General features: G+C 39.8%; 22 protein-coding genes and 5 pseudogenes across 28 annotated transcripts; 15 read left to right on the forward strand and 12 right to left on the reverse strand.

Annotated features, from left to right (window-relative positions):
* Positions 1 to 3631: 3631 nt before the first annotated feature.
* Positions 3632 to 4545, reverse strand: LOC310730539 (olfactory receptor 2AT4-like; annotated as a pseudogene). The gene has a single exon. The product of its transcript is annotated as an olfactory receptor 2AT4-like (transcript).
* Positions 4546 to 25652: 21107 nt separating this feature from the next.
* On the forward strand, positions 25653 to 26609 carry LOC310730540 (olfactory receptor 6N1-like; the record flags this gene model as incomplete). Its single annotated transcript, XM_083549559.1, has 1 exon — positions 25653 to 26609. One exon carries the CDS (start codon positions 25653 to 25655, stop codon positions 26607 to 26609), a length of 957 nt encoding a protein of 318 aa, XP_083405685.1.
* A 2309-nt stretch (positions 26610 to 28918) lies between these two features.
* Positions 28919 to 29860, forward strand: LOC310730541 (olfactory receptor 6F1-like; the record flags this gene model as incomplete). The annotated part of the gene is made up of 1 exon (XM_083549560.1): positions 28919 to 29860. The coding sequence occupies one exon, from the start codon at positions 28919 to 28921 to the stop codon at positions 29858 to 29860; it is 942 nt and encodes a 313-aa protein (XP_083405686.1).
* A 2163-nt stretch (positions 29861 to 32023) lies between these two features.
* Positions 32024 to 32965, forward strand: LOC310730542 (olfactory receptor 6F1-like; the record flags this gene model as incomplete). The annotated part of the gene is made up of 1 exon (XM_083549561.1): positions 32024 to 32965. One exon carries the CDS (start codon positions 32024 to 32026, stop codon positions 32963 to 32965), a length of 942 nt encoding a protein of 313 aa, XP_083405687.1.
* Positions 32966 to 36966: 4001 nt separating this feature from the next.
* Positions 36967 to 37794, forward strand: LOC310730543 (olfactory receptor 6F1-like; the record flags this gene model as incomplete). Its single annotated transcript, XM_083549562.1, has 1 exon — positions 36967 to 37794. The coding sequence occupies one exon, from the start codon at positions 36967 to 36969 to the stop codon at positions 37792 to 37794; it is 828 nt and encodes a 275-aa protein (XP_083405688.1).
* A 6276-nt stretch (positions 37795 to 44070) lies between these two features.
* On the forward strand, positions 44071 to 45006 carry LOC310730544 (olfactory receptor 6F1-like; the record flags this gene model as incomplete). Its single annotated transcript, XM_083549563.1, has 1 exon — positions 44071 to 45006. The coding sequence occupies one exon, from the start codon at positions 44071 to 44073 to the stop codon at positions 45004 to 45006; it is 936 nt and encodes a 311-aa protein (XP_083405689.1).
* Positions 45007 to 49402: 4396 nt separating this feature from the next.
* On the forward strand, positions 49403 to 50296 carry LOC310729667 (olfactory receptor 10A5-like; the record flags this gene model as incomplete). Its single annotated transcript, XM_083548126.1, has 1 exon — positions 49403 to 50296. One exon carries the CDS (start codon positions 49403 to 49405, stop codon positions 50294 to 50296), a length of 894 nt encoding a protein of 297 aa, XP_083404252.1.
* A 7211-nt stretch (positions 50297 to 57507) lies between these two features.
* On the forward strand, positions 57508 to 58491 carry LOC310730545 (olfactory receptor 10A2-like; the record flags this gene model as incomplete). The annotated part of the gene is made up of 1 exon (XM_083549564.1): positions 57508 to 58491. One exon carries the CDS (start codon positions 57508 to 57510, stop codon positions 58489 to 58491), a length of 984 nt encoding a protein of 327 aa, XP_083405690.1.
* A 12064-nt stretch (positions 58492 to 70555) lies between these two features.
* LOC310730546 (olfactory receptor 2A12-like) lies at positions 70556 to 75544 on the forward strand (the record flags this gene model as incomplete). The annotated part of the gene is made up of 2 exons (XM_083549565.1): positions 70556 to 70963; positions 74948 to 75544. 2 exons carry the CDS (start codon positions 70556 to 70558, stop codon positions 75542 to 75544), a joined length of 1005 nt encoding a protein of 334 aa, XP_083405691.1.
* Positions 75545 to 79058: 3514 nt separating this feature from the next.
* LOC310729651 (olfactory receptor 1M1-like) lies at positions 79059 to 80129 on the forward strand (annotated as a pseudogene). The gene has a single exon. The product of its transcript is annotated as an olfactory receptor 1M1-like (transcript).
* A 3838-nt stretch (positions 80130 to 83967) lies between these two features.
* LOC310730547 (olfactory receptor 52K1-like) lies at positions 83968 to 84939 on the reverse strand (the record flags this gene model as incomplete). The annotated part of the gene is made up of 1 exon (XM_083549566.1): positions 83968 to 84939. One exon carries the CDS (start codon positions 84937 to 84939, stop codon positions 83968 to 83970), a length of 972 nt encoding a protein of 323 aa, XP_083405692.1.
* A 14349-nt stretch (positions 84940 to 99288) lies between these two features.
* Positions 99289 to 100245, reverse strand: LOC310730548 (olfactory receptor 52K1-like; the record flags this gene model as incomplete). Its single annotated transcript, XM_083549567.1, has 1 exon — positions 99289 to 100245. One exon carries the CDS (start codon positions 100243 to 100245, stop codon positions 99289 to 99291), a length of 957 nt encoding a protein of 318 aa, XP_083405693.1.
* A 16069-nt stretch (positions 100246 to 116314) lies between these two features.
* On the reverse strand, positions 116315 to 117241 carry LOC310730550 (olfactory receptor 52E4-like; the record flags this gene model as incomplete). Its single annotated transcript, XM_083549569.1, has 1 exon — positions 116315 to 117241. One exon carries the CDS (start codon positions 117239 to 117241, stop codon positions 116315 to 116317), a length of 927 nt encoding a protein of 308 aa, XP_083405695.1.
* Positions 117242 to 130495: 13254 nt separating this feature from the next.
* Positions 130496 to 131443, reverse strand: LOC310730551 (olfactory receptor 52B2-like; the record flags this gene model as incomplete). The annotated part of the gene is made up of 1 exon (XM_083549570.1): positions 130496 to 131443. One exon carries the CDS (start codon positions 131441 to 131443, stop codon positions 130496 to 130498), a length of 948 nt encoding a protein of 315 aa, XP_083405696.1.
* Positions 131444 to 144498: 13055 nt separating this feature from the next.
* LOC310730062 (olfactory receptor 4F17-like) lies at positions 144499 to 145486 on the reverse strand. The gene has a single exon (XM_083548816.1). It carries the CDS (start codon positions 145283 to 145285, stop codon positions 144572 to 144574), a length of 714 nt encoding a protein of 237 aa, XP_083404942.1. The 5' UTR covers positions 145286 to 145486; the 3' UTR covers positions 144499 to 144571.
* A 4069-nt stretch (positions 145487 to 149555) lies between these two features.
* LOC310729661 (olfactory receptor 51G2-like) lies at positions 149556 to 153672 on the reverse strand (the record flags this gene model as incomplete). Its single annotated transcript, XM_083548117.1, has 2 exons — positions 149556 to 150175; positions 153342 to 153672. 2 exons carry the CDS (start codon positions 153670 to 153672, stop codon positions 149556 to 149558), a joined length of 951 nt encoding a protein of 316 aa, XP_083404243.1.
* Positions 153673 to 162539: 8867 nt separating this feature from the next.
* Positions 162540 to 163127, forward strand: LOC310730552 (olfactory receptor 52H1-like; the record flags this gene model as incomplete). Its single annotated transcript, XM_083549571.1, has 1 exon — positions 162540 to 163127. One exon carries the CDS (start codon positions 162540 to 162542, stop codon positions 163125 to 163127), a length of 588 nt encoding a protein of 195 aa, XP_083405697.1.
* A 1410-nt stretch (positions 163128 to 164537) lies between these two features.
* On the forward strand, positions 164538 to 165392 carry LOC310730553 (olfactory receptor 52B2-like; the record flags this gene model as incomplete). The annotated part of the gene is made up of 1 exon (XM_083549572.1): positions 164538 to 165392. The coding sequence occupies one exon, from the start codon at positions 164538 to 164540 to the stop codon at positions 165390 to 165392; it is 855 nt and encodes a 284-aa protein (XP_083405698.1).
* Positions 165393 to 169927: 4535 nt separating this feature from the next.
* On the forward strand, positions 169928 to 170866 carry LOC310730554 (olfactory receptor 52H1-like; the record flags this gene model as incomplete). The annotated part of the gene is made up of 1 exon (XM_083549573.1): positions 169928 to 170866. The coding sequence occupies one exon, from the start codon at positions 169928 to 169930 to the stop codon at positions 170864 to 170866; it is 939 nt and encodes a 312-aa protein (XP_083405699.1).
* Positions 170867 to 173629: 2763 nt separating this feature from the next.
* Positions 173630 to 174581, reverse strand: LOC310730555 (olfactory receptor 52J3-like; annotated as a pseudogene). Its single transcript has one exon. The product of its transcript is annotated as an olfactory receptor 52J3-like (transcript).
* Positions 174582 to 183104: 8523 nt separating this feature from the next.
* On the forward strand, positions 183105 to 184043 carry LOC310730556 (olfactory receptor 52H1-like; the record flags this gene model as incomplete). The annotated part of the gene is made up of 1 exon (XM_083549574.1): positions 183105 to 184043. One exon carries the CDS (start codon positions 183105 to 183107, stop codon positions 184041 to 184043), a length of 939 nt encoding a protein of 312 aa, XP_083405700.1.
* A 2757-nt stretch (positions 184044 to 186800) lies between these two features.
* Positions 186801 to 187751, reverse strand: LOC310730557 (olfactory receptor 52J3-like; annotated as a pseudogene). The gene has a single exon. The product of its transcript is annotated as an olfactory receptor 52J3-like (transcript).
* Positions 187752 to 196296: 8545 nt separating this feature from the next.
* On the forward strand, positions 196297 to 197235 carry LOC310730558 (olfactory receptor 52H1-like; the record flags this gene model as incomplete). Its single annotated transcript, XM_083549575.1, has 1 exon — positions 196297 to 197235. The coding sequence occupies one exon, from the start codon at positions 196297 to 196299 to the stop codon at positions 197233 to 197235; it is 939 nt and encodes a 312-aa protein (XP_083405701.1).
* A 2757-nt stretch (positions 197236 to 199992) lies between these two features.
* LOC310730559 (olfactory receptor 52J3-like) lies at positions 199993 to 200943 on the reverse strand (annotated as a pseudogene). The gene has a single exon. The product of its transcript is annotated as an olfactory receptor 52J3-like (transcript).
* An 8544-nt stretch (positions 200944 to 209487) lies between these two features.
* Positions 209488 to 210426, forward strand: LOC310730561 (olfactory receptor 52H1-like; the record flags this gene model as incomplete). The annotated part of the gene is made up of 1 exon (XM_083549577.1): positions 209488 to 210426. The coding sequence occupies one exon, from the start codon at positions 209488 to 209490 to the stop codon at positions 210424 to 210426; it is 939 nt and encodes a 312-aa protein (XP_083405703.1).
* Positions 210427 to 213195: 2769 nt separating this feature from the next.
* Positions 213196 to 214146, reverse strand: LOC310730562 (olfactory receptor 52Z1P-like; the record flags this gene model as incomplete). The annotated part of the gene is made up of 1 exon (XM_083549578.1): positions 213196 to 214146. The coding sequence occupies one exon, from the start codon at positions 214144 to 214146 to the stop codon at positions 213196 to 213198; it is 951 nt and encodes a 316-aa protein (XP_083405704.1).
* A 9602-nt stretch (positions 214147 to 223748) lies between these two features.
* On the reverse strand, positions 223749 to 238308 carry zbtb32 (zinc finger and BTB domain containing 32). Of its 2 annotated transcripts, none has more exons than XM_083549156.1 (5): positions 238170 to 238308; positions 233245 to 234270; positions 229613 to 229713; positions 224559 to 224732; positions 223749 to 224140 (listed from the first exon to the last, which is right to left on the reverse strand). In XM_083549156.1, the coding sequence occupies exons 2-5, from the start codon at positions 234171 to 234173 to the stop codon at positions 223911 to 223913; spliced, it is 1434 nt and encodes a 477-aa protein (XP_083405282.1). In that variant the 5' UTR covers positions 234174 to 234270; positions 238170 to 238308; the 3' UTR covers positions 223749 to 223910. The 2 variants fall into 2 exon arrangements, with proteins under 2 accessions (XP_083405282.1, XP_083405283.1); XM_083549157.1 differs by lacking the exon at positions 238170 to 238308 and adding an exon at positions 237697 to 237855.
* Positions 238309 to 265361: the final 27053 nt, after the last annotated feature.

Consider the following 265361-nt stretch of genomic DNA (forward strand, 5'->3'; position numbering starts at 1 on the left):
ACGGCAGGAAAAGGAGCAGTGTAGGAGAGTAGAGGTTCGGGTTGGTACTTTAAATGTTGGTACTATGACGGGTAAAGGGAGAGAGATAGCTGATATGATGGAAAGGAGAAAGGTAGATGTGTTGTGTGTTCAGGAGACCAAGTGGAAAGGGAGTAAGGCCAGGAACATTGGAGGTGGGTTTAAACTGTTTTATCATGGTGTGGATGGGAAGAGAAATGGTGTAGGGGTGATTCTGAAGGAAGAGTACAGTAAGAGTGTAGTGGAGGTGAAGAAAGTTTCTGATAGGGTGATGATCATGAAGGTGGAAGTTGAAGGGATGATGATAAATGTCATCAGTGCCTATGCTCCACAAGTTGGCTGTGAGATGGAGGAGAAGGAAAGATTCTGGAGTGAATTAGATGAAGTGGTAGATGGTGTACCTAGGAAAGAACGATTGGTGATTGGGGCAGACTTAATGGGCATGTAGGTGAAGGGAACAGAGGTGATGAGGAGGTGATGGGTAGGTATGGTTTTAAGGAGAGGAATGTGGAAGGGCAGATGGTGGTAGATTTTGCTAAAAGGATGGAAATGGCAGGGGTGAACACGTATTTTAGGAAGAAGGAGGATCATAGGGTGACGTATAAGAGTGGAGGAGAGTGCACACAGGTGGATTATCTTCTGTGTAGGAGATGCAACCTGAAGGAGATTGGAGACTGTAAGGTGTTGGCGGGGGTCAGTGTAGCTAGACAGCATCGGATGGTGGTCTGTAGGATGGTTTTGGAGGCGAAGAAGAAGAGGAGGAAAGTAAGGTTTGAAAGAAGAATAAGATGGTGGAAACTGAAGGAGGAAGAGTGTAGTGTGAGGTTCAGGGAAGAGGTCAGACAGGGGCTTGGTGGTGGTGAAGAGGTGCCGGATGATTGGGCAACTACTGCAGGAGTGATGAGGGAGGCAGCTAGAAAAGTACTTCTTGTGACATCTGGAAATAGAAAGCAAGACAAGGAGACGTGGTGGTGGAATGAGGAAGTGCAGGAGAGCATTAGGGGAAAGAGGTTGGCAAAACAGAAGTGGGATCGACATAGTGATGAGAAAAGTAGGCAGGAGTATAAGGAGATGCGGCAGCAGGTTAAAAGGGATGTGGCGAAAGCCAAGGAAAAGGCATATGAGCAACTGTATAAGAGGTTGGACACTAAGGAAGGAGAAAAGGATTTATACCGATTGGCCAAGCAGAGGGACCGAGCTGGGAAGGATGTACTGCAAGTTAGAGCAATAAAGGATGGAGAGGGAAATGTGTTGACTAGTGAGGAGAGTGTGTTGAGAAGATGGAGGGAGTATTTTGAGCAGCTGATGAATGAGGAAAATCAGAGAGAGAGAAGGTTGGAGGATGTGGAGTTGGTGAAGCAGGATGTAGATAGGATTAGTAGGGAGGAAGTGAGAGCAGCGATTAAGAGGATGAAAAATGGAAAGTCGGTTGGACCAGATGACATACCGGTAGAAGCGTGGAGATGTTTAGGAGAGATGGCAGTGGAGTTTTTAACCAGATTGTTTAACAGGATTCTGGAAGGGGAGAGGATGCCTGAGGAATAGAGAAGGAGTGTGCTGGTACCGATCTTTAGGCATAAGGGAGATGTGCAGACCTGCAGTAACTACAGGGGAATTAAGTTGATCAGTCACACCATGAAGTTATGGGAAAGAGTAGTGGAAGCCAGGCTGAGAGAAGAGGTGACCATCTGTGAGCAACAGTATGGTTTCATGCCGAGGAAGAGCACCACAGATGCCTTATTTGCTTTGAGGATGTTGATGGAGAAGTATAGAGAAGGACAGAAGGAGCTGCATTGTGTATTTGTGGATTTAGAGAAAGCGTACGACAGGGTGCCAAGAGAGGAGTTGTGGTATTGTATGAGGAAGTCAGGTGTGTCAGAGAAGTATGTGAGGGTGGTGTAGGACGTGTATGAGGACAGTGTGACGGCAGTAAAGTGTGCAGTAGGTACGACAGACTGGTTCAGGGTGAAGGTTGGACTGCATCAAGGATCGGCCCTGAGCCCTTTCCTGTTTGCAGTGGTGATGGACAAGTTGACGGACGAGGTCAGACAGGAGTCTCCCTGGACTATGATGTTTGCAGATGATATTGTGATTTGTGGTGAGAGTAGAGAGCAGGTTGAGAAGAGCCTGGAGAGGTGGAGATATGCGCTGGAGAGAAGGGGAATGAAAGTCAGTAGGAGTAAGACAGAGTACATTTGTGTGAATGAGAGGGAGGGCAGTGGAGTGATGCGGTTGCAGGGAGAAGAGGTGGAGAAGGTGGAGGAGTTCAGGTACCTGGGATCAACAGTGCAAAGTAATGGAGAGTGTGTTAGGGAAGTAAAGAAAAGAGTGCAGGCAGGGTGGAGTGGGTGGAGAAGAGTGACAGGAGTGATTTGTGATAGAAGAGTATCTGCAAGAATGAAAGGGAAAGTTTATAGGACTGTGGTGAGACCTGCGATGTTGTATGGATTAGAGACAGTGGCATTGAGTAAAAGACAGGAGGTGGAGCTGGAGGTAGCAGAGCTGAAGATGTTGAGGTTTTCGTTTGGAGTGACGAGGATGGACAAGATTAGAAATGAGTTTATTAGAGGGACAGCACATGTAGGATGTTTTGGTGACAAGGTGAGGGAGGCGAGATTGAGATGGTTTGGACATGTGCAGAGAAGGGACATGAATTATATTGGTAGAAAAATGCTGAAGATGGAGCCACCAGGTAGGAGGAAAAGAGGAAGGCCAAGGAGGAGGTTCATGGATGTGGTGAGGGAAGACATGCAGGTAGTTGGTGTGAAAGAGGCAGATATAGAGGACAGGGTGGTATGGAGACGGATGATCCGCTGTGGCGACCCCTAATGGGAGCAGCCAAAAGAAGAAGAAGAAGATATTATTATAACTATTATTATGAATTATTATGATTGTATTAATATATATTATGATAATTAATTATCCCAGTTTTTATTATTTATTGTTAAAAATTAAACACACAAATAAACTAACATATAAGTAAATAACTATATTTCCCCCCCAAAAAAAAAAAATTAACTGCAATAATGGAATTACCTGAGGTATGTAATAACTAGCTTTTAAGTTTTTTGGTATTTTTTTATTTGTTTATTTATTTAGTTAAAGTTGTCACACTATTTTAGTCTTTTTTTGTTGCAAGCTGTTTACTTTTGCTTTATTTGCCTTTAATTATAAATTAATTTTGTGTTGATTTCTTTCAAATCATTGACAAAGTCTAACATTTCTTTACCTACCTATACTGTATTTGTGGGTGTAAACCTTGAAATTTGACAGCATAATCCACAAATAAAATTGCATTTTAAAACTGTAACATGCAAAATTCTATAAAAAAAAAACAAATCTAAATTCTATTCTAACTGATAGCTATAGTGGTTGCTAAAACATGTAAACATCTTGCCAAAAAAAAGTAGGTGAATTAAAAATAGAACCATAAAATAATAAGTGCTAATGGTGTCTCTAAAGTCTCAAAATCCAAATTCTAGAAATCCAACATTATTTTGATATTTGTGGCAGAACAATACATAAAAAAATATGTAATTTTTATATGTATTTAATTAATAAGTTAGAAAGAGAACCCTAGACTTTTATATATAAAAAAAAAACTGAAAAAGGATCACATTTTAAATGTTTTTTTAATGCATTCCTTAGCTTCTTTTGTCCTTAAACAGTAGATGACTGGGTTGATCATAGGGGTCAACATACTATACAAAAGAATAAGAAATATTTGCACATCGATGTTGTAATTGATACCCACAGAGATCCCTAAATAATTTATATACCTTGGTAAAAAATAGAGGGTGATAATTAAAAGTTGAGAACTGCACGTGGAGAGAGCTTTTAAGGGTCCACACCTGGATGAGGTTCGAAACACTGTCACAATAATAGCACCATAAAAGAATAAAATAAATGCTAGTGGTGTGAGTAACACAACCATTGCTGAAACTACAACTGAAAATACATTAGGTGTTCTGTCAGTGCATTAAAGCCTTGTGACAAACCCATGTTCGCAGTAGCAATGCGTGACTTTGTTGAAAGAAAGAGTGGTTGCCCTGAAAACTATAGAAAAGATTGTGGGTTGAGCTATCAGCCAGCATGTTAAACATAAACCCAATAGAGTGGATTCTTTGATAATATTAGAATATCTGAGGGGATAACAGATTGCCACATATCTATCAAATGCCATAATGGCTAGAATGAATCAATTAACTGAACCAAAATAGTGGACAAAATGCATCTGAATAAAGCAGCCTGTAAATGAAATGGAGCTGTCTCCAAACCAATATCTAGCAATCATCTTGGGTAAAATTGTGGTACTAAACAGTATATCTGATGCAGCAAGATTTAGCATGATAAAATACATAGGTTTTTGAAGACTTTTTTCTTTTATATACAGTGCAAAAAATAGTCAATTTCCCAATAACATGCACAAAACATAACCGCTGAGACAAGGCCATAATAATCAGGAAGAAGTCCAGGAAAACACAGAATAAAAAAATTCTTCACATTGGTAATATTTCCTTCAGGCATGATGCGTTGATGTTCAGATGTCAGACGGAAAGAAGGGTTGAGGTACTCTAGTGTACAGAAACATTTTGAGTCATTCATGTAATGCATTGTATGTATTTTCTCAAGTTATTACAAAATAATTAACACATAAATTAATTATAAACTATACAAATATAACCATTTCAGTGACAATATTAAAATGCATATCATAAAAAAAATCCTTGTCAATAAAACAATGTGAGTTTTACCTCTTCAAATTAGTTCACAGTTTTTCTGTACATTCCACAGCTGAAGACATTTGATAATTAAAGTTATCTTTTTCTAGCAAGTACTTTCAACTCTTTATCCTGAAAATACACATGGAGTTTAAGCTTACTACCTCCTTCAGGGTGTTTGATGATGCTGTCTGCTGACAGAATAGTGTCACTATAAGTCTATTTTTGATCCCCGCTGACTTTATCATAGGATACACAGTTAGAGTAAAAATACAATTCTAATTACCAACCCAATTACATTGCTGCTGACAAATTATACTCTTTATATGTGGCCTGTTTATCTTCCATCTTCCTTAATTATTTTCTTGGGCTCCATCTCAAATGGCCTACTTTATAGTTCTTTTTAAGATTAGAGAGAATCTTAGTGAGCTCTTTTATTGTTAAAACTTAAATTATCTCCTGGTTTAAAGGCAAAAAATTGTCCAATATACTAAATAAATTTAAGAAGAACAGTTGTCAGGTCCTCTCCTTGAACTGCCACCTTAACGTGGTGGAGGGGTTTGAGTACTCGAATGACCCTAGGAGCTATGTTGTCCGGGGCTATATGCCCCTGGTAGGGTCTCCCAAGGCAAACAGGTCCTGGGCGACGGGTCAGACTAAGAGCGGTTCAAAACCCCTTATGAGAGATACTACATCAGGGACCGTGACGTCGCCCGGTATGGCGCAGCCGGGGCCCCACCCTGGAGCCAGGCCCGGGGTTGGGGCTCGTATGCGAGCGCCTGGTGGCCGAGCCTTCCCCCACAGGGTCCGGCCGGGCTCAGCCCGAAGGAGCGACGTGGGGCCGCCTTCCAGTGGGCTCACCACCTGCAGGAGGGACCGTAAGGGGCCGGTGCTAAGAGGATCGGGCAGCAGTCGAAGGTGGAGGCCTCGACAACCCGATCCCTGGACACGGAAGCTAGCTCTAGGGACGTGGAATGTCACCTCGCTGGCGGGGAAGGAGCCTGAGATTGTGCGTGAGGTTGAGAGGTTCCGACTAGAGATAGTCGGGATCACCTCTACGCACGGCCTGGGCTCTGAAACCACACTCCTCGAGAGAGGATGGACTCTTTACAACTCTGGAGCTGCCCATGGTGAAAGGCGTCGGGCTGGTGTGGGTTTGCTTATAGCCCCCCAGCTCAGCCGCCATGTGTTGGAGTTTACCCCGGTGAACGAGAGGGTCGTTTCCCTGCGCCTACGGGTCGGGGATAGGTCTCTCACTGTCGTGTGTGCCTACGGGTCAAACGGCAGTATAGAGTACCCGGCCTTCTTGGGGTCTCTGGGAGGGGTGCTGGACAGTGCTCCGACTGGGGACTCCGTCGTTCTACTAGGAGACTTCAATGCACACGTGGGCAGCGACAGTGACACCTGGAGGGGCGTGATTGGGAGGAACGGCCCCCCTGATCTGAACCCGAGCGGTGTTCAGTTATTGGACTTCTGTGCTAGTTACAGTTTGTCCATAACGAACACCATGTTCAAGCATAAGGGTGTCCATCAGTACACGTGGCACCAGGACACCCTAGGCCGCAGGTCGATGATCGACTTTGTGGTCGTTTCATCTGACCTGCGGCCGTATGTCTTGGACACTCGGGTAAAGAGAGGGGCGGAGCTGTCAACTGATCACCACCTGGTGGTGAGTTGGATCCGATGGCGGGGGAGGAAGCTGGACAGACTCGGCAGACCCAAGCGTACTGTGAGGGTCTGCTGGGAACGTTTGGCCGAGCCTCCTGTCAGAGAGATCTTCAACTCCCACCTCCGGCGGAGCTTTGACCAGATCCCGAGGGAGGCCGGAGATATTGAGTCCGAGTGGACCATGTTCTCCACCTCCATTGTCGAAGCGGCCGCTCAGAGCTGTGGCAGTAAGGTCTCCGGTGCCTGTCGAGGCGGCAATCCCCGAACCCGGTGGTGGAAACCGGAAGTAAGGGATGCCGTCAAGCTGAAGAAGGAGTCCTACCTGGCCTGGTTGGCTTGTGGGACTCCTGAGGCAGCTGACGGGTACCGGCAGGCCAAGCGAACTGCAGCCCGGGTGGTTATCGAGGCAAAAACTCGGGCCTGGGAGGAGCTCGGTGAGGCCATGGAGAAGGACTATCGGCTGGCCTCGAAGAGATTCTGGCAAACCGTCCGGCGCCTCAGGAGGGGAAAGCAGTGCCCCACCAATGCTGTTTACAGTAGAGGTGGGGAGCTGTTGACCTCAACTGGGGATGTCGTTGGACGGTGGAAGGAATACTTCGAGGATCTCCTCAATCCCGCCGTCACATCTTCCATTGAGGAAGCAGAGGCTAAGGGCTCAGAGGCGGACTCGTCCATCACCCAAGCTGAAGTCACCGAGGTAGTAAAGAAACTCCTCGGTGGCAGGGCACCGGGGGTGGATGAGATCCGCCCTGAGTACCTCAAGTCTCTGGATGTTGTGGGGCTGTCTTGGCTGACACGCCTCTGCAGCATCGCGTGGCGGTCGGGGACAGTGCCTCTGGAATGGCAGACCGGGGTGGTGGTCCCTCTTTTTAAGAAGGGGGACCGGAGGGTGTGTTCCAACTATAGGGGGATCACACTTCTCAGCCTACCTGGGAAAGTCTATGCCAGGGTACTGGAGAGGAGAATACGGCCGATAGTAGAACCTCGGATTCAGGAGGAACAATGTGGTTTTCGTCCAGGCCGTGGAACACTGGACCAGCTCTATACCCTCTACAGGGTGCTGGAGGGTTCATGGGAGTTTGCCCAACCAGTCCACATGTGCTTTGTGGATTTGGAAAAGGCATTCGACTGTGTCCCTCGCGGCGGCCTGTGGAGGGTGCTCCGGGAGTATGGGGTCGGGGGCCCTTTACTAAGGGCTGTCCGGTCCCTGTATGACCGAAGCAGGAGCTTGGTTCGCATTGCCGGCAGTAAGTCAGACTTGTTCCCGGTGCATGTTGGACTCCGGCAGGGCTGCCCTTTGTCACCGGTTCTGTTCATAATTTTTATGGACAGAATTTCTAGGCGCAGCCAGGGGTCGGAGGGTGTCCGGTTTGGTGACGACACGATTTCGTCTTTGCTCTTTGCAGATGATGTTGTCGTGTTGGCTTCATCAGACCAGGACCTTCAGCATGCACTGGGACGGTTTGCAGCCGAGTGTGAAGCGGCTGGGATGAGAATCAGCACCTCCAAATCCGAGGCCATGGTCCTCAGTCGGAAAAGGGTGGCTTGCCCACTTCAGGTTGGTGGGGAGTTCCTGCCGCAAGTGGAGGAGTTTAAGTATCTTGGGGTTTTGTTCACGAGTGAGGGAAGGGTGGAACGGGAGATTGACAGACGGATCGGTGCAGCTTCTGCAGTAATGCGGTCGATGTACCGGTCTGTCGTGGTGAAGAAGGAGCTGAGCCGCAAGGCGAAACTTTCGATTTACCGGTCAATCTACGTTCCTACTCTCACCTATGGTCATGAGCTCTGGGTCATGACCGAAAGGACAAGATCCCGGATACAGGCGGCCGAAATGTGCTTCCTCCGCAGGGTGGCTGGGCGATCCCTTAGAGATAGGGTGAGAAGCTTAGTCACTCGGGAGGAGCTCGGAGTAGATCCGCTGCTCCTCCACATCGAGAGGGGTCAGCTGAGGTGGCTCGGGCATCTGTTCCGGATGCCTCCTGGACGCCTTCCTGGGAAGGTGTTCCGGGCGCGTCCCACTGGGAGGAGACCCCGGGGAAGACCTAGGACACGCTGGAGAGACTATGTCTCCCGGCTGGCCTGGGAACGCCTTGGTGTCCCCCCGGAAGAGCTGGAAGAAGTGTCTAGGGAGAGGGAAGTCTGGGCATCTTTGCTTAGACTGCTGCCCCCGCGACCCGGCATCGGATAAGTGGGAGAAGATGGATGGATGGATGGATGGATGGAGTTGTCAGGGTACGGACCACGAATCGAAAGCGGAAGTAGCTCTATCATGGTTTATTGTATTACTGCAACACACACACACACACACACACACACACACACACACACACACACACCAGTTAGAGAGCATACAAACCGTAACAGGGGTTAAATCCGTAAAGTTCGTATAATCTGGTAGAGAAATATTCACGGAACGCAAGTAATCCACTAAATTTGAGTAATCCCCGGAAACTTAAGTAATCCACAGAATTTGAGTAATCCACGGAACGTCAGTAATCCACAGAGGCCGAACAATGCCCTCAGCGGAGATCGGGAGCAGAACTATGCCCTCGGCAGAGAATAGAGGCTGGAAAATGCCCTCTGCTGTGTTCAGGTATAAAGTGATGCGCCTGTGGAGGTTTGGAGCCAACACCGGGGTCTGACGGTGCCCTTGACAGACTTCAGGAGCACGGTGGGGCCCTTGGCAGGATTCAGGAGTATAAGGGTGTCCTCTATGGGTGTCTGAGGTACTGTGGTGCCCTCTACAGGTGTTTGAGGTGCGACAGCATCCTGGGACGATTCTCTGACCACGTTGTCGCCTTCAGAGAAACTTTAAAGTGCGACGGTAATTTCTGCTGAGTCTTGGACCCTGTTGTCTCTCTCGGAGGGACCTAGGTTCGCAACGACAGCTTTTGAGGGACCCTGGATTGCGTAGGTGTCTTTGGAGGGGACTTGGAGCCTGACGTCACCTTCGGAGGGGACTTGAAGCCTGACGTCACCTTCGGAGGAACTTGGAGGAATGTCGTCGCCGTCGGAGGGACTTGGAGGCGAGACGTCGCCTTTTGAGGAGCTTGGACATGAGACGTAGCCTTCTGAGGAGCTTGGAGGCGAGACGTCACCTTCTGAGGAGCTTGGAGACGAGACGTTGCTCAGTCCAGCGGCGGTATGACCTCCTTTTCATGGCCTGGTGGTGGTAAGGCGATCTCTTGGCGGCCAGGCCGTGCAACAATGTACTTTTTGTGGCCAGGCGACGGTACAATGTCCATTTTGCGGCCGGGTGGTGGTACAACGTTTTTTACAACCTTCCAGATCACAGGAAGTTCCTAAGGTTTGCTTTTAGGGCCAAAGCTTACCATTATTAGGCCTCCAGTATGACCTAGAGTGCCTGGCCCATTATCTTGGAGGCCCTGTCAAAGCCTCCCTTTGAGCCTCTGACCGAGGTACCTGTGAGATTCCTCACGGTTAAGACTGTGTTCCTCTTAGCCATCATCTTTCTCAGAAGAGTAGGGGCTCTTCAGGTCCTCTCTGTGGCCCCTTCTTTTCCTGAAGTTTACTCTGTCCTTTGCCCTAGCTGTGCCTGTCCACACTAGGCAGGGATTGGTCAGTCTGGCTTGATTAGACTCACGTTCCCAAAGTGTTTCTGAAGCAGCTCGAGTTCCTGGAGGGGAACGTCTCCAGGTTACATATTTAAACATGGTTCCAAGAGGGAACAAGACACTGCATCTCTATGCCACACTGCCTGCATCCCTGCAGAATATTTCCACCTTGTCGGTCATAGAAATTTGTGTTATGAGGCATTGCGCCTCCTGTGCGAGTTAAGGGGGATGTAGTCACCTCTTTAGTTTTCCGGAGCACCTATCTGATGCAATGATGTTTGGTCAGTTTGGAACATTTGGTCTATGATGATATGTTTTTTTATGGAAATTTACAAGTCTGTTTTTAAATCCACATTCTCGACCAGTGTAGCGCCACACTGCAGCAATGGGAGAGCACAGAAATGATACACACAAGAACAAGGTGTATATGTACAATGATGGTGTTTTTAATCTAAATCATTCAGAAGAGAGGGGGAATTGAGTGCCTTTAGTGAGGGTGTCATAAAGAGGGGTGTGTGTGTGTGTGTGTGTGTGTGTGTGTGTGTGTGTGTGTGTGTGTGTGTGAGTGTGAGAATGTGTCAGCCCATAGGCAGGAGTTGGAGCGTGCCATGCAGTTGATGCTGGTAAAAGGAGGTCAAAGCGATTTGATAAGCAATGAGCCAAGTATTGTCTTTCTCATTACAAGGTGCAGTGTGGGGCTCTGGGAGTCAACTCCGCTGCTGCTGCTAACTAAAGAAAGAGCAAGTTTGACCATTACTGTGTAGCAAAATCATCTCCATCATGTAGCCTCCTCAGCGTCCTTTTATATTCTCCTCGCTGCTCATTAATGCTGATGAGCTGCCATGCTTATTATCTTTCTCCAGCCATGTCTATTGTCTTAGCACCCTGTCAGTGGTTCTGTTCAGAACGTATCGCCTCCTTTGTGCAAAGGTCAGCGGCTCGTTGTCACAATATACAGTTGCTGCAATAATGGGCAATAAAATATATGCTTTCAAAAGGATATAACAGCTTTAAAAACAATTTGGGAAAGGATTCCAAAATAAAAATAAGCAGTAAAATTGCAGTGGAAATGAAATTGTCTGCAAAAAAAAAAAAAAAAAGTCTTGGTCTAGGTTCATGTGCACAAAATCAGTTAAAACATAGTCTCTTTGCATCTTTACCTGCATCTAGTAAAATGTTTTTATAATATAGCCACCACTATCTACTATGTGACCAGGGTTCATGTAAAAACATTTAGTTTTTAGTTCTTGCTGTATACATGCAAACAGGCCTCACAATGGACAAATCTCTTGAGACAAGTCTTTTGCACTGGTGTGGATATTATCTATTGGGATTTTGTGTGATTTATTTTATTACTCCCCATGGGGTAACTCTGTTAATAGGTACATTAAATTATATCTATTCCCTATGCCCTAAATGAAAACAAAAATATTATTTTAATAGTATAAGACATAATGAGACACTTGGGGTACATGGGGTAAAATGTATGTTGTTGTTAGCTAAACATTCTTAGGTGTACATTATAAAAGGTCAGAACCAAATCATGAACAGATTTGACAAGCAAATCATTTGTTCTTACAATAAACTACATTCACCTGACACAATGTGATGCAATACTTTCAGAAACTTGCTCTCTAATCACCTGCTATTAACTTACATGAAACAGGGGATTTAATTTGAAAGTATACCAAAATAAAGACACTGTGACACAAACAGAAAGAGTTCACCAATTAGCCACCTTCCCTGTAGTCTTCATTATCCACATGTTTACCAGTAATTATCCCTGGATGCCCTTGAGAGGTTAAGGAAGCAAAAGCTTCTACTGCATTCTCTTAGGAAACAGCATAACAAAGCTGTATACACATGAGCACACATGTGCATGCACAAACAAAGCTCATTATTTATTTTTCTTACAATCTGAATGGCGGAAAGACAAACATTGTATCTTATTGGCCTTGACCTGATATTAGCTAATCATTTATTTTATAAATAGTATACAATATTTTTTTTTTATCAGGTTTCAATAATAATGATGATGATGAATGGTGTAGAACAAGTTTTTCCTATTTCAACATTTTGTCTAGAATGGTCTAAAGATTTTAAAAGGAAATACAACCACTTCCCAGGTATTAACTCCTTTTTAAATATAAGGCCTGACCTTTTAATAAACACCTGTTTGCATTAGGGACATAAAGTTTTTTTCTCCATAGCTCAATATTATATTATTATGACAATGCAGCAACACCACAGAAAACACATCATGTTAAAACAGCGAGCTTTTCTTTTCATGAACAACTATTAAAAGTGATGTTTTCAGTGTCTTTGATTGGTGCATCAGGTATGGGAGTTCTAACTAGCTATTGTTATTCAATAGTAACTTACCAATTAGAAATATATTTTACAAATGTAACTTCACTGTTGCCTGGTGATTTGTGATGGACAGGCATTCTATCTCGGGTAAATTCTTCTATTTCTGGAATTGGTTCAGATTTAATGTGACCCATTCATACATAGGCCTTTAGTAGAGTCCTACCTGAACCAATTTACCTCTTAATAGCATCATTATGATGCCATGGCTATAAGAACCATAAATATTATAGAGAAACACAATATAATGGAGCACTGCATTAGACAGGTATCTTAGACTGAGAGAATCAATGCAATTATTAAATTATTACGTGCGTGTGTGCGTTTGTGTGTGTGTGTGTGTGTGTGTGTGTGTGTGTGTACTTCTGTGTGTACTTAGGTGTGTATATGTGTGTGTGTGTGTTTACATTTCTTTTTAACAAATGCGGTGGGATTCAGGCTGTCATACTAATGGAACATAAACATTTAACAAGATCAACTTTTCACATACAGCTATAAACCCCCTTTGTCTTATACCTACCAACATTAATCCATTTATTCCCAAATTTTTCCCAGAGATGACATATATGAATTTGTGATGTATTTGTTAGTATATTAAACAATCATTGTCAATAATGTAAAAAAATATTTGAAAAGACCATGAAAAAATGTGTTTTATCTCTGGTCACAATTGTTAAAAATAACATATATTAAAACAAATTATGATAAAATAACACATTATAGGAAATTGCTTAGAATTTAATCATTATAAATGACACAAAATTTTTAAAATTACAAAATGAAAAAACCTTTCAGAAATAAAATAATAAATTAAAACAATAAATTAAATAAACATGTTGACCATGTTGAACTGCCACCTTAACGTGGTGGAGGGGTTTGAGTACTCGAATGACCCTAGGAGCTATGTTGTCCGGGGCTCTATGCCCCTGGTAGGGTCTCCCAAGGCAAACAGGTCCTGGGCGACGGGTCAGACTAAGAGCGGTTCAAAACCCCTTATGAGAGATACTACATCAGGGACCGTGACGTCGCCCGGTATGGCGCAGCCGGGGCCCCACCCTGGAGCCAGGCCCGGGGTTGGGGCTCGTATGCGAGCGCTTGGTGGCCGGGCCTTTCCCCACAGGGTCCAGCCGGGCTCAGCCCGAAGGAGCGACGTGGGGCCGCCTTTCAGTGGGCTCACCACCTGCAGGAGGGACCGTAAGGGGCCGGTGCTAAGAGGATCGGGCAGCAGTCGAAGGTGGAGGCCTCGACAACCCGATCCCTGGACACGGAAGCTAGCTCTAGGGACGTGGAATGTCACCTCGCTGGCGGGGAAGGAGCCTGAGATTGTGCGTGAGGTTGAGAGGTTCCGACTAGAGATAGTCGGGATCACCTCTACGCACGGCCTGGGCTCTGGAACCACACTCCTCGAGAGAGGATGGACTCTTTACAACTCTGGAGCTGCCCATGGTGAAAGGCGTCGGGCTGGTGTGGGTTTGCTTATAGCCCCCCAGCTCAGCCGCCATGTGTTGGAGTTTACCCCGGTGAACGAGAGGGTCGTTTCCCTGCGCCTACGGGTCGGGGATAGGTCTCTCACTGTCGTGTGTGCCTACGGGCCAAATGGCAGTATAGAGTACCCGGCCTTCTTGGGGTCTCTGGGAGGGGTGCTGGACAGTGCTCCGACTGGGGACTCCGTCGTTCTACTAGGAGACTTCAATGCACACGTGGGCAGCGACAGTGACACCTGGAGGGGCGTGATTGGGAGGAACGGCCCCCCTGATCTGAACCCGAGCGGTGTTCAGTTATTGGACTTCTGTGCTAGTTACAGTTTGTCCATAACGAACACCATGTTCAAGCATAAGGGTGTCCATCAGTACACGTGGCACCAGGACACCCTAGGCCGTAGGTCGATGATCGACTTTGTGGTCGTTTCATCTGACCTGCGGCCGTATGTCTTGGACACTCGGGTAAAGAGAGGGGCGGAGCTGTCAACTGATCACCACCTGGTGGTGAGTTGGATCCGATGGCGGGGGAGGAAGCTGGACAGACTCGGCAGACCCAAGCGTACTGTGAGGGTCTGCTGGGAACGTTTGGCCGAGCCTCCTGTCAGAGAGATCTTCAACTCCCACCTCCGGCGGAGCTTTGACCAGATCCCGAGGGAGGCCGGAGATATTGAGTCCGAGTGGACCATGCTCTCCACCTCCATTGTCGAAGCGGCTGCTCGGAGCTGTGGCAGTAAGGTCTCCGGTGCCTGTCGAGGCGGCAATCCCCGAACCCGGTGGTGGAAACCGGAAGTAAGGGATGCCGTCAAGCTGAAGAAGGAGTCCTACCTGGCCTGGTTGGCTTGTGGGACTCCTAAGGCAGCTGACGGCTACCGGCAGGCCAAGCGAACTGCAGCCCGGGTGGTTATCGAGGCAAAAACTCGGGCCTGGGAGGAGTTCGGTGAGGCCATGGAGAAGGACTATCGGCTGGCCTCGAAGAGATTCTGGCAAACCGTCCGGCGCCTCAGGAGGGGAAAGCAGTGCCCCACCAATGCTGTTTACAGTAGAGGTGGGGAGCTGTTGACCTCAACTGAGGATGTCGTTGGACGGTGGAAGGAATACTTCGAGGATCTCCTCAATCCCGCCGTCACGTCTTCCATTGAGGAAGCAGAGGCTGAGGGCTCAGAGGCGGACTCGTCCATCACCCAAGCTGAAGTCACCGAGGTAGTAAAGAAACTCCTCGGTGGCAGGGCACCGGGGGTGGATGAGATCCGCCCTGAGTACCTCAAGTCTCTGGATGTTGTGGGGCTGTCTTGGCTGACACGCCTCTGCAGCATCGCGTGGCGGTCGGGGACAGTGCCTCTGGAATGGCAGACCGGGGTGGTGGTCCCTCTTTTTAAGAAGGGGGACCGGAGGGTGTGTTCCAACTATAGGGGGATCACACTTCTCAGCCTACCTGGGAAAGTCTATGCCAGGGTACTGGAGAGGAGAATACGGCCGATAGTAGAACCTCGGATTCAGGAGGAACAATGTGGTTTTCGTCCAGGCCGTGGAACACTGGACCAGCTCTATACCCTCTACAGGGTGCTGGAGGGTTCATGGGAGTTTGCCCAACCAGTCCACATGTGCTTTGTGGATTTGGAAAAGGCATTCGACTGTGTCCCTCGCGGCGGCCTGTGGAGGGTGCTCCGGGAGTTTGGGGTCGGGGGCCCTTTACTAAGGGCTGTCCGGTCCCTGTATGACCGAAGCAGGAGCTTGGTTCGCATTGCCGGCAGTAAGTCAGACTTGTTCCCGGTGCATGTTGGACTCCGGCAGGGCTGCCCTTTGTCACCGTTCTGTTCATAATTTTTATTGACAGAATTTCTAGGCGCAGCCAGGGGTCGGAGGGTGTCCGGTTTGGTGACGACACGATATCGTCTTTGCTCTTTGCAGATGATGTTGTTGTGTTGGCTTCATCAGACCAGGACCTTCAGCATGCACTGGGACGGTTTGCAGCCGAGTGTGAAGCGGCTGGGATGAGAATCAGCACCTCCAAATCCGAGGCCATGGTCCTCAGTCGGAAAAGGGTGGCTTGCACACTTCAGGTTGGTGGGGAGTTCCTGCCGCAAGTGGAGGAGTTTAAGTATCTTGGGGTTTTGTTCACGAGTGAGGGAAGGGTGGAACGGGAGATTGACAGACGGATCGGTGCAGCTTCTGCAGTAATGCGGTCGATGTACCGGTCTGTCGTGGTGAAGAAGGAGCTGAGCCGCAGGGCGAAACTTCGATTTACCGGTCAATCTACGTTCCTACTCTCACCTATGGTCATGAGCTCTGGGTCATGACCGAAAGGACAAGATCCCGGATACAGGCGGCTGAAATGTGCTTCCTCCGCAGGGTGGCTGGGCGATCCCTTAGAGATAGGGTGAGAAGCTTAGTCACATCGAGAGGGGTCAGCTGAGGTGGCTCGGGCATCTGTTCCGGATGCCTCCTGGACGCCTTCCTGGGAAGGTGTTCCGGGCACGTCCCACTGGGAGGAGACCCCGGGGAAGACCTAGGACACGCTGGAGAGACTATGTCTCCCGGCTGGCCTGGGAACGCCTTGGTGTCCCCCCGGAAGAGCTGGAAGAAGTGTCTAGGGAGAGGGAAGTCTGGGCATCTTTGCTTAGACTGCTGCCCCCGCGACCCGGCATCGGATAAGCGGGAGAAGATGGATGGATGGATGGATGGATGGAACATGTTGACCACAGCACTGTGGAGAGTCCAGGCATAAATTGGCCACCACAACTTTTTTGATCCTATTGTGCTGTGGTAACGGGACACCTGAAGATCATGTACAGTGAGGAAAATAAGTATTTGAACACCCTGCTATTTTGCAAGTTCTCCCACTTAGAAATCATGGAGGGGTCTGAAATTATCATCGTAGGTGCATGTCCACTCTGTGAGACATAATCTGGAAAAAAATAATCCAGAAATCACAATATATGATTTTTAAACTATTTATTTGTATGATACAGCTGCAAATAAGTATTTGAACACCTGAGAAAGTCAATGTTAATATTTGGTACAGTAGCCTTTGTTTGCAATTACAGAGGTCAAACGTTTCCTGTAGTTTTTCACCAGGTTTTCACACACTGCAGGAGGGATTTTGGCCCACTCCTCCACACAGATCTTCTCTAGATCAGTCAGGTTTCTGGCCTGTCGCTGAGAAACACAAAGTTTAAGCTCCCGCAAAAAATTCTCTATTGGGTTTAGGTTTGGAGACTGGCTAGGCTACGCCAGAACTTTGATGTGCTTCGTACAGAGCCACTTCTAGGTTATCCTGGCTGTGTGCTTCGGGTCATTGTCATGTTGGAAGACCCAGCCTCGACCCATCTTCAATGCTTTAACTGAGGGAAGGAGGTTGTTCCCCAAAATCTCGCAATACATGGCCCCGGTCATCCTCTCCTTAATACAGTGCAGTCGCCCTGTCCCATGTGCAGAAAAACACCCCGAAAGCATGATGCTACCACCCCAATGCTTCACAGTAGGGATGGTGTTCTTGGGATGGTACTCATCATTCTTCTTCCTCCAAACACGTTTAGACCCCAAAAGGGGTCTATTTTGGTCTCATCTGACCACGTTACCTTCTTCCCAAGTCTCCTCTGGATCATCCAAATGGTCATTGGCAAACTTAAGACGTGCCTGGACATGTGCTGGTTTAAGCAGGGGAACCTTCCGTGCCATGCATGATTTCAAACCATGACGTCTTAGTGTATTACCAACAGTAACCTTGGAAACGGTGGTCCCAGCTCTTTTCAGGTCATTGACCAGCTCCTCCCGTGTAGTTCTGGGCTGATTTCTCACCTTCCTTAGGATCACTGAGACCCCACGAGGTGAGATCTTGCATGGAGCCCCAGTCCGAGGGAGATTGACAGTCATGTTTAGCTTCTTTCATTTTCTAATGATTGCTCCAATGGTGGACCTTTTTTCACCAAGCTGCTTGGCAATTTCCCCGTAGCCCTTTCCAGCCTTGTGGAGGTGTACAATTTTGTCTCTAGTGTCTTTGGACAGCTCTTTGGTCTTGGTCATGTTAGTAGTTGGATTCTTACTGATTGTATGGGGTGGACAGGTGTCTATATGCAGCTAAAGACCTCAAACAGGTGCATCTAATTTAGGATAATAAATGTAGTGGAGGTGGACATTTTAAAGGCAGACTAACAGGTCTTTGAGGCTCAGAATTCTAGCTGATAGACAGGTGTTCAAATACTTATTTGCAGCTGTATCATAAAAAATAAATAGTTTAAAAATCATATATAGTGATTTCTGGATTTTTTTGTTTTTTAGATTATGTCTCTCACAGTGGATATGCACCTATGATGACAATTTCAGACCCCTCCATGATTTCTAAGTGGGAGAACTTGCAAAATAGCAGGGTGTTCAAATACTTATTTTCCTCACTGTATTTGCAGCTGAATCATACAAATAAATAGTTTAAAAATCATATATTGTGATTTCTGGATTTTTTTTTTTTTAGATTATGTCTCTCACAGTAGACATGCACCTATGATGACAATTTCAGACCCCTCCATGATTTCTAAGTGGGAGAACTTGCAAAATAGCAGGGTGTTCAACTACTTATTTTCCTCACTGTAGATCTACTCCTCCTATTTGATGGTTGTAATTGTGGATTATTTGAGGTTGCTGGAAGTAGTCATATGCCTTTATTTCCTTATTCCATCTCCTAACTGGTAACTCTGTGTAGACATTTTCCACATTGCTTGCAACAGTGACGACACTGTTATCCCTCCACCTCACCAGTAGCTTTTCTCCTTCAGACAGAACTTCTGTGAAGCCCCTCTGTAACTTTTGGAATTCCTTCATTGGTTTAAATGGCACATCACACAACTGGTTTTTCCACATGGTCCCAGTGCACCCATATCCTCACTTTGTCATCTCATCAATCAGGGATATTGTGGTGAAAAGGTTGTCATGCGTGAAGTTGCATCCTCCTGGAACATCAGCTTGATCAGCCAAACCCAGCACTACACTGGGCAATGCTACAAACAATGCTACAAACACATCCAATGGATTCGGATTTGTTGCTTTTAGACATTGTGCTGCTTTTGGTTCATACACAATGTAGTCAGGCAAATTGCTATTTCCTGTTGTTTTAGACTTTCTGAAAGACCTACTCTTGTTGGTACTTTTAATCAGCTGAGCGGGGGTGCTTTCTGCCAAGGGCACTGGTGTGTTGGTAGTAGTAGTAGCATCTAAAGAAGGCAATACAGATGATAAAGCAGCTTCAAGTTGTTTTGTATGATTTCTGGTTCAGATTTTGAGTTTTGGTTGGTCACTGCAGGCAGGTTTAGGGATGTTTTCTGCAAAAGCCCGGTATGCTGGCAGTAGTAGCATCTGAAGAGGGCAATAAAGATGATGAAGCAGCTTCAAGTTTTTTTGAGAAACTTCTTGTTTGAATTGTGAGTTTTGGTTGGTCCTCGCATTCAGGTTCAATTTCCTCAAAATTATCATATCCAAACATTTCTGCAGTAGAATTCAAAATTCTTGATGGTATGTGAGCTGAGTCACCAGTAAAATCCATGTCAGATGCATTGCTATCACAGTCGCTTTCTATTGCATCTTTCTGTATCCTAGGGACCACTGAAATTTTACAAATTGCAGGCTCTGGTTTATCAGTGTCAAGTAATTCCAAAACTTGACTTTATGTCAGTCTGAAAGAGAGTTCATAAAAATAACACAGAATTACATATGGGGAACATAGACTCCCTGTGTTATACCACCGGTCACTATTGTAACTGTCTTCATTTATCTGCAGTTTGACACCAGAATGAAGCATGTATTAATTTAATTTTAATGTGTATGTACAGATAACACTTTCATGATGATATCTGCAAAAAAAAAAAAAAATAAGCTATTCAAAAAGGAACTTTGTATTCTTACCTGTCCTTTCTGAGCTTTGATGTCATCCTTCCGTTCAGATGACAGCACCAGGAAATAAATGTGTGTGGTCACATGACCAAACTAACCATTCATGTTAGACCTGCCATTAACTCATAAAGACATCTTACATTTTCATTATATATGAACATATGCTCATAATATGAGTTACTTTTTTAATTTTACACAAAAATATGCAAGGAAAAATTGTGGTCACAATTGTGACCAGTGGGATTAAATAGGTTAAGATACAACAAACTAAACTAATTGTGTCCAAAGAATTCTTGAGTTCAATACACCTGTCAATGTTTAACCTTAATGTCCAAGGTGGGATTCCGGCCCTGACACACTAATGGAACAAAAAGACACCTAAATGTGTGTGTGTGTGTGTGTGTGTGTGTGTGTGTGTGTGTGTGTGTAGGTGTAGGTGTAGGTGTGTGTAGGTGTAGGTGTGTTTGTGTTGGTATTAAATTTTTTTTTTCCTAAACTTCCAAGGGGGTTTAACTTTTCACACAACAATAAACCCCTTTTTGTCTTACACCTACCAACATTAAGTTACAAAAAAATAAACTTATTAAGTCAAAAGAAGAGCTCTACACCTGTCAATAATTAACGCAATATTATTGCCCCCCTTCCCCATGATCTTTAACCTTTCGCTATGACCTTTGATCTATACCTGTCAAATTTTATGTTTATGGGTTATACCAGATATATTCTTTATTACATATGTCTATTCCAGTTTGTACTATTTCCCAAAAAAACCCTAATAATTTTAATCTTGTATAATTGTATGTCATTTTAGCAAAATATATAAAAACAACTACATATAAAGATTCAAGATAAAAATTATTGCTTGAAAGTCAGAAGGAGTAAGACAGAGTACATGTGTGTGAATGAAAGAGAGGGCAGTGGAAAGGTGCGGTTACAGGGAGAAGAGGTGGAGAAGGTTGAGGAGTTCAGGTACCTGGGATCAACAGTGCAAAGTAATAGAGAGTGTGGTAGAGAAGTGAAGAAAAGCGTGTAGGCAGGGTGGAGTGGGTGGAGAAGAGCAGCAGGAGTAAATTGTGATAGAAGAGTATCTGCAGTATCTGAAAGGGAAAGTTTATTTGACTCTGGTGAGACCTGCAATGTTGAATAGTTTAGAGACAGTGGCATTGACTAAAAACAGGAGGTGGAGCTGGAGGTAGCAGAGCTAAAGATGTTGAGGTTTTCGTTGGGAGTGACAAGGATAAAAAGGATTAGAAATGAGTTTATTAGAGAGACAGCGCATGTAGGATGTTTTGGAGACAAGGTGAGGGAGGAGAGAATGAGATGGTTTGGACATGTGCAGAGGAGGGGTATGGGTTATATATATATATACTTATTTTCCTCACTATATATATATATATATATATATATATATATATATATATATATATATATATATATATATATATATATATATATATAGTGAGGAAAATAAGTATTTGAACACTCTGCTATTTTGCAAGTTCTCCCACTTAGAAATCATGGAGGAGTCTGAAATTGTCATTGTAGGTGCATGTCCACTGTGAGAGACATAATCTAAAAAAAAAATCCAGAAAACACAATATATGATTTTTTAAACTATTTATTTGTATGATACAGCTGCAAATAAGTATTTGAACACCTGAGAAAGTCAATGTTAATATTTGGTACAGTAGCCTTTGTTTGCAATTACAGAGGTCAAACGTTTCCTGTAGTTTTTCACCAGGTTTGCACACACTGCAGGAGGGATTTTGGCCCACTCCTCCACACAGATCTTCTCTAGATCAGTCAGGTTTCTGGCCTGTCGCTGAAAAACATGAAGTTTGAGCTCCCTCCAAAGATTCTCTATTGGGTTAAGGTCTGGAGACTGGCTAGGCCACGCCAGAACCTTGATATGCTTCTTACAGAGCCACTCCTTGGTTATCCTGGCTGTGTGCTTTGGGTCATTGTCATGTTGGAAGACCCAGCCTCGACCCATCTTTAATGCTCTAACTGAGGGAAGGAGGTTGTTCCCCAAAATCTCGCAATACATGGCCCCAGTCATCCTCTCCTTAATACAGTGCAGTCGCCCTGTCCCATGTGCAGAAAAACACCCCCAAAGCATGATGCTACCATCCCCATGCTTCACAGTAGGGATGGTGTTCTTGGGATGGTACTCATCATTCTTCTTCCTCCAAACACGTTTAGTGGAATTATGACCCAAAGGTTCTATTTTGGTCTCATCTGACCACATGACTTTCTCCTATGACTCATGTTTAGCTTCTTCCATTTTCTAATGATTGCTTCAACAGTGGACCTTTTTTCACCAAGCTGCTTGGCAATTTCCCCGTAGCCCTTTCCAGCCTTGTGGAGGTGTATAATTTTGTCTCTAGTGTCTTTGGACAGCTCTTTGGTCTTGGCCATGTTAGTAGTTGGATTCTTACTGATTGTATGGGGTGGACAGGTGTCTTTATGCAGCTAACGACCTCAAACAGGTGCATGTAATTTAGGATAATAAATGTAGTGGAGGTGGACATTTTAAAGGCAGACTAACAGGTCTTTGAGGGTCAGAATTCTAGCTGATAGACAGGTGTTTAAATACTTATTTGCAGCTGTATCATACAAAGAAATAGTTTAAAAATCATATATAGTGATTTCTGGATTTTTTTTTTTAGATAATGTCTCTCACAGTGGACATGCACCTACGATGACAATTTCAGACCCCTCAATGATTTCTAAGTGGGAGAACTTGCAAAATAGCAGGGTGTTCAAATAGTTATTTTCCTTATTATATATATATGGGGAATGCTGAGGATGGAGCTGCTAGGAAGGAGGAAAAGAGGAAGGCCAATGAAGAAGTTTATGGATGCGGTGAGGGAACACATACAGGTAGTTGGTTTGAAAGAGGGAGATGTAGAAGACATCATATATATATGGGGAATGCTGAGGATGGAGCTGCTAGGAAGGAGGAAAAGAGGAAGGCCAATGAAGAAGTTTATGGATGCGGTGAGGGAACACATACAGGTAGTTGGTTTGAAAGAGGGAGATGTAGAAGACAAGGGGGTATGAAGACTGATGATCTGTGGCGACCGCTAATGGGAGAAGACGAAAGAATATATTTTGCTCTTTAATTGCTCTTCCCCAGACAGAAGTTTTCATTTCGAAGGTCACAAGGAAGCCTACAAGCAGATATACACTAAAAGTGCATAATAAAATGCATCATATATTCTGTACTATATTTGCTATATAGCTTCATAGATTCCTGGAACTGGAAATATTATATCAATTTATATACTGTACTTCAAATACTTAAATGTAATCTCTTCATGTAAGTAAAGAGCAAAGTGGCACAGTGTTTCAATAATGCAACATTTATTATTACAGAGTCAGATCATTACCTCATTTTAAAGCAAATATTTTAATATTATTTTTTTAAATGAGGTTTTACTGTTCTCTATGCAGTTTCACTGTATAGAATGTATATACACTGAACAAAATTATAAACACAACACATTTCTGCCCCCATTTTTTCATTAACTGAACTCAAAGACCTAAGACTTTTTCTGTTTACACACAAAGGCCTATATCTCTCAAATATTGTTCACAAATCTGTCTAAATCTGTTTTAGTTAGCACTTCCCCTTTGCTGAGATAATCCATCCACCTTACAGGTGTGACATATTAAAAAGCTGGTTATATAGCATGATTATTCCACAACTGTGCCTTAGGCTGGCCACAATAAAAGGCCACTCTAAAATGTGCAGTTTTATCACACAGCACAATGCCACAGATGTCGCAAGTTTTGAGGAAGCCTATAATTGGCATGTTGACTGCAGAAATGTCCACCAGAGCTGTTGCCCGGGAATTTAATGTTAATTTTTCTACCATAAGCCGTTTCAGAGAATTTGGCAGTACATCCAACCAGCCTCACAACCGCAGATCACATGTAACCACACCAGCCCAGGACCTCCACATCCAGCACCTTCACCTCAAAGATTGTCTGAGACCAGCCTCCCGGACAGCTGCTGCAACAATTGGTTTGCATAACCAAAGAATTTCTGCTCGTTGTCCTCATTGGCATATACAACGGCGTGTTCCAGTTTCTGCATATATTCCACAGGCCAAAATCAATAGCCTCTTTGCGAAGGAGATGTGTTGCACTGTGTGACGCAAATGGTGGTCACACCAGATGCTGACTGGTTTTCGGACCCCCCCCAATACCGTAAAACTGCACATTTTAGAGTGGCCTTTTATTGTGGCCAGCCTAAGGCATACCTGTGAAATAATCATGCTGTCTAATCAGCATCTTGATATGCCACACCTGTGAGGTGGATGGATTATCTGGGCTAAGGAGAAGTGCTCACTAACACAGATTTAGACAGATTTGTGAACAAAATTTAAGACAAATAGGCCTTTTGTGTAAAAAAGTCCTAGATCTTTGAGTTCAGCTCATAGAAAATGGGGGCAAAAACAAAAGTGTTGCGTTTGTGTTCTGTATGTATGTATATATATATATATATATATACACTTCTAACTCAATGTATTACAATACATCTAATACAATGTATGCCTCTCAAATAGAGTGATATAACCACTTTCATGTACATTCATATTTTCATTAAGTACTACTCACATAGATTATGGATTTTGAGTAATATGCTCAGTTTGAATGACATACAAGCCCATAAACTAAACTAATACATTTTGGTAATAAATATTATTATAATAAATAACATATTTTTCCTTTTGCTTGTCTCAGTAAAATAGAAAGTTAATATTATCAACTAAATATAACCAGAGTTTGTCCAATCAATGAGACAAATAAAATGTTATACAATTGTACTTGCTTGCGAGTCTATGCTGTGTGGCACTTATCTATTTTTTCAGCTATGACACAAGTCTGTCCACTTCTAAATGTTCATATATTTATTTATTTGTCACAGTGAAGGCAAACTACAAACAGTTGCAAAAATACAATCTATGAATAAACATTCTAGCCTCAACTAACAGAAAAAACACATCATATATACTTAATGTACATACAGTAAGTGGAACATGGGTCCTTATATACTGTTAGTGTGGCTGTAATTGTAACTGACCAGGTGTGTGAAATCAGTAAGATATTGTGCTTGAACACGAGAAAGTCTGTAGTGACTAGGTGTTGTAGTTTTTGTCAGCAATGTTCGTAGGCCTGTATTCTGAAAATTGTAATTGGGTGCCAATTCTGGCAAAGAAATTCTCTGGTCATACAAGTGGTATTTCTGATTTTTCAATTCATTAAATTTAGTCATTAAAATTAGTCATTTTGTAAAACATTACCAATACATAAAAAAAAAAATGCAATGTTAAGATGTTCACAAATGTTCTATTGCTTCATAAAAGCCATTAATGCCATAAATGTAAATGTACATTTTCATATAGCGTAGGTTAGGTTTATTGTGTTTAATGTCAAAATTATTGTCACTGTCACTGTTTTTTTACTCGGTGTCACTGAGAAACAGAAATTAGCATCCAACCAGCAACATAAATAGCAAATAAATTAAGAGAAACTTTGCAGAGAAAGGTAAACCGTATACTGCATATTAGTACTATAAATGACAAATTGATGGCATCAATTTGAAACCAGGCATCAAACAACAAAACCCAAAAAGTAAGAAAACAGGAAGGAATCATTTCCGATATGTTGCCAGGTAAAATAGGAGGGGAATAGGGTTGTACTTAGGATTACCCAATTAGCGTCTTCATGAAAAACATAGTAATGCATATAAATAAACGTCCATCTTATTTTATACGTCAAATGTTTCTTTAGGCATGTATATCATCTGACATATAAATTACTCATGCTTTTTGAATTCCAAATGGTTTGCAGAAATAATTTTTTTTTTTTTACAAATGATTGTCTCGCACATTATTTTTGATTCTTTAAAATTAACAGCACTTTAATCCATCATGTCAGTTCAAAACAATTCTGGGAAAGCCACTATTGAATTTGTTTTTGTTGGATTTGACACTGTACAAAGACCTCTGGCTGTTGGAGTAATCATGCTGATACTGTATGTACTTACTATGATTTGTAACATTGCAAACATTGGCTTTATCATAATGGATAAATGTCTGCACCAGCCAATGTACATTTTTATCTGCCATTTAGCACTTGTAGACATGGTTTACTGTACAAGCTCATGTCCAACTATGATAGGTATTCTTCTTGTCGGGTATAAAACTATATACTACAATTCATGCATTGTTCAGATGTTCACCTTCCATTTAGGAGCAACAATGGAGACGTTTGCAATTGCTGTCATGGCATTTGACCGTTTTATTGCTATAGGAAGTCCATTTTGGTATCCTACTGTTATGACAAATTGTCGATGTTTTTTTATCATTATTTCACTCTGGCTGGTGGGAGCTTCAACCATGTTTATTTTGCCTGCTTCTGTTGTTCCTCTACCAGTTTGTTACTTTACGCTGAAGTACATGTTTTGTGACTATCCATCTATTACAAGGGCAAGCTGTGCAGACCCAGAACCATATTTTAATACTATGTCTATTTTAACAAGTTGCTTAATTTTTGTTACATTCAGTTTCATCTGCTTATCTTATATACATATTATTATTGTTGTTTCAAGAATGAACTCAAACACTGATAAGAAAAAGGCTATACATACATGTTTAAGTCACGTTATAGTCATAGTCTGCTATTATGTACCTTGTTTCACACGAATAGTTCTCACCAGGATTGGTTTACTTTTAACACTGGAGGAAAGAAATGGCTTGATGGTGGGATCAATTATCGGCCCATCTTTAGTTAATCCTTTCATATACTGCTTTAGAACCAAGGAGATAAAAAATAAGTTATTCAAAATATTTTCAAAAGTTGAACCAGTTGAAAGTAGGAAACCTTAAGTTTACACACATTTCAGATAAAACTTATGTTCACATTTTATTCAACACTTTATTAATTTCTAGGCTACATATTAGTTTGTACCATTATTTGAATTTTCCTGTAATGTATGTATATTTAAAATTTGAAATGTACTTGTCTACATTTGTTCTTAAAGCTCTAAATGAAAATGATCTACTTTTATTAGATAAAAACATTATTTTTCTTTTGAACTAATAAATAAAAACTACTGGGTAAACAGAACTTTATGTTTTGGTTTAAATTTTGTTATACAAAACATAATTGGGACAAAATGATCTGATGCCATATATTTGCAATATATTATGTCAAACAGAAATTAATGTTTTAAGGATATAATGTTTGCATACATACCTCTATCCCAAATATTTTTGGAATTACAACAAAAATGTTTTATTTGATATACTTTTTTTATTTTCGCGATCCGCATATTTGATTTGGCACGTTTTATGCTGAATGCCCTTCCTAACGCAACCCTTCCCGTTTATCCGGGCTTGGGACCCGGATAGTGCACTGGCTTGTGAAACCCTTATGGCTGTGATAGAAGGGTATCTGCAACAGTAAAAGAGAAAGTGTATAAGACTGTGGTGAGTAAATTGTAATAGAAGGGTATCTGCAAAATTGCAAGGGAAAGTTTATAGGAATCTGGTGAGACCTGTGATATTGTATGGTTTAGAGACAATGGCATTAAGTAAAAGAGAGAAGATGGAGCTGAAGGTAGCAGAGCTAAAAATGTTGAGGTTTTTCGTTGGGAGTGACTAGGATGGACAGGATTAGAAATGAGTTTATTAGGTTTATTGGGGACAGTGCATGTAGGAGACAAGGGGGTATATCGGTAGGGGGAGTTATGTCAATTTGGTCACAATTATATTGTAAGGTCAGAAACTATATAAAAATACTGGAAAGAAAAACAATGCAAAAACAGTCTGGATTCATAAATGACACATACAATGAAATATACACTTTGTACTAAGTGGAATGCAAGGCCTTGTATTCTAAGAGTGTGGATGTAATTTGGTCCAGTTGTGTTCAGTAAGACAGTAAGTTTGAACTTAAAAGTATCTGTGGTGACTGGGTGTTGTTCTTAGGACCATGTTTGCTGTCCATGCAGTTTTCTGGTAATTGTAGTAAATACAAGTAGTAAAATTAGCTTTTACCAAAATTGAATAGAACAGAAATTTGTTCCCTTTCAGGAACTCGAGCTGCATAGTAATGCTTTGGGAATGCGACCACGTTGTCCACACTCTAAAATAATGTGCGTAATTAGTCAAATTGGACACTGCGTAACCAGCGGGGTGACGTCATCACCAGGAAGCTATAAAACTCATGGAGTACAGCCGGGGCCAGCTTCTGTTTGTTTATAAAGCAGTCTATATGTATTTCATGTTGAATTGTTTGTCTATTGAAAAAAATAGCCAACTGGGAGCAGAGCACGCTAGGTCGAGTCTTGAGGGAGCTGGCTGTGAGCACTGTGCTTGCATGTCACTGCGATCGCTCCGCTCCCCAAGGGCACTCTTCGAGGAGGGTGCCCATGCTCCTTGTGGTTCTGGTTCTGGTATGCCAGTTCCTGGGGCTCACAAATGGACCTTGCTTTGTGAGCTAGGCTTTGAGAAGATATGGGTGTGGCTTGCTTGGGAGCGGAGCACGTTAGGTCGGTTCCAGGATTTTTTGTTTAAAATCTGTCTCCCGGTTTCAGAGCCTTTGACAGTTGGAAGCATATTTGTACCTTATTTACCTCAAAATAGTACAATATTAGTACCTCAAGATCCATCTATAACCCAGTTGGGGTACATAAACAACAGCTTTAACCTGTTCACAAATGTTTACTTTTTTTCTGAAGTTGGGGGTATACGTATTTCATCTTTTACCATTCTAATTATAATCATGCACACAAATCACACATATGCAATATAATCTTTGCACACAAATAGATGGGATTATGATTTTGGATTATATTTGACTTCTATAATGATGAATTGCAGCTATGGTGGCCCTTGAGGAGTCTGTTGGTGCCTAATTTTAGACTAGCCTATAGGGTTGGCCTATAGGGTTGGTTTTAAAAGCAATGAGTGAATTCCACCTGAATTATATAAAGAGCCTTACAGAGTCTGTTTTAACACTGTGTGTCTCTTTCTGTTGCTTGGACAGCGAGGAACTGCTTGGTACTTATACTTTGAATGACTTTGAAGAAAAGCAGAGGAAAATGGGTGGCTCAAAATAACTTTTATAGTCTAAATATTTCAATATAATTAGTATTTGTATATGGTTTTCACTCCTATGAACTAAGTAGATCATGGTTCAAAATGTGTCCAGTAAAATTATAAATCAATTTGTTTTTACAGGATTTGACAATGTAGAAAAGCCGGTCATTATTGGTTGTGTCATACTCAGTGTATACATTCTTGTCATGTTTGCAAACTTGGCAAACATATGTTTTATTGTAATTGATAAACATCTACATCAACCAATGTATCTCTTCATCTGCAATTTAGCAATTGTAGACATGCTCTACTGTACATCTTCATGTCCAACTATGATAGGCATTCTTATAGTTGGCTTTAAAACAATAACTTATTTACCATGCATCTTTCAAATGTATAGCTTTAGTTTAGGACTTGTGATGGAGGTGTTTACTCTGTCTGTTATGGCTTTTGACCGATTAATTGCCATAATCAAGCCACTGCACTACCATGCAATTCTAACAAATATACGTTCTGTTCTTCTAACATTTTTAATGTGGATATTGGGTTTTGCTACATTATCAATTGTTCCTGTTACTGTGATTCCTTTACCATTATGCTCCTCAACTGTAAAATATATTTTCTGTGATTATGCAGCTGTTGTCAGAACCAGTTGTGTAGATCCAGAACCCTATTTTAATTTAATGTCAAGTTACACCTTTTCCATAATGTTGGGAACATTCATTTTCATTTGTTTATCTTATCTTAAGATAGTTATTGTTGTTGTCAAAATGAAGTCAATAGGTAATACAAAAAAAGTGTTTCATACTTGTCTAAGTCATTTAATAGTAATAATCTGCTATTATGGTCCTATATTTATTATGTCAGTAATAACCAGGCTTGGATTAGCCTTATCACTTGAGGAAAGGAATGGCCTGAGAATTTGGGCAATTATTGGTCCTTCTTTAATAAATCCTTTTGTATATTGTTTTAGAACTAAAGAAATTAGAAATAAAATATTACGATTTGTGTCAAAAGTTAACCCAACTAAATAAAGCATGTTATCAATGTTTTTGTGTATAAAGATTGGAAAATATTTTTTATTAGATATGTGGCACCCTTTGACTGATTGTTTCCTGGAAATTAATTGGAATGAATTTTAATGTGGATGATACTCCATGCCTTCTCTCCTAACATCAATGTCTAATCTGATTAATGTTTGCTTTAACATTTCCGTGTTCTCTGTAATAGTAAAAAAAAAATTACATTATGTTTAGAGATGCTCTCCTGTAGGAAAACATATAATACAAACATATTTAATCCAAAGCACATTACAAATTTTATATAAACAAAATAAATAATAATAATTAAATGGATATTGCATAAAATAAATATTTATGATTATTATATATAATTATATATTTAATATATAATATATAATTAATGAATAATGGGATGCAGACACATGCTTTGTTCAGGGTTTGCTATTTCTATTATGCCATTCAAATAAAAGCTTTTTGCAGTTTTATTTTGATGTGTAGATTGTAATGTAAGGTTTATTTTCTTAAAGATTGTTTATAAATTCATATACACCAAGAAATAATATAGCAAACAAAATGTGTATTTCAAAGTTATTTTTTCTGCTTACTTTGTGTTTCCTTCTTCATTGCTTTTTAAACCATAAAATATGTTATATGTTATTTGTTTTAATTTGTTAAATGGTGCTTTGGCCTGACTGAAATAAACCATTTACTGAAGATGCATGTATTACAGAATGTATTTCTTGACAAAAGGTTCAGGGAAATTGATCCAATGTTACAGCTGTTTTTTGGTTTTAAAGCAGAACACCAGTTTACAAACAAAGCATATTTAGATTTGTTATTGATTCATTATGTATCATAATATATTCCAATCTCAACAGAACTTTTGAAAACAGTTCTGTTCACATAAAAATGCTAAATCATTTTTGAGCTGCTTGCAGGAACTGTGTAGTTAATTAAGTGGCAATAGTAGTTCAGAATTTAAACCCTTGTCAGCAGCCATGATTTTTTTAAGGGGTGGAAATAAGCTGGTTCAGGTAGTCTGGGCATCTTACATCAGAATAGAGCACCATCAGTATCAGGGCAGACTCAGGAACTGTTTGTGATATTTTGTTTCACAGTTGGATTATGAAACTATTGGCAGAAAATCTGGAGGAGAAATGAATAGATAAATTAGTGAAAAAATAAATATTTAGTTTCATGGGCAATCTCAATTCTCTCCCCTAGAGCAGATAAACCAGCCATGGACACCAGCCATCACACTTATATGATCTTGTTGAACATTCTATTCCAAAGATGTTATCATAACCTGAGTTTTTTGGGAAAGCTTCCCATTATATTTTAAAGCAGGACTATAGACATTTGTGCTTATTCAGGTAAAGAAAACAATAGTTAGATTAGACAGTGATGTTAGGAGAGAAGGTCTGGAGCATCGCCCACATTATAAATAATTATAAAGGGTTCAGTGGGATGAGGTGAGAGCTCTGGACATGCCACTCATGTTTTTTTTTTTTTTTTTTTATTTACCTTCATTAGTTTGTAAAAAATTAATTAATACATTAAAAACACATTAAAAATACAGTGTCTGGATGCTTTCTGGATGTATTGTATATTAATCTCTTATCTAGGTACAGTGTGGGTGGGTAATTATTTTGGCATATTTATTTGTATTACTTGATATGAATTTATATATCCACTTTAAGCTTTTGAAGACAACATGTTAATTTTTTTATTATAATTATAGACACCAATTCTCTGGATAGCATCATGATCCTGAATTATAATTGACTATTATGATGAACTGTAACTAAGGTGGCCCTCCAGGAATCTTGTGACTAATTTTAGGGTTAAGAATAGAAACATAATATATATGTTAAACCAATGAGAAGGTTCCAACTGAATTATATAAAGAGCCATTTGAGAACGCCTTACACAGACTGTTTTGGATAGATGTGTACTATGGTCGTTTCTGTTTCTTGGACACTGAGTAACTTATTGATGCTCACACTTTAGATGACTCACAGAGAAAGCAAAGAACACAAGAGGATGGATGGATTGAAATAACTTACAATTGTGACTTGAAATAGCTTACATTTGTAGACTCTTGTGAAGTATTATGATATAAAAAAATAACTTACTGTACTATACTGTGTTCACTACTAAAGAGAAAAGCAGGCCATGGATCAAAATATTTCCCGTAAAAAAATTGATCAATTTGTTCTTACAGGATTTGACACTTTAGAAAAACCAGTGATTGTTGGTTGTGTCCTACTTGTTGCATATATTCTTACAATGCTTGCAAACCTGGCAAACATATGCTTCATTGTTATTGATAAACAGCTACATCAACCAATGTATCTCTTCATCTGCAATTTAGCAATTGTGGACATGCTCTACTGTACATGTTCATGTCCAACTATGATAGGTATTCTAATAGTTGGCTATAAAACAATAACTTATATATCATGCATCTTTCAAATGTATGGCTTTAGTTTATGTTTTGTGATGGAGGTCTTTACTATTTCAGTTATGGCTTTTGACCGATTAATTGCCATAATCAAGCCACTGCACTACCATGCAATTCTAACAAATGTCCGCTCCATTATTCTGACATTTTTAATATGGATATTTGGTTTTGTTGCAATATCGATTGTTCCTGTTACTGTGATTCCTTTACCATTATGCTCCTCAACTGTAAAGTATGTTTTCTGTGATTACGCAGCTGTTGTCAGAACCAGTTGTATAGATCCAACCCCCTATTTTGAATTAATATCAAGTTTCACCTTTATCCTGATGTTTGGAACATTCAGTTTTATTTGTTTATCTTATTTAAAGATAGTTATTGTTGTTGTCAAAATGACCTTAAAAGGTAGCAAGACAAAAGTGTTTCATACTTGTCTAAGTCATTTAATTGTAATAATTTGCTATTATGGACCTATATTTATTCTAGCAGTCATAACCAGGATTGGGTTAGCCTTATCACTTGAGGAAAGGAATGGCCTAAGAATTGGGTCAATTATTGGTCCTGCTTTAGTAAATCCTTTTGTATATTGTTTTAGAACTAAAGAAATTAGGAATAAAATATTAAGATTTGTGTCAAAAGTTGAACCAACTGAATAAAGCATTTTATTTTTTTTTCCTTTTTTATGTATTAAGTTTGGAAATTTTTATTTTATTTTTTTAAATTTGCAGCACCCTTTGACTGACAGTTTCCGGAACATGAAATAGAATGAATTATAATGTGGATGATACTCCATGCCTTCTTTGCTAACACCAATGTCTAATCTGATTAATAATTTTTTTAACATTTGTTTTCTCTGCACATGCTCAAAAAGATTTTGTTTAAGTTAAAAAAAAACCCATTATGTTAAGAGATGCTCTCCAGTAGGAAAACATATAATACCTAATGCAAAGCACATAAAAAAAAAAAATAAAAATAAAAAAAAAAATAAATGGATATTGCATAAAATAAATATTTTAAAACTGAATGAATAATTGGATGCAGACACATGCTTTGTTCAGAGTCTACTATTTTTTACTATGCCATTTAAATAAAAGCTTTTTGCAGTCTTAATTTAAAGTGTGGATTGTAATAGGTTTATTTTCATAAATATTGTTTATAACTTTATATACACCAAGAACTGTTTGTGATATTTTGTTTCATAGTTGGTTTAAGAAACTATTGCCAGAAAATCTGGAAGGGAAATGAATGGATAAATGAATAGATAAATGAATAAATATTTTAATCGGCATTCGCAATTCCCTCCCCTAGAGCAGATAAATACAGTCTTTCTCACTTTCTCACAGAGAAACATACATGACCATAAGAAAATGAACACTGGCAATCACACTGATTTGTTCTGTCAGGTGAATAACCAAGAGTAATTTCAGTCTCACTTGAGGTGTGAATTGTGGGCATGGCTTACTTGCTTATATTGAAGGCGCTCCGCTACATAGCGGTTGTAGGTAGCCCCCCTAAAGGCCAGTAATGCTTAGTGTTTATTTAGAATTTCTTATATTTTTACTTTTTTTTTTTTAAATACATTGATCTTAAATTGGGAGATCAGTCATGTGCCTTAAACCCATCTCTGTAGTCATCTCTTACAGACACAGACGTTCCCATCCACAGAACAGAGGTCACATTGCCAGTAACCTCATCTACCCTCCTCTGTTGTTTCAATCTCAAACAGTGGTGGTAGGTGGGCTCTGGAATTGCCAGTCTACTGTAAGGAAAGCTGACTTTATCACAGCCTTGGCTTCCCACTACACCTTTGATTTTCTGGCACTTACTGAGACCTGTATATCCCCACAGAACACTGCTACACCAGCTGTTCTGTCTTCTGCCTATGCTTTCTCTCACTCACCAAGAGAAACCAGTAGAGGTGGTGGTATCTGTCCTAACCTTCACTCCATCTCTCCCTCCTCTGTAGCTTCCTGTACTTGTTCATCTCTTGCTGACCATTACTCATTTTCCTCTCTACCCATAGACGTTGCTACTGACTCTCATCTCTTTCCTCAACCATGAACTTCCTTTGCCCCTTGACTACAAAACCCAAGAAGACTTATTATCCCACACCCTGGCTGTCAGAAGTTTTGTGCAGCAATCGACAAGAACTCAGATCAGTAGAGAGGAGGTGGAAAAAATTACAACTCGATGTAGACCTCGCATCTTAACACGCACTCCTGACCAAATTTTTTCCGGATGTGACTTCTGCTAAAACCTTCTACAAGAAAAAGCTCAAGGCCTCTGCACAAGATCCTCGTAAGTTACACAACATCTTCTCTTCACTATTCAACCCCCCTTAAAGAAAACTGCTCTGAACCCATCAGACATCAACAACTAAAGACTGGTATCACTTCTCTCCTTTCTTTCTAAATCTCTGGAACCCACAGAGACGGCCCTTTTGGCTGTGTCAGAGAAACTGCGTGCTGCTCAATCAGCCAAGCTGTCATCTTTATTTATCTTCCTGGACCTTTCAGCAGCATTGACACAGTCAATCACAAGACTCTCTTGTTTACCCTCAAGAGTCTTGGTATCCACGGAACAGCATGGGAATGGTTTGCTTCCTACCTTGAAGTTCGCTCATACCAGGTAACATGGAGGGGATCCACATCTGCCCCGCGCAGACTCACCACTGGTGTCCCACAAGGCTAGGTACTCGGCCCCCTCCTTTTCTCCCTCTATACCCACTCCATTGGTGAAGTCATATCCTCAAATGGGGTTTCTTATCACTGCTATCCAGATGACACTCAACTAATCTTTTCTTTCCCTCCATCAGATACCACAGCTTCCGTTCAGATCTCGGCAAACTTGACAGACATATCTTCATGGATAAATGCTTATCAAATAAAACTCAACCCCAGCAAAACAGAACTGCTGGACATCCCAGGTGATTCATCTCCAGGTCTCCAAGATCTCCAAATAACTCATTACTCTCTGCTCTCCCCTTCAGCCACTGCTCGTATCCTCGGGGTAACTATGGACAATGAACTGTCCCTCTTCCCACATGTCGCTAATGTGAGCCACGAGTGAGTTCCTGTCGATTTCTTCTCTACAACATCTAAAGGATTCGACCATTTCTGTCCACACAGGCTGCCCAGGTGCTTATTCAGTCTCTTGTCATCTCAAGACTCAACTACTGCAACTCACAACTGGCAGGTCTTCTCCTGAACGCTATTCGTCCACTGCAAATGATCCAAAATGCAGCTGCACGGCTTGTGTTCAATCTGCCCAAGTTATCCCACACTACCCCACTGCTGCGTTCCCTTCATTGGCTTCCAGTAGCTGCACGTATCATATTCAAAACACTGATGCGTGCCTACAAGGCCAAAAATGGACCAGCGCCATCTTACCTCAGAGACCTCATCACATCTCGCACTGCACCATGTCTGAGATCCTCCAGCACTGCTCGACTGGTACCACCTTCTCTCAGAATGAGAAGTAAGTATACTTTAAGGCTCCGAGGCACCAAGATGGTGGAATGAACTTCCCCTAGATGTCCGTACAGTGGAGTCCCTGGCTATATAAGCGACAATTGAAGACCTACCTCTTCCTGAAACACTTAAATTAGCATTTTCCAAATTTTCTTTGTAGAATTAAAGTTATATTTATATTAAGTTTGTAATCTTGCATACCAGTGTAGATTTATTCATTGCTAGAGACTAAAAGCACTTTTGTATGTCGCTCTGGATTAGGGCGTCTGCTAAATGCCACAAATGTAAATGTAAATGAGGTGAGAGCACTAGACATGCCACTCATGCCCAGCGAAAAGTGTTTCGGCATAATGCTGCAAATGTAAATGTAAATGAGGTGAGAGCGCTGGACACGCCACTAATGTTTTTTTTTTTTAATTAACCTTCATTAATTTGTAAATAATTCATTAATATAATAGAAATAACACTAAAATACGGTGTCTGAATGCTTTTGAGATGTATTGTATATTAAGCTCTTGTCTAGGTACAGTGTGGGTGGGTAATTATTTTGGCATATTTATTTTTATAACTTAATAGTCAATTATAATTCAGGGTCATGATGCTATCCAGAGAATTGGTGTCCATAATTATAATTTAAAAAAGTAACGTGTCTTTAAAGTGGATATATGAAATTATTTTATGATGAATTGTAATTAAGGTAGCATTGCGGAAATCTTGCGACCAATTTTAGATTGGATCATAGGGTTAAGAATAGAAACATAATATATATGTTAAACCAATGAGAAGGTTCCAACTGAATTATATAAAGAGCCATTTGAAGAGCCTTACACAGTCTGTTTTGGATAGATGTGTACTATGGTCATTTCTGTTTCTGTTTCCTGGACACTGAGAGACTTCTTGATGCTCACACTTTAGATGACTCACAGAGAAAGCAAGGAACACAAGAGGATGGATGGATTGAAATAACTTACAATTGTGACTTGATATAGCTTACATTTGTAGACTCTTGTGAAGTATTATAATATTAAAAATAGCTTGTATACCGTGTTAATTAGTAAAGAGTACAGCAGGCCATGGATCAAAATATTTCCCGTAAAAAAATTTATCAATTTGTTCTTACAGGATTCGACACTTTAGAAAAACCAGTGATTGTTGGTTGTGTCATACTTACTGCATATATTGTTGCAATGCTTGCAAACTTGGCAAACATATGCTTCATTGTTGTTGATAAACGCCTACACCAGCCAATGTATCTCTTCATCTGCAATTTAGCAATTGTGGACATGCTCTACTGTACATGTTCATGTCCAACTATGATAGGCATTCTAATATTTGGCTATAAAACAATAACTTATATATCATGTATCTTTCAAATGTATGGCTTTAGTTTATGTTTCGTGATGGAGGTGTTTATTATTTCAGTTATGGCTTTTGACCGATTAATTGCCATAATCAAGCCACTGCACTACCATGCAATTCTAACAAATGTTCGCTCCATTATTCTGACATTTTTAATGTGGATGTTGGGTTTTGTTGCAATATCGATTGTTCCTGTTACTGTGATTCCTTTACCATTATGCTACTCAACTGTAAAGTATGTTTTCTGTGATTATGCATCTGTTGTCAGAACCAGTTGTGTAGATCCAACCCCCTATTTTGATTTAATATCAAGTTTCACCTTTATCCTGATGTTTGGAACGTTCACTTTCATTTGTTTAACTTATTTTAAAATAGTTATTGTTGTTGTCAAAATGACCCTAAAAGGTAGCAAGACAAAAGTGTTTCATACTTGTCTAAGTCATTTAATTGTAATAATCTGCTATTATGGACCAACATTTATTCTGTTAGTCCTGACCAGGCTTGGGGTAGTTTTATCACTTGAGGAACGGAACGGTTTGAGAGTTGGAACAATCCTTGGACCTGCTTTAGTAAATCCCTTCATATATTCTTTGAGAACTAAAGAGATTAGAAATAAAATAATACAATTTGTGACAAAAGTTGGACCAACTGAATAAAGCATTTTTTGGACTTTGCAGCACACTTGGTTGACTGAGGGATTTTTGCACAATTTCTGTATAAGGGCAGACCCAGAAACTGCTTGTGAGATTTTGTTTTACAGTTGTTTTATGAAACTATTTAAACAAAGTCTGAAAGGAAAATGAATGGATAAATGAATGAATATATTTTTTTGTGGAATCACCATTCTCTCTCCTAGAACAGATAAATACTGTCTTTCTCACTTTCATACATACATAACCATAAGTAAATGGACACCAGCAATCACATTCATATGTTCTTTTTGAACATATAATTCCAAAGTTGCTATCATAACCTGAGTATTTTGGGAAAGCTTCCCATTAGATTGTGATTATTCAGTTAAAGAAAACAAAAGTTAGATTAGACAGTGATGTTAGGAGAGAAGGCCTGGAGCATTGGCCACAGTGTAATTAATTCCAAATAGTTCAGTGTGGTGACTGAGGGATTTTTGCACAATATCTGTGTTCTGTGGACATACTCATTACAAAACAAATATGTGCTCTAAGTTTAGAGGTGGTTTCTAGTAGGGAAACATATAATATAGAAAGATTTGGTGCACATTTTATTTCAAATCAAAAATCAAATAAAATTTTATTCATCACATACACATACATACAGGGTACGACATGCAGTGAAATCCTTTATACGACGGTCCGGCAAGAGGGGAATAGGGTGGGGAGAAAGAAAAAAAAAGCAGATAAATAAAGTATAAAAACTGTATAAAATAAAATATAAGGTATAAAGGATAATTAAAGATAGGTATGTAAACAAAGAGAAAAATGTATATACAAAGAAAATCCTTATGGCAGTAGACAGTGAAACAGTAAACAATGTGTACCAAAGTGTAAACAATAAACAATTTTAGTGGTGGGTTGTCCATAAAGTGTCCGTGTGCAGTATGGTGTGGTGTAAAGTGTCTATAAAGTGTCCGTGTGCAGTATGGTGTGGTGTAAGGGTCCGTAAGTGTCCGTGTGCAGTATAGAGTGACCATAAAGTGTCCGTGTGCAGAATGGTGTGGTATAAAATAAATAAATATAAAGTGCACTTTGCTGTGCAAGTCCAGAGTTTAAAGTGACGTGGTGCGAGAGGTGAGGTATGTACAGAGAAGTGTGATGATGGAGAGAGTGGACCAGCTTTTAGATCCTGGGTGTTTCCTGGTTTAAACACCGAATGGCCTGTGGGAAGAAGCTCCTCCTCATTCTCTCTGTGTTCGCTTTCAGGGAGCGGAAGCGTTTCCCTGAACGCAACAAAGAGAAGAGTCCATTGTTGGGATGGCTGAGGTCCTTCACAATCTTCCTGGCTCTGGTCCGGCACCATGTGCTGTAGATGTCCTGCAGGTCAGGGAGCTTGGTGGGCTCGTCTGTCCTGCATGGTGCTGTTCCCAAACCAGGAAGTGATGCTTCAGAACGCTCTCAATGGTGCAGGTGTAGAAAGTCTTAAGCACCTGAGAGGGTAGTTTAAAGTCCCTTAAGCGTCTCAGATGGTACAGACGCTGCCGGGCCTTCTTCAACAGGGTGTTAATGTGACAGGACCAAGACAGATCCTGTGTGATGTGAACACCCAAGTATCGGAAACTGTCCACTCTTTCCACTGGAGTCCCGCAGATGTTTAGTGGTTGGTATGACCAGTCCCGCTTTGTGCTGAAGTCCACGATCAACTCCTTAGTTTTGCTGACGTTCAGGAGAAGGTTGTTCTCCTGGCACCATCTCTTCAGGTTTTTAACCTCCTGTAGGTAGTCCGTCTCGCCGTTGTTGTTGATCAGGCCCACCACAACAGTGTCGTCAGCAAACTTGATGATGGTGGTGGAGTTGGATGTGGCCACACAGTCATATGTGTACAGCGAGTACAGCAGGGGGCTCAGAACACAAGCCTGGGGAGCTCCAGTGCTGAGGGTGAGGGTGGATGAGGTGTGTTTTCCCACCCGTTCGGCTTGTAGTCTGTCTGTCAGGAAGTTAGAGATCCATTGACACAGCGGCTGGCTGAGTCCCAGGACCTCCAACTTAGAGGTGAGTGTGGAGGGAATTATGGTGTTAAACGCTAAACTGTAGTCCACGAACAACATCTTTGCATAATTCCCGTTTCTTTGGTCCAGGTGGCTCATCGTGGTGTGGAGGAGATGAGCAATGGCATACTCAGTAGAGCGGTTCTGACGGTATGCAAACTGTAATGGGTCCAGTGTGTCTGGTAGTGATGCAGTGATGAAGTCTCTGACCAGTCTCTCGAAGCACTTCATCACTACTGAGGTCAAAGCTACAGGGCGGTAGTCATTGAGGCAGGCGGGCTGGGGTTTCTTCGGGACAGGAACAATGGTGGACTGTTTAAAACATGAGGGGACAACAGATTGTTCCAGTGAGAGGTTGAATATCTCAGTGAACACCGGTGCTAGCTGGTCAGCGCAGGCTTTTAGAACCCGACCTGTGATGCCATCTGGTCCTGCTGCCTTTCTGGTATTCACTCTCTTGAATGCCCTCCTCACGTCATGCTCTGAGATGGTGAATGTGTTTACCTCTCCGGCTCTCTCGGCGTGCACGCTGGTTGTGCCGCTAGCGCCGCTAGCGTGGTTAGCTGCAGCCTCGAAACGAGCGTAAAAGGTGTTTAGCTCGTCTGCCAGAGAAGCGTCCGCATTCACCAATCTAGAAGATGGTGTTTTATAGTCCGTTATTGTCCTTAGTCCCTGCCACAGGCTCCTGGAGCCACCATTTGAAACTGTGACTCTAGTTTCCTCCTGTAGCACCGCTTTGCATCCTTCACCGCTCTGCGAACACTGTAAGACGCAGCCTTGTACTCTTCCATGTCCCTGGTGGTGAGCCCCGTGTTGTAGGCAGCGGAGCGGGATCTCAGAGCTTCGCGGATGGTTTTATCCACCCACGGCTTCTGGTTGGGAAACGTTCTGATGGTGGTTTTCTGCACCGTATCATCCGCTAGTTTTCCGGATGAATCCCACAACCCCTTCTGTAAACATGTTGACGTCATCATAGCTGCGCCAGAACATGTCCCAGTCTGCGTCATCCAAAGCGTCCTGCAGAGCGGCCACCGATTGGTCAGTCTAACGCGCGACCTCCCTCTGAACCGGAGCTTCCTGTTTCAGCCTTTGTTTGTAAACAGGCATGAGGAAGATGGCGGCATGGTCCGATTTCCCAAACGGTGGACGTGGTTGTGACTTGTAGCTGTTCTTGAATGTTGTATAGCAGTGGCCCAGTGTTCTCTCGCCCCTGGTGGGGCAGGTGATGTGCTGGTGAAAGTTCGGGAGTGCGCGCTTGAGGTTGGCACTGTTGAAATCTCCGACCACAATGAGCGCAGCATCCCGATGCTGTATGCGTTAGTGACTCATGTAAGTCCCATACTGCAGTGTCCATGTCCGCTTGAGGTGGAATATAAACGGCACTGACTATGACCGAACTGAATTCCCGAGGTAGATAAAAGGGCCGACATTTGATGGTCAGTATTTCCAGGTTTGGTGTGCAGGAGCATGAAAGAGGAACAATGCTGGCGCTGTCACACCAGTGGTTGTTCACCATCAGACAGACTCCACCTCCTCTTGACTTCCCCGACTCCAGTGTTCTGTCCATGCGGTAAACCGAGAAAAACTCGGCCAGCTGGATGGCGTGGTCCGGTACCGCTGGGTTCGGCCATGTCTCGGTGAAGCAGAGAAGGTTGCAGTCCCGAATGTCTCTCTGGAATTTGACCCTTGCCCTGAGGTCGTCGAGCTTGTTCTCCAGTGACTGGACGTTGGCTAACAGGATACTAGGTAAGGGAGCGCGGTTTGCGCGTGCCCTCAGCTTGTTCCTGACGCCGGCTTGTTTCCCTCGCGGACGCCGGTACGGGTCGCGTCCTTTGTTCTCCCTCAGGATCTCGCTCGGCCAGCATGAGTCTGGGTTTAAAAACGGCGAAAAGTGAGTGCATTGTACACCAATAGATATAAGAGTGTCTCTGTCATATCTAATGATGTCTATTTTGTGTAGATGGAAGTGTAACTACTTAAATAAAAGAACAAAATAAACAAAAACATAGAAAGCGTAGCCGGAGCAGTCGTGACGGCAGCCGACCTCACCGGCGCCATCTTGGAAAGATCACTTTAGATAAAACTATATATTACACTACTTCTACTATGCTTTTCTGTTATCGTGTAGCCATTTAAATAAAGGCTATTTGCAATCTAAATTAAAAGTGTGCTTTATAATATGTTTATTTTCTTAAAGTTTTTTTTTAATAACTATATGCATAAAAAACGTATAGAACAAACAAAAGTTAAATTACACAGTTTTCAGGTTCTCTGCTTGCATTGCGTTTTTCTATTTAACTCATATTTTGTTTAAGGTCTATATGATGCCAGTTCATAAAAACAAACAAACAAACAAACAAACATATAAATAAAGGATTAAATCAGTGCCTTGTTATGTTTCAATACTTGTATTTCATTACATTAGTTTCATTAGATTAGATCTTTTGACAAAGCTTTAAATCAATTTGATACCTTAGGAGCAATTTCTTAATACCAATTATCAATCCTTGCCAGCAGCCATAGTCCCTCTGGGTAATGAGAAAGACAGTTCAGGTGATTTTGGTATCTCTCATCTAGTTAAGGCTCAGGGCAGACCCAGGAACCGCATATAGTTTTCCTAGCCATATCTCACAAGCTTAAATCTCAATCTTGGCTGAGGAAAGCTGTCTCATACAGCATGTGATTTATCTCTCATGCTAGAGACCTCACTCACTCTACCAAGACATTCCAAACACTGTTGAGAAAATTTCATGCCTTAAAAATTTTAAGGAAAATAAATGAAAAATTAATTAATATGTATTTCCATAGGCAATCGCCATCTTTTCCACTAGAGAAGATAAAAACTGTTGTTCTCCCTTTTTCAGAAAGAGACATAAATGTTAATAAATACATGGACACCTGGCTATCACATAGATATCTGTTAATTAAGTATTCTATGCCAGTTAAACAATAACATCCACAAAGCTTTCCATTAGATTTTAAAGCAAGGCTTTAGGGATATGTACTTATTCAGCTACAAACACATTAATGAGAGCAGGCACTGATGTTAGGAGAGAATGCTTGGAACACAGTCTATTTATCCCAAAAGGTGTTCAGTGGGATTAAAGAAAGGTTCTGAACAAGCCACTCCAGTTTTTCCACAGCAGCCTTGGCAAACCATGTTTTTATAAAGTTCAAAATGTGCATAGGGCACTGGCATGCTGGAACAAGGATTCTGTGTAAAATTGTGTAATTGTAAATGTTAATGATAATTTTGTATCCAATGTCAGTAAAAAATTATGTTCATTTAATATGATGTTCGATACAATATTAGCTTTCCACCACAATGGAAACTGAGAAATTTTTTTATAGATATTGTAAGAATTTGAATTTAGGAACACATACTTTATGTGAATATAAGACTATACAGAATCTAGTAAACAAATTTTCAGCTTTCACCCTAGCCCAGACTCCTGAAGATAAGTGATATTTTGTGTTTCACTAGCAGTGCATTTATACCCCCACCCCATCCTTCATGTGGTGAGCCCAAGAGATTAAACATGTGCTTACCTATGCCTGACATTAATGGATATCTTTAGGATTATATTTTGTCTGGCTTCATCCCTCAAATTTGCTCATAATATCTCAGTTCGCTAAATAATCAAAATCTACAAGAAGTCATATTCAATTCAAAACCTTATAGTACCTCTTGATCCCACATTTGTATTATTAACTCCTAATTTCATATTATGTTGACATTAAACTCTGTTAACTGTAATTAACTTTGAAGTCACAAATTATTATTCATTATAAATGTAATTTTTATTTTGTATAATTGTTGATTATAATGAATAATGTTGAATTTACTAATTTTGTCAGTAAAATGTACTGTACATAACATAAAAGACAATCATGTGAAATATTTATCCTTATAACAGAATTAATGCACACATGCTGAAACATTGCAAACAACTGTATTATATAGTGTAATGCATTGGGAATAGTACAGAAGCAACGTAATCTTTTTGATGTAGCCAATGAGCTTCAACAAATGTGGTTATATAGATACCATTAACTTTTATTCAGACCAGTTCTTACCCTTTTGCCAGAAGATGAGCACTGGATGCCTAATGCAGCATTATGATGGTATAATAGAAGAGCTCTACAGTACCAGATGACTGGATATAAAGTTCCAGTCTTACTTAAAGTACTGTACTTTAATAGTGCCACTTTAATTATTTTGAACTATAATAGAGCTACAATAGGGGTAAATATGTCTCAGAATCTTTCCAGGAAAACAATCAGTGAATTTATCATCACAGGATTTGACAATTTTGAAAAACCAATGACTGTTGGAATTGTCATCCTTACCTTATATCTTCTTGTAATGCTTGGGAACCTGACAAACATATGTGTTATTGCCATGGATAAACGTCTACACCAGCCAATGTATCTCTTCATCTGCAATTTAGCAATTGTGGACATGCTCTATTGTTCATGTTCATGTCCAACAATGGTAGGAAACCTTTTAGTTGGTTTTAAAACTATATCTTTTGCACCATGCATTGTTCAGATGTATGTGTTTGGTTTAGGCTTTGTGATGGAGGTGTTTACTATTTCTGTCATGGCTTTTGACCGATTACTTGCCGTAATTAAGCCACTGCATTACCATTCAATTTTGACAAATGTTCGTTCTGTAATACTTACTTTCATACTGTGGATTCTGGGTTCTGCTGCAATATCTGTCATACCTGGAACTGTTCTTCCTCTATCATTTTGTTACTCTACGCTTAAATTCATGTTTTGTGATTATGGATCTGTTGTCAGAGCCACCTGTGTAGATCCTAACCCATATTTTGATTTAATGGCAATTGTAACTTTCATTCTTCTGTTTGGAACATTTAGTTTCATCTGTGTGTCTTATATAATGATAGTTCTTTTCAAAATTAACTCAAAAGGTAGCAAGAAAAAAGTATTTAACACATGCTTTAGTCATTTGATGGTTGTAGTGTGTTATTACGGCCCTACTTTTTTTATAACCTTTTTAACTAGGACAGGTATAGTTCTTACATTAGAGATGCGACATGGGTTCAGAATTGGCACAATTCTTGGTCCGTCCTTAGTAAATCCTTTTATATATTCTTTTAGAACCAAAGAGATTAGAAACAAAATACTGAGAACTGTGAGAGTTGGCACAAGCAACGAATGATATGCTGTTTTTAACATTTACAGCAAAAGTGAGTAATAGGATTATAGGCCCACTAATCATAAACAATATAAAGAAGGAGTCTCTCTCTCATTCTGTGTGTGTGTGTGTGTGTGTGTGTGTGTGTGTGTGTGTGTGTGTGTGTGTGTGTGTGTGTGGTATTCTGAACCTAACATCAGTTAGTAATCTGAATAAATTAATTATTTAATTTAAAAATATTTTATCTGTGTCTTATATCCACATTATTTATTATATATATATAAATTGTCAAAGTAGTTTAGGATTTTGACTATGAATAAAACTATGTTTTTTTAATTTTACAATAATAAACACTGAATCTGATTATGGGGTAAACTATTTTACTCTAAAACTATATACAGTGGAACCCGGTTATGTCGATGTCCTAGGGGGTCGCCAAAAAGCATCGAGGTAACCGATGATCGAGATAAACGAAAATCAAAATGGCGGCAATATATTAACATGCTTGAAATTTCTTTATGTACATGATGTGCGTTAATAAATGAGAATGTGCATGCACGTGTTTTTGAAGGTTTTTTTTACACAACAGCGTTGTCGCGATTTGTTTGATGAAGGCATGTTATAAAAATACATACAGTACATGTTTATCTGTCATGAATCCACCTGCCACGCCCCCTTCAGCGTGTCAGGTGCTTTCTCGGCCTCTTTCTTTGAAGCTCCCGGCTTTAATAGCGCACATATGGTGCTCGTTTAGCATCATCACCAGCTCCTATTTAAACTTCTGTTATTGTTGGTATATGTTGGTTCACGGCGGTCGTTGTTATCGCTCATGCATTTTCCGGTACGTGCCTTCCCACCGGCACTCTCTCATCGGCTGCTCTTTTCTTCCCAATGCCGCGCCGCGCCGTGCCCCTACTAACACTACGTACACTAGCACTAACTAACAGCAGAGATTCACCAGTATACAATACAACACCTGTAGCATCTGTAAGGCTTGATTTTTCCGCCACTTCCGCGAGTTCTTCTGCGGCTGCACCGAGATAACCGACGTTAAATGGCAAATTTTTCCCCCCTTGTGCTCGAGATATCAGGGTTCGGCGACATAAAACCGATAAAAAATGCTTAAAAAAAGCGAGAATTTGGCGGTTCCACTTCAAAAACGTCGACTTAATAGGGTTGTCGAGGTAACCGAGGGCGAGATAACCGGGTTCCACTGTAAATGATAAACAATAAATTGTATATGACATACAGTGTTCATTCATAACATTAAAGATACAGACAGGTGAAGTGAGTAGCATTGATCAAGGTGCTAAGGTGTTGACTTGGCTTCCAAGAGGAGATCTGCACTTCCGCAGGACCCATGGGACCTGACACAAACGATTTGATGGGTGAAAATACTCATGTGTAGGCCGGTTGCAGGAAAATTATTTGCGGAATGGTCTTAAAAATATATAAAATAAAAAACAAATTACTAAAAATAAACAAACTTTTATGTATATACTGTACAAATGCAACAATAGCAACTTAAATAAAATAAAACGATTTACAGGCACAAGGTTGGAAGCTAACTCTCACGTGGTTCATAAGCGGTAGACTGCTAAAGCACACCAAGGCAAAATGTCTGAAGTGCAAGACAGAGGTGGATTGCTACAGATATTACTTCATTACTGTAGAAAAATATTGTTTCAGTTAATGTTCTATGTTCTGAAAAGTTCCTTGTTTGTCAATGTTCATAATTTACACAAAAAGTCAAACTAAAATAAAATGAAACTGTTTATTTTCCATTTAGTTTTTTTTATTTATATTAAAAAGGAAAGCAAGTGAAAAAAAAAGCAGAGTAGCAGGAAGAAGCAGTAAGTGCATTTAAAATAAAACTATTAATACATTTTACCTGCAGGCTTTTGCAGCCGGGAGAGGGACAAAAAAATCCGTCATGTGCAGGTCTCTACTTCCAAGTTTCCCAGCTCTGGAAGTGGACTGACTTTCAATTTTTAAGCCAGATGTAAAGCAAAACTACTAGTCCTGACTTAATCTAATACCTAAAAGGCATGCCACAGTTTGCAATTAATGTAGGGCTTATCTTAATAATCGCTTTCTGTTCTGCTCTCATTTCAAGAACACTGCTCGATAAACGACTCTCTTGGTAATTCTCCCAGAAAGAAAGCTTTTAAGATACTGCTGGGCATGGCTATTCAGTAATTAACAAAAGGAAAATCATTTAGAGAGTTGCAGGGCCTCTCATACATGTATGAATATAGGTTCAATCCACTTTGTCCTTACAGCCACTTTGTCCTTTTTTTTATTTTGACCTGTTGATTGACTTGGTGTAAATTGTCGAGAGGCTTGTGCTCAGCTAGGGTTGAGGTCTCCACGATAACATATTTGTCACAAATCCCCTGAGTTTTTGCCACCACTGTGACACCCTAGTCAGAGAGGGAATGAGGACTCAGGAGTAGCTAGTATGAAAGAATAAACAGGGTGAAGGTTTTTTGGTTTGTTTCTCAGCTTGGGAATAATCTTAAATGAGATAATTAACTTGCTAAACTCACACACACACACACACACACACACACACACACACACACACACACACACACACACACACACACACACACACACACACACACAAAATGCTCTTGTGGGAAATTGCATAAAGGAAATGTAAACCAAAGTTAATCACACTTAGGTGCATTTACACATGACAATGCCCGTTAGTTATGAAATAAAATGACATAAAATATGGTCAGATATGTGTTCTCTCTGTGTTCTATATGATCAGTAGCTTAATATTATCCATTGCTCCAGAATTTAACAGTTAAGGTCCATCAATGCACTATATCCTGAAGTCTGTGCAAAAAGAGCCAAAATAAAAATGCAACACATTGTGTATGTTTGAAAAAGTTTCATGCTGATGTAAGGGCCTTTTTTTTCAAAACTTAACTAGGCAAAATAAAGAATTTGATTTTAAGAAACTTAAAAACATTGAGGTTTGTAGGCTGCTAGGTATTGGATATTGCTATGGCAAAGCATTTCTCCTAATAAATACAATAATATATAATAAAAAATTAATCTGCCAGCATGCATTAAACATTGAATATTGTTGATAGAGTGTGTTTACTTAAGTCGATAGAGCTCTGTGCAGAGAACTTTTTTATAGGCCATGCAGATTTACCAAACTCTTAATTGAAACCTTCTTTTTATTAGGAAATTGGCATTGTGCAAGTAAGAAATGCATGTAACCTTTGAATAACTCTATTTTCACACTTATAAATCTCTTCTATAAAGCATTAGCAGAATTTGCTCTTTCTGTCCATTTAGGCCACTCAGCTATACATTCAGTCCCTCACTAACTTAAAACTTAAATAATACAACTTACTCTGGGCAGGTCTGTGTTTGAAATATATTCGACATCTTCAACTGATGCAGAATGCAGCTGCACACCATGCTTTCATATGTAATGTCCTTCTCACTGGTTTAAAGGGAACACACTTAAAGGGAACCCATCCTCATTTGGGTGAAAGAAAAATCCATGCATTATAGTTTCATCATTGTTTAGGTTATCAACTGCTCACTGGTGGGCACCTGAATGCAAAACTGCTCATGGCAATTGCAGCTCTAAGCCATTGCCATCTCATGGTTCTTGAGTTTAACCTTTTAACCTCATGGATCCAGACACAATATAGTTACTATAGATTCCTTTGTTAAAAATAGAAGATTCATGAAATTTTTAGCACAAAAGTTTGTAATGTATGACACCTACAATAAAAATCTCCTCTTGAAAACAAATATAATACATACAGGTCTTGTGAACATACAGTCAAGTCAAGTCAAGTTTATTTCTATAGCGCTTTTCACAACAGACATGATGAGCGACTGTATAATTCTTCTCATACATTTTGGTTTTTATTTGTTTGTTTACAGTTGCTATTGTTTGTTTAAGGTTTCTAATGATCCCCAACATGTTTCTATTCATATATAATGTATTTGCCCTTCCCTCTTGTTCCCAAAAGAGGAGAATTAAAACGTACCAACAGGGTTATAAAACCATATGATACTAGCAGATGAGTATATTAGTGTCACTATCTGAGCTATCACATGAGAATAAAATGTTTCATTTATATATTTAAAGCATGCAAGTTGAATTAACAATACAAGATAATCAGTATCCTGCAGAAAAATAAACACCAACGGTAAAGTTAAATGTTGTAATAATTTAAGTCTAATGTTCACTGCTAAAATGTTGGTGTTAAAAGTATTATAAATGATGTTTTCAAGATATTAATGCTTTTACAGCTTAAATACTTTAAATAACATGAACTATGTTGACTATGTGTATCTATTCAATTATTTATTAAATTAAGGTTATACTTTCAGGTAAAAAAAAAAAAAGGACGTGAACAGCAGTAAAGTTCATTTCATCATGAGCGAACTGAACTCCAGTTTATTACAAAATGCATCATTTGTGCGTCCTGAGTACTTTTTCATCAGTGGATTTTCCGGGTTACCTTTCAGCCAGTACTACTTTGTTTTCCTAATTTTTGTCTATATTATCTCTCTGTGTGGAAACTCATTTGTCCTTTTTGTGATATTAGTGAACAAAAATCTGCATATTCCTAAATACATTGGAATCTTTAATTTAGCTCTGTCAGACTTTGGTGAAACAAACACACTAATTCCCTACCTCGTGAAGACATTTCTTTTTGATTCACAGTACATATCCTATAATGCATGTTTGGCTAACATGTTTTTTACATTTTTCTTTTACGGTGGAGAGGCTTTAACTCTTGTTGTCCTGGCATGCGACCGTTTCATTGCCATTTGCTTACCCCTGAGATACCATTCAATTGTAAATAACTCGTCTATGTTTGCAACTTTAACAGCAATATGGTTATTTAATTTTGTCATACATTTCACAATGGTATTTTTGATTACTCGACTTTCATTCTGTAAAACCAATCAGGTCAAAAGCTTTTTTTGTGACCATGGGCCAATTTATACAATTGCTTGTAATGACAACAGCATAAATTACTTCATAGCAAAATTGTGTACAAAAATATACCTCTATGCACCTTTGACTGCGATAGTCTTATCATACATAGGCATTCTGTTGGCCTTAACCAAGATTGTAACATGGAAGGGTCGTCTCCAAGCCCTCAAAACATGTGGCTCTCATCTGCTAGTAGTAGGAATATTCTTTCTTCCAATTTTGAGTACATACCTTGCTGTTCTAACATCCACTATCCATCCTAATGCAAGAATAATTAATACTTCACTATCATTCACAATTCCACCCATGTTAAACCCAATCATTTAGTCCTCAACAAACCCAATCATTTAGTCCTTTAGTCTTCAACACAAAGGACTTCAGAAAATTCATAGTGAAAATTTTTAAAAAGAATACTTCAGTTTCTCAGGTGCAGGCTATAACAAAGTAAGGCCAGGCATTTTAATAATTACTAGGACTGGAGATAGTAAGAGATAACATTTTATACTGTACATGCACTATATAGCTGAAGGTCTGTAAACTTCTCACCATTAAATACCTAATTTTAAAACCATTGGTATTAATATGGTGGGTCCCCAATTGCTGCGATAAGTGCAGTCTCCACTTTCTAAGTAGACATTCAACTAGGTTTTGAAATATGTTTATATAGTTATTTAGCCACAAGAGCACATGAGTTTGGACACTGAATCTGGCATAAAAGCCTGAAAAGGAATTGGTGTTCAAATTCTTTCTATAGGTGCACAGTTCATTTGTGGTTGGGGTCTGTGCAGCCTCATATGAATGTTACGGTCAAGTGTGGACCTATATATTTGGCTGTATATTTGTGTAAACCGTATAACCTTTGATTGCTTGTATTGTTTATAGATCTTAAAGTTTCTAAATATTAATATGTCAAAATAATTCAATAATATTTTGTGTTCTTTATATGAGATCTTTATTGTTTCACTGTGAGGGAACTCAATTGTCCTTTTCACTATATTAGCTGACCAATATTCAGAAATACATAAGAATCTTTAATTTAGCTCTTTCAGACTCTAATTTTGATTACATAACTTTCACTTTGTAAACCCTAACAAAATTTATATTTATGGGTCAATTTATACAGTTGCTTGTAATGATACAGCATGAATGACTTGATGGCAGATATTTGTGTAATATACAGTACCTGTATGCACCTTTGACTGCTATAATCTAATTATACATAGGCATTCTGTTAGCCTTATTTATAATTTTCAATATGGGAGGGTCAACAAGTCACAAGTTGTGGCTATAATCTGATCGTAGGAATGTTTCCCTTCCTGTATTAAGTACAGTACGTACAATACCTTGCTGTTTTTACTTATATCATCTTATTGATAGGATAACAAATACTTCATTATTATTGAAAAGTCCACCCATCTTAGATCTCTTAAACATAAATTACTTTCGAAACCGTTGAAAAAAGACTAACTAAGTTAGGCAAGGCATTTAATTAATTCCACGTCTTCATTGTCATGTTGGAAAAGGCTGTAGATTAGTACAGCTTCAATAAAGCAAATAACCTTATATTTTTCAACATAATGCAATAACATTTCTAAAATTGATCTACTGATTTTAAATATCTCAGTCTAAATAAAATAAATTAGTTTATTCCTAACTGCTAAATAGTTTTATTTCATATCTTATATAAACCAAACTTTTTCAGTAATGTTGTGCCTATTGGCTACTTTTTTGATTATCTGTTTCCCATAGCAAGGCGATTGCTATTTAATTAAACTATATTAATACATTTTAGCAATGTTTATTACATCAAAACATCTACAAATACATTTTTTATATTTTTTCTTATATTTTGTAAATCCAGATTTAACATATGATATATAAATGTAAATCTGAATATACTTTTTTAAAATAAATAACATTTATCTTATTAATAAATCATATCATGTCATATGTGTTCTCTCTGTGTTCAATATGATCAGTAGCTTAATATTATCCATTGCTCCAGAATTAAACAGTTAAGGTCCTTCAATGCACTATATCCTGAGGTCTGTGCAAAAAGACCCAAAATAAAAATGCAACTTTGAAAAAGTTTCATGCTGATGTAAGGGCCTTTTTTTCAAGACTTAACTAGGCAAAATAAAAAATTAGATTTTAAGAAACTTAGAAACATTGCGATAAACTGATTATATATTGTAAACAAACAAAGTCCATTTAAACCTTGGCAGTGATTGTGTATGAAATTATGTTCTGGTGATCACTGCCATGTTTGTAGGCTGCTAGGTATTGGATATTGCTATGGCAAAGCATTTCTCCTAATTAATAAAATAATATATTCTAAAAATTATTCTGCCAGCATGCATTAAACATTGAATATTGTTAATATACCGTAATTTCCGGACTATAAAGCGCACCCATATATAAGACGCAACCACTAAATTTGACAAATATTTTTATTTCGAACATAAATAAGCTGCACCTGTCTATAAGCCGCAGGTGTCCACACTAAAACTAATAAACTTCACACAGGCTTTAACAAAAGACAGTGTCTTTTACACGGTTTAAAGGATGAAATATGTTGTGGCTCCTTTAAGAGCAGAGCGGCATTTTGGGAATAGCCTACTGCCGCATTTTTCCGCTATTACTGCATGTGTGCAAGACCGAGTTTTATGTCCTTATTATTTTCTGATGCTCAGTTCTAAGTTTCTTTGACTAACCTGTAACGCTGCAAAAAAAAAAAAAAGCACGAGTTTTGGAAACCTGTGCTTGTATGATTTCTGTTGCAACTGGAGTTAGTCAGCTATCCCATGACCCAGTCTCAACGCGTTACAACGGCTTGTATCTAAACAGTAGCCTACCAAGAAAGTCATTGTTCACTGTCTTTCTCCTTACGTGGAAGTTTTTTCTCCCGATGCCGTGCAGCTCAGAACACAGGTGAGGTTCCTTTTTTTTTATTTCCGTTCGGAAATTTCATTGGTCTAATGTTATGTCTCTCAGTTTTTTGGTTTGAAGTTTGTGAAACCGGGAAAAACCCAGGAAAAATCTATAAATTAGCCAGTTCGTTGTTTGAGCCGCAGGGTTCAAAAAATGTAGTGGCTTATAGTCCGAAAAATATGGTAGTGTGTTTACTTAAGTCGATAGAGCTCTGTGCAGAGAACCTTTTTATAGGCCATGCAGATTTACCACACTCTTTATTGAAGCCTATTATTACTTTTGTGCATGTAAGAAATGCATGTAACCTTTGAGTTAACCTTTTTTCACACCTATAAATCTCTCCTATACAGCATTAGCAGAATTTGCTCTTTCTGTCCATTTAGGCCACTCAGCTATACATTCAGTCTCTCACTAACTTAAAACTTAAATACTACAACTCACTCTGGGCAGGTCTGCGTTTGAAAGATATTCGACATCTTCAACTGATGCAGAATGCAGCTGCACACCATGTTTTCATATGTAATTTCCTTCTAACTGTTTTGAAGAGAACTGTCAGGGATCCACCAGCCACACCCTCACTTGAGCCACACATTCCTCCTAGCAGCTCCCCGTCCTACTAATCATGCACACCTGACTCTCATCAGCTCACACTACATAAGCACACACTTCCAAACACTCCCTGTCCGTTCTACCGATTAGTCTGGAGAACTTCACTGGACCCTCTGACTGCTCTTTTCATTGGACTCTCTGACTGCTCTTTTCATTGGACTATGTCGTTGTGGATATATCTATTGAACTGCTCTCTGCCTGTGCATTCTGTCATCCCGTGCTTAATGCTGGTTTGGTTTATCTTCATTCCTTTTGTTATTAAACACATCTTTGTTCTGTTAAACTTCGGCTTCTGCTCGTTCTTTCAGCCTGACAGAAGAACGGACCTTTACCAACCAGGAATAAAAGGAAACCTAACAGCGTTACCTCATTATGTATTCCCAGCCAGAAGAATCCGATGATCCCGTGAAAGAGCACACCGAGACAATCCGCGAAGCTTTTACGTCAGCCGCTTCCAGCCGAGCTGCACCACCGCTTGGAAGCCCCGATGGCTCTCCTGGCCGTTTTTTCCGAAAGCGCGGCTGAGTGCGGAAGCGCGGACATACGTTGGCTTGGGCGAGAGCACTCTGGAGTGCGGAGAGCCCAGCGATTACGTCATATGCCGCGTTCACAGCACACTTCACGGAAGTCATCTGCACGAGCACCGGTAATACTTCCATGGCTGACCAACTCCTCGAACTCCGCCAGGGGGCGGATAGCATTGTGGATTACAGCCTCCATTTCCGCACACTGGCGGCCCCTAGTGGTTGGAACGAGGAAGCACTGCTTGGTACATACAGAAGAGGTTTAAATCAGGAGCTTCAATTAGCGATGGCAACACACGACGACACCCTGGGATTGGAGGCGTTCATACATAGATCAAATCGCATCTTCCAACGATTGACTGCCTGCCGCACTCCTGAAGCAGAAACCTCACAAGCCTCTGCGCTATCTACAGCCTCAGAACCAGAACCCATGCAACTGGGCTCCCACAGACTGTCCTCCCAGGAGCGAGAACGCTGGCTGGCATTCAGAGCCTGCCTGTATTGTGGAGAACAAGGACATCCTCGACGGATGGTGAGTACTGTAGACTTTTCCTCTGACATCTCGCATTTACCCAAGCTACCCATATCCCTGATAACCCCTTCTCTCACACACTCTGTCTCCGCCCTAGTCGACTCCGGCTCCGTGGGGAACTTCATTTCCCAGCCGTGCCTAGTCCACCTCCAGCTACGCTGAGAGAGAGGGGGACTCACGAGCTAGCTGTCCACACCATTCAGGGACGCCTGCTGGGAAGGGGCTGGATCAGATATTGCTCACCCAACTTCACACTCCAGGTTGGGGTGCTACATCAGGAAGAGATATGGTTCTTGGTGCTGGAGAACTCCACCACTGAAATCATCCTGGGTTGTCCCTGGCTCGTTGAACATTCCCCCAGGTGCTCCTGGGACCCATGTGACATCGTCGAGTGGAGCCCCAAGTGCCTGAGGAACTGCCTACAACCACTCCCCGTGCCTTGCCAGAGACCAATGATTCTGGCAGCCACTCAGGTGGAGGGCGCTTCACAGGCCCCACAGGTGGAGATCCCGGCGGAATATGGGGAGTACAGAGACGTCTTCAGCGAGCAGGCTGCCACCAAGTTGCCACCCCACGGGCCGTGGGAATGTGCTATCAACCTGATGCCTGAGGCCAAACTACTTAGGGGTCGGATCTATCCCTTATCAGCTCCAGAACACCAAGCGATGGAACAGTACATCTGTCAGGCCCTCCTACAGGGTTTCATCACCCCATTCTCATCTCCTGCAGCCTCCAGCTTCTTCTTCGTGGGCAAGAAGGATGGGGGACTCCGGCCCTGCCTTGACTACCGAGGCTTGAACGCACAAATCTCTCCACTGCTGTACCCTCTCCCCCTGGTTCCTGCTGCCCTGGAGGAATTACGAGAAGCCCGCATCTTCACCAAGTTCGATCTGCGGAGTGCGTACAACCTGGTATGCATACACCAGGGGGACGAGTGGAAAACGGCGTTCATCACTCCCTCGGGTCACTTCGAGTAGCGGGTGATACCGCGGCTCCCAGTTCACCTCTCGCATGTGGAGGGCACTCTTTCATCTACTGGGGGGTTACTGTTAACCTGTCCTCTGGTTACCACTCTCAGTCCAACGGACAGACCGAGCCCAAGATCCAAGAGTTGGGCCGGTATCTGTGTACATACTGCCACCAGGACCAGGTGAAACTCCAAAATCCTTGTGTCAGGACACCACGGGCCTCACACCCTTCCAGTGTATGTTGGGGTTCCAGCCCCCACTGTTTCCGTGGTCCGATAAACCTTTCCACGTGCCATCGGTGGACTACTGGTTCCAGGAGAGCCTCAAGGTGTGGGAATCGGTTCAGCTACGTCGGGCTTTGAGGGAGACCTGAAGGCACGCCAATGCACGGAGACGTGAGACACCCACCTACCTGCCCGGGGACTTGGTCTGGCTTTCTACTCTGGACCTCCGACTTCGGCTTTCCTATAGAAAGCTAAAGCCCTATGTTCCGCCGGCGTCACGGGATCCAGGCGAGACATCAGAGCCACCGCCTCCGGAGATCCTGGACCAGCCCTCGGTCTACTCGGTACGGGAGGTGTTGGACTCCCGTCGTCGAGCTGGCGGTCTGGAGTACCTGGTGGACTGGGAGGGTTACGGCCCGGAGGAGCGGTCATGGGTTGCCCAGTGGGACGTCCTTGACCCGGCGCTCCTCGAGGAGTTTCATGCATCTCATCTGCTACAGCCGATGCCCCGGGGCAGGCCCAGGCGGCAGGTCTGGGCGTCGAAATCCGCCCCTGGGGGAGGGGGTACTGTCAGGGATTCACCAGCCACACCCTCACTTGAGCCACACATTCCTCCTTGCAGCTCCCTGTCCTACTAATCATGCACACCTGACTCTCGTTAGCTCACACTACATAAGCACACACTTCCAAACACTCCCCGTCAGGTATCTCTGTACATTGAAATGCAACCCCAGCGATTTCCCTCGGCGCGAGCCCGGTTTGCGTTTTTGATCTTGCTGCGCGCCGGACATGCGTTGGCTTGGGCTAAAGCACTCTGGAGTGCGGAGAGCCCAGTGATTACATTATATGCCGCGTTCACAGCACACCTAACGGAAGTCTTCTGCACGAGCACCGGTGATACTTCCATGGCCGACCAACTCCTCAAATTCCGCCAGGGGGCGGATAGCGTCGCGGATTACCGCCTCCGTTTCCGCACACTGGCGGCCCCTAGTGGTTGGAACGAGGAAGCACTGCTTGGGACATACAGAAGTGGTTTAAATCAGGAGCTTCAATTAGCGATGGCGACATACGACGAAACCCTGGGATTGGAGGCGTTCATACAAAGATCAAATCGCATCTTCCAACGCTTGACTGCCTCCCACACTCCTGAAGCAGAAACCTCCCAAGTCTCTGCACTATCTACAGCCTCAGAACCAGTACCCATGCAACTGGGCTCCCACAGGCTGTCCTCCCAGGAGCGAGAACGCCGACTTTTCCTCTGACATCTCGCATTTACCCAAGCTACCCATATCCCTGATAACCCCTTCTCTCACACCCTCTGTCTCCGCCCTAGTCAACTCCGGCTACGCTGGGAACTTCATTTCCCAGGCGTGCCTAGACCGCCTCCAGCTACACCGTGAGAGGGGTTATAAAACCATATGACACTAGCAGATGAGTATATTAGTGTCACTATCTGAGCTATCACATGAGAATAAAATGTTTTATTTCTACTTTTAATGCATGCAAGTTGAATTAACAATACAAGATAATCTAAGTCTAATATTTTAAGTTTAATGTTCACTGCTAAAATTTTGGTGTTAAAAGTATTAGAAATAATGTTTTTAAGATATTAATGCTTAAACAGCTAAAATGCTTTAAATAACATGAACTATGTTGACTATGTGTATCTATCAATTATTTATTGAATTAACGTTATACTTTTAGGTAAAAAAAAAAAACGGACATGAACAGCAGTAAAGTTCATTTCATCATGAGCGAACTGAACTCCAGTTTATTACAAAATGCATTTGTGCGTCCTGATTACTTTTTCATCAGTGGATTTTCCGGGTTACCTTTTAGCCAGTACTACTTTGTTTTCCTAATTTTTGTCTATATTATCTCTCTGTGTGGAAACTCAATTGTCATTTTTGTTATATTAGTGAACAAAAATCTGCATGTTCCTAAATACATGGGAATCTTTAATTTAGCTCTGTCAGACTTTGGTGAAACAAACGCACTGATTCCTAACCTTGTGAAGACATTTCTTTTTGATTCACAGTACATATCCTATAATGCATGTTTGGTTAATATGTTTTTTTCTTTTTTCTTTGCTGGTGGACAGTCTTTAACTCTTGCTGCCATGGCCTATGATCGATTTATTGCCATTTACTTACCACTGAGATATCATGTAATTGTAAATAACTCCGTCATGTTTGCGACATTAACCTCAATATGGGTAATTAATTTTGTTATATTTGGCACAATGGTGATTTTGATTACACGTCTTTCATTCTGTAAAACCAATGAGGTCAAAAGTTTTTTTTGTGACCACGGGCCAATTTATACACTTGCTTGTAATGACAACAGCATGAATTCTTTTATGGCAAAATTTTGTACTGCAGTATATCTCTATGCACCTTTGACTGCCATAATCTTATCATACATAGGAATTCTTTTGGCCTTAACCAAGATTACAACATGGGAGGGTCGTTTTAAAGCATTTAAAACATGTGTCTCTCATTTGCTGGTAGTAGGAATATTTTTTCTTCCTATTTTAAGTATGTATATTGCGGCATTAACTTCAAATCTACATCCTAATGCAAGGATAATAAATACTTCGCTATCAGCAACCATTCCATCTATGGTAAACCCTATAATTTATGTCTTTAACACAGAGGAATTCAGAGGTTTTATAATGAAGATGCTTAAAAAGAAAAATATCACAATTTCCAAGTTACAGACTTTAGAAAAGTAATATCACACCGTTGCACTTTCCACATAAAACATCGAGTATCACAGGACTGTCTAATACATGTTGTCAAACTTACTAAGAGTCACTTTTTATACCAGTCAACTGCTAGTCAGACCAAACAGCCCTTCAGGGTTTGTAGGTTATATAGGATGTCTCTGGTTGTGATTTAAATTCACTTTTCATTTGAGCTAGTAGCCTCCATGAAGATGAACCCCAGGCTTCCTTACCCTGTATCAGTAAGATAATGTACGATATCAGGTACAAACTTGTAACTGCTCCTGATTGTTTATTATAGCACATGATGTGCATGAATGTATTCTTATATTGTACTATTGTACTATTGTAAAGGTTTTTGAAAGCTAGTTCAGAATTTGCTAGATTGGGATGTATTATGTATTGTATTCTGAAAATCTAAACTGTCTCCAATAATTTCTTTTAAGAAAGAATTTCTCTTTTTTTCTGCCACTATTTCTTAGTATTTGCATGCAGATGAAGCATATAATGCATTTAATGCAAAGCAAATACAAATTCTGTGAATATTGTAAGAAGCAAATTGTAAGCATTCCTGCTAAAAAAAAACTGCCACCAGTTGTTTTTGTTGTTTATAGTGATCATTAAATATTTATTATGAAAGAACTGCCTTACTGCTACTTTAAAACAAATTGTAAACTTATAGCAATAATATATATATATATATATATATATATATATATATATATATATATATATATATATATATATATATATATATATAGTGAGGAAAATAAGTATTTGAACAAATAAATAGTTAAAAAATCATATTTTGTGATTTCTGGATTATTTTTTTTTTTTTTAGATTATGTCTTTCACAGTGGACATGCACCTACGATGACATTTTCAGACCCCTCCATGATTTCTAAGTGGGAGAACTTGCAAAATAGCAGGGTGTTCAAATACGTATTTTCCTCACTATATATATATATATCCAAACTAGACCAATCTCTGCCTAGTGTGGATTGGCACAGCTAGGTTAAAGGACAGAGGGGCCAAGAGTTGCACTAAGGTCAAGGTTATTAAACCTGACAAAGGTCAGCAAGGTGGATCAGCCTGCAGCATTGCAAATGTCTTGGAGTGAAACTCCAGAGGGCAAAACCTTAGAGCCTTAGAGACACTCAGAGTACAGTGAGTTTTGACCCTGAAAGGAGTTGGGAGAACAGAGGACCAGATGAGGTAGCATCCACAATTCACCTGCTAAGGGTGCATAACAGGTCATGGGACGACTGAGGGTACCTTGGGAACATACCCCGATTTAGGGTAAAGGAAAGTACTGGCCATGCCTGAAATAAATTCCAGGAATCAGGGAGCCACAGAGAGGGCGTGAGGATCCCCTACTCTCTTGAGAGAGGAGATAGCCAAGAGGAGCACAGTATTGACTGTGAGGTCAATGATGCAAAGGGAGGCTCAGAGAGGGCCTTTAAGACAACGGCCAATTTCCACACAGGCACTCTAGATCATACCAGGGGCCTTAACCTCTGGGTACATGGAGAAAACCTGTCACCAACGGGTTCTTACCTAGCGACTGCCCCACAAGGGGTGCATGACAGGTTGCAATTGTGGACATGTTAAACTCCAGATTGGAAGGATCCAACCCGAAATGTTCTTGAAGGAATTTCAGCCAAGGGCCGACCAACTGGATCTAAGTGCTGTTCGCACCATGACTTAAACAGGTGGCAGATCATGGCATATGACCTCCTCATAAAGGGAGTTCTGGATTGAAGGATCCAGATGACCCCCTTAGTCTATCATCTATCATAAGTGTCTATCATAAGCGCTATGCAACGACCAGGAACTCCCAGCATGGGGCCCTGAGACATGTAGGGCTCGCTGAATGACCTTGATTGTACAGAGTGGGTTTCCTCTCCGAGAAAACCCTCGAGTCCTGAGCCACCAGTGCTTCACAGTGAGTGACTGAGTCTTCTCTCACTCTCTTGACGACCGTGAGTATGGATTTGATATGAGCCGGAGTAAGGGTTAACATTAGGGTTGAATCACATACCACACCTATATAGGTGGTTCTCTGTAATGGAGCTCTTTTTAGCATTCAGCCTTAACCCCAGCTCCTTCATGTGGGTGAAAACGGCATCTCAATGCCGAACCACCAGCTGGTCTGATTGAGCCAGTATTAACCAATCGACCAATTTGAGACACGACCTGATTCAGGGTCAGCATCCTAAATGTAGCATCAGCTTATGTAGATTCAATATGGGATGCAACCCTCGGTCCTTTTTGGGAACTATGAAGTTCCAGCTGTAGAACCAGGATTCTCTAAATAATTGACCACATCAAAGTCCCCGTTCCTCAAGAGCCAGGGTGGGGCACACCTCATTTAACCATTGCGGGCGAGCCCCAAACTGAATCATATAGCCTCTGTCTACAGTGCGCAGGACCCACCGAGACAATATTTTCCAGGCTACTAGATAGTCTCTTAAGGGAAACGGTCTCTCAAGTACTGACCTCTGTGCCTAGACTCGGAGCTATGCCTTCAATGCAGCTTTAAAGCGTGGACAATGCAGAAGCATTCGCAAAACGCTGTTGATGCAGCTCGAGTTACTGAAAGGAAACAGCAACAAGAGTCTACTCAAATCTGAGATGCTAAGCAACCAAAAAGTTCAAACTCACAACCTAATTTCAACTTATAACAACTTTTCAGGAAATTCATGATTCAAGAGTTTATTTTGTGTGTGGGTGTTGTCAGGGAGCGCCCTGCGCTCTCACCCGCTCATGCCCCGCCAACTCGGAGCGCCTCGCCTGATTACTAACTCGGCGCACCTGTTTTCCATCAGACTCCCTCCTATTTAAGCGGCTCCGCTTCCCACTCATGCGTCCGTTATTATGTTTATGGACTCAGCGTCTCTATTCCCCAGTTCCGCTGCCAGCTCTCCGTGCTACCGCTTCATGCGCACGTACTTTTCATATCAGACTTTGTGCTTCACCTGTTGACTTCACTCCGGTTGTGTGTGTGTGTGTGTGTGTGTGTGTGTGTGTGTGCTCTTGGGATTCAGTTTCGCATTTCATTAAAACTCTGTGTTTGCTCAACTCCGCTTCCGCCTCGTCCGTGCCTGACAGAATAACGGACCGAAAGAGAAAGGGTTTAAGCCGCCCCTCACCTGGTTATGGATCCGCACGCCGGCGCCACGTCAGACACGGTACGGGATCGCGCCGCCGCCGCCCATCCCGCACCAGTGGCCGCCGGTGTTCCGATGGCGTTTTCTTCCACCTTCTCCGGTGAACTGTCTGAGTGCCGTGGCTTTTTGATGCAAGTGAACCTCTTCATTGAAATGCAGCCGCAACGTTTTTCCACCGCCCAAGCAAAGATCGCGTTCATAATCTCCTTGCTTTCCGGGAAGGCGTTGGCCTGGGCGCAATCACTCTGGGAGGCAGCAGGACCGGTGGTGTATTCGTACACGGCATTCACCGCGCACTTCCGGGAGGTGTCCTTTCTACGGCAGATCAACTGCTCGGGTTACGCCAGGGTGAGGATTCCGTTACGGATTACAGCCTCCGTTTTCGCACTCTGGCGGCATCTTGTGGCTGGAACGAGGAAGCGCTGCTCGGGATTTATCGGCAAGGTTTGGCTCCAGAATTAAAGCTTGCGATGGCCATTCACGAGGATTCTGTGGGTTTAGAGGCTTTCATACAGAAGTCCATCGGCCTCGCACAGCGTTTGGCTGCCTGCCGGAATTCACCACCTCTGCTCACGTCGCCATTTCCAGCCTCACAACCCGCTACGCCTACGGCTTCAGGGGTTGAGCCCATGCAGCTCGGAACCCAGAGGTTGACCCAGAGAGAACGTAATGACCGCCTGGCTACGGGCCGATGTCTGTACAGCGGAAAGCCGGGTCACCTCATCGCCAGCTGCCCTACTCGCCCACCCCACGCCTCGGTGAGTTCCGTTCCTTTTCCATCCGAAATATCTCCCTTGTCTAAGCTCTTGGTGACTCTACTAACCCCCACTCTCTCTCTATCGGTACGGGTGCTGGTCGACTCCGGTTCCGCAGGGAATTTCATCTCCCAGGCCTGCCTCGACCAGCTACAGCTCCACAGACAGAGGGGCTCCCAGGACTTAGCCGTACAGACCATCCAAGGGCGCCCGCTGGGGAAGGGCTGGGTGAAGTACTGTGCCCCAGCGATGACTCTACGGATCGGACTATTCCACAAGGAGGAAATCAGGTTCCTGGTGCTTGAGGACTCCACTGTCAGCGTGATACTGGGAAGACCCTGGCTCCAACAGCACGTGCCGAGGTGTTCCTGGGATCCTTGTGACATCCTGGAGTGGAGCCCTCACTGTCTCCAACACTGCCTCTCCGGACTCCCCTCCAGGATTCCAAGGGCCGTCGTAGGTGCTACCCAGGTGGAAGCCGCCACCACAGCCACACAGGTTGAGCTCCCTGAGGAGTACCGGGCCTACAAGGAGGTTTTCAGCACGCAGGCAGCCACTCGTCTTCCCCCTCACCGGCCTTGGGACTGTGCGATCGATTTGCTTCCCGGGGCGAAGCTGCCGAAAGGCCGGATATAACCCCTGTCAGCCCCTGAACACAAGGCGATGGAGGAATACATTGCACAGGTGCTCCGCCAAGGGTTTATCGCCCCTTCTACGTCTCCTGCGGCCTCCAGCTTCTTCTTTGTGGGGAAAAAAGGATGGTGGTCTCCGGCCTTGCATCGACTACCGGCAGTTAAACTCTCAGATCGTTCCTCTTCCTTATCCCCTGCCACTCGTTCCGGCGGCCCTGGAGAAGCTGCGGGAGGCTCGCATCTTCTCCAAACTCGATCTACGGAGCGCCTACAACCTGGTGCGCATCAGGAAGGGGGACGAGTGAAAAACGGCCTTCATCACGCCCTCGGGACATTACGAGTACCGGGTCATGCCGTTCGGCCTCTCCATCTCACCGGCCGTGTTTCAGGGGTTCATGAACGAAGTGCTACGACCATACCTCCAGAGGTTCGTGATGGTCTAAATCGATGACATCCTCATCTACTCACGGACTCTGGAGGAACACCAGGACCACGTGAAACAAGTTCTAGGAGCACTTCGTTCACAGCACCTGTACTTGAACCTCTCCAAATGCGAGTTCCACCGCCCTCAGACCCGGTTCCTCGGTTACATCATTAGCCCCCAGGGGATTCAAATGGACGGAGGGAAGGGCCAGGCAGTACAGGACTGGCCCGTCCCGACCACCATCAAGGAGCTCCAACGCTTCCTGGGCTTTGCCAACTTTTACCGTCTGTTCACCCAGGGCTACAGCCAGATCACCGCTCCCCTCACCTCGCTCCTCCGGGGTATGGCACGCGCCCTCCGCTGGACCCGCGAAGCTCAGGAGGCGTTCGTCGAGCTCCGCAAGCGTTTCTGCCGGGCCCCGGTCCTTCGCCACCCGGTCCCGCACTTCCCTTCATCGTCGAGGTAGACGCATCCTCAACGGGGGTTGGGGCGACCCTCTCTCAACGAACGGGCTCTCCTCCAAAGCTCCACCCGTGTGCATACTTCTCCCACAAACTCACCCCGGCGGAACAGAACTATGATATCGGGAACAGGGAGCTCTTGGCCATCAAACTCGCCCTGGGGGAGTGGAGGCACTGGCTGGAAGACGCAGAGCACCCCTTTACCGTCATCACGGATCACAAGAACCTCCAGTACCTGCAGGGGGCCCGTAGATTGAACCCCAGGCAGGCTCGGTGGGCCCTGTTCTTCACCCGCTTCCGCTTCCTAGTCACCTATCGAGCAGGGGCCCAAAACGGAAAGGCGGACGCCCTCTCCCGCCTGTTTGGGCCCGACGAGCCCGGAGACTCAGTCCCTATCCTTCCACCCGAACTCATCGTGGGGCCGATCATCTGGGACTTGGACGAAGAGATCCGCACGGCCACGCTCCAGGAACCGAGCCCGGAGGAATGCCCTGAGGGGAGGGTATATGTACCAACTACATGCCGACGGGGGCTCATCCAGTCGGTCCATGAAGGGTTAGGGGCTGGCCACCCCGGCGAGAAACGTACCCTCCAGCTCATTCAAGCCCAGTACTGGTGGCCCGGTATGTCAAGGGAGGTCATACGCTTCGTTCAGGGGTGCCCCACCTGTGCCATGGCCAAGGTACCGCGTCGCCTGCCTACAGGCAGGTTGGTGTCGCTCCCAGTCCCGCAACGTCCCTGGTCCCACCTGGGCATCGACTTTGTCACCGATCTCCCCCGCTCCGAGGGTAACACCTGCATCCTAGTGGTGGTGGACCGGTTCTCGAAGGGCTGTCGCTTTATCCCCCTGAAGGGCCTGCCAACCACCCTGGAGACGGCTGAGGCCCTATTCCACCAGGTCTTCCGCACTTTCGGCCTCCCGGAGGAGATCGTCTCTGACCGAGGACCGCAATTCACGTCACGGGTCTGGAGGGCCTTCTTTCGTCTCCTAGGGGTCTCAGTCAACCTTTCCTCCGGCTATCATCCCCAGACCAACGGACAGGCGGAGAGGAAGATCCAGGAGCTCAGCCAGTATCTTCGGGTGTATTGCAGCCAGGACCAGGAGAGCTGGTGCCGCTTCCTGCCATGGGCCGAATACGCCCAAAACTCTCTTCGCCAGGACGCAACGGGACTCACGCCCTTCCAGTGCACCCTGGGTTTTCAGCCCCCGCTGTTCCCTTGGTCCGACGAGCCCTGTGACGTGCCGGCCGTGGATGCATGGTTTCGGGAGAGCAATCGGGTCTGGGAGTCGGCACACACGCAACTTCAGAGAGCGGTCCGGGACACTCGACGGCATGCCGACGCGCGTCGGCTGGAGGCAACACGTTTCCGGCCAGGTGACCGGGTATGGCTTTCCACCAGAGATCTACGGCTCAGGCTCCCGTGCTGCAAGCTCAGCCCCCGCTTTGTGGGCCCTTCAAGATCACCCGGCAGGTCAACGAGGTGACCTACCGTCTGGAGCTCCCGCCTAGGTATCGCATCCACCCGACGTTCCATGTATCTCTGCTGAAGCCTTACCGTCCATCTCTCTCTCTCTCTCTAGGTGGCCCCGACGCGTCCGTCCAGCCGGAGGTTGTGGACCAGCCAGGGGTCTACGCGGTGCGCAAGGTGTTGAACTCACGACGGCACGGGGGTCGCCTGGAGTACCTTGTCGACTGGGAGGGTTTCGGTCCGGAGGAACGCTCGTGGGTGGCCCGGCAGGACATCCTGGACCCGGCGTTGTTGGTGGAGTTCCACGCGGCTCACCCGCTCCGCCCTGCGCCCCGTGGCAGGGGCAGGCCTTGTCGCAGGTCTCGGGCGTCTGGTGCCACCCCTGGGGGAGGGGGTGGTGTCAGGGAGCGCCCTGCGCTCTCACCCGCTCATGCCCCGCCAACTCGGAGCACCTCGCCTGATTACTAACTCGGCGCACCTGTTTTCCATCAGACTCCCTCCTATTTAAGCGGCTCCGCTTCCCACTCACGCCGTCCGTTATTATGTTTATGGACTCGCACTGTCAGCGTCTCTATTCCCCGGTTCCGCTGCCAGCTCTCCGTGCTACTGCTTTATGCGCACGTACTTTTCATATCAGACTTTGTGCTTCACCATGTTGTCTTCACTCTGGTTGTGTGTGTGTGTGTGTGCTCTTGGGATTCAGTTTCGCATTTCATTAAAACTCTGTGTTTGCTCAACTCCGCTTCTGCCTCGTCCGTGCCTGACAGGTGTGTATATGTGCCAATTTTTATTGGGAAAGATTTACAAGTCTAGAATCTTTTTTATATCTGAAGTGTGTATGAAAAGTGGGGATAACTTTGCCACCTTGAGGGCAATTTGTTTTTGCAATGATGGGAAGAGGCTGTGAATGAGTGTTTACAAAAGTGATTGTATAAAAAATATACTGGAAAGTAAATTAATATAAAATCAAATCAATATTTGATGTGATTACCTATTGCCATTCACATCTTACCTATGCACACTTTTTTTACATGCAAAAAACTCTCGGACCCGCACCCTTTCTTCACTCTCCGGTGTTTCGGACAGTCGGAATTGCCCGGAACTAAGTGCTCATAAGTATTCAGACAAACTCTCTTCACTGCCTCTGCTATTCCTACTGGACAAGTGTTATTCCTTAAATTGGTGTCCTGTTTTAGGGTCCTCCCTGCCAGCCATCCCTGACAGAACAATCTGGCCAGCTATGGATCCCACAGATGCTCCTGACCTTCAGACCACCCTCAACGGCTTGCTTTTCTTTAGAGCCTGGACTCTGCCGGTGGCCTACATAATCATCTCCCTGCTATCCACGCCTACCCTGCAGTGGGCTACTGCAAAATCGGAAAATCAGTCTTCCCACTGCTCCCCTTCGTCACCTTCTGCGGGGAGCTCCGCAAGATGCTCGGCTTGTCTACCACTCAGCAGGATGCCGCCCGCTCGCGTTTGTCTTTTCCACAGGGCAACCGGTCGGTGGCTAAGTATGCTGCAGACTTTTAAATTAACGCTACTGACAGTGGGTGTAATCGCTCCGCCTTATACAATGCCTTCATTCGGGAGCTTTCTGCCCAGGTGAAGGGCAAGCTGGCTGCCTGAAAACTTCCACCCGACTTGGATGCGTTGAGCGCCCTGGCCACCTGGATTGACTGGCGAATACAGGTGCTCCTACCACCCTTCTCCAGCCCGCCACAGTACACCTGTTTAACACCTACCCCAGTGTCCTCCTTGACGCCACAGCCATGAAATTTTTCCACTTTGTGGACTCTGGGGCAGACGCAGAATTCATAGACCAGAACCTTGCCCGCCAGCTTGGGCTGGAAACCAAAACTCTATTGGTAACTCACCAGGTCCGTGCCCTGGATGGACACCCCCTGGACAAGGCCACACGTCAAACCAAGCCTCTTCAGGTGACCATTGGCGAGTGACACCGAGAGTGGCTCACCTTTCTAGTGATCTGTTTACCTCACACCTCCATTACGCTTGGCTTCCCCTGGCTCAGCAAGCAAAACCCCCACTTGTGGGTGAGATACCGAACGGATGTTTGAAAGACAAATTTAGGTTACTTTCGAAACCCCGGTTCTCTGATAACAGGAGTGAGGTATCTCACCACACTTTCCTCCTTGCAGTTCACAGAGAAGAGATATGTTCAGAATGAGGCAGGGACGTGGTGTGATTGGTCCTTTCAGGATTGGTCATGCCCGAGGCAATTCCCATAGTGAGATGTTGTCAGAGAACCGGGGTTACGAAGGTAAGCTAAAGATTCCTTGCAAGTTCGGGGCTGCATTTCTGCAAATGGAGTTGAAGATTTGGTTAGGATTAATGGTGTCCTCAATGCTGAGAAATACAGGCAGATACATATCCATCAAGATATATAATTAGGGAGGCATCTGGTTGGCCCCAAAATTATTCTGCAGCTGGACAATGACCCCAAAAATACATTTAATGTATTGACAACTATTTTGAGCCCAGAGAAGAACAATGAGTCCTTGAAAAGTAATAGTTTTGACCTCAACAGAGTCCTGAACTCAACATCAATACTGTTTCTGATTTCCTGAATAGACAGAAGAATTTAAGGCAGTCTCAAATACATATCCCAAAATCTACCATACATTACTTTATAAAACATGAGCATACAATATAACCAAAGGATATTCCAAAAATAGAAGTAGTCTAAGAGGAATAGTGAATGAAAACTTATTCAGCAAGGACAAAAACATTCCAAGCTGGAAAGAAAGATATTTGCAAGCTTTGAAATCTGTATAAATAAATACCTTCTGCACAGGATCTAATTAATATTGCGATATATTTATATTTCTATATTTTAAGTTAATTAATGTTTAAAACAATAATACCTAACATAAATAAGCCGCACCTGTGTATTAGTTTTAGTGTCTACACTAAAACTAATGAACTTTACACAGGCTTTACCGAAAGAGTGTCTCTTACATGGTGTAACGGGTGAAATATGTTGTGGCTCCTTTAAGAGCAGAGCGGCATTTTGGGAAGAGCATGTCACTGCATTCCTCTGGTATTACTGCGTGTGTGTGCGTGTGAGACTGAGGATTATGTCCTTATTATTTTCTGATGCTCATTTCTAAGTTTCTTTAACTAACCCATAACGCTGTTGCCAAGAAAAATAAAAAAAAGCACACGTTTTGGAAACCTGTCTGGAAGAAAGACAGACAGGCAATAGTTCACCAAGCAGGGCCATCTTTATTTACTTTCGTTTTTACCATGGCGCTTTCCCTTCCAGTATTCACGCCAGTGCTCACCCACACACTCGCGGCTCGGGACGCCCTTCCTTCCCGACGTTCGCCGGCAGTCTCTTCCGGATCGGCACGCGCTTCCTTCGGCGTCCGCCCGTCTCACTCACGGATCGGCCGCTTTCTCTCTTAGCGCCGCTCACGCTTAGTCCCCGTTTGGTGACCCTTCCTCTCGTCTCTCTGCTTGGTGACACTCTCCCCCGAGGTTGGCATCTCTCTTCTCTTTATTGTTGTTGCCGGACTGAAACAGAGCGCACAGATTACTCTCATCAGCTGCAGGTGTTTCTTACCGCTCGTTCCGTCCGGCTCCGCCCTCCACTCGCGCCCCGCTGCCACACCCTTCACCTAGACTTAACGTGCTACAACGGCTTGTATCTAAACAGTAGCCTACCAAGTAAGTCATTGTTCACTGTCTTCCTCCTTCCTTTCACAACTACAGTGGTACCTTGACCCACGAGTGCATTAATGTACGAGTTTTCCGAGGTACGAGCGGTCACTTGGTCGATTTTTTTGCTTTGTTACGCGAGCAAAAACTTGAGGTACGAGCTCGAGACACCGCTGCTAGATGGCGAAGCGAAGCCAGAAAGCAAAAATGATAAGCAAATTTAGATAAGCAAAGAATTTTGAAGTTTAGGGATATGTAGTGTATAGGAGTGATAGTAAAAATCGAGTTTTCCCTCCGCCTCCGCTTATCGCCTCTAACCCCCCTCCACACACACACACACACACACACATACACACACACACACCCCACCGGCGTTTTTGTTAGCTCAAGTCGTCTCATTTACATACTTTTTCTATTATGTTTTTATACAAGATTTGTTATTTAGAAATGTATTTTCCAATTTAATAACATGAATCATAAAAACGGGGTGAAATTTTGAGGGTTTGGAACGGATTAATGCCATTTTAAGTATTTTCAATATGGAAAACTGATTTGATGTGCGAGCAAATCGAGATACGAGCTCGTCCACGGAACGAATTAAACTCGTAGGTCAAGGTAGCACTGTATTTCTCTGGGGAGTTTATCTTTTGGCATCATCGTGCGTTTAAAAATCAACACCGGTGGAAGTTTTTTCTCCCAATGCCGTGCAGCTCAGAACACAGGTGAGGTGCTTTTTTTTGCTTCCGTTCAGAAATGTCATGGGTCTAATGTTATGTCGCTCAGTAGAGCTGCTTTTTTACCTTTAAAAATATTGCATTATTACTGCTAACAAATAATCTGTTATACAAAACATTGCTTGATATCCCAGATTTTATTTTAACTTTTAAGTCAAGTTTTTATAGAAAACAAATATTTATTCCTAGGTTTTTTTTCAGATGCATAAAATTTTCTATTTCTATACTATAGGAAAAACTATACAATCTTATAAAAATAAGAGGTTTGTAGGGAAAGCTTACTAAAAATCATCCAATGACAAAAGCACTTTGCTAAACAAGCTGTGAATTTTTTCATTATATTTTTTAAAGCTGTTCTTCATTCTGAACTTGCCCACTATTTGCCCACCCCCTGGTTTCCAACAGTGGGGAATCAATATTAATTAAGAAATTGGGATATAAGAGCATACAACACTAGCAGGTAGGTCACTGACATCACTGACTGTGGTATTGCATGTAAAAATACTGTTTGCTCTATAAACAGAGTAGTTAAACAGGTTTTTTTTTTTACTTTTTTTTATTTATATTGAAAATTTTATCACATTTTTAGTGCTCCATTTTTAACTGCATGGTTTTAAGTCTTGTAGATGTTAATGGACTTTTCTTGCCATTATGTGAGAATTTATGTGCTATGAAATAAAAAATAAATTGCTCCATATCTTACTAATTTTACCCGATTATGTCTCTCATTTTAGGAGTGAAAAGACATGAACAGCATCAAAATCACAAGCGCTTGGAACTCCAATTTTTTACAAAATGCATCATTTGTACGTCCAGAGTATTTTTACATCAGTGGATTTTCTGAGCTACCATTCGGCCAATACTACTTTGCTTTTTTATTATTTGTCTATAGTATCTCTTTATGTGGAAACTCAATTGTCCTTTTCATGATATTAGCAGACAGAAGTTTGCATATTCCTAAATACATGGGAATCTTTAATTTAGCTCTGTCAGACCTTGGTGAAACAAACGCACTGATTCCTAACCTTGTGAAAACATTTCTTTTTGATTCACAGTACATATCCTATGAAGCATGTTTGGCTAATATGTTTTTTTCTCTTTTCTTTGCTGGTGGACAGTCTTTAAGTCTTGTTGTCATGGCCTATGATCGATTAATTGCCATTTGCTTACCCTTGAGATATCATGTAATTATAAATAACTCCTTCATGTTTGCAACCTTAACATCAATATGGTTTATTAATTTTGTTATATTTGGCACAATGGTAATTTTGATTACACGTCTTTCATTCTGTAAAACCATTGAGGTAAAAAGCTTTTTTTGTGACCATGGGCCAATTTGTACACTTGCTTGTAATGACAACAGCATGAATGCCTTAATGGCAAGGTTTTGTATTGCAGTTTACCTCTATGTTCCTTTGACTGCCATAATCTTGTCATATATATGCATTCTGCTGGCCTTAACTAGGATTACAACATGGGAGGGTCGTCTTAAAGCACTTAAAACTTGTGTCTCTCATCTGTTGATAGTAGGAATAGTTTTCCTTCCTGTATCAAGCATGTATATTGCTGCATTAACTTCATATATACATCCTAATGCAAGAATAATGAATACTTTACTGTCAGCAACCATTCCACCTATGGTGAATCCCATAATTTATGTCTTGAACACAAAGGAATTCAGAGGCTTTATACTGAAGATGCTTAAAAGAAGAAATACTACAATTCCCCAGGTGCATGCTTCAGAAATGTAATACCACGCAATTTAATGCTTTCCACAATAAACCTTGAGTGCCACTCATCTAATATACGTAGATCAGTGTGTCTGCAATTTTTTGTTTGTGCTCAATAAAAGAATAGTGTAAAAATTATAATTATTACATTCCACAAAGATTCAGGTGTTTTCGATTCACATTTTATTACTTTGGCATACTATATTTTAAAAGAATATAATTACCCATCTTTTTTTGAAGATTTATAGATTTGTTAGTCGGATCTAAGGCACATTTTTCCCTGCGTAACTCCTGTATGTACCATAGAACAGAGGATTTAAATGTATCCACATGGCTGCTTTCACTGTTCTGCTATACTAAAAGTATATGGCTGGGTTCGATTTTGCCTGATTAGTGCTCTTTACTGTGAAAGCAGGAATACTCTGGACAACAGATCAGTCTTCTGTAATTTTTTGTGTGAAAGATTTTCTGTTTTATATTCTGCCACTATATATTAATATTTGCATGTAGCAGAAGCATGTTATTAAAGGAAAATATTAATTCTGTACATTGTATGAAGAGCTATTTGTAAGCATTACTGCAACCAGTTGGCAAGTTCTTTTTCATTTTTGAATTTCTTGTCTACAGTGAATAATCAACCTTTAAAGTAATCTAATTGCCTTCCTGCCTTTTTCTTTTTTTCAAACAACTAGAGGATTATTTAAAGGTTTTGAAGTTGGAATGTATAAGTTTATTGCCTGTAAGTTTGTTCTTATGAATTTTAATCCCTAATGAAGAAGCCATTAGCGACTGTGACAAGAAGAACATTCCTAAAATGTTATGAAGAAGAAACATTGAAAGGAACCACACTCAAATAAAATCCTCATCTGGGTGGCACCAAATTGCCATTCATTATACTGTACTTTCATCATTGTTGATGTATTCTGTTCAATCGTTGATGATTAATTGCAAAATTGTTCAATCAAACTGTGTTCCTAAGCCATTGTTGCAGCGTGCTGATATTTATTACAGTCCAAATTTATCCTCATAATTCTTAATTTGCTCAGTAACTTCATTAATCTTAAAGCTTGTGGAATTATTCTCAGCTGCACAGTGTGATTTCTAATTGAAAAGAACTCCATCTAGAGGTAGGCCATTGCTTTGATTTAGACAGATCTGAAGAGAAGAATGTGACAGAAGCATTGGCCACTGATAACTCAGCAGCATGTATAGCTCTCGATAGGCTGGGAAAGAGAGAGAGAAGTGAGTAGAAGGGCAGCAGGGAGAAAAGAAATTTGGCTTGTTAAGTATTGTTACCTAAATTATAAGCATTTGATCTTTGAAGCAAGAGGGAGAACAGAGAACATAATGGATCTAGTTTACACAAAAATTTCTCTCTCTATTCTGAACCATTTTAAACATATTGACTGGCACATATTCAGGGAGGCTGTAGTCGATGGTGAATTCACCAACTTGGAGGACTATGTCAGCAATGACCAGCTACTTCAGCAAGTGCATCAATAACGTCACTGTCTTAAAGTACATCATTTCATGCTCCACCCGGAAACAGTGGATGTTTGTGGAGATGCATGTGCTTTTGAGTACCCAAGAGTCAGCCTTCAACCTGCAGCCCTGAACTGAGGAATAAGAACGTATTATATGTTAAGAAATGCAAAGCATAGGCTAATTATTATAAAACATTTTATACTATACGTCCTTTTTTTGGGTCAGGGGTGTGTAAACACCTGACCATTCTAATACCATACAAGTATGAAAAGGTTTGCATTCAGGTTGGAGAATTTACTCATTCACAACTAGAGTTAATATATTGCAGCCAATTTGGATACTGTCATGCTTTTGGACAGTGAGGGAATCCTATCAAAAGATCAACTGTGAATGACAGCACTTTTTAGAAAAGTTGAGCATGCAAGAAATACTAAGAATATTTTATAACCTGAATTGTCCTACAAGGAATAGTGGGTGAAAACTGGACAAAGGCAAAAAAAGTCCAAGTTAGATAGAATAATAAAGCATTTACTATCTGTAGATGTCAGGGTGCAGGTGACCCAAATGCAGGATGCCACAAAGTATATATTTAAAGTCTTTAATGAAAAAAAAACAATATCAGGCAGGACACAGAATGTCCTCAAAGGAAAAATCACAAAAAAAACCAGAAGTGTCTGAAAAGTTATGGCCATCAGGCCGAAATAGTAGACGCATGAAAACACAACAAAAAAAAACAAGTGTCCAAAAACTTACAGCTACACAGAGCTGAGCATATTAGGGTTAACAAACTTTAGCACAGTCTATAATTGAAATTTAGCTTTTTCCTTTTCATTAATTTACCACATTTAAAATAATTGTACATAATTATTTTGATATTTCTTTTCCAGTTTGCTGAAAGAGTTATATTTACTGATTTTTACTTTAAAAGCACACTGCTAAATTACAAGTCTAAATATTTCTATATTTGTTTTAAAGAAAATGTTTTCTTTCAGATTTACCTTATGCCTTTCATTTGCTATTGTAAGCATATTCTGTGTAAGCATATTCTTCCCTTTTTTTTGCTGTTTATTCTGAACTTCTCTTCGCACATGTACGGTATTTGCCTGCCCCTTGGTTCCCAACAGAAGGGAAATCAATACTTAACTTAGAAATGGAGATATAAGATCATACAACACTAGCAGGTATGTTGTATTTGCATATGTCTGTCTGAGGAATTGCGTGTGAAACTATTGTCCACTCTACCTACATATCATGCATACACAATACCTGAACTGGCACAATGTAAGTGATCTAACTTGGTATAAGCTGAGGTTTTAAAAATGTGTAGGTAAACCATTTATAAAAACAATATAATTTAATTGCATTTTCATTGCTACCTGTATAACTCTAAAGTTATAGGTCTTGTAAATATTAATGCCCCTTTTTATGCTCTTATGTAAGATCTTTTGTACTGTAAATTTAAATATCTGTGCTCATTTTATTTCATTATGTTTCTCATTTCAGGTTTGAAAAGACATGAACAGCATCAAAAGCACAAGCGTTTTGAACTCCAGTTTATTACAAAATGCATCATTTGTGCGTCCAGAGTACTTTTTCATCAGTGGATTTTCTGGGCTACCATTCAGCCAATACTATTTTGTTTTTTTTATTTTTGTCTATATTATCTCTTTGTGTGGAAACTCAATTGTCCTTTTCATGATATTAGTTGACAAAAATCTGCACATTCCTAAATACATGGGAATCTTTAATTTAGCTCTGTCAGACTTTGGTGAAACAAATGCACTGATTCCTAACCTTGTGAAGACATTTCTTTCTGATTCACAGTACATATCCTATGAAGCATGTTTGGCTAATATGTTTTTTTCTTTTTTCTTTGCTGGTGGACAGTCTTTAACTCTTGCTGCCATGGCCTATGATCGATTTATTGCTATTTGTTTACCTCTGAGGTACCATGTAATTGTAAATAATTCCTTCATGTTTGCAACCATCATGTCAATATGGTTAATTAATTTTGTAATAATTGGGACAATGGTAATATTAATTACACGACTTTCATTCTGTAAAACCACTGAGGTCCAAAGCTTTTTTTGTGATCATGGACCAATTTATAGACTTGCTTGTAATGACAACAGCATTAATTCCTTCATGGCAAACTTTTGTATTGCAGTTTACCTTTATGGACCTTTGACTGCCATAATCTTGTCATATATAGGTATTCTGCTGGCTTTAATTAAGATTACAACATGGGAGGGTCGTCTTAAAGCACTCAAAACTTGTATCTCCCATTTGCTGGTAGTAGGAATATTTTTCCTTCCTGTATCGAGTACTTATATTGCTGCATTAACATTGCCCCTCCATCCTAATGCTAGGATAATTAATACTTCACTTTCAGCAACAATTCCATCTATGGTAAATCCCATAATTTATGTCTTGAACACAAAGGAATTCAGAGGCTTTATACTGAAGATGCTTAAAAGGAGAAATACCACAATTCCCCAGGTGCATGCTTCAGAAATGTAATACCACACAATTTAATTCTTTCCACATTTGAACTTGAGTGCCACCTATTTGATATAGGTCAGTGTATCTGCATTTTTTTTATTGTAGTTATGTGCTAGCCAAACCTTACAATACTTAGGTGCATGTAAGAGTTGGTATCAAAACATTTTGAGACTAGCTCTGTTTACAGGAAAGTACTTCATTTATCTAGGTTTACACACTATCACCTTTAAAATAGTCCCGTTGCACAGCAGTACAGCGCTCCCAGCATTCCTGCCACTTCTGGAATGTGTCCTGAAAAGTCTTCTTTTTGATGCATGTCAAGAACATTCTGTGATTTGTGCTGGATCTCAAATTTCGAAACCTTTTGATACCAACTTATGGCTTGAACGAAAACTGAGGATTTGAATGTCCACATGGTTGCTTTGACTTAAAAATTATGCTGAAGGTCTCTAACAGCCAGTTCAGATAGTGCCCGATTAAAGTTCCCTACTGTAAAAGCATTACTATTTTAAACAACCAATCATCTTTAGTAATTTTAATGAAAATTTAATGAAAAATAAGATAAGAAAAATAAGAAGATTTTTCTGCATGAATGCTTTCAGATAGCTTACAGAACTTACTGAATTATTTTCCCTTCATCACATGCTTTTGCTTCAAGTTCTGTAAGCTATCTGAAAGCATTCATGCAGAAAAATCTTCTACCATTTCACAATTTCTTTTAAGAATTAAATTTCATTTAAAGTGATTAATAAAACTTCAAGATAATCTAATTGACCCTTTTTTCAACAAATTTTCATTGCTGCATTAATAGTGATAATTAAGCTTGACCAATGTAACTTTATTTTGTCAGTAAAATGTTGGATGTTTTACCAGGTGGAGAAAAGTTGTCAGTTATTTTCACTAAGGTATCCAAAACATGTGGCCTCAATTTGAAGATCAGCATGATTTGTAGGAACATTTGAAAAAACAATAATCTTTCTCGTAGTTTTTGTTTGCCTGCCACTTGATTTGTTTCAGGCACCACAATGTGAACTGGGTTATTGTCATGCTGGACACAGTTTGAACTAAACCAATTGGTTTCAATTCCATTTAAGAGACATTTAATGCCACACTTTTGAAACATTCAAGACAATTGTGTCTTTCAAATTCTCTGGCAAAAGGTTGGGGAGGCTCCATAAATTCCATCAGCACAAGAACTTTGAAGCAAGATGAAAAGACATGCTGGATAATCAATACTTTGCTTTTAGCAACCATTCCATCAATGCTAATTCCTATGATTTATGTCTTGAACACAAAGGAATTTAGAGGTTTTATAATAAAGATGTTAAATAAAAATACAACAATTAACCAGGTGCATGCAATACAAATGTAATACCACACATTTTAATCCACATTAGACCTTGAGCGCCACATGCTCCTATTCTAAAGTGCTAGCTAGGCCTTAAACAGCACCTAGGTGTATGTAGGATTTGGATGGAATGAAAACCTGGACCTATACTGACATTCATTCTGTCATGGGGTAGTGGAAAAACTGTGTACTAGTACTTTCAGCATTTCCATTCATAATAATAATTATTAGTCTGTAATCCTATATGGTTGATGCAGTTAAAAAAAAGACTGGTTTCCCTTTATAGACCTTCCACAGAAAGCAAATCCTGGAGGATTCTGTTGTTCTTCATTCATACTTTATTACTTTAGCATTTTATATGTTTGTGATTAAACAGCTTTCTTAAATTATGAGATTATTTATTAGTTTGATAATACTAAATACAAAAAGAAAAAAAAAAGTCCATCAGCCTTTGGTAAAACAAATGTACTAATACCTATATTTGTAAAGAACTTCCATTTTATTTATAGTACAGTACATAGTGCATAGTACAGTTTCATTCATAGTGCTCCCAGCCCCCTCTCCTTTTTCTGTTTACCAAATCATTTGTAATTATAATGTTTTTGTCCCCATATTTTCACACTAATGTGTGTAATGTGTATACTTGCACATACACTTTATACAAGCCTCTATACATTTTTAACTTAATAAAGTTAAAAAAATAAATGACTTAATAAAGAGATCTGGATGAGTGGTTTCACATACTGTATGTGCCTGTTCATGAATGCATCATAAAGCACAGGATGTGCAAAAATGTATCTACATGGCTACTTCTTTATGCCCCAAAAGATCTTTAACCATTGGTTCAGATTTGGCTATATTAAGAATTCCTACTGTGAAAGCGTGAATTGTATAATATATAAAAAAAAAAAAATTACCAACCTTCAAGACATTTCTTAAATAAAAGAACAAATTCTGAAAGATTCCTGCTCTGAATTTCTTGTCCAAAGTGATCCATAAATGTTTGAGAAAATCCAATTGCCTTACTGATAATTTCTTCCAAACATCTTATCCTTAGCTGCCTTACTAGTGATATTTATGATTTGTTTTAATTAAGTTGCTGGCGAATATTCTGGTACCTAGTAATACAAATTAGATATATTACCAAATTAGAATACTAGTGCAGCCTGTAAGCAATTAAACAATGACACTGCCAATATAACACTGTGTTAATTAGAAGCTTGGAGTAACAATTCAAACCTGGATTAAAATGCAGGCAAAATCCAAAATAAACACATCAACAACAGTTTTCCAAAACACCAATGGTGCTAAGCAACTAAAGATCGATTAAATAGGGAGACTATTGGAATAAACTAAAAACAGATTTGCACAAAAGCTAGATTTGTATGGAATAAAATATCCAAGAAGAAAAATAAAGCTCCCATTTCCTCCCTCTGGTGTCTATAGTGAACATCACACTTAGGTGATAATCTCAAAAAATTAAGCAGTTTGAAGTAATTAATTTAATGTCCATCAAATTGGCCTACCCATTTATTATTAATCTTTTTGCAACTCTCATTTTACTCCATACTTAATTGCTGTTGTTGAGTATTAATTACCAAAATAAAAAATAATTAATTATTTTAATTATACCACACTTTAAAAAAACTTTAATTAATCTATATTTTTGTCCTGATTTTTCTTGGTCAAATGTCAGTAGATTATTAGATTTAATTACATTTTAAATATCTGACAATAGAATAATTATATTTTTCAATGTAAAGCATGACAGTAAATATGTCTACAAATTATTGTTATATTTGTTATATAATAATCTTATAATGAGAAATTTTACATAAAAATAAAAGCTATCTTTCCTCTCTAAGATATACTGTTTGCAATTCCGGTAATCTAGAAAATAAATGTGCATGTATGATATGTGCAATGTGATATGTGTAATGCCCTAGTTCCCAAAAGAGAAATAAGAACACTGGCAAATGAGTTGTATTTTACATCACTGTCTGAGCTATCACGTGGTTTAACATCTCTACATATAATGCATGTATTGTTGAATATACAGTACAAGGTACGAGGTAGAGCAAAAGTAACAGCATTAATAATTTAATAATTGAAATCTCATTGCTACAGCTTCACTAATATGTGTTGTAAATGTACAGTGTATTGTGAATCTAAACATTTTGGGCTATGCTAAATGTATGTGCTTATTTTTGTTTTACTTCATTATGTGTGTTATTTTAGGCTGCAAAGGACGTGGACACAATCTTCATCATGAGTGCTTTGAACACTGGTTTAAAACAAAATGCATCATTTGTGCGTCCAGAATATTTTTTCATCAGTGGATTTTCTGGAATACCTTACAGCCAATTCTATTTTTTTTTTTTAATTGTTGTCTATATTGTTTCACTGTGTGGGAATTCAGTTGTCATTTTTATAATTCTAGTGGATAAAAATCTGCACACTCCAAAATACATGGGAATCTTAAATTTAGCTCTGTCAGACTTTGGTGAAACAAATGCACTAATTCCTAACCTAGTGAAGACTTTCTTTTTTGACTCACAGTACATATCTTACGAGGCATGTTTGGCTAATATGTTTTTTACTTTTTACTTTTATACTGGACAGTCTTTAAGTCTTGTTGTCTTGGCTTATGATCGTTTTATTGCCATTTGCTTACCCCTGAGGTACCATGTAATTGTAAATAACTCCTCCATGTTTGCAATTATAGCAGCAATATGGGTTTTTAATTTTGTTACAATTGGTACCACTGTAATATTGATTACACGACTTTCATTCTGTAAAACCACTGAGGTCCAAAGCTTTTTTTGTGATCATGGTCCAATTTATACAATTGCTTGTAATGACAACAGCATAAATTCCTTCATGGCAAAATTATGTGTTGTAGTATACATCTATATACCATTGACTGTTATAGTCTTATCATACATAGGCATTCTGTTGGCCTTAACTAAGATTACAACGTGGGAGGGTCGTTTTAAAGCGCTCAAAACATGTGTCTCTCATCTGTTAGTTGTAGGAATATTCTTCCTTCCTGTATTGAGTGCATACCTTGCAGCAGTTGTATCCTTTCTACATCCCAATGCTAGGATAATTAATACTTCACTATCAAGAACTATTCCATCCATGTTAAATCCTATCATTTATGTCTTGAACACAAAGGAATTCAGAGGCCTTATAGTGAAAATGGTTAAAAGGAAAACCACCAATATTTCTGAAGTGCATGCTTTAGCAAAGTGATACAATACAGTTTAGTGCTTTTTACATAGAGTTCATATATATATATATATATATATATATATATATATATATATATATATATATATATATATATATATATATATATACTGTACAGTGCAGGGATTCATATGTTTCTGCAAAGGGCCCTTGTGTACATGGTTTCATTACAGCTAAGCACAAGACTTATTGATTTCACTTGATTAATAATTTTGATTTTATATGTAAATGAATCAGGTGTGTGTTCAATGAAGTTAAATGATACCCTTATTGGTTCCCCTGTTTAAACACATATGCATATTCACACCATCAACACATCATAAAGAAATAGATCAAATGTAACATAACTTCTCAATCTGTTCTTGGATATTGTGTACTTGGATGAACTGAGAATTTGCATTGCTTTTGTTTTTAGGTTGACACTTAATTGGAGTTTGTGAGGCTATACCAATTAGAAAACACATGTAGCAAATTGGCAATGTTTAATGATTTTAAATGTTTTGTGGTAGTTTGTAGGCCTTCCAATGTAACTTAAACAAAATATATAAAGTTTTATCCATAAATCTACAAAACATGCATTATCATTACACTGAATCTTAACTCTAAAGTGACAATATTGCAAATATAAATACTGCAAGTCTTAGGCACTAGCATGTTTTTTCTTCATTTCTAGCTCTTTTGTTTTCTACAGAAATGTCAGAAAAGATCAGACTCTGCAGGATTAAACTTAAACATGATATTACACTGCCTACCACATCTCTTAAAACATTGTGTCTGAAATACCTTCTTGCTTTTTTTCCAGTAATAAATTGATGAGTTATCTTTAATTAATGGAATGCTCTGATTCTTTTACCATGCTTGCTGCAGAGCTTAAACCGATGCATGTTGGGATATGCAATATGTATCACAGTGTGTCATTATAGAGTTCCCAATGGCTTAATTGCTTTTTTTTTTCCCTGTAGTGTTGAAGAGTCAAATAATTATTTAAAAAAACATCATTGCTGAATGGAGTTGAATAATTATGATGTATTTAGCAGTGGTGGACAGTAACAAAGTAAATGTAATTTGTTACTGTACTTAAGTAGTTTTTTTTGCATATCTGTATTTTACTCAAGTATTTCAGTTTGGGGAAACTTGAACTTTAACTTCCTACACTTCAAAGTCAAATATCTTACATTTTACTCAACTACATTTTGCGAAATCAGTTGTTTCTTTTTATTTATGACTGGATAAAAACTGGTCAAGCAAACAGCAAGCCACTAATCAGGGTAAAGCGTGCGCTCTGTATCAAATCAAATATCCTGGCCGCCTGGCAACGGCAGATTAAGGCATAGGGAATGACAAGAGCTGACAAAACCTGGGATAATGTCACGTCAGTAAGTAGAGCTGAATCCAAATTAAAATCATTGATGACAAAAAAAGGTCTAAACCCCTTAAGAGCCAATTCAGAAAAAAAGAGGAAAGAAAACGTGCAATAGATAAAGGTGTGTATACAACTCTATCACTCATCTCACTATGAGGATAGTATAAGCTAATGCATTTAATGAAATAGGCTAATAACTATATGTCATTTAGGTTATGCTGTGTTGCCTGCCATGCTTTTACACATAGAGCAACAATATTTATTTTAGTTTGCATAACGTTATAATTTATAGTATGTTGTTTATTATAATGTATGTAGCAATAAAACAATTACAGCCTTACTAGTCTAGTTGGATTGTAGTTAAAGTATCCCTTATTTATTTGGTTGCCTTTAATGAGGTCATAAAGGTTTTCTGTGATTGTACTGAATAGCTCCTGAACTGAGTTTAGTAAGGGGGAATCTCCAGTGCAGATTAAAAGGTTCATTAATTAAGGAAAACTAATCACTAGGGAATACCTTGGGTCATGGCACGGTTCTCCACTGTGTCATCCAAGCTAGAACCGCCATTGCCTGTTGGTGGTATTTACTTTACAGTTCAGTATCACTTTAACAGCAAGCAGAATATTTTGATAGTAATAAATGATTGAAGAAACTCCTGACTTGCCACACACTTATGATCTTGTTTGCATGATTTCTTTTTTTTTTAAGAAGGTTTTGGGCTCATGATATTTTTTTATAGATACAAATTGTTTGATTCATTAATATCATTCTATTATTAGATTAGTAATATCTTACCGAGCGAATCTCTACTTTTACTCAGGTACATGCTTTGTGTACTTTGTCTATTACTGCTATTTAGATTAAGGGATTAATCAGAAGTATGGCATCATCTGTCCTTAGTTTTAGGCCATCACATGATAAATAATTGTAAAATATTCTCGACCTTTTAAAAAGCTTAATTTCTTTTTACTGCAATATCAATGACAAAGCTTACTAATGCTCTTTCGAATAAGCAGGTTTTTTACACCCACATACCAAAATCTGGTGAAAGCCTTCTCAGAAATGTGTAGGCGATTATAAGAGTGAAAGTGGATATATCAGAAAAGGAATTTTTTGACAATATATAAAAACATTTTTTTTTTTTTTTACTTTGAGACATGCATAGCAAATAGGTGCTCTCCATACTCATCTGTGTACTATGTCTCAACCAGCTGATCCACACTGGTTTTACAACCAAAGTCAAAATGTACAGTAGCTAGACTTCTAAAAGCACAACAGGAAAATGCATTTCTATGTAGAGTGCTGCAATAGACGATCAAAGATCTTACATTTTTTGCTGCCATCTTGTGGTAATTCCTTTTAAATACCTTTTCATTACTACTGGAGAGAAAGTTCTGCAGTGTTAGAAGCGTTTTATAAATAAGTGCTTTTTCACACACATTTATAATAAATATGTGAATAACTGATATATAAAATGTGCTTGTAAAAATAAATGAAAAAAATGATCCATAAAGTTTTCAGCTTCCAAAAAATGTATTAATGTTTGAAGATAGTGTTGACTTGGTTTAGATGATAATGCTAGATCTTTACAGTGTACTGGTGGAAAGAACTCCCATTTATTTACAGAGGTAGAATGTATACACCCAAATCATCTAAAATCAAATCACATTAAACTATTATTATTATTATTTTTATTATTATATGTAAGACTGTGTCATTCTCTAACATATAAACATCAATTGCTGAATCATAAACTAAGAAATTTTATACACATGAAAATAAACACTGGAATTTAGAAAGATTGATAGTGCCTGTAAAAACTTTAAAAACAAATGCATGGGACACAAGCGGGTACCTTTTGTTTATATACAACAAACTTGTTAAAGTAAAAAAAAAAGAAAAAAAAAAAAAAAAAACCACCAAGAATCTGAGAGTGAATAATCTATGAACAGATGTGTCCAAATTTGACGTTATAAGATAATGATTACAGATGAAATTATATAAGGTAGTTATCAGGACATAAAATGTTAGTAGACTGCCTCACACCCATAGTCAAACATAGAGGTGGGAGCTTAATGATCTGTGGTTGTTTTGGAGCAGAGAAAGGTGGAGACTTACTTCTGGTGAAAGGCATACTAAATCAACATGGTTACTATTCCATAATACAACCTTGCAATTCCATCTAGATTGCACCTAATTGGAACCAAATTCACCAAACAACAAGACAATGACCCAAGTATACGTCCAATCTTAATGCGCATTATTTAAGAGCAAACAGTTGGATGGATTTAAAATTTATTTTTATTATTTCTTTGTGTTCATGTATCAAACATTTCAACATTTCAAGGACACTGGCACAAACAATTGCAGGCAACCAGCAATTAATACAATATCAATATCAATTCAGTTTTTGATGTACATCTCAGACACTCAGTAAATATGGCATGTAATTATAGTGAACAGCTTAAATAATCATAACTATTTCATTAACTGTGGTGACACTTTCTGTGGCACAAAAATTTTCAGCAACTTCTCTTGCAGTTCCTCAGTCTTTAAACTGTATATAATAGGGTTTAACATGGCTGGTAGTGTACTGGACACAGTCAGAACAGTTGTGTAAAGATCAAGTGATTGCACTAATTGCAAATTCCCTAGTATATAAGCCAAAATAACTGGCATAAAATAAATGAGGACCAAGGCCATGTGAGTAAAACAGGTGTTGAAGGCCTTCCAGCGTTGGGCTGTGGATGCAATTCGCAACACTGCTACCACCACAATCACATACGAGCAAACAATGAAAGTCAGTGGACCAAGCAAAACAGCTAATGTCTTAGTAGTTGCCAGACTTCTGTTAAAAGAAATATCTCCACAGGCTAGGCGGAAGACTTGACCATGTTCACAACAAGAGCTTGATACTATCCTTGATCTACAGTAGGAGAGTCGACTGGCTAAAACTACAGGGTAAATCTCAATTAAAAATACCAGTAACCACAATGCAGCTATTATAAGCATCATCCTCAGATTAGTATTGATAGTTGGGTAGCGCAAAGGAAAGCAGATAGCAATCAGGCGATCATAAGCCAATAGGGCTAGTGAAAAGGATTCCATGTCACCAAAAAAGTGCATGAAAAACATCTGAGTGAAGCATGCTTCAAAACTGAGGTGATTAAGATTAAATACAAAAACAGGAACCATTTGAGGAATAATAACACTGTTTATAGAAATGTCAACTATAGCCAGGTTACACACCGCAAGAAATTTGGGGTTATGTAGACTTGAGTTCATCATGATCATAGCCAGAAGCGTAAAATTACATAGTAGAGTAATCACATAGATAATTCCCAATGCCAGGATCAGGTAGTTCTTACTGCCCAAAGAGTTAAAAGAAACTAAATAAAATCCATTATCAAATGTACTAGTTCCATTGGAGTTATTACCACTTAAATTCATTTAAATAGCTTCTTCACACCTGTAAAGATTAAATAATAATTTAGATGACAATGCCAATTATACAAATTTATACAGTATATATATATATATATATATATATATATATATATATATATATATATATATATATATTTTTTTTTTTTTTTTTTTTTTTCTAAAGCTAGAAAAGCAAATTCATTATTAATATTTGATTGTAGCTATATTTAATTTAGTCTCAATTAGAATGAAATGCTCAATTATATTCAATGCACCTTAGAAGCTTGACTTACACACCTGGCTCAGACTCCACTCAACTCAGGCATAATGCAGAGTGAATATCACAAATATAAACAGTTGAGGAAAATGGAAAATAGTAATTTGGGAATAATTAGTATCTGTGTGTGCCAACAAAGAAACAATTACGTTTGCAGTCCGGCTAATTAAACCAAAGCATTCTCTAAGTACCTAATTATGGCATAAAAAGGATTGTCTATTTAATATTGTGATTGCTTTTAATGTTTCCAGCCTGTTAAAGACCAACTCACTGATATGATCCTTAGAGAAAAGACTAGAATAATTAAGTGCTTGCCATTTTTTCTCCTTACATAAATAACCACTTAGGAATAACCATGTAAACAAAACAGCACACAAGTTAGTCACCACACAAAAATAACAATGAAACTTGCATTAAATATAGTTTAAGTATACACATTTATATACTTGTTGTACATTTTATACACAGTACATACTTTATTTTATTATATGAATAATTTATTTCTGCTTAATTTGTAATAATATGTGAAACTGCTTAAACTGTATCTTGTATAAGTACTATTATTATTTTAAAAGAAAATAGCAGAATTTAGTGGTGCAGTAACCACCATTCATACTGTATCTCCATGGTCAATGATTAAATTCTGATTCAATGTTCTCCCCATGCATGTGGGATATCTCTGGGCTCTTAAACTTTCCAAAAAAATCTCTGCAGCTGCTTGATTGGGTGGGAATAAATAAATAAATAAATAAATAAATAAATAAATATAAATTTTAATTTTTCTTTAATTGGTTATTTTACGTTGTGTGTGTGTGTCTCTCTCTCTCTCTCTCTCTCTCTCTCTCTCTCTATATATATATATATATATATATATATATATATATATATATATATATATATATATATATATATATATATATATATATGACTAGAATTATTATTTACAGCTTTGATAACACCAGTAGAAACACAGCGGGACACACACAATGAAGCATTGCACTTACTCAAATGTATTTACATCAAGCTTGATGCTGTGGGAATGGGTTACATTTAAATTTATTTTACTGCCTAAAATTATTCAAGAAAAGTGGTGGTTTAATGTCACAATACAAAAGATATTTGATACATTATTAATTTGACTAGAGATACGTCAGCTTTATAGTTATTTTAGTCACTACCTCAATGATAATGAAAAGTATAATTCTGTGAATATGATATGGATAAACCAATAGAACACTTTTGGTATCTTATACATGACATGCTGATATCAACCCAGGCTGTAATAGGGATCCATACAATGCCATTAAGCATTCAGTTTCCAGTAAGTTTTTAAAGAGGTTATTTGGTTTAAAGATAATGATAAAATTATGTACACAAACACACTGCAGATTTGATAAAATTTGGTAATGATTTTGATGGTTGATACCAACTAATTTATGATGACATTTGTAGTGGAAATCATTGGAATTTCTGTGATGGTTTCTAATGTTTTTTTCTTTTTTTCCCAGCATGTCAGACATCACTTGCTCCTTTGTATTTACAGGTGACTTCCAACATCTCTGTGCCAAACAAATAATGTCGTATTTTAATAAATATTAGCTAATAACTTTTTCATACAATTTCAGAAACTTCAAGCAACTTGATTGAAATGAAACACATCAATAATACTCTGTGCCCTAGATGTTGGTTTCCCTAGCACCTAGAGGCTTATGTATAATTTGAGTGAAGCATGTCTCAAAATTGAGGTGATTAAGATTGAATACAAATGCAGGAACCATTTAAGGAATAATAACACTGTTTATAGAAATGTCAACTACAGCCAGGTTACACACCACAAGAAATTTGGGGTTATGTAGATTTGAGTTCATCATGATCATAGTCAAGAGCATTAAATTACACAGTAAAGTTATCAGGTAGATAATTCCTAATGCCAGGATCAGGTAGTTCTTATTGCCCAAAGAGTTAAAAGCAATTAAATAAAATCCATTATCAGATAAAACTGTTCTATTTGTGCTATTCATTTGAAATGCTTCTTTAAACCTGTGAAATGAACAAGAACAAATGTTGTTGTATATAATAAGTACATGACAAATATGTTTCCAAAATTATAAAAAAGCAAATAACAAAATGCTTACTATACTGCTCCTTTACATGCAATACCTAACATAAGCTTGACATACAATCCAGTTAATACAATTAGCACACTCAACTGCTCTAAAATACCTACAAAAATATCACAAATATAAAGACTCGACCAAAATGTTAATGGAAAATTGGGATTAATTAGTCACTGTGTGTACAAACAAAGAAACAATTATCATTGTAGTTGTTCAGCTAATTTTACTACACATTTCTCCTGAGCACCTAATTAAAGAAAAAGAACTTCACCATAAATAAGGTTAATTGTCTGTTTAGTTATCATTAATTTTGACATATTTTTGAACCATTTAAATAGTAGTTTTTATTTATTTACGTGTTTAATTTTAAACCATAATTATAACACTTTATTATTTATCTTAATAATAATTCATATAATAGAAGTCGGAAATAATTACTGGAAAATAATAATGTAAATAATAACAATAATAATTGTAAAGTACTGTATGATTTATAATTTATGATGTTAAAATGATCAAAGGAAAATAACAGTTCATTTACCACCTTAAATAGTGCTGTCTCTATTCTATGATAAGGCCTAAATCCTAACTGATACATTTAAAAAATGTAAGATGTGAGCTATAACCTTTTCTAAAATTTTGGAAATAAAGGGCAGGTTTTATATTGGCCTATTGTTGGACAGCTGACAAGGGTCAAAGTCAGGTTTCTTAATTGGGGGGTTGATAACTGCCAGTTTGAAGGATTTAGGTACATAACCATTGTTAATAGAATAGTTTATCAATTTTTAAACAGGTTCAATTACCTCTGGAATTATTTGTTTGAAGAAACTTTTATGCTAGAGATCGAGAATGCAGGTTAATGATTTTGATGAGGAAATAAATGAAATTAATTCGTTCTCTGGAATAGGGGTAAAACTTTGTAATTGATTGTCTGTTGTAATTACACTGCTGTCTACAGGGTTACTTATATAATAGTTTGGATTTATATTAACCTTCTGGATTTTTTTGCCTGATGTTTTCAACTTTATTATTAAAAAAGTTCATTCAATAATTACAACCTATTGATGGTGTGCATGTTAGTGCAGTGCTTTTATTTCCTGTTAATTTTGCTACCGTGCAGAATAAATATCAAAGATTATGCTTGTTATTTTCTATGAGGGTGGAGAAATATGCTGATCCAGCAGCGCTAACAGATTTTTTATAACTCAGGAGGCTCTCCTCCCATGCTATTTGAAAAACTGTCAATTTTGTTTGACGCCATTTAAGTTTTAATTTCCAAATGGTCTGGTTTGTGGTGCGCGTATGATTATTATATCACTGGGCTAATTTTTTCTTTCTGATAATTTTGGCTTTAAAGGGAGCTACATCAATTACAGTTTAACGGAAGGTTGATTCTAGGTATTTAGTGGCCCAGTCAGGCTCTGCGGGGTCAGACGGAGATCTAATTAATAGACAGTTCCGGAAGATTATTGATAAAACTTGCTGCTGTAGCTGACGTGAATGTATGCTTAACATGGTAACGTGGCGAGGTACTAATGCAATGACTGAGGCAGATTTTAAAAGAGATGAGGTAATGATCTGAAATAGCTTCAGACTGTGAAATAGCTTTTATTTTTAACCCAAATGTTGATAACAAATCAAGAGTGTGTCCACCACTGTCAGGGTACACCCTGCTTCTTCTCCTCCGCGTGCCCCCCCCCCCGCTCGGAGCTCATCACCATCCTACTGATTCTGAACACCTGCCTCTCGTGTACCATGCCACCGCGCACTTCCGGGAAATCGGCAATCGTGAGCTCCTGGCAATCAAGCTGGCCCTGGATGATTGGAGACACTGGCTGGAGGGAGCAGAGTATCCGTTCACCGTGGTCACCGATCACAAGAACCTCCAGTATCTACAGGAGGCACGGAGACTCAACCCACGACAGGCACGCTGGGCCCTCTTTTTCACCAGGTTCCGTTTTCACATCACTTACCGTGCAGGTGCCCTGAACGGCAAGGCCGATGTGCTATCTCGGATGTACGGGCCGGACGAACCCAGCGACCCGGAACCAATCATTTCTCCCGCACTCATCCTGGGGCCCATCGTTTGGGATATCGACCGAGAAATACGCACGGCATCCCTCCACAAGGTCACGCCTGTGGGGTGTCCGGAAGGACGGGTCTTCGTCCTGTCCTCCTGCAGACGCGGTCTCATCAGGTCAGTCCACGAAGGACCTGGAACCAGGAATACGAAAACCAGGTGAGACGGTCCGGCTCATCCAAGCACGCTACTGGTGGCCAGGTATGACAGAGGAGGTTATACGGTATGTCCAAGCATGTCCCAGCTGCGCCGTAGCCAAGGTCCCGCGGCACTTGCCGTGGGCAAGCTGATGCCGCTCCCCGTCCCGCAGCGTCCCTGGACTCACCTGGGCATTGACTTCGTGACAGATCTGCCCCGGTCGGAGGGAAACACTTGCATCCTGGTGATGGTGGAGCATTTCTCTAAGGCCTGCCCCTTTGTGCCCCTGAAGGGCCTGCCTACTGCCCTCGAGACAGCGGAAGCACTGTTCCATCACGTCTTTCGGAACTACGAACTCCCTGAGAAGATCGTCTCGGACCGGGGTCCTCAGTTTACGTCTCGGGTCTGGAGAGCGTTCTTCAAACTCCTGGGAGTCTCAGTTGACCTAACATCGGGGTACCACCCACAGTCCAATGGCCAGGCCGAGCGAAAGATCCAAGAGCTGAGTCGCTATCTGAGGACCAAGGAGAGTGGTGTCGGTTCTTGCCTTGGGTGGAATACGCTCAGAACTCGCTTCGCCAGGACACGACGGGACTCACCCCGTTCCAGTGTGTGCTGGGGTTCCAGCCGACCCTGTTCCCCTTGTCGGATGAGCCTAGCAACGTGCCCGCAGTGGATTACTGGTTCCGGGAGAGCAGTAGAATCTGGGAGTCGGCACACACTCAGCTGCGTCGGGCCCTCCGCAACACCCGCCGACACGCTGACGCACGGTCTGCGTGTGGTTATCTACCAGGGACCTGAAGCTGAAGCTGAAACTGAGCCCCCGGTTCATCGGGCCCTTTCGGATCGCCGACCAGGTCAACGATGTGTCCTACCGGCTGGAACTGCCACCGAGGTACCGTATCCACCCTACTTTCCATGTGTCCTTGCTCAAACCTTGTGCCTCTCCTGTCTCTCACCCCCCAGGTGACCCTGCGGGGCCCGCCCAGCCGGAAGTCGTGGACGGAAGGGAGGTCCTGGATTCTAGGCGGCGCGGGGGTCGCTTTGAGTACCTGGTGGATTGGGAGGGGTATGGTCTGGAGGAGCGGACATGGGTGGCCCGGCAGGACGTGCTGGATCCTGCTCTGTTGGCGGAGTTCCACGCTTTACAGCCACGCCACCCGGCCGCCGGGCAAGGGGCCGTCCTCGTCGCCGGGTCAGGTCGTCTGGTGCCGCCCCTGGGGGAGGGGGTGGTGTCAGGGTACACCCTGCTTCTTCTCCTGCGTGTGCCCCGCCCGCTCGGAGCTCATCACCATCCTACTGATTCCGAACACCTGCCTCTCGTGTACCATGTCCATATAACCACCTCTCTCACCCCACTTCAGCGTCCGTTATTGTTTTCGTTGGTGTCTATGTGTTTTTGCTGCAGTACTCTATTAAAGCTTCCTTGTTTTTTGATGCTTCGGCTTCCGCCTCAGTCACTCGCCTAACAACCACTATGACGTGGTCCTATAACATTCTGATTAATTCCAACTGAATCTAGAATGCACACAACTGCTGCTCTCTGAATTCTTTCTGATTATCAAAATGAATATTAAAGTCAACAACAATTAATGCTTTGTCTAACAAAGTAGCTAAATTTGTGATTAAATCTGCAAATTCTATGAGAAAATCAGAGTAGGGCCCAGGGGGTCTTTTAATAATTGATGGAATTGACTGACTAGACCTGCTTTTGGACACTAAATATTTTATGATGGTGTAAAGAACTTCAAATGTTTTACATTTACATGTTTAGTTTTTTGTGTGACGCTTAGATTATTATTTTTAATAGCTGCGACTCCGCCTCCTCTGCTACTTAGACAGGGCTGGTGTGTGTAACTATACCCAGGAGGACTCGCTTCGTTTAATGCTACGTATTCATTCGGTTTAATCCAGTGAGAGCAGCATCTTTCCAAATGGGATGGATACCGTCCCACCCTAACAGGCCAGCCTTGCCCTCAAAATTACTCCAATTATCTATGAAGCCCACATTGTTTTTGGAGCCCTACTCGGACATTCAGCAGTTCAGCAACCATAACATGCTGTAGGCTTTATCGACACGCCGCATTGGGATAGGGCCAGAGCATGTTACTGCATCGGACATTGCCTTTACTAATTTACACACCTCTATAATATTACTCTTAGTAACCTCTGACTGCCGATGGCGTATATCATTATCTCGTATGTGAAAAACTATCTTAGAGAACCTGTGCTTTCCTAAAAACCTAAGCTGACCTGCTACCAGCTGGCTCCTGATATACACTGGTGACAGGGCAGTCTTTTCTCTGTGAAATTTTGCTTTGAATGAAAGAATTGTATCATGCAAAGCTAACAAGGGAATGACAATACATGAAATACAAGCCAAATAAAAAGAGCTTCAAGTTGTTTGTCTTTGCAGGCTAATAAAATAGTAACACTGTTGAATTTCCTGCAAAAGGAACTTAATGGCAACATGTGCCATAATGAGTTTATGGGATTGCATATTGTAGAGCTCTGTAGTGTCACAAAATGAAACACAAAAACAGACTAGGGGTGGCAATGTGCCAGTTCTAAAAGCGAGTGGTGTATGGCCACTGCTGCTGGCTGGACCTGTGTGCATTGCAAAGAAAGAAGCAAAAAAAACTATAAACTACAAAAAAAAAAAAAAATCTTTTATAGATCCACCGTGGCATTCCACCTTGATAGACCCATTAGGGGGCTGATCATTGTCTACCCAAGTGTAATAAAATATGTCCATTCCCGCTCAATTTGCATACAACCTTTCTGAAACCAAAACATCAGTTTTATTTGAGTATATGAAAAGGATGGTTATAATAATATTATAATAAAAATTTAGCAGAAGACACACAGAACACAGATAATAATTTTAATTATATTGAAATAAATAAGGTTGCACATTAATACATGCAAACAAGTATATAATGCATGTAATAAAAAAAAAAACAATTCCTTTCTAAAATTCATAACTGGCTGTGTCACATTTAGCAACAACTACAACCAAATGTTTAATACAATTAAACATCAGTCTTTTACATTGCTGCAGGAGTGACGGTGGAGAATTTCCAACTATCAACTGCAACTGATCCTGCCACAGCATCTCAATGGTTTTTCACAAAGCCAATAAAAAAAATGTAATAATTTTGTTAATTTTCCACTACTTCTACTTTTTTGTTAACTCTACCATCTAAATGTATGACTAATTTAATGAGTTGGAATAACAATCTTCATAGTCCTCTGGCAAAGTTCTGCAGCATACTTACTGTATGTGTAAGGAACCTTCAAGCCTTGTTCAAACTCACAATTCTGTTGACTTTGCAAACCTTGCAACAGCCCTTAATAATGCTAGCCTTAAACTGAGGTTTCATCATAGGGGAATCTGTCTTGCACTTCACCAAGCTCTTTACCATCCATGTCAGTGCTATGCTATTGACAATGCCCCAGAACTACCTGTACTACCTGCCTTCTAAGAACAGTTTGATTACATGTGCCCATGTCTCTTTTGCTATGAGTCATTCCAACACTTACCACACTGTAGCTGCTTTAAACCAAATTCAGATGTCTTAACATGTTCTAGGACATTCAAAAATGTTTGTCATCCTCCTATGTATCCATCTCACCAAGCCACCTCTGCTGGAAAACAGAAGCATTCAGATTGCTGGGCTATCTGAAAAACAGAGTAGCAGGAATAATTCAGATTTTTTTCACAATGCATTTGTGTGTATTCCATATTTTTGCATTCTACTACTACTACTACTACTACTACGACTACTACTGAAAATAAAAGTGTATTGTCTAACATAATTCAAAGGGTTTATTCTATTTTTCACTATTAGATTAATCCAAAAATGGCTATTGTGTATTAATTTACGATTACGGCATTTGGCAAATACGGCATACGGCAAGTGTTTGGCAAAACCCAGAGTGTCTTACAAATGAGCAGTTGAGGGTTAAATGTCCAAGGACCCTGCAATGGTAGCTTAGGAGGGGGATTTGAACTTATGACCTTCTAAACCAGGGTCCAATGACAATATTCACAAATTAGTAGGACACAATCATAGTTAAATATATGATTCTTTTATTTTACTCTTTAAAGAGAAAGGAGCATTTATTTGCCAAATATACATTGTTAGGAAGTGGGCCCTGACCCTGGGGTCAGGGCACAGGGTCAGACATGATAGAGTGCATAAGGCCCTTGCTCAACGTAGCTTGAATTCCTGACCTTCAGAACACTACCTCTAAATGCAGTACCTTAACATTTGCACATACATATGCTCTTTGGAGAATATTTTAAACAATTCATTCTCACAGGAGTCATTATCATGGTTTACATCAATGGTGGCATGCTCAGGAGAGATGACAATGACACGTGACAATTGGATAAATATGCAACAATAATTAACCTAATGAACAACAAAAGTGTTATGGTGTTGCAGTACATAAAGGGGTTGTCAAGTAAGACTAACTTTTAACAAGTCTCCTGATAGAGGGTATACACACTAATAGTATAATTTTGTAGAAATAAAAATAATACAAAATAAATAATAATTAATGCCTAAATTAGGGTGTGTAATGCTTTTTGTTATCATGTAGTTTTCACTTTTATAATTAATCATAGATTTTTTATGAAATTAGGGTCAATAGAAAAGAGTATATAACTAGTCTATGTAAGTTATATGTCTTAAATCCATCCATGTGTTAAATTGTACTAAAACTTGTCCCAATACATAACTTATTCCTCTTCTTCTTCTTCTTTAGGCAGCTCCAATTATAGGTTGCAACTGCGAATTGTCCGTCTCCATACTACTCTGTCCTCTACATCTATCTCTTTCAAAGCAACTACCTGCATGTCTTCCCTCACCACATCCATAAACCTTCTCTTTGGCCTTCCTATTTTTCTTCATCCTGTCGGCTCCATCCTCAACATTCTTCTACGAATATACCCCATGTCCCTACTCTGCACATGTCCAAACCATCTCAACTGAGCCTCTCTCACTTTGTCCCCAAAACATCTTTAAAAATCCCCAAAATTTGCAATTCTTTTAATAAACTCATTTCTAATTCTGTCCATCCACGTCACCCCCAATCTCTCAGCACTCTGAAACTCTCAGAATATTCAACTCCTTCAAACTCCTGTTTAACCCATTCAAACGGAGTGGTACAGCGTGGAGGTCTGGTCCGGAGGTGGTCTGAGTATGGTTCGTTTGTGGGTCCGTTTGTGGTTCGATATCTTCGGAATATGCGAAAGAAATGAGATCGCGGTCTACTTTGCATTTCGTTTTAACGTGTACCTGGATGCTTGCCATACCTGCAGCCATGTTAGGTCACTGCTGTAACAAAAAATTATCATCATGGCAGGTCATGGGGTTGTGTGGTCCAGGAAGAGAGTTGTGCACTTATTAAAATTTGGAAAGATGATTACATTAAACAGCAACTCTCCTCAACCCATTAAAACATAAAAGTGTTTCTTTTGTCTGCCCAAAAAATTAAGGAAAGGGTTGAAGAGGACCAAAGAACAAGAACATTTAGGGTGTTTTCACATATTATTCATTTTAAAAGAACCAAACTCAGTTCACTTAAAGTGAACCAGAAAGGAAACCTCAATCCTTTTTGTGTTCACAATCTTGTGGACTCAAAAAGAAATCCAATTCTGTTTTGAAGAGATCTCAGACCCTTTCTTGTTCACACAACTTTATAAGCACCCAGACCCCAGCTTTCTGTGCAGCAGGGATTTTGGGTATTCTTATTTTATTGGGTATTTTTCTTCTTCTTCTTCTTCTTCTTTCATGGCTTTTCCATTAGGGGTCGCCACAGCCATCATCTCAATCGCCCCTTCTCACTTTGTCCCCAAAACATCCTACATGCCCTCTAATAAACTCGTTTCTAATCCTGTCCATCCTCGTCACTCCCAATTAAAATTTCAACATCTTCAGCTTTTCTACCTCCAGCTCCAACTTCTGTCTTTTACTCAATGCCACTGTCTCTAAACCATACAACATCGCAGGTCTCACCACAGTCCTATAAACTTTCACTTTCACTCTTGCAGCTACTCTTCTATCACAAATCACTCCTGCCACTCTTCTACACCCACTCCACCCTGCCTGCACTCTTTTCTTCACTTCTCCAACACACTCACCATTACTTTGCACTGTTGACCCCAGGTTCTTAAACTCCTCCACCTTCACAACCTCTTCTCCCTGCAACCACACCACTCCACTGCCCTTCCTCTTATTCACACACCTGTACTCTGTACTTTGACTTTCATCCTCCTTTGTCTTTCATTCCACCTCTCCAGGCTTTTCTCCAACTGCTCCCTACTCTCACCACAAATAACAATATCATCCACAAACATCATAGTCTATACATCTACCTTATTCTTAAAGATCGGTACCAGGACACTTCTTCTCCATTTCTCAGGCACTTGTTTAATTTTCCTCTGATGATCTGTAATGCCCCAGCAGAAAAAAAAAAAAAACATTTGTTTGTGTGTGTGTGTGTGTGTGTGTGTGTGTGTGTGTGTGTGTGCCAAGATAAATGGAGAGAGAGAGAGAGAGAGAGAGAGAGAGAGAGAGAGAGAGAGAGAGAGAGAGAGAGAGAGACCTGCAGATTGTAGTCTGTGGCAGCCATTTGTAAATGCAATATATTCTGGGAAATGAATTTCATTATGTAATGTGACCTGACTAACAGATTCATAATAATGCAATAGTGCCATCTGGTGTCAAGGGAAGAATTATGAACTGCCATTTTAGTTGGGTGCCAGTCATTATTAAAGCTGAAACTGTGATCTATCTGTTACTGTGTTCTGTGATCCAATGTATATTCTTTAGCTTTTTACTTACTAATGCCCTTTATGTGATATACTCTGTACTTTGACTTTCATCCTCCTTTGTCTTTCATTCCACCTCTCCAGGCTTTTCTCCAACTGCTCCCTACTCTCACCACAAATAACAATATCATCCACAAACATCATAGTCTATACATCTACCTTATTCTTAAAGATCGGTACCAGGACACTTCTTCTCCATTTCTCAGGCACTTGTTTAATTTTCCTCTGATGATCTGTAATGCCCCAGCAGAAAAAAAAAAAAAACATTTGTTTGTGTGTGTGTGTGTGTGTGTGTGTGTGTGTGTGTGTGTGTGTGTGTGTGCCAAGATAAATGGAGAGAGAGAGAGAGAGAGAGAGAGAGAGAGAGAGAGAGAGAGAGAGAGAGAGAGAGAGAGACCTGCAGATTGTAGTCTGTGGCAGCCATTTGTAAATGCAATATATTCTGGGAAATGAATTTCATTATGTAATGTGACCTGACTAACAGATTCATAATAATGCAATAGTGCCATCTGGTGTCAAGGGAAGAATTATGAACTGCCATTTTAGTTGGGTGCCAGTCATTATTAAAGCTGAAACTGTGATCTATCTGTTACTGTGTTCTGTGATCCAATGTATATTCTTTAGCTTTTTACTTACTAATGCCCTTTATGTGATATATGTGATGTTCATACACTGATAAACAGACAACACTTTTTCCTTTATCTCATGGGACCATCACCACAGCAAAGAAAAAAGCAATTTAATTAATGAATTAATGCTATGGGCTTTATATTATAAGGGGACTTATTTGTGACCTAATTTGTGTCCTAATTTGTACCTAATTTAGAGTGTGTTAGAGAAGTGAGAGCAGGCAGGGTGGAGTGGGAAGAGAAGAGCGGCAGGAGGGATTTGTGATAAAAGTGTATCTGGAAGAGTACCTAATTTGTGTACTCATTTGTGACCTAAATACTGACTTAGTAATCATTATAGATAAGTGCTTGACAAGAAATACCAGCAATTAGTAAATAGAAAGCTCTAATGCACAGTTTCAACAAAAAAAATGTTTGTGACATTTTTTCCTTATAACGATAAAAGGAACTTAAATTTCTCTGTCTTTGTGATCGTACACATAAGAGCAAGATATCATTCGAATCTGTTAACAACACAACGCTGTGCTTTTGTGAAATAAAGAAAACAGTCAGAGTGTCCTCTTTGCCATCTTTGTCTCTATGTCATCTCTCTTCACAGACACATAAATAAAACAATTCGAATCTCAGTGAGTACTTACCTTACTGACATAATAATAATAATACTTTTAATTAAACCAATTCACATCGAAAACAAATTGCTCTTTGTTTATGTAATTCATATGAAAGTTAGAAGAGGTACAGTTCTCCTGGTATCATCTCAGTAATCGTCCGCGTGGAAACAGCACATGTTCCGTTTGTCCTGAAAATGTATGTAATTTTAACACCATGATAACTTTAAAAACATTTACAAAGAATATTTTGTCTTCATGCTCCATGTTGAGTTTGGTTTCACTAATAATAAACATTCATTTGCATAAAGCAGATAAAATCTATGATTAAATAATTGTGAGTTAACTCATGAAAATTATTCGCTTAATCACGATAAAATATTTTAAATCAATTGACAGCCCTAATATTATTGACAATATAATTAAGGCAAATCATTTTCACGAACTTTCTCTGATAAAGCATGAATTCTCAGTCATACACAACGCATTTTATGTGTTTATGTTTGAGTAATATGTGTAAACACTGAAAAATGGAAAGCATTCTTTTTTTGTTTAAATGGTTAATAGCTTAATAGTAATAGCTTAACACTAATAGTAACATCAGAATGCTATTAATCAACCAGTTTTTATTAGATATCTAAAATATTTTTTTTTTTAATTGAAGGTACTAATATAATTATGTACATAAACAAACTGCAAAATGGAAAACATTTTCTTTTGGTTTGAATGATTAATAGCTTATAGTTAAAATTACATTCAAAGTGGAAACCAGATTTAATTTTTTTATTTTGATGGGTGCTATTGTTTTGTTTTGTTTTGTTTTTCCCCCAGACAGCTGTTTTTCTAGTTGACTATCAGATGACTACAAGCATCTCTATTCCAAACAAATAAGTTGTGTCGTGCTTTACTTGGTATTGGCTAATTCTTCTAGCAAACTTTATAAAGTATTTCGAGCAACTTGACTAAAATGAAACCACAGTAGAAAGTATACCACTGAGTTTTTTTGTTTAGTTTACTTTTTTAAATGTATTTATTTATAAAAAAAAAATACAAAAAATAAAGAATACTTTAGAGTGTGCCATTTATTAGCTATCTAATATAAATGTGGCTATACAATGATCCCTATTAATCGTTCTCTGTTGTTTGAACAACAACGTCCATATATTTTTCATTTTTAAGATTTGGGTTAAATTGCTGATTTAGGCTATTTGCCGCCACCTTGTGGTAATATATTAATTATCAACGCTACAGCGCATGTGGAAACTTTGACTTTTGAACTTACATTGTGATCATTGTTTGAAAAGTGTTCTGTTACTCGCAGTATTTTACTTTTTCCCCTGTAATGCACACTTTAACTTTATATTTACATGTTATTGCCCATTAGGTAGACTGCACTGAACAGCAAAAAAGAGAGCTACTGTATTTATATTAATTCTTTCAGTTATCAATTTTGATTATCGCACAAAAAAATATAAAAAGGTAAAGAATTCAGTAATAATCACATATCCAAACAATGGTTAATGCAAAAGAACAAGTTAATATAATTAAATTTTCATTTAAATGTTTGTAATACATATAAAATGTTATAGTACCAAGCTTATCTTAGTATAGTGTATACTTATGAGAAGTCAATTACAAAAAAAAAAAAAAAAAAAAAAAAAATCTGATAGATTCATTTATTTATTATTGCACTGTGTTTGACATTTTTTGTTTCTTAAAAATTTTTAGCAACTTCTCCTGCAGTTCCTCAGTCTTTAAACTATATATGATAGGGTTTACCATGCCTGGCAATGTGACACACACTGTCAAAATTGTTGTGTAAAGATCAATCGACTGCACTAACTTTAAGCTCCCTAGTATATAAGCAAAACTCACTGGCATAAAATAAATGAGGACCAGGGCCATGTGAGTAAGACAGGTATTAAAGGCCTTCCAGCGTTGGGCTTTGGATGCAATTTTCAACACTGCTACCACCACAATTACATATGAGCAAACAATAAAAGATAGAGGGCCAAGCAGAACAGTTAATGTCTTGGTAGTTGCAAGACTTCTGTTATAAGAAATATCTCCACAGGCTAAGTTGAAAACCTGACCATGTTCACAGCAACAGCCTGGCACTACCCTTGATCTACAGTAGGAGAGACGACTGGTCAGAACTACAAGGTAAGCTTCACATGAAAATACCAGTAACCACAATGCAGCTATGATAAGAATCATCCTCAGATTAGTATTAATTGTTGGGTACCGCAAAGAAAAGCAGATAGCAATTAGGCGATCATAAGCCAATAGAGCCAGTGAAAAGGATTCCATGTCACCAAAAAAGTGCATGAAAAACATTTGAGTGAAGCATGCTTCAAAACTGACGTGATTCAGATTAAATACAAATGAAGGAACCATTTGTGGAATAATTACACTATTTATAGAAATGTCAACTACAGCCAGGTTACACACCGCAAGAAATTTGGGGTTATGTAGACTTGAGTTCATCACGATCATAGACAAGAGCATTAAATTACACAGTAAAGTAATCAGGTATATAATTCCTAATGCCAGGATCAGGTAGTTCTTATTGCCCAAAGAATTGTAAGCAACAAAATAAAATCCATTGTTAAATGAAACTGTTCCATTGGTGCTATTCATTTGAAATTCTTCTTTAAAGCTGTAAAAAGAACAAAAACAATTTTAAAATTAAAATAATAAAATGCTTACTACCAATACCTAACAGAAGCTTGACTTGCAATGCAATAAATACATTTAGTCTACTCAAATGCTCTAAAAGGCCCACACAAATATCACAAGTATATAGAGATTTGACCAAAATTTAAATAGCAATTTGGGATTAATTAGTCACTGTGTGTACAAACAAAGAAACAATTATCCTTTCAACAGTTAATCTAATAAAACCACACATTTCCCTTGAGCATCTAATTAGAGAAAAAAGAACATATATTTATATCCCATAAATATGGTTTATTGTTTCTTTAGTAGGTTTTTTTTGTTGTTTTTTTTTACATATTCTTTAAACATTTGGAAAGCAGGTTTTTTTTTTTTTATTTATATTAGCCTTAATTATATCACATAATATAGGTCACAAATTATTACTAGAAAATAATAATGTTTCAGAAACTGGTAATAATGCATTTAAAAATTTTGCTCAATTGTAAAGTCTCCACTTGGCCATAGACTATATATATATATATATATATATATATATATATATATATATATATATATATATATATATATATATATATATATATACTTTGTAACAAATTAACAGTGCACCAGTGGACATGTTGTTTCCCTAGTCCTTCTTAGTAATTCCCTGTGCTTAAATGTGGCTGACTTTTCTTTAGTTTCCTATGTTCTTATGGTATATCCTGTGTTAGATTATCTCTTTTGTTTTGAGATTATCTGTTATTTTTTATGTTGTTTATGTCATTTTGTATGTTCTTGGTTCTGAGTTTTTGTTTCGTTTGTTTTGAGTCTGTGCAGTGTCTCATGAGTTTGTGTTTCGCTAACCTTCTGCTCTTCTCAAGTTTTTTTCCCTTATAACACTTTGTGTTTAAGTTTATTTAGCTACTGTGTAATATTCTTTCCTCTTTAGGAACTCGAGCTGTGTCAACAATGCTTTGGGAACTCCAAAATTTGTCCACCACATATGCTTTTTTAGCTTCCTGGTCGCTGGTTGGACAGATTACACACGTGTTTCAGAGCATGGTCACGCAGAGGCATTCCAGAACAAAGACAATGTCTTTGTGTACCTTAATGACATATTGGTTTGATTCAAGATCCCTGAGGAGCACACACACCATGTTGCTTGGTCCTTTACTGACTGCACACAAAATCAGTTGCTCATCAAGGCAGAGAAATGTGAGTTCCACATGCATTCAGTCAGCTTTCTCAGGTATATTATTAAGGATGGGCAAATCAGAGCATATCCTGAGAAGGTGTGAGCAATGGTGGAGTGATTATAACCAGATAGCCATTCCCCTTACATGAGTCACCTCCCTTTGTCTGGATAGCCAAGGACTCCCAAGCATTCTCCCAGCTCAAATAACTATTTATATCAGCTACCATTCTACCACACCCTGATCCCTCATGGCAATTCATAATGTAATTGTATCCCTCTGATGCAGGGGAAGGGGCAATACTGTTCCAGCAAAAGAGTAAAAATATTTGCCCATGAGCCGCCTTTTCCCGCCGAGTGACCGATGCAGGAATGCAACTATTATGTGGAGAATTGTGAGTTGCTAATTGTAAAATTGGTGCTTGAGAAATGGAATGCACTGAGGCACTGGATCCAGGGTTATAGGAACTGTTACTTAGAAGATTGAGGCAATTCTATAATTCTGCCCCTATATGTTTTCCTCAAAGGAGAATGATATCACTTTTCCCTCAGTTCAAGGCCAAATTCATTGTTGTCATGCCACCTGGAGAAGAGATTGTTTAGCCCTACTTTGTACCACCAACAACCGCTGCCTCACAGACCTCCACCATAGGCCTGCACCCATGTATCGACCAGGGCAGATGGTGTGGCTGGCAACAAAAACATCCCACTCTGAACCAGCCCCAAGGAAGGTCCCCCCAGTACCTAGACTCATTTGTCATTTAGAGGATTATTAACCTCTTTGTAGTAAGACTCAGATGACCTAGATCTATAAGACTCTACTTAACCTTTTATTTATCACAGTAAAATTAGTCATAATTGCTACTCAATGCCCTCCATCCACCTGGGTCATAGACTACTACCCAGCCTACATATTTATGTGTCTACTTAATGCACTACACAGACTACACTCTACCTGGTCAACTTGGAGGGGTATGGTCCAACAGAGCATTCCTGTGTTCCCAGCTCCTTCATCCTTGACCTCTCTCTCATCCAGGAGTGCCACTAAAACCACCCTGACAAACTCGCTAGGTCTCCAAGAGACTACAATTAGGAGGTACTGTTACAATCTACACTTACCTTCTATATTTCCTACTCCTACATGTTTGTAGGTGGCTAAATGCATCCACCCTAATCATCAGTGCACCTACAGCTAATTGCTCATCAGATGACAGCATACATAATCTGCTGTCTTTCAGCCATTCATTGCGTTTGTTTTGGATCTCAGTTCAGTATATTTTGTATCTGATATGCTCAAAGATATTGTAGTTGCTGTGCTAATGTTTATCTCTCTGTGTTCAGAATTCAGCACTGCTCTCTTACCTGCTGATCCACTAACTCACTCAACCTGCTGTAATGTCTCTAGGTTCTGTACGTAACCCTAGATCCCTGAGGGAATGAGACACTGCGTTGAAACGCTTTGGGAATGCCTCTTGTCCATGCTCTGAATCATGTGTGAAATCCGGCCAATAGGCAAGTCGTGACGTCATCAGCGGGCGTCGTCGTGCAAACCAGGAAACTACAAAATGGCTGAGTGATGGTAGCGACATTAGCTTCTGTGAAAGAGAGAATGTAAGTGCCGCAGGGATGCAGGGAGTATAGCCTGTTGACGCAGCGTCTCATTCCCTCAGGAAACTAGGGTTACATACGGAACCTAGAGACATTACCTTTCAGGAACTCGGGCTGTGTCGAAACGCGTTGGAAACGAGTGTCCAATCACGCCATCCTGACCAGTGCTTGCCTAGTGTGTTTGAGCACAACCAGCGTGCAGGACAGAGGAGCCGGTAATGGCTCTGATGTCGAGGTTGTAGAACCTGGCAAAGGTCAAAGGGGTGGACCTTAGGGGGTCTTAACCCCAGCTCCTTCATGCAGGCGAGAATGACATCTCGATGCGGGACCGCCTAAAGCTCTGATTGAGCTAATATCAAACAGTCATCGGTATAGTTTAAAACGCAAATGCCCTAAAGCCATAGCGGGGCTAGAGCCGCATTCATGCACGTTGTGAATGTGCGGGGTGAGGGTGCTAGGCCAAACGGGAGGACTAAATATTGGTAAGTTTCACCTCCAAAAGCAAACCTCAGGAACCTCCTGTGAGCAGAAAGGATGGCTATGTGGAAATAGGCATCCCTTAGATCTATCGTGACAAACCAGTCCTCGGACTTGATCTGAGACATGACCTCTTTGATGGTGAGCATCCTGAACCTGGGCCTCATAAGTGAGAGGTTCCAGGAGCATAGATTTAGGATTGGCCGCAATCCGTTGTCCTTCTTCGGAACAACAAAGTACTGGCTGTAGAAGCCTGACTCTCTGACTAAGGGATGAACCACCTCTATGGCCTCTTTCTTCAGGAGGGTGCGCACTTCTTGTTCCAGGACCAGAGCCTGCTTAGGTCCCACCAGGGTGGGACACATCCCATTTAACCCGGGAGGAGAGGAACCAAATCGAATTGAGTAACCCCTCTCTATCGTATGCAGGACCCACCGAGATATGTCTGGCAGGCCTTCCCAAGCTGCCATGAAATCTTTAAGGGGAACCAGCCTCTCGAGGCTGGTGTTTGAAATCCCAGAGCGGCTGGAGCAATGCCCTGCAGCCGTTGGAGCCTCCTGAGAGGTGGCGGGTCTCCTTCATCCGCAGCAATCGCTCGGGCAAAGATGGAGGGAGACACTCACTGAAGGGAGGCTGTGGTAGGGCTACCAGCCTGGCCTCCTGTGCTAAGGCATCTTTTGAGGTCATCCACTGCTTCTGGTTGGAGCGTGTAGTGATGGTTTTGGAGATGTTAATGTCATTGACATTAACATCTCCAAAACCATCACTACACGCTCCAACCAGAACCAATGTTAATGTCATTGACCTCTCCTTGAACTGCCACCTTAACGTGGTGGAGGGGTTTGAGTACCCGAATGACCCTAGGAGCTATGTTGTCCGGGGCTATATGCCCCTGGTAGGGTCTCCCAAGGCAAACAGGTCCTGGGCGACGGGTCAGACTAAGAGCGGTTCAAAACCCCTTATGAGAGATACTACATCAGGGACCGTGACGTCGCCCGGTATGGCGCAGCCGGGGCCCCACCCTGGAGCCAGGCCCGGGGTTGGGGCTCGTATGCGAGCGCCTGGTGGCCGGGCCTTCCCCCACAGGGTCCGGCCGGGCTCAGCCCGAAGGAGCGACGTGGGGCCGCCTTCCAGTGGGCTCACCACCTGCAGGAGGGACCGTAAGGGGCCGGTGCTAAGAGGATCGGGCAGCAGTCAAAGGTGGAGGCCTCGACAACCCGATCCCTGGACACGGAAGCTAGCTCTAGGGACGTGGAATGTCACCTCGCTGGCGGGGAAGGAGCCTGAGATTGTGCGTGAGGTTGAGAGGTTCCGACTAGAGATAGTCGGGATCACCTCTACGCACGGCCTGGGCTCTGGAACCACACTCCTCGAGAGAGGATGGACTCTTTACAACTCTGGAGCTGCCCATGGTGAAAGGCGTCGGGCTGGTGTGGGTTTGCTTATAGCCCCCCAGCTCAGCCGCCATGTGTTGGAGTTTACACCGGTGAACGAGAGGGTCGTTTCCCTGCGCCTACGGGTCGGGGATAGGTCTCTCACTGTCGTGTGTGCCTACGGGCCAAACGGCAGTATAGAGTACCCGGCCTTCTTGGGGTCTCTGGGAGGGGTGCTGGACAGTGCTCCGACTGGGGACTCCGTCGTTCTACTAGGAGACTTCAATGCACACGTGGGCAGCGACAGTGACACCTGGAGGGGCGTGATTGGGAGGAACGGCCCCCCTGATCTGAACCCGAGCGGTGTTCAGTTATTGGACTTCTGTGCTAGTTACAGTTTGTCCATAACGAACACCATGTTCAAGCATAAGGGTGTCCATCAGTACACGTGGCACCAGGACACCCTAGGCCGCAGGTCGATGATCGACTTTGTGGTCGTTTCATCTGACCTGCGGCCGTATGTCTTGGACACTCGGGTAAAGAGAGGGGCGGAGCTGTCAACTGATCACCACCTGGTGGTGAGTTGGATCCGATGGCGGGGGAGGAAGCTGGACAGACTCGGCAGACCCAAGCGTACTGTGAGGGTCTGCTGGGAACGTTTGGCCGAGCCTCCTGTCAGAGAGATCTTCAACTCCCACCTCCGGCAGAGCTTTGACCAGATCCCGAGGGAGGCCGGAGATATTGAGTCCGAGTGGACCATGTTCTCCACCTCCATTGTCGAAGCGGCCGCTCGGAGCTGTGGCAGTAAGGTCTCCGGTGCCTGTCGAGGCGGCAATCCCCGAACCCGGTGGTGGAAACCGGAAGTAAGGGATGCCGTCAAGCTGAAGAAGGAGTCCTACCTGGCCTGGTTGGCTTGTGGGACTCCTGAGGCAGCTGACGGGTACCGGCAGGCCAAGCGAACTGCAGCCCGGGTGGTTATCGAGGCAAAAACTCGGGCCTGGGAGGAGCTCGGTGAGGCCATGGAGAAGGACTATCGGCTGGCCTCGAAGAGATTCTGGCAAACCGTCCGGCGCCTCAGGAGGGGAAAGCAGTGCCCCACCAATGCTGTTTACAGTAGAGGTGGGGAGCTGTTGACCTCAACTGGGGATGTCGTTGGACGGTGGAAGGAATACTTCGAGGATCTCCTCAATCCCGCCGTCACGTCTTCCATTGAGGAAGCAGAGGCTGAGGGCTCAGAGGCGGACTCGTCCATCACCCAAGCTGAAGTCACCGAGGTAGTAAAGAAACTCCTCGGTGGCAGGGCACCGGGGGTGGATGAGATCCGCCCTGAGTACCTCAAGTCTCTGGATGTTGTGGGGCTGTCTTGGCTGACACGCCTCTGCAGCATCGCGTGGCGGTCGGGGACAGTGCCTCTGGAATGGCAGACCGGGGTGGTGGTCCCTCTTTTTAAGAAGGGGGACCGGAGGGTGTGTTCCAACTATAGGGGGATCACACTTCTCAGCCTACCTGGGAAAGTCTATGCCAGGGTACTGGAGAGGAGAATACGGCCGATAGTAGAACCTCGGATTCAGGAGGAACAATGTGGTTTTCGTCCAGGCCGTGGAACACTGGACCAGCTCTATACCCTCTACAGGGTGCTGGAGGGTTCATGGGAGTTTGCCCAACCAGTCCACATGTGCTTTGTGGATTTGGAAAAGGCATTCGACTGTGTCCCTCGCGGCGGCCTGTGGAGGGTGCTCCGGGAGTATGGGGTCGGGGGCCCTTTACTAAGGGCTGTCCGGTCCCTGTATGACCGAAGCAGGAGCTTGGTTCGCATTGCCGGCAGTAAGTCAGACTTGTTCCCGGTGCATGTTGGACTCCGGCAGGGCTGCCCTTTGTCACCGGTTCTGTTCATAATTTTTATGGACAGAATTTCTAGGCGCAGCCAGGGGTCGGAGGGTGTCCGGTTTGGTGACGACACGATTTCGTCTTTGCTCTTTGCAGATGATGTTGTCGTGTTGGCTTCATCAGACCAGGACCTTCAGCATGCACTGGGACGGTTTGCAGCCGAGTGTGAAGCGGCTGGGATGAGAATCAGCACCTCCAAATCCGAGGCCATGGTCCTCAGTCGGAAAAGGGTGGCTTGCCCACTTCAGGTTGGTGGGGAGTTCCTGCCGCAAGTGGAGGAGTTTAAGTATCTTGGGGTTTTGTTCACGAGTGAGGGAAGGGTGGAACGGGAGATTGACAGACGGATCGGTGCAGCTTCTGCAGTAATGCGGTCGATGTACCGGTCTGTCGTGGTGAAGAAGGAGCTGAGCCGCAAGGCGAAACTTTCGATTTACCGGTCAATCTACGTTCCTACTCTCACCTATGGTCATGAGCTCTGGGTCATGACCGAAAGGACAAGATCCCGGATACAGGCGGCCGAAATGTGCTTCCTCCGCAGGGTGGCTGGGCGATCCCTTAGAGATAGGGTGAGAAGCTTAGTCACTCGGGAGGAGCTCGGAGTAGATCCGCTGCTCCTCCACATCGAGAGGGGTCAGCTGAGGTGGCTCGGGCATCTGTTCCGGATGCCTCCTGGACGCCTTCCTGGGAAGGTGTTCCGGGCGCGTCCCACTGGGAGGAGACCCCGGGGAAGACCTAGGACACGCTGGAGAGACTATGTCTCCCGGCTGGCCTGGGAACGCCTTGGTGTCCCCCCGGAAGAGCTGGAAGAAGTGTCTAGGGAGAGGGAAGTCTGGGCATCTTTGCTTAGACTGCTGCCCCCGCGACCCGGCATCGGATAAGCGGGAGAAGATGGATGGATGGATGGAATAATGTCATTGATGCACTTGCTAATGTAGCTGGTCACTGTTGACGTGTACTTCTCCAAATCACCATTGGTTGCAGCCTCCCTAAACATGTCCCAGTCAGTGCACTCAAAGCAGATTTTTACAGTTGAAATCTCCGGCGATAATAAACAATCCGTCGATGTAAGCATTCTGCAGGGCGCTAATAGCGGCATAGAGTTCACACAGTGCCTCCTTAGCATTAGCACTGAGAGGAATGTACACTCTGAGAATGAAAACAGTGGTGAATTCCTGTGGTAAATAAAATGATCTGCATCATACACTTTTACAAACTCCACTAGCGATGAGCAGTAGCGTTAGACAAGCACAGAGTTCTTGCACCATTCCGTGTTGATATAAACACACATGCCACCGCTGCAAGTCTTACCACACAGAGCAGCGTTTCTGTCTGCACGTAATGCAGTTATCCTGTCTAGCTGAATGGCAGCTTCCGGAACTCTGTCGCTGAGCCACGTCGCTGTGAAAACAAAGACACAGCAGTCTCTGAACTCTCACCGCATGGTCCGCTGGAGTCGGATGTCATCCAGTTTATTGTTCAGAGAGCAGACATTTAAAAGAAGAATGGACGGGAGAGCCGGCCGGCTAGGAATAGCATTTAGCCTAGCACGGACACCTGCCCGCTTGCCACGCTTCCGCTTCCTCGAGCAGCGCTTCCGATGTCCCCTCTCCCAGCCAGGTGACTGAGTGCTGGGGGCCTGGTCTTTGTGGCCAAGGTTGCAGCAAGCCGAGGTCACAAAGGTTCTTAATTACTTCATCATGCAGATTAGTGGTTGCATGATTCCTGTACTGTAACAGCGTCTGGTGGTCATACACATGAACATAGCTGTCTCTGGTGTCCATGTAATGTGAAAAGTCGGGCTAAATACGGTTAAAGCATAATTTTTGGATCCGGAGAGGCCGATGCGAGCTACTGTAGTGAATTAATAGAAGATAATGAATTAATAGAAGTGGTGTACCTCCATCTTAAGGTAAAAAACCTAATGATACATTTTCAGTATTTTGTATCATCTGATTCAAGGATGGCAATTGTGAATTCACAATAATTTCTTACTGCATTCCCAACATAATCTAGTTAAATATTTAAATCTTTCATATCACTGTTTAAAGAAGAAACATTGATTTGTCAAATAAACATAATTGTACATGTGTTAGGAAGCTGGGGAAGTACAGGGTCAGCTATGACACAGTGTCCCTGGAGCAGAATGGCATAAAGGCTTAACTCAACTCCTGACCTTCTGAACACTACCACTGAATGCAGTACCTTAACCATTGAGTAATCACCTGCTCTTTGGAGACCCCTTTAAACAGTTTATTCCCACATGAGTCATTATCATGGTTTACAGCAATGTGCCATGCTCAGGAGAGATGCCTATGACACGTGGCAATTGCATAAACGTTACAATAATCAACCCAATTAACAACAAATGTGTTATAGTACATAAAAGGGTTGTCAAGTGAGATTAAGTTAACAAGTCTCCTGATAGGGGTATACATGCAGGAAAAAAAATCCTAATTGGTGGATGACATCATCAGTAGCTCATCAGTGTTTTCATGTCAATGTGTGTAATGCTTTTTGCAAAATGAACACTATGAACAACTCATTCCTTGATTACTCTATAAACATAAAATATTTCCATTTTATTTGTTTTAAAACAATAATTTAAAATATGATGTTTAATTAGTGTATTATCTTTAACTATTAAAGTATGTGCTGATGTTTCCCTTTTACTACAATTATTTACAATTTACTTTATCTGGACTGTTAACATTTTAATGTACAGAAATTATTTGCAGATGCACACACACACACACATATATATATATATATATATATATATATATATATATATATATATATATATATATATATATATATATATATATATATACAGTGAGGAAAATAAGTATTTGAACACCCTGCTATTTTGCAAGTTCTCCCACTTAAAAATCATGGAGGGGTCTGAAATTGTCATCGTAGGTGCATGTCCACTGTGAGAGACATAATCTAAAAAAAAAATCCAGAAATAACAATGTATGATTTTTTTAACTATTTATTTGTATGACACAGCTGCAAATAAGTATTTGAACACCTGAGAAAGTCAATGTTAATATTTGGTACAGTAGCCTTTGTTTGCAATTACAGAGGTCAAACGTTTCCTGTAGTTTTTCACCAGGTTTGCACACACTGCAGGAGGGATTTGGCCCACTCCTCCACACAGATCTTCTCTAGATCAGTCAGGTTTCTGGCCTGTCGCTGAGAAACACGGAGTTTGAGCTCCCTCCAAAGATTCTCTATTGGGTTTTGGTCTGGAGACTGGCTAGGCCATGCCAAAACCTTGATATGCTTCTTACAGGGCCACTCCTTGGTTATCCTGGCTGTGTGCTTCGGGTCATTGTCATGTTGGAAGACCCAGCCTCGAACCCATCTTCAATGCTCTAACTGAGGGAAGGAGGTTGTTCCCCAAAATCTCGCAATACATGGCCCCGGTCATCCTCTCCTTAATACAGTGCAGTCGCCCTGTCCCATGTGCAGAAAAACACCCCCAAAGCATGATGCTACCACCCCCATGCTTCACAGTAGGGATGGTGTTCTTGGGATGGTACTCATCATTCTTCTTCATCCAAACACGTTTAGTGGAATTATGACCCAAAAGTTCTATTTTGGTCTCATCTGACCACATGACTTTCTCCCATGACTCCTCTGGATCATCCAAATGGTCATTGGCAAACTTAAGACGTGCCTGGACATGTGCTTGTTTAAGCAGTTGAACCTTCCGTGCCATGCATGATTTCAAACCATGACGTCTTAGTGTATTACCAACAGTAACCTTGGAAACGGTGGTCCCAGCTCTTTTCAGGTCATTGACCAGCTCCTCCTGTGTAGTTCTGGGCTGATTTCTCACCTTTCTTAGGATCATTGAGACCCCACAAGGTGAGATCTTGCATGGAGCCCCAGTCCGAGGGAGATTGACAGTCATGTTTAGCTTCTTCCATTTTCTAATGATTGCTCCAACAGTGGACCTTTTTTCACCAAGCCTTTCCAGCCTTGTGTAGGTGTACAATTTTGTTTCTAGTGTCTTTGGACAGCTCTTTGGTCTTGGCCATGTTAGTAGTTGGATTCTTACTGATTGTATGGGGTGGACAGGTGTCTTTATGCAGCTAATGACCTCAAACAGGTGCATCTAATTTAGGATAATAAATGTAGTGGAGGTGGACATTTTAAAGGCAGACTAACAGGTCTTTGAGGGTCAGAATTCTAGCTGATAGACAGGTGTTCAAATACTTATTTGCAGCTGTATCATACAAATAAATAGTTAAAAAATCATACATTGTGATTTCCAGATTTTTTTTTTTTTTAGATTATGTCTCTCACAGTGGTCATGCACCTCCGATGACAATTTCAGACCCCTCCAAGATTTCTAAGTGGGAGAACTTGCAAAATGGCAGGGTGTTCAAATACTTATTTTCCTCACTGTATATCTTCTTCTTCTTCTTTCGGCTACTCCCATTAGAGGTCACCACAGCGGATCATCCGTCTCCATACCACCCTGTCCTCTACATCTATATGCATGTCTTCCCTCACCACATCCATAAACCTCCTCCTTGGCCTTCCTCTTTTCCTCCTACCTAGTGGCTCCATCCTCAGCATTCTTCTACCAATATAATTCATGTCCCTCCTCTGCACATGTCTAAACCATCTCAATCTCGCCTCCCTCACCTTGTCACCAAAACATCCTACATGCGCTGTCCCTCTAATAAACTCATTACTAATCTTGTCCATCCTCGTCACTCCCAACGAAAACCTTAACATCTTCAGCTCTGCCACCTCCAGCTCTATCTCCTGTCTTTTACTCAATGCCACTGTCTCTAATCCATACAACATCGCAGGTCTCACCACAGTCCTATAAACTTTCCCTTTCATTCTTGCAGATACCCTACTATCACAAATCACTCCTGTCACTCTTCTCCACCCACTCCACCCTGCCTGCACTATTTTCTTTACTTCTCCAACACACTCTCCATTACTTTGCACTGTTGACCCCAGGTACCTGAACTCCTCCACCTTTTCCAGCTCTTCTCCCTGCAACCGCATCACTCCACTGCACTCCCTCTCATTCACACACATGTACTCTGTCTTACTCCTACTGACTCTCATTCCCCTTCTCTCCAACGCATATCTCCACCTCTCCAGGCTCTTCTCAACCTGCTCCCTACTCTCACCACAAATGACAATATCATCCGCAAACATCATAGTCCAGGGAGACTCCTATCTGACCTCGTCCGTCAACCTGTCCATCACCACTGCAAACAGGAAAGGGCTCAGGGCCGATCCTTGATGCAGTCCAACCACCACCCTAAACCAGTCTGTCGTACCTACTGCACACTTCACTGCCATCACACTGTCCTTATACATGTCCTGCACCACCCTCACATACTTCTCTGACACACCTGACTTCCTCATACAATACCACAACTCCTCTCTTGGCACTTTGTCGTACGCTTTCTCTAAATCCACAAATACACAATGCAATTCCTATACTTCTCCATTAACATCCTCAAAGCAAATAAGGCATCTGTGGTGCTCTTCCTCGGCATGAAACCATACTGTTGCTCACAGATTGTCACCTCTTCTCTCAGCCTGGCTTCCCCTACTCTTTCCCAAAACTTAATGGTGTGACTGATCAACTTAATTCCCCTGTAGTTACTGCAAGACTGCACATCTCCTTTATACTTGAAGATCGGTACCAGCACACTTCTTCTCCATTCCTCAGGCATCTTCTCACCTTCCAAAATCCTGTTAAACAACCTGTTTAAAAACTCCACTGCCATCTCTCCTAAACATCTCCACGCTTCTACCGGTATGTCATCTGGTCCAACCGACTTTCCACTCTTCATCCTCTTAATCGCCGCTCTCACTTCCTCCTTACTAATCCTATCTACATCCTGCTTCACCAACTCCACATCGTCCATTTTCCTCATTCATCAGCTGCTCAAAATACTCCCTCCACCTTCTTAACACACTCTCCTCACTAGTCAAGACATTTCCCTCTCCATCCGTTACTGCTCTAACTTGCAGTACATCCTTCCCAGCTCGGTCCCTCTGCCTGGCCAATCGGTATAAATCCTTTTCTCCTTCCTTAGTGTCCAACCTCTCATACAGCTCCTCATATGCCTTTTCCTTGGCTTTCGCCACATCCCTCTTTACCTGCTGCCGCATCTCCTTGTACTCCTGCCTACTTTTCTCATCACTCTGTCTATCCCACTTCTGTTTTGCCAACCTCTTTCTCCTTATGCTCTCCTGCACTTCCTCATTCCACCACCACGTCTCCTTGTCTTGCTTTCTATTTCCAGATGTCACACCAAGTACTTTTCTAACTGCCTCCCTTATCACTCCTGCAGTAGTTGCCCAATCATCCAACACCTCTTCAACACCACCTAGCCTCTGTCTGACCTCGTCCCTGAACCTCACACTACACTCTTACTCCTTAAGTTTCCACCATCTTATTCTTCTTTCAGTCCTCACTCTCCTCCTCTTCTTCTTCGCCTCCAAAACCATCCTACAGACCACCATCAGATGCTGTCTATTTACACTGTCCCCTGCCAACACCTTACAGTCTCCAATCTCCTTCAGGTTGCATCTCCTGCATAGCACATAGTCCACCTGTGTGCACCTTCCTCCACTCTTATACGTCACCCTATTATCCTCCTTCTTCTTAAAATAAGTGTTTACCACTGCCATTTCCATCCTTTTAGCAAAATCTACCACCATTTGCCCTTCCACATTCCTCTCCTTAAAACCATACCTACCCATCACCTCCTCATCACCTCTGTTCCCTTCACCTACATGCCCATTAAAGGCTGCCCCATTCACCAATTGTTCTTTCCTAGGTACACCATCTACCACTTTTCCTTCTCCTCCATCTCACAGCCAACTTGGGGAGCATAGGCACTGATGACATTTATCATCATCCCTTCAACTTCCACCTTCACGATCATCACTCTATCAGAAACTCTCTTCACCTCCACTACACTCTTACTGTACTCTTCCTTCATAATCACCCCTACACCATTTCTCTTTCCATCCACACCATGATAAAACAGTTTAAACCCACCTCCAATGTTCCTGGCCTTACTCCCTTTCCACTTGGTCTCCTGAACACACAACAGATCTACCTTTCTCCTCTCCATCATATCAGCTACCTATCTCCCTTTACCCATCATAGTACCAACATTTAAAGTACCAACCCGAACCTCCACTCTCCTACACTGCTCCTTTCCCTGCCGTCTCCGTAGACGTCTTCCTCCTCTCCTCCTCCTCCTTCGGCCAACAGTAGCCCAATTTCTACCGGTACCCTGTCGGCTAACGATACCTGTGGCGGTCGTTGTTAACCCGGGCCTCGACCGATCCGGTATGAAATTCTCATTTGTGATCCGCATATTTGATTTGGCACGTTTTATGCTGGATGCCCTTTCTAACGCAACCCTCCCCATTTACCCGGGCTTGGGACTGGCACTAAGAGTGCACTGGCTTGTGCATCCATAATGGCTGGGTTATATATATATATATATATATATATATATATATATATATATATATATATATATATATATATATATATATATATACAGGGGTGCAATTACCAGTTATAAGGGGGGTCCACAGTCACCGGACCTGAACCCAATCGAGATGGTTTAGGGGTGAGCTGGACCGCAGAGTGAAGGCAAAAGGGCCAACAAGTGCCAAGCATCTCTCGGGGAACTCCTTCAAGACTGTTGGAAGACCATTTCAGGTGACTACCTCTTGAAGCTCATCAAGAGAATGCCAAGAGTGTGCAAAGCAGTAATCAAAGCAAAAGGTGGCTACTTTGAAGAACCTAGAATATGACATTTTTCAGTTGTTTCACACTTTTGTTATGTATATAATTCCATATATAATTCCACATGTGTTAATTCATAGTTTTGATGCCTTCAGTGTGATTCTACAATTTTCATAGTCATGAAAATAAAGAAAACTCTTTGAATGAGAAGGTGTGTCCAAACTTTTGGTCTGTACTGTATATATATATATATATACAATGTTATATTATTAATAATAAAATAATTTGTATTGTTAAAGAAATGTAATAATTTGCTATTGCATAATATGTTACAATATAAATGATATAATGAATATAAATGATTTTCATTTTTTAATCAAACATTTAAAAAAAGACAGATGTTTAAAGGAAGAGAAATGTAACATATTAACCGACTAAATACCACTAGCTTCTAACGAGCTTCTAAACACATTTTAACTTATGCAGTCTGTAGACAAACCTCATGCGTTTAATTTTATTCATGCGTCATGAGTCATGCGTGCTGGTTGAAGAGCGTCACGCTCATGCAGCATTTTAATTAACAATAGTTTAATTTTATTTACAGGGAATTTATTTAAAAAATAATTGGAAACATTTTAATTGATGATTGTGGGGCCCCCTAGCGTTCTCTTGGGCCCATATGCCTGGCATACTCTTCACCCGTATATATATATATATATATATATATATATGTGAATAAGAGAGACCTCAGTTACACACACATATATATATATATATATATATATATATATATATATATATATATATATATATATATATATATATATATATATATATATATATATATTCAGATTCATAGTAACACACTAGTGCCATCTGGTGTAAACAAAAATGATCACAGGCGTAGTCAAAATAATTTGAAAAAGACAATATTAGACTAATATTAGACTGTAAACAGTCCGCTTATGCTTAAACTGAGTGTAATGCTTAAAATGTCTTTTTCTTTACCTGTTTTTAAGGATTGTTGTCCAAACAAGTATGAAATAAGGAAAGAAAGAAAATGCAAATTGTTGTTGAAATAAAGTGCATTTAACTGTGTACACAATATGATAGCTTTTTACAGACATGCTGAACTACACAGACAGCAATCAAGTTCAAGATCAAATCTGAGACTCTGGAGCTGTGAGATAGCAGTGCTGTTTAATTGTAATCGTATGTGCATCCTTTTTCAAAGTAAATAATGATTCAGGAGCAAATCACCTAATATTTTGTTTAATACAAATGAATGTCTTTAACCAGGGCACCACTGGCTACAAATAACTAGGCCATAGCAACATATATAAAAAAATTTTTTTTCCAAAAGCGTCCAAAGCAATTTTTGAATAAAGAAGTATCGCATTAAGTCATGAAGTCGAGTAACTGATTAAGAGCTTAAAATCAGGCCAGGAATTTATCCTATATGCAGCAGCTAAGTAATTTTAACCTTTTAAAGTAATGTACAATCTTTACAATAATATGAAGGTTTCTTCTGCAGATTATTGAAACTTTTAGCAGAAAGTTACATAAATCCATACAAAAATATAGTTAATATCTGGTATATAGTTGTTTATATAATTATACCTGTCCTTAGTTAACATTATAAAAGATATTACATTATTACAGTCAGTGAATTTCATTAATAAAAAAATAAAGAAAACTAGATAGATTTTGCACGTTGAGTGAAAGTATAAAACATGCCAAGGTCTGTTTAATTTATTAGGTATATATTTTGTGAAGAAATTTGAAAGCTCTCATTCTGATTTCCTTTGTTTTTAGGCCATATATAATAGGATTCAATGTCGGAGGCAAAATCATAGAAGCCACTCCACTGAATTTTCTTAAATGGGGTGAAATATTTGTTAATCTGTAAGAAATAATTGTGAAAAGACCCAAACATTCAAACAAAAGAAAGATTATTAAGTGCGTGGCACACGTCTGAAGTGCTTTGCTGCGTGTATCTGATCCTTTGTTTTTAAAACAGGCTATAAGGATATGAATATATGTAAATATAAATACACTTAGTGTTATTGCCTGAGTTACAGCTACAGTCATTAATCCATATATATTGTTTATAGTTGTGTCTGCACATACCAGCTGGAGCAAAGAGGGATTGTCACAGTATGTGTGAGTCAAAAAAGATCTGCAAAACGGCAAGCGCAGAAGAAGGATGAAAAGCACGGTTATTATAAATATATTTGAGAGCCAGACTATGGAGATGAGACACACCATACGCATATTATTCATGATTGCGTTGTATCTCATAGGACAGCATATGGCCACATATCGGTCATAGGCCATAGCAGCCAAAACAAACACTGTTCCAGTTGCATAAATATGTATAAAAAAAGCTTGAGTTATACAGGTTGAAAATGTAATTGTCCTAGTATCCCATAAGAGTTCATTAATAATTCGTGGAAACAGGGCTGTAGCGCCAATAAGATCATTAATGGGTAAGTTTAAAAGCAGAATGTACATAGGTTGGTGAAGACTCTTATTGAGAAAGATGGTGCTCAGTAGGGTGAGGTTGCAGAAGAGAATTATCAGGTATCCCAATGTTGCAAAGAGGAATACAGGGAGAATGCTTTCTGGAGGCAAATTGAAGCCTTGAAGTGTTATAGTAGATATATTAAAGAAATCGGTCATTGTAAAATTAGTTTTTCACAACCTGTGAAAAAAAGGTTTTTCTCGGTTACTATGATGGGGCAAGGTATCTACAATCAAATAAATAAATAAATAAATAAATAAATAAATAAATATGCAGTATGTCACATAATATTTAACATTGTTATGGTGAAAAATATAAAATACAAACGCAAGAGTATTACAAGGGATTAAAAGTTGAAGTCTTAGATGTTATTTACCAACCTCTTCTCCAGCGTACAGAAAAAGCAATAACTGTCAAACCACTATACGAAAATGTGTTCAATTTATGTACTCAGAAATGATTACTTACTCTATAAGCTAAGCTCTGTCTGCTATTTTAGTGAGGTGCCATTCATTATTTAAGCTGAATCCGTGATCCATCTGTATACTGTGATGTAATGTAACTTATCTCTTCCCTACTTATGTCTTGTGCTTTATAGTATTAAGTAATTATGTGATCGTCCCATGAGATTAAGAGAAAATCCTTCAGTGTATAACGTCACTAGAGCAAAAACAAAGCAACAATTATAGTTAATGTGTATGCTACAGGCTTAATATCAGGAAATATATTTGTGATCTAATTTGTCTGATTTATTAGTGATTATAGATAAGGGCTTGACAAAGATTTGACCAACAATTAGCGAACAGTAGCTTTAATAACCAATTTCTAGTCCTTTCATGTCATTTTTGGCTTTTCCTTACTCTGTCCATGACAGCTACTTCAATTCCAGATCATTACTTAGCTGAATTGTTAAACCAGGGTGTTAAAAAGAAGAAAAACATTAAATTGTGTAGGTCAGTGTGTCCTCTACGGCCATGGCTAGGAAACATATGTGACTTTTGAAATATGAATTTGGAATTTGGAACTATGGCTTAGGTAAAGCACAGCTTCTCTTCTTGCCAGTTAAAAATTATTCTAAATATTAAAAAAAATTATTTACATATACAGTCATGTGAAAAAATTCAGACACCCCCATTAATTATTTTGTTATTTATATATATATATATATATATATATATATATATATATATATATATATATATATATATATATATATATATAGTGAGAAAGTCCATAATCCATCTGCAAGTGGAGGTGCAGATACCCAGGTCACTGAGCTTAGTGAGCAGTACAGTGGGAAGGACTGTATCGAATGCAGGACTAAAGTCAATGAACAGCATTCCGATGTAGGTGTTTTTTTTTTAATCCAGGTGGGTAAAGGCTGAATGAAGAGCCATGGAAACTGCATCCTCTGTAGACCTGTGTAGGTCCAGTATATGTGGTAGGCCAGCAGTGATGTAATTCAGAACCAGTTTCTCAAAGCACTTCATAACAATAGGGGTGAGTGCAATTGTTTGAAAATCATGTAGACATTCTGCAGCTGAATGCTTAGGCACTGGTATGATGGTTGTAGTCTTCAGGCTAAAAATGTCAGTGGAGACCTGTGCCAGTTGTCCAGCGCATGCTCTGAGAACACATCGCGGTATGCTGTCCGGACCAGCTACCTTGCGTGCATCCAATCTGCTAAATGTTGAATAGACATCCATTGTTGAGAGTAAAAGTAGACTGTGAGCAGTAGTATAGTCAGCGATTGAGGTGAAATGTCCTATGCCTTAATCAAAACGAGCAAAAAAGTGATTGAGTTTGTTTGGTACGAAGGCACTGCTGGTTGGTTGAGATCGTGGTGTCGGTTTGTAGACGGTGATGGTCTGGATACCTTTTCACATGTGTCTGGGGTCAGAGATGTGGAGGTGCTCTTCTATGTGGAGTTTGTATGTATTTTTGGCTCTCCCAACACCTCTTTTCAGGTTGTCACTGGCTCTGTTGTAGTCCTCTTCATTGTCAGATTTAGCTTGCTTTTAAGAGGAGATGGACCTAAGAGGTTATTCACGGCTTCTGATTAGGAAAGCATTTCACGTGTTTGACAGGAGCGACATTGTCAATGCACATGGTGATATGGTCCAAAACAGATGATGTGTAGATGTCTATGTCTGTGTGAGAGACCAGTGTGGCCTGTGAGGTAAAATGTTCCAGTCAGTATCCTGGAACTGTTGCTGTAAAGAAGAAATTTCCCCCATCTGGCCTTCCTTTACTGTCCTCACAACTGGTTTCACCCGTTTGGTTGTGTCTTTAGCAGGAAATCTGTAAAGACCGGGTCTCACATTGTGCACACACCGCCATCTATTAAAAAATGTTCACATATCAATGTTTAATATTGTTTTTATTTATTATCTTTGGAAAAGAAAGTGATTTAATTACAGGTAAACAACAAAAATGAACATTGTTTTACTATTTTTAAGTTATCAGCAAAAAAGCATATTCCAACTGAGGAAAAAGTTAGGACACCCTACCCCCTAATAGCTAGTGTATTCCCTTTTGGCTGAAATAACTTTATTCAGATGCTTCTCGTAGCCATCTACCAGTCTCTGACATCAGTCTGAGGAAATATTGCACCAAAATGCAGAATTCTTTCAGCTGTTAGATGTTTGAGGGTTTTCTTGCTTTTACAGTCCATTTCAAGTCACCCCACAGCATCTCAATAGGAGATTTAGGATTTGACTCATTCCAGGACTCTACATTAGTTCAGTTCCACTTCAGTTTACCTTTTTTTTTTTTTTTTTAAAGATGCTCTCATGTTCCTCAAGCACCCTCTGATACACGGTAGAATTCATGGTGAATTTTATGATGGTAAGCTGGCCAGGTCCTGCTGCAACAAAGCATCCCCAGGACACTTCCACCACTATGTTTCATAGTTGGTATAAGGTTATATAATAAAAGAGTTTAATAAGTCCACAAATAATAGTGCTAGGGCATCGCTTGCATCATCTACTATACTATATTATACTATATACTATATTATTGTCAGGGATCCCCCTGCCATGCCCCCTCAGTGGTTCTCTCTCAGCCGCTCCTGGTGCTAATCGCCAGCACCTGTTTCATATTACCATTCCCCTATATAAGTTCCCATTCCGACCTCACTTGCTGTCGGATCTACATAGTCATGCCTAGTGATCTTCCGGATTCCAGACCACCAGCATTTCCCGCTGGTTTATGCTCCCTGTTCCGATTCTATGGATTATATTCACTTTATGGATTACCTGCCTTGTGGTATATACTCGCTTTACGGATTACTCCTGCTGTATGGATTATACCTGGTTTGTGGAATATACCCGCATTCTGGATTATCCTTACGTTACGGTTCGTTACTCTCTCTGTCTCTGGTTTGTGTTCTAAACTCAATAAACATGATAAAGTTACTCCCGTTTCCTACCCGTGGTCAATACCCTGACAATTATACTATACTATATCTACTTTATCAAAATTGATCAAGAGGTCTGAAAGAAAACGAGCTAACCCTTGCAGAAAATCATAGGGCCCTGTAGGTCTGTACACGGTGGCCAGAGCGAGATATAGTAGGGGTTTTCTATGTATGTCTGAAAGTACAACTTTAAGAACAAGCACTTCAAATGATTTAATCCGAAATCCTAACTTATGACTAACATTAAGAAGAGCAGTTTAAATATTAGCTACACCACCCCCACGACCAGTCTGACAGAGTTCATGCTTGTAAGCAAATCTTGACAGTGTAGACTCATTCATACCCATATAATCATTTGGTTTAATCCAGGTGTCAGTGAGACAGAGTGCATCGAGATTATTATCTGTGATGATCTCATTCACAATGAGTGCTTTGGTTGCAAGTGATCTAATGTTTAAAAGACCAAACTTTAGAACTTGTTTGTGTTTGCTTATCTGACATTTTTCAGTTTGAACTGCAATAAGATTATTTCTGGAGCTTGTGTATTTATTTCTTGGTTTTACTACATGAGGAATAGACACTTTCTATAAATTGGGCTGTGTGTGTACTTGTAACTATTTGGTTTGTTGTATAAATGTTGTCATAGTTGTAAATTGCATGATGTCTTACTTTCAGTCAGATTGTGTGAAGCATCTGATAGCACTGCTGGTCCAATTTTGCTGGGGTGCAGGCCATCAGGATGGAATTACCTAGGACGCTCACGCTCTATAATAATAAAGAGTAGTTTGTGTTCTTGACACCATGACTGTAACCATTAATTCAGTGCAAAAAAGTCTACAAAATTTCTCAATCCCTCGCTGGTAGGTGGGAAGAGGTCTTGACACTATGATGCTCATTGTGGGTAATGGGCTGCGTACCATCTTCACCAGGATCCTGAAATCCCTCTTTAAGATCTACGTTTGCCTTAGCCTGGTGTTGTTCGCGCCCACATGGAGAACAACAGCTTCAAAGTTCTCATTTAGGATCGCAGGTACCTGCGCAGCGACATCGAGAACACAAGCACCAGGAAAACAGCGAGTGTGCACCTTACCTTTGGCTCCGGTAGCACAGATATACCGGACAGTGGAAAATCCAAATATTGCATGCTGTCTCGCAGAGAGGGGAGAAGTGGTTCTTGGACGTGTAGCGAATTTAGCTTGCAAAGAAAGGTAAATATTTATAGTAATTATAAATATTTAAGTTAAGTTGAATTGACGGTAATGGAATTAACATTACACTTATTTGTCTGTTCGTCTGGCAAACAGACAGTATAATTTTATATTATTTCTATAAAAGAGGTATTTCCCTGGCCAAGAAAGACTTAACCCCTTTTTACTTTATACCGTAAATTAAATTAAAAGAGCATGTAGTTCAGACCGGATGTTGCAGGAACTTTGCATCTATGAAACGTACTCAGAGACAATCACTTGTATGGTGTTTAATAAATGAGACAAACACACATAAAACTAGCTACACAAACAAACAAAAGAAATAAAGAAAACAAAAATAAAAATAAAATAAACAAAAGTTAAAGCTAGGAAAGGAGGAAGAGAAAGGAAAAAGAAGAAAGAGAAAAAGGAAAGAGGAGGGATGGAAATGCTTACGCTTCAAAATTAAGCACACCCTAAATGGGAAATCATCACAGGAATTTAAATTCACCTTAAGATTCAATAAGACTTAAAATACGCATCTAAATTCGTTGGTAAAGTAAACAGTTACTTGCATTGGCTTGTTGCACAAGAGACCAGATGCGACAAAGAAATCTTTGAGGAGCCAATTAGGGTGGGTTTAAATTTTCTTCCAGGTTCTCCTGAAGATCAGCGCAATGGTTGTTTTTGGAAGTGAAGCTTGCTGGAAGATCTTGAAGGAAGAGGGAGTCGTTTCCAAGTTGTTTTGTACGTCTGACCAACGATTGGTGGTGTTTGTGACATTTTAAAGGTCTCGAACTCCACCCATCTTTGGGGGAATGGCTAATACTACGGCCTGAAATTTCGAAGGGAAAAACTCCCTTCGTTTTATGTGTCTGTGGGCGTGTTTTGGGCTATAAAACTTTAAAGTTTTATCCAAAGTGTATTAAGACGGTATGGTACCTTTCGTGATCAAATAAAATGTACCATTGTTTGAAAAATAAGTTACAGATAATTTTGTGGTCATTTGGATACTAGACATGAAGAGGAATGACGGCATAATGGCAGCGGTACATTACATACATAGATCAGTAGTCAAAGTGTAACTAATGTTACTACGACATTATGTACTGATAAAAAAAATAAAATGTAAACACAAAACAAAATGCACTTTCATTAGGAAAGTGAAGAGCAGATAATTTTGTATACATTCTGACATCAGGCCTTAAATGGACATACAGCATTAGAACAGGTATACATTAACGTGCTGGGACCAGTAATTAATGTTTAACTGATGTTAGTACAATGTCGTATTCTGATCAAATGAAATGCACCCTTTTTAGGAAAGTAAAGAACAGATAATCCTAACTCAATTAAGCCTTAATAGAAGAGACACATTAATAGAGTTACATTAATAGGATCTTTAGCATACAACTATAAACAATAAAGGAGATACATACAAGTATAGGTTAATGTCGTGGGATGTGGAGCATCTTAACAAATCCATTTTGTTTAATTAGAAAAAGGAATGCTTTATTGTGTCAGTATGTGTGTGTGTGTGTGTGTGTGCGCATGTGAGGTCAAACAGGGAATCTGCATGGGGTTATCTCGTCTTGTCATAGGATCCAGACCTTCTGGAGCCAGTTGTGTGTGGGTGTGTGTTTTATGATTAGAGGGTCTTTGTGAATTCAACAAGAGTTCAGGGTTTGGTCCTGTTTCGTGTCTTCGAAAGGGGGTTTGTGACACTTTACGGATATACCACCCCCCAATAAAAGTTTCATCAGAAGATTGAGGTGAAGATGTCATAGGTTAAAAGGAGTGCCTGGGACATGCAATCTAAATGACCTGTGCCAGACGCTACAGACGAGACCTTGAAGGTTGGTGGAGGTGGAGGGGAAGACGTCCTCAATCGGGGCTTGGCTTGCGTCTTCCACTGCTGCAGCATCCAGGGTCCGTAGTGCCCCGGTGCTGGAGTGAACGATACCCACGATATCCAGAAGCACTTTTGGTAGAGCAGATGTAATGCCCATTAAATCTGTCAGTGAAAGACTGAAGAAAATGTAAAACATATGTTTATGCTATAGTTACATTACAGAACACTGCAAACAAATAGATAATTGATCCAATTATAAATACTGGATAAATAGCTTGAGAAAGAATATCAAATCTTGCAATCTGAAAGTTGAAACATTGTGTTATTGAAAAGTTGCTTCTCCATTTAGAACCTATGAGAAAGACAGAACAGTTGATGATTTAGTTATTCTTTATTCTTTTATAATTTACAGTGGTTTTGACCTCATACTCACCTTGCAAAAGATCCAACTGCGTCAACAAATAGACAGGGTATGATATATTTATATCCTGTTCTGTCATAAAAAAAAACAAAAAAAACCTCATATTTCAATAGAGAATATTAGCAAGATGTAACTGGACTCAGACATATGATGTATAGATTGGTAATACACATTACTGTATTTAAGTTCTATGACAATGAAATTAAACATTTTTTTGTGCCAAAGCTTGTGCCAAATGCTGACTTGTAAAATGACTAAAACGTGGCAGCTGATATCAAAACTGTAGTGTGTACACATCCCCTATGGTAGAATTTAAGAGCATGTTTAATGTGTGTAATCAGTCAAAATTGGACCTGGGCAGTCACCGGTGGGGTGATGTCACGACCAGGAAGTATAAAACGCACATGGAGTGAAGCTGGGGCCAGCTTATGTAAAAGAGAAGGAAGCGCTACAGGGATGCCGGTAGTGTGGCATAGAGAGGCAGAGTCTCATTTTCTCAGGGAACTAGGGCTACATATGTAACCTAGAGACGTTCCCTTTCAGGAACTTGAGCTGCATCACAACGCTTTGGGAACGAGTGGCCAATTACACCAACCTGACCAGTCAATGACTAGTGTGTTTGGTCACAGCTAGGTCGAAGGACAGAGGGGCAAGGAGTGGCACTGAGGTCTAGGTTGTAAAACCAGACGAAGGTTAGTGGGGTGGACCAGCCCACAGTGTTGCAGATGTCTTGGAGGGGCAATCCAGAGGACCAAGGCTGCATACACTCCATGTCGAGTGAGCTCTGACCCAGAATGGAGCGTGGAGACCAGAGGACTCATAAGAGGATGCAATTTCATCAATGATCAATCTGTTAAAAGACTGCTTATTGGCAGGGAGGCCTCTTCATGGAGGGCCGGAGTAGATGAGCAGTTGGTCAGACTTCCTCCAGGGACCCGTCCTGTGGATGTAAGTGTCCAGTGCCCAAACTGGGCACAGCCAGTTCAGTTTCTCCTGGTTTGGGGCCTGAAACTGTCAGCCAGCGGCGCGGGCACTTCCGGTGCTTCCACTTCTGGGGTAGCGCGAACCCGCAACCGTCCAGGCCACCATCTTGCCATCACATAAATAGACACGGTTTTCTTACGCTCGCTGCCAGATTGTCTCGTTGGCTTCCATGTTTTTTTTGTTGAGACATCCCTGCCCCTCGGTTTTCTTTTCTTCTTTGTTTTTTCGCGGCATCGCGCCGTGCCGCCCGTCACGGCTTTGCTTTTTTTTTTTTTTTTTATTTCATTCACAAATTCCCGCTCTCCCTTTTTCTCGGGGTTTTACTCGCTTAGCGGTCGTGTGTTTTTTTTGTTCTCTCTGTTTATGTGTGCTTTTTCGGTGGACTATTTCACCTGAAGGACTGTACGTTTTTGACCCTGTTTTGTGGACATTTTCTTCCTGAGAGCTGTGAGTTTTTGGACATTTTGTTTTTTGTGCTTTCTTGATTATTTTGCATTAAAGACTTCTGTTTTGCTTTATTGCTGAATCCTGCATTTGGGTCCTACTTTTGCACTACTGACAGAAACAGAGGAGGGTAGAATGCCTGTAGCCTCAGGGGTCGTAGGATGACCGTTGGCACCTTGGGGATGTAACCCACTTTAGGGTACAAAAAGGCACTGGCCATACCTGGAGTAAACTCCAGAAAAGAGGGGGGCACAAAAAGGGCCTGCAGAGGCTTGAAAGGGGGCTCAGACAGAGCCTCCAACACAATGGCCAGGTCCCACCCAGGCACACTAGGTCACACCTGGGGGCTCAGCCTCCGGGTGCCACAGAGAAAACATGTCATTAAGGGGGTCTCTGCTCAGAGACTGCCCCGCCCCGACTGATAAGCCGAAATGGCGGATGCATAGACTCGATCCAAATGGTGGTGCTCACTCCATGTGCAAAACAGGCACAATCTTACGGCATACGACCACCTTGGGGAGGTTGCTCTGGAGTGGAGAATGGTCTCTACCACCTCAGTGGAGAGACCAGAACCCCGGAGCCATGCCCCCTCAGGGGCCACAAACACAGCCTCTACAACTTCAGGCAGGGGTGAACTATGGTACCCCCAGCCTGGGAGAGGAGATCCCTTCTCAGAGGAATCTCCCAGGGTGGGAGCTCGAGGAGGGCTACCAGGTCCTACCAAGAACCGTGGTTTGCCCTGCCACATTCACACAAATAAAGATGGTTCCCCTTTTGAGCCTGTTTCCTCTAAAGTTTTCTTCCTTATAACATCTTAGCGAGTTTTTCTTTGCCACAGTCTAGCTCATAGGGGATAAATACAAATCGTTCACCTTAACTGTTTTATTCTGTAAAGCTGCTTTGAGACAATGTCTGTAGTGAAAAACGCTATTGAAATAAAATTTACTTGACTTGACCTTGGAGCCGCCAGGAGGAGACTGACTCCATCATGGCTAACTCTCTCCAGAACTTCTGGAAGAAGCGCGATGGGGGGAAGGCATACAGGTGTAGCCTCAGCCATGCCTGAGCCACAGCATAAGGAGGAGTAAAGGAAAACCAGAGTGGACAGTGTGATGTCTCTCCATCTGGGTTTTGCCGAATTTCTCCCAATTTCTCCTGGTCTCCCATCTGCTCCACCATGTGAGGATGGAGCCGCCATTCCCCGGGTCTTAACCCCTGCCTTAACAGTGTGTCTGCTGGTTTATTTAACCGGCCTGGGATATAAGCTGTTCTGAAAGGGGAGAGGAGCTTTTCCTGGGCCCACAGGATCTGGTGCACCAGCCTGTGCAGGGGGTGTGAGCGCAGACCTCCTTGATGGTTGATGCATGAGAGCACTGAGGTGTTGTTCAAACAGATTAGCGCGTGGTGTTCTCTGAGGTCTAGGAGAAAATGCTTCAATGCTAGAAGCAAAGCCAGCATCTCTAGACAATTGATGTGCCACAGTAGATAGGGCTCTTTGCATAAACTTTGAGCTAAGCGGCCACTCATGACCGCTCCCCACTCCATGAAGGCCGCTATCGTCTTTAGCATTACGTGATGGCTGCAAACTCCCAACACCGGGCTCTGAGATAGGAACCTGGGATCTCTCCAAACATCTAAGGCATGTAGGCATCAAAGCATTACCTTGGTCTTACAGAGAGAGTTGCCCTTCTGTAAGAACCCATGGGTCTTGAGCCAAGGGTCTCATGTACAGAAGGCCAAGTGGGATAACACTGGACGCAGCTCCTATGAGCCCTAGCAGATTCTGGAACTGCTTAACAGTGAGAGGTCCTTCCTGATGGCCGTAAGGATGGACACAATGTGGTCAAGAAAAAGCTGCGTGCGCATAGTGGTCGAATCCCATTTGACGCCGAGATAGGTGCTTCTCTTTAATAGAGAAAGCACACTCTTCCTGGCATTCAGCCGAAACCCCAAAGCCTTTATGTGAGCAAGAACGACGTCTCGATGCCTGACCGCTAACTACTCTAATTAAGCTAATATCAACTAATTGTCTATAAGATGAGAACGCGGATGCCCTGAAGTCTCTGGGAGACCAGAGCCGCATTAACACACTTTGTGAATTTGCGGGGTGAGAGGGCAAGGCCAAATGGATAAACCCGATACTGGTAAGCTTTGGCCCCAAAAGCAAACCTCAGGAACTTCCTGTGAAAAGTAAGGATGGATACATAAAAGTATGCATCCTTCTGATCTACCATGACAAACCAGTCCTCAGATCTGATCTAAGACACCACCTACTTGAGGGTCAGCATCCTAAACTGGAGTCTCACAAGTGGCTGTAAAACCCAGACTCTCACACTGATGGAGGGACCACTTAGATGGCCTCATTTCTCAGGAGAGTGTTTACTTCTCGTTCCCACCAGAGTGGGAAGAACCCTGTCAAAACTGGGCAGACAAGATTTGAAATGAATCGAACAGCCTCGCTCTACAGTGAGCAGGACCCACTGAGACACGTCTGGCAGAGTTTTCCAGGCTGCCAGGAAGTCTCTTAGTGGTATTAATCTCTCGAGACTGACCTCAGGTGTGCCCAGAAGCGACTCTAGAAGCCTTGAAGTAGGTGCCGACTTCTCCTGGACCACTACAGGGTTAACAGACAAGGTCCCTGAGGGAGCCAGGACAGGCCGGGCACCAGGTAATGCAGTTCAATGAGCTCCTTCACATTCAGTTCCCAAAAACATTCTATGTCAGGACTTTTTGGTCAAAGCCCTATTTTTGAAAATGACAGTCCTCAGATCTGTCACTTCCCGTGGCTTTGACGATTTTGTGCCTCCCGATGGGATGTGCTGGGTTGAGCTTGGGGCTGCACCCGCTGAGCAGCCCTGTGACAGCGGTGTAGGAGGTACCGCTGGAACGCCGCTTTTTGCTCTCCTTAAACCTTTTGACCACCGTGTTAACGGAATCGCCGAAGAACCTGTAGGTTGCGACACCGGTGTCAGAAAGCGCTCATCCAGCTTACTGGATAGTGGGACTTTCTGCTCATGAGCTGGCCAAGTTATATCGAGCTTGGCAACGGCACGGTTCACAACCTCCTTTAACTTCTCGGAGGAAGAAAGGAAGAGCTAATGCTCTCGTTGCAAGTCCATTTCCGAGCCCCAAGTACTGGCATGCCGTGCCGCCTCAGCGAGAGCAGGGCCAGAACCCAGAGGAGCGCAAGCAATCTTCTCAGAGAGTGATGGCATTGACATGCAAGTAGCCTGCCCTCTTGGGAACGGTATTGGCTTGCTCCACTCCCAGGATTTTTTTAATGGTTTTTTTAAAGAACAATTCAACACATACACCCAGAGTGCTTCGTGAACAAACAAAAGCTGGCACCGACTTCACTCCATGTGCGTTTTATACTTCCCGGTCATGACATCACCCTGCAGGTGACTGCCCGCATCTAATTTTGACTGATTACACACATTATTTTATAGCATGGACAACGTGGTCGCGTTCCCAAAACATTTTGACGCAGCTCGAGTTCCTAAAAGGGAACTAATAGATTAAATCTATTTCATTGTGAATACCATAGGCCGTGAGAAAAACAATACAGGAAAATATTATGGGACAATGACAATATTCTTTAGTTTGAATTTGTTTTATTTAATGTAGTTAAATTGCATGCTTAGATTAATTAATTTAAAACATTATAATTCATATAAATCGTAACTTAAAAAATTTTACATAATACATTTTACTTGTTAAGAGGCTGTAGCCTCCCTGGGTCATTTGTATTGCCAGAATGAGTTTGTTAGTGTTGACTGGAGAAAGGTGTTATATTTGGTATATTTGAAACATACCTCTAATGACAGAAGACAAAAGAACAAAAAGACTTTAAAAAGTGTAGGAAAAAGTGAAGTCTTTTTTTTACATAGATACACATACAGGGGGGGAGTGGTGGCTCCAGCGGTTAAGGCGCTGGGTTGCCGATCGGAAGGTCTGGGGTTCGAGCCCCGGTATCGCCAGGCTGCCACTCTTGGGCCCTTGAGCAAGGCCCTTAACCCTCTATGCTCTGGGGGTCCCTTACGAGGGAAATATCAAGGTCCGTGACGTCGGAGTGACGTGGGGCCGCCTTCCCGTGGGCTCACCACCTGCAGGAGGGACCGTAAGGGACGGTGCTTTGAGGATTGGGCAGTAGTCGAAGGCAGGGGCCTGCTTAGACTTCTGCCCCTGCGACCCGAATTACGGATAAGCGGGAGAAAATGAATGAATGAATACACATACAGTACTTAGGTCATACAAACTGGAAACAAACATCCTTTACACAGCTAATAAATTCCTGATTGAACAACATTATCCATAATGAATATAAAACCAACAAGTTAATTGTGTCCCTTTAAACCAATGTAAAAATACATTTTCTCAAAAAAGAAACCCTCATGGATTAAACAGTTAACAATTTTGTTACATTTAATCACTGCAAAGACTAGTATATTGGCTATAAGTTTTAAGCTTATTGTCTGTGTTTGTCCATATTACTGTATTGGACCCTCATCCATTGTGTTCAAGTGTTTAACCAGTATCATATCAAGTGTTTAATGTTTAACCAGTTGATAAATAAATTAAATATCTGCAAAAAACAAATAAATATGGGATCATGTACATTTACTATCATCAAAAAGACAGAGAATTAGAGTGCTTACACAAGAATGAACACCCAACTTAGCAAAAAATAATTTGTATAATGTGTATTTTCCCCTAATAAAAAAAAATCCCCATGACAATATAAATGTAGATGTAAGATAAATGCAATGTGTGTGACAAAATCAAATTAATATACAGTTAAAGCAAATTATATGGCATGCATGATACACAACATGAACCAAAACCATTTTACTTTTTTCTTTTTTAACAAGTAGCATTTATTCCTGTAGACAAGGCTAATCATTTTCACAAACATTCTCAAATTTAGTATGGATTCACAGACATTTAAAGGAGATGAGCTAATCAAAGAAAAGAAAATTGTTCTTTTATGTGTTTACATTTAATTAATATATGTGAAGTCATAGCAGTTAGCCAATGGTTATATTTTAACAGAGCTAACAGAATTTATTTAAATGCTAATCAAAATAATTTTTGTTCCAAAATTCTTCAAAATAACACCTTTTGTTTTTTTAACACTATGATAAATGAATTTCTAATGTCTCTTGTTTTCATTCCATATATAATTGGATTAAAAACTGGAAGAACAGTAAAAATCAGCATACCACATATTTGTTGTGCATTTGGTGGTATATTCTGAAAGCGATATGAAAGTACAGTAAAGGTAGAAACTATTTCATACATTACAAATACAATTATCTGTCCTAAACATGTGTTTACAGCCTTACTTCTTGCATCGATTTGTGTTTTGGAAAGACAAGCTTTAAGAATTTGTATATAGGAGAATAACTGAATACTCACACTAATGGCCTGCACAAATCCTGTCATTGCTAATCCATAAACATTGTTCACGGTGAGGTCACCAGCACATGAGAGCTGTAACAGTGTATTATTGCTACAATACACATTAAAAATAAATGTCTTACATTTTGTAAGTCTTGCCTGAAGAGAAAACAAGACAACAATCACAGCAACAGCAAGGCCCCAAGCCAGTGCAATCACACCACCAACTGTATATGGACCCATAATTGAGTTATATCTGAGTGGCTTGCATATTGCAATGTATCGATCAAATGACATGGCTGCTAGGATAAAAAGTACACTACTTCCATATATATGAAGCAAAAAACCTTGCAGGACACATGTCGGGTAATATATTGTATTTGTTTGTGTAACAATATCCAGAAGAACTCTTGGCAAAGCACATGTAATTCCCATTAAATCTGTAAGCGGAAGACTGAACAAAATGTAAAACATAGGTTTATGGAGGCTTTGTTGTGTAACAATTATAGTTAGAATTGTTACATTACAGAACACTGCAAACAAATAGATCAGTGCTCCAATGATAAAAACAGGATAAATGGCTTGAGAAGGAATATCAAATTTTGCAATTTGAAGGTTGAAACTGAACGTGTTATTGGAAAATTGCTGCTCCATTTAGAACCTGTTGGGGAAATAAAACAGCAACAGAACAGTTGCTGAATTAGCAGTTTGCTCACCTTGCAAAAAAAGATCCAATTTTGTCCACAGAGGGATATGGTACACTACATTTATATCCTCCTCTGGATATGAAAGGGATGCCACAAGAGAATATTAGCAAGTTTAAACCGGTTTCAAAGTAAGATATATAGCTTTAAATACAAAATTATTTACAGAAAGGTTAACAAAATGCATTAACGTGAGTTTCTTTGACACATCAAATTAACCAATATATACTTACATATGGATACATGGTAATTGGGCCCCTTTACATAAAACATGACATGAATATACAACTACAAACAGAAATAAAAATTAAAACAAGGTTGCTTTTTCAGTATTCAAGGTTTCTTTTTCAGTATTCAGTATATGTCTACTTTCTCAATTCTTCGCACTTTCTGGAAATGTAATTAATCAGTGCTTCTGTGGGAACTAATACCATTCTATTATTAAAACCAATAAAATACACGGTCTTTAGGTAGTCTTTCTGGCCACCTAAAGGCAAAGGTTTATCTTTTGGTTTTGGTTCCCAGAGAATCAGGATGACTATAACTGGATTTGCTTCTGGATTAGATATATGTCAGTGGTCAGTAGTAGGCACTGCAGCTTTGGTTCATAGCCACCAGAAATTTAGATATATGTTTGTAGAAGTTAATGTGTGGGTCCCAGACTTAGACACTCAACTGGAACCAGTTGTCTACAGCTCAAGGGTTCATGATTGTCCGCATACACTAATGGAGGCAGATGAAAATGCAGTATAACAGTTACTATATGCAGGTGCATCTCAATAAATTAGAATATCATAAAGTTGATTTATTTTAGTAAATAAATACAAAAAGTGAAACTCATATATAGATTTGCCACACACAGACATATATTTTAAATGTTTATTTCTTCTAATTTTGATGATTATGGCTTACAGGTAATGAAAACCCAAAATTCACTCTCAGAAAATATTAATATTGTGCAAAAGTAAAATTTTGGACTCTCGTGGTGTCATGACATAGCTCTCAGGGCCACAACCCTGACAATTAGGGGGTCTTAGGTCAAGGGGGGTGGTGTACACCTCATTATACGGTGCCTGTCCCTTTTCAGTGCCACCAGGAAGTCAGCTTGTTAACCCTGCCACAATACGTGGCCACAATAATGTGATTTCTATATCAACGAAAGTTGGTGTTCGGATGTAACAACGCTGAAAAATATTTGCAGTCCTAATCTAGAGGCACTGTTCATAATCTGTACACCTTTCTACTCGCCACGGGAGTTTTCCTCTTTCATTTTCGTGAATGTGTACGTTCCTCCAGATGCGTGCGTGAGCGCAGCGCTGCAACAGCTGGCGGAACATATAACTAAAACAGAGTAAAGGTACCCAGACTCTCTTTTAATCATTCTTGAAAATTTTAACAAAGCAAATCTTTCCCATGAACTGCCAAATACAGACAACACGTTACATGTCCCACCAGAGACAGTAATATTTTGGATCACTGTTACACCTTAATAAAGGATGCATATAACTCTGTCCCACGAGCAGCTTTGGGGGTTTTCTGATCACTGTCTAGTTCATCTCATACCAACCTACAGGCAGAAATTGAAATCAGCTAAGCCTGTACTAAGGACTGTTGAAAGATGGACTAATGAAGCAGAGCAGGATCTTACAAGCCTGCTTAAATTGCACTGACTGGAGTGTTTTTAAAGCTGCAGCCACCGATCTGGACGAGCTCACGGAGACTGTAACTTCATACATCAGTGTCTGTGAGAATATGTGCATCCCCACCAGGTCATTCTTATTATTCAATAATGATAAACCGTGGTTTACTGGGAAACTCAAACAGCTTCGTCATGCCAAAAAGGATGCTTACAGAAGTGGGGATAAAATTTTGTATACCCAGGCCAGAAACAAACTAACAAAGGAGATCAGATTGGCTAAAAAAAACTACTCTGAAAAACCTGGAAAAACGGTTTTCAGCCAACGACCTGGTCTGAGGAACATCACCAAGTATAAGACACCACCCCCACAGTCTCTGGAGAATCAACAACTGCTGCTTCAAACGCTCTACGATCATTTCAGTCCCCAAAAACCCAAAATCACTGGTTCCAATGATTACAGACCTGGTGCTCTCACATTTGTGATCATTAAGTCATTTGAAAGACTGGTCCTGGAATACCTGAAGGACATTACTGGACCTCTGCTGGATCCTCTTTAGTTTGCCTACAGACCAAACAGGCCTGCAAATGATGCAGTCAACATGTGACTGCATTATATACTGCAATATCTTGACAGACCTGGGACCTATGCAAGGATCTTGTTTGTAGACATCAGTTTGGCCTTTAATACCATAATTTCTAACTTGCTCTCAGCCAAACTGACCTAGATTTCCGTGCCCACCCCAATCTGTCTGTGGACCACCAGCTTCCTGACAGACAGTCAGCAGACCGTGAAGCTGGGCAAACTCACATCCAGGTCTCACCTCTAAAAACCCCTCTGTCAAAGCTCCTAAAGTTTGTGGACGACACTACAGTCGTTTCCTGGGCAGACCATGGTGCCGATTCTCTGTGTTCTCTGTGCCCAATTGGATGCAGTTAACTCCCCAGTTGGATCATTGCAGGAGCAGTTTGCCTCAGGGTTGTCTCCTTCGACCCTTAAATGTTACGTGTCTGCTATTGAGGCTTATTGTACCCAGCAGTCACTGGGTAAACACTCTTTGGTGAAACGTTTTCTGCATGACACCTGGAGGCTGTGGCTTGGGACTTCTTGACTGGCCTCTTGACCTCTTGACTTCCGGTTTGGGAACGCTGTGCCCATCTAACTGCCGCTCCATGTTGGGTTATTGTTTTGTTTTGTTTTGTTTTGTTTGCCTGCTGCATTAATTCACGTTTCGGAATTATTGTTTGGATTACTTCCCGTTCTGAGGAACTCATGTTGGAGAGTTTTTTTGTGGCAAGAAAAGTTTGGTTTCTAGTTTATCACGAGCCCTCTACCCTCTCGATCCACCATCGATCTGACTAACTATAAGGTGAGTTAACACTCTACTTGTGGATTGTCTGCTAGCATACTGTTTGGTGAGGTAGCTGCCCTTTCCGTGTGCTTTTGTTAATGTTGGGTTGGGTTCGGTTCTGGCTAACGCGGTAATGCTGTTGGCTGACTTTTACATGGCTTTTCTCAGCACGTTAAAGTTTCTGGCATTTACTACTCGATCTCTGCCTATTTTTGGCTTCAACACTCAAATGGAAATTGTATACAGGCCCTGCGAGCTAGTGGCTCTAAATGGGCACTGGCGCCTCGACCCCACGACGTATGACCATTGCCGCTCATCTGGTATCCTTCGTCGCCCAAGATATCTACATCGCTCTTCCAGAAGGAGATACGTCCTTCATCAGTCATCATCATCTGCGATACCCTCTATCTGGTCCAGTAGCAGGGCTATGAAACAGTCGGCGCGTTCTCATAATCGACATCGCTCCCTTGTCAACATTAATATGACTGACTCTGTGATTAAGCATACCCCAACTGTCAATGGAACAAATAAACACTGTGCCCTTCTAAATTGTCGATCTATCTCAGACAAAGGCACCTACATGAATGAGCTAATAGTTGACAATAAATTTGATATGTTATTTCTCACAGAGACTTGGCAGGCACCAGATGATTTTATCCAGCTGAATCTGCTTACCCCTACTGGATATCGACATATGTCAGAACCACGTACAACTGGTAAAGGGGGTGGTCTTGCTGTCATTTTTCGTGCGTCTTTAACTGTCTCAAAACTGTTTTTTCACAATACCACGACATTTGAGTACATGGTTATGAAGCTTGGTATCAAACATCCCGTTGTACTTATATTAATTTACAGACCACCTAAACAACAAAGTGACTTTTTCTCAGAACTCAGTAAATTACTAACCCAAGCATGTGCTGTGTCGTCCCAAGTTATTCTTCTTGGTGATTTCAACATTCATGTTAATACTGCTTGCTCCACTGCCACTCAGCTAAATGTTGTCTTTGACAGTTTTGACCTTATCCAGCATGTTAAGTTTCCAACTCATACTCATGGTCACACGCTTGATCTTGTTTGTACATCTGGTCTGAATAATATCTCTGTTGACAGTTTAGCTACCCCTCTTTCTGACCATAGACTCATCTCCTTTGATTTGACATCCATCTGTCCAGTCAACCACATCAAAAATCTAACCATACGTTATCGTCATTTAAATACTGTTGACACTAGCTCCTTTTGTGATTTTGTTGCCTCCTCTGCTCTTCCTGATGTGCTAAATTTAAACTGCCCATCTATAATTTATGACAAGTATTGCTGTACTGTTGAAAAATTGTTGGATAAGTTTGCCCCAACTAAGATTAGGTCTGTTCCTATGTCTCATTCATCCCCGTGGTTCAATGCAGAACTTCGAGGTTTGAAGGTAAAATGTAGACAACATTAACGTCTGTTCAGAAAAACTGGTTCAACTGGCCATTTTCTTATATACGCTGAATGCCTTCAGCAATACAAACCGGCCTTAAATACAGCCCGCTCTTCCCATATCTCCAGCATCATTAACAAAGCAAGCAATAGGCCCAAAATATTATTTAGCACAATTAATAAACTGACTCAAGCACCAAAGCACAGCCTTAGTGACTTTGAATCCATGGTTATGTGCTGCTCTTTCTTGAACCATTTCCAGGGTAAGCTAGATACTCTGTATGCGACATTTGGGGAGGAACCAACTACCGATGTGCATATGAAATCTCAATCTAATAATTCTATGACAACGCTAGCCCTAACCAATTCCTCATTATTCACTGAGTTAATACAAAAATCTAACTCCTCATCATGCACTCTTGATCCTGCACCTACTTTCCTGCTAAAAGACTGTACATTGGCGATTTCTGCCCCCATCTCCCACCTCATTAATATGTAATTTATCTCCTCTACTGTACCTGTGTCACTTAAGACTGCTGCTGTTACTCCCATACTCAAAAAGACTAATCTGGACCCGGCAGACTTATCCAACTACCGCACTATTTCCAACCTGCCAACTGTATCAAAGATCATGGAAAAGGCTGTGGTCTCTCAGCTGCAGTCATTCCTAGCTGGTAACAACCTCTTAGATATTTTTCAATCTGGCTTCTGCCAACAGCATAGCACGGAGACTGCGCTAGTAAAGGTTGTTAATGATCTTTTACTCATTGGAGACTCAGGTAGTCTCACTATACTTCTGTTATTAGACCTCAGTTCTGCCTTTGATACTGTCTGTCATAAGATCTTACTTTCCCGCTTAGCGGAATTTGGCATATCAGGCTCTGCACTATCCTGGTTTTCCTCTTATCTCACGGGCAGGCAATATCACATCTCCATACACAATTCCAAATCTCCTACTGTCTGACTTAAACACGGTGTCCCACAGGGCTCTGTTCTTGGCCCACTACTATTCATTCTGTACATTCAGCCACTTGGCAACATCATTCGTAGACATGGTTTTAGTTATCACTGTTATGCTGATGATATTCCGTTATATACTGCTTATCAACCAGATTCTGATAATGTAAAATCCTCACTCTCCTCTTGTGTTAGCGAGTTAAAACAATGGCTACGCTCAAATTTTCTTAGCCTGATTCTAGCCTGAACCCATCTCTAATAAAAAACAACTCTGTGGACTTTAGTCTTGATCTGGATGCTACTATGATTTTCCCCTCAGCTACTGTTAGAAATGTAGGTATTATACTCGACCCCTCACTATACTTTGATGCCCATATTCGCAGCCTCTCTAAAACGGCTTTTTTTCATCTGCAACGCATTGTCAAACTTCGACCTTTTATCTGCAGAAATGATGCAGAAACATTAGTGCATGCTCTGATTACGTCCCGTCTCGACTACTGCAATTCACTCTTCTCTGGTCTATCAGCTTACTCAATCTCACGTTTACAGTACATACAAAACTCGGCTGCCAGAATGTTAACCTCCAATAAAAAATCTGCCCACATTACCCCTATATTATTTGATCTTTACTGGCTTCCAGTCTCATCTCGCATAAAATATAAAATCATACTGCTCACTTATAAGGCACTAAATGCTTCCCCCCCCATCTTTCCGATCTTATCTTATCCTATGTTCCTTCACGATCACTCCGGTCTTCAAATTCTGAACTTTTATGGGTTCCTAGATACCGTCTATCCTCTGTGGGTGGCAGATCCTTTTCTTTCATTGCTCCAATACTATGAAACTCCCTACCAATTGCACTCAGAACCATCACCACTTTGACTGAATTTAAATCAAGGCTTAAGACCCACCTTTTCAACCTTCACTATCAGTCAATGCATATGTGTTAGGAGTCCTTAATTTTTCTGAAATGTGGTGTATGTTTCATGTACTATGTAGTGTTCTATCTCTTGTCCTGTATGTTTTTGTGTCTGTGTTGTCTCTGCTATTAACTCATGCAGCTGCATGTGTTCGTTCGCCCTGGGCAAATGTCCGATTAATATGTTTGTTTATGTATGTTCATTATATTTTATCTGTCTTGAAATATTAAAATATTGTACCCTGTAAAGCATCCTTGAGCTTGGGAAAGGCGCTATATAAATTAAACTTATTATTATTATTATTATTATTATTATTATTATTATTATGAGACGTATAGTGCCTGTGTGGGACTTAGCCGTTGTGCTGGAGGCTCTGTCAAAGCCCTCTTCGAGCCATTGGCCAAGATGGCCCTTAGGTTTTTCTTAGTTAAGATTGCCTTTCTTCTGACTATATCCTCCCTGAAAAGGGTCGGGGACCTACAGGCTCTTTCTGTGAGCCTGAAGGGGACAAGGCTCACTCCACTCTGAGTTTGCTTTACAGAAAACTCTTCTAGCCTGGATCTTAATACAATGGCCCATAAGTGGCCCAGCCTTCGTCTTCACGCACGCCTTATGACACACCATGCAGAACCAAGTTGTTTCAGTGCTGGAGTTCTTGCAAGAAAAAATATTTGCAGGTACAGTTCCTGCTACTCTCAGTACAGACTATTCTAAGTGCTAGGGCTCTCTCCACTAAAAGACGCTATTGACTTATATGGCTGCTTTGGAGGTTGCTGTATGACACACCATGCAGGCCCAGTTCACTGCCAAGTTATTTCAGCGCTGGAGTTCCTGCAAGGATATTTTTTTGCAGGTACAGGTCCTGCTACTCTCTGGGTTTATGTGGCCACCATTTGTCATGCTCTGATTAACAGAGTCTTTGTATTCAAGCATCCCCTGGTCATCCAATTCATCCGTGGAGCGACTAACCAGAGGGACAGTCCCTACATGAAATTGAGCTGAAGTAGTTAAGGCTCTGGTTGGGGCACTTTTTTAAACCTCTAGAGTCAGTCCCTGTCAAGCATCTGAATCTAAATGTGGGTTTTTGAACATGACTATTATTCAGCATTGTGGATGACCACACACACTTTTCACTCTTCTATCATCGGGAAAAAGGATCTGAAGCATTTGGGCCCTTACAACCAGACTATGAAACAGTTTGAAAAGAGTGAAAAGTGTGTGTGGTCATCCACAATGCTATTGGCTTTGTGGATGCAGCATGTGGTGTAAATGTCCATGATAGAGGGGAAAGAGAATCTGATGATATTCTCAGCTGTCCTCTATCCTCTGTAGGGTCTTGCGATCCGAGATGGTGCAGTTCCCAAACCAGGCAGTGATACAGCTGCTCTGGATGCTCTTAATGGTCCCTCTGTAGATCATGGTCAGGATGGGGTGAGGGAGATGGGCTTTTCTCACCCTTCTCAGGAAGTAGAGATGCTGCAGGGCTTTCTTGGTGATGAATCTGAGTACTGAGACTAAGTAAAGATCTCTGCCAGAGGAACACCAAGGAATTTCACTAAGAATCCATTGATTATTGTAGAGAATGGCTCTTCCGTGCTCTCCTCAAGTCAACAACCATCTCTTTAGCTTTGTCAACATTCAGAGACAGGTTCTTGGCTCTACACCAGGCTGGTAACTGTTACACCTCCTCTCACCCCTGTAAGCTGACTTGTCGTTCTTGCTGATAAGACCCACCACGGTTGTGTCATCTGCAAACTTGATGACGTGGTTCGAGCTGTGCATTGATACACAGTCGTGAGTCAGCAGAGTGAACAGCAGTGGGCTAAGCACCCAGCCCTGAGGGGCTCCAGTGGTCAGTCTGGTGGTGCTAGAGATGCTGTTCCTGATCCTGACTGACTGAGGTCTCCCAGTCAGGAAGTCCAGGATCCAGTTGCAGAGGGAGGTGTTCAGGGCCAAAAGGCTCAGCTGCTCAATCAGGTGCTGAGAGATTATTGTGTGGAATGCTGAACTGAAGTCTATGAACAGCATTCGTACATGTGTCATTATTGTCCAGGTGGGTGAGGGCCAGATGGAGGGTCGTGGGGATGGCATCTTCTGTGGAGTGCTTTGGAAAATACGCAAACTGCAGTGAGGGTAAAAGCTGGGTTTTGATGTGCCTCATGACCAACATCTCAAAGCACTTTATTACGATGGTTGTGAGTGCGACAGGACGATAGTCATCGAGGTGGTCTTCTTCACCGTCATGTTGTTCTGCAACTAAAACTGGGTGTAGAAGTCATTCAAGGCATCTGGAACAGAGGCTTCATGGTCACAAGCAGGTAAAGTTGTCTTGTAGTTTGTGATCGCCTGGATGCCCTGCCACATGTGATGCGTGTCTTCACTGTCCTGGAAGTGGTTGTGGATTCTTTTGGCATTTGCACGTGTCCTCTGTGATGGCATGGGACAATTGGGCCTTCTAGTCCACTGCTCTGAAGGCGGAGTCTCTAGATTTTAGCAGCGCACGCAGCTTAGGGGTCATCTATAGCTTCTGGTTGGGGCCTGTGGTGATGGTCTTGGAGATGGTCATATCATCAATGCGCTTGCCGATGTAGCTGGTCACTGATGATGTGTACTCCTCTAAGTTGTTGAAATCTCCATTGGTTGCAGACTCCCTAAACATGTCCCAGTCAGTGCATTCAAAGCAGTCCTGGAGAGCAGACATGGATCCTGCTAGCCAGGTTTTCACCTGCTTTTGAGGTCTGGTTGAGTGGTCTGTATGCTGGGATCAGCATAACAGATGTGGTCTGAGTAGTTGAGGTGGGGGCAGGGCTTCACCCAGTATGCGCCTGGGATGTTAGTGCAAACAACATCCAGCATGTTTTCTCATTTGGATGCAAAGTCCACATTTTTTTTAAATTTAGGGAGCACAGTCCTGAAATTTGCATGGTTAAAATATCTGGTGACAATAAACAGCAGTTCGCTAACGGTCCCATAGAGTACACTAAGCCCTTCCTTAGCAGTAGCGCTAGGTGGAATGTACACTCCGAGCACAATAGCAGAGGTGAATTCCCAGGGTAAATAAAAAGGTCTACATCTTCTTACACCATTCCTTGTTGAAGTAAACATGCCGCCACATGTCTTACCACACAGAGCTGCATTCCTGTCAGCACGAAATATGGCTAGCCCGTCCAGCTAAATGGCGACGTCCGGAACTCTGTCACTCAGCCATATCTTGGTGAACACAACAACACAGCAGTGTCTGTACTCACGCTGTGTAGTTTAAAAGAGTCTGATGTGGTCCAATTTATTGTCCAGGGAGCAGACATTTGCCAGCAGGATAGATGGTAGAGCAGGCCATCTAGGGTTAGCCTTTAGCCTAGCACTGGCCCCCACTCGCTTTACACACTTCTGCTTCTTATGCACAGCTTTTGAGTCCCCCTCCTTCGTTCATCTGCCACAGGCAACGTCGAGGTCTGGAGGCCTGATCCTTAAAGCAAGCCGGGTCATGCAGCTTCTCCCACAGATCATAATTTATTTTGTTGTTAGGGTTGTTTGTGTTCCTGGAGTGTTTGGTGATGGTACACAAGGACGGCGGTTGCTCTGATATTTATATGTTGCATAAGGCGGGCTATAAAAAGAAAGTAGCACCATTTTGGATCAATCCCTCATAGGGATGCCTTGATCTCTCATGGCTCACAGATGTGGAAATGTATGCTGACCAATGTTTGAGTAGATGATCCAGCTATGAAAGGGTGTGCCTAAATTATTCATCACGGGGGGAATCACAGCCCACCAAGCCCCTTAGGACCTCCTCAGCTCCATGCTGCCACTGCTGGGCCCTTAAACAAGGCCCTATACCCAAAAAAGCTGTAAGTCGCTCCGGATAACGGCGTCTGCCAAATGCCATAAATTAAATGTCTCTTGTTTTCATTCCATACAGTATATAACTGGATTAATATCTCAGAACATGATATGAAAATATGGTGAATGTATAAATAATTTTATACACCTTATTTCTAGCAGTGGTTTGTGAGTAAGAAAAACATTTTTTTTTTTTTTTTTGTACAATGGAGAATAATTTGTCACATTAAGTCAATGGTCTGTATAACTCTGGAGATGGGTACTACATTAAAATTTGACTTTAAAAATCCCAATTCTGAATTTACCTCATTTACAATGCACATTATTGCTAATTTGTAACACTTTCTATTTCAGGATGAATATACTGTACTTTTGGCCAACCAACCTAAAAATAAAAGTAACTAGTGGCCTATGCAAACTAAAATGATAAGAACTAATTTATCAATTTGTTCACAGTAAAGTAAAATATTGTGTAGGTTTTGAGCTGTACCCTTTTGCCATGTATCATTTTCTGACTAGAATACTGCAATCTGCATTTTATATGGACAATAAATCCACAATTTATATTTATAATGATATTTATTAGTGGATTATATATATATATATATATTATTGAAATGAATCTTCATCTGTTGTTTAAGTCTCCATGTTTAAACCATGATGTGTATGAAATAACTGTGAAAAAGAAATAATTGTTAATTCTTGCATGTTTACTGTCATAATAGAGACAAAGAATTAGAGTGCTGACATATGAGTCAAAAACCCACAAAAATAGAAGACAAATCTACATAACTATAGAATATAGTCAACCTTCGATAATTTGCAGTTAGGAACTCAAGGCTCAGAAAATTTGTGGGTTCTCATTACTAACAGCAAGTTGCAGATTATCTTAAAATTGTTTTAAGCAATAACATCTTAAACGTATTTGGTCAAAAACTGTACACTATTACGTTTATAAAGTGACAATGTCTAGATTAATTTACTAAGGTACCATTGGAACTCCCAATCTTTCGTAACCCCGAAAGTTCTGGGGAACCACTGTACATCCTTTTAAATGTGTAAAGCACAACAAAAAAAAAAAAATTTGCTTCGTTTAGTTTTATATGCATACAGTATGTACAAAACGAATACAGTATATTTCTAGAGGCATAGATAAAGCTAATCACTGTCACAAACATGCTCTGATTTAGTTCAAATTAACAATATTTAGAAAAGATTAGGTTATGTATCAAATGTGAATGAACAGAATTTTTTTCTTTTTATGTTTGAATAAAATCAAGCCCCTTAGGACCTCCTCAGCTCCATGCTGCCACTGCTGGGCCCTTAAACAAGGCCCTATACCCAAAAAAGCTGTAAGTCGCTCCGGATAACGGCGTCTGCCAAATGCCATAAATCAAATGTCTCTTGTTTTCATTCCATACAGTATATAACTGGATTAATATCTCAGAACATGATATGAAAATATGGTGAATGTATAAATAATTTTATACACCTTATTTCTAGCAGTGGTTTGTGAGTAAGAAAAACATTTTTTTTTTTTTTTTGTACAATGAAGAATAATTTGTCACATTAAGTCAATGGTCTGTATAACTCTGGAGATGGGTACTACATTCAAATTTGACTTTAAAAATCCCAATTCTGAATTTACCTCATTTACAATGCACATTATTGCTAATTTGTAACACTTTCTATTTCAGGATGAATATACTGTACTTTTGGCCAACCAACCTAAAAATAAAAGTAACTAGTGGCCTATGCAAACTAAAATGATAAGAACTAATTTATCAATTTGTTCACAGTAAAGTAAAATATTGTGTAGGTTTTGAGCTGTACCCTTTTGCCATGTATCATTTTCTGACTAGAATACTGCAATCTGCATTTTATATGGACAATAAATCCACAATATATATTTATAATGATATTTATTAGTGGATTATATATATATATATATATATATATATATATATATATATATATATATATATATATATATATATATATATATATATATATATATATATAATTGAAATTAATCTTCATCTGTTGTTTAAGTCTCCATGTTTAAACCATGATGTGTATGAAATAACTGTGAAAAAGAAATAACTGTTAATTCTTGCATGTTTACTGTCATAATAGAGACGAAGAATTAGAGTGCTGACATATGAGTCAAAAACCCACAAAAATAGAAGACAAATCTACATAACTATAGAATATAGTCAACCTTCGATAATTTGCAGTTAGGAACTCAAGGCTCAGAAAATTTGTGGGTTCTCATTACTAACAGCAAGTTGCAGATTATCTTAAAATTGTTTTAAGCAATAACATCTTAAACTATGTATTTGGTCAAAAACTGTACACTATTACGTTTATAAAGTGACAATGTCTAGATTAATTTACTAAGGTACCATTGGAACTCCCAATCTTTCGTAACCCCGAAAGTTCTGGGGAACCACTGTACATCCTTTTAAATGTGTAAAACACAACAAAAAAAAATAATTTGCTTCGTTTAGTTTTATATGCATACAGTATGTACAAAACGAATACAGTATATTTCTAGAGGGATAGATAAAGCTAATCACTGTCACAAACATGCTCTGATTTAGTCAAAATTCACAATATTTAGAAAAGATTAGGTTATGTATCTAATGTGAATGAACAGAATTTTTTTCTTTTTATGTTTGAATGAAAAGTAAACTAAATACATTTTGTTTTAAATCATTTAACATGCCACCTTTCGTTTTTTTAACACTATGATAAATGATTTTCTAATGTCTCTTGTTTTCATTCTATATACAATTGGATTAAAAATAGGAAGTATAGTAAAAATCAGCAAACCACACACTTGTTGTGCATTGAGTGGTATATTCTGAAACTGATATGAAAGTACAGTAAATATAGAAACTATTTCATACATTAAAAATACAATAATCTGTCCTAAACATGTGTTAACAGCCTTACTTCTTGCGTCGGTATGTGTGTTGAAAAAAATAGGCTTTAAGTATATGAATGTAAGAGAATAACTGAACAGATACACTAATGGCCTGTGCAATTGCTACTGTTGCTAATCCATAAACATTATTCACAGTAAGATCACCACCACATGAGAGCTGTAACAGAGTATTATTGCTACAATACACATTAAAAATAAATGACTTACATTTTGAAAATCTTGCATGAAGAGCAAACAGCACAACCATCATAGAAATATCTACTCCCCAAGCCAGTGCTATCAAACCACCAACTGTGTATGGACCCATTATGGAGTTATATCTGAGTGGCTTGCATATTGCTATATATCGATCAAATGACATGGCTGCTAGGATAAAAAGCACATTACCTCCATATGAATGAAGCAAAAAACCTTGCAGGACACATGTTGGGTAATAGACCATATTTGTTTGTGTTACAATATCCAGAAGAACTCTTGGCAGAGCACATGTAATTCCCATTAAATCTGCCAAAGGAAGACTGAACAAAATGTAAAACTTAGGTTTATGGAGGCTTTTCTGTGTAATAATCAATGCTAAAATTGTTACATTACAGAAAACAGCAAAAAAATAGATTAGTGCTCCAATGATAAATACAGTGTAAATGGCTTGAGAAGGAATATCAAATTTTGCAATTTGAAGGATGAAACTGAACGTGTTATTTAAAAGTTGCTGCTCCATTTAGAACCTATAGGAAATATGAACAAAAAGGAACATGTATTAAATCAGTGTGCAGTTTGTTCCTTACTTTTCATTGCTTACTCACCTTTCAAAAGATCCTATCTCCAAACAAAGGGACATAATAAGCTATATTTAAATACATTTCTGTCCCCTATAGACAATGCCAGTGATTCATGTCACCAGAGAATATTAGTATGTGTAATCTAGTCTTATATGATGGATAGGTTGACACAAAACACATTGTATCTATAATATGTCCTTCAAAATTTCATCACAATGTCTTCTGCTTTACCAAAGGGGACAACACACTGGATCTGGTATATATAAACATACCTGAGGCATAGAGTGCATGCCGAAAGTACTCACAGTGCTTCACTTTTTCCACATCTCTGCAGCACCAATCAGACCTGTATGTTAGAGCGGCCAGACAAAAGCCACTTCTCAGCATAATGATTGTCGGTTCTTCACTATTAAAGACACTTAAATTGGATCTGTATGAATGTGGATAGAACATATGTCAGTGCATTTCAAATGCTTTAGTTCGATTTGTTTTGCTGAACTGTTGCACATATGTTTAAAAATAACTTTAAAAATCCATTTGAGTGATCTAAAATGGGTAAAACATTTAAAAAATGTCATGATTAAATATGTATTTGATACAGTTGATTCGAAGGGAAACGCAGAGACGCAAAATAACATATTATTGTGCACAGCGATTTGCTGTTGGACAGATCTTCATATAAATACTGTCCATTCACAAGAAAGCGACTAAAACAGTGGACATTTACTTGACCTTCCACTTATGTTAGCTTTCTGTTTTGACCCCTGTCTTAAAACAGCCATAAAATACAGTCTAATAAATTATTTACCATCCAATTTGTTTCTTACCTCTTGGCTACCTTGTTAGGTTTCATTATCCATGAAAAGATTGCTTTTAATATGTTTGGTGTGGCCCCCTAGGCCTTTCGTTTGATAGAATACCTCTCGTTTTCAATAAAAAAAATTGGTAACATGAACCTCAAGAGAATTATATAAATAAATAATAGGTTGTCATGTTGTCTGACTATTACTGAGGGGTATTAAAACACATTTCTTAAATAATAAAAAAAAAAAAAAAAAAAAAAAAAAAAAAAATATTTTAATATTATTAACTATAGTACTATAAGACTACACATTTCCCTTGTTTTTTCTCAGGGATGCCCAGATTTTTATGCTGCATTTGACTTGCTTACTGGACATGTATTGCTGGAAGGGGCATTTCCACAAAAAGAGACAAAACATTCATTCTACTGTCACTTCTGGCCCTGGGTTAAACATCAGTGAAGGGCGCTGCACCCATCTCTCCCAGACATCTCTGACCTAAGAAACCTTGTCAGATTTTGCTCTAGTATCTCTACTGTCGAAGCAAGCAGCTTCAGCACTGGCAACCTCCTCATTAGACTCATCAGATGTGTCTGTGTCTTCTGGATAATACTCCACAATTTCTTCCTCCCCAGAAACCTGCTCATCTGCATCGCTATGCTGCTCTGTGTCCTCTGCCTTATTTTCAGTGAAGAAATGATCGAGAGCTTGGCTTGTTGTAAATCTTCTCATTTTTCGCATGCGGCAAACTGGAGAAATGCACTCTGCAAGTCACCAATTCTAAATTGAATTGTTCTTATGCGTGTCTTACATGTCCGTTTTTGTTTGTTTGTATTGCTTGTTCAGGCAAATTAGGAGAAGGGTTGACTGTCAGTGAGCTGTGGGCTGTCTGTGTTAGTGAGCTGACAGTGTGTTTATGATTTTAGTTTTGGCACTGATTATTGTTTTAAAATATTATATTATAACTGGGTTGAAACTGACCCTAACAACACAAAGGTCATAATTTTCACCAGAGTATTTTATAATTTCGTGAAAAAGATTTTTTTTGTTTTATTTATGTTTTAATTTTCCTCGATTCAATAAACAAATTTATGTGGTACTTCTGTGCTTTTAAACCTTAAAACAGGTTGGCTCTAATACATGAGGAAGGATAAAGAAGAAATGTATTGTTACATAATGCATGTTTTGTGATTTGAAGTTGTTCTAATGTGAGCATTTCAGAAAATACAGATAACCCAACAAGACGAAAGCTGATCACACGCACGTTTTTGTCCTGTCTTTTTTCCACCATTCCACAGATTGCTGGGAATGCTTAACTGTTACATCCAGTCTAGGGTTGTGGTGCACAGCGTGATTAAAGGCACGGGGTGGTGTATATATATATATGACTTTCTCAGGTGTTCAAATACTTATTTGCAGCTGTATCATACAAATAAACTTTCTTTTCGGCTTCTCCCGTTAGGGGTCGCCACAGCGGATCCTCCGCACGTTTGATTTGGCACATGTTTTACGCTGGATGCCCTTCCTAACGCAACCCTCCCCAATTTATCCGGGCTTGGGACCGGCACTAAGAGTGGCTGGGGATGGTTCCCTGACCGGGGATCGAAACCCGGGTCGCAGCGGTGGGAGCGCTGCATCTTAACCACTAGACCACCAGGGGACCTAGCTGTATCATACAAATAAATAGTTTAAAAATCATATATTGTAATTTCTGGATTTTTTTTTTTAGATTATGTCTCTCACAGTGGACATGCACCTACGATGACAATTTCAGACCCCTCCATGATTTCTAAGTGGGAGAACTTGCAAAAGAGCAGGGTGTTCAAATACTTATTTTCCTAATTGTGAAATTAGACTTGCTAAACAGGGTTAGGGTTAGCTAACTTCATTATAAGCCATGTGTAGTTTAAGTTAGTGTGGAGCACTGCATTATTGTGTGGGTTAGGGGTCATTTGATCTGGTGTAGAATACCGGGGGGATTTGGGCAACATCTACATTTAACAATGTAAATACGTTTTCAAGGCCCAGTCTAAAAGAAAATAAAGAGAAGAGAAAATAAACCCTGTAATTTATACAATTTTTTAAAAATTATTATTATTTGACACTTCTGTTCCTTTTACTTTTGAAATAATGGCTACATGTTAGGCCAAGTTGTATTTTTATTACTGACACATTCAGGGGGAATGTGTAAGTAATAACAATGCAACTTGGCCTAACATTACTACACATAACTACTACTTCTTTCTGCTGCTCCCATTAGGTGATCATCCGTCTCCATACTACTCTGTCCTCTACAATCCAAAAACACACAATGCATCTGCTTCTGACCTTCTCTATACTTCTCCATTAACATTCTTAAAGCAAATATTGCATCTGTTGTGCTCTTCCTCGGCATAAAACTATTCAGAAACTATATCTTACCCAAAGGCACCTTTAAGAACCACCATCTCTCTCTCTCTCTCTCTCTCTCTCTCTCTCTCTCTCTCTCTCTTCATCATTTTCTCTCCGTATAATTTTCTCTGTCTATTTCTCGCAACCTCTGTCCATCTATCTCACTAATTATATTTCTATCCATCTTTCAAATTGTGTAGTAAACAGAGAAAACTATTTAAAACATTTCTTTCCAAAAATCCTTTGCATAATCACATTCTAAAAAAAATAAATGTGATATTGTTTATTGTAATTACGAAAAAGTAAATAATTTAATTTTACAGTTAAGTTATTTCATCTTTATACATTTGCATTCATTAATCCACAACTGATCCCACAAAAAACTCGCACACTTAAATCAGAAACAATTAAAACTAATGGTCATTACTTCGTATTGTTAAAATATAAAGCACAATTTCATGATTCTCTACATCAGATAAAGACAACATATTTCTTAGCTTAGCAATATTTTTAAGGTGGAAAAAGGCAGTTTTTGTAATATGGTTGATATGATTTTTAAAAGACAAGTTGCTGTCTTAAATAACTCCCAGGTCTTTAGCTGTTGAACTAGTATTTACTGTACATGCTTTTAAACTTCTTGTAACAATACAAACACCAATTTAGGGCACATGTAAAGCATAAAGTATTTGAATGTTATTACATATGTAAACTGTTTAAATGTAACTTTATAAACTAGGCAATATTTGCTTTATTTAATTATATTTTTTTGTTTATACTTTGTTCATGAAGAACATGCAAAAATATTTATCGGGTTATATAGAGCATAAATTAATAAAATAATTTAGAAGAAAAATGAGGATATAAAAATGTACACTACATATGCAAACACATAATTGTTTATGTAGAGTATTTTTTAATTAAACAGTTAAAGAAAGGTAATTGAAGATTGCTATTGATATGCCGACAAAGCTCATAGAATTGAATGTAATGCTTATTCACAAAATAACTTGTTCACAAATTATGTAAATGCCACCTTACGCTTTTTCAGCACTATTAGAAATGTATTTCTAATGTCTCTTGTTTTCATTCCATATATAATTGGATTAATAACCGGTAGAAGTGTAAAAATCATTAAACCGCATATTTGCTGTGCAACGGGTGATATATTCGAAAAACGATACGAAATGATGGTAAAGTTAGAAACTATTTCATACAGAAGAAATGTAATTATTTGTGCTAAACATGTGTTTACAGACTTACTTCTAGCATTGGCTTGTGAGTGAAAAATACAGGTTTTGAGAATCTGTGCATAAGAAAATAATTGAATAGACACACTAATGCCCTGCATAACCCCAGTTATTGCTAATCCATAAGCATTGTTTACAGTAAAGTCACCACCACATGAGAGCTGTAACAGTGCACGATTGCTACAATACACATTTAAAACAAATGCCTTAGATTTTAAAAATCTTGATTGAAGAGCAAACAGCACAACAATCATAGAAATGTCAAGGCCCCATGCCAGTGCTATCACACCACCAATTGTGTATGGACCCATTATTGAGTTATATCTTAGTGGCTTGCATATTGCTATGTATCGATCAAAAGACATGGCTGCAAGTATAAAAAGTACACTACCTCCATAACTTCTTCTTCTTCTTTTTCTTTCGGCTGCTCCCATTAGGGGTCGCCACAGCGGATCATCCGTCTCCATACCACCCTGTCCTCTATATCTGCCTCTTTTACACCAACTACCTGCATGTCTTCCCTCACCACATCCATGAACCTCCTCCTTGGCCTTCCTCTTTTCCTCCTACCTGGTGGCTCCATCTTCAGCATTTTTCTACCAATATAATTCATGTCCCTTCTCTGCACATGTCCAAACCATCTCAATCTCGCCTCCCTCACCTTGTCACCACAACATCCTACATGTGCTGTCCCTCTAATAAACTCATTTCTAATCTTGTCCATCCTCGTCACTCCCAACGAAAACCTCAACATCTTCAGCTCTGCTACCTCCAGCTCCACCTCCTGTCTTTTACTCAATGCCACTGTCTCTAATCCATACAACATCGCAGGTCTCACCACAGTCCTATAAACTTTCCCTTTCATTCTTGCAGATACTCTTCTATCACAAATCACTCCTGTCACTCTTCTCCACCCACTCCACCCTGCCTGCACTCTTTTCTTTACTTCCCTAACACACTCTCCATTACTTTGCACTGTTGACCCCAGGTACCTGAACTCCTCCACCTTCTTCACCTCTTCACCCTGCAACCGCATCACTCCACTGCCCTCCCTCTCATTCACACACATGTACTCTGTCTTACTCCTACTGACTTTCATTCCCCTTCTCTCAAGCGCATATCTCCACCTCTCCAGGCTCTTCTCAACCTGCTCTCTACTCTCACCACAAATCACAATATCATCTGCAAACATCATAGTCCAGGGAGACTCCTGTCTGACCTCGTCCGTCAACCTGTCCATCACCACTGCAAACAGGAAAGGGCTCAGGGCCGATCCTTGATGTAGTCCAACCTTCACCCTGAACCAGTCTGTCGTACCTACTGCACACTTTACTGCCGTCACACTGTCCTCATACATGTCCTGCACCACCCTCAAATACTTCTCTGACACACCTGACTTCCTCATACAATACCACAACTCCTCTCTCGGCACCCTGTCGTACGCTTTCTCTAAATCCACAAATACACAATGCAGCTCCTTCTGTCCTTCTCTATACTTCTCCATCAACATCCTCAAAGCAAATAAGGCATCTGTGGTGCTCTTCCTCGGCATGAAACCATACTGTTGCTCACAGATGGTCACCTCTTCTCTCAGCCTGGCTTCCACTACTCTTTCCCATAACTTCATGGTGTGACTGATCAACTTAATTCCCCTGTAGTTACTGCAGGTTTGCACATCTCCCTTATGCTTAAAGATCGGTACCAGCACACTCCTTCTCCATTCCTCAGGCATCCTCTCCCCTTCCAGAATCCTGTTAAACAATCTGGTTAAAAACTCCACTGCCATCTCTCCTAAACATCTCCACGCTTCTACCGGTATGTCATCTGGTCCAACCGACTTTCCATTCTTCATCCTCTTAATCGCTGCTCTCACTTCCTCCTTACTAATCCTATCTACATCCTGCTTCACCAACTCCACATCCTCCAACCTTCTCTCTCTCTGATTTTCCTCATTCATCAGCTGCTCAAAATACTCCCTCCATCTTCTCAACACACTCTCCTCACTAGTCAACACATTTCCCTCTCCATCCTTTATTGCTCTAACTTGCAGTACATCCTTCCCAGCTCGGTCCCTCTGCTTGGCCAATCGGTATAAATCCTTTTCTCCTTCCTTAGTGTCCAACCTCTTATACAGTTCCTCATATGCCTTTTCCTTGGCTTTCGCCACATCCCTTTTAACCTGCTGCCGCATCTCCTTGTACTCCTGCCTACTTTTCTCATCACTCTGTCGATCCCACTTCTGTTTTGCCAATCTCTTTCCCCTAATGCTCTCCTGCACTTCCTCATTCCACCACCACGTCTCCTTGTCTTGCTTTCTATTTCCAGATGTCACACCAAGTACTTTTCTAGCTGCCTCCCTCATCACTCCTGCGGTAGTTGCCCAATCATCCGGCACCTCTTCACCACCACCAAGCCCCTGTCTGACCTCTTCCCTGAACCTCACACTACACTCTTCCTCCTTCAGTTTCCACCATCTTATTCTTCTTTCAAACCTTACTTTCCTCCTCTTCTTCTTCGCCTCCAAAACCATCCTACAGACCACCATTCGATGCTGTCTAGCTACACTGTCCCCCGCCAACACCTTACAGTCTCCAATCTCCTTCAGGTTGCATCTCCTACACAGAAGATAATCCACCTGTGTGCACCTTCCTCCGCTCTTATACGTCACCCTATGATCCTCCTTCTTCTTAAAATACGTGTTCACCACTGCCATTTCCATCCTTTTAGCAAAATCTACCACCATCTGCCCTTCCACATTCCTCTCCTTAAAACCATACCTACCCATCACCTCCTCATCACCTCTGTTCCCTTCACCTACATGCCCATTAAAGTCTGCCCCAATCACCAATCGTTCTTTCCTAGGTACACCATCTACCACTTCATCTAATTCACTCCAGAATCTTTCCTTCTCCTCCATCTCACAGCCAACTTGTGGAGCATAGGCACTGATGACATTTATCATCATCCCTTCAACTTCCACCTTCACGATCATCACCCTATCAGAAACTCTCTTCACCTCCACTACACTCTTACTGTACTCTTCCTTCAGAATCACCCCTACACCATTTCTCTTCCCATCCACACCATGATAAAACAGTTTAAACCCACCTCCAATGTTCCTGGCCTTACTCCCTTTCCACTTGGTCTCCTGAACACACAACACATCTACCTTTCTCCTCTCCATCATATCAGCTATCTCTCTCCCTTTACCCGTCATAGTACCAACATTTAAAGTACCAACCCGAACCTCTACTCTCCTACACTGCTCCTTTTCCTGCCGTCTCTGTAGACGCCTTCCTCCTCTCCTTCTCCTCCTTCGGCCAACAGTAGCCCAATTTCCACCGGTACCCTGTCGGCTAACGATACCTGTGGCGGTCGTTGTTAACCCGGGCCTCGACCGATCCGGTATGAAATTCTCATTTGTGATCCGCATATTTGATTTGGCACATGTTTTACGCTGGATGCCCTTCCTAACGCAACCCTCCCCATTTACCCGGGCTTGGGACCGGCACTAAGAGTACACTGGCTTGTGCCCCCCTAATGGCTGGGTTCACTACCTCCATAACAATGAAGCAAAAAACCTTGCAAAACACATGTTGGGTAATAAACCATATTTGTTTGGGTTACAATATCCAGAAGCACTCTGGGCAAAGCACATGTAATTGCCAGCATATCTGCCAAAGGAAGACTGAACAAAATGTAAAACATAGGTTTATGAAGGCTTTGCTGTGTAACAATCAATGCTAAAATTGTAACATTACAGAACATTGAGAACAAATAGATCAGCATTCCAGTGATAAAAACAGGATAAATAGCTGGAGAAGGAATATCAAATCTGGCAATTTGAAGGTTGAAACTAAATGTGTTATTGAAAAGTTGTTGCTCCATTTAGAACCTGTTGGAGATATAAACAGAAAAAATATATAGATTTTAAATGATTAATCTGCATTATGTTCCTTTTTAATTGACAGCAGATTTTCCTTTAATTATTGTCTTCACCTTGCAAAAGGTCCAGCTGTGTTGATAGAGTGACATGGTGTGCCACATTTATATTCTCTTTCCTCCAAAGAGCTTGCAGGTTACTCAGGGGTCACCAGAGGATATGAACATGCTCTGGTTTTTAACAAGTATAACATGATTAGCTTGCAATAAAGTAACAAACAGTTCAACCATGGTATCATCAAAAGCAATTCAACTAGAAAGGGAGCAAAATTAAAAACCAAATAGTGATCACATTAATAAGAACGTTTGAAAGTGTAAGATGCATGACATTTCTGTAATGAAAGTCTACTTACTGGTGTGTATGTGTGTAAGTGTGTGCTTGTTATGGTTATCAGGTGAGTGCAGAGGTGGCAAAAGTACACAAATTTACTTAAGTAGAAGTACAGATACACATGTTTTAAAAGAATTACTGTTGAAGGTTGAATTACTGACTACACTTTTTTACTCAAGTTAAGTACTAATTAAAAAGTAGCCATTACTACTACTTGTTTTAGTTTCTCGCTGGTTAATATTAGGGTTGTCAACTGATTACAATAATTGCAATCAATCAGATGATTTTAATTAATTAACTCGCAACTTAATCACACATTTTTATTTGTTCTAAATGCACCTTTAAAAAATACTTTTCAAGTTTTTAATACTCTCATCAACATGGGCATGGACAGATTTTAATGCTTTATGCCAATGTATATTTATTATTAGTGAAACCAAACTCAACATAGAGCATAAGGACAAAATTCTTGTAAATGTTTTGAAATAATTATGATGTTTAAAATCACGTAAATCATCAGGACACCAATGGAACCTTTGCTACATTTCCACACTACTACTTCTTCTTCTTCTTCTTCTTTCGGCTGGTCCCATTAGGGGTCGCCACAGTGGATCATCCATCTCCATACTCCCTTGTCCTTCACATCTGCCTCTTTCAAAACATCTGATTCTCCTTGGTCTTCCTCTTTTCCTCCCTCCTTGCAGCTCCATCCTCAGCATTCTCCAATCGATATACTCCATGACCCTCCTCTGTACACAAACCATCTCAATCATGCCTCCCTCACCTTGTCTCTAAAATGTACTACATGTGCTGTCCCTCTAAATAACTTGTTTACAATCCTGTCCATCCTTTTTACTCCCAATATAACCTCAGCATCTCCAGCTCTGCTAACTCCAGCTCCATCTCCTGTCCTTTACTCAATGCCACTGTCTCTAAACTATACTACATAGCAGGTCTCACCACAGTCCTATAAACTTTCCCCTTCACTCTTGCAGATACCCGTCGATAACAAATCACTCCTGCCACTCTTCTCCACCCACTCCTACTTCTACCGACTTTCAATACCCTTCTCTCCAGCGCATACCTCCACCTTTCCAGGCTCATACATCATAGTCCACGGAGACTCCTGTCTGACCTGGTTCGTCAATCTGTTCATCACGGCTGCAAACAGGAAAGGGCTCAGAGCCAGTCTTGATGTAGTCCAACCTTCACCTTAAACCAGTCTGTCATTCCTGCTGCACACTTCACTGCTGACACACTATCCTGCACCACCCTCACATACTTCTCTGCCACACCTGACTTCCTCATACAATACCACAACTCCTCTCTCGGCACCCTGTCATACACTTTCTCTAAATCCACAAACACAACTCCTTCTGACCTTTTCTATACTTCTCCATCAATATTCTCAAAGCAAATAATGCGTCTGTGGTGCTCTTCCTTGGCATGATGTTGCTCTCAGATGGTCACCTCTTTCCTCAGCCTGCCTTTCACTACTCATTCCCATACCTTCAACTTTAGTCTCATGTAGTTACTGCAGGTCTGCACATCTCCCTTATTCTTAAAGATCGACCAGCACACTTCTCTATTCCTCAGGCATCCTCTCACTTTTCAAAATCTTGTTGAACAACCTGGGCAAAATCTCCACTGCTATTTCTCCTAAACATCTCCACGCTTCTACCGGTATGTCATCTGGTCCAACTAATTTTCCACTCTTCGTCCTTTTAATCAGTGCTCTCACTTCCTCCGTACTAATCCTATCCACTTCCTGCTTCACAAGTTCCACATTATCATCATCAGCTGCTCAAAATACCCCCTTCATCTTCTCAACACACTCTCCTCATTAGTCAACACATTTCCATATCCATACTATATTGCTCTAACTTTTGGCACATTCTTCCCAGCTTGGTCCCTCTGCCTGACCAATTGGTATAAATCCTTTTCTCCTTCCATAGTGTCCAACTTCTCATATAGCTCCTCATATGCCTTTTCTTTGGCTTTCGCCACATCCCTCTTCACCTGCTGCTGCATCTCCTTGTACTCCTGCCTACTATTCTCATCACCTCTTTCTCCTGCACTTCATCATTCCACCACCACATCTCATTGTCTTACTTTCTATTGCCAGATGTCACACCAAGTAGCTTTCTAGCTGTCTCCCTCATCACTTCTGCAATAGTTGCCCAATCATCCAGAACATCTTCAGCACCAAGTCAAGTTAAGTTTATTTCTATAGCGCTTTTACAACAGACATTGTCTCAAAGCTGTTTACAGAATTTAAGAGTTAAGGTGAATTGTGTGTATTTATCGCTGATGAGCAAGCCATGCGACTGGGGCAAGGAAAAACTCCCTTAGATGACATTAGGAAGAAACATTGAGAGGAACCAGTCTCAAAAGGGGAACCCATCCTCATTTGGGTGATATCAAGAGTGCGATTATAAATCTTTAAACAATATAGAACACTGGAGAGTGAGAACTAACATGAGCACTGGAATGTAAGATTATGAGTAATGTTCTTTCTACAGTCTTTTACAGTCATTTGTGGTTATAAAACTAGAAGCTACTGAGCAACTCATAAAATAGCTCAACATTTGCGATCATCATAGATCCAACACCAGCCTCTCCATGCCAGAGACTTTAAACACACAAAAAGGTCCAGTGTCCAAACTCCAAATGGTGCTGGTACCTCTCTAGATGGTTTGTGATATTTGCAGGGTTGGCATCTACTTCTTTAAAGGTCCACAATCTTCACAAGGTGGGACGTGACTGGGGCTGGCGCAACCTCAAGATGCCTTGGGATATTAGCATAGCTGCTGTTCATGATATTAACAAGCAAAAGTTGGTAATGTGCATTTGATCAGATGTAATGGAGCACAACGTGTGTTGTGTAGGACTTGCTAAAAAGATATGTTTTTAATCTGCACTTAAACTGGGAGAGTGTGTCGGAGCCACAAATACTGTCAGGAACACTTTTCCAAAGTTTAGGAGCTAAATGTGAGAAATGCTTTAGCACCTTTAGTGGACTTTGCTATTCTTGGAACTACTAGAAGTCCAGAGTTTTGAGATCTCAGGGAGCGTGAAGGATTGTAGCGTGTTAGAACACTGGAAAGATACATGGGAGCTAAACCATTTAGGGCTATAAAAGTAAGTAACAGTAGTTTGTAGTTGATTCGAAACTTAACAGGTAGCCAGTGTAGGGATGATAAGATTGATATGATCAGATTTTCTCGACCTTGTGAGAACTATGGCTGCTGCATTCTTGACTAACTGTAGCTTGTTTATTAATGATGCAGGACAACCACCTAGTAATGCATTAAAATTGTCCGGTCTGGAGGTCATGAATGCATTGACGAGCTTCACTGCATCTGATATAGACAACAAGTTTCTTAGCTTAGCAATATTTCTAGCACCACCAAGCCCCTGTCTAACCTCTTCCCTGGATCCTACACTACAGTCTTCCTCTTTCAGTTTCCACCATCTTCTTCTTCTTTCATTTCTCACTCTCCTTGTCTTCTTCTTCACCTCCAAAACCATCCTACAGACCACCATCAAATGCTTTCTAGCTACACTGTTCCCCACCAACACCTTTAAATAGAACATAGTCCACCTGTGTGCACTTTCCTCCACTCTTTTGTCACCCTCTGCTCCTCCTTTTTCTTAAAATAAGTGTTCACCATTGCCCTTTCCTTAAGGCCATACCTACCCATCACCTCCACATCACCTCCGTTCCCTGCACCAACATGCTTATTAAAGTCCTAGGTTCCTAGTTCCCCTTCGGGAAATCGAGCTGTGTCGAAACACTTTGAAAACGCCCCTGCATGACCATGCTTTGAACCACATGTAAAATCTGACCAATAGGCGTTTAGGCGTGACGTCATCGGTGTGCAATGTCGTGTAACCCAGGAAGTTACAAATGGCTCGTTCGGAAAGGACGATAGCTTCTGCTCGTTCAGGTAAGCGCTGTTTCGCTGTGTTTTTCTGATCGAGTGATGGCAGGCAGACAAAATTACCGTTTTATTACCGGGAAGGATTCGCATGATCGGTGCGTTGTTTGCTTGGGAGTGGAGCATGCACAATCGGCTTTCGAGGGAGACAATTGCCTGGAGATGATGGCAGTGTTTCTGGGGTTAAAACACTTCTTGGACCTGAGAGATCACCATGTGTTGGTCTGTATGGACAATACTGCGGTGGTCTCTTGCATTAACCACCAGGGGGGCCTCCAATCTCACTTGTACAAGCTAGCGCAAGCGCGGTCCTCTTGTGGTCCCAGGACAGACTTCTCTCATTGAGAGCTGTTTACATCCCCGGGCGGTTGAATGTCAGAACAGATGCCCTGTCAAGGCAGGGGCCAAGGCCTGGGGAATGGTGACTCCACCCCGAGGTGGAGCTTATATGGCAGAGGTTCTACAGAGCCCTGGTGGATCTCTTTGCGACCTGGGAAATTTCGCACTGTTACCTCTGGTTCTCTCTCTCTCCACCCAGCCCCATTAGGTCTGGATGCCATGGTACAGTCATGGCCGAGGCTACGCCTGGAGTCCGTCTCCTCCTGGTGGCACCTCGATGGCTGGGCAAACCATGGTTTGCGGATCTGGTGTCCCTACTTGAGGGCCCTCCATGGGAAATTCCTCCCAGGAGGGATCCCCTCTCATAGGTGGGCGGACTTACCCGACTTAATCCACCTCTTAATACCGCCACTATATCGTCGCAATTATAGAAACCATCAATACTGTACAAAAAATGCAATATAACAAGGCATGGCATTACAGAGAGAGAGAGAGAGACATTTCACATATGGAAGGTGAATACCATTTTTACTAAATCAAGTTACCCAATTAGCACAATTCCAAACATTGACACTACCACTGCAACTGTGCCACAGACATCATCTGGAGCAGTTCAGAATCAATATTTGTCTAATAACATGACAAAAACATAAAAATTTTAATAAAATACAACCTACTTACCTGTCAGTGCAATGACCATGCATAGGAAGCGGGAGTAAATCAATCAAAGTTTTTTATTTTAGGTGCAACACACAAACACAAGTCTGGAAGAGTTACAAACCGTAATGCGGGTATAGTCCATAATGCGGGTATAATCTGTCATGCGGGGATAATCCTGAAAGTGGGTAGGATCCGAAACGCATGTGTCATCCTTAAAATGTGTAATCTGTAAAGCGGGTATAATCCTTAGGATCAGAACACAGAGCAGGACCTTACAGTTTCTGTAAATAGTGCCGGGAGAGGCAGAGAGAGAGCCTTGGAGGGAGGCGTGGCAGCAGGGTCCCTGACCCTAAGGGGCGGCATCTGACGCCCCAAAACGACCCTCGCCCGGCGGGCCAGGGCACTCCGAGGAGGGTCCTGCCACCCATCCAGGGTCGAAGTAGGAGGCATGGGAGAGAGGCTCAGGAGCGGAGTGGTGCCATCGGCGGAACACTCCGCTCCTGATTTCCTTCAAGGGTGCTGGAGTTCCTTCGTGGGGCTTGGAGACTGGAGCTTGGCTTGGGCCTTCCCAGAATGGTGGGGACTGTAATTAAGGTCCGACATCATCATCAGGCAGTCAGGAATCTGGTAGATCACTGTACATGACATAGTAGATCCGACCGCGAGTGAGATCTGAACATAAACTTATAAGGAGGCCAGGTAATGCGGAACAGGTTTTGGCGATTAGCACCAGGAGAGGCAGAGAAAGCCTCAGAGGGAGGCATGGCAGGAGGGTCCCTGACATTCTCAGAAGCTGTATTCCAGTGGTGCCGCTCATATTCACTGGTCTGGAAGCGGCAAACAAATCCTTTCCCGGGCTAAGACAAGCTAGCTAGCTTCGGGGTTGGCCGACCTCTCCTCACGATGTCTAGCTTTTCTTGCAAGTGGATTTTTAAGTATGTCCGAGACCAATTCAAATTTTCTTGAACTAGGCATAACAAAGTCTAACTCAGATGTAAGGTGTGCAGCGCACTACAGACGTGTTTGGACAGTCAAACTTGGCTGTAACAGTTTCCCCGTTCAATTAGAGGACAGAAAAATGCTGAGGGTATTCTGGCCTTGTGAGGTGAATTTAAAATCTGATTGGTTAAAGAAAAAAATATATATTTCTTAAGGAGACTATGGTTGAAAAAAAAAAAAAAAAGGCCAGCAGTACAAACTGTGAAGGTCCAGGGCAGATTAAATTGACATGGCAGCACATAAAGGCTGAAATCTGATTGGACAAATATTCTAACGTCTACATACACGTACTGGAAGCAGTGCAGCCAAAAGAAACACTACAAAAACAAAGAGAATAAAACTGTTGGGGATAAATTAATACAATTTCATGGAACAAATATTAGAATTTAGGTTGTAAATGTACACTGGAGATCAAAATTAGAGAACAATTTATAAACAATTGAACAATTCTGAAATAATGTCATCTTCACTGCTCAACAGTTGAAGGAGTTTTTGTCCTGTCTATATCATGCTACCAGAACACCTTTTCCACAAAATAACAAAGTCATTTAACAAAAAAACATTATTTTTCAGAAAACACACTGATTAGAATGACCAATGACTGTAGCATGGGAAAAGATTACAACAAAATTTTCTGAAGGTTACCACAGTCAGCAATTAGTCGGAAGTGTACAGGCCTCTGCTCTGAATGACTTCAGCACATCTGCATCCACAGGACAGCACTAGTCTCTCACACTGCTCTGGTGTGATTTTGGTCCACTCTTCTTCCAGTCTCCTCCACAGTTCGGTGACTGTAGTTGGTTTCTTGGCCATAACTTTGTCGCCAAGGATTTTCCAGAGGTTCTCTATTGGGTTGAGATCAGAACTCTGGGCAGGCCATGTCATTATTTCAATGTTTTCAGTTTCAAGGAACTGCTTTACCCGTTTTGCTGTGTGACGTGGAGCATTGTCCTGCATGAACAATGCGGGCTGATTGGGTTCTGATAAACATTTGCATTCACTCTGCCATGTAGCTGTATGAGTCCCAACTCCTGCTGCAGAAAACATGCCCCAAACCATGACACTTCCTCCTCCACTTTTCACTGACATCTTTACACACTTTGGGTTCAGTCTTTCTACAGTTTGTCGCCGAACATAATGTTTCCCATCGGACCCAAATAAATTAAACTTGCTTTCATCACTGAAGTAAACTTTGGACCAGTTCTCTTCTGTCCACACAACATGCTTAGTCTAGCCTTTTAATTCTTTCTGCTAATAAGAGGTTTGGTCACTGCAGAGTGGGATTTCCGTCCAAATGCTTTTAAATGTTGAGACACTGTATGGCGAGCAATTCCAGCTGCGGTGTGGAAACGATTGCCCATTGAGATCCTCCTCAGTATCCTGTCCTCTCTTGTATTTGTCTTCCGTGGACAACCAGCCATCTTGGCGGACTTAAATGAGTAGGTTATGTGGTAAAGATTCAATATTCTTGAAATCACAGATTTGAAACGACCAACTTGTCTTGCTATGGCTGATAGGGTCATCAATTTGGCCTTCATCTGGACAACCTGCTGCCCGGAGGCTTTCAGTCACTTTAGAACGGCCCACCATCTTGCAAAATCAGTGAAACTGGAAGTTAGGCTGCCAGTTAAATAGGGGGTTTACAGATAATCAAGGAATTTAGCACCAGGTGCCAGATTAACACCAATAACTGGGAGGTATCTGAACGTGTTCTCTAATCTTGATCAGTGTGTTTTCTGCAAAATAATTTATTAATTTATAAATTATTTGAAAATCTTATTATATTACAATAAATGTATAAAATTTAACTTGAAATGTGCTAAAATGCTTTTAGCTTTATATAAAAGTGTTAAAAGTATTCTGAATGTTTGCATTTTGAAGAAAAAAAATTTAAAATTACAATATTACAATAGAGACTAGGTCTGAAAGGGATACGGTGGTCAAATGTATTTTAATCACATTAGATCGATCCTATTCTTTCTTCTCATTGTGTTCCTCAGCAGTTGTCCCATGGCATGTATCCTTGCAACAGAGCACTTTAAATAGAACTGGCATTATAAAGAGCAATTCATAAATTTGTCTTTGAAGATTTTGTTATAATACATTTAACATTTTGGGGTAAGCATTAGTTTGCATTTAGGTCCAATGGAGCATTTAGGTCCATTCAAAAAAGGAAGGAAAATGAATTCAAGTGTGTCCATTTATACAACTCTTCTCACTTTAGGACCACTGGACATATCACCATCTGATGTTATACCAGTGTTCATGTTTGGTACCCTTACCTATTGTACTATTTTATTTTTCAATATTACACTGCTGCTAACAATTGCTCTGAATTGTTAGCAGCATAAGCCTTCATAAGCCTATGTACATATTATTGTTCAACATGCCAATCAATGACATTGTTGGTGCTTCTGCCTTTTTTCTTAAGCTGATTTCTAGTATATTGTCACAAAATAGATCAATTACTTATTCTGCATGTTTTTTGCAAGCATTTCTTAATACATTTATATGGGTCTGGAACACTGCTTATTCTGACTTCTATGGCTTATGACAGATATATTGCAATTTGGTGCCCATTGAAATACAACACAATGATGTCCCCAAACACCTTGCTTAGACTAATCATTTCAGTGTGGACCATAGCCTTTTTAGAGATTGGTTTACTACTTGGTCTGAACTACCGTGAAGAGATTTGCAGCACAAAAATAGTAGACACTTTCTGTAATAATCCAAGTTTGATGAAGCTCATATGTGGGGAATTCAGTATTGGTAACTACTATGGACTGTCTCTCACAGCTGTGCATCAAAGTATAACACTGTCTATAATATTTTTTACCTACATAAAAATTTTAATCACCTGTATTTTTAAAAGACAGTCTGATGCTAAAAGCAAAGCAATTCAGACATGTGGTACACATCTAGTTGTTTTCTTATGTATAGAGTTTACTGCACTGTTTGCAATAATTTCACACAGGTTTAATAATGTGTCCCAGTACTTAAGAAGAATATTTGGTGCCTCTGCGCTGATATTTCCCCCTTTTCTTAATCCTCTAATCTATGGGTTGAAAACAAGGGAAATTAGACAGAACATTATTATTTACTTCAGTAAAAAAATCTCCCATCGATAAGCTATATAACTAAACTTAAAACAATCACAACTAAAGGGGAAGTAAAAGTTTTTTGGGGTGATACCTTGCTTTCAATCAATGGTAAATATTTTTATATGTTACCACAAATACCCAAGTAATAATATTATATTACAGATGCCTTCCTATATAATTATAAATGTATAGTTTTGTCATTATTACAATCTAATTGTTTGGAGACAATTTTCAGTGATATCACAATATTCTGACTTATTCTCACATATCGAAAACAAAATGAATCCTGTAACTTTTGATATGTAATAAAATGGCACTATGGTTTTCCCCCCTCTTTTATTTTTTATAAATCTGTACAAATGCTGTGTCCAAGCACACTGCAATGAGAAATGAAATGGTTGCATTTTAACTGAACTGTAGACATACAGTAGAATTAACAGTGCACTTGTGAATGTCTTAAATTCAAAATAAACCTTCACATCTTTTTTACAAAACAGTTGTAATTTCTTTTGGGGTCTTTACACTCTTCTTATGCATCAAAGAAATCTTCAATTTACCTTTACATTCTTGTTTTAAAACATATTAAACAAACATATTTTGGAGCATAATGTAGAGTAGAAAAATACATATTGATATTTTTTACTTCTTTATAAATTCTTCAAATCATGTGGAAGAAATATATATTATTAATTTATTAGATGGAAAATCATCTGGGGCACAAATTCACAAAAACAGCATGCATTAATGTTTTTTTTGTTTTGTTTTTATTGTTCTGTGCTTAAATAGAAATACTCTTGCATTCATAGTTGTGGCTGTGGTGAATAGCTAAAATTCATTCATATAAATGTGCCCATTGAATTAGTCTATTTAAAAGCGTTTATTTTGAATAGCGTCCACTTTTTTAACAATAAACAGGAAATCTTATTTAAATGTTTGCATTTTCATAACATACAGTAATAATAAAAACAATAATTGAATAATTTTTACCATGGATATTTTCTACGGTGATTACAACATTTATCCTTTTTTTTTTTTTTTTTTTTTTTACCTATTAGTTTACACACAGGTTTTCCCAAGGGAGCTATTATTTATGAAATGGGTCCACTTGAGCATTAAGAAAGGACTCATCATGAATTCCTAAAATAGATACAACTAAAAGCTGAGATTATTTATAGGGACTTGTTCTGAAAAGATGAGCATCTGAGAAGTGCACCGTTGTGAGATAGTATGATATTTTGCTTATAAATGTGATCTGATTTTCAGGTTAAAAAATAAGTGTATTTAGTATTTGCATTTGAATAATATTTTTCTATATGTTTTAGGACCTTTTTTCCTGCCACAAAAAAGAAGGACATGGATTCTAACATTTCCACATATGCAACTCTACTTACTTTGGAACCACTGGCCATATCACCACCCTATATTATACCAGTGTTCATGCTTGGATCCCTTACATACTGTGCTATTTTGTTTTTCAATATTACATTGGTGCTAACAATTGCTCTGAACCAAAAACTTCATAAGCCTATGCATATACTGTTGTTTAATATGCCAGTCAATGACATTGTAGGTTCCTCTGCCCTTTTTCCTCAGATTTTGACTAGTATGCTTTCACAGAATAAATTAATCGCATATTCGGCATGTTATGTGCAAGCCTTCTTGATACACTTGTATGGAACTGGATCATTTCTTATTCTGACCGCAATGGCTTATGACAGATATATTGCAATATGCTGCCCATTGAAATACAACTCCATAATGTCCCCAAAAACTTTGTTGAGGATAATCATTACAGTATGGAGCATAGATTTTTCATTGGTTGGTTTACTGCTTGGTCTGAGCTACCGTGAAAAGATTTGTAGCACAAAAATAGTGGACTTTTTTTGTAATAATCCAAGTTTGATGAGGTTAGTATGTGGGGACATAAGGTTTAATAACTACTATGGACTGTCTTATACAGCTGTGCAACACTTTATAACACTTTTTATAATGTTTTTCACTTACATCCAAATTTTAATCACCTGTATCTCTAAAAAGCAGTCTGATGCTAAAAGCAAGGCAATTCAGACATGTGGTACACACCTAGTTGTTTACTTATTTGTGGAGTTCTGTACACTGTTTGCCGTAATTTCACACAGGTTTGATAATGTGTCCCAGCAAATGAGAATGATCGTTGGTTCATTTATGATGATATTTCCTCCTTTTTTCAATCCTCTTATATATGGTTTAAAAACCAAGGAAATTCGACAGAACATAATTTTTTGTCTTCCAATACATAATTACAATAATTAAGTCATAGCAGAACATTGTTTGTTACTGTGATGTTTAATGTTTATTCATTTCATAAACTGCATTACAATGTTTGTTGACCTACAATTTAATAATGTCAGATCCCTGAAAAGATTTCTTAGACTAATATATACAAGAAATGTTCATGATAATTAATAATTGGCAAAAATCTTTATACATTTATTTCATTTACTGCATTAACATTTTACATTTCTTTAATTAACATTAAAAAAAATACTATATATGTGCTATTGTTTATTGTGCAGAATGATTTTTCTTTTTTTTATATAATCTTTAATAAATATCTGAGGTTCTGACTGAATTAAAATAACTTTTTTTTACACTATTCTAAATACTGTCACAAATTGCAGTGAGGACTTCCAAAGAAGGACAGGGTACATTCCCCAGCTAAGCAAATAGTGGGTTGATGTCCCCATACAAGCTGAATGGTGGATTGATGTCACCCACTGAGCAAGGTTGTGGTTCAATGTTACCAGTGTGTCAAGAGGGTGAGACAATGTCTCTAGTCAAGCATAGGGAGTGAGGCAAAGCACCTTTCCTGGCAAAGAAGGCAAGGAAGGGAGACAGAGCAACTTTCCCTGAGGAAGATGCATGTGGCAACTTCCCCTTGCGAACAACAAGTGGCGATGTTAGATCCTCTGTCAAGCAAGGAGGCTAGAAGAAATTTCCAGCACAGCTGGCAGGCAGGGAGGTGTCCTTTGCTGAGCAAGTACTGTAGGCAACTTTCACAGCTCAGCAGGGAGGTGAATGGGTGTCCCCATGCTCAGCAGGTGTGGACAAACAAAAAATAGGGAAAGTGGGGCAGATACAAATAGAAGTAAAAAACTAATTGTCCATGGTGGCCATGGCACTTATTTTGATTGTCTTCTTGCTATTTTATTTCAGTTTCTGGTTTGCCATGATGTCTCTGAAAAACATTTTTCAAATTACCTAAATACAACCTCCTTATCATCATGACTATGCAGTAACAAATTATTGTCAAAATTTTTTTATCTCAAAGGTGAAACCTTTACAATTATAGTATGGTATCTGACAGATGCCTGTAACTGAACATCAGGACCAAATTATCTCTTAATTTCAAATGGTTATTTTTAAATTTACGCCGGCCAGGCTTAACATTAGGACCTATAACATTATGTCCGGTGAGTGAATAACACTGATTATCAATTAATCATGGCACCTGTTAGTGGGTGGAATATATTAGGCAGTAAGTGAACATTTCGTCCTTAATGTTGATGTGTTAGACGCAGGAAAAATTGGCAAACTTGAGGATTTGAGAAAGTTTCACAAAGGCAAAATTGTGATGGCTAGACAACTAGGTTATAGCATCTCCAAAACTGCAGATTTTGTCGGGTGTTCCCAGTCTGCAGTGGTCAGAATCGATGAAAGTGGCTCAAGGAAGGAACAGTGGTGATCCAGTGAGACGTCATGGCTCATTGATGCATGTGGGGAGCAAAGGCTGGTTTGTGTTGTCCAATCCAACAGACAAACTATTGTAGCTCATATCGCTGAAGAAGTTAATACTGGTAATGCTTGAGTCACAGCTGTTTGGGCAGCAAAAATGGGACCAACACAGGCAGGTGGCCATACTGTTACGCATGGTCGGTGTATATTCTCATATCTAAAAAAGACATTACCCTTAAAAAAAAATTTGGTTCTTAGATATTAGCAAGTAGTAGTCACTGTATATCCTGGCAAAACACCAATTGAAGCTTTGAAAGAAGTTTTAGAACAACCAAACATTTTATCATTTAAAAAAAATCACAGCACTACAAGTATGGAGCTAAGGTTGCAAATGTCAGGTAGCAGGGATAGACAGTTACTCGGTTAATTTAAAAACCACTTGACTGACTGTTAACTAAAACATTGAGCTCCCTACTCCACTCACTAGTGAAAAATATTTTTGTTATATCAAAATAAAAAATTATATGGACTAATAATAAATTAAGACAAAGAAATAATAAATAACTAATAAACTAATAAAAAAACTAATAAAATTTGTAAGTCATTTTCCAGCTTTTAAAAAGTCTGTAATTAATTTCCTTAATCATTTAAACATTTGTGGTAAGTTTCAAACCTTAGTAGTTAGTTGATTTCTATCATGTAATACTCATACAGCCAGATTCCAATGTATTGAGGCTTTAATTTCAATAGCAAATCCAAATCAGGAGACAATAGTGTAGTCAAAAAAACAGGCCATATTTAGATGAAAAAGCTTGCTGGAAAAAAAAAAGATACAGTGAGGAAAATAAGTATTTAAACACCCTGCTATTTTGCAAGTTCTCCAACTTAGAAATCATGGAGGGGTCTGAAAATGTCATCGTAGGTGCATGTCCACTGTGAGAGACATATTCTAAAAAAAAAAAAATCCAGAAATCACAATGTATGATTTTTTAACTATTTATTAAGTATTTAAACACCTGTCTATCAGCTAGAATTCTGAACCTCAAAGACCTGTTAGTCTGCCTTTAAAATGTCCACCTCCACTAAATTTATTATCCTAAATTAGATGCACCTGTTTGAGGTCGTTAGCTGCATAAAGACACCTGTCCACCCCATACAATCAGTAAGAATCCAACTACTAACATGGCCAAGACCGAAGGAGCTGTCCAAAGACACTAGAGACAAAATTGTACACCTCCACAAGGCTGGAAAGGGCTACAGGGAAATTGCCAAGCAGCTTGGTGAAAAAAGGTCCACTGTTGGAGCAATCATTAGAAAAATGGAAGAAGCTAAACATGACTGTTAATCTCCCTCGGATTGGGGCTCCATGCAAGATCTCACCTTGTGGGGTCTCAATGATCCTAAGGAAGGTGAGAAATCAGCCCAGAGCTACACAGCAGGAGCTGGTCAATGACCTGAAAAGAGCTGGGACCACCATTTCCAAGGTCACAGTTGATAATACAATAAGACGTCATGGTTTGAAATCATGCATGGCACACATGCCCAGGGACGTCTTAAGTTTGCCAATGACCATTTGGATGATCCAGAGGAGTCATGGGAGAAAGTCATGTGGTCAGATGAGACCAAAATAGAACTTTTGGGTCATAATTCCACTAAACGTGTTTGGAGGAAGAAGAATGATGAGTACCATCCCAAGAACACCATCCCTACTGTGAAGCATGGGGGTGGTAGCATCATGCTTTGGGGAGTTTTTCTGCACATGGGACAGGGCGACTGCACTGTATTAAGGAGAGGATGGCCAGGGCCATGTATTGCGAGATTTGGGGGAACAACCTCTTTCCCTCAGTTAGAGCATTGAAGATGGGTCGAGGCTGGGTCTTCCAACATGACAATGACCCGAAGCACACAGCCAGGATAACCAAGGAGTGGCTCTGTAAGAAGCATATCAAGGCTCTGGCGTGGCCTAGCCAGTCTCCAGACCTAAATCCAATAGAGAATCTTTGGAGGGAACTCAAACTCCATGTTTATCAGTGACAGGCCAGAAACATGACTGATCTAGAGAAGATCTGTGTGGAGGAGTGGGCCAAAATCCCTCCTGCAGTGTGTGCAAACCTGGTGAAAAACTACAGGAAACGTTTGACCTCCGTAATTGCAAACAAAGCCACTGTACCAAATATTAACATTGACTTTCTCAGGTGTTCAAATACTTATTTGCAGCTGTATTATACAAATAAATAGTTAAAAAATCATACATTGTGTTTTCTGGATTTTTTTTTTAGATTATGTCTCTCACAGTGGACATGCACCTACGATGACAATTTCAGACCCCTCCATGATTTCTAAGTGGGAGAACTTGCAAAATAGCAGGGTGTTCAAATACTTATTTTCCTCACTGTAAAAGTCAAAATGTTTAAAACAAAATATCAAATAACACCAAAGTCTGGAAAAGGACATTTACTGTGACATTTACTGTAGAATTGAAGTCTGTGGCAGCCATATTTGTAGGTCATGGTGTTTGCTAGGAAATTTCTCCAGCCAACTGAGATCTGGCAGTTTAAATTTGAAAATCAAATGTAAAAAAAATAAATGTAAAAACACAGTTAAAGGAATTTTGTTAAAAGTAATAAAAATGTTCATGTTAATATTACCTGAATGCATTATAATTAGGGAAATAAATTAAAACAGCTGTGAAGGAGCTAATCCCATTAGTGTTATCTTATTTTTCTTACTTAATGGTTTACTCAAACCTTTTCCCAAGGCAGTTATTATTCATTGGGTAACTTGGGCATTATAAAAGGACGCCTTGAATTCCTAACATGTTTAGAGCCCCAATCTATACTTATAAATTATAAGGACTTCTCATCTCTCTGAAATGATTAGCTTCTGAGGGGCTCTGAACATAACCTATTGCTAAATTGCACCATAAATTCTGCGATTTGAGATTCAAGGTAAGCAATCAACGTGCATATTTTGCCAGCATTTTTAAATAGTTACTTAATAAAAAAAACAACTGAATAACTTATTTTCCCTCTATTTTAAGTTAGCATTTGAATAACTGTTGTTTTTTGTCTGTTTAGGACTTTTGTTCTTGCCAAACAATAAAGGGAAGGAAAATGAACTCGAGCATATCCATATATACAACTCTTTTAACTCTGGAACCACTGGATATATCATCATCTTATATTATGCCAGTGTTCATTCTTGGAGCCCTTACATATTGTGCCATTTTGTTTTTTAATATGACATTACTGCTAACAATTGCTTTAAACCAAAAACTTCATAAGCCTATGCATATACTGTTATTTAACATGCCAGTCAATGACATTATAGGTGCATCTGCATTTTTTCCTCAGGTGATCTCTAGTATACTGTCACAGAATAGATCAATCACTTATATTTCATGTTATGTGCAAACCTTTCTGACACACTTATATGGGGCCGGAGCACTTCTTATTCTATCTGCTATGGCTTATGACAGATATATAGCTATTTGTCATCCACTAAAATATAACACCTGGATGTCCCCAAATAACTTGTTAAAGATAATAATTGCAATATGGACCCTAGATTTTACATTGATTGGCATTCTACTGGCACTGAGTTACCGTCAAGAGATTTGTAACACAAAAATAGTCGACACCTTCTGTAATAATCCAAGCTTGATGAAGTTAATTTGTGGGGACATAAGTTTGAATAACTACTATGGATTGCTTATTATAATTTTTTTACAAGGACTGTCACTGCTTATAGTGATATTCACATACACCCAAATTCTTATCACATGTATCTTTAAAAGACAATTTGATGTAAAAAGCAAAGCACTTCAGACATGCGGTACCCACCTAGTTGTTTTCTTATGTGTAGAGTGCAATGCTTTTTTTGCCTTAATTGCACACAGATTTGTAAATGTATCCCAGGACTTGAGGAGAGCCTTTGGTGTATCTGTAATGATATTTCCTCCTTTTCTTAATCCTCTAGTTTATGGATTGAAAACAAAGGAAATTCGACAGAAAGTTACTGTTATCTTCAAGAGAAAGATCTTTCAGTCATAACAAAAGAATGTTTAATGCTTATTTATTTCTTATACTGCAGTGCAATATTTGTTTAATGCAAAAATGCACTATTATTTGATATGTACTTTATATCTACTATCAAGGTGTCAAGGAAAAAATTTAATACCAAAAACTATTGTTTTTTTTTTCTAAAATAAAACCCAATAAAACAAAATCATTCCATCAGATTGTTAACAATTTGTCTTGTTATTACATTAAAACAGAATAATGATTTATTTTTATTTTTTTTACATAGCATAAACATTCTACTACTGTACTGTTTGGAAAGCATTGACTTGGTTTCCTCAACCATTCATTGGAAGGGGTTGGTGAAAATTAGCCAGGTTCTTAATGATTGAATGATTGATATTATTTCATAATGAAGCTTTGTTTCTGCCTTTTTGTAGCTCATCTCCTACTATAACACTATTTTCTATCTGTAATTTTTCATCTGTAATTTGTTACACTTTTTATGGTACTGGTTTGCTGAATAAAAAGTGGTTAAAATCACCTGTGCATTTAAAATCCACCTATGAATATGCTCTAATAAAATGAAAGACTACAACCTGAATTTTAGCATTCAGATTGAGTATGAAGATGTCAGACCAGGACTTTTATGTAGAAGAATAACTGAATAATCTTACTGATGCTCTGTGAAAATCCTGATATTTTTAACCTGTAGATATTGTTCACAGTTTAATCACTATATTAAATACATGACAGTTGGTGCAAAGCTGCATTAATTCATATTACCAATAAAACTCTCAAATTTTGAAGATCCTGCCTGAAGGGCAAACAACACAATTATGAATATAAAATCTAGGCCCCAAGCAGAAGTTATATTACAACTAGCTGTGTAAGGATGCATTATCAAATTATATATGAATGGCTTGCAAATTGCGATGTGGTGATCTAATGACATGGCTGCAAGAACAAATAAAACACACTTCCTGCATACAAATATAGCAAAAGACCTTGCAGGACACATGATGGGTATTAAACCAGATTAGTTTGGGCTGCAATATCCACCAACAAAAATAGTTTGATGAAAATATGAGTAATTTGACTTAAGAGTCTCTCACTTTATTTGGTCCCTTTCTAATTTACATCCTATTTGTAACCTTTATCTTCTACACTCATGGAGGATACAGGATTTATTATTCAAATTTTTATTTAGGTTACACATTTTTAAACCTCCAAATTTATTACACTGCATAAAAATGGGAAACTTATTGAAATACTCTACAGTGCACATTACTAAAAAGCTTTATAGAGGGTGATTTAAAAAAAATTTAATCGTAGCTAAAATTTAGATAAAACAATGTTTTAAACCATGGATTAATTGTAATTGTGGTTGAGGTGACAATGTTTTGCATTCCTAAAATCTAAATTAGTAAGTAAAATAAATTGCAATTTATTTTATTTATTTAATAATTTACATGCAATATGGGGTCAACCTTGGTATCTGAGAAGAATGCTAAGGATGGAGCTGCAAGGCAGAAGTAAAAGAGGAAGGCCAAGGATGAGCTTTATGAATGTGAGGGAAGACATACAGGTAGTTGGTTTGATGTAGATGGACAGATGTAGAGGACAGAGTGGCATGGAGATGGATGATCCACTGTGGTGACCCCTAACGTGAGCAGCCGAAAGTGTGACTAACTTCAGGGCTCACGGCACGCACTTCTGGTTGTGCCGCATGCATTTCCGGGTTCTTGCCCCTGAGACTCTTGCCACCCTGCCTGCTCTGGATTCTTTTCCCGGATCCTGATCCTGTTCCAAATTCTGTTCTGGATCCTGATCCTGATCCTCTTCCTGATACTGTTCTGGATCCTGATCCTGACCCCTGTTCTGTTCTGCTCTGCTCTGCTTCATCTCTAGACTGTTTTTCATTTTATATTTCTGCTCTGCCCTTCATTGTTCTGTTTGTTTTATTACCTTTCTGCTGGCTCCCAATAACTTTAAGTTATTTGTTAGTTCTTTTTTTCACCATACTCTGTTTGCATCCTGCATTTGGATCCTCCCTTTCAGTCCCAACTACCTGCTTCCTGACAGAAAGAAGAAGTTGTTTGAGACAACCTTGGCATTATTAAAAATTCATGCTGCCATCATGCATACAATGCGATCAATTCCAGGTGTCGACAGTAAAAATAATATGTATTGCATTCACAGTATTAAATATTTTGAAAGTACTGTTTTGAGAGTACTGTTTTACTATCATGCTTTTGTTAAACTGTAGGTTGTAATCGGTACAAAAGCTTACTGTATTCATAATTGTCAGCAATGCACTCTTCAATCTACAGAGCATTTTAATACAATGAAAATGCAATTTTACTCCCCTCTCCTTAACAAGTTAGGTATTTTTGCATGCTTTGTAGGCTTGGGCTTTGTAGGCAAAGGGAACCTTGGCTTAAGCAGTTGCATTAAACCAAGAAGAAAATCCTGCAGAAACAGCTGATCTATATTTTATGTTAATTAGAGACATTTCATTGATGACAGCTGAATGATTGCATTTAAACATGACATGAAATGCGATTATGCATATAAAGACTAAAATTGGTTGTGCATCAGCAGGTTATTGTATTGTATCGATTTGATCTGAAAATGTTTACTGTAAGTTTTATGTTTGTCCACAGTTTTGACACAAATCTCACAAAAAAGGAAAATCACAATAAATAAAATAAAATCACAGTACATTAAAGTTTTGCTTTTTGCAAACAAATTAATTAAAAGTTTTTGCATAGTCATATACAATTTAGGTCATAATTATTTGAATTCACCTTTGTGTTTTTTGATAATGGCAAAAAATGCTTTTCTGATGTCCTTTGTTTTCATTCCATATATAATTGGATTAATAACTGGAAGGAGTGTGAAAGTCAATATACCACATATTTTTTGCACATTAGATGGTATGTTCTGGAAACGATATAAAAGTATATTAATACTAGAAACTATTTCAAACAGAAAAAAGGTAATTATCTGTGCTAAGCATGTGTTTACAGCTTTCATTCTAGCATCAGTTTGTGTGTGGGGAAGACATGCTTTAAGAATTTTTATATAAGAGAATAACTGAACAGTCACACTTATCCCTTGCATAAATCCAGTTATAGCTAATCCATAGATATTGTTAACAGTGAAATCACCACCACATGAGAGTTGGAGCAAGGATACATTATCACAATATATATTAAAAATAAAAGTCCTGCATTTTGAAAATCTTGCCTGAAGGGAAAATAAAACAACAATCAAGGCTATGTCAAGTCCCCAAACCAGAGCTATGACACAACCAACTGTGTGGGGACTCATAATAGAGTTATATCTGAGTGGCTTGCATATTGCTATATAACGATCAAATGACATGGCTGCCAGGTTAAAAACTACACTACCTCCATACAAATGAAGCAGAAAGGCCTGTAGGACACAAGTCGGGTAATAGACTGTATTTGTTTGGGTAACAATATCCAGAAGTAGCCTTGGGAGAGCACATGTGATCCCAATAAGGTCTGCCAAAGGAAGACTGAAAAAAAATGAAAAACATTGGTTTATGAAGGCTTTGCTGGGTGATAATTAATGCTAAAATTGTCACATTGCAGAACACTGCAAAAAAATAGCACAAAGATCCAGTGATGAAAACAGGATAAACCGCTTCTGGTGAGACATCAAGTCTGGCTATTTGGAGGTTATAAGTGAATGTTGTATTTAAGAATTGAAGTGCCATTTGAAACCTGTGCAATAAATAAATAGAGGGAAAAAGGTTACTGATAGGTTCATTTCCATTAATCATTTTTGTAACAGCAATTTTACAGTACTGATTATATTTCTTTATCTTATGTTAACTATACACATCAAAATATTGTATTCTGACAATACAATACACTTACCTTAAAAAATATGACAGTTTTAACAATTAGATCAAGAGGAGCATGGAATGGGACATTTATATGCAGTTGCATCTCCCAAAGATTATGTATCTGATGCATATTTCACTTAAGGATATCAGGAACTTTTAATTAAAACTTGCTGAGATAAGCTATGATTCCCCCAGATGTGTAGGTGTATAGATTGCATTAACGTTGTTATGGCCATTAATATTGTTAACACCATAAAGCACATTGGAAACTGCTTAAAATCTACAGCAATATTTGCAATAAACTTTTAAAATAATTATTCAGCAGCCAAATTGAGTATCGATAATCGATAATGCCACAAAATGATTGATAAAATATGTTGCAGTAGCTGATGTGAATGTACATTTAGCACAGTAACATGGGGAGTTACATGTACTATGAGTGAGGCATATTTTAAAGAAGATGAGGAAATTATGACAACTTGGTGCAGCTATTGCAGATTTTTTTAGAACCTTTTTTAGAATCCTAAGTTGACCTGATACACATATCTGACTAAACATTTTGCACACACTAAACTACACTACAGTAAAGAAGCTAGATGTTTGATATATTAGATATACAAAATAAACAATTATATATAATAATATAATACAAATACAGTAATGTAATATATTTATATATATATATATATATATATATATATATATATATATATATATATATATATATATATATATCCATCCATCCATCCATCCATCTTCTCCCGCTTATCCGATGCCGGGTCGCGGGGGCAGCAGTCTAAGCAAAGATGCCCAGACTTCCCTCTCCCTAGACACTTCTTCCAGCTCTTCCGGGGGGACACCAAGGCGTTCCCAGGCCAGCCGGGAGACATAGTCTTTCCAGCGTGTCCTAGGTCTTCCCCGGGGTCTCCTCCCAGTGGGACGCGCCCGGAACACCTTCCCAGGAAGGCGTCCAGGAGGCATCCAGAACAGATGCCCGAGCCACCTCAGCTGACCCCTCTCGATGTGGAGGAGCAGCGGATCTACTCCGAGCTCCTCCCGAGTGACTAAGCTTCTCACCCTATCTCTAAGGGATCGCCCAGCCACCCTGCGGAGGAAGCACATTTCGGCCGCCTGTATCCGGGATCTTGTCCTTTCGGTCATGACCCAGAGCTCATGACCATAGGTGAGAGTAGGAACGTAGATTGACCGGTAAATCGAAAATCGAAATATATATGTATACAGCGAGGAAAATAAGTATTTGAACACCCTGCTATTTTGCAAGTTCTCCAGCTTAGAAATCATGGAGCGGTCTGAAAATGTCATCGTAGGTGCATGTCCACTGTGAGAGACATAATCTAAAAAAAAAAAAAATCCAGAAATCAAAAGTATTTGAACACCTGTCTATCAGCTAGAATTCTGACCCTCAAAGACCTGTTAGTCTGCCTTTACAATGTCCACCTCCACTACATTTATTATCCTAAATTAGATGCACCTGTTTGAGGTCGTTAGCTGCATAAAGACACCTGTCCACCCCATACAATCAGTAAGAATCCAACTACTAACATGGCCAAGACCAAAGGAGCTGTCCAAAGACACTAGAGACAAAATTGTACACCTCCACAAGGCTGGAAAGGGCTACAGGGAAATTGCCAAGCAGCTTGGTGAAAAAAGGTCCACTGTTGGAGCAATCATTAGAAAATGGAAGAAGCTAAACATGACTGTTAATCTCCCTCGGACTGGGGCTCCATGCAAGATCTCACCTTGTGGGATCTCAATGATCCTAAGGAAGGTGAGAAATCAGCCCAGAACTACAAAGGAGGAGCTGGTCAATGACCGGAAAAAAGCTTTAGGTTACTTAGGTAACACCGCTTCTCTGATAACAGGAGTGAGGTATCTCACCACACATCAATCACACCACATCAATCACCCGCATCAATCACACCACGTCTGTCGGCTGACAGACCAATCACGACAGTGATGCGGGAGTCCCGCCTCCCTCTATACACCGCTGCCGGCGGTCCCTGCCTCATTCTCACATATCTCTTCTCCGTGCACTGCAAGAAGGGAAGTGTGGTGAGATACCTCACTCCTGTTATCAAAGAACCGGGGTTACGTAAGTAACCTAAAGTTCTCTTTCAAACATTCGTTCGGTATCTCACTATGGGATATAGACAACTCCCGTATTGCAGATATGCTGTCCGAAGCAGGTGTCAACCAACTTAGTGATGTGATAAAAAACCCCTCTCACTGAAGAGAGAGAGAGAGAGAGAAAAGACAAACAATCGATACACGATGTTACCATATCCGTTGTCATGAAATATATATACACATACATATACGCACATACAAAATGTATACATATACGTATTACACACTCAGGACGGAATGAGCCAGCGAAGACTCCGTGCCATCCAGCCTATAAAAACGGACAAAAGTGTGCGGCGAAGCCCAGCATGCTGCCACACAGATGTCCTGAATCGAAACACCCACGAAGCGGCCAAGCCTCAGTCCCTCCGGAGGGTTAAGACCCACGCTATTATAACTCATTATAATAGCCTCCACAAGCCAATGGGACAGGCGCTGCCGGGAAACGGGACTTCCCTCACGGGAACCAGCCCATGAAACAAACAGCTGAGTACTCCGTCTCAAACCCTTCGTCCTGTCAACATAGTGACGTAACGCACGGACAGGACACAGACAGTGAAGCCGCTCCTCCTCCGCTGAGGAAAAAGGAGGCGGGTGAAAGGCCATTAAATCCACCTGTCTGCGGACGAAAGCTGACTCGCTCACCTTAGTGACAAAAGCCGGATTAGTCTTGAGATCCACTCGCGAGAAATCCAAAGCAAAACGCATACAGGAGTTATGAACAGACAAAGCATGAAGTTCACTAACATGCTTCGCGGTAGAAAGAGCCAATAACAAAGCAACCTTAAGCGACAGGAGCTTTAAATCAATACTCCCTATCGGCTCAAAAGGAGACTGAGAGAGCGCGCTCAGGACCACGGACAGATCCCATGGCGGAACCAGCGGCTTTGAGAACGTGCTCAGGCGCTGCGCCCCCTTCATAAACCTGCACACGAGCGGGTGATGACCGATAGTATTACCGTCAATCCCTACGTGGCATGCAGAAACGGCGGCGAGATAAACCTTAACGGTTGAAAAAGCCCTGCCCTTATCCAAAAGTTCCTGCAAAAAGCACAACACATCTGCCACAGAACAGTAAAAAGGGACGATACGTCTCTGAGCACACCATAGCTCAAACACATTCCATTTCCTATCATATGCAGAGCGCGTCAAAGCTGCTCTCGCATTCTGAATCGTCTCAATCACCCTCGGAGGCAAACCAGCAACACTAAGATTTATCCTCTCACGGGCCAGGCCCAGAGAGCCACTCTGTCTGGTGTCGGGTGAAAAATCTCCCTACGCGCTTGTGAGAGGAGATCCCTGCGCAATGGGAGAGGCCAGGGTCGATCGTGCAGGAGTTGGAATATCTCCGTCAGCCACACTTTCCCTGGCCAGTTCGAAGCGATCCTTCTCTTACTCTTTGTAAAGTCGGCAGGATCAGACTCAGTGGAGGAAACGCGTGAAGCAGAACGTTTGGCCACAGGTGGGCTAACGCATCCACACCCATAGGTGCACCGTTTCTCGCCAGAGAAAAGAACAGAGGGCAATGAGTGTTTTAGTGCGAGGCGAAGAGATCTACGGTGGCCCGGCCGAATCTCTCCCATAACAGGTTCACCACCTGAGGATGAAGAGACCACTCCCCGTACAGGGGATTTCCCCTGGACAAGAGATCCGCCCCCGCATTCAGCACTCCCGGCACATGAGTCGCTCGCAGCGACAGGAAATGCTCCATGCCCCACACCATGAGATCTCGCGCCAGACGGTGAAGCCGAGGAGAGCGCGTTCTGCCCTGGCGATTTATGTATGCCACCGCCGTCGTGTTGTCTGATCTGACCAATACGTGGTGACTCCGAAGAAACTGCACGAAATGTTTAAAAGCTAGAAACACCGTTAACAGCTCCAGAAAGTTTATGTGCGCGCACCGAAGCGAAACGGGCCATTTCCCCTTCGCCATCCTGCCTTCGCACACCGCACCCCAACCTGCGAGTGACGCATCTGTCGTCACTACTTTTCTCAGGGAAAAAGCCCCCAGCGGGGTTCCCGACTCGAGAAAATCGCGATTTCTCCAGTGATGGAGAGCGCGTAAGCACAGTGATGTCACCATCACCTTGCGATTGAGGTGGCGCTTCGGACATAAGCGCTGCGCCATAACCCAGCACTGAAACTCTCTCATTCGCAGCAGTCCCAGCGGTATGACAGACACTGACGAAGCCATCAGCCCCAGCAGGCGTAAACAGAGTCTGAATGGAACTGTCCTTCCTCTCTGAAAAAGAGAGAGACAACTGCGAATCGACCTGATGCGCTCTTCTGATGGAAAAGCCTGATACAGGTCCGAGTTCAATCTGAGACCCAGGTATATTATTTCCTGTGCGGGCACCAAGCAGCTCTTTGTCTCGTTTATTCTGAAACCTAAGCCAGTCAGGTGAGACAGAAGCACACTCGTATCCACCTCCGCTTGCTGCCGTGACAGAGCGCAGAGGAGGAGATCGTCCAAATACGCTGACACTCTTAAACCCGTCGTTCTCAACGAAGACAGTGCAGCTTTGACACATTTGGTAAAGATCCACGGAGCTAGAGCTAGCCCGAACGGAACCGCCAAATATTCGTAGGCTGTGCCCTGATAGGCAAAGCGTAGGAATCTCCTGTGTGCCTGATAAATGCTTATGTGGTAATACGCGTCCTTCAGATCCACTGACGTAAACCAGTCTCTGGGACGAATAACACTGTACAAAGCTTTCGATGTGAGCATCTTGAACTTGTACTTTCTGAGGTGTTTGTTGAGGTTCCGTAAATCCAGAATGGGATGGAGACACACCCCCCCCCCCCCCCTTTCTTGGGAACGACAAAGTACCGGGAATAAAAGCCGAGCTGGCTGTCTTCTCGCGGCACCGATCGAATTACCCCTTTGCTCAGTAAGGAGGTTATTTCGTCCTCCAAAACCTGAGCAGATTCGCCCTCTGCTGTCGACCAAATCACGCCACTGAAAAGCGGTGGTCTCACGGCAAACTGCAGGCGATATCCCCGCTGTATTGTGGAATACACCCAATGATGAGCGGACCACTGTGGCTCTCGCATACAGACGGCGCGGTGGCACCATCTGGCGGCGGAGCCGGGGGTTGCAACTCTCATTCGGGTTCTTTTATTGTGTGTGTGTGGATTTTTTCACTTTTCCCTTTTTTACACACATCTGTGCCCTCGGCCCACTGCCTGGATGCCCAGAACAAATCTTTAATATTTTTGAACGAACATGGAACATTCTGCTGTCTCTCTTGCATAACCCCGCGGGTGGAGAGGGGAGAAGCAACTTTCCGGGCACTAAGGGGGAACTGGTGCCGACACTCCAAACGGAGAAAACTCGTTCGTCAAACACAGTCTTTGAAACGCTCCCCAACGCATCTTTGCTGGAGGGGGAGGACAAGACTCCTGAGATGAGTCGAGGGGTGCTACAGAAACTCCGAGAGTGCTGCCACCTCTCTTTTGACCCAAAATCAGACCACAGGTTAGGTCGCCGGCTTTTCTTCCCTCCCTGAGGGTCCGCTGGGCGATGCCTAGCAGCCGCCGCTGCAAAAGAGGTCTTGTTCCTGGGCTGGGGCTGTTTTTGGCGAGCCTCCCCGCGCATTGACTGCTGGGGTGGGGGTTGCCTAGGGGCCCCGAAACCAGGCTGTCTCTTCCTAAGATATATGAACGTGCGGGTTGGGGAGGGCGAGCAGGAGGCTTCCTTGGGAGGCATGCTTCGAACACTTCACCGTCCTTCTTGCGAAGGTCGCATTGCTGGCGCATATTCGCCACCGCAGCCCCGAAAAGGGCTTTCGGCTTTATCGGGGCATCAAGGAACTCCACCTTCTCCCTCTCCGATAAGCCTGTCAACCCCAACCACAGGGCTCTCTCGCCTACCACAGCAAGGCCCATGATGTGGCCGCAGCTCTGGACCGCTCCTCTAGAAGAGCGTAGGTTAAGATCCGCAATGATGCAGATTTCTTCCCACAAGGCTGAATCTGGTGACCCAGCACTCGGGGTTAGCGAGCACGGTTTGAGCGTGCTGAACTCCTAAACACACGATGCACAGGGGATGAGAGACTTTTGCAGAGATCGTAGACCCGCATGCACAGGGTCGGATTGAACTTTCCCCGCCGTGCACCCGGATGAACTCGCAGTCGCCATAACGGAGGTGCAATCACCGGACAAAAAGAAAAAGGAAACAACGAGATCACCACGACGTGCTTCTGGAAACGGGTCTCGAACGATATTCAAATACTCGCTTGACGCGATGTGAAAAAAAATAAACAGCAGAAGGGAATATCCGCTTTGACAGTGGATAATCCCACAAAGAAGCAGCCGCGCTCGGAGATGTACCTTAACGGCCAGTCTATGAACAGTTAAGCGACCGCCCCCAGAGGATCTGCTGAGGATAGCTTCCTAAAAGGATCTTCACAGGGAAGAGAACGAGAATGAGGCAGGGACCCCCGGCAGCGGTGTATATAGGGAGGCGGGACTCCCGCATCACTGTCGTGATTGGTCTGTCAGCCGACAGACGTGGTGTGATTGATGCTTCCAGGGTTGGTCACGCCCGAGGCGATTCCCATAGTGAGATACCGAACGAATGTTTGAAAGAGAACTGGGACCACCATTTCCAAGGTTACTGTTGATAATACAATAAGACGTCATGGTTTGAAATCATGCATGGCACACATGCCCAGGGACGTCTTAAGTTTGCCAATGACCATTTGGATGATCCAGAGGAGTCATGGAAGAAAGTCATGTGGTCAGATGAGACCAAAATAGAACTTTTGGGTCATAATTCCACTAAACGTGTTTGGAGGAAGAAGAATGATGAGTACCATCCCAAGAACACCATCCCTACTGTGAAGCATGGGGGTGGTAGCATCATGCTTTGGGGAGTTTTTCTGCACATGGGACAGGGCGACTGCACTGTATTAAGGAGAGGATGACCAGGGCCATGTATTGCGAGATTTGGGGGAACAACCTCTTTCCTTCAGTTAGAGCATTGAAGATGGGTCGAGGCTGGGTCTTCCAACATGACAATGACCCGAAGCACACAGCCAGGATAACCAGGGAGAGGCTCTGTAAGAAGCATATCAAGGTTCTGGCGTGGCCTAGCCAGTCTCCAGACCTAAACCCAATAGATAATCTTTGGAGGGAACTCAAACTCCATGTTTCTCAGTGACAGGCCAGAAACATGACTGATCTAGAGAAGATCTGTGTGGAGGAGTGGGCCAAAATCCCTCCTGCAGTGTGTGCAAACCTGGTGAAAAACTACAGGAAACGTTTGACCTCCGTAATTGAAAACAAAGCCACTGTACCAAATATTAACATTGACTTTCTCAGGTGTTCAAATACTTATTTGCAGCTGTATTATACAAATAAATAGTTAAAAAATCATACATTGTGATTTCTGGATTTTTTTTTTAGATTATGTCTCTCACAGTGGACATGCACCTACGATGACAATTTCAGACCCCTCCATGATTTCTAAGTGGGAGAACTTGCAAAATAGCAGGGTGTTCAAATACTTATTTTCCTCACTGTAAAAGTCAAAATGTTTGCAACAAAATATCAAATAACACCAAAGTCTGGAAAAGGACATTGACTGTGACATTTACTGTAGAATTGGAGTCTGTGGCAGCCATATTTGTAGGTCATGGTGTTTGCTAGGAAATTTCTCCAGCCAGCTGAGATCTGGCAGTTTAAATTTGAAAATCAGATGTAAAAAAAAAATAAAATGTAAAAACACAGTTAAAGAAATTTTGTTAAAAGTAATAAAAATGTTCATGTTAATATTACCTGAATGCATTATAATTAGGGAAATAAATTAAAACAGCTGTGAAGGAGCTAATCCCATTAGTGTTATCTTATTTTTCTTACTTAATGGTTTACTCAAACCTTTTCCCAAGGCAGTTATTATTCATTGGGTAACTTGGGCAATTATAAAAGGACGCCTTGAATTCCTAACATGTTTAGAGCCCCAATCTATACTTATAAATTATAAGGACTTCTCATGTTCTGAAATGATTAGCTTCTGAGGGGCTCTGAACATAACCTATTGCTAAATTGTACCATAAATTCTGCGATTTGAGATTCAAGGTAAGCAATCAACGTGCATATTTTGCCAGCATTTTTAAATAGTTACTTAATAAAAAAAACAACTGAATAACTTATTTTCCCTCTATTTTAAGTTAGCATTTGAATAACTGTTGTTTTTTGTCTGTTTAGGACTTTTGTTCTTGCCAAACAATAAAGGGAAGGAAAATGAACTCGAGCATATCCATATATACAACTCTTCTAACTCTGGAACCACTGGATATATCATCATCTTATATTATGCCAGTGTTCATTCTTGGAGCCCTTACATATTGTGCCATTTTGTTTTTTAATATGACATTACTGCTAACAATTGCTTTAAACCAAAAACTTCATAAGCCTATGCATATACTGTTATTTAACATGCCAGTCAATGACATTATAGGTGCATCTGCATTTTTTCCTCAGGTGATCTCTAGTATACTGTCACAGAATAGATCAATCACTTATATTTCATGTTATGTGCAAACCTTTCTGACACACTTATATGGGGCCGGAGCACTTCTTATTCTATCTGCTATGGCTTATGACAGATATATAGCTATTTGTCATCCACTAAAATATAACACCTGGATGTCCCCAAATAACTTGTTAAAGATAATAATTGCAATATGGACCCTAGATTTTACATTGATTGGCATTCTACTGGCACTGAGTTACCGTCAAGAGATTTGTAACACAAAAATAGTCGACACCTTCTGTAATAATCCAAGCTTGATGAAGTTAATTTGTGGGGACATAAGTTTGAATAACTACTATGGATTGCTTATTATAATTTTTTTACAAGGACTGTCACTGCTAATAGTGATATTCACATACACCCAAATTCTTATCACATGTATCTTTAAAAGACAATTTGATGTAAAAAGCAAAGCACTTCAGACATGCGGTACCCACCTAGTTGTTTTCTTATGTGTAGAGTGCAATGCTTTTTTTGCCTTAATTGCACACAGATTTGTAAATGTATCCCAGGACTTGAGGAGAGCCTTTGGTGTATCTGTAATGATATTTCCTCCTTTTCTTAATCCTCTAGTTTATGGATTGAAAACAAAGGAAATTCGACAGAAAGTTACTGTTATCTTCAAGAGAAAGATCTTTCAGTCATAACAAAAGAATGTTTAATGCTTATTTATTTCTTATACTGCAGTGCAATATTTGTTTAATGCAAAAATGCACTATTATTTGATATGTACTTTATATCTACTATCAAGGTGTCAAGGAAAAAATTTAATACCAAAAACTATTGTTTTTTTTTTCTAAAATAAAACCCAATAAAACAAAATCATTCCATCAGATTGTTAACAATTTGTCTTGTTATTACATTAAAACAGAATAATGATTTATTTTTATTTTTTTTACATAGCATAAACATTCTACTACTGTACTGTTTGGAAAGCATTGACTTGGTTTCCTCAACCATTCATTGGAAGGGGTTGGTGAAAATTAGCCAGGTTCTTAATGATTGAATGATTGATATTATTTCATAATGAAGCTTTGTTTCTGCCTTTTTGTAGCTCATCTCCTACTATAACACTATTTTCTATCTGTAATTTTTCATCTGTAATTTGTTACACTTTTTATGGTACTGGTTTGCTGAATAAAAAGTGGTTAAAATCACCTGTGCATTTAAAATCCACCTATGAATATGCTCTAATAAAATGAAAGACTACAACCTGAATTTTAGCATTCAGATTGAGTATGAAGATGTCAGACCAGGACTTTTATGTAGAAGAATAACTGAATAATCTTACTGATGCTCTGTGAAAATCCTGTTATTTTTAACCTGTAGATATTGTTCACAGTTTAATCACTATATTAAATACATGACAGTTGGTGCAAAGCTGCATTAATTCATATTACCAATAAAACTCTCAAATTTTGAAGATCCTGCCTGAAGGGCAAACAACACAATTATGAATATAAAATCTAGGCCCCAAGCAGAAGTTATATTACAACTAGCTGTGTAAGGATGCATTATCAAATTATATATGAATGGCTTGCAAATTGCGATGTGGTGATCTAATGACATGGCTGCAAGAACAAATAAAACACACTTCCTGCATACAAATATAGCAAAAGACCTTGCAGGACACATGATGGGTATTAAACCAGATTAGTTTGGGCTGCAATATCCACCAACAAAAATAGTTTGATGAAAATATGAGTAATTTGACTTAAGAGTCTCTCACTTTATTTGGTCCCTTTCTAATTTACATCCTATTTGTAACCTTTATCTTCTACACTCATGGAGGATACAGGATTTATTATTCAAATTTTTATTTAGGTTACACATTTTTAAACCTCCAAATTTATTACACTGCATAAAAATGGGAAACTTATTGAAATACTCTACAGTGCACATTACTAAAAAGCTTTATAGAGGGTGATTTAAAAAAAATTTAATCGTAGCTAAAATTTAGATAAAACAATGTTTTAAACCATGGATTAATTGTAATTGTGGTTGAGGTGACAATGTTTTGCATTCCTAAAATCTAAATTAGTAAGTAAAATAAATTGCAATTTATTTTATTTATTTAATAATTTACATGCAATATGGGGTCAACCTTGGTATCTGAGAAGAATGCTAAGGATGGAGCTGCAAGGCAGAAGTAAAAGAGGAAGGCCAAGGATGAGCTTTATGAATGTGAGGGAAGACATACAGGTAGTTGGTTTGATGTAGATGGACAGATGTAGAGGACAGAGTGGCATGGAGATGGATGATCCACTGTGGTGACCCCTAACGTGAGCAGCCGAAAGTGTGACTAACTTCAGGGCTCACGGCACGCACTTCTGGTTGTGCCGCATGCATTTCCGGGTTCTTGCCCCTGAGACTCTTGCCACCCTGCCTGCTCTGGATTCTTTTCCCGGATCCTGATCCTGTTCCAAATTCTGTTCTGGATCCTGATCCTGATCCTCTTCCTGATACTGTTCTGGATCCTGATCCTGACCCCTGTTCTGTTCTGCTCTGCTCTGCTTCATCTCTAGACTGTTTTATATTTTCTGCTCTGCCCTTCATTGTTCTGTTTGTTTTATTACCTTTCTGCTGGCTCTCAATAACTTTGAGTTATTTGTTAGTTCTTTTTTTCACCATACTCTGTTTGCATCCTGCATTTGGATCCTCCCTTCCAGTCCCAACTACCTGCTTCCTGACAGAAAGAAGAAGTTGTTTGAGACAACCTTGGCATTATTAAAAATTCATACTGCCATCATGCATACAATGCGATCAATTCCAGGTGTCTACAGTGAAAATAATATGTATTGCATTCACAGTATTAAATGTTTTGAAAGTACTGTTTTGAGAGTACTGTTTTACTATCATGCTTTTGTTAAACTGTAGGTTGTAATCGGTACAAAAGCTTACTGTATTCATAATTGTCAGCAATGCACTCTTCAATCTACAGAGCATTTTAATACAATGAAAATGCAATTTTACTCCCCTCTCCTTAACAAGTTAGGTATTTTTGCATGCTTTGTAGGCTTGGGCTTTGTAGGCCAAGGGAACCTTGGCTTAAGCAGTTGCATTAAACCAAGAAGAAAATCCTGCAGAAACAGCTGATCTATATTTTATGTTAATTAGAGACATTTCATTGATGACAGCTGAATGATTGCATTTAAACATAACATGAAATGCGATTATGCATATAAAGACTAAAATTGGTTGTGCATCAGCAGGTTATTGTATTGTATCGATTTGATTTGAAAATGTTTACTGTAAGTTTTATCTTTGTCCACAGTTTTGACACAAATCTCACAAAAAAGGAAAATCACAATAAATAAAATAAAATCACAGTACATTAAAGTTTTGCTTTTTGCAAACAAATTAATTAAAAGTTTTTGCATAGTCATATACAATTTAGGTCATAATTATTTGAATTCACCTTTGTGTTTTTTGATAATGGCAAAAAATGCTTTTCTGATGTCCTTTGTTTTCATTCCATATATAATTGGATTAATAAATGGAAGGAGTGTGAAAGTCAAAATAACATATTTTTTGCACATTAGATGGTATGTTCTGGAAACGATATAAAAGTATATTAATACTAGAAACTATTTCAAACAGAAAAAAAGGTAATTATCTGTGCTAAGCATGTGTTTACAGCTTTCATTCTAGCATCAGTTTGTGTGTGGGGAAGACATGCTTTAAGAATTTTTATATAAGAGAATAACTGAACAGTCACACTTATCCCTTGCATAAATCCAGTTATAGCTAATCCATAGATATTGTTAACAGTGAAATCACCACCACATGAGAGTTGGAGCAAGGATACATTATCACAATATATATTAAAAATAAAAGTCCTGCATTTTGAAAATCTTGCCTGAAGGGAAAATAAAACAACAATCAAGGCTATGTCAAGTCCCCAAACCAGAGCTATGACACAACCAACTGTGTGGGGACTCATAATAAAGTTATATCTGAGTGGCTTGCATATTGCTATATAACGATCAAATGACATGGCTGCCAGGTTAAAAACTACACTACCTCCATACAAATGAAGCAGAAAGGCCTGTAGGACACAAGTCGGGTAATAGACTGTATTTGTTTGGGTAACAATATCCAGAAGTAGCCTTGGGAGAGCACATGTGATCCCAATAAGGTCTGCCAAAGGAAGACTGAAAAAAAATGAAAAACATTGGTTTATGAAGGCTTTGCTGGGTGATAATTAATGCTAAAATTGTCACATTGCAGAACACTGCAAAAAAATAGCACAAAGATCCAGTGATGAAAACAGGATAAACCGCTTCTGGTGAGACATCAAGTCTGGCTATTTGGAGGTTATAAGTGAATGTTGTATTTAAGAATTGAAGTGCCATTTGAAACCTGTGCAATAAATAAATAGAGGGAAAAAGGTTACTGATAGGTTCATTTCCATTAATCATTTTTGTAACAGCAATTTTACAGTACTGATTATATTTCTTTATCTTATGTTAACTATACACATCAAAATATTGTATTCTGACAATACAATACACTTACCTTAAAAAATATGACAGTTTTAACAATTAGATCAAGAGGAGCATGGAATGGGACATTTATATGCAGTTGCATCTCCCAAAGATTATGTATCTGATGCATATTTCACTTAAGGATATCAGGAACTTTTAATTAAAACTTGCTGAGATAAGCTATGATTCCCCCAGATGTGTAGGTGTATAGATTGCATTAACGTTGTTATGGCCATTAATATTGTTAACACCATAAAGCACATTGGAAACTGCTTAAAATCTACAGCAATATTTGCAATAAACTTTTAAAATAATTATTCAGCAGCCAAATTGAGTATCGATAATCGATAATGCCACAAAATGATTGATAAAATATGTTGCAGTAGCTGATGTGAATGTACATTTAGCACAGTAACATGGGGAGTTACATGTACTATGAGTGAGGCATATTTTAAAGAAGATGAGGAAATTATGACAACTTGGTGCAGCTATTGCAGATTTTTTTAGAACCTTTTTTAGAATCCTAAGTTGACCTGATACACATATCTGACTAAACATTTTGCACACACTAAACTACACTACAGTAAAGAAGCTAGATGTTTGATATATTAGATATACAAAATAAACAATTATATATAATAATATAATACAAATACAGTAATGTAATATATTATATATATATATATATATATATATATATATATATATATATATATATATATATATATATATATATATATATATATATATATATATATCCATCCATCCATCCATCCATCTTCTCCCGCTTATCCGATGCCGGGTCGCGGGGGCAGCAGTCTAAGCAAAGATGCCCAGACTTCCCTCTCCCTAGACACTTCTTCCAGCTCTTCCGGGGGGACACCAAGGCGTTCCCAGGCCAGCCGGGAGACATAGTCTTTCCAGCGTGTCCTAGGTCTTCCCCGGGGTCTCCTCCCAGTGGGACGCGCCCGGAACACCTTCCCAGGAAGGCGTCCAGGAGGCATCCAGAACAGATGCCCGAGCCACCTCAGCTGACCCCTCTCGATGTGGAGGAGCAGCGGATCTACTCCGAGCTCCTCCCGAGTGACTAAGCTTCTCACCCTATCTCTAAGGGATCGCCCAGCCACCCTGCGGAGGAAGCACATTTCGGCCGCCTGTATCCGGGATCTTGTCCTTTCGGTCATGACCCAGAGCTCATGACCATAGGTGAGAGTAGGAACGTAGATTGACCGGTAAATCGAAAATCGAAATATATATGTATACAGCGAGGAAAATAAGTATTTGAACACCCTGCTATTTTGCAAGTTCTCCAACTTAGAAATCATGGAGCGGTCTGAAAATGTCATCGTAGGTGCATGTCCACTGTGAGAGACATAATCTAAAAAAAAAAAAAATCCAGAAATCAAAAGTATTTGAACACCTGTCTATCAGCTAGAATTCTGACCCTCAAAGACCTGTTAGTCTGCCTTTACAATGTCCACCTCCACTACATTTATTATCCTAAATTAGATGCACCTGTTTGAGGTCGTTAGCTGCATAAAGACACCTGTCCACCCCATACAATCAGTAAGAATCCAACTACTAACATGGCCAAGACCAAAGGAGCTGTCCAAAGACACTAGAGACAAAATTGTACACCTCCACAAGGCTGGAAAGGGCTACAGGGAAATTGCCAAGCAGCTTGGTGAAAAAAGGTCCACTGTTGGAGCAATCATTAGAAAATGGAAGAAGCTAAACATGACTGTTAATCTCCCTCGGACTGGGGCTCCATGCAAGATCTCACCTTGTGGGATCTCAATGATCCTAAGGAAGGTGAGAAATCAGCCCAGAACTACAAAGGAGGAGCTGGTCAATGACCGGAAAAAAGCTTTAGGTTACTTAGGTAACACCGCTTCTCTGATAACAGGAGTGAGGTATCTCACCACACATCAATCACACCACATCAATCACCCGCATCAATCACACCACGTCTGTCGGCTGACAGACCAATCACGACAGTGATGCGGGAGTCCCGCCTCCCTCTATACACCGCTGCCGGCGGTCCCTGCCTCATTCTCACATATCTCTTCTCCGTGCACTGCAAGAAGGGAAGTGTGGTGAGATACCTCACTCCTGTTATCAAAGAACCGGGGTTACGTAAGTAACCTAAAGTTCTCTTTCAAACATTCGTTCGGTATCTCACTATGGGATATAGACAACTCCCGTATTGCAGATATGCTGTCCGAAGCAGGTGTCAACCAACTTAGTGATGTGATAAAAAACCCCTCTCACTGAAGAGAGAGAGAGAGAGAGAAAAGACAAACAATCGATACACGATGTTACCATATCCGTTGTCATGAAATATATATACACATACATATACGCACATACAAAATGTATACATATACGTATTACACACTCAGGACGGAATGAGCCAGCGAAGACTCCGTGCCATCCAGCCTATAAAAACGGACAAAAGTGTGCGGCGAAGCCCAGCATGCTGCCACACAGATGTCCTGAATCGAAACACCCACGAAGCGGCCAAGCCTCAGTCCCTCCGGAGGGTTAAGACCCACGCTATTATAACTCATTATAATAGCCTCCACAAGCCAATGGGACAGGCGCTGCCGGGAAACGGGACTTCCCTCACGGGAACCAGCCCATGAAACAAACAGCTGAGTACTCCGTCTCAAACCCTTCGTCCTGTCAACATAGTGACGTAACGCACGGACAGGACACAGACAGTGAAGCCGCTCCTCCTCCGCTGAGGAAAAAGGAGGCGGGTGAAAGGCCATTAAATCCACCTGTCTGCGGACGAAAGCTGACTCGCTCACCTTAGTGACAAAAGCCGGATTAGTCTTGAGATCCACTCGCGAGAAATCCAAAGCAAAACGCATACAGGAGTTATGAACAGACAAAGCATGAAGTTCACTAACATGCTTCGCGGTAGAAAGAGCCAATAACAAAGCAACCTTAAGCGACAGGAGCTTTAAATCAATACTCCCTATCGGCTCAAAAGGAGACTGAGAGAGCGCGCTCAGGACCACGGACAGATCCCATGGCGGAACCAGCGGCTTTGAGAACGTGCTCAGGCGCTGCGCCCCCTTCATAAACCTGCACACGAGCGGGTGATGACCGATAGTATTACCGTCAATCCCTACGTGGCATGCAGAAACGGCGGCGAGATAAACCTTAACGGTTGAAAAAGCCCTGCCCTTATCCAAAAGTTCCTGCAAAAAGCACAACACATCTGCCACAGAACAGTAAAAAGGGACGATACGTCTCTGAGCACACCATAGCTCAAACACATTCCATTTCCTATCATATGCAGAGCGCGTCAAAGCTGCTCTCGCATTCTGAATCGTCTCAATCACCCTCGGAGGCAAACCAGCAACACTAAGATTTATCCTCTCACGGGCCAGGCCCAGAGAGCCACTCTGTCTGGTGTCGGGTGAAAAATCTCCCTACGCGCTTGTGAGAGGAGATCCCTGCGCAATGGGAGAGGCCAGGGTCGATCGTGCAGGAGTTGGAATATCTCCGTCAGCCACACTTTCCCTGGCCAGTTCGAAGCGATCCTTCTCTTACTCTTTGTAAAGTCGGCAGGATCAGACTCAGTGGAGGAAACGCGTGAAGCAGAACGTTTGGCCACAGGTGGGCTAACGCATCCACACCCATAGGTGCACCGTTTCTCGCCAGAGAAAAGAACAGAGGGCAATGAGTGTTTTAGTGCGAGGCGAAGAGATCTACGGTGGCCCGGCCGAATCTCTCCCATAACAGGTTCACCACCTGAGGATGAAGAGACCACTCCCCGTACAGGGGATTTCCCCTGGACAAGAGATCCGCCCCCGCATTCAGCACTCCCGGCACATGAGTCGCTCGCAGCGACAGGAAATGCTCCATGCCCCACACCATGAGATCTCGCGCCAGACGGTGAAGTCGAGGAGAGCGCGTTCTGCCCTGGCGATTTATGTATGCCACCGCCGTCGTGTTGTCTGATCTGACCAATACGTGGTGACTCCGAAGAAACTGCACGAAATGTTTAAAAGCTAGAAACACCGTTAACAGCTCCAGAAAGTTTATGTGCGCGCACCGAAGCGAAACGGGCCATTTCCCCTTCGCCATCCTGCCTTCGCACACCGCACCCCAACCTGCGAGTGACGCATCTGTCGTCACTACTTTTCTCAGGGAAAAAGCCCCCAGCGGGGTTCCCGACTCGAGAAAATCGCGATTTCTCCAGTGATGGAGAGCGCGTAAGCACAGTGATGTCACCATCACCTTGCGATTGAGGTGGCGCTTCGGACATAAGCGCTGCGCCATAACCCAGCACTGAAACTCTCTCATTCGCAGCAGTCCCAGCGGTATGACAGACACTGACGAAGCCATCAGCCCCAGCAGGCGTAAACAGAGTCTGAATGGAACTGTCCTTCCTCTCTGAAAAAGAGAGAGACAACTGCGAATCGACCTGATGCGCTCTTCTGATGGAAAAGCCTGATACAGGTCCGAGTTCAATCTGAGACCCAGGTATATTATTTCCTGTGCGGGCACCAAGCAGCTCTTTGTCTCGTTTATTCTGAAACCTAAGCCAGTCAGGTGAGACAGAAGCACACTCGTATCCACCTCCGCTTGCTGCCGTGACAGAGCGCAGAGGAGGAGATCGTCCAAATATGCTGACACTCTTAAACCCGTCGTTCTCAACGGAGACAGTGCAGCTTTGACACATTTGGTAAAGATCCACGGAGCTAGAGCTAGCCCGAACGGAACCGCCAAATATTCGTAGGCTGTGCCCTGATAGGCAAAGCGTAGGAATCTCCTGTGTGCCTGATAAATGCTTATGTGGTAATACGCGTCCTTCAGATCCACTGACGTAAACCAGTCTCTGGGACGAATAACACTGTACAAAGCTTTCGATGTGAGCATCTTGAACTTGTACTTTCTGAGGTGTTCGTTGAGGTTCCGTAAATCCAGAATGGGATGGAGACACACCCCCCCCCCCCCCTTTCTTGGGAACGACAAAGTACCGGGAATAAAAGCCGAGCTGGCTGTCTTCTCGCGGCACCGATCGAATTACCCCTTTGCTCAGTAAGGAGGTTATTTCGTCCTCCAAAACCTGAGCAGATTCGCCCTCTGCTGTCGACCAAATCACGCCACTGAAAAGCGGTGGTCTCACGGCAAACTGCAGGCGATATCCCCGCTGTATTGTGGAATACACCCAATGATGAGCGGACCACTGTGGCTCTCGCATACAGACGGCGCGGTGGCACCATCTGGCGGCGGAGCCGGGGGTTGCAACTCTCATTCGGGTTCTTTTATTGTGTGTGTGTGGATTTTTTCACTTTTCCCTTTTTTACACACATCTGTGCCCTCGGCCCACTGCCTGGATGCCCAGAACAAATCTTTAATATTTTTGAACGAACATGGAACATTCTGCTGTCTCTCTTGCATAACCCCGCGGGTGGAGAGGGGAGAAGCAACTTTCCGGGCACTAAGGGGGAACTGGTGCCGACACTCCAAACGGAGAAAACTCGTTCGTCAAACACAGTCTTTGAAACGCTCCCCAACGGATCTTTGCTGGAGGGGGAGGACAAGACTCCTGAGATGAGTCGAGGGGTGCTACAGAAACTCCGAGAGTGCTGCCACCTCTCTTTTGACCCAAAATCAGACCACAGGTTAGGTCGCCGGCTTTTCTTCCCTCCCTGAGGGTCCGCTGGGCGATGCCTAGCAGCCGCCGCTGCAAAAGAGGTCTTGTTCCTGGGCTGGGGCTGTTTTTGGCGAGCCTCCCCGCGCATTGACTGCTGGGGTGGGGGTTGCCTAGGGGCCCCGAAACCAGGCTGTCTCTTCCTAAGATATATGAACGTGCGGGTTGGGGAGGGCGAGCAGGAGGCTTCCTTGGGAGGCATGCTTCGAACACTTCACCGTCCTTCTTGCGAAGGTCGCATTGCTGGCGCATATTCGCCACCGCAGCCCCGAAAAGGGCTTTCGGCTTTATCGGGGCATCAAGGAACTCCACCTTCTCCCTCTCCGATAAGCCTGTCAACCCCAACCACAGGGCTCTCTCGCCTACCACAGCAAGGCCCATGCTGTGGCCGCAGCTCTGGACCGCTCCTCTAGAAGAGCGTAGGTTAAGATCCGCAATGATGCAGATTTCTTCCCACAAGGCTGAATCTGGTGACCCAGCACTCGGGGTTAGCGAGCACGGTTTGAGCGTGCTGAACTCCTAAACACACGATGCACAGGGGATGAGAGACTTTTGCAGAGATCGTAGACCCGCATGCACAGGGTCGGATTGAACTTTCCCCGCCGTGCACCCGGATGAACTCGCAGTCGCCATAACGGAGGTGCAATCACCGGACAAAAAGAAAAAGGAAACAACGAGATCACCACGACGTGCTTCTGGAAACGGGTCTCGAACGATATTCAAATACTCGCTTGACGCGATGTGAAAAAAAAAAAACAGCAGAAGGGAATATCCGCTTTGACAGTGGATAATCCCACAAAGAAGCAGCCGCGCTCGGAGATGTACCTTAACGGCCAGTCTATGAACAGTTAAGCGACCGCCCCCAGAGGATCTGCTGAGGATAGCTTCCTAAAAGGATCTTCACAGGGAAGAGAACGAGAATGAGGCAGGGACCCCCGGCAGCGGTGTATATAGGGAGGCGGGACTCCCGCATCACTGTCGTGATTGGTCTGTCAGCCGACAGACGTGGTGTGATTGATGCTTCCAGGGTTGGTCACGCCCGAGGCGATTCCCATAGTGAGATACCGAACGAATGTTTGAAAGAGAACTGGGACCACCATTTCCAAGGTTACTGTTGATAATACAATAAGACGTCATGGTTTGAAATCATGCATGGCACACATGCCCAGGGACGTCTTAAGTTTGCCAATGACCATTTGGATGATCCAGAGGAGTCATGGAAGAAAGTCATGTGGTCAGATGAGACCAAAATAGAACTTTTGGGTCATAATTCCACTAAACGTGTTTGGAGGAAGAAGAATGATGAGTACCATCCCAAGAACACCATCCCTACTGTGAAGCATGGGGGTGGTAGCATCATGCTTTGGGGAGTTTTTCTGCACATGGGACAGGGCGACTGCACTGTATTAAGGAGAGGATGACCAGGGCCATGTATTGCGAGATTTGGGGGAACAACCTCTTTCCTTCAGTTAGAGCATTGAAGATGGGTCGAGGCTGGGTCTTCCAACATGACAATGACCCGAAGCACACAGCCAGGATAACCAGGGAGAGGCTCTGTAAGAAGCATATCAAGGTTCTGGCGTGGCCTAGCCAGTCTCCAGACCTAAACCCAATAGATAATCTTTGGAGGGAACTCAAACTCCATGTTTCTCAGTGACAGGCCAGAAACATGACTGATCTAGAGAAGATCTGTGTGGAGGAGTGGGCCAAAATCCCTCCTGCAGTGTGTGCAAACCTGGTGAAAAACTACAGGAAACGTTTGACCTCCGTAATTGAAAACAAAGCCACTGTACCAAATATTAACATTGACTTTCTCAGGTGTTCAAATACTTATTTGCAGCTGTATTATACAAATAAATAGTTAAAAAATCATACATTGTGATTTCTGGATTTTTTTTTTAGATTATGTCTCTCACAGTGGACATGCACCTACGATGACAATTTCAGACCCCTCCATGATTTCTAAGTGGGAGAACTTGCAAAATAGCAGGGTGTTCAAATACTTATTTTCCTCACTGTAAAAGTCAAAATGTTTGCAACAAAATATCAAATAACACCAAAGTCTGGAAAAGGACATTGACTGTGACATTTACTGTAGAATTGGAGTCTGTGGCAGCCATATTTGTAGGTCATGGTGTTTGCTAGGAAATTTCTCCAGCCAGCTGAGATCTGGCAGTTTAAATTTGAAAATCAGATGTAAAAAAAAAATAAAATGTAAAAACACAGTTAAAGAAATTTTGTTAAAAGTAATAAAAATGTTCATGTTAATATTACCTGAATGCATTATAATTAGGGAAATAAATTAAAACAGCTGTGAAGGAGCTAATCCCATTAGTGTTATCTTATTTTTCTTACTTAATGGTTTACTCAAACCTTTTCCCAAGGCAGTTATTATTCATTGGGTAACTTGGGCAATTATAAAAGGACGCCTTGAATTCCTAACATGTTTAGAGCCCCAATCTATACTTATAAATTATAAGGACTTCTCATGTTCTGAAATGATTAGCTTCTGAGGGGCTCTGAACATAACCTATTGCTAAATTGTACCATAAATTCTGCGATTTGAGATTCAAGGTAAGCAATCAACGTGCATATTTTGCCAGCATTTTTAAATAGTTACTTAATAAAAAAAACAACTGAATAACTTATTTTCCCTCTATTTTAAGTTAGCATTTGAATAACTGTTGTTTTTTGTCTGTTTAGGACTTTTGTTCTTGCCAAACAATAAAGGGAAGGAAAATGAACTCGAGCATATCCATATATACAACTCTTCTAACTCTGGAACCACTGGATATATCATCATCTTATATTATGCCAGTGTTCATTCTTGGAGCCCTTACATATTGTGCCATTTTGTTTTTTAATATGACATTACTGCTAACAATTGCTTTAAACCAAAAACTTCATAAGCCTATGCATATACTGTTATTTAACATGCCAGTCAATGACATTATAGGTGCATCTGCATTTTTTCCTCAGGTGATCTCTAGTATACTGTCACAGAATAGATCAATCACTTATATTTCATGTTATGTGCAAACCTTTCTGACACACTTATATGGGGCCGGAGCACTTCTTATTCTATCTGCTATGGCTTATGACAGATATATAGCTATTTGTCATCCACTAAAATATAACACCTGGATGTCCCCAAATAACTTGTTAAAGATAATAATTGCAATATGGACCCTAGATTTTACATTGATTGGCATTCTACTGGCACTGAGTTACCGTCAAGAGATTTGTAACACAAAAATAGTCGACACCTTCTGTAATAATCCAAGCTTGATGAAGTTAATTTGTGGGGACATAAGTTTGAATAACTACTATGGATTGCTTATTATAATTTTTTTACAAGGACTGTCACTGCTAATAGTGATATTCACATACACCCAAATTCTTATCACATGTATCTTTAAAAGACAATTTGATGTAAAAAGCAAAGCACTTCAGACATGCGGTACCCACCTAGTTGTTTTCTTATGTGTAGAGTGCAATGCTTTTTTTGCCTTAATTGCACACAGATTTGTAAATGTATCCCAGGACTTGAGGAGAGCCTTTGGTGTATCTGTAATGATATTTCCTCCTTTTCTTAATCCTCTAGTTTATGGATTGAAAACAAAGGAAATTCGACAGAAAGTTACTGTTATCTTCAAGAGAAAGATCTTTCAGTCATAACAAAAGAATGTTTAATGCTTATTTATTTCTTATACTGCAGTGCAATATTTGTTTAATGCAAAAATGCACTATTATTTGATATGTACTTTATATCTACTATCAAGGTGTCAAGGAAAAAATTTAATACCAAAAACTATTGTTTTTTTTTTCTAAAATAAAACCCAATAAAACAAAATCATTCCATCAGATTGTTAACAATTTGTCTTGTTATTACATTAAAACAGAATAATGATTTATTTTTATTTTTTTTACATAGCATAAACATTCTACTACTGTACTGTTTGGAAAGCATTGACTTGGTTTCCTCAACCATTCATTGGAAGGGGTTGGTGAAAATTAGCCAGGTTCTTAATGATTGAATGATTGATATTATTTCATAATGAAGCTTTGTTTCTGCCTTTTTGTAGCTCATCTCCTACTATAACACTATTTTCTATCTGTAATTTTTCATCTGTAATTTGTTACACTTTTTATGGTACTGGTTTGCTGAATAAAAAGTGGTTAAAATCACCTGTGCATTTAAAATCCACCTATGAATATGCTCTAATAAAATGAAAGACTACAACCTGAATTTTAGCATTCAGATTGAGTATGAAGATGTCAGACCAGGACTTTTATGTAGAAGAATAACTGAATAATCTTACTGATGCTCTGTGAAAATCCTGTTATTTTTAACCTGTAGATATTGTTCACAGTTTAATCACTATATTAAATACATGACAGTTGGTGCAAAGCTGCATTAATTCATATTACCAATAAAACTCTCAAATTTTGAAGATCCTGCCTGAAGGGCAAACAACACAATTATGAATATAAAATCTAGGCCCCAAGCAGAAGTTATATTACAACTAGCTGTGTAAGGATGCATTATCAAATTATATATGAATGGCTTGCAAATTGCGATGTGGTGATCTAATGACATGGCTGCAAGAACAAATAAAACACACTTCCTGCATACAAATATAGCAAAAGACCTTGCAGGACACATGATGGGTATTAAACCAGATTAGTTTGGGCTGCAATATCCACCAACAAAAATAGTTTGATGAAAATATGAGTAATTTGACTTAAGAGTCTCTCACTTTATTTGGTCCCTTTCTAATTTACATCCTATTTGTAACCTTTATCTTCTACACTCATGGAGGATACAGGATTTATTATTCAAATTTTTATTTAGGTTACACATTTTTAAACCTCCAAATTTATTACACTGCATAAAAATGGGAAACTTATTGAAATACTCTACAGTGCACATTACTAAAAAGCTTTATAGAGGGTGATTTAAAAAAAATTTAATCGTAGCTAAAATTTAGATAAAACAATGTTTTAAACCATGGATTAATTGTAATTGTGGTTGAGGTGACAATGTTTTGCATTCCTAAAATCTAAATTAGTAAGTAAAATAAATTGCAATTTATTTTATTTATTTAATAATTTACATGCAATATGGGGTCAACCTTGGTATCTGAGAAGAATGCTAAGGATGGAGCTGCAAGGCAGAAGTAAAAGAGGAAGGCCAAGGATGAGCTTTATGAATGTGAGGGAAGACATACAGGTAGTTGGTTTGATGTAGATGGACAGATGTAGAGGACAGAGTGGCATGGAGATGGATGATCCACTGTGGTGACCCCTAACGTGAGCAGCCGAAAGTGTGACTAACTTCAGGGCTCACGGCACGCACTTCTGGTTGTGCCGCATGCATTTCCGGGTTCTTGCCCCTGAGACTCTTGCCACCCTGCCTGCTCTGGATTCTTTTCCCGGATCCTGATCCTGTTCCAAATTCTGTTCTGGATCCTGATCCTGATCCTCTTCCTGATACTGTTCTGGATCCTGATCCTGACCCCTGTTCTGTTCTGCTCTGCTCTGCTTCATCTCTAGACTGTTTTATATTTTCTGCTCTGCCCTTCATTGTTCTGTTTGTTTTATTACCTTTCTGCTGGCTCTCAATAACTTTGAGTTATTTGTTAGTTCTTTTTTTCACCATACTCTGTTTGCATCCTGCATTTGGATCCTCCCTTCCAGTCCCAACTACCTGCTTCCTGACAGAAAGAAGAAGTTGTTTGAGACAACCTTGGCATTATTAAAAATTCATACTGCCATCATGCATACAATGCGATCAATTCCAGGTGTCTACAGTGAAAATAATATGTATTGCATTCACAGTATTAAATGTTTTGAAAGTACTGTTTTGAGAGTACTGTTTTACTATCATGCTTTTGTTAAACTGTAGGTTGTAATCGGTACAAAAGCTTACTGTATTCATAATTGTCAGCAATGCACTCTTCAATCTACAGAGCATTTTAATACAATGAAAATGCAATTTTACTCCCCTCTCCTTAACAAGTTAGGTATTTTTGCATGCTTTGTAGGCTTGGGCTTTGTAGGCCAAGGGAACCTTGGCTTAAGCAGTTGCATTAAACCAAGAAGAAAATCCTGCAGAAACAGCTGATCTATATTTTATGTTAATTAGAGACATTTCATTGATGACAGCTGAATGATTGCATTTAAACATAACATGAAATGCGATTATGCATATAAAGACTAAAATTGGTTGTGCATCAGCAGGTTATTGTATTGTATCGATTTGATTTGAAAATGTTTACTGTAAGTTTTATCTTTGTCCACAGTTTTGACACAAATCTCACAAAAAAGGAAAATCACAATAAATAAAATAAAATCACAGTACATTAAAGTTTTGCTTTTTGCAAACAAATTAATTAAAAGTTTTTGCATAGTCATATACAATTTAGGTCATAATTATTTGAATTCACCTTTGTGTTTTTTGATAATGGCAAAAAATGCTTTTCTGATGTCCTTTGTTTTCATTCCATATATAATTGGATTAATAAATGGAAGGAGTGTGAAAGTCAAAATAACATATTTTTTGCACATTAGATGGTATGTTCTGGAAACGATATAAAAGTATATTAATACTAGAAACTATTTCAAACAGAAAAAAAGGTAATTATCTGTGCTAAGCATGTGTTTACAGCTTTCATTCTAGCATCAGTTTGTGTGTGGGGAAGACATGCTTTAAGAATTTTTATATAAGAGAATAACTGAACAGTCACACTTATCCCTTGCATAAATCCAGTTATAGCTAATCCATAGATATTGTTAACAGTGAAATCACCACCACATGAGAGTTGGAGCAAGGATACATTATCACAATATATATTAAAAATAAAAGTCCTGCATTTTGAAAATCTTGCCTGAAGGGAAAATAAAACAACAATCAAGGCTATGTCAAGTCCCCAAACCAGAGCTATGACACAACCAACTGTGTGGGGACTCATAATAAAGTTATATCTGAGTGGCTTGCATATTGCTATATAACGATCAAATGACATGGCTGCCAGGTTAAAAACTACACTACCTCCATACAAATGAAGCAGAAAGGCCTGTAGGACACAAGTCGGGTAATAGACTGTATTTGTTTGGGTAACAATATCCAGAAGTAGCCTTGGGAGAGCACATGTGATCCCAATAAGGTCTGCCAAAGGAAGACTGAAAAAAAATGAAAAACATTGGTTTATGAAGGCTTTGCTGGGTGATAATTAATGCTAAAATTGTCACATTGCAGAACACTGCAAAAAAATAGCACAAAGATCCAGTGATGAAAACAGGATAAACCGCTTCTGGTGAGACATCAAGTCTGGCTATTTGGAGGTTATAAGTGAATGTTGTATTTAAGAATTGAAGTGCCATTTGAAACCTGTGCAATAAATAAATAGAGGGAAAAAGGTTACTGATAGGTTCATTTCCATTAATCATTTTTGTAACAGCAATTTTACAGTACTGATTATATTTCTTTATCTTATGTTAACTATACACATCAAAATATTGTATTCTGACAATACAATACACTTACCTTAAAAAATATGACAGTTTTAACAATTAGATCAAGAGGAGCATGGAATGGGACATTTATATGCAGTTGCATCTCCCAAAGATTATGTATCTGATGCATATTTCACTTAAGGATATCAGGAACTTTTAATTAAAACTTGCTGAGATAAGCTATGATTCCCCCAGATGTGTAGGTGTATAGATTGCATTAACGTTGTTATGGCCATTAATATTGTTAACACCATAAAGCACATTGGAAACTGCTTAAAATCTACAGCAATATTTGCAATAAACTTTTAAAATAATTATTCAGCAGCCAAATTGAGTATCGATAATCGATAATGCCACAAAATGATTGATAAAATATGTTGCAGTAGCTGATGTGAATGTACATTTAGCACAGTAACATGGGGAGTTACATGTACTATGAGTGAGGCATATTTTAAAGAAGATGAGGAAATTATGACAACTTGGTGCAGCTATTGCAGATTTTTTTAGAACCTTTTTTAGAATCCTAAGTTGACCTGATACACATATCTGACTAAACATTTTGCACACACTAAACTACACTACAGTAAAGAAGCTAGATGTTTGATATATTAGATATACAAAATAAACAATTATATATAATAATATAATACAAATACAGTAATGTAATATATTTATATATATATATATATATATATATATATATATATATATATATATATATATATATATATATATATATATATATATATATATATATCCATCCATCCATCCATCCATCTTCTCCCGCTTATCCGATGCCGGGTCGCGGGGGCAGCAGTCTAAGCAAAGATGCCCAGACTTCCCTCTCCCTAGACACTTCTTCCAGCTCTTCCGGGGGGACACCAAGGCGTTCCCAGGCCAGCCGGGAGACATAGTCTTTCCAGCGTGTCCTAGGTCTTCCCCGGGGTCTCCTCCCAGTGGGACGCGCCCGGAACACCTTCCCAGGAAGGCGTCCAGGAGGCATCCAGAACAGATGCCCGAGCCACCTCAGCTGACCCCTCTCGATGTGGAGGAGCAGCGGATCTACTCCGAGCTCCTCCCGAGTGACTAAGCTTCTCACCCTATCTCTAAGGGATCGCCCAGCCACCCTGCGGAGGAAGCACATTTCGGCCGCCTGTATCCGGGATCTTGTCCTTTCGGTCATGACCCAGAGCTCATGACCATAGGTGAGAGTAGGAACGTAGATTGACCGGTAAATCGAAAATCGAAATATATATGTATACAGCGAGGAAAATAAGTATTTGAACACCCTGCTATTTTGCAAGTTCTCCAACTTAGAAATCATGGAGCGGTCTGAAAATGTCATCGTAGGTGCATGTCCACTGTGAGAGACATAATCTAAAAAAAAAAAAAATCCAGAAATCAAAAGTATTTGAACACCTGTCTATCAGCTAGAATTCTGACCCTCAAAGACCTGTTAGTCTGCCTTTACAATGTCCACCTCCACTACATTTATTATCCTAAATTAGATGCACCTGTTTGAGGTCGTTAGCTGCATAAAGACACCTGTCCACCCCATACAATCAGTAAGAATCCAACTACTAACATGGCCAAGACCAAAGGAGCTGTCCAAAGACACTAGAGACAAAATTGTACACCTCCACAAGGCTGGAAAGGGCTACAGGGAAATTGCCAAGCAGCTTGGTGAAAAAAGGTCCACTGTTGGAGCAATCATTAGAAAATGGAAGAAGCTAAACATGACTGTTAATCTCCCTCGGACTGGGGCTCCATGCAAGATCTCACCTTGTGGGATCTCAATGATCCTAAGGAAGGTGAGAAATCAGCCCAGAACTACAAAGGAGGAGCTGGTCAATGACCGGAAAAAAGCTTTAGGTTACTTAGGTAACACCGCTTCTCTGATAACAGGAGTGAGGTATCTCACCACACATCAATCACACCACATCAATCACCCGCATCAATCACACCACGTCTGTCGGCTGACAGACCAATCACGACAGTGATGCGGGAGTCCCGCCTCCCTCTATACACCGCTGCCGGCGGTCCCTGCCTCATTCTCACATATCTCTTCTCCGTGCACTGCAAGAAGGGAAGTGTGGTGAGATACCTCACTCCTGTTATCAAAGAACCGGGGTTACGTAAGTAACCTAAAGTTCTCTTTCAAACATTCGTTCGGTATCTCACTATGGGATATAGACAACTCCCGTATTGCAGATATGCTGTCCGAAGCAGGTGTCAACCAACTTAGTGATGTGATAAAAAACCCCTCTCACTGAAGAGAGAGAGAGAGAGAGAAAAGACAAACAATCGATACACGATGTTACCATATCCGTTGTCATGAAATATATATACACATACATATACGCACATACAAAATGTATACATATACGTATTACACACTCAGGACGGAATGAGCCAGCGAAGACTCCGTGCCATCCAGCCTATAAAAACGGACAAAAGTGTGCGGCGAAGCCCAGCATGCTGCCACACAGATGTCCTGAATCGAAACACCCACGAAGCGGCCAAGCCTCAGTCCCTCCGGAGGGTTAAGACCCACGCTATTATAACTCATTATAATAGCCTCCACAAGCCAATGGGACAGGCGCTGCCGGGAAACGGGACTTCCCTCACGGGAACCAGCCCATGAAACAAACAGCTGAGTACTCCGTCTCAAACCCTTCGTCCTGTCAACATAGTGACGTAACGCACGGACAGGACACAGACAGTGAAGCCGCTCCTCCTCCGCTGAGGAAAAAGGAGGCGGGTGAAAGGCCATTAAATCCACCTGTCTGCGGACGAAAGCTGACTCGCTCACCTTAGTGACAAAAGCCGGATTAGTCTTGAGATCCACTCGCGAGAAATCCAAAGCAAAACGCATACAGGAGTTATGAACAGACAAAGCATGAAGTTCACTAACATGCTTCGCGGTAGAAAGAGCCAATAACAAAGCAACCTTAAGCGACAGGAGCTTTAAATCAATACTCCCTATCGGCTCAAAAGGAGACTGAGAGAGCGCGCTCAGGACCACGGACAGATCCCATGGCGGAACCAGCGGCTTTGAGAACGTGCTCAGGCGCTGCGCCCCCTTCATAAACCTGCACACGAGCGGGTGATGACCGATAGTATTACCGTCAATCCCTACGTGGCATGCAGAAACGGCGGCGAGATAAACCTTAACGGTTGAAAAAGCCCTGCCCTTATCCAAAAGTTCCTGCAAAAAGCACAACACATCTGCCACAGAACAGTAAAAAGGGACGATACGTCTCTGAGCACACCATAGCTCAAACACATTCCATTTCCTATCATATGCAGAGCGCGTCAAAGCTGCTCTCGCATTCTGAATCGTCTCAATCACCCTCGGAGGCAAACCAGCAACACTAAGATTTATCCTCTCACGGGCCAGGCCCAGAGAGCCACTCTGTCTGGTGTCGGGTGAAAAATCTCCCTACGCGCTTGTGAGAGGAGATCCCTGCGCAATGGGAGAGGCCAGGGTCGATCGTGCAGGAGTTGGAATATCTCCGTCAGCCACACTTTCCCTGGCCAGTTCGAAGCGATCCTTCTCTTACTCTTTGTAAAGTCGGCAGGATCAGACTCAGTGGAGGAAACGCGTGAAGCAGAACGTTTGGCCACAGGTGGGCTAACGCATCCACACCCATAGGTGCACCGTTTCTCGCCAGAGAAAAGAACAGAGGGCAATGAGTGTTTTAGTGCGAGGCGAAGAGATCTACGGTGGCCCGGCCGAATCTCTCCCATAACAGGTTCACCACCTGAGGATGAAGAGACCACTCCCCGTACAGGGGATTTCCCCTGGACAAGAGATCCGCCCCCGCATTCAGCACTCCCGGCACATGAGTCGCTCGCAGCGACAGGAAATGCTCCATGCCCCACACCATGAGATCTCGCGCCAGACGGTGAAGTCGAGGAGAGCGCGTTCTGCCCTGGCGATTTATGTATGCCACCGCCGTCGTGTTGTCTGATCTGACCAATACGTGGTGACTCCGAAGAAACTGCACGAAATGTTTAAAAGCTAGAAACACCGTTAACAGCTCCAGAAAGTTTATGTGCGCGCACCGAAGCGAAACGGGCCATTTCCCCTTCGCCATCCTGCCTTCGCACACCGCACCCCAACCTGCGAGTGACGCATCTGTCGTCACTACTTTTCTCAGGGAAAAAGCCCCCAGCGGGGTTCCCGACTCGAGAAAATCGCGATTTCTCCAGTGATGGAGAGCGCGTAAGCACAGTGATGTCACCATCACCTTGCGATTGAGGTGGCGCTTCGGACATAAGCGCTGCGCCATAACCCAGCACTGAAACTCTCTCATTCGCAGCAGTCCCAGCGGTATGACAGACACTGACGAAGCCATCAGCCCCAGCAGGCGTAAACAGAGTCTGAATGGAACTGTCCTTCCTCTCTGAAAAAGAGAGAGACAACTGCGAATCGACCTGATGCGCTCTTCTGATGGAAAAGCCTGATACAGGTCCGAGTTCAATCTGAGACCCAGGTATATTATTTCCTGTGCGGGCACCAAGCAGCTCTTTGTCTCGTTTATTCTGAAACCTAAGCCAGTCAGGTGAGACAGAAGCACACTCGTATCCACCTCCGCTTGCTGCCGTGACAGAGCGCAGAGGAGGAGATCGTCCAAATATGCTGACACTCTTAAACCCGTCGTTCTCAACGGAGACAGTGCAGCTTTGACACATTTGGTAAAGATCCACGGAGCTAGAGCTAGCCCGAACGGAACCGCCAAATATTCGTAGGCTGTGCCCTGATAGGCAAAGCGTAGGAATCTCCTGTGTGCCTGATAAATGCTTATGTGGTAATACGCGTCCTTCAGATCCACTGACGTAAACCAGTCTCTGGGACGAATAACACTGTACAAAGCTTTCGATGTGAGCATCTTGAACTTGTACTTTCTGAGGTGTTCGTTGAGGTTCCGTAAATCCAGAATGGGATGGAGACACACCCCCCCCCCCCCCTTTCTTGGGAACGACAAAGTACCGGGAATAAAAGCCGAGCTGGCTGTCTTCTCGCGGCACCGATCGAATTACCCCTTTGCTCAGTAAGGAGGTTATTTCGTCCTCCAAAACCTGAGCAGATTCGCCCTCTGCTGTCGACCAAATCACGCCACTGAAAAGCGGTGGTCTCACGGCAAACTGCAGGCGATATCCCCGCTGTATTGTGGAATACACCCAATGATGAGCGGACCACTGTGGCTCTCGCATACAGACGGCGCGGTGGCACCATCTGGCGGCGGAGCCGGGGGTTGCAACTCTCATTCGGGTTCTTTTATTGTGTGTGTGTGGATTTTTTCACTTTTCCCTTTTTTACACACATCTGTGCCCTCGGCCCACTGCCTGGATGCCCAGAACAAATCTTTAATATTTTTGAACGAACATGGAACATTCTGCTGTCTCTCTTGCATAACCCCGCGGGTGGAGAGGGGAGAAGCAACTTTCCGGGCACTAAGGGGGAACTGGTGCCGACACTCCAAACGGAGAAAACTCGTTCGTCAAACACAGTCTTTGAAACGCTCCCCAACGGATCTTTGCTGGAGGGGGAGGACAAGACTCCTGAGATGAGTCGAGGGGTGCTACAGAAACTCCGAGAGTGCTGCCACCTCTCTTTTGACCCAAAATCAGACCACAGGTTAGGTCGCCGGCTTTTCTTCCCTCCCTGAGGGTCCGCTGGGCGATGCCTAGCAGCCGCCGCTGCAAAAGAGGTCTTGTTCCTGGGCTGGGGCTGTTTTTGGCGAGCCTCCCCGCGCATTGACTGCTGGGGTGGGGGTTGCCTAGGGGCCCCGAAACCAGGCTGTCTCTTCCTAAGATATATGAACGTGCGGGTTGGGGAGGGCGAGCAGGAGGCTTCCTTGGGAGGCATGCTTCGAACACTTCACCGTCCTTCTTGCGAAGGTCGCATTGCTGGCGCATATTCGCCACCGCAGCCCCGAAAAGGGCTTTCGGCTTTATCGGGGCATCAAGGAACTCCACCTTCTCCCTCTCCGATAAGCCTGTCAACCCCAACCACAGGGCTCTCTCGCCTACCACAGCAAGGCCCATGCTGTGGCCGCAGCTCTGGACCGCTCCTCTAGAAGAGCGTAGGTTAAGATCCGCAATGATGCAGATTTCTTCCCACAAGGCTGAATCTGGTGACCCAGCACTCGGGGTTAGCGAGCACGGTTTGAGCGTGCTGAACTCCTAAACACACGATGCACAGGGGATGAGAGACTTTTGCAGAGATCGTAGACCCGCATGCACAGGGTCGGATTGAACTTTCCCCGCCGTGCACCCGGATGAACTCGCAGTCGCCATAACGGAGGTGCAATCACCGGACAAAAAGAAAAAGGAAACAACGAGATCACCACGACGTGCTTCTGGAAACGGGTCTCGAACGATATTCAAATACTCGCTTGACGCGATGTGAAAAAAAAAAAACAGCAGAAGGGAATATCCGCTTTGACAGTGGATAATCCCACAAAGAAGCAGCCGCGCTCGGAGATGTACCTTAACGGCCAGTCTATGAACAGTTAAGCGACCGCCCCCAGAGGATCTGCTGAGGATAGCTTCCTAAAAGGATCTTCACAGGGAAGAGAACGAGAATGAGGCAGGGACCCCCGGCAGCGGTGTATATAGGGAGGCGGGACTCCCGCATCACTGTCGTGATTGGTCTGTCAGCCGACAGACGTGGTGTGATTGATGCTTCCAGGGTTGGTCACGCCCGAGGCGATTCCCATAGTGAGATACCGAACGAATGTTTGAAAGAGAACTGGGACCACCATTTCCAAGGTTACTGTTGATAATACAATAAGACGTCATGGTTTGAAATCATGCATGGCACACATGCCCAGGGACGTCTTAAGTTTGCCAATGACCATTTGGATGATCCAGAGGAGTCATGGAAGAAAGTCATGTGGTCAGATGAGACCAAAATAGAACTTTTGGGTCATAATTCCACTAAACGTGTTTGGAGGAAGAAGAATGATGAGTACCATCCCAAGAACACCATCCCTACTGTGAAGCATGGGGGTGGTAGCATCATGCTTTGGGGAGTTTTTCTGCACATGGGACAGGGCGACTGCACTGTATTAAGGAGAGGATGACCAGGGCCATGTATTGCGAGATTTGGGGGAACAACCTCTTTCCTTCAGTTAGAGCATTGAAGATGGGTCGAGGCTGGGTCTTCCAACATGACAATGACCCGAAGCACACAGCCAGGATAACCAGGGAGAGGCTCTGTAAGAAGCATATCAAGGTTCTGGCGTGGCCTAGCCAGTCTCCAGACCTAAACCCAATAGATAATCTTTGGAGGGAACTCAAACTCCATGTTTCTCAGTGACAGGCCAGAAACATGACTGATCTAGAGAAGATCTGTGTGGAGGAGTGGGCCAAAATCCCTCCTGCAGTGTGTGCAAACCTGGTGAAAAACTACAGGAAACGTTTGACCTCCGTAATTGAAAACAAAGCCACTGTACCAAATATTAACATTGACTTTCTCAGGTGTTCAAATACTTATTTGCAGCTGTATTATACAAATAAATAGTTAAAAAATCATACATTGTGATTTCTGGATTTTTTTTTTAGATTATGTCTCTCACAGTGGACATGCACCTACGATGACAATTTCAGACCCCTCCATGATTTCTAAGTGGGAGAACTTGCAAAATAGCAGGGTGTTCAAATACTTATTTTCCTCACTGTAAAAGTCAAAATGTTTGCAACAAAATATCAAATAACACCAAAGTCTGGAAAAGGACATTGACTGTGACATTTACTGTAGAATTGGAGTCTGTGGCAGCCATATTTGTAGGTCATGGTGTTTGCTAGGAAATTTCTCCAGCCAGCTGAGATCTGGCAGTTTAAATTTGAAAATCAGATGTAAAAAAAAAATAAAATGTAAAAACACAGTTAAAGAAATTTTGTTAAAAGTAATAAAAATGTTCATGTTAATATTACCTGAATGCATTATAATTAGGGAAATAAATTAAAACAGCTGTGAAGGAGCTAATCCCATTAGTGTTATCTTATTTTTCTTACTTAATGGTTTACTCAAACCTTTTCCCAAGGCAGTTATTATTCATTGGGTAACTTGGGCAATTATAAAAGGACGCCTTGAATTCCTAACATGTTTAGAGCCCCAATCTATACTTATAAATTATAAGGACTTCTCATGTTCTGAAATGATTAGCTTCTGAGGGGCTCTGAACATAACCTATTGCTAAATTGTACCATAAATTCTGCGATTTGAGATTCAAGGTAAGCAATCAACGTGCATATTTTGCCAGCATTTTTAAATAGTTACTTAATAAAAAAAACAACTGAATAACTTATTTTCCCTCTATTTTAAGTTAGCATTTGAATAACTGTTGTTTTTTGTCTGTTTAGGACTTTTGTTCTTGCCAAACAATAAAGGGAAGGAAAATGAACTCGAGCATATCCATATATACAACTCTTCTAACTCTGGAACCACTGGATATATCATCATCTTATATTATGCCAGTGTTCATTCTTGGAGCCCTTACATATTGTGCCATTTTGTTTTTTAATATGACATTACTGCTAACAATTGCTTTAAACCAAAAACTTCATAAGCCTATGCATATACTGTTATTTAACATGCCAGTCAATGACATTATAGGTGCATCTGCATTTTTTCCTCAGGTGATCTCTAGTATACTGTCACAGAATAGATCAATCACTTATATTTCATGTTATGTGCAAACCTTTCTGACACACTTATATGGGGCCGGAGCACTTCTTATTCTATCTGCTATGGCTTATGACAGATATATAGCTATTTGTCATCCACTAAAATATAACACCTGGATGTCCCCAAATAACTTGTTAAAGATAATAATTGCAATATGGACCCTAGATTTTACATTAATTGGCATTCTACTGGCACTGAGTTACCGTCAAGAGATTTGTAACACAAAAATAGTCGACACCTTCTGTAATAATCCAAGCTTGATGAAGTTAATTTGTGGGGACATAAGTTTGAATAACTACTATGGATTGCTTATTACAATTTTTTTACAAGGACTGTCACTGCTAATAGTGATATTCACATACACCCAAATTCTTATCACATGTATCTTTAAAAGACAATTTGATGTAAAAAGCAAAGCACTTCAGACATGCGGTACCCACCTAGTTGTTTTCTTATGTGTAGAGTTCAATGCTTTTTTTGCCTTAATTGCACACAGATTTGTAAATGTATCCCAGGACTTGAGGAGAGCCTTTGGTGTATCTGTAATGATATTTCCTCCTTTTCTTAATCCTCTAGTTTATGGATTGAAAACAAAGGAAATTCGACAGAAAGTTACTGTCATCTTCAAGAGAAAGATCTTTCAGTCATAACAAAAGAATGATTAATGCTTATTTATTTCTTATACTGCAGTGCAATATTTGTTTAATGCAAAAATGCACTATTATTTTATATATACTTTATACCTACTATCAAGGTGTCAAGGAAAAAATTAAATACCAAAAACTATTGTTTTTTTTTTCTAAAATAAAACCCAAAAAAACAAAATCATTTCATCAGATTGTTAACAATTTGTCTTGTTATTACATTAAAACAGAATAATGATTTATTTATTTATTTATTTATTTTTTTTACATAGCATAAACATTCTACTACTGTACTGTTTTGAAAGCATCGACTTGGTTTCCTCAACCATTCATTGGAAGGGGTTGGTGAAAATTAGCCAGGTTCTTAATGATTGATTGATTGATATTATTTCATAATAAAGCTTTGTTTCTGCCTTTTTGTAGCTCATCTCCTACTATAACACTATTTTCTATCTGTAATTTTTCATCTGTAATTTGTTACACTTTTTAAGGTACTGGTTTGCTGAATAAAAAGTGGTTTAAATCACCTGTGCATTTAAAATCCACCTATGAATATTCTCTAATAAAATGAAAGTCTACAACCTGAATTTTAGCAATTAGATTGAGTATGAAGATGTCAGACCAGGATTTTTATGTAGAAGAATAACTGAATAATCTTACTGATGCTCTGTGAAAATCCTGTTATTTTTAACCTGTAGATATTGTTCACAGTTTAATCACTATATTAAATACATGACAGTTGGTGCAAAGCTGCATTAATTCATATTACCAATAAAACTCTTAAATCCTGCCTGAAGGGCAAACAACACAATTATGAATATAAAATCTAGGCCCCAAGCAGAAGTTATATTACAACTAGCTGTGTAAGGAGGTATTATCAGATTATATATGAATGGCTTGCAAATTGCGATGTGGTGATCTAATGATATGGCTGCAAGAATAAATAAAACACACTTCCTGCATACAAATATAGCAAAAGACCTTGCAGGACACATAATGGGTATTAGACCAGATTAGTTTGGGCTGCAATATCCACCAACAAAAATAGTTTGATGGAAATATGAGTAATTTGACTTAAGAGTCTCTCACTTTATTTGGTCCCTTTCTAATTTACATCCTATTTGTAACCTTTATCTTCTACACTCATGGAGGATACAGGATTTATTATTCAAATTTTTATTTAGTTTACACGTTTTTAACCTCCAAATTTATTACACTGCATAAAAATGGGAAACTTATTGAAATACTCTACAGTGCACATTACTTAAAAGCTTTATAGAGGGTGATTTAAAAAAAAAAATCAAATTGTAGCTGAAATTTAGATAAAACAATGTTTTAAACCATAGATTAACTGTAATTGTGGTTGAGGTGAAAATGTTTTGCATTCCTAAAATCAAAATTTGTAAGTAAAATAAATTGCAATTTATTTTATTGATTTAATAATTTACATGCAATATGGGGTCAACCTTGGTATCTGAGAAGAATGCTATGGATGGAGCTGCAAGGCAGAAGTAAAAGAGGAAGGCCAAGGATGAGCTTTATGAATGTGGTGAGGGAAGACATACAGATAGTTGGTTTGATGTAGATGGACAGATGTAGAGGACAGAGTGGCATAGAGATGGATGATCCACTGTGGTGACCCCTAACGTGAGCAGCCGAAAGTGTGACTAACTTCAGGGCTCACGGCACGCACTTCTGGTTGTGCCGCATGCATTTCCGGGTTCTTGCCCCTGAGACTCTTGCCACCCTGCCTGCTCTGGATTCTTTTCCCGGATCCTGATCCTGTTCCAAATTCTGTTCTGGATCCTGATCCTGATCCTCTTCCTGATACTGTTCTGGATCCTGATCCTGACCCCTGTTCTGTTCTGCTCTGCTCTGCTTCATCTCTAGACTGTTTTTCATTTTATATTTCTGCTCTGCCCTTCATTGTTCTGTTTGTTTTATTACCTTTCTGCTGGCTCCCAATAACTTTAAGTTATTTGTTAGTTCTTTTTTTCACCATACTCTGTTTGCATCCTGCATTTGGATCCTCCCTTTCAGTCCCAACTACCTGCTTCCTGACAGAAAGAAGAAGTTGTTTGAGACAACCTTGGCATTATTAAAAATTCATGCTGCCATCATGCATACAATGCGATCAATTCCAGGTGTCGACAGTAAAAATAATATGTATTGCATTCACAGTATTAAATATTTTGAAAGTACTGTTTTGAGAGTACTGTTTTACTATCATGCTTTTGTTAAACTGTAGGTTGTAATCGGTACAAAAGCTTACTGTATTCATAATTGTCAGCAATGCACTCTTCAATCTACAGAGCATTTTAATACAATGAAAATGCAATTTTACTCCCCTCTCCTTAACAAGTTAGGTATTTTTGCATGCTTTGTAGGCTTGGGCTTTGTAGGCAAAGGGAACCTTGGCTTAAGCAGTTGCATTAAACCAAGAAGAAAATCCTGCAGAAACAGCTGATCTATATTTTATGTTAATTAGAGACATTTCATTGATGACAGCTGAATGATTGCATTTAAACATGACATGAAATGCGATTATGCATATAAAGACTAAAATTGGTTGTGCATCAGCAGGTTATTGTATTGTATCGATTTGATCTGAAAATGTTTACTGTAAGTTTTATGTTTGTCCACAGTTTTGACACAAATCTCACAAAAAAGGAAAATCACAATAAATAAAATAAAATCACAGTACATTAAAGTTTTGCTTTTTGCAAACAAATTAATTAAAAGTTTTTGCATAGTCATATACAATTTAGGTCATAATTATTTGAATTCACCTTTGTGTTTTTTGATAATGGCAAAAAATGCTTTTCTGATGTCCTTTGTTTTCATTCCATATATAATTGGATTAATAACTGGAAGGAGTGTGAAAGTCAATATACCACATATTTTTTGCACATTAGATGGTATGTTCTGGAAACGATATAAAAGTATATTAATACTAGAAACTATTTCAAACAGAAAAAAGGTAATTATCTGTGCTAAGCATGTGTTTACAGCTTTCATTCTAGCATCAGTTTGTGTGTGGGGAAGACATGCTTTAAGAATTTTTATATAAGAGAATAACTGAACAGTCACACTTATCCCTTGCATAAATCCAGTTATAGCTAATCCATAGATATTGTTAACAGTGAAATCACCACCACATGAGAGTTGGAGCAAGGATACATTATCACAATATATATTAAAAATAAAAGTCCTGCATTTTGAAAATCTTGCCTGAAGGGAAAATAAAACAACAATCAAGGCTATGTCAAGTCCCCAAACCAGAGCTATGACACAACCAACTGTGTGGGGACTCATAATAGAGTTATATCTGAGTGGCTTGCATATTGCTATATAACGATCAAATGACATGGCTGCCAGGTTAAAAACTACACTACCTCCATACAAATGAAGCAGAAAGGCCTGTAGGACACAAGTCGGGTAATAGACTGTATTTGTTTGGGTAACAATATCCAGAAGTAGCCTTGGGAGAGCACATGTGATCCCAATAAGGTCTGCCAAAGGAAGACTGAAAAAAATGAGAAACATTGGTTTATGAAGGCTTTGCTGGGTGATAATTAATGCTAAAATTGTCACATTGCAGAACACTGCAAAACAATAGCACAAAGATCCAGTGATGAAAACAGGATAAACCGCTTCTGGTGAGACATCAAGTCTGGCTATTTGGAGGTTATAAGTGAATGTTGTATTTAAGAATTGAAGTGCCATTTGAAACCTGTGCAATAAATAAATAGAGGGGAAAAAGGTTACTGATAGGTTCATTTCCATTAATCATTTTTGTAACAGCAATTTTACAGTACTGATTATATTTCTTTATCTTATGTTAACTATACACATCAAAATATTGTATTCTGACAATACAATACACTTACCTTAAAAAATATGACAGTTATAACAATTAGCTCAAGAGGAGCATGGAATGGGACATTTATATGCAGTTGCATCCCCCAAAGATTATGTATGTGATGCATATTTCACTTGAGGATATCAGGAACTTTTAATTAAAACTTGCTGAGATAAGCTATGATTCCCCCAGATGTGTAGGTGTATAGATTGCATTAACGTTGTTATGGGCATTAATATTGTTAACACCATAAAGCACATTGGAAACTGCTTAAAATCTACAGCAATATTTGCAATAAACTCTTAAAATAATTATTCAGCAGCCAAATTGAGTATCGATAATCGATAATGCCACAAAATGATTGATAAAATATGTTGCAGTAGCTGATGTGAATGTACATTTAGCACAGTAACATGGGGAGTTACATGTACTATGAGTGAGGCATATTTTAAAGAAGATGAGAAAATTATGACAACTTGGTGCAGCTATTGCAGATTTTTTTAGAACCTATTTTAGAATCCTAAGTTGACCTGATACACATATCTGACTAAACATTCTGCACACACTAAACTACACTACAGTAAAGAAAATAGATGTTTGATATATTAGATATACAAAATAGACAATTATATATAATAATATTATACAAATACAGTAATGTAATATATATATATATATATATATATATATATATATATATATATATATATATATATATATATATATATATATATATATATACAGTGGGTACGGAAAGTATTCAGACCCCCTTAAATTTTTCACTCTTTGTTATATTGCAGCCATTTGCTAAAATCAGTTAAGTTAATTCTTCTTCCTCATGAATGTACACACAGCTCCCCATATTGACAGAAAAACACAGAATTGTTGACATTGTTGCAGATTTATTAAAAAAGAAAAACTGAAATATCACATGGTCCTAAGTATTCAGACCCTTTGCTGTGACACTTAAATATTTAACTCAGGTGCTTTCCATTTCTTCTGATCATCCTTGAGATGGTTCTACACCTTCATTTGAGTCCAGTTGTGTTTTATTATACTGATTGGACTTGATTAGGAAAGCCACACACCTGTCTATATAAGACCTTCCAGATCACAATGCATGTCAGAGCAAATGAGAATCATGAGGTCAAAGGAACTGCCTGAAGAGCTCAGAGACAGAATTGTGGCAAGGCATAGATCTGGCCAAGGTTACAAAAAGATTTCTGCTGCACTTAAGGTCCCTAAGAGCACAGTGGCCTCCATAATCCTCAAATGGAAGACGTTTGGGACGACCATAACCCTTCCTAGAGCTGGCCGTCCGGCCGAACTGAGCTATCGGGGGAGAAGAGCCTTGGTGAGAGAGGTAAAGAAGAACCCAAAGATCACTGTGGCTGAGCTCCAGATATGCAGTCAGGAGATGGGAGAAAGTTGTAGAAAGTCAACCATCACTGCAGCCCTCCACCAGTCTGGGCTTTATGGCAGAGTGGCCCGACGGAAGCCTCTCCTCAGTGTAAGACACATGAAAGCCCGCATGGAGTTTGCTAAAAAACACCTGAAGGACTCCAAGATGGTGAGAAATAAGATTCTCTGGTCTGAGAAGCGGTATGTGTGGAGAAAACCAGGCACTGCTCATCACCTGTCCAATACAGTCCCAACAGTGAAGCATGGTGGTGGCAGCATCATGCTGTGGGGGTGTTTTCAGCTGCAGGGACAGGACGACTGGTTGCAATCGAGGGAAAGATGAATGCGGCCAAGTACAGGGATATCCTGGACAAAAACCTTCTCCAGAGTGCTCTGGACCTCAGACTGGGCCGAAGGTTTACCTTCCAACAAGACAATGACGCTAAGCACACAGCTAAAATAACGAAGGAGTGGCTTCACAACAACTCCGTGACTGTTCTTGAATGGCCCAGCCAGAGCCCTGACTTAAACCCAATTGAGCATCTATGGAGAGACCTAAAAATGGCTGTCCACCAACGTTTACCATCCAACCTGACAGAACTGGAGAGGATCTGCAAGGAGGAATGGCAGAGGATCCCCAAATCCAGGTGTGAAAGACTTGTTGCATCTTTCCCAAAAAGACTCCTGGCTGTATTAGATCAAAAGGGGGCTTCTACTAAATACTGAGCAAAGGGTCTGAATACTTAGGACCATGTGATATTTCAGTTTTTCCTTTTTAATAAATCTGCAACAATGTCAACAATTCTGTGTTTTTCTGTCAGTATGGGGTGCTATGTGTACATTTATGAGGAAGAAGAATGAACTTAACTGATTTTAGCAAATGGCTGCAATATATATATATATATAGTGAGGAAAATAAGTATTTGAACACCCTGCTATTTTGCAAGTTCTCCCACTTAGAAATCATTGAGGGGTCTGAAATTGTCATCTTCGGTGCATGTCCACTGTGAGAGATATAATCTAAAAAAAAAAAAATTAGAAATCACAATTATATGATTTTTAAACTATTTTTATGCTAAGGAACATTTATTTTAAAATGGTTCAAAAATTTGTAGATTGGTGAACTTCTTTCCCTCTTTACTTCTGAGAGACTCTACCTCTTTTAAACACACTTTTACCCAGTCATGTTACTGGCCTGTTGCCAATGAACACAGTTAGTTGCAAAATATTCTTCCAGCTGTTTCTTTTTAATAACAGTTTTTGGCCATTTGCTGGCTCCTCCCAACTTTTCTGAGACATATTTCAGCCATCAAATTCATAATTACTAAAATTAAGTGGTAAAATTAAAATTATTTAATATTAATTAAAAATATTTTGTTAAACTTTACTTTGTTTAAAAATTACATTCTGTTTTTCACATATGACACAGGTTCCCAACGTTTTTGGAACTGGGGTTGTAAAATAGCACTGTGTAAATCAACATTTATATGCTGAGTGTAGTAGCAATACTGATGCCACTGGACTATAAGTGAGAAATTGATAATGTAATCAGCAGCCATTGTAAGCTATAGCATTCTCTCTTAGTCTATTGAACACTCTAACAAACATTTAGCTCTAATCCATATTTTTTATTTGTGGCCAAATGTGTTTTCATAAGCAAATGAGTAATATAGACAACATATAAATGTATTGGGCAGAACTGTCCTTATCTGATTTACAGTATTTATTTGTTTCTATTGGGCTTTTGGTTCATTGTCACTCTTTGCAGCATTGGAAATTAAAAGACTATTTAAGGTGCAGGACTCTACCCCAAGACTTTGTCCAGATGTCAGACCTAAATTAATATGCTGACTGTGCTGCAGTCGAACAAATTATATCTGCACCACCAAAGACATTCAGATACAAAGAAAATGGTGAATCCCACCAATAGGCATGTGGGCGACGTTGTGTAAACCAGGAAGCTACAAAATGGCTAAGCGATGGTAGTGACATTAGCTTTTAATTGTTCAGGTAAGCACTCCGTGTGTAAATCTGTGCAGCCATGAGCTTTTAAAGCAAGCAGAATTCCGACTGTGTGTCCTTTTCACCCCGCTTTATTCGGGGGGTGGGGATACACACAGCCGATGTGTTGTTTGCTTAGCTTAGGAGCATGCTAAGTCGGTTCTCGAGAGGGTCAACTGTTAGCATTTTTAGCCATGCGGCTATGCGCTCCCTTGCGGCTCAGGTCACGCTCTCACCGAGGCAAAGCGGTGGCAAAGGTCGCGGGGCTCGCAGGCCAACCAGCAGAAGGCGTGGAGATGGATGAGTCCTCTCCAGCCTCTCCTGCTGGGCCGAGCTCCCGTTCCCCAGGAAAAACACTCGCTTCGGCGTTCCATTCTTCCAGCGCGTTTAACGCGGAGCTCCATATTTCTTACTCCGAGGAGGAATACATTCCGGTATTGCCTACAAAAATCTGCTATGAGAGATTCAGCTCTGGGGCTGACAAATAGGAGTTACGTCATGCTGCGACCTAAAATGGAGATGTCATTCTCGCCTGCATGAAGGAGCTGGGTTTAAGACTGAATGCAGGGAAGAGTGTGCTTTCTCTGTTGCAGAGAACCAACTTCTTGGGCAAAGTGTGGGACTCGACCGTGTTGCATGCACGATTGTCTCCCGCCCGGATCACAGCCATTCTCACAGCAGTCGGGAGATTAAGAGAAGGCCGAACACTCACTGTAAAGCAGTTCCAGTGGCTGCTGGGTCTTACAGGAAAGGTTTTCCTGCCAAAAAGCAGAGTCCCAGTAGATGGATAGTGGATGCCACATGTTATGAGTCCTCTGGTCTTTCCATTCCTTTCGGAGTCAGTATGGTGGCCTCCAAGGCCTGGTCCGCAGGGGTTCCCCCAAAGGACATATGTAACACTGCGGGCTGGTCCACCCCTTTAACCTTTGTCAGGTTTTATGACCTTGACCACAGAGCCACTCCTGGCTCCTCTGTCCCACACGCTGGTGGTGCCCAGACACACTAGGCAGGGACTGGTCAGTATGGCGTGATTAGACACTCGTTCCCAAAGCGTTTCCACACAGCTCGAGTTCCTGAAAGGGAACATCTCCAAGTTATGTATGTTTCCCTAGTTCCCTGAGGGAACAAGACGCCGTCAACAGGCCATACTCCCTGCAGTGCTTACCTTCTCGTTTTCAGAAGCTAATGTTGCTACCATCACTCAGCCATTTTGCAGCTTCCTGGTTTATGCGACATCGCCTGCCGATGATGTCACGAATTGCAATATGGGATTTAGAGTATATAGGTATTTAGAACATGGACAACGCGGGGCGCTCCCAAAGTGTTTCGACGTGCCGTCTCATTCCCTCAGGAAACTAGGGTTACATACGTAACCTACAGACGTTGGTGCCTACATTCAGATTCCAAGCAATCCAGACACCCTTTTGCTTAAAGTCTAATAGTTTCAAATCAACTAAAAAGAATGAAAGCTGATTTATCTGATTTTCAAGGAGACTAATTGAACAGCATGTGAAAGAAAATAAAGAAAACATTAAAAAACAAACAAACAAACAAACAAACAAACAAATAAATAAATACATACACATTTTGAAAAAAAAAAAAAAAAGTAATCTTTGTAAGGCAGGGTAAGTTTAGCTCCAACTGTGGTCACAATCTGCTAAGCAGATAGCCCATAATTGTGTAAATGTTCAAAAATGTAAAAAGAAAGAAAAAGAAAAAGATGGCAAAATCTTTGCCAGAATTATATCTTAATTCAGAAATTGATTTTATTGGAAGGCTCATAAGAAATTGTAAACTCTGTAAATCTCACTTGGGTTATGTAAGATTTTAGTTGTCAGTGGAAAATTTTTAACCGTAACATACTATGTCAATAATAAATTGTTGGTTTTCTTGTCTTCTGGGACATCTTTATAGCAAAAACCTTACATCATTATAAAACAAGCTTTTTCATTAATGAGTTGAATGGGGAATTCCATTAATGAGGTCCTAATAACATAGGCAAATACTAATTGACCTTTAGGGACTTGTTTCCAGTCTCCCAGTTTCCATCTTGTACAGTACATTTTCTACTAATAAACAATGTTGCTAATAATGCCATTGAGATGAATTACCTTGAGACGAAGTTTGAAAGTTTAATTATTTGAAACAAGCTTATTCAAATAATTGTATATATTTCTAACCTTATATTTGTTTTATTTGTGTGCAACTGTAGTACTGTGGTTAAAACACAAATATAGTAGATATCCTAAGATGATGGCAAGCTATAAGGTATTTTTTGAGGATTTATATTGTAATTCTTACTGAATATACTGGAATTAATGTAAAAAAATATATAAAACAAACAACACATGGACTTTTGGAAACATTGGACATTGGGTTTTCTTTGATTCATTTTGATATCCAATCAAAATCAAGTAATTCTGTGTAGTTTACTTGTAACATGCCTTATATAATGAAGTCACAGTGTTATATGTCATTGCCATAAGTTTTGCTTGGCATATTTGCAGCTAAAAAATGTATACTTAAATTGATCATCCTCTTCATTATTCAGTCACGGTTTCATTCTCAGGCTTGTGGTGAATCAGGAACCTATTTAACACTGTGTGCAAGGCTAAAGGATTCACTCATACACTCATTTACACATATAGACAAATTTGTAGAAATGTAGCCACTAATGTAAAAAAGTTTATGAACTAAAACAATTTTTTAAAGATTGTATGAACTTGGTTGATTCCAGTTAATTGGATGTTATTTGAAATAACATGGGTTTCTAAAACATTTTAATAAGGACTGTTACTACTACTACTACTACTACTACTACTACTACTACTACTACTAATAATAATAATAATAATAATAATAATAATAATAATAATGCTTTACCCATTGGGATATGGACAGTGGAATGCAGCATATAGGTGTGGAAGGCACTTGCAATAGAGTGATGTAGTGAGCTTTTGAGATGCATGTTTCCATTTATATTACTTACCTCTCATACTGGGCTAAAATATTGTCCTGGCCTATGGGGGCCAAAGATTCTTCAATTAGTTGGCAGTGACTTAGACAATGACCACAAGAGACCTACATGGTAATTGAATTAGGCTATGGTCAGTGTTATCTGTACAGAGCCTTGAGTATTAGTACTGCCCTCTTGTGTCTCTCTGAAAAAGGCCATAATTTCCATTAAGGCCCTTGAATCAAACACTCAGAATGCTGTACAGATCATTGTCTCTTAACAAAATATATTATCAGATTAGTCTGTTTTGTCAGTTTATTTGTCCTTTATGTCAGTTTTGGCTTTTATGTTTATGAATGTTGCTTCAAGTAAATGTGTTATGTATGTGCATGCTTGTGCTAGAGTTAATAATTAATGATGTTACTGATTCAAGCAACTTTGCAGAGCTGTTATATATATATATATATATATATATATATATATATATATATATATATATATATATATATATATATATATATATATATATATACAGTGAGAAAAATAAGTATTTGAACACCCTGCTATTTTGCAAGTTTTCGCACTTAGAAATCATGGAGGGGTCTGAAATTGTCATCATAGGTGCATGTCCACTGTGAGAGACATAGTCTAAAAAAAAAAAAAAAATCCAGAAATCACAATATATGATTTTTAAACTATTTATTTGTATGTTACAGCTGCAAATAAGTATTTAAACACCTGTACATCAGCTAGAATTCTGACCCTCAAAGACCTGTTAGTCTGCCTTTAAAATATCCACCTCCACTACATTTATTATCCTAAATTAGATGCACCTGTTTGAGGTCGTTAGCTGCATAAAGACACCTGTCCACCCCATACAATCAGTAAGAATCAAACTACTAACATGGCAAAGACCGAAGAGCTGTCCAAAGACACTAGAGACAAAATTGTACACCTCCACAAGGCTGGAAAGGGCTACAGGGAAATTGCCAAGCAGCTTGGTGAAAAAAGGTCCACTGTTGGAGCAATCATTAGAAAATGGAAGAAGCTAAACATGACAGTCAATCTCCCTCTGACTGGGGCTCCATGCAAGATCTCACCTTGTGGGGTCTCAATGATCCTAAGGAAGGTGAGAAATCAGCCCAGAACTACACGGGAAGAGCTGGTCAATGACCTAAAAAGAGCTAGGACAACCGTTTCCAAGGTTACTGTTGGTAATACACTAAGACGTCATGGTTTGAAATCATGCATGGCACGGAAGGTTCTCCTGCTTAAACCAGCACATGTCCAGGCACGTCTTATGTTTGCCAATGACCATTTGGATGATCCAGAGGCTCTGTAAGAAGCATATCAAGGTTTTGGCATGGCCTAGCCAGTCTCCAGACCTAAACCCAATAGAGAATCTTTGGAGGGAGCTCAAACTCCATGTTTCTCAGCGACTGGCCAGAAACCTGACTGATCTAGAGAAGATCTGTGTGAAGGAGTGGGCCAAAATCCCTCCTGCAGTGTGTGCAAACCTGGTGAGAAACTACAGGAAACGTTTGACCTCTGTAATTGCAAACAAAGCCACTGTACCAAATATTACCATTGACTTTCTTGGGTTTTCAAATACTTATTTGCAGCTGTATCATACAAATAAATAGTTAAACAAATCATACATTGTGATTTCTGGATTTTTTTTTTTAGATTATGTCTCTTACAATGGACATGCACCTACGATGACAATTTCAGAACCCTCCATGATTTCTAAGTGGGAGATCTTGCAAAATATCAGGGTGTTCAAATACTTATTTTCCTTACTGTATATAATTAATTAGTATTTTAGTTTTCTTTTTTAATGGCATTATCTTGTATATTTCATACACCTTAACCAAACCCAACTAATTTGCTATCATCTAAAGTTTATACACATTTAAAGTCAATTTGTTTGCCATTAGTGTCTTTAGTTGTCCTCAATGGAGCAGTTTAATTGCTCCCATGAATGATAGTGTTTTATTTGTGTTTCTAAATCCGTTACTATAAGAACAATAGCAACTGTTATTCCCATTGTTATTTCAGTGGAGTTTCTAAAAACATAATAATAATGCACAGATATCTGACCTCAGAGATTATTAATCCCGTGTGTATATGCAAAGCAAAGCAAAATACAGTGCTGTGCTAAGGCTGTATACAACCTGATTTTTATGCTATTTTTTATTTTTATTTGATGATTATTTGATTGGTCAACAATCTAAATTTTTATTTAATGGGTCAACAATAAATTTGGGTATTAGTTTTCCAAAATGACTGTATTAATTCTTTTTTTTTTTTTTCTCAAATAGGCTGATGGCCAATAAAGAAAATATGGCAAATAACTGTTATTACCGCATTATCAGGAGACCCAGACAAATTGCATATTCGGAAATTCAGAATTTGCGATTATAAAGGACATTTTGAGTACGTAGTTGCTAAAATGTGTTTCTTGTAACAAAAATCCTTAGGCTTAGGCTAAGCACAAATGGGTTTAAAACAATTTATAAAACTGCAGAGGGTTGGGGAAACAAATTTGAACACAAATATATGTTCTGGTAGTAATGATAATGCTTTAATTCTTTAATTGTAAAAGCCATGAATATGTGTGTCATTATACATATTCTGAGTGCTAAAAAAAACAACAGTTGTATAAGGAACAATGTTTCTGTCAGAAAAAAAAAGTTTGTCCCTTGAAGACAAATAAAAAAAGGAGCCTGATGGTTTTGAGCAATTGTATATAAATTGCATATGGCAAAGTTTTAAGGCAGCAAAATTCATAAAATACACACTGATAAAGGACACGTATTAACAAAGGCCTCGTCTCAGAAAAAAAACCTTGTGTGATAATGTAATGAATGATTCCTTTTATTCTTTCTTCTTTTTCTTTCTGTATTTAGATTTTCCTAACATTATATTAAACCTTTTATTATAATTCATCAATATAAAGTCAGAACATAGACTGTAGCCAAATACTTCCAGAAATACTTTTGCTTAAAAGCAATATTCCGTGTGTGAAGATGTATAAACTGATAATACTGAAATTATTTATCATAGCATGCTATGTACATTATGTGGCTTAATCTTTTTTCACTTTACAATCTGCTACTGTGAAATGTTTCCTTATGTTTTTCTTTGTCTGCACATATTATAATATGATAATTTAATATAATAAAATATATGTATCTTATAATTAATTTCTTTATCAGCAACATATTATGGCTGGCAGATTATGGAATTTGGCTGGTCAGAATTTGGCTCTTATGCATGGCAGGTGTAGAGGTAGGTGCTACTCAAGCTCCAGTTAGGGGGAAAATCCTGAGTTGGATGACCCTTTAGATGCTTCTGCATGGTGACCAGGCTGCTGCAGAACTCTAAACACAATGTGCACTGGTATGGTGTGGCACCCCCGTGAGTGCGCAGGTGCTTGATCATAGCAGAGTAGTCACGTGACCGCTGACCACACAGCCGACACTCAAATGGCTTTTCACCTGAAAAAAGAAAAATCTTAATGTTGGTAAGTTGTGATTTTTACAAGTGTAATGACAAAAAAACAAGCCTACAAATAATAATAACAAAAACTAAGCAATAATAAGAAGAATAATAACAATAATAATATTTCAGTCCCCCTATACAAGACGGATGTAATATCTTAAGGTAGAGCAAATCCAATGAAAACCTTTGTGAATAACTAAATCAGGACCAAACAAATGCCATTTCTAATTGTTGGGGACATAGAATGTGCATGACAAAATGAAACTGTAAGTTTAAAATAAGGTCAATGTATATAGGTAAGGAAACCACCAAAATGCATTACAGTACAGCCAAAAAACAAAACCTGGGTTAGTAGTCTAAATAAATTCCAGATATGTAACTAGAATGATGGTCATTTGTCCCCCTGTGTTGTACCTGTATGAACCCTGAGATGTGTATCTAGCTGGTGTTTCAGACTGAATCTTTTGTTGCAGTGTTTGCACTGGTAAGGTTTTTCTCCTCCATGGCCTCTTCTTAGTGAGCGCAGTGAACGCTTCTCTCTTATACCCCGCTGACAGAACTTGCACTCATAAAGAAGCTCCTCTAAACCTAAGAATACAGGCGAAAGAAAGGATGATTGGTGAAAACAATTGTTTCAGATCAGTTCTTAATATTTTATCTGGATTTTTGCAAACAGAATGGACACAGAAGAATGGAAATAAGCAGTAACACATTTAGAATTGTATTTATTTATTTCTTTTTTTCAGTTTAATTTTGTGCTTTTGTATTTTCTTCAGTTATTATTTCAGGTGATCATTGGAAATTCAGAAACCATTCTCCATTCCTCCCATTTTTTAATCACAAGCCAGTCCTCTGGCCTCAGGGACAGATGAGATAGGTAATAGTCTGAGACATCAAAATTAGTGTAAAGCCATGAATTATTATATAATGTCCATGAGAGATGGAAGTTGGGGTGATGAACTGTGTAACTTCTAAATCTGGACTTAATATATTGTGTATTTAATGTTTAATTTAATTGTAGTAACTACAATTAAATTAAACTACAGTAACCAGATATTCAAAGGACTATTATTTTGCATAGTAATGTTTCAATGTTGCATTCTAAACTTTTAAGTGAACCTTGAAAATACCACAGTTAATCAGTGTACAGTAAGTACAACAAAAGATCTGGGCAAAGATTTGATTAAATTAAATTCAGTTTGTTCAATTCAGCTTTATAGAAAGGATTGGCCTAATGTGTAGGTTCCTTTAACCATTATTATTTTTAATACATTTTAATGCCATACTTATATTTACATATAATAGTTTCTATAAAAGATAGATTTATGTATGAAATATAGCTTGGGGCATCAGGTATTGAAAAAAATCCTTATTCAGCCAATTTAAAATTAAATATTATAGACAGTCTCCTAAGTGCATTACAAGTACATTGGGTTAGAAGTTCTGTCTTTGTTGCATACCTGCTCACATGTTTTAAATTATCAGCTTTACATGGCCAGTATGATTACCACAAGATAAAAGCGAGCCCAAAGAGAGGTGGGTGTTTACTTATATACTGGTCATCTCATGACTGTAGCTTCACATTTCCCCTGCACAAGCATGTTATGTTTGTGTGCTCAACAAGCTGTCTAAATGCTTTGATGTGGAAAAACATTATTCCTGAGAGCTGGCCGCATGTAAGACAAAAAGATATGTGTGTGTGTGTGTGTGTGTGTGTGTGTGTGTGTGTGTGTGTGTGTGTGTGTGTGTGTGTGTGTGTGTGTGTGTGTGTGTGTGTGCCTGCGTGCGTGCGTGTGTGTGTGTGTGTGCGTGTGTGTGTGTGCATGTATGTGTGTGTGTGTGTGTGTGTGTGTGTGTGTGTGTGTGTGTGTGTGTGTGTGTGTGTGTGTGTGTTTCTGTGTATATGTTTGTACACACAGTATGTGTAGGTCACGGGTATTTATGTATAAAAAAGAGACACTTATAGTTTGTACTACTCTATCTGGCAATTTCAGATCAGAAAAATGCAGTACAGTATATGCTAAATGCATTTGACTATTTTGCTTGTTTTGGTATGTAAGTGGAAAAAAGATAAGCAGGTCATTGTGGTCAGTTCACTAACAGACACACATGCCACAAATTTCCACTAGGAAGTAACCTATTTCTTTACACAATATAGGTCTGTCTGTCTGTCTGTCTGTCTGTCTGTCTGTCTGTCTGTCTGTCTGTCTGTCTATCTATCTATCTATCTATCTATCTATCTATCTATCTATCTATCTATCTATCTATCTATCTATCTATCTATCTATCTATCTATCTATCTATCTATCTATCTATCTATCTATCTATCTATCTATTATTCAACCAGCTTTTCCCTAATTTTTTTCCAGTGAGGTTGACCTTTTCCCCCAGAGATTTCCACCATACTACTATATTGATTGAATGATGAATGCTTTAATGATGCCAGGGGGAAATTCATCTAGTACAGCAAAACAGAGAGTACAAAGTGTGCTTAGAAATTTGCATTACATATAAAATATAACAAGAGAGACATTATAGACATTTATATTAATTTAAATTTATATTACAAATCAACTATACATGCAGCTCTAAAGAAAGAGTATGTGCATACTTTTACAGGTACATAGCTTTGTTAATCTGTGATTCTATTTGCTGGAGGGGGGTCTGTATGTGTAATTGTGCTGTGCTTTGTTTCCTTTTTTGTAAATGAAATATAAACTGCTACTGCAGCTTTCTTTGTCACGCAGGCTTCAAATTTGACCACTCCCTTGCACTCACACGCTTCAAGGCTGACCACTTGCCTGTGAAAAACTGTTGCATGAAAAACTGCTGCACACCTATTTCTTAACTAGATGAAAAAAAGTGTAACTTCGATTCATATATGTATCTGCTTATAACACTATTATCTATTATTCATGTGTTAGGAAACAAATGATTATCTGGACTTGATGTAAATGTTGCTAATTTGTATAGTTTTGAAGTAAGGAAATGTTAAATAATAATAATAATAATAATACTTGCAGTTTGTATAAAGGTTAAGTACAAAATTGTTTGTATGTATGTATATATATATATATATATATATATATATATATATGGATGGTTTGGTTTGCAGGTTACAGTTTGCACACTGCGCAAGGTTTTTATAAAAGTTCAATCATTTCAATCAATTAAAACAAAATATTAGTTGACATCTTTACAGATTCATGCTTTTCGCAGGTTACCATTATATCATTAGAATCGCAGTTTGTAGGTCACTTTGTGTTTCACTGTACAACTGTTTAAATGTTATGTGTGATCAAAACTAGGTAGTGGTATTCCAAAGTTGCCATACTTGTTAGGGGGCCCATTTTTAGATAAGCACATCCTGTGACAGCTTTCGGTGTGCAAACCTGCTGTACTGCTCCATGTGTCCACACACACACACACACACACACACACACACACACACACACACACACACACACACACACACACACACACACACACACCACATCCTCCCTCACAAGTCAAATGATGAGAAAAAAAAAAAAAAAAAAAAGTGGTTAACACTTTTGACTTTGTTTCGATACCAAGAGTGTTTCTGAGAACTAAGAACATATGGATGAATACTGCTTTAACTTTGTTCTACATGACAAGAATGACATACAACTTTTTGGAGGGTTTTTGTCTATTTTTAAACTCTCCTGCTCTTTTTCTTGTTTGCAGACACGCACATGCACACATATGCATAAATACAGGATGCTGTACAGAGAAGAAAAAAAAAAAGAAAGAAAGGAAGCGATGAAAACAAAAACATTAAAGTTCCCCGAGCTTGAAAGTACCATGAAACCTTAGATGCTTGCTGCATTGATTAAAGTTTCAAAACAATTAAATCTACCTATCATGCAACACACATAGAGTGAAAGACAAGTTTAGGGTAAAAGGTAATGCCTGCAATGCTTCCTTGTTATGTGCATTTGGAACGTACTGTACAGTGTCTACAGTCAGGCAACCGCAGTAGTGCACCAACGTACCACAAGAGAGAGCCACATCATTCTACCTATCTACCGATCTATCGATCTATCTATCTATCTATCTATCTATCTATCTATCTATCTATCTATCTATCTATCTATCTATCTATCTATCTATCTATCTATCTATCTATCTATCTATCTATCTATCTATCTATAAATCCATCCATCCATCCATCCATCCATCCATCCATCCCTCCATCCATCCATCATTTATCAGTATTCTCACCAACATAAGTAAGAAATTCTTGGAGTGTAATGTTATTAGAATATAATCTACAGGATAGTGTGATGTGTTCTTCATAGTAGCCCTTATATCCTTATATCCAAAAACTCTAGCAGCAAATACATACATTCCTGTAAGAGGCCTCTCTTGAATTTAGGTAATACAGAAAATCAAGCAGCTAGTCATGTTACCAAGAAATTAGAAAGTCATGTGGAACTACTACCAGTTAGAAAACATTAACAATGTAGATACAGTTTGAAATTCAGAAAATATACTTAAGGCATTTAGCAGACATCTTCATCCATAGCAACAATTATTACATTTATACAACTGAGCAGTTGAGGCCTTGAAAGGGCCTTGTTTAAAAAAGTCCAGCAGTGGCATCTTGGCATCATGTACTTCTGATTAGACGTCACACGTCTTAACCACTCAGCTACCACATGCCACAATGTCCAAATGAAAACTATTGTATGTTGTTTTTCTTTGCTAAATAATATTAACAATAGTAGAACATTAAGAACAATGTTTAACATTCCGATAGATATGTGTATAAGTGTTTATTATTATACCTTTTTGATGTATATCCTTATTAATTTGTAGTTTTTTTTTTATTTATACTTTATAACATTTATGAATTTATGCATTTATTATTAGTTTGAGAATTATGTAGGGTATCTGCAATACAAGGCCTTCTGTCAGTTCTTATTATATAATAAATGATAATGTATTAGAACACAAGTCTAAAATAAAATAATAAAAGTTTTGTGGTATAAGTCAGAATAATATAAAGAATTAATTACAGTTTTGAATACTGCAGCAGATTATACTACATCAAAAAATCGCAACTACTGTACGAATTTACACAACTGTGCTTTGTGTCTAGTATTTGCTTTGAGTATGATCGCATTCTGCAACTATCATGCTCAGTTTCAGCTTTCATTATTCTTCATGCAACTATCATACACTTGTTTCTGTTCAGGTAATGAAACTCTCACTGGCTTCACTGTCAGCTCCTTAAACACCTCTGTGCTTTGGTTGTAATAAGCATTTCTTTCATAAGTTGTTATACAACTCAAATGAATAAAGTTGTTGAACCTTATTTCAGTATTCACCTCAGTTTACAAACAATAGTCATTTATGAGTTTAAAAGATAGCCAGCTATTTGTTTATCATTGTAAAAAAAAAAAAAATCATAATAATCATGTTAATCCGTGTGCATCATTTACCTGAGGTTGCCGACCTGGTGCTCTGTCTCCAAGGGTTTTCGACTATTGTCTTATTGCAATGTCTACAGTGTCTCTCCTTATCTGACTGTACCTTTGACTTCCTGTGAACAAAATGTAAAAAAACATGTAGGTTTAAATGCAGCAAGATGTGTGTGTGTATATTTCCACTTCAAATAAGATAAGATAGATAATGTTAATAGGCCTTATTTTCATCTTAATAATTATTAATATTAATGATAATAATAATAAGAACACGAAAATGTGTTGTTTTTTATTACATTCTCTTGAATTTAAGATTTATTTTTGTCTGTTAATCTATAAACCCCTGTACAAAGGCAAAACAGGCCACTAAATCTGAAGCAGCTGAATAAGAAGAAATGGGTTGAACTATGTATAATAACATTCCAGGATTGCATTTTAATTGGACTGACCACAGCTAATTGTGTGAAAAAAATGACAGTCACGTCTCCACAAAAATCAATGACCGTTACATGTGCTTAAGCCAAAGCACAAATATGCCACTGTAAATATTTAATGTGCAATTTTATAATTTAAAACATTAAATAAACAGCAGAAACAACAGCATTGCATTGCTCTCGCATTGCCACATCGAACTTAGATGTGCGCTATTCATATCATAGAGAGGATGAAGTAGAAAAAAAAATGTAGAACTGTAGAACTGTAGAACACATTAAAAACTAAAATGTGACGTAACCCTGCAGCACCGGCATGCTTTTTTTTTAACTACCAACCCCTACCAGAACTATAAAAATTTGTTTTTCTAAGCTTTAGCATATTAAAACCGGACAGCTTATATCTGAATAATGAGCCTTATACAAGCTTAATACAGGCTTCTATCCATTTTTCTATGGCACATAGCTCTCTAACAAGTTGTTCATATCGTGACATTCACAATGTGATCACAAGTGTGATAAAATCACACTTAGCTAGCAAGGTTGTAGACACCTTTAAGGCATACTATGGTTCTTCTTAACTTTGTGAAAGTCATTTGAAAAATATAAATATATATAATGTCTGAAATTTGATGTGTCAAAAAATTAGAAGTATAAAAAAAAATGTTTCTCCCCTTATACTTTTTTATTGATCTGAATTCGGTCTCATAAAAATAGTTTTTACCAAACTTTTTTAAATCTTTAATTTAATTAGAAAATAAAAGACATTTTTAATTAAACTATAAAAAAAAAAAAAAAAAAAAAAAAACTGCATTCACAGTTATATAATGGTTAACATTAGTGACTCATTTGACACTATGGAATCTGTAGTAGGCGAAAGTGGACATATTAATATCTACAAAATGAGTGGAAAAAAGATTCCGCCCGCAATAAATCTGTTTTTTTGACTAATTTCAGCCTCAATAAGTAGGGCTAGCTAAAATGGAAGTAAAGTAGAGCAGTGCACTAAGCCTAGCACTGTAGAATCTCGGATGAGAACGTCCTGGCCTCAGCCAGAACACTTGAAGATGGGGCATGAATGGGTCTTCCAGCATGACAATGACCCAAAACATATGGCCAAGGCAAGAATCTTGGTTTTGAAGCCCATTCCAGCCTTGTGCAAGTCTACAATCTTGTCCCTGATGTCCTCTGACAGCTTTCTGACCAGATTCTGTGACAGGTGTCTTTTAGACATAACAGGAGTTTATATTAGGAGACTAATTTGTGTCTGTGGTAGTCAGAATTCTTACTGGTTGGTAGGGGATGAAATACTTATTTCTCTCAATCAAATACATATTAATGTATAACCTTTTATGGATTTCTTTTATGTCTCTTTCTCTTAAAATAAAAAAAAATGACCATAAAAAAATTCTATACTGTTTATCTCTTTGTAAGGGTTTTTGAGTAAGCAACAATCTCCACATCTAGTGCAAATAGATGTTTAAAAAACACATACGAATCTAACTTTGTCTTCAACTTTTGTCTAAACATTTTACAGCAATAGGTTTCATAGATACAAATGTCTATCACTATTTTCTTTTGGAAGAAAAAACTTACTTTCCAAAAATAAAAAAAATAAACAAACAAAAACCAATCATACAAAACGACACAAAAACAAACAATTTGTGTTTTTTTTTTATAAAAATAGAAACATTCGTCAAATATAAAAAGTATGTTATGACCTGTTTTTAATGTTATTGCCTTAATATAGTATCAGGGAGCCTTAAGATATAATACCTAAGGCCTCCAAACATAATAGTTAAATTGGCAAACTATTCATAAATATTTTCATTTTCAACCCACCATCACATATCACACCCTGCCATCACTAGCATTGTCTTTGATTGGGCTATTGTTTGTTTATTTTGTTTGATTATGAATTGATATGATAGACGCGTCATCTGAAAACCATGTTACAAACATGTGCACATAAGCAACAAACAATAGTTTAAAATGAGACTGAAACACTATGTAGTGCTGTGATGGAGATGAAAAGAGACTTTCATATTTGCCATTTGGGTAATCAGGGGGATTAAAGGGATCTCCCCTCAGTTTCTCCATCCTGATAGTAATAGCAATTCATTTTTCTCCATAACACTTCACACAAAGGAACTGAGTGGGCAGTACAGTGCAGGGGTTCACACACTGACGTACAGTGTCTGCATGAGGTTTGGGTATGTAGTGTGTAGGAGTGCCAATTAGCATCTGTTCTGCATACACTCTGCAGATGTTTAGAGCAGATGTTTAGCATCTTGTTCAGAGTAGTGTTACATTGAAATAATAATATAAAAGAAGCATTGCTAGCTAAAAGTACAATGGCATTTGTGATTAACTGTGTGTAGGTGGAGGGGTAAAGGAAAAATGTGTCTTTGGAAAGACAGTGTCAGTAAATACACATTCATACAGTAACATAAGTTGTGGTTATGACATACCCACAAGTAAAAAAAGTGTTAAAAGGCATTAATTGATCTTTGCAATTCTAGCATAATTGCTTTAGATCTGTCAGTTGTGTGCTTTTATGGATCATTATATGCCACATAAACAAATTTTTTTTTTTTTTTTATTATAACAACTGATTTTATAATTCCTTGTAGATTGATAATGATTCAATGTAATCAATTGTATGACCTCTAGTAATGATTCATAATTAGTCATACAAAAAAAAGTCTGTACTGTATCTAGTGTCCTTTATAATTACTAGTGTCCTGGACATAATAAAAAAGGAAACCATGATGTTATAAAACGTTATAAAACATTAATATGTCTACTAAATGTTTTTCACAAAAACTCTACTAGTCCAAACAAAATGTTCTTTCACATACACACGCAATGTACTGTATGTTGTTAAATATTTAATTAAAAGGAAATAATAATAATAAGAATAATAATAATGTTTAAAGTAATTACAGATTTTATATTATATTATTACATAATTAGGCTAATATCTATATATTATATAAATATATTTTATTATAATTAATTAGTATACATTGTTTTATTTTATTTTAAGGCAAAATCTTCAAATAATTAATGTTATCAGTTATTTATATAAGGAATTTTATCAATTGCTGATTCATTTCTTTTTATTTTAATTATGCAATAGGAAAATTAATTATTATAATTTTATTAGATTTTTAATAGGACCTACATAGTCCCATTTCTTATTCACTGTGATCATACCTTTCTTTTTCCTGTAATGCAGGTGCTCCAGGCAGCATAGCATTGATGAGGTCTGTTTTTCGTTTGAATTCCGGGACAAGCGGTCTATCGAAAGGCCTAGATCGTAGGATGTGTGGATGTGGATGAAGCAGGTCTGTGTAACCCACTAAAGATGATGGCATCTGGCGCTGGAGAGGGTGCTGTAAGAAGGGGTACATGGGTGTAGGGTATGAACATGCCACCATGTGCTGGAATGCCATGAAGTCGGTATAGGCAAGTACCATATGATGTGATGGGTTTACGGAGGGCCAGTGAAAAGAAGGTGTCTGTGCTACTACTGATGTGGAGGAAATGGGTTCCCTAGAGGCTGTGGGAGTTGCTATGGTTATGGACATAGGGGCTTTCTGTGGTGGGGGTGAGAGGTTAGTGACACGTTGTGACTTTTCATGGTCAAAGTGTGTCAGAGGAGATTCTAAAGAAGAACTGAGAGACACTTCATCAGAAGAGGGGATTTTTTTTCTTGAATCACTATCTTCTACATTAATGTTGGGGGAGGACCTCTCTCCTTCACTATCTTTAACCCTGTCCTGGATCCCCATTTTCAACTCACACTGCTCCATAAGTGACTGCACCTCCAGGTGCTGAGCTCCCCTGAGCAAATCTGGAAGGTCCCCTTTGGGCACTTCTACACAATCACTGTATACATAGTCAAGGATTTGCTTAACAGTTTTTGGGGAAATGCCATCAACAATGCAGGAGTAGGTTTTAACTGGATTCTGGCTGATTAGCTGTCGTTCAAGGGTCTTGCTGGCCCAGGAAAGAACCAATGCATGTGCTTTGAAAGTGTAACCCTCCACACTGAGGACAGTGTCACATAATGTACCTGCCCTCAAAAACATTTCAGTCTGATGCAAATAAGGCAGAGGGTGGGGATTGCGGATTCTGATCATCTCGGCACAGACAGAAACATGTAATTCTTGAGGATGTAAGAGGAATTCTGGGGGAAGTTATTACAGTGTATGATGTGCTGGGTAATCTCCATTCACCCTAACAAAAAAAGGGGGGAAAAAAAGAGAGATTTTTATGTTAACATTTATAAACACTGGTGCCCTTACCCAGAGCCACTCATAGAAATGCTTTGCAATTGATTATAACAATATTTTCATGCTAGTGCAAGTAAAGCAGGGCCTAAGGATACAGTCAGGCTAAAAAAAAAAAACAGTTAGTGATGCAAGATGGTGCGACAAGAAAAACAGTACAATCAAGGACTTGCTTATTTATCTATTTGTATGATTTGTATGACTCTGCTATTCTTTTTTTATTATTATTTAAAATGCATATTATTTTCTGCATTTTTCATGTGTCTGGCTGTTTCGAGCCCTGTGATTAAGGTTAGTACAATATCTGAAGAACATATGGAACAAAACTGAATCAAGGTCACAGCAAATGTCTGAAATAAGATTTTTTTTTGTGACATACAAATTAGCAGGTACTAGATTAGAGTTGCTGGTAGTGGTGATGTCGTTGGTGTCAAGTTCTACTTTCATATTACTATTTTCACCTTTTTTTCTTTTTATTAGATTTCTCTCTCTCTTTTTTTTTTAGAGATAAACAACTCTAACGAGGTTGTACAGTAATGACTCACACAGTGTCTAGCATGTCTAGTACTGCACTAGAGGGAAAAAGAAAAATGTTGATAGAAAAGGATTCATAGCAAGTTCTATACAGAATGGTGCCCCAGGATGACGAGTTATCATCATTCTCCCAAATTGCATATCTAACCGCAATAAAGTTTTTGTTGAATAATTAAGACTTCATATCTGCATATTAATGCCATTTACATATGATTTATCTGGTAAACGCCAGGCTCTTAATGTTTAAGTTAACATTAACCCATATTTTATTTGGAAGGATATCTTGTCAGGTAGTACACAAACATAGATTTTGTTGGAGCATCGTTTATTGATAGAAAAGGCTTAGATACACTTAGATAAACACAATTGTCCAGTTCTTTACAGAAGTGTTTTCCAGAAGTAGGTCTAGCCTTTGTTTAAGCGTAACTCCCACCCTCCATTCTGACATGTGTCATCAGATGAACACAGACTGTAGGAGGTGTTTGTCTACAAGTCTAGCCATGTCACAGCCGGAGAACACCACTTACACTTTGCATCATCATTGAAATTTCACTCTAAAAACTCGGACTAAAGCCACAGACCTCCTCAGAATGTGAAACTGTGACTAATGCCAGTACACAGCTTCTCAAAAAACAAAGCAATGAGTTTTGTTTGATCAACAAAAATGGTTATACAGTAGGTTGGTTAAGATATATATCTACTGTAGTAACAGTGTGATAAGTGTAAATTGTACATCATTTTGATTACAAAACAAATGCATCAAAGGATTATATGTCATGTAGCATGAATGTAAATTATTTTTCATTTGTCTATGAAGATATAGTAGATCTTGTCGGCCTAATAAAAAAATCCAATAAAGTAAAAGTATGTTGTAACAAATTTTTTATTACATTTATATTTTTTACAATACACGACTCTTATTAACTCCTATGTGTTCAGTTTGAAAAAAAAAAAAAAAAAAAAAAAGCTAAACATGCTTGCAAGAGCATATGCAAGAGATATGATCACTCCCCCTCAGTTTGTTCTTGATGATGATAATGGATTGAACGGAAAGTAGACGTGGTGAAGTGATACCATATTTTCCAAATTTAATATCTAAACTATGATTTTCTTCCATGTGTATATTAACATGTTTGCATGTCTTACAAATCTTCAAAAAGTAAGCTGGGCTAATACAGTTAATAAAATGAACTGGTCAGCCAACATTACAATAAAATGTCCCACAATGACCTAATGTGCGGTAAAATTATGAGCTGGGTTGTGGTTATTCTTTATTTTATCAAACTTACTATAATTAATTTTCACCCTTGGTTTTTTTTAATAAGTAGATTCTCTGTTCTCTTTTGAATGTATTTATTTGTATTTTTTTCTGCGAGCACAGATGTCTTACTCTGGTTAATCATATCTGTCAGAAGTAACAAAATTGAAGTAAAAATGAAAAACATGCTAAATGATGAATGACGCTAAAAATACTCAGAATATACTATAAATTATAAAAAATTATTATCAAATTATATTAATAATTCCTAGTTTTTTTCCCACTGTTTCGTGGTGAATTTATGGTAACGCTTCTTTTATTTTTTTTAATTATTGTTTAAAATATTGTAAGTACTCCAATAGGTGTTATATGTTTATTTAGCTTTGTAAAGGTTCAGCCCTTTTTTTTTGCTTGTTTAAACTCCTGAGGTTTCTTATTATTATTTTCAGTTTCTACTACTGAGTCTTGACTGCTTTCTGGCAATTGCATGAAATTTGCATGCCATAAATAAAACTATTAGTTCATAAGAAACTTTCAAATAATTAAGTACTTGTAAGATGGAAACAGGGTTTAAAATATTTGAATTGTTAGAAAAAGTTATTGCTGACAAACTTTCAGTAATATTCAGGTCATGCAGCGATGGGTTTAAAAAAATGTAAAAATTAAAAACAAAAGTGTATATATATATATATATATATATATATATATATATATATATATATATATATATATATATATATATATATATATTAATTACATGGAAGTTACATTTATACTTAACTGTAACTCCAGCATGCTATGGTAATACACTTTTAGTGAATTTTTGATCACATTAACACAAATTTCTGAATTTATACATTTTTAATTAAATGTGACATCAATAAATAAAAATGATTTGCTCTAGCTGCATATACATAATGCACATTTGCAAAAACTGTGAAGTCTGTCAACGGCCAGAAAAAACGTCTACCTTAGAACAAATTTAAATACATAGCATTTATTTGACAAAATTGTGGAATGCTGTTAACGTTCTTATTGCACAAGCATATGCTTTTAGAACATGTACAAATGCATGATGGGCAAAAATAAGTTTTAATTAAGTTTCTATTATTGTTCAAATGCCCTGGGGAAAAAAAATTAGCTTGTGAAATCCTATGCTGCTCCAAAACAAGATAGCATACACAAAACAAATAGTCACACATTATTTATATATATATATATATATATATATATATATATATATATATATATATATATATATATATATATATATATATATATATATATATATATATATATATATAGTGGGTGTCTGTACACAAACATTAAACATTATAGATCTTCCTTGCAATAGTACTGAAGCCCTAGGGGTACAGTAAATTTCTATGTTTACCTCATCAATTGTTCCATTCAAAACACATAACGCTACAGGTATTCGCTAAATCAATTCTGCACACTCTGTTTAGCTTATGGCAGAAACAATCGAAGAATAGTTACATTTGCTACACTGAAACAGATGGTGTTTTCATATAACTGGTAATTTATCTGAAAATGCTAATTAGAAACTAGTTGACAACTTACCTGTTGTGTAATTCCTACAGTTTAAAACAACATCGCTACTTATACAAATAAGAGCCTAGTCCACTGCTGCACATCGATATATAATTATCACTAAACACATAACAATGTTCGTAATAAAAACCACTACTTAGATTCCAAATGCATGTTTGCCATCCTATAATGACTAACCGGGTCTACAGAGTGTGCTGTTGTCAGAAGTCATTGACTGGTTGACAACTTTTACAGAAAACCAAACCTGCAATATAAAAAGTTAAGGACCACAGAGTAAAAGACAGATAAATACAGAGAGACAGACAGAAAGAGAGGCCCACAAGTAAAAAGGGGAAAACCTCTGACACATCCTCTCCAGGCCTGCAAACTAAGGCTCTCTCCACACACACATTTACAATCAGTGTGACACATGCGCGGAAGCTTTTAAGCTGATTTGTTTTTTCTTACTTAACAAGTAGCAGATTGAGAGAAGAGAGACCTACCGATGCATTCGAGGTTCAGGCTCATGTCCTGAAGTGGGCGACGGTACAGATGCATACACACACACACACACACACACTGTGGCTTTACCCAGAAATTAGCCTGGTGGAAGATTAAATGTAGGTGAGTTACAGCATGGCCACCTCTGGCCAACCCCTCCCCTCACCAACACCAGCTACTGCTGATTGGCCCGCTTGGTGCACATCTGTATGAAATGATCGATTCACCTCAAAGCTAAACTTAGAGAAGTGAGTCAGTGGTAATGTAGCTGTAGGAAGTGGATATTTAATGAAATATTTGAAAAACAGTTTATTTTTGTAGTTGATTTAAAGAAATGAAAGCAATTTAGAAGTTGTAGTTAAAGTATGGTGAAGAATTATACATTCTACTGTAACAGAATAAACAATGTATCCTTACTGTATGTCAAGTGGGTTAGACACAAACTAGGATGCATCTGATCATAAAGTATGTTCATAATAAAGAAATAGCCAACATATAGTCTTGCATCTAAAATACAAATATCATTGTCTCTTTTTACAGTGGGGTGTTTTTGTTACTTCCAGCATATTTAATAATTTGCAATTAGTTGTTTTTGTCACTTTAAACTTGTTAATCATTTCTCTTACTACTGATCTTATTTATGTTTTGTCCATGCAATTTTTGTTAATTCTAATCCTACTGGGCTTTTACTATGTCATTTTTGATACCTTTTACTAACTGATTGTTTCCCACAGAAAACATTTGTTACTACAAATGCATTTCTTGTCATGAGTTATTTTTATTCAAACCTAAACCTATTTATCTTCTGGGAAGTAGTAGCTTAGTGGTTAAGACATTGCACTTCTGATGAGAAGTTCAAATCCTAGTGTATTAAGTAAGACATATAACTACTTAGTTGCAAAGTTTATTTTGATAAATGTATATATTAAATGCCATAAATGTGAATCTCAGTTTTATAACTTGTCAGGAAGTGGTAGCACAGTGGTTAAGATGTTTTTTGATTAGACATTTTATTAGAAGGTCATGAATTCTAGCTCAAAATTGCCACCACTGGACTCCTGATGAAAGCTCCAAATTCTTAAGTGCTCAGTTTTAGTAATGAAATAGTTTCAATTTACTCTGGATAAGAGCATCTGCCAATAGCGCAAATGCAAATGTTGTCCCAAATGTTTTTTTTTTTTTGTTATGTCAATTCCCCCCCAAACTAATAATAGTAGCTTTTGCCTCATGTAATTTTTGTTACTTTTAACTAATTCTCATGTCTTATTTTGTTACTTCCAACTATTTTTTTTTGTAATTTTAAATTTAAACATCACTTATAATGAATCATTACTGTTACTTACATCATTTGCCATGTGTTATTTTTTTTAATTAATCTTCCTCATTCATGATGTTTCATGTTCAAATGCAGCATTGTGATGTCATTTTTAATGTAATGTATTTATAATATTTAAATAATGTTCGTATTAACATTATAATATAATTATAATTAATATTTTAATAATTAGATTATATTTCTAATGATGTCATAGTTTTTTTTTTTTATTATTCATTTAAAAAAAAAAAATTATTTGATTAATAAACATTTATTTTAATGTCCAGAAATTGTTAGTTGTAATGATCTTTACAGTTCTTAAACTACTTAAATATTGATCATTAAACTGTATCCATACCACATACTTTTTTAAGCTGCCCACTTATTCATATTCATATGACCAATCCACAAATTGAAAATGTCAAGACATGGAAAATAATCAATGAAGAAAGAACTGTGAAACGACTCACTGCAGAGCCTGAAGTGAAACCTACTGAGATTCTCGAACAGTGCATACTCCCTCAAAGAGGCATCTAAAATCCCCCTGTTCATCTAAAAACAGCCCAGTCCTTATGTGTGCGTAAGATCTTATCAGCTAGTTCGATATGTGCAAACAGAACAGGATATAATATACAACATATCCTCCGCATCTATATCCAGATCAACATGTATTTTAGGATTAAACTCATGCACCTATAATATTTCTGTTACAGAATGATTCTGTCATATAGAGATAATAATGTTTATCATCATTTTTATCATCATTTATTATATATATATATATATATATATATATATATATATATATATATATATATATATATATATATATATATATATATATATATATATATATATATATATATAAAATCTAAATCCAGTAAATCCTCTAAAATCCCTATTCAAATGTGCACTTCAGCTGTACACCTTTATTCAGAGATCAGAGACGCTTCCTGCAAATTTGCCCCTCTTGTTTCTTCAGTATCATGACTATTTTTATTCACACCTCTGGTCATATCAGCGATTGTATCTTCGAAGCATGTATTACACAGTTAAAGGATGGCCTTTTCAGAATAAAACACAACCCATTATTCAATTGCCTCTCTTATTTTCTACCATGTCATGCAGGAACTGTTAAGTATATAGTAAGAATAATAAATTAATAGAAAGGTAAGATTGGTGAATGTGAGTCTGGACTAGCCAATTAGTTTAGGCAATTAAATCATCAGTATTCACTCAAAAGAAAGAAGGTTTATCCTTAACCAATGGAACTTCACGTGAAATCTGTTGCATGTCTACAGTACCAGGTTCTGTGTCAGTGCGCAAAGGCGTTGCTGAAATACAGCCTCACATCCTGTTTGAATGGCTTTGCTGTCAGATTTCTTGCCCAATTACAAGCACACCGCATTGTGTATTGGTATTCTTTTGTAAAGCTTACTCTGAAGATGTTTGCCATATTTGGTGATGATTGAACAAATCGTAGGATGTATGGCTATGAATTTTTGGACACACGTTTCAAAAGTTATGACTATAAATGTACTTTCAAATTAGGCCTAAATTTGACCAGATAGTGGCCGTCATGCAATTAATGCTGGACAGATTCCAATGCACCAACACAAGACGTATATTAATAGTCACAATTGAAAGTACAGAATCAGCAGGCTTAGACATAAGTAGAAAGACAAAACAGACAGGCAATGGACAAATAGCATAATGTAGGACAGGCTAAAATCGAGAAAAGGTACAGAAACAGGCTGAGGTCAAAGTAACAAACAGGATATAAAGGCTTGGTAATAGACAAAGACAAAAGCAAAACAGTGAACTAAACGAATGAAAGTCCTTTCAAACTGTGGCTCGAAACAGGTGTAATAAATTAGTTCAAGGATGATTATGAACTTGCATGTGTGTGTTGGACCTTCATTGGTATCCATGGCAGACACGTTTGAAGGCTAAAGTGCCTGATAGGATTTCTAATCCGGAATGTTTGTGATCAGTTTGTCAAATGTCACTTTTTTATTTTTTAACCATAGAATTCTATGGTCTGTAATGATCACCTTATCCAGAAATAAACAACACAGAAGAAGAGATAGCATCACGAGTGTCTACCTAATAATAATAATAATAATAATAATAATAATAATAATAATAATAATAATAATAATAATAATAATAATAATAATAATAATAATAATAATAATAATGAAAAAATAATAATAATAGTTAAAGTAAATCAATGTACTTTATGATATATGTGCTTTTGTTTAGGCTGTTTTATTACCTTGGCTTGGCTGTCTGTAGTGTGAATGCCGTGTTAAAGCTAATGTATCAGTAAAACCAGTATGACTAAATCTTTGCAGACTAAGTGTGAATTTCTCACAAAATTACTTTTATATATGTGTCATAGTGAAGTGGACGTGCAAATCACTTCACCTTTGAAATGACTCTATTGTCTGAGATGCTCCTGTACCATCACATTGTTATCAGTTCTCTCAATAGCAGTAACACAATTCGCACTGTACAGGAGGCAGCAGACAACATTTAAAAGATGTTAAAATAAGCTAATGTTAAAATAATAAAAATAGAAAAATCCAACTGACAGTTAATCCGGTGTATTTCCCCTCACTGATGTTAGCATGAATGTGGATCAATCAAGTGAAGAGATGAGGCTGAGTATGGCTCAGTATGATCAGACAGAGTCTGATGAGTGGGTGATGCTTATAATAAAAGTTAGAAGTAATTTCCTATTGTTAAGGCCACCACACATACAATACTGGCATTTTCACTATTGGTTTTAATTCCAATGTAGTCATCATCATCATCATCATCATCATCATCATCATCATCATCATCATCATCCCCAGTAACAGACTTATCCTGGTCAAGAATATTTTGATCCAGAGTACAATCCAGGATTACTGTGTCAGGTAGGAATGTGCTCTAAATTGCACAGCATTGGGGATGAGTATCTTTGTATTGCACATAGCATCTTAAAATACAATTCTGAAAATAGAGGTACACAAAGGTAGATTACATTTATTCTGACATATTGCAACCCTGTTTCTCAGAAATGCACTAAACTGTGCAGCTTGTTCTATAAAGGTGAGATGTCTTATGTGACCACATTCCATTTGGTCATCAGCTGTTTGCATACCTGTGGTGTGATGGTGTGATGGCGAGAAAGAACTGATAAGGCTGTAGTTAACAGGAAATGGCATCTCAGGGGCTATGACCATCAAATACTGGTTTCCTTTACTCTTTATAGAAAGCGAGAACAATTGTAACTATATTAAAGTATTTTTTAAAAATGGACTACTACAGTCAAGCAAATTATAACCATGTACTTCTACAAATTAATCAAAAGATAAGCAGAACAGCAACTGCTTTTGTAAACAAAGCAAATCTGACAAAAGTGGCAAATACACCCCATTTTATTTTCTATCATCTCAATTTTACATTACACAATTTTAGTAGAATGTTTACTAATACCAAAGAGTCACTATTTACAATAGCTCTGTTTACAGATTTAGTTCATTTTAAGTTAGTAGGGAACTATCACAATTTTGTAGAAGTGAGATGCATGAGACCACAATAGCCCACATGATGCGTGAAATGTTTCCTGATTTGAATGGTCCAGTGAGTTTTAAGACTACTCCTCTTCCCCTTGAACTTTTTAGAGGAAAGGCTTTGCATACTGTACTCAACGGCTTTCACAGTACATGATGCACTCTGAAACTGTACTGTCAGAACCAGTATCAAATCGAAAGATTTTGGGCCTTGGAAGAGAACATGATTATAGAGATAATATTGGTATTGAATTTAAATTCGATAAAAAAATATATATAAAAAAATTATTATATTCTGGTCATTTCTCAATAAAAGCAACTTTGTATTTTTGGGATAACTAGGGACTATTTAAGAAATGTAAAAACTATATAAAAAAATAATTCATATACAATTGTCGTTCAATTTCTTACACAATTAGAAAAATCAAATATAATTAAAAAAACAGTAAATTTGTCACAATGCTGTAAAGTATATACAGAAAATGAAAAATAAACACTTTTCCACCTAACATCTATCTAATGATGAGGCATGCTATACAACTTCATCATGGCATAACTGACTTCGTATGTCGTTATGAATAATGCTAAGGAGGACATGCAGACTAAAATGTCACTTAAAAAAGAAATAAACCACAAGCATTGGTTTGAGGTCTTGAAAGTAATTTCAAAAGCCACGCTTTACAAACCTGACTGGCAGTATAAGCTGCAAGCTACTGACAGTTTAGCATTCATGGCCCTGTACCCCAACCTGAGCCCTGGAGCTGAGTCACTGTGAGAAATGAGAGCAAATTTTGCTGAAACAATGTCTTCACTGCATATGCACGCTTAGACAGATATACCAATACATAGAAAAAAGTAACTTTCAATATCTCTTCTAGCTACACACATTTTGAAAGAACACTGCAGATACATGTGTGCCATGGTCCAATTTGGTTCTTTTTGTACATAATTCAGCTGAGCTGAACTACAGTATTCACACCCAAAAGTGAATGTGAGAATATTGTACATTAAAAGATGTGGTTCTAATGCCACTGCCACATTCCTCAATTTCCTCTATACATGTATAACCTGATCTATTTTTTAACAAACCACTCTGTGGTCAGAAAGTTTACATTTCATTTTTGAAATAACTGTTTTCATGGAACGTTCAAAGTTAGGGATTTTTTTTTACCAAACTTACTGACACTTTTCAAGAACTTTGTTCCACAATTTTGACACCTTTTGCATGATGTTATTTTTTTAGTGTGCAGGTACGTGTACATGTACAGGAACTTGTTTATTTATATTGAGGTTACATAGCACATTTAGTTTAACAAAGTGCAGTGTTGTATTATGTTAGGAAGTCTCCAACAGATGTAAGTTAGGCCACTAATTATGGGGTAAATGGAAAACAATCTAAAACAGGAATTAGCTTCAGAATCAAGCAAAAGTCAGTGATCAGTGATCATTAATATGATAAAACTGGTTAGGATTGGAAATTTTATTCACAAGACAGAGTGATTTGATAAATTGCACAAATAATTAGGCATATTCTAAAAAAAATAGAATGTTGAAGAGTCTCTTTTTATGTTGTGTTGTGGATAATTGAGGTGTGCTTCATTAGAAGTTAGTAGTATTAGTAGTAACCTGTAGTTTGGGGATTGTAGTTCCACTGTAGCCATGTTTGAAGGCAGTGTTTATTGTTGTTGGGATTTGGAGCAGACTATCTTTAGGTTATGTATGTAAACATGATTCTCTGAGGGAACGAGACACTGCGTTAACAGCGCTTTGGGAACACTTCTGCGTGTCCATGCTCTGAACCACGTCTGTAATCAGTCCAACAAATAGGTGTGACATCACCGGTGGGGTGACCAGTGGGCAATAAAATAACTGTTCTTAAAGAAATTTCAGCACTGGCCAACCTGGCAGTAAACTGGGTCTAACTTGACCTCCGCACAATGTAGTGAACAGGCGCCACTTTGTGACATACAACCTTCTCCTGGAGGGAGCTCTGGATTATTGAATGGTCTCCACGACCTCTACCGAAAGACTAGTGGCTTAGAGCTGTGCCCCCTCAGGGGATTGGAGAATGGTCTCTAAGAACTTGGCCGGAAGACCAGTGCCTAAGTGGGTCCACTTGTACTCTGTAAAATCTTCTCCATTTTTGCTCTATCACTTCCAGGTGGAGCCTCCATTCCCAAGGGCTCGGTGCTTGCCTCGAAAGGGCGTCTGCTCCTTGATTTAACCGCCCTGGGATGTAAAGTGCTCTAAGTAAGAGCAGCTTACCTTGGGCCCACAGGAGGATCTGTCATGGCAGCTTGTAAAGGAGGTAAGAGTGCAGACCTCCCTGGTGGTTGATGTCCCTTAGGTCTGAGAGGAAATGCTTTAACGCTAGAAGCATGGCCGGCATCTCCATGCACTTGATGTGCCACGAGAGATGGGGCCCTTTCCATAGACCTTGGGTCGAGCGGGCACTCATGACCGCCCCAAAACCGTGAGTGAGGCGTCCATTGTTAACGTTATGCGATGACAGGGAGCTCCCAACACGGGGCCCAGTAACAGGAACTCAGGATCTCTTCACATGTCTAAGGTCTGTAAGGCCTGTTACCCTTTCAAAAGAACCCTCTGTCCCTGAGTAACCAATGTAGGGGTTGCATGTATAGAAGGCCAAGTGGCACCACATTGGATGCAGCTGCATCAGACCCAGCAATTTTTTAAACTGCTTTAAAATGAGTAGCAGGCCTTCTCTCACTCTCCTGATGGCCGTGAGGATAGACTCGACTCGTGCAGGAGAAAGCTGCACCCCCATAACAGTCAAAAGTTGGCGTTCAGTCTTAACAACAGTCTTAACCCCAATTCCTTCATATGTGCGAGAATGACATCTCGATGTTGGGTCGTCAAGTGCTATGATTGAGCTAATATCAACCAATCATCGATATAGTTCAGTATGTGGATGTCCCGGAGTCTCAGTGTCCAGAGCTTCATCCACACACTACGTGAACGACCTTATTTACGGCATTTACCACACCTCACTCGCTGTCGGACCTACTCAGTTTCTACAGTGATGTACTGACCGCCAGCATTCCCCACTGGTTCATGCTCTTGTTTTCTTGTCTTTAGATAATACTCGTTTTACGGATTGTACCCACATTACGGGGACAGGCCCGTCTTCAAACCCTTTCGGTTCATATCTTGACTCAGGTCTTGTTTGTGTTCTGAACTTCAATTGAGCATGATTGAGTTACTCCTGCTTCCTACACGTGGTCACTATCATGACAATCAAATTCTGAAAACAAATATTGATATTATTTACCATAGTTTGTGTTTTTACAAACAGTTGAAAAGTTCTAAGAAAGTGAATATTTTTGTGAATATATCATAGGTTTTTTTTCATTATTGCCATTAATGTTTGAAGTAAAATTGACAAATTAATTTTTTTTATCCATCACGCAGCAGTATTCTAACACCACTGTCAGTGAATTTCATCTTTTTAAACACACTGGCATTTTATGTGTCCTCTGAAAAGATTCAGTATCTTGATTAGGCTTTACCACACATTTTCAGAACTTGTTCTATGCACGTTTTGATAAATGAATTCCCCCAACTTTATCCAATATTTAATTTTCCAGCTTCACTGAACCTTTGCTCACTTTAGCATCAGATCATTCTTCTTTATGACAGGACAGGAACCTGATGTGGTTTCTGCTGTTTTAGCCCTTAACAGTACAAGGGCTGAGGTGTTATGCATTCTAAGATGCTTTTCTGCTCACTATAGTTTTAACAAGATAATATATCTATTATTAATAAACTAATTGGTCAAAGTAATGAAGAGTGTACTGTGTATTATTTCAGTGACAAACAATTAATTTGAAATATGGAACCAAATGAATTTAGTCAGGATGTTTGTTGGGCGTTTTTTTGCACCAGTATATTGTATGTAAGATGCTGTTTGAGGCCCTTTCCAGTATAAAAATAACTCTAGCTGAAGAGTTCATTTCAGATTTTCTGTGATATCAGTGTCCTATCTCACAACATATCTTTTTAATGAAAACTGATAAACACTAAATTGCTATTTCAATGAGTTCAACCAAAATTCATGCAATTTTTATCTAAACTGATGAACATAAGTACAATAAAATCACATTCTGACATTTAATTAGTATTAAATATTCCCTGGTGGTCTAGTGGTTAGGATGCGGCGCTCTCACCGCTGCGGCCCGGGTTCGATCCCCGGTCAGGGAACCAACCCCAGCCACTCTTAGTGCCGGTCCCGGATAAATGGGGAGGGTTGCGTTAGGAAGGGCATCCAGCATAAAAACACATGCCAAATCAAACATGCGGATGATCCGCTGTGGCGACCCCTAATAGGAGAAGTTGAAGGATTGTAATGTAATTAGTATTTAATATGTTATTTAGCATGTACTATGCTGTGTGGAATGGTGGTGTAGCTGGGTGAATAAAATTTGCCACAACAGTGTTCCAATGCTAACTGCAAAATTATGTACACCAAATTTCAGTGTAATTATCAAATTTACTCATTAAATTTTATTATCTAGTGCAATATTTTCCTAAAGAACAGATGTATCAGTGTTTTCTTGTACACATTCATGTAATATTTCCAAATCAAGAAAGAACATTTTTTTTTTTTTTTTTTTTTTTCGTCCCTTTGTGGAACTGTTTGTTAATGTGAATATATGACAAATACTTAAGTAGATTTTCTTGGTATCAGGTAACATGATAAATATTTTTTTCATCCCATAAACCTATTTCTTTCATTGCATGGCTTTTTCAACCTACCACTGGTGTATCATTTCTTGGCTACCATGCACCACAGATGTAGACTAACCTACGATGCTAACAACAAGCAAGGCAGAAGACAACAAGAAGCCTGGCTAATGTGGATTAGACAGAGGGAGTCAGCGATGTAAACATGACTGAGAACAGAGACATTTTTGATCACCTGATCTTCATCATCTTTTCTCCACTTGTGTTCTATATGATGGAACATCATATAGAACACATTGATTAGATAACATAATGTTTAATTAATTTTTGTATGAATATATTAATATGACATAAGGTCCAGTTACCAGAATGACTCTAAAACAGGTAGTAGTAATGGCTACTTTTTACTAATGTACATCTCAGAGCCCAAACTTCTTTACTTATCTTGAGTGAAAAAGTGTAGTCAGTACTTCAACTTTTCCTAGAGTCTTTTAAAACAAGTGTCTGTACTTCTCCTTGAGTGAAGCATGTGTGTACTTTTGTCATATCTATCTATCTATCTATCTATCTATCTATCTATCTATCTATCTATCTATCTATCTATCTATCTATCTATCTATCTATCTATCTATCTATCTATCTATTAAGTATAAGTATAGCGGTAGTTCTATGTTTCTACAGTATGTTATTAAAATTTTATGTTTATTTCACACTGAATAATTGCTATAGATAAGGTTATCTATGGCTGCTCTGTGGTTTATTGTCCAAGTCACACAAGATGAACCATGGGAAAATGATTAGGTTGGCACGAATGGCATGAATGACAAAACCCGAATGCATGTTGCCACAATAATGCTGGCAAGGCAAACATACATTGCTGAGAACTGTGGTTGCATGATTTTTAGAGAAAGAGAGAGGTGAAGGAAAAAGACAGAGTTACAAACGTAGCATGAATGGTAGAGCCGTCTGTGTGAAATTCTTTGTAATGTGTAGGTGTGAGCAAAGAGAGAGAGAGAGAGAGAGAGAGAGAGAGAGAGAGAGAGAGAGAGAGAGAGAGAGAGAGAGAGAATGAATCTGACAGTGAGCTTTTTACTAGTCAATAGAACCACAGAATGGGAAATATGATATTTTTCCAGTTCATGAGAAAAGGAGGTACACTTTCTGTGAGAAGTTTTTTTGAGTGGTCTCATTGCCTGAACAAATGAAGTAATCATAGAAATGATAGTGGCAAGATGTGTGGCAAGACTTTAACACCATACATTTTAAATTTCACCAATATTGACCACTATGTTCATTGATCATTGTTAAAATAATGTGGTAAAATGTGAAAAATCTAAATAATAAGGTATTACACAATATACAGACAAAATGTCTGTGGACACATTGCCTTTATATTTGTATGTGCTTTTTAAATTTCGGGAAGATATTCTGCTAGGTTTTGGAGTGGTGTTGTGGAAAATGTGTCTTCCTTAGCAAGAAGGACATCAGTTCATTCAGGTACTGATGTAGGGTAAGGAGGCCTGGGTCTTTTGTCCAGTTAATCCCAAAGGTGTTCTTTAGAGTTAGGGTCAGAGCTCTATAGCAGGTCACTCAAGATCTTCCACTCTTCCATATTTTCATAGAGCTGGATTTGTGCACAGGGCCACTGTCATCCTGGAATAGGTTTGGACCTGAATGCTACTGCATTCAAAAACATCTTATACAATTGTGTCCCTCAGACTTTGTGTTAACAGTTTTGGGAAGAATGACATATGGTTGGAAATGTGATGTTTTTTAATACTTTTATCCTTTTGTGTATATACATCAAAATATGTACAAAATATAGAGACAAAAAAAATATGTTAATATTATGACAAAATTGTAAACATTATATAGTATTATTATTATTATTATTATTATTATTATTATTATTATTATTATTATTATTATTATTATTATTATTAATTCTACTATAATAATTATTATTACTGCATATTTAAATAAAATGCTTCCACATCCATTACTGGACATTCCATTGGATTGCTTCTTACAAGATGGGGAAAATGTATTACAGTATAATGAGCGAACTTCTAAAACAGTATATTTCATTGCAACATCTTGCTAGTGTGTGCATTTGATTAAGCAACTACTTCACTTCAGTTATGACTGCACTACAGTTACATTTGCATAGTGATTCATATAATTGTCGCTTTACAGAGTTTGAGGTAAGTGTTTACGATGCATGGTAAAGATTAGGTCTATCGTTATGAGTCTTGGAGAAATGACAGATCATGCATGCAACTATAAACCGAGTGAATCACAAAACTAAGTTTATTACGTCTTGGATGACATGGTAGATTATTTTTGCATGAATGGGTCTACATTCGATTGAGATTGTGTGGGACAAGCCATGTCTCACTTTTGGTTCCATATCAGGGACAAATAGAACAATAATTATGAAGAGCATTCAAAAAGAGAGTATGATGGATTAATATATTTATATAATGCACAATAGAAGTTTAAATGCAATTTTGAATCAAATACAAAATTATCTATTTTGAATAGCAATATTTAGAAGAGGTGTTAAAATGCAGTAATCTGGTTAAGCATAATGTGAAATAAACTAAAGGAAAATGTATGACCTATAGGTTGCCTGTTTAGCAAATCATGACCCAAAGCCAGAAAAGTATTAGATACAAAACACACAAAAAAATTTTTAAATGTCAAGCACAGATGCTTATCAGTTTCATGTAATGTGTGTTTTACAGATTGCCCAATATCATTCTTAATACATCGTCAGTATGATGCTATATTATGTCAAGCTATTGGTAGAAACCATATCTTGATGAAGCTTGTGTTGTGCACAGGAGCATTGTCATGCTGTAACAGGTTTGGTTTTCCAAGTTCAAGTTTGGAAAAGAACTAGATATGGCAGGAAAGGTCAGGTGTCCCAGTACTTTTGTCCATATATTGTATTAGATTTAAGCCTCCTATTTAATTTCATGACCACCTTACATCGGAAAGATAAATATAATTAGTAAGGTCAAGATGCACCCTACAGATTGTAAGTGGGATGAAAAACTTGTGAAGTGAGTAATGGTATCCAGTAATGCACACCTCTTTATGACACTCAGCCCCCTTAACTATTTCTAAGTGCAAAATGGAAAATAAATGCAATGAATGAAAATAAAAATATACACAATTTTGGTATGGTATTAAATGTTAATAAAAAATGTATTGGATTCCTGTATAGTGCATTTAGTTAAACAGTAGATAAGGGTGTAGATAACGGTTTGGAGAAACTGTGTGTGTGTGTGTGTGTGTGTGTGTGTGTGTGTGTGTGTGTGTGTGTGTGTGTGTGTGTGTATGTGTGTGTGTCTGTGTGTGTTTGAAGCACTAAGTTTCTGATTCCTTGGAAATATTTTCAATACCTGCTCAATTAGTGTATCTTGGTCCCAGGGGTGTTGCTCCACCTCTCACTGGTGTGGATAGTTTGAGTCACAGGGATTCCCCACATATGTTCATTCGCAATTATGTAATCTGTATTTGTACAAATCATTTGAGCTTTTTTTTTTTTTTGTGCAAACCTTGACTAAAAAAACAATCTTTGTGCCACTATATATTTTTTACCCCTTAAAAATTTACTGATTTGCCTTTTATTTATGTGTATCAGTGGCGAACAGTAACAAAGTGAATGTAATTAATTCTTGTACTTAAGTAGTATTTCCATGTATCTGTACTTTACTGAAGTACAGTGGAACCTTGATACTTGCAACCTTGACACTCGCAACCTCGATAGTTCCCGAGTTTTTATTTGGAACTAAGAGTAACTTGCGAAAAATCTGATAGTTCACGAGATGCCGCGAGTGGGTCGAACGTGTTTCTGAGTAACAAAGTAACAGAGTTTATTGTACTAATAAATAATAAAAATCTTTGGAAAACTATTTTATTATTGTATTATTCATTTAAAGTAGTAAATAAAACATTTATGACAAGTAATTCACAATTTTTGTGTAAGTTTACAATACAGTACATGTACAATTTCCATTAGAGTTGCACAAGCCAGTGCACTCTTAGTGCTGGTCCCAACCCCGGATAAATGGGGAGGGTTGTGTTAGGAAGGGCATCCAGCGTAAAACGTTCCAAATCTAATATGCGGATCACAAATAAGAATTTAATCCCGGATCAGTCAAGACCTGGGTTACCAACGACCGCCACAGGTATTGTTAGCCAACAGGGTACCGGTGGAAATTGGGCTACTGTTGGCCAAAGGAGGAGGAGAGGAGAAAGACGTCTACAGAGACAGCAGAAAAAGGAGAAGTGTAGGAGAGTGGAGGTTTGTGTTGGTACTCTAAATGAGGGTACTATGACGGGTAAAGGGAGAGAGATAGCTGATATGATGGAGAGGAGAAAGGTAGACATGTTGTGTGTTCAAGAGTCCAAGTGGAAAGGGAGTAAGGCCAGGAACATTGGATGTGGCTTTAAACTGTTCTAACATGGTGTGGATGGAAAAAGAAATGGTGTAGGGGTGACTCTGAAGGAAGAGTACAGTAAGAGTGTAGTGGAGGTGAAGAGAGTTTCTGATGATGAACATGAAGCAGGAAGTTGAAGGGGTGATGATAAATGTCATCAGTGCCTATGCTCCAAAAGTGGGCTGTAAGATTGATAAGGAGGTGTGGTGGAATGAAGAAGTGCAGGACAGCATAAGGAGAAAGATGTTGGCAAAACAGAAGTGGGATCGACAGAGTGATGAGAAAAGTAGGCAGGAGTACATGGAGATGCGGCAGCAGGTATAAAAGGATGTGGCGAAAACCAAGGAAAAGGCATATGAGGAGCTGTATGAGAAGTTGTACACTAAGGAAGGAGAAAAGAATTTATACCGTTTGGCCAGGCAGAGGGACCGAGCTGGGGATGATGTGCTGCAAGGTAGAGCAATAAAGGTTGGAGATGGAAATGTCTAGTGAGAAGAGTGTGTTGAGAAGATGGAATATTTTAAGCAGCTGATGAACGAGGAATATAAGAAAGAGAGAGAAGGTTGGATGGTGTGGAGATTGTGAAGCAGGAAGTGGATAGGATTAGTAAGGAGGAAGTGAGAGCAGCGATTAAGAGGATGAAGAGTGGAAAGTTTGTAGGACCAGGTGACATACCGGTAGAAGCATGGAGATGTTTAGGAGAGATGGCAGTGGAGTTTTTAACCAGATTGTTTAACAGGATTTTGGAAGGTGAGAGGATGCCTGAGGAATGGGGAAGGAGTGTGCAGGTACCAATCTTTAAGAATAAGGGAGATGTGCAGACTTGCAGTAACTACAGGGGAATTAAGTTGATCAGTCACACCATGAAGTTATGGATGTGGTGAGGGAGGACATGCAGGTAGTTGGTGTGAAAGGGGCAGATGTAGAGAACAGTGGGGTATAGAGACAGATAATCCCCAGTGGCGACCTCTAATGGGAGAAACTGAAAGAAGAAGAAGAAGCCATTTACAATTTCCCTTGAAAAGGGAACTATCAAAAGGAGAGTCGAAACTTTGCAATTTCTTGTTACTCGAGAGGGGGCATAGAATGTATCCCCCACGAGTATCGAGGATGCACTGTATTTCCATATGGGGAGACTTTTACTTTAACTTCACTACATTTCAAAGTCAAATTTCTCACTTTTTACTCAAGTACATTTTGTGAAATCAGTCGTTCCTTTTTATTCATGAGTGGATAAAAACTTCAAACAAGCAACAAACTACCAATCAGGGTAGAGCATGCACTCTATTTTTAACTTGTTTTGATTGCCGCTTAGTGGTATCTAGAGGTAGAAAGAGTAACAAAATATTCTACTGAAGTAAAAGTACTGTTACTTCAATGAAATTTTGCATAGATCCAAGTAAAGTTACCAGTATAAAAATCTACTCAAAGTAAAATTTACCAAGTTACTTTTTTAGAAAGTGGTGGTGGGGTGGGGGATTATAGTGTAGTTCAAAAAGGACAAGGGGATATAAATCTTAAACTAGTTGTTTTTCATTGATGGAACCTTTACTAATAAAAGTGCAGTAACAAAAAAGAAATTAACAACTAACTAAATAAAAATAATAGAACTTGAGTCTAATGTGAGTTATGTGAGTTAACTTTCGCATAAAAAAACTGCATTATTTAACCATTTTAATTATTTGTATTTAGTTATTTATTTTTTACTCAGTAACAGATAGGATTTAAATTGCGTGAATTTTTTTAAGTAGCTTGGTTAAGTACAATGGATACTTAAGTACATTTAAAGGCAAATACTTTTGTACTTTTACCTAGGTAAAATTTTAAAGAGAGAATTTTTACTGTTACTGGAGTAATCTTTTACATAGTGCAATGAGATTTTGGCCTATGTTAAGTGTGCCTGTATTCAGAACATGAATTTTTTATGTCACAATTTCACATTGCTGTCATCTTATAATCCTATATTTCTGTGCCAGTGTGAATTGAAAATTCATACTGTAGAAGGTTTACTCAACCACTTAACCAGACATATACAGTATAACATACATAAGATAATATGATATACCTTTATTCTTCCCACAGTGAGGAAATTTGTGTTACAGTAGCAAAGAAACAGAAATGTGCAAATATATATATATAAAGTAGAGACATGATAAAAATTATATACATTACAGTGTATAAATAAAAAATAAAAAGAGACCACCAATAAGTTGCTACGCTTTCAAAAATATTGCACATAGGTAATATATAATACATTAATTGCATAAAAACTTTGTTATTTTTATTATTGCAAAGTTAAAAACACAATAACAGTGTGTAACTGGTTCACTAGGAGCAGCTCTGATTGTAAAGTCTACTAGCAGCAGGGAGAAAAGGCCTTCTGTATCACTCCTTTAGACACTTAGGATGTATTGTGCCTCCTGTACATGGAAATCCCCAGGACTGTGTTGGCCTTCCTGATCAGCTTGTCCAGTCTCTTCCTGTCTGCAGTAGGGATGCTGCTGCACCAGCAGACCTCACTATAGATGGCTGAGGCTACCACAGAGTCAGAAAAGGTCTTCAGTAGCTCTCCTTGCACTCCAAAAGACCTTAGTCTCCTCAGCAGAAATAGTCTGCTCTGTCCTTTCTTGTATATTGCCTCAGTATTATCTGTCCAGTCCAGTTTGCATATACATGTACAGTCTATTATCATTAGAAAGAAATGAGGAATGGTAACACTTTACTTTAAGGCTCGTTTAAATAATCCAACAAAGTTGGATAACAAATTGATACTTATAATCCAAAACAAAAACCTGTAATACACTATAAGTAATGTTAACATGGTAACATATGGGAAAAGATACACATACCATACAGTGTACATGACAGTTTCTTTGCATTTACAAGCATATTGTGTTTATGCTTAACAAGCTGCACTTGAAAATGTTGGTCCTTTCAACTTTTGGATTTCTAATAAGCAACGTCAAGCCTTTAATCAGTAATTATTTACTGGACAATGTGTTTGGGTGTAAATATTAAATCTTGTTTTGTGGTCATTTACAGCAACAAACAAAAATAACAAAATACAAAAGTGACATACGTGGATACACCCCCCCCCCCCCCCCCCCCCCCCCCACACACACACACACACACACACACACACACTACTGGTCACTCATCACCGTTCTTTGAATGTTTTTCTATAATATAGATATATAGAAAATAAAAGCGAAATATTTGAATCCTGGTAAATCAGAAGCAATAAAAAATTATCACGGACCTGAAACATTGTAGAACATTGTTCGGTTAAAATAGTGTATATACACTGTATCACTGTAATGCTCAGCCTGCAATTCTTTAATTGGTCACTAGATGACGACATTTTTAGGATTGCGACTTTTCCTAATAACCTTTTGTGTTGTTTATTTTAACTTTTGGTAATTTACTATTGTGATCCCTCATCTTGTGCTTATCTTAACCATATATAAGTATAGGTATTCCTGTCTCTCTTGCTTGTGCATCCTCTTTAGAGCAGATACATGCAGTGGAAGAATTTGCTTTTTAATGTGACTTTTTGTCTTGAATTGTAGAATGATATTCGGGCTCTCTGAATATAATGATTTCCTGATATTTGCATCTAGTTTTTTTAGACAACTTTAGAACATTATCAAACATTGCAACTTTGGTACCAGACAACACAGTTTCTTGGTTTGCAACAGTACTGGAACAGGTGGCCTTAATGTTATTGAAAATAATAAAACTTATTTGCATGTGCCTTGCTTACAATAACTGCTTCAAGCCAGCAACCCAGTGACATAACCAAACTGTTGCATTCTTTCTGTTTCATCAGATTTGTATTGTACCTGCTTTTTGGTTGTTGGTTGTTTGTCTTTTCTCTTTTGCACTAAGTTGCACTTGATGCACTTTATGTAGCTTTGTGTTGTGTTGTAGCTCTATGTTGTTGTTAAGTGCAGCACCAGGGTTCCGGAGTAACGTTGTCTCGTTTTTACTGTGTACTGTGTACCACTGCGTGTAATAGAAATTACAATAAAAGCCTCTTGACTTGACAGGCATTCAAAAGCATGCATAATTGCATAATGGTCGACTGACTGACTTGGTAAGTCACCACTTTTTTTTCTTTTTGTCCCCTGATTAGCACGATTTTCCCTCAATATCTTCCTGCATAGTAAAGTTTCCATATGTATTTCTCAGTAAAATGTCTAAAAGATGTTTGTGTGGGCTTCTTAAGTGATGATTAGTGTGCTGAGTAGATTGTAATATCTTCAACCTTGTTCTGTGATCAGGATGTTGGTTGTCATTACTTGTTAGTTTCTGTTTTTATCTTTATAGTTTTCACAAATGCAGCAGCCAGAGTTCTCACAAGGTCAAGAAAATATGATCATATAACCCCAATCCTATCGTCCCTTCCTGTTAAGTTTCGAATAGACTACAAACTATTACTTCTCACTTATAAAGCACTAAATGGTTTGGCTCCTATGTATCTCTCCAGTCTTTTAACACGCTACAATCCGCCACGCTCCCTGAGATCTCAAAACTCTGGGCTTCTAGTAGTTCCTAGAATAGCAAAGTCCACTAAAGGCGGTAGAGCATTTTCACATTTAGCTCCTAAACTCTGGAATAGTCTTCCTGACAGTGTTTGGGGTTCAGACACACTCACCCAGTTTAAGTGTAGATTAAAAACATATCTTTTAGCAAAGCCTACACATAACACACATCACATATCATAACTTTGTGCTCCAGAACATCTGATCACATGCACATTATCAACTTGTGCTGTTAATATCATGAACAGCAGCTACGCTAATTCATCTCCACTGCTTCTCTTTCTCTCCCCATCCCGAGACCCCCTGAGGTTCCTCCAGCTCCAGTCACCTCCCACCTCGTGATGATTACGGACCTTTGAAGAAGTAGATGCCGAACTCGCAAACATCCCGAACTATCTAGAGACGTACCAGTGCCATTTGGATCCCGCTACATGTGTGGAGTTTGACATTGGACCTCCTGGAGTGTTTAAAGGCTCTGGCATGGAGAAGCTGATGCTGGATCTGTGATGATCACAAATGCTGAGCTTATAAAACTATGAGCTACTAACCATATAGACTGTATAAGACTGCAGAAAGAACATCACTTATAATCTTATACTCCAGTAATCATGTTAGTTCTCACTCTCCAGTGTTCTGTATTGTTGAAAGATTTATGATCAAACTCTTGATGTCACCCAAATGAGGATGGTTCCCCTTTTGAGTCTGGATCCTCTCAAGGTTTCTTCCTCATAACATCTAAGGGAGTTTTTCCTTGCCACAGTCACCACGGCTGCTCATCAGGGACAAATTCACACCATTCACCTTAACTGTTGATTTGTGTAAAGCTGCTTTGAGACAATGTCTGTTGTGAAAAGCGCTATACACATAAACTTGACTTGACTTGACTTGACAAATAGTTATGGGTAAACCACTGGTTTAATTATTTTTTAGAACATTACACGAAAACTATTGAAATCAGCTATGATCTATCAATGTGCCATGAACATTTCTCACAAAAACTCTTTATTCTTAGTCAGTTTACCTTTTTAACAACAAGGTTTTTCAAGTTTTTTTTCCAGACATTGATTTTTGTTTTTTTTGTATGGATTCCATTGTGATTTTATTATCTTTCTTTCTGTTCCCGTCTTCAAGACACATGCTCTTCTCTTTGTTTATTTTTGGATTCAGTTGTGCTGGAGGAGATATCATAGAAATATAGCTAATATTTCTATGTGTCTGCTTGACATCAGGATGTAAAAAACAAATGCTGCTATTGCATGTTGCTGTGTCATGTTCTCTAAACAGATAAAACCAGTCCTTCCTGTAAGATCTGGGGTCTGGGGATGTACTTAACACAAAGGCCAGAGGGAGCAGCAGAGCCGTTGATGCATTATTAGATCAGCTACATACATTGAGAGTGACAAAGAACAGCAGGTGCTTTCAAGATTTATTTTTCTATAAAATAGAAGAGAATAATTTCCTCGTGCATGATTCAATTTAAAATATTAAGAGGCAAGACCTTTGATTCCCTTTAAAATGTCTTTTCAAAGGTCGACATTTTTCAAAAGGTCTTAAAAAGGCTTGATGAAATGCAGCTTGAGCAAGCAATGGTTTGATTAATAACTGCTCTGAGGAGTAACTCAGACTGAACCATTTAGTTTCGTAATTGATTGTCTTGGATTTGGGAGAAGGTTCATAGACATGAGGTTTGCCCTGTCAAGCTGTTCTTCTCTTCCATAAACCCACACAAAATTTGCTACATAAACCACACTGCATTTGCTATAGCTACAAGAAAACACACACACACACACACACACACACACACACACACACACACACACACACACACACACACACACACAACAAAAGTTAATAAATATATATATATTTCTGTATTTTCTGTACAAACTTCTGTGAAAAATAAAAAAGTTAATTATTGTTCTCTTTCCATCATTGTAGTATATTGTCATTGATGGTAAATGCTATTTAAATTATTATTTTAAACTACATAACTTTATTAGGTTGATTTATTATAACTCTCTTATACACCAATGCAAAATGCATGCAATCCAAATAAAAAAAAAAAACATAAAATGCAGAACACAAACTGCACTGTATTTGTTCTATGAATGCAAAGTGCCTAAAACAAAGGCCTCCTTTTAAACACAACATCCCTGAGCTTAAAAAAATGACATGCTGCCATGCCTGTGCCTCACTGTGAGCTTCTGTATTTTTAGTTATATCAACACATCTAAAATTTCGGGTAATTATTCAAAAATTTCTTAAAGATCTAAAATCAGTCCACCAGGAAATTGAGAGACAAGTAAATAACAAGAGTATAAAGGTCATTCACTTTCAGGAAAATAACTTATCTTTAGACAAACTGAAGGAAGTGGCAGTGAATATGATGTGACTTCTAATCGGAAGGTCTTGGGTGAAAATCTCCACTAAGTTGTCACTGCTGGCCCTTAGGCATGGCCCTTAACCCTGAACTTCTTAGTTGTATAAATGAAAATTGCAAGTTGTGCATAAGGTTGTCTGGCAAATGACAAAGCTAAGTGTAATGGAAAATGACTGTAAATTAGATAAAGATCTTAAGATGTAATAATATTAAAAATTTTACTTTAATATTATTAATTAATATATTATTATTTCAGCTGGAGCACCTTATTCTTGGCGTCCACACTTCTGAATGTCAGTGAACCTGTGTGCAAAGTCAACCTGGGACTATCAGGGCACAATACATTACCTGTTCTTCAAGTCTTCAACAAGCCATAACTGACAACATGTTCCAGCTTCTTGTTGGATCATGCTGTTATTGAGCAGAAACCCTTTTGTTTTTGGAACCAACTATTGTTACAGAGCCTTTCCTATTTAAACAATAACATGATAATTAAAATAAAATCTGCCAAAGAAGAGTTTCCAGATTCACTGGTTTTCACATGGACTTATGAGGAGACATCAGGTTTTCTTGAGTTATTTCAAACTAGTATTTTTTCTATTTGTTCTGTTTATTTAATAGCTGCATGCAAGTATAAATTTCCAGCAGATGGAGCTATTGAACAATCTCAGAAATGAGAGCATAATCAAGAATAATCCTGAAAGCCGGGTACAGCACCAGTCTCTGGCACCATGTCTCTTTTTACAAAAAGTGCACAGTTTACAGAGACCATTTCTAACTCATTACTGCCTTTACTGACATAATGTGCTAACAAAGGTCACCAAGGGTTTCGACTATTACTAGAGATCTTCAGGTTTAGCAGCCCTCCCTCTCTGGTTTGTTCTGCCCGTGGGGAGAACTTGAGCTGTTTAGGGAGACTTACAACTTCAGTAATTTGTTTCTACTGAGGAATAATGATTCACTTCATACTAATCAGCGACCAACCATTTTCTATGCGGGTCTATTCACTATTTCATTTCCAAATATAAGAGTTTGCCGACATCTAGCCCAACCAGTATACTTGCTTTTGCTGATGCAGCTGAACAGATTGTTTTTCAGGAGACAGTCTGAGGCCTCAGGGCTGGGAGCAGTTTTGGCAGTGATGATTGCCAGAAGTCATGCTGCCACACCTCCACCTGCAGTGTAACTGCTGAAGAAAGATCTGAATCAGCAGGTTACTCAACCAATTTATTGACCAATGCAAACCAAAAGCACTTGGCTATGCACTAATAGAGAGTGCACACAGATGGTAAAGCCAGACACTGCCAGAGCCCATGTTTCTGAAATGTCAGTGTGTGGGACAGGCATTTTTGGTCTCCTATTGGAAGACACTGCATACAGGAATATAGACAGAAATAATGTTCTAGACTTTCAGGTTTTATAAATATAAACCTAAATATGGAAAAGAAGATAATCTTAAAAGAGCAGCTTCAATGAACATGTCATATGCCTTGAAGATCTCAATCAACTTTTGAAGTCCACCTTTTGCCCAAGTGTTCATTGGATAATTAAGGGTTATTAGCAACACTTTCTTCCATATGCAGTATAAATGTTTCATCAGAGGGACATCCAAAGAACATCCAAAGGCTCTAAAGTCCCTAAAACCATATCTGGATTGGATTGCTTTTACATGGGGAGATGTGATAATGTACTATAATTATAACAAACGAATCTCTTGAATTTTAGGCCCATTCAAATCTGTCATATCAGTAATTACACATCTAGGAAGATTATGCCACAGTAGATGGTGCTTACAGGGGCTTATCAGACACTTAAAATAAACGCTTGTGATTTTAAATAAGCACAGGTACAGAATATATAGCAAACATGTATTTGTCTTTGCCTGCTCATTGCATCCATTTGTGTTTCAACATCAAATTCCAGATTAAGTTTCCTCATTTGGTCTTGTAGTAAAATACATTTTCTGGAAAGGATTTCTTTTAGATTTTGGACCATGACTTCATGCCTATTCATCCAAATGACTATTTCTAAGGACAACTAATGTTTGGGATATAGAACTTTCTACTTTAAGGTAACAGTTTGGAGAAAATACAAAGTATATAGTTATGATGGTCAAGTGTACAGGGTTAGGTTTTGTAGTTTGTATTTTTAAATAACATGTATGTAGTATGCATCATGGAGACATAGTAAAGGCACTCCCATTATTATACTGTATAAAGAGATTGCTTATCCTGTGTAAAGTAATTATAATTACTCCACATTTCCATTACATTGCCCAACTGACATATCATTCTGTCCAAACTGTTTATAAAGGTGCAATTAAAGTTCAATAATTGGGACAGAAGCATAATTCCAAGACCAAATCAATCTCCTGCCAATTTCTTTTCTCATAACAAGTTGTTAATAATGGTAATCCATGATTTCATAAAATAATAATGACAACAATATGAATTATTCCAATATATCATGCCAGCTAGATGTTATTGTCATGCATTTATTGTTAGTTAAGCTTGAGTCCTATTTAATCAGAAGCCCAGGATAAACTAATACCCACTCACACAAGTCAACCTTATGTGTCGAGATGTGGCTCATGCTGTGCTGAGAGTTGACTGTGCATGCCAGGGCTGAAAAGAAAACAAGCAGGATGACACATGGATTAGAGTGATACAAAACAACTGCTCTATTAGTCAGACATGTGTTGTCGAAACAAGCTTTTCTCCCAAAGCTTGCTTCTATACAGCTAATAGACAGAAATTTCAACCAAGAGACCTGTTTGATAAACGCTGGACCAACCCAGCCATTAGGGTTGCACAAGCCAGTGCACTATTGGTGCCAGTCCCAAGCCCAGATAAATGTGGAGGGTTGCGTTAGGAAGGGCATCCAGCGTAAAACATGTGCCAAATCAAATATGTGGTTCAGGTTGGCCGAAGGAGGACACGTCTACAGAGACAGCAGAAAATGGAGAAGTGTAGGAGAGTGTATGTTAGGGTTGGTACATAAAATGTTGGTACTATGACTGGTAAAGGAAGAGATGTAACTGATATGATGGAGAGGAGAAATGTATATATGTTGTGTGTTCAGGAGGCCAAGTGGAAAGAGAGTAAGGCCAGGAGCATTGGAGGGGGAGGGGGATTCTAAAGGAAGAGTACAGTAAGAGTATAGTGGAGGTGAAGAGAGTTTCTGATAGGGTAATGAACGTAAAGCAGGAAGTTGATGGGATGATAAATGTCATCAGTGCTTATGCTCCACAAGTGGGTTGTGAGATGGGGAAGAAGGAAAAATTCTGTAATGAGTTAGATGGAATACCTAGGAATGAATGTTTGGTGATTGGGGCAGACTTTAATGGGCATGTAGGTGAAGGGAACAAAGGTGATAAGGAGATAATGGGTAGGTATGGCCTTAAGGAGAGGAATGTGTAATGGGCAGATGGCAGTAGATTTTGCTAAAAGGATGAATATGGCAGTGGTGAACACTTATTTTGAGAAGAAGAAGAAGAAGGAGCATAGGGTGACTTATAAGAGTGGAGGAAGGTGCACACAGGTGGACTGTTCTATGCAGGAGATGCAAACTTAAAGAGATCGAAGACTATACGGTGTTGGCAGGGGACAGTGTAGCTAAACAGCATCGGATGGTGGACTGTAGGATGGTTTTGGAGGTAAAGAAGAAGAGGAGGAGAGTGAGGCTTGAATAAATTGGTGTAAACTAAAAGAGGAAAACTGTAGTGTGAGATTCAATGAAGAGGTCAGACAGGGGCTCGGTGGTGGCGAAGAGGTGCTGGATGATTGGGCAACTATTGCAGAAGTAATATGGGCGACAGCTAGAAAGTTACTTGGTGTGACATCTGGAAATAGAAAGGAAGACAAAGACAAAATGGTAGATTGAGGAAGTGCAGGAGAAAGAGGTTGGCAGAACAGAATTGGGATCAACAGAGTGATGAGAAAAGCAGGCAGAAGTACAAGGAGATGCAGCAGCAGGTAAAAAGAGATGTGGCGAAAGCCATGCAAAAGGCATATGTAGTAGGCTGTATGAGAAGATGGACACTAAGAAAGGAGAAAATTATTTGTACGAATTGGCCAGGCAGAGGGACTGAGCTGAGAAGGATGTGCTGCAAGTTAGAGCAATAAATGGATGGAGATAGAAATGTGTTGACTGGTAAGGAGAGTGTGTTGAGAAGATGGAGGGAATATTTTGAGCAGCTGATGAACATGTTAAATGAGAGAGAGAAGTTTGAATAGTGTGGAGATTGTGTAACAGGAAGTGGATAGGATTAGTAAGGATAAAGTGAGAGCAGCAATTAAGAGTATGAAGAGTGGAACGTCGGTAGGACCAGATGACATACCGGTAGAAGCATGGAAATGTTCAGGAGAGATGGCAGTGGAGTTTTAAAAAAGATTGTTTAAAAGGATTTTGGAATATGAGAGGATGCAGTAAATACAAGGGAATAAAGTTGATCAGTCACACCATGAATTTATGGGAAAGAGTAGTGGAAGCCAGGCTGAGAGAAGAGGTGACCATCTCTGAGCAGCAGTATGGTTTCATGCCAAGGAAGAGCACCACAGACACATTATTTGCTTTGAGAATGTTGATAGAGAAGTATAGAGAAGGTCAGAAGGAGTTGCATTGTGTGTTTGGGGATTTAGAGAAAGCGTACGACAGGGTGCCGAGATGGATGATATTGATTGTGGTAAGAGTAGGGAGCAGGTTGAGAAGATCCTGGAGAGGTGGAGGTATGTGCTGGAGAGAAGGGTAATGAAAGTCAGTAGGAGTAAGACAGTACATGTGTGTGAATGAAAGGGAAGGCAGTCGAGTGGTGTGGTTGCAGGGAGAAGAGGTGGAGAAGGTGGAGTTCAGGTACCAACAGTGCAAAGTAATGGAGAGTGTGTTAGAGAAGTGAAGTAAAGAGAGCAGGCAGGGTGGCGTCGGTGGAGAAGAGTGATAGGAGTGATTTGTGATAGAAGGGTATCTGCGAGAGTGAAAGGGAAAGTTTATAGGACTGTGGGACCTGCAATGTTGTATGAATTAGAGACAGTGGCATTGAGTAAAAGACAGGAGGTGAAGCTGGAGGTAGCAGAGCTGAAGATGTAGAGGTTTTTGTTGGGAGTGACGAGGATGGACAGGATTAGAAACTAGTTTATTAGAGTAGCAGCGCATGAAGGACGTTTTGGAGACAAGGTAAGGGAGGCTTGATTGAGATGGTTTGAACATGTGCAGAGGAGGGAGATGGGGTATATCGGTAGGAGAATTCTGAGGATGGAGCCACCAGGTCGGAGGAAAAGAGTAAGGCCAAAGAGGAGGTTTATGGATGTGGCCAGGGAAGACATGGTTGGGGTGTGAATGTGGTTGGGATGAAAGAGGCAGATGTACATGACATTACAAATATTAGTTCTTTGGTCTGGAAGTTGTTACAGGTCACAGGAAATGTATGGTAGCAAATTAAAGTCATATAGCATAGAGATAGCATTGTCCACCATTGTTCTGATTATTTTTTTTTACTAAATAAAAGTGAAACAAAATCATATAAAAAAAATACAACAACAAAACAAGGTAAAAGGTAGCAAATGGGACTACTGATTGTAATTTTAGGTCTCTAAGGGAAGAATAGACACTAAGAACAAATTATAGTAAATCTGTAAACTCCCTCACTGGTACTCTGTTACACAAACAAGGTTTTAAAATGCATTTAATGCACCATGAGGAGCTTTATAAATAACAAATAAAATGGTTGAAGTGCACAAAATGCAGTTATGCAGCTCACATAAACGGTAAACCTCCATGTCTGAAACAAGTTATACTACAACATGAAATTCCTTTTCCTTAATTTACTTTTTTCCATACTGTCCATCAATTATTATTAAACTAATACAAAGGTTACAGGCTGAAATTAAACCGGATCATCTAATAGGGTAAGAAATAATTCAGAGAAGTTATTTTACTTCTGTAAGAATGATATATAATTGCACAGGTTTTCCAGAAATCTTTTGTTAGGATTGTGAAGACGTTATATCTTCATGAAACCATTTTGTAAAATTTCATGCACAGCAGGGTCATTTTTGGAAGAATCCACACCAACCAGGTTGGAATTTTTCATCATAAGGTAAAGCTGAAAAACCTAATATTGGTTTACATTGATACTTGGACACAAAACTTTGAACAACAACAAGTTCTTTATTGCATAGTAAAGACAGCATTTTGTCATGCATCAATGGTCTGTACTTATTACAATTGATTTAATTTTTC

This window comes from Silurus aristotelis, assembly GCF_946808225.1.
Source record: "Silurus aristotelis genome assembly, chromosome: 8".
Lineage (NCBI taxonomy): Eukaryota > Metazoa > Chordata > Actinopteri > Siluriformes > Siluridae > Silurus > Silurus aristotelis.

Bases quoted from the DNA above. Each gene is read 5' to 3' on its own strand.
- zbtb32 (XM_083549156.1), bottom strand. From the start codon at position 234,173: ATGATCAGAATCCGCAATCCCCACCCTCTGCCTTATTTGCATCAGACT. The intron at 229,714-233,244 runs GTATGATCACAG...TTTTGTTCACAG, and splicing joins GCATTACAGGAAAAAGAAAG to GAAGTCAAAGGTACAGTCAG. The intron at 224,733-229,612 runs GTAAATGATGCA...CTGTATTCTTAG, and splicing joins CACCAGGTCGGCAACCTCAG to GTTTAGAGGAGCTTCTTTAT.
- LOC310730062 (XM_083548816.1), bottom strand. From the start codon at position 145,285: ATGGAGCAGCAACTTTTAAATAACACGTTCAGTTTCATCCTTCAAATT.